General features: G+C 40.6%; 3 protein-coding genes and 1 pseudogene across 4 annotated transcripts; 2 read left to right on the plus strand and 2 right to left on the minus strand.

Annotated features, from left to right (window-relative positions):
• Positions 1 to 50,960: 50,960 nt before the first annotated feature.
• LOC139644439 (uncharacterized) lies at positions 50,961 to 53,004 on the minus strand (annotated as a pseudogene).
• A 7,825-nt stretch (positions 53,005 to 60,829) lies between these two features.
• Positions 60,830 to 195,106, plus strand: slc36a4 (solute carrier family 36 member 4). 2 transcript variants are annotated; one of them, XM_071519788.1, is made up of 12 exons: positions 60,830 to 61,011; positions 61,251 to 61,327; positions 63,827 to 63,953; positions 65,653 to 65,743; positions 67,477 to 67,565; positions 76,482 to 76,577; positions 78,958 to 79,042; positions 93,434 to 93,706; positions 100,472 to 100,570; positions 123,106 to 123,275; positions 129,903 to 130,072; positions 192,660 to 195,106. In XM_071519788.1, exons 2-12 carry the CDS (start codon positions 61,306 to 61,308, stop codon positions 193,001 to 193,003), a joined length of 1,566 nt encoding a protein of 521 aa, XP_071375889.1. In that variant the 5' UTR covers positions 60,830 to 61,011; positions 61,251 to 61,305; the 3' UTR covers positions 193,004 to 195,106. The 2 variants fall into 2 exon arrangements, with proteins under 2 accessions (XP_071375889.1, XP_071375890.1); XM_071519789.1 differs by having other exon boundaries at positions 61,268 to 61,327.
• Positions 195,107 to 214,109: 19,003 nt separating this feature from the next.
• LOC139644436 (putative nuclease HARBI1) lies at positions 214,110 to 216,136 on the plus strand. The gene is made up of 2 exons (XM_071519787.1): positions 214,110 to 214,912; positions 216,028 to 216,136. The coding sequence occupies exons 1-2, from the start codon at positions 214,110 to 214,112 to the stop codon at positions 216,134 to 216,136; spliced, it is 912 nt and encodes a 303-aa protein (XP_071375888.1).
• A 53,074-nt stretch (positions 216,137 to 269,210) lies between these two features.
• Positions 269,211 to 270,289, minus strand: LOC139644441 (melatonin receptor type 1B-like). Its single transcript, XM_071519791.1, has 2 exons — positions 270,137 to 270,289; positions 269,211 to 269,960 (listed from the first exon to the last, which is right to left on the minus strand). Exons 1-2 carry the CDS (start codon positions 270,287 to 270,289, stop codon positions 269,211 to 269,213), a joined length of 903 nt encoding a protein of 300 aa, XP_071375892.1.
• Between the last annotated feature and the right edge of the window lie 18,069 nt (positions 270,290 to 288,358).

Consider the following 288,358-nt stretch of genomic DNA (forward strand, 5'->3'; position numbering starts at 1 on the left):
CCTCTTGCTCATCATCAGTGGGGGCTGTTATGTCAGTGTTCTGCTTCTCTGATTGTTTCTGCTCTGGCAAATTTACTTCTGGAGTTGTTTGCATTGGACTGTCATCAGTCCTATCATGCTCCAGATCAGCAACTGTTTCATCATACACAGACTCATCATCTTTGTGTGTAATGTCTTTGTACTCTGAATGGGTCTCTTTGTTTTGATAGGCCTGTTAACACATTCATCATATTCACAGTCTGGAACTGCATATAGCCTTTGTAGGTCAAGCGTCTTTTGAGCTTCACTCTTAAAAGCTGGGCTGCACTGTGGGGTCTTGGTAGACTGTTCACTGTTGTCTCAACCTCGGAGGGCACACAAACTACATTACCATGTATAGCTCTCTGTCGTCCTTTGGGAAGTGCAATGATTTTAGCAAATGGAAGGACTTTTGCTATTAGCTACCTCTCTAGTCCATTCAAATCACAAAGTTCCTTGGAAATGGGTGACAGGGCTAATTTGTTGGCAACAGCTATACAAGGCATGCTTCCAGATTTTAGGTTATCATCACAGCTATGACAGATCCACTCTTTTCTCCTCTCTGCAGGGACTGTGCATTGTTCTGTACATTCATAATTACATGTGTGAACAAATTCTCCTGTCAAGCAAGTAGCCACCCCATCTGGATTTTTACAATACTTTGCATGATTGCATATCCGAACCTGATCAGGGAACAAGGCTCTGTGGCAGACTGTACAGATGTGAATAGGGCCATGTTGAATCCGCTCTCTGAAAGTTGCGATGGCTGTCTCTATCAGGGTTTTTTCCTCATTCAGCATAGTTTGTTGCCGCTGACGACATACCTCTCTGTATTTTCTCTGTATTTTCAGTGCACATCTCATCTTGTGAAGCATTCTGAAAGCTACTTCACTGACATATTTATTTCTATTGTGAAGAGTACAGTGCTGTATATGCTTCAGTCTAAAAGCCAGATCATTTCTATAATTGTTCACAAAAGAATGTTTCTGTTTCAATCTATACACCTGGTCACTTGCATAACGTGATGTAATGTACGATTTCTTTTTCTGCTGGACATCAGTGTCTCTGTGATAACGGTTGGTCATGTTTGATTTCTTTCTCTGCTGGACATCAGCATCTCCGTGATAACGGTTTGTTATGTATGATTTCTGTTTCTGCTGAACATTGGCTGTGTGTTGGCTGTCTGTTTTTTCACCTTGTGAGACATTTGGAGTCACTTGTGACACATGGACATTGATAGACTGCTGTGCACACTATTCAACCTCTGTTACACTGATCTGTGATACAACCCCCTACCCCCCGCCGCCCGCCCCCTACAATAGACACCCCTCACACATCTGATACATTTGTGTCAGACCATGGACCATGATCCACACAACATAGTGTGTGAAAATGTACCTGGCGAAAATAAATCTGATTCTGATTCTGAAGTTACAGCTTCCTTTCTTTTGTATGTCATTTTACTAAAATAATCGTAGTTGCTATGTGTTTGTGCTGTTGAAGAATTTCTGTTCTGTACTGCAAATGTGGGATTTATTCTTGTAGAAGGATGAGAGAAATGAGAAAAGATTTGACTGAATGAAAAAGATTTCAAATATATGGAAACAAAATAAAGAATGAATGAGACATAGTAAGTGAAAGAAAGGAAACTTTCAAACAGTTTTTTTCACTTACACAAAAAAAAAAACACTGGAATACTGGAATTGCATATAGCTACTGCATTTGGGTAATGGGAAATGAAAACAAGCACAACAGTACGGTGAAGTGAGTAATGGAACAAGAAAATGCAACTCACGGCATTATTGTTTATACAAAATGAACATGGACTAATTTGTACTTTTTACATGGACCTATATGGCATGTTGCACAGGCCTATATGGCTATTAATATATGCTGTGAAAATGACATTTTGCCAAAAAGATCAATTGTATTTGTATATTAATTTGCTACAGATTCTTCCTGAGTAATACTTTCTATATTTTCATTAATTTAATGTATCATAAACTATCAAAAACGTGGAAAGTTCGATTGGAATTTTATTTTGAAGGTCTTGACCGGAAGTCATGACTTTCAGTTATTGTAGCTAGCTTGCTACAGGTACTCCACTGCCACGTAGAGTTCAGCGAGCAGCAGCGACACAGGGGAGCCTCACTGCAGCAAAAGGTTGGCACCTTAAAAGTTGACATCAGGGACAGACACTGGTATAGTGGGCCAAAACCTTTCAACGTGGATATTATATGAGTAGAGATGCTGTCAGAGTTGTGGCCAGTTCCAAGTTAATCGTCAGCAACATTTTGGTCAGGGCTCGTAGCTAACGTTATGAAGTTAGTATCGAGAGTAGCATTAACTTCAACTATGATAGCTAACTATCTTGATAACTAAGTTACTGGGTTTTTTTGTGTTAACCAACTTCCACAGCAATATATTATGAATATGGAAGCGAGAATATGTGCTGACATGTGGCTAACTGGTTTAGCTACACCAGCTAGTAAATTGGCATAGCTAACCTTGTATACCTAACAGTCTGCCGGTAAGGAAATTCACTACGTTAGCTAACTGACTGGTTTGGCGTTAGCACCAACAGTACTACTGTACTGTTAGCAACAGCGCTAACGTAACGTTAGCAGGTTAGCTCAGACGCTAAAGTTACTACCGACCGCTTTTGGTAGTTCGTATTTTTTCCTCGTAATTTTGTATTGTTTATTACACTTACGCAATGTTATTTGGCGTGTTAAATAATTATCGGCACACAAACCAGGATTCACATTACAGAACAAAATTCAGTTAACGTTCGTTATCTCAAAAGTGAAAAGGCTAACGAATCTCATCTGACAACTTTATTAAATGCTAATGTTAGTTTATCAGTTCAATAGAGCGCGTTTAGCATTACCTCCATGTTAAATAGCTGGCAGCTGGGCAGTTAGGTTCCAAATCTACCTCTGCACGATTAACGTTAAGGTATAACGTTAATCGTGCAGAGACAGATTTGGAATTTACAAATTGGCTATTATGTTTCTTTAATATCCCACATCATTGCTATGGATCCACAGCTAACTGGATCCAAAGTACATTTCGTATGGGAATAAAACTCTGCCAATACAGGTGTACGTGTATTATAAGATGTGTGAGGTTGTAACATGACTTGCAAACTTGCAAAACAAATGCACAAATGTGTCCATGCAATGTGTGAAGTTGAAAAGCAAAATATGTGTGCCTGTGATGCAACTTGCAAATGTGTGATGTATTCTGTAGTTGTAAACAGCAATTCGCAACTGTATGAACAGTTTGCAAAGGAATGTCACATTATGAGCTATAATCAATATTCACTGAAAACATTTGCAGCCATTTTGCCTGTGTCCTCCCGCAGAAGCAGCTTCAAAGTTTTGTGTTAGTAGCTCATTGTTAAACTAGATGGAATAACCAAGATAAGACTTACAGTTTTGACATTCAGCCTTCAGAATAAAAGCACAATAGTTGAAACATTTGCAGCGTTCTGTGCCAGCAACAGGCACTTATACTGCCAGTTTTGGGATAGTACATTGAGACAAGCCAGTATTGCTGAACTGATTTGTTGATTAATCAATTACTCAATCGAAAGAATATAAATCAATTATAATTTTGGTCATCAATTAATCATTTTAGTCAGACAGAGTTTTCCTCATTTTTTAGTAGGATATAGTAGGATAGCACAGTTAGCCTATTTGAAGTGAAATAGCTAGAGGACTAGAGTATTTTCTATCAGAATGGACTGGCCTTGTGCCGGGCTGTTGAATTTGTATCCTGGAAAAGTTGTGACACTGCTATAGTGGTACAAGTTGTTACAAGAGCTACGTAGAATATGGAACTATATGAGATATATAGCAAGGTATGATAAAAACATGGCAAGACTGGTATGTAATACTATTTTTGATTGGCTAATAAGTTTACATGTATGGTAAACTGTTACATTTAAATGAATTTCTGTTATCCAAAGTTGTTACCTGAAAACATACCAACAACATACCATCTTAAAAGGCTTGATATGCTTCATGAGTTGGGATGAGTTGTAAATGAGTCCTTGTTGTTTTTTTTATAACATGTTTGTTTTTTAATAGGCACCTATATCACTGGGCGGTTTTTACCAGAGATGTGTAGTTCTGCATCCAAATGCATATTCACATCACCTACTGTTTCACGCATGGCCCGGGCACGATGGAGTTAAAAACAAACTATAGCCCTTTAATTTAATGTATTGCACATATAGGCCTAATAACAAATAAACACTAGCTACGGTTACATGAGTCATATTTTTTCATGCTGAATGGAATCATTTCGATTGAAGATTCCCATACAAGTATTTACATGAGCACTTGTAAAGGCCCAAAACGTTATAATTGGCCATAACGCAATAATTGTCCGTAATATAATAAAATCAAATGTAATAAAGTCCATAGCGTAATAAACATCCAATGATGTAGTGAAATCTTGAACCTTTAACATAATAGCATTTTTGCCCATAATGAAATAACATATTACTTTATTGACCATGTAATACATTACAGGCCTGGTGACCTTTGGCTAGATAATATAATGAGATTGGACAGTAATGTAATAACTCACTGAAACGTCTTTGTGGGAATACTTGTGGCAGAGGGCTGGACTATCCAAATATGAATCAGGTTTATTGGAATTGCACAGTTAATTCAAAATGCCTTTTTGTATTTACTTGCAACTAGGGAGGGGGGTCATTTGGATTTTATCGATACAAACTAGTTTCATCAGTACTGCTTGTCGGCTTGGTTCTTTACCAGTACTTCTCATTGGTCCTTTTGACTATTTTGCAAGAAAAAAAAGATGATTAAGAACAAAACTGGCATTGCTTTATTATTCTCTTATTCAACAAAATATTCTTTCTTCAGCAGCAACAGCAGCAATGTTTAAACAAGTCACTTTTATAAACTGTATATCTAACAACAAAAAATGTTAAATGTTAAAAAAATTGAATAAATTATATTTTTTCAGTGGAAGGCAAAATTAAATTAATACAAACAGAATGTAAACCTAGAAAATTATCCTAACAGTTCTTCTGCAGAAAACTCAACATATTTGTACAATGTAGTGACTGTCTCCTCCTTTTCTTCTTCTGATTCCTCCTGCTGTGTCTGGTCTGTGTCTGTGTGGTCCTGCTCCTCTGAGAGCTCTTATGCCTCTGTTGCATTGACTGCTAAAGCAGCCTCCCCCTATGCCGGTCCCAGGTAGCATCACTCTCAATCTTTCCTTTGAAAGTCCATTGCTGTTGCCTGAAGTTGCCTTTTTAAAATATATATTTTTTGAGTGTGCAGTTGTTTTTGAGTCTCATATTTACCCATCTGTTGCTGATCTTCTCCGGTATACTTAAGTGATGTTTTTGTCAGTTTATCTGTAGCCTACAATATGGTCACTGTTAGTTTATTGTGATGTTGTGGAATATTGCCAGTACTGTGCTTGAGAAGGACGCCTGTAAGCCTGGGGTGAGGATGTAGGCATTTTTGTTGAGAAATATATTGAATGTGCTGTAAGATGTGCGCAAGTTAGCTTGTTGTAAGTCCAAACATTATGGGCATGGCATGATTTTAGGTTGTCATAGTGCGGTTGTCCAACACACTTCTTTTGACTTCGTGCCACACTCTTTGTGGTTACTTACTTCTAGAGCTGCAACGATTCATCGATTAATCGATAAGTTGTCAACTATTAAATTAATAGGCAACTATTTTGATAATCGATTAATTGGTTTGAGTAATTTTTTAAGAAAAATAAGTCAAAATTCTCTGATTCCAGCTTCTTAAATGTGAATATTTTCTGGTTTCTTTACTCCTCTATGTGTGTGTATTTAGCAAATTTTGATCAAAAAACATGTCCAATTTTGTCCAATCTTTAATTTATGACACAATTTCAATATTTTTTCCAGTTATTATGGTTTATTGATTTACATAGCCTTTTAGCTTGGGTTGTGCAGCTTGTAGGTAGGCCTATATGAAACATTTGAAGATACTCAAAAAAAAGACATCACAGTAAGCAAAAATACCAGTGTAGGTTCAGGTAGACCATTTCTATTGCAGAGTATAAAGGGTTAAACTACTGGCTCGGTTCATTTTATGACCAAAGTTTTCTGGCTGGGTGGTGTTTGGACGTTCGGGCCAATCACAGTGCTTAAAAACGGAAAACTCAGCTCAACCGGGATGCCGGGCCACATTAAACAAATGCACAATCAAATGACAAACACAGATGGTTTAATCTGACAAGGCGCATTTCCTGCCTTGGAAAAAATGCGCTCAGAAGGCATGGAGGTCACAGGGGTACAGAGTAGATGTTTTGCCTCTCGGGCCAGTCTCGGGTATCTGTCTTGGTTTTTTTTCCACCACCCCAATGGTCCAGAGTCAACTTTGGTTCTGTCCTGAATAGGGTTGGGCGGTATCCAATTTTTGACACCGTTAAACCTTCCCCAAATTTTCCCGCGGTATACGGTATTACCGTCTGATTAAAAATCACATTGTAGGGCTTGGAGGGAGCCGCCAATTCCAAATGATGAATTTATGTAGTCGCTGCTATACCGTGTCCCGCCGCAAGGTGGCTGCAGTGCACTTCAACTGTGATTTTCACACAACGACAAAAATGTGATAGATGTTCCAGTTTTATTCTCTGAACATCAGAAACGGAATAGCAAACGTTACATATTTACAACATATTTACAGTGGATGGTCCTGCTTGGGCAGCAGCAGCAGCGGGGGGCTTTGAACTGGATGAGATGTTCACCCTCGCAGCGGTTAGTGGGTGATTGATTCTGAGATGGGCACGTAAAACGAGAGAAGGACCGGTTCGGGGCTATTTAGCCGGACTAGGTAGCTGGCTTAGCTTGCTAGCTCTATGCTAACGTCCGCCTAGCTTGCTAGTTAGCCTGGCTAGCTAATGTCAATATGGCTAGCCTAGTTCGCACCGTCCGTGCAGGCGGGGGGTTGAGAATGGTCGAATAGGTCCCAGTGAATATCGAATAACGTTAGTATTTTTGCTTGAAATGCCCATCCCTAGTCGGAACCCGAAATGCTGCCAAATTGCAGCAGTTGCATTCTTTTTAGGGACCAACTCGCTTGCACTCGCCATCTTTTTTTTCTAATTCTCCCTTCTGAGGAGAAGCTGTCACATGACGTGCGATTATGATCGCTTCTAACTAGTTAGTCTTTTTTGACAGGTTATTTATTTGACAAATTACATTGTTTACAAAAATTTCTGTCATCACTTTCATAGCATCTTCAACCACACAGACAGTGGTGCTGGATAAACACTCTTAAGACGTTTATTATATATATGCGCACATTGGGCAGCAGAATTTTTTTCATGACGGTAATGAAACGGACACCGTTGCTATTTTCAAATACCCTAGCCCAACCCTAGTCCAGAAGATAGTCTTTCATCTCTTCTGTGCTGCAGCATCTCCCACCTGATTCTGTGGAAACCAGATATTCCTCATCTCCGCACAGCAGCATAGCAATCTCCTTCTCCTTGTCAGTTTTCGTTATTTTTTTATACATCCTCCTCGTCAGCTGGGGGTTTATCGGTGCCTCAGTCGGTCTGCTAGCTGTGCAATTACTGTATAGGCCGTGTCTCGTTTTTCATCATCCAGAAAAGAGAGCTGCTTGAAATGAGGGTCTACTGCAGCTGTAATGTATACAATGCTGGTCATCATCAGTCGATATTTAAGTTCCCACCTACTGTCAATTTCTTCGATCGGCTTGCTTTTCAATTTTTTGGTAATGGGGCTGTCATCATCCGTAATGGCCAGGCGGCGTCTTTTCAAGTTTGCCAGCATAGGTATTGTTGCAGAAGTGTTGTCCTCTTCAGACAGTAGCTCAGTCAGAGTTATCATGGGTTTCAGCACATTTGTAATGTCCTCAGCCGCATTCCACTGTGCTGTAGTGAGATCCAGTGTACTGCACTCGTTCTTCTTGGTAAAGTTTGGGTCTGAAAACACTGCGGTAATGGGCCAGCGTTGCTCCAGCAGTCGCTCCAACACTGAATAGGTTGAGTTCCAATGTGTAGAGACATCCTGAATCAGATCATGTTGAGGGACGGGAGGGGCTCCTGTTTCTCTTTTAGCCCGGTTTTTGCTTTGGTTTGTCCCTTTCTGAAATGTCCCATTAGATGTCGCGCCGCAGCCACAGTGCAACAAGTCGGGTCTTGAGTGCAGCGTTAGGTGTGCCCAGCACACCTGACGCTCTGCACATCTGGCCATTCATCCGATACCTTTAGTGTCTCCATACAGAGTGCCATATTAGCCGCGTTGTCACTTACAACGGAAACTCTCTTTGATTCTGGAATTCCAAAAGCATCGGCAACTTCACTGAGTCACGTAGCAATGTTTTTGCCCGTGTGCGCCTATTCCATTTGTTTTGTCTCAAGAACAAGACTCTGTAGTTTCCACTCTTCGTCAATAAAATTGGCAGTCACAGTCATGTATGATATTTGTGGTAAAGCTCAGTGCCTCGCTGCATTGTATTAACTCCAGAGCCTTCTCTTTTAGTCCGTAGTATTTTGTGGTTAGTGTGTGCATGATTGTCTCGCGTGCTGGAACTGTATATCCAGGTTCCAAAATTTTAATAATTTTCTTAAAGCCTTCACCCTCCACAACGTTAACGGGTCTCATGTCGCGAGCAGCAAATTTGACAATTCCGCTCCTGATATCATTTTTCCGTTTTGATGAGAGAGGAGGCCTTACATCCAGCTTGCTCTGGGTGTAACTGCTGCTACTGGCAGATCCTGGAGCCGTCGAAGTTGTCGCAAGGGGATGCGCCTGCAGTTATATTTCAAACAAAACGATTAGGCTATTTATTAGACCAAACATATTGAAATAATATGCCAATTCTGATATGTTCACACTCACAGCCTATCAAGCGTTAAACACAAAAGTTGACGGAGCATCCTAAAGCAGACAACCTGAAAAAAAAAGAACTTATGCCTACCGTTTTTAGATGATATGCCATGTTGGTTGTTGAGCTGTGATAACTCTTTGACATGGTGTCAATTAGTTTGGAGCCGAGTAAATGTTCAGTAAGTTAGGCCTAGCAGTCTTCATTAGGTTGGGCGAGTTCAGTTGTGAAAACGGGGGTGTTTTGACTTCCTGTCTTATAGTCTTATAGTCTATTAAACCATACGATTATAAAAACAGAAACACATTTGTTGAGTAAAATATATTTGAATATTATTTTTATTCATAATCAATGTTATTTCTAACACAGTATAGCCTATCACTCAAAAATAAAATACATCAGGTCTGCATATGTCCCTCCCGCCCCCGAAAATAATGGATTAAGAAGCGCTTTTCGCCTTATGAACGTAACACCAGCGATTGTCCGACTAATGAGAATTTGGCTGGACAAGAGCATATCAACCAACCAATCGACCAACCGACCAGAAGGTGTCAGCCCTACAACCTGGAAGTTGTTGCGGTTTGTTTGGATGGAGCTGTGAACCGCTGTGTCCAGCGGGTCTCCAGAGTGTCACCGTCCGTCTCCTGTATTCCTGATGATATGCACTGTAGGAATTTGGAAGCTGTGCGGAATAGCAGTTCGGTGTGCACAAAAACACAGAAGTTTGTACCTTTTTTACAAGAGCCTGATGCTGGTTGTGCAATATGCTGGTGTTAGACAAACTCAAAAACTAAATAATACAACTAATAATATGATGCCCATTGTTATTGCCACACAATGACGCATAGCATCAATCAGTTATCTCTCTCTCTCACTCAAACACACACACACACATAGGGAAGGGTATCGTTAACATTTTAACGGTACTACTACTCTTACCGATACTGCTTATCAATCCAGTACTTTAACGGTACTCTTATCGGTTCTTTTTGTTATTTTTTAAGAGAAAAAACAAAACAAATTAAGAACAGAATTAACATTGCTTTATTTTCTCATATATGTACTAAATATAAATTAACTTCTAGAGTAGCAACTGCAACAGCATTGTTTTGAACAAATCACTATTATAGATAGCTTGGTAAGACCATCCTGATCACGTGCACTCACATTCTCCCGAAGCAACGAGCAGTAACGTTAACGTTAGTGGAGTAAACACAGCCATAAGTATTGTTATTGAGTCTATTTCTGCAATAACTGCACTTATGGCTGTGTTTACTCTACTAACGTATCTCGTTGCTTCGGGAGACGCTATTACTGTTTTGCCAGCGGCGGCCTATATTTCACGTCATCAACTACGACGCAGTCCCTGATTGGCCCTGTTACATTGTAATTTCAGGAAATCGATGTGGGCGGCCAGAAGTCCAGACTGATCCGTGGAGCGAAACAAAATGTGAGGTCACGTGATCAGGATGGTCTTACCAAGCTATATTATAGACTCTCTGACAGAGCAATTCTCAATAGAGATTCTCAATATATAGGCTATTATCAATAATGGATCCCATTACCTGGATGACTGAAACATTATCTAATGTACTGCATTTTAAATCGTTCCATTTGTCAAACAAATAACTATCCTGTATAGATCTAAAGTGCTCCCTTTCAAGTTCTTTGTGTCAAAGATAACATAACTTCAAAATATAAACAGTGCTACACTGTTCCGTTTGTTGCTTGCTTTTGTCAACAAGGTACAGAAGAATAGAAATGAGGCCCCTTTTACAGAGAAATATGCTTTTCTGACCCTCTGCCCTGCTACATCTCTCTGTGCTGTCAGTTTCACCTGTATCTTTACATCGTTAAATTACTAGCCTTTGACATTGTTACATGATCTACTCTATTTTACTGCTCATCAGCTCCTCTAGTCCAGACTGTCCTGCTCCTCCTCAGGACGAGCCCTTTTCCTTCTTTGAAAATATTTTTCAATATTAATCTGGATTGAGGGAGCAAACATTCAGAGTCAGAGTTAGAAAGGTCATATTAACGTTATCAGTCCACTCAGTGGATACGCGTGCTAATCTCAGAAACCCAGCTGTATTCCGAGTAATGTTAACTGTTAGTTCTTCTTTTCGGGAATTCAGCCGGCCGTCTTCTTAGCATGGAAAAAGAAATATCCCCCATGCCCACGTGTGCAATGGGAGGCGCACAGGCAGGTCCGGTGAGAGAGAGAGAGAGAGCGAGCGAGAGAGACAGAGACCGAACGAGAGAGAGACACAGAGAGACAGAGACCGAGCAAGCGAGAGAGAGACACCGAGCGTCAGAGAGAGAGAGCGTGTGGAGCAATTAGGGGCTGAGTGAATCAATGCGCTACGCGCAGTTCTACAATTAAATAGTGGAAAAAAAACATTGTGGCGGTCAGTGCTGATATTGTGGCGGGCCGCCACAAAGTTGTCTATGGTAACATGGTGGATGGGTCAACATTGTCACTCAGAGCAGGGTCTCTGTGTGTGTGTGTGTGTGTGTGTGTGTGTGTGTGTGCGCGTGTGAGAGAGAGACGGAGGGAGCTGGCCCCGCCCCTCGCGCATATGACAGGCTCCGAGAGAGGGAGAGAGATCACTTTTCTGGATTGGGAATAGTGAAAATGCATTTTAGACGAATGTCTTAATCTTATTGCAACGGAGTCGGAGAGATAAAAGGTGCAAGATAACGTTTATGTAGCCTAAATAAATAGGAAATCTATTTATCTATGTAATCTATCTAATTTCTCTAATACCGATAGCAGAACTGGTAATGTCGGAGCTTATCAATATTGCGGTCTTTAATAATTTAGCCCCGGGGCCGGTTTAATACTGGGGCTCAGTACCCATCCATAGTCAAAACCCTCAAAAGAAGGGAAATTCAATTGGTCATCACCAATGCTAACTTCAGCCTGCTCTTCATCAATGTGTATCAGCACAGAGTTTTGACAACTGCCTCAGTCCTATAGCTATGTCTACTGCACTTGTACATGTATTCACTACTGGGCAGAAACCTTCTCTCAAGGAGCCCCATTCATACTCTTCAAAGTGGTGACTACCCCATAACTGTTAGCACCGCTCATTGTTCTATAACTATGATTGTGTCTGTTAGTAAAAATGTAGTGGCCTTTCATTAAGGCGAAACATGCACACATACATACAAATTCATCATCTTTGGATCACTTAATGACATACTCACCTGCAAAAAATCTTGTGGAATCTTATATTTCCCGACATTAAGTCCTACAGTGGTGAAAGGTGCTGCTTATTTCCAGTGTAATACATTAAGAAAATGTGATATAAATCAGTTCAGGTGGAACAAGTAGTTCATGTGCGGAGCGTCCTGGTGGCTCAATGGGGTAAGGCAGCCGTTTTCAGTCATGTGCCATCATGACCCAAGAGTCTGCAGGCTCTCATTCTAACCAAACAATACACCAGCTGCTTTCACTAACTAGCTCCTCCTGGCTGGTTTATGGTGTGTTAATAAGTGAAATCAGCAGCTGTACTGTTTGGTTGGAACAAAAACCTGCAGACTCTTTGTGTTTTATGTAGTGTATTTAGCCTAAAATTTGTGTTGACACCTGACTGCAAACCAGTTTTCCTGTCTTGGATAATAAAGTACTGAACTGAGGCACGTACCATGTGGCTGTGATGTCCTGGGTTCATATCTGGTCTGGGACCTTTGTTGCATGTCAGTTTTGACAAACGCTAACTCTTCACTTAAAACATTGTTTTTTTGTGATTAATACTCTTAATATTTGAATCACAAATACATAGTAACCTTGGTGATTAATATAGGAAAACATTGAAATACAATTATAACTTTATCGATGTGCAGAATGTGTAAATATAAATGGACCCTGTAGGAGACAGTGTGGTCCCAGGGGAATAGCTTGGTCCACTATTGTGGCTTGGGGTACTTGTAAAATAGTTTACCATTTCTTCAGATAAAGTAAGTAACATTGTAGCAGAAATAGGATACTATTGATTAAACAACTTAAAGAGTAACTAAACCCCACCAAATCTGTGGTGAAGGCTGACACCTAATGGTGAAAAGTAGGGTACTGAACTGGCCATCTGCTATTGGTGATGATGTCACCTTCCATAGAGTGCAACAGGAGGTGACATCAGTAGAAGGTCAGTTCAGTACCCTACTTTTCACCATTAGGTGTCAGGCTTCACCACAAATTTAGGTTTGGGTTTTCGTTACTCTTTAAGCAGAGTGGGGGTGAGAGGACTAAAGACAGAATGAAGAAAATACTTCCTGATTCTTCTGGTAATATGATACTGAATTTAATTCTCTAATGATGAATTGTCCAACACCAGCTCAATAGAACTTGTATAGTCCAAATCAAAATGAAATCCTCTATTTTGATTTGTATGAGTCTGTGTTCTTGTGGGGTCCTGGATCTGCTGCAGTCTAAATGTTTACAGATATGCGCTGTTGATCTTTCTTAGCTGTCGGTGGAGCCTTCTCTGACTGGTGGAGGGATCCATTCCTTAGGCTTGGCTAGTGTTAAGATGACATTTTTACAACTGAGAGGTGAAGGGTCATTTTTGTTCCTGGGAAAGAATGTTACTCAAAGGCCCGCTTGGGCTGTGGAGACCTGGTTCCGCTGCAAATGGTAAACGGGGGCAGTATGCCAGTCTGCACTGCACTCATGTTAACTCTCTTGAGTGTTGAGCAGTTTGATACATGTCTGATTACTGTTTATAAACACCGTTACTAACACCTGCGAGTTTGGAGCAAATTGTGGAATTTTAAGTTAAAACAAAACTCTTATTCAATGTTACTCATTTTAATCGAGGCCTACCTCTCAAATTGTTTTGGAGGCTACTGCAAACAGAGGAGAAATCAACACTTCTTAAAGTGTGGATTAAGAAGTGCGGTGTTTCGGGACTGGTGCGGTGTTTCGGGACTGGTTATACAATGTGAATGCCTCTGATTCGCCGGTGCACTCAATGAGCTCAATGGATAGATCGGTTAGCATTTGCATTTGCTGTTTCGAGCAGTTTGACACTAAGTTAGAAAAACTTGGATTTTGACACAGCAGAAGAAGCCTATTAAAAGGAATGCAGTAATCGCGACTGTGGGGTTAGGGTTACGTTCTAATCTCTATAGCCTTTTCCAGTTTTAGATTAGTTTCTGTTAGTACGCACTTTTGAATAATACAGAGCCCACATACCTGTCACATATGGTGTTGTTCAGTACAAGGCCAAATTCAAATGTTCAGATTACCCAGGGTTCGTACAAGTGTTGGAAATCCTTGAAAATGCATGAATTTTAATGTGTTTCAAAGATCATGAATATGTGGGAATATTGAATAAAGTGCTTGAAACTGCTTAAATTTATTTAACATAGGCAACTGTCAATGTGTCAAAGATCCGATAAAATTAGCTTGATCCATTTTTTTATCATGAAAAAGAGCCAGTTAATTGCTTTTGCCGGAGCTATACGCCCTTCTGATTTGAGTTTTTTCTGTTGCACTCACTCAATAAGCCTCTATGGGAGGGGGAGCAAAGGACAACCACTGGGACCCCAGGCATCATTGGAGACATGGCAGGATGGGGTTGCCAATTTAATCAGAATTGACTTGATAATGAAAAGTAAAAGTTATGGCTAACACAAGGCCCAACCATTCACAAGGCGTCATACAAAGTCTGCAAGAAGGAAATAGAAGTTTTTGCTATGGGGGAATCAGCATTGTCAAGTCATGCCAAAGGTAAGCATACCAAAGGTGTTTCCAACTTAAAGACCCTATAGACAACTTTTTTGCTTTAACTTATCATTATGAAGTAAATGTTGATTGCACAGTGTAATGGCTATAGAATAATGACACCATCGGCGTTTAGATTGGTTCCCTATAAGCCTCGCATTCACTATGCAATTCTGTCTGCCACCGGTTATGATGTCCCGGGAGAATGAAGGCTCGATTTACGGCACAAAGGAAGTGCGTCATCCATTGCGCAACCAAAAGAGGAACAGAATAGGTTTTCCCTGGTAGCTATCAGTAGCTACCGGGGAAAACACACAACCTGCCTACTTATTAATACTACCGGATGTTTTACTCTGGTTTTATCATAGCACTGAGATCGGGGTGTCTAGTTCAAATTGGGATTCTTACGGTTGTTTCTTGCTTTGTTGCTAACGCTACCGCTAGCAGCCAGAAAACGAACCAGGAGCTACAAGGAAGCCAGGACCAGCCAGAAACAAACGTCTGTTTGTTTCTGGAACAAAAGAATCAAACATCTAGCTATGTTTGTTGCTGGCTGCTAGCGTTAGCGTTAGCTAGCGTAGCTAGCGTTAGAAACATGGCTAACGTTCTGGCTGCTAGCGTTAGCGTTAGCTAGCGTAGCTAGCGTTAGCAACATGGCTAACGTTGCTAACGCTAGCTAACACTAACGCTAGCAGCCAGAAACAAACAAATGATCCATTGTCCGTTTGATAATCTAAACAAAGAACACGTTTTCTTGCAGTGGCCTTTCTAAAATGAGCAGTGGTGAAAGTTACTATATTGTTATGATCAAGGAGTTGATAAGCAGACAGATGGTTTGTTCTATTGCTAGGAGCTAGGCTCTAATGGAAAGCGATCTGGTTGTCTTTGCGACAGCGGCGCAAACAACAATACCGCTTGGAAACACTAGGGGGGGACAACGGGGGGAAAGTTGAAAAGTTGTCTGTATCCACTTTAACATTAGCCGACAGACTAAAATATTGGGTGACCTGCATTTGTAAATGATGGACAAGAATGAAAGGATGATGGTCGTGTTATGTAAAGTGCTTTTGCCATGTCCATAAGTCAATGTTATCTTACGTTGTGTTCAGCGCGGTTCGGGGTAGCTGTGGCTTTGTGTGCAACAACATCCACTTGCAGAGTCCATCTGTCTCTTCTTGCCAACTTTACACTGCGTTCATAGCCGGTTCTCCCTATAGGCTGAATAGGCAAATGCCTAGGGCCTTACGCATCCTTGAATGTATTTATTCTACTTTAAAAAAAAAAAATCTGTTACCTGTTCCTTACTGTACCTTATTGGATACATTACGTGACAGTGATCATAAAACCAATTAAAAGCACTGATTCAGGGAAGACCCCCCCCCCCCTTGGAGGCCCCCTTGGAAGTCTTAATTTGTGGAGAGAGCCACATTCACCTTGGTATTGGTTACATTTTATTTTGACATTCATGTTATATATCTTATAACAGTGCCATGCTTTTAACTGAACCCCAAACCTAAATCTGTGGTGAAGCCTGACATCTAATGGTGAAAAGTAGGGTACTGCACTGGCAATCTGCTATTGGCTGGTCTTTGTGCCATGATGACATGATGACACCACCTGTTGTACTCTATAGAAGGTGATATCACCTGGCACAAAGATCAGCCAATAGCATTTGGGCAGTTGAGTACACTACAGGCTGTCAGGCTTCACCACAGATTTGGGTGGGGTTTAGTTTCTCCTTAAACACAACATTTTTACTCAGTCTTTATTGCTTGATGGTGGGTAGGATTTGTCTTAAAAGTGGGCCTCCACAGAAAATTTCGCCGAGGGCCTCCAGCACTTTAGAGCCGGTCCTGGCACTGATAATAAGCCTAACTGTTGCAATTTATGCAAAACACCAGTCTGAGTCACCTAACAAATTAACATATGCTGTTGGAAATATCCAAATTATGAATTGAGCGTGGATGAACAATAGAAACAAGGGGGTAAATATGACAGGGAGAGTCCGAGTCAGGATTTCCTATGATCCCCATGTTGCCTGGACACCTTATAAACAACTGATGGTGAAAGTGATGCTTTTTTTATATCCCACGGCGCAGCCGACGGCATCATAAGGCAAATTCAGGTCAGTCAGTCAAGTCAGTCAGTTAAAAGTTGGTCAGTGTATAGAAATGGATCTAAATCGATCTCTAATGTGCCTGATGTGCGCATCACGTCATGTCTGTAATTTGGAGATGTACAGACAGCAGACCAGCAGCATTGAACTCAATCCACAGAGTCTCCTGGTGTGAAAACAAAAGTGAAACTTAACATTCCACAGTTAGTAACAGGGATTTGCAGACAGTAACTCATCTTCGCTGTCCTGCAAACTTTAACTGTAGGTGACGTGATCTTGTGGTGTTTGAGTAACGCTAGCGGAATTAGGTAATTTAACCGTGTTACAGTTCTTCAGTGCATAGAATTGAACATGCACCGTGGGTCTGTATAGGATCTGTGCTTGTTTTCTATAGATTATATTTTGAATTTAAATGTATCACCCCATACATAAAATTCTAAGGCTATATCTCTAATCATACTTTGTCCATTTTGTGAAAAGGGGGGCGGTGGGTGGATTATCTGTAGGTCAGGCTTGGTGTGCAAGTCTGGGTCCAACTTCCAGAGATACATTTTTTTTATCCCAGTCTGCCACTGCACAGGACGGTATACCTTGTGAAATATAATAAAGAAATGAACACCATATTAGTTAACAGGTGTAGGCCTAGGCTATGTGTTCATGACAACATTTTCTAGACTGGCTTACTCACCTAGTTTATTGATTAGGCCTATACTACTCTTTCCTGCCAAAATTATGCACACTATTGACTTAACATATGAATAACATATTGATAGATTAGCCTAAATGTCATTTAGTAATTTAGGCTGCGGTCGTCTTTTTCCTAACTGAGTTAAATGACCCGGAAGTACCTAAGTGGCAGCCATGATAACAGCTGTTCGAATTCTCTAAATGCTAAGGAAAGGTGCTTCAATGCTTCCTTACTTAGTTCCTTTAGCATAGGACACACTGGACCATCCTTTACGAAAGGAAAGGAGATAATGCTGTCCCACAATTCTTTGCGGCAGCAACGACGCACCATTCGGCCGTTCACGAAAACAAACAATCATGACCGACAAGGGACGCAGATCATCATGCAAGTTACCGTTGCTTATTAAGTATTTTCCACCTTATGCCATAACTTGATATGCTTATATGTTTTGAACAATATGTTAAACCCATAGGCGAACTATGAACGTTACGCTGCTGTTGTAAAATGATCAAAGTGAAGTTAACGTTGTAGCATAACCTATGCTCAGTTTGCATTAGTTATTTCTTCATTCTGAGAGTTGATGTATTGCCAGCCTTTAGGAATATCCTTCATTAATTTGACTTCAGTCACAGATGCTGAAACCCTTGCCTTAATAAAGGCCTGTATCAGCCATAACAACTTCAAAGCACAATCAAGTCAACATTTCAAGGTGTTTACTGAGTTGTGTGGTGGTTCTTAAGTTATTATATGCATAGGCTTATAATCAGATCATAATCAGCATATTAACCATAACACAGAAGTGTGTCTTTCAAGAAAAAGGGATATGAGACGTTTTTAGCCAGATGATGTTTTTAATTCAACATGTTTGAAACTTAAGAATGATGATATGTACAGTAGTAGATTTGTAGGCCTAACATGTTATGCCTATCTTGCATGAATTTAACAATTGTTTTCATACAATCATACTAATTGGGATTCATGTCGATAAATATGAGTGGACAAGAGGGTGAGCGTGAGCAACCATTCTCAATGTGACAACCATTTTGTTTCACTTTTATGACTGGTAGCCTATATTCCTTTTTTATTTCAATTCCAACCTTGGTGATGAAGCAATATTTTTCACTGGGTTGGCCATGTTTATATAGCCTGCATGAAACAACGCGGTAAGAATGCACGGGGCGAAGTATCTAAGATGCGCTTTTAGTAGTCCAGCTTCGGGAACATTGTAGTTTCACCACGGCAGACCCACGTCATTAACATCCGCCGTCACTTAATTACGTAGCCTGGTGTAAGTGCAGTCGGATTCTCTTAGCACTGCGGTTGTCTTTTCCTAAGTCTTTATGAATTCTCCTTCACATCTTTCCTTGACCTCATGCCATTTTCCAACAAGGTCAAAGAAAAGTGGTTAGGAATAGGAGTTAGGACGTATTTTTTTGACTATTCGACCGCAGCCTTAGCCAGCTGTCATTCATTTTACTTTAGCCTTTATTGTTATTATTCTGGTTTTCTTTCAGCAGTCAAGCAATGCACCCGGCAGTGCATCCACAACACCCTGTACAGCTACAACACCTACTTGTGCAGCCAGAGCCAGTGCAGCAGCAACAGCCAACAGTGCAGCAACAGGAGGAGTTGCAACTCTACCACTCACGGGTTTATCCAATCCACATCACCAGTCAACCAGCAACACCACAGGCACTATGACCTTTTGTTAGTTCAAATCCAGCACTGATTGCTTAGGTTTGCTGGGCAATAACAGTGGTAACCAGCCACTATTCCTATACGTTGTGTGAGAATATTAGAGATGCTTTCCAAACCATGTTTACTGACAGTGACATTGCAAAACAGTTTAGCCTACTTGTGGAGAGTGGAAAGTGACATACCTCTTCACATTTGGGATAGCCCTTCATTTCTTTTCTCTGATGAAGGCCAAAGCCAAGAAAGAGTCTGGATATGTTCTTCTGTTTGATGAAAGCTTGAGCCGCAAAATGAAAAGCCAGCTTGACATACAAGTGAGATTCTGGAATGACACCCAAGTGAAAACAAGGTATCTAACTTATTTTTTCATGGGTCATCACGCTGCAGACCATGGGCCTCATTTATAAAACATTGCTTTGAACAAAACCAGCCTGAAAAGGGCTTGCACCACTCTTCACGGTGATTTTTGGATTTAGACCCATTTAGACCCATGCATGCGCACACTTTGCAGACAGTGGAAAATGGTGACTGATGGCAAATTAGTGAAAGTAAGTAAAAATTACCTTTACACTCATTCACTTCCAGGCCTACTCCACATCAACTTAGAAAGCCCTCTAATATATTCCATGTCATAGAAACATCTACTACTAAACAGCGTCTTTAGTTTGTAGGCCTATCGGTTGTCCAAAAAGCATCTGCATTGTGTGAATTTGTCTCAATTAAGTGCAGTACAGTCTTTAGCAGAGCCTCATTTTGTCCCAAATAATTGCGACAAATTGAAGGTGTTAAAACTAGCTCGTCTCCTCCTTTGCTGTTTAAAAGTGACACTCACCCCCTTCCATCCCTGAAAAAAAATCTCGTAATGGCAGAATCAATGAAGCGAGTGAGTAAACTTGATAAATTAGTAAACTTGCTACCTACCTCTTCACGTCACGAGACTGGTAACGGCGACACTTCTCCATTGGTACGTTTAGCTAGCTATGCCTGTATGCACGATTTGACCTTCGGGACTTCCGTAGCCCAGTAGTTTTGCTGTGCTTTACTTAAAGATATGTTGAGGTTTCTGTCACCCTCTAGTGGTTGGAAAAATGCTTAGTGCAGCTTTAAAGGAATAGTTCACCCAAAAATGTACGTTTGATGTCCACTTTAGTCAACGTTTTGTATGTATTCTGCACAGTGTAATACATGCAGCGTTTATAGTTGAGGCATTTTTCATTATTATGACATCAAACATTAATATGGGTGCTCACTTATTGAATTTGATGATTAAATACAAAGTAACTGGTTTAAGACAGTTTTTCTACCTATTTTCAAATCTCACACTTTTATTTTGAAGGCTAAACGGCCAAACCGGAAGTCTTGTTTCTGCTAATTCAAGCTCGTCTTACCTATCGAGGCTGGGGTGCGCGCAAACGTGACGTATTTTGAAATCAAGAGTTAGCTAGAGTGGCGATTTCAGCTAAATAATGGTGTAAATGTCAGTCTTTTCAAGTCACTTTGGGATCTCTTGGCTTCAAGAGACTTGGAGTATGCTGGAAGAGCTGCATGGAGCCATTTTATGGTTATTTTCCGTTATTTTTTTGAAGACTGAAGACAAGTCTCCAGCAATTTCAGTTGTTTTGGAGAAAGCTGCAATGTATTTCTTCCGGGTATCTCTGGGACTATTGTATGGACTAACAAACTTTACCCGATTTTCTACTGGCATGGGGGTGAGTAGATAATAGGGCTGGGCGATATGGACCAAAAATCATATCTCGGTATTTTTAGGCTGAATGGCGATACACAATATATATCTCGGTATTTTCTACGAAGTAGGCTAAATGTTCAGTTGTAAGTCAAAGCCACATGTGAGATGTCACAAGCACTTTTATTAAAACAAGACTGTAATCAAAATAAAATGCAAAGACAGGGTTTCCTTCCCTGTTTTAGAACAGTCTGGTAAGTTCAGAAAATTACATCACTTTATTGTAATGCAGCCGTTAAAACCAGGAAAAGACAACACTTATGCCATATCACGATATTACGATATCCAAAATCTAAGATGATATCTAGTCTCATATCACGATATCGATATAATATTGATATATCGCCCAGCCCTAGTAGATAATGACTGACTTTTCATTTTTGAGTGAACTATTCCTTTAAGCAATTGGACTGGATGTCACAAGGTTCTAAATAATGATGCATTATGGTTTTGTGGTGCATAGGGCGTATTGGATGCGTATTGGAGACTTAGGGGTGGCCGATAGTCCACGTGCTATCTGCTAGAACTGCAAACTCTGCAAGGAGAGACACTCTTTGTATACGTCTGGGGAAGGGGAGGTGGCATAAATGTTATCCACCTGAGCAATACATTGTGTTAACTCCGGAAAGTCAACTTGGTTGGAAACGAATTCCACAGTCCTTACTTGAAAGTAAGTGGGTATGGAGAGGCCATGGTGCACATGTATTGTCAGATCCTTTACAGTGTAGCCTATGTTCATAGTAACTGGAGCATGGTCAGATAAAACGATTGTAGTATATGAACATGATCTCACAGATGGGAGAATTCTGTTATTTACAAGAAAATAGTCAATACGGGTAAGAGTTTGAATGTGGGTTGGACGGGTCTGGTTCAGTCATGAAGGACTGAATTAACTTGGCAGACGTTGAAGACATATTATTTCTAACAGAAGAATCAAGTCAGCAGTTGAAATCACCTCCTAAATTGAGGAAATGTAAGGACATATCAGCTACTGTAGAGCAGTGGTTCTCAACCTTTTTTGAGTACTGGAACCCTAGTGATAAGTTGACTTGCCTTAAGGACCCTGTAACAACGCATTATGTAATAACAACGCATTATGTAATAACTCGGCAAAATGTAATACATTTTCACTTCATTATGTAATAACACCCGCATTTTGTAATAATCTGCCGCATTTTGTAATACACAGCCTGAACGCAACATGTAATAAATTTGATGGTCTTTGATGGGGAGCTCTGTCAAAAGACCATTGCAGTAGTCTGCTAGAAATAAAAGTGTGAACGAGTTTTTTCAGGTCGGCTTTTGACATGAAGTCCCTGAGTTTGGCTGTATTTGTAAGATGATAAAAAGCTGATGTTACTGCTTTTATGTGGCTATTTAGGCTAAGATCAGAGTCAACTATAACGCCGGTCTAATTTAATATTTGGGAAGTTTAATTTAGCTTAATTGTTAAAAAAAATAACGTGTACAGATGAAGACATCCATTTTGGTTGGTTATTACATAATGCATGTATTATTACATTTTCATCATAAAAAAAAGTGCAACTCTTGCATTTTGTAATAACCACCGCAATATGTAATAATTTATTACATATTGCGTTCAAGCTGTGTATACAAAATGCGGCAGATTATTACAAAATGTGGGTGTTATTACATAATGAAGTGAAAATTGACTACATTTTGTCGAGTTATTACATAATGCGTTGTTATTACATAATGCGTTGTTACAGACCCCCTTACATGCATCGAGAATACAGTTATTAGAAAACAATTTCTTATAATGTGAATGATAATACCATTATAATAACAACAATAACACCATAATTTCACCAGTAGTAATTTTGTACTTTTGTAAGCAATGCAGTCATGACTGCATATTATAAATACAAGCAAGCCTATGTTATTGATTAATGCATATATTTATGTTGTGGAGTTATATTTTTCCTAAAAATAAGCTCTTGCTCCATTATTACCATGCTACCTCTGATGTTGGTTGTTTCTCATTATCTTGTTTTGTTTAAAGGTACTGTTTGTAAGATTCAGAAAATGCTTGTTATTAGTGACACCTGTGGCCGTTAAGGTAACTGCAGTCAGCATCCTGTTGCTCATGCTCGCGCGTGTGCCCGCACTCCGTAGGCGCGAGCGAGCATCCTGTGTATCGGCCAAAACAGTGACCATATGAACGTGATGGACCGGCATCATGTTGATAGATGAGGTACGTAAAGTTAACGTTATCTTTTTTCGAAATTGTATTTATAAAGCGTAATATCGTTATCAGCTTGCAAGTTAGCACAATGTAAGCTAGTGACATTTAACTAATCCATTCTCGTTGCATGATAACGTTACATTGGCTGTATTTATAACATTATAGGTCGGCGTTAGCTTGCTAGCCAGTTTTCATATGTGAAAACAGCAATAGTTATACCGTGTATATGTATCCATCATTTCCTGAATGACTGTAGTTCACCTTGCTGTGTCATTACAGCTTACCATTGTTTATTTCACCGTTACTGTAAATCAGCATTGTAGTTCACTGTACAAACGCCAGATCCATGCAGTGTAGCTAAGTTACAGCTAGCTGGCTAACCTTAGCATAGCTTTGTTTACAGTTAGATAACGTTAGCCCTGAAGGCAAACTTGTCCCGTGTGCACCGCTGCCTTGCATCGCTCTTGGCTAGTAGAAGGCAATCGTTATACACCTTTGCTTTGTAACGTTACATCATTTATTGTTGGCTAAAATCAGCACTATTTGTCATAATAGCTACATAACTTAGTATCATGGATCACGTTAGCTGGTGAAGTGATTTGGCAAGCTAGCCAACTAACATATCCACTCAGAAAGTATTACGTTACGAGCAAGCAAGCTATAGTGAAGTAGTGAAGCTGACGGCTTCCCTAGCTAGCCACGGGAGCGCGCATAACGTCACATCCGTTGGAGTCTCCCGGAAAAAACGGCCCGAGTCCTTCACATAGAATGTAGCTTTACACAGTTACAGGCAACGGAGAAAGTCGGCTGAGGTCTCATTTTTTAAGTTACAAGTTTGTTAAGTTACAACCCGTTCACACATTGGCAATAAAAAACGATTTATACATGTAAAAAGTTTGTAAAAGTTACATATAGAACCTTTAAGTAAAGGGTGTAAACTATGTGTTGAAGTTATAAGTTGTCTAACTTCATTGACTTGTAGCAAGTTGCGTGACAGTTTGAGTTTCCCATAGTACCAGTTGCTTGTTAGCAGAGAATGATCCCTAGCTAACTAGCTACCAGTCACAGCCCAAGTGCTTGCAAATGCTTATTTTTTTATCGGTTGAAACTCAGTGTCATAACCTATAGGGATGTAACAATGTATCGTGGGACGATATTTTCAATCCAAAAACGTGACGATAGGCATCGTGGAGGTGAAAAATGGTTCGCGATATCAAGTAGCCTACAGCTTCTCAATTAGCTGCGCCACCCAAATGTAGACTACTCTTTGTTTTCATTTACATACTTTAAACGGCAGCGGGCGGAATCAGCAATCCTAGATCCTACTACTTTGGTTTGCCTGACTGGCGTTATGATGTCATTGACACCAACGTTCACTGACGTTCACTTGAGACCCAGATGAGCCAGGTGTGTAGCGTGCAACAGGAAATCGAAATACACCTGTTACATTAGGTAACATCATCGTTATTTTGAAAGAGACAGAGGTAAATGTTGTGAGACATTCTTACATTTTCTATCCAGTCTGTTTCCTCAACATTGCGCTTGTTCCCATAGATATTAAACGGTTGTTCCTACCAGTTCTGCGGTCTCGGCCTGGCCCAAATGTCGCGGTTGGAAGTATCAAGTCCATGCGGTGGAAAAAGAGAATGTGACGCCGCTGTCTGTGGCGGTTTATTAAGGTCTTATGGATAAATTGACGCCTCTGGTTACTGGTGTTAGTGGTGTCAAGTAAACTGAAAACACAGGCAGTGGTAGCCGCCATATTGGTTTGAAGTAAATGTTACTATGGTTACAGAGGTAATTTACTCCTCTCTGCTCCAGTGTGACCAGACAGATGCAAATTCATTCTCATTCATAAATTTGGTTGCCACTACCAAATTCTGGCAGTGTGTGTCAAAGGTGTCAGCTGCTGCCCGAAAATGTTGACATGCTAATTTTCTTAAAAAAAATAAAAATAAAACATGTCCTCCTAGGTTAGAAAATCAGTGTCTGAACATATTTGTTGTTTTCATTTAAGTTTAAGTTTTGTGGCCTGCCTGGCCAACTAAGGTGTTTGGAGAATGTTAGATCAACCATGTTCAGGCATTTGCACAAATTGTAAAGAGGACATCCTTGTTTAGACATTTTATTTTAATTTACAATTTGTTTCATTTGACAAGCATCCGCTGTTAAAAGCTAATTTATTTTATTCAACAGATTCCATTATTTGCTTTTTGCACTGAAAAATATATAACAAAGAAAGAAACCATTATAAAATAAACTGTAGGAATAGGTTAAACTTCAAGTTAAAATTTTGGTTTTTTGACATTTTATGTCTAAGCAATAAGCAAAGAATCTTCTACAGTCATTTGTTTCCATTTAAACTTTGTTAAAAATATCGTCATTGTATCGAACTGTGAAGCCTGTACTGTGTATCGTACCGAACCGTGAGCTGAGTGTATTGTTACATCCCTAATAACCTCAATGTCAGAGGTACGTCCTCACTATTTGTTTATGTTCTAGGTAAGAAATTAGTGTTTTTCCTTGGAAAATGTCACATTGCACATGTTACTTGTACTTTCATTTTATGGTTTAACTGATTTTGTATTTAGTTTTTTATCATTTTACCTTCAGCTATTTTGTTAAAATATGAACCCTGTGTCCTCACTATTTTGTCATGTTTTAAGTAAAAAATAAAAACCTAACCTAACACTGTGCAAACTTGACCATTATTCCAAGCGTTGAAAATGTTTAGTATACGGTGCTCACCTGGTTAAGTTACATGGTAGCTGCAGTGAAATAACAGAAAATGATTTGACATTTTGAAAAAGAGCCACATGGATTCTTCTCATAAAACTCAATGTCATGTAAGGACTGGATAGGTAGGCTACTGTAAGGACTGGATAGATACTATGATTGGTCTACTACTGGGATTGGTCACACATGGATTCTTCTCGTAAAACTCATTAATCTCCTGTAAGGACTGTGTAGTTACTGTGATACTACTGGGAATGGTTTGCTTTAGTATACGGTGCTCACGTGGTGAAGACTGGGTAGGTACTGATAACAACACGATACCTTCTGTTAGGCATAGTTATTACCTCTGAGGTTCTTCACTGGGAAATTATCCAAATGTCCTGTAAGGACCGGGTAGCAGTTGATAATTATAAGGTCAGTACTGATAATAATAAAATAAACTGGGAGCTGTAACTACTGTCTAACTCTGATTAATGCGCACTAACCACCAGGTAACTTCTGCAAGTTCTATTGATGGTGCTTGCATTCGTCTTGCAATATCCGGCAGCTACCCTGTTCTTTCAGCACCGTATGTTGAAGTCGTACCGAAAAATCAATATCACAAGCATAATATTATGTCCATTTTTTTAAATTAAAATTTCAATCCAGAAACGGAGACAGAAAGATTTTACAGAACAATAAAAAAAGCAGCAAAAAACAAAATAGACAGCATCTTGTATATATGAAACATCCTGAAATGAAAGAAGAGAGAAAATCCTTTTCCTTATATCCTTTAATCTATTTTATTTTGGCAGAAAAATATGCAGCAGGGAATGGAAAACTGTAAACAGCACTGAGTAGCAAACAATTTGTAGTCGAGTACTCCAAATAGAACAAACATTACCTAAAACAAGTTTTGCTCTCAAAAAGGAACAACACAGCATGCTCTCTAAACTGGAATAACCTGTACCCCATGTTAACAGTGTAATTGGAAAAAGCAAAAGAGGTGAACTTGCAATAGAATATGTTAATAAATTAAACAAGGTAAGTAGCCAAACAATAGGGTAAGTAACCATGTTGTACACGGTGTGTGTGTTTAAGTGTGGGGAGCAGGCATACAAACACATGTACAGCACCCTTCAAAAAAGGAAGTATTTACATCTCATGTCTTCTTCATATTTTTCCTGGCACTTTTAACTGTACTGAGGCAGGATTTTGGGTATTATTGTCAGTTCAGTCGACTAGATCAGTGTTTGTCAACCCAGTCCTCAAAGCCCACCTGTCCTACAAGTTTTTGCTGCAGCCCTCCACTTGCACACCTGATCCAATTAAGCTAGCTAAGATCAGGCAAGACTAGGCCTGTTGTTCATTATTCTGACCGCCTGAGGATAAAAACTGTCTTTGAGGCAGTTGGTCCGAGCTCTGATGCTCTGGTCGCGTTTTGCTGAGGGAAGGAGTGAGAACAGATCATGTGCTGGATGGTTGGTGTCCTCCATGATGCTTAGGGCCTTCCTTCTACAGCGGGTGGTGTAGATGTCCTGAAGCTGTGGCAGTGATGTTCCTATGATCTTTGATGCCGTTTTTACTGTCCTTCTGAGTTGTTTGCGGTCTTGTTCAGTCAGGTTGACAAACCACACCAGAATGCCTCCAGTGAGGACGCTCTCTATGGTGGCCCGGTAGAAGTTGACCAGGGCTTTTGTGGACAATCTAAATGTTTTGAGACAACTCAGAAAGTGTAGTCTCTGTTGAGCCTTCTTTAAGGGTACACCTGATATTATGAGACCAGGAGAGGGAGTCTGAGATCTGAATGAAATTTGAAGCTGTTCACAATTTCGACAGGTGCACCATTGATGTAAACTGGGGTCTGAACCGTTTTGGACTTCCTAAAATCAACAATTATCTCTTTTGTTTGTTGTTTTACCATACCAATAGGTCCCTCACCTCCACCCTGTAGGCATCCTCACCCTAGCAACCGACTAGAAACACCCTAGCAACCACCTTGTACACCTTAGAAACCACCTAGAAACACCCTAGCAACCACCTATTAAACCCTAGCCACCACATGGAAACACCCCAGCAATCATCTTTTACATCCTAGCAACAACCTGTCTACTCACCTGTATAACTGTCTGAGCTGTCTACTACTCGCCTGTATAACTGTCCACCTGTCTAACTGAGCTGTCTACTACTCACCTGTATAACTGTCCACCTGTCTAACTAGTTGTCTAATTGACCACCTGTCTAACTGTCTACCTGTCTAACTGACTGACATGTCTAACAACCTGTCTAACTCACTGACCTGTATTCTTACACTTCCAGCTGCTTGCAGCAAGCCCACACAGTTTCTTCAGGAACTGTTTTTCTAGTTTTATTTGTTATTGTTCACTTTTCTTGGTTATGAAGCACTTTGTAACTTTGTTTTGAAAAGTGCTATATAAAGATTAATATTATTATCTTATTTATTCAAAGCTGAAATGTGTATGTCTAATGGGGCTCCTGCATGGCAGGAAATGCTTAATTGGTCTAAGGTTGGGTGGTGTCATTTTGTTTTGTTTCATAAGGTGGACGTTGTGAAGCCCTGTGAGAGAAAGTGTTAAAGCAATATTCCACTTAGTTTTAACTGGGTGGTTATTTGGCACTTGACCACCATGTACTCAACAAAATTGGATACAGCTGGGACAAGTTTGTAGCGTTAACATTTTTGCTTCCCATTCTTTTGAATGCGGCCATTCGAATAACCTGAAAAACATTTAGCACGTTCATGAACATATTCAACAACATATCCCGCTTTTAAGACAACAAAGCAGTCCTGGGTCCGTCGTATGTTTGCATTTGTCCTGCAAAAATAAGACACGCATTGAAATCATTGGGTGTATCTTAATTAAAACAAATCTATGTTTGGGTGTTAAACAGAATGGGCACATGTGCTATCATATTACATCTATGTAATGTTGCTTTAGGATTGAATTAGATTAAGTCAGACTTCAAAACCCAAGGCAGCCCAGTCTTGTCCATTTGTTTAGCTCCAAAGCTTTCACAATATTTGTCCTGCTGTCGATCATTATGCACATTTAGCTTGATTCCTTCAATCCCCAGGATAAGAGAGGCTCCCTCAGGCCAGGCAATTATCTTACTGGTATGGTCCTCTGAGAAATAGGAGGTCTGTAGGCAGTTGCTCTGCAGCTTCCATTGCTCATTTATGTAGTGGGTAGTTAGACTAATGTAGGGCTTCATAGTCTGGCTGGACCATGTGGTTGCGAAAAAGGACTGACTTCTTTCAAAACTCTGTCCCGACACTCAACATTGAGGGTAGGTAGACTCGTTTGAAGAATTCGAGGCTAGGAATCTCGTATCTTGGGTCGAGAGTTTTTCTGAAGTCCTCGTTCTCAAGTATGCTAATGGGCTCAATGTCCTTGGCAATGTGGAATGTGATGGCTTTTGTTACAGCTTCGATCTTTATGCTTTTCCTATCATAAGGTGTGCCCGCAGTGACACCAACCTGAATTTACTGCTGTGGTACAGCACTAGTGGGGAATGAGTTTGATTTAGCTTTGGGACGTGCACCAATATCCTGACTCTCCGTTGTGCGCATTGTTGTGCATTCTTCATATGTCGTACATGCCTGCTTTTTAAATGGTAGTAAAGGTTGCTTGTGTCTCCCCCTTTGGCCAACACAGTTCGACGACAAAGCTTGCATATGGTCTGCTGGTCCACGTCATCAACGTTAAAGCCAAACCAGTGTCAAATTGCACAGGAACCCCCCTCTTCTTCAAGCTCATCTTTGTTGGAGATATTTTCCGTAATTTTTCAGTCATCCTTGAGGGCAAAGCTTGTCTTTATGAGTCTTTGGTTCTGCTTAGTGGTAGCTAGCTTTGTGATGCAAAATGGAGTTAGCGTTAGCCAACTTGTCTGTGGGACACACACACACTTCTGCTTTGCCTTCACCATTTACAGTTTGTCAGCATGCCACAGAACTATAACAGCACGCGCACAGATGTAGCTCTACATCCGTTCACATGAGTAACATAACCAATTATATTGTTTATAGCGCTAATTTTCTAGGCTAAGTATACCTGAAAACGAGATAATTGAAAAAATGGTATCCATGGTATAGGCTAGTAGAAGTCATATCGTGGCACAATCCGACACCGGTATTCACATTAATACCAGTATACCACCCACCCCTACTATATATAACTGTCCTACTACTGTCCTTATAACTGTGCTACTACTGTCTTACTGCTATCATCCATCATTTTCTATACCTGCTTATTCCTATTCAAGGTCATGGGGGCTGGAGCCTATCCCAGCATGCACTGGGCGGAAGGCAGGGAAACACCCTGGACACATCACCAGTCTACTGCAGGGCTAACACATAGACGAACATTCATTACCATCCAGCTGGCTACTTTTATATGCTTGTTGACTTGAAATTTGACTCATGATCATGTTTCTTTGATTTCTGTCTCTGTCTGTCATAGGTGCCAGTGAGTGGAGCAGAGGAATAGGCCAACTAGACGGGGAAACATGAGGCAACTCAAAGGCAAACCCAAGAAAGAAACATCCAAGGACAAGAAGGAGCGCAAGCAGGCCATGCAGGAGGCCCGCCAACAGGTGGCCACGATAGTACTGCCTACACTGGCTGTAGTGGTGCTGCTGATCGTGGTGTTTGTTTATGTGGCCACCAGGCCTGGTGCTATCGAGTAGACTTCCTAATTCTCCTTGACAGACATGTACTCCAACAATGACTGGGGTTTTACAAACTGAGAATGGCTACACCCAAAGGATTACCCTCGACGTCTTACAACGTGTCCCTCTCGATGCCAGCTGCTGGCCTTTTTCATCCTATACCTCATCTCTTTCCCTCCCTTTTTGTATGGTTAAGCTACCTGCCATTTGTCTTAAACAAAGCATCCTCCAAAGCACAGTTTTGCTGTAAGAAGGAATCAAGCTGCAAAACGATCAAAAGGAATGGACAAATGGTTGCTTCTTGGTGCCTTCAGATGGATGAAGACAGGAAAAATCATCCATTTCATCACCTCTATTTTACAATGGCAGACAGATTCATATTGGCTTGGGTGCTATTTTACAAAATGATGCAATGTTATGCTTACCAAAGGACTTAAGTACACAGCTTGCCAAGTTTGACCAGAGGTGTAAAAAATGTTTCAACAGGTGAATGCCTGAAAACATTTTTATAGTGTGACTCTGTTGCTGAGCAATGCCGCAACAATTTAAGTCACACATCATGAGCCTTGTCACAAATACTTACCACTCTTTGGGCAGCGCTTCAACCCATGTCTGTGGAATATACGTATATATGAAATGTGTTAGGAAAAGGAAGTGTTCAGGAATGCCAGCGATTTCCCCACCTTGTTTGAATAGCTGAATGCAACTCAAAAGTACATCATCATTGAATGTTATTTTAGAATTTGTAGGAATGTGTTTGTGAAGTAGGTATAAATACACCACTGGATGACATCTGTATTTCTTAATCTAAATACTTCCCTCTTTGTTTCCATTAAGTTATTGACAGCCATGTCTTGGAGTCACTCATGACATCTGTGCAGATATGAAAATGTGCCTTAAAATACATGAAAATGTATTATTTCAGTTAATAAAGGAGTTTTTAAAAGGATGTTGTGTTTGGCCAGTGTTAAAGCCTCTGGAAACCTGGCCTCAAATTTATACATATATATATATATCACAGTTGACCATCACATTAAGTATCCACCCAAATATGTGCTGAAAAAAAACCATTCACAACTATTACAAAACAGAGCTCAAAAACAGCTCATCTGGCTGCTCAGATGATTTTCTCAGGACTGTGGGGGCGTGGTCAGGTCATGCTTGATTGACATCTACATGTCCAGCACTCCGACCTACGTCACGCAAACAATCTCTCGTTATTACCAACAAGAAGACTGACAAGATGGCAGGAGTGGGCAGAATTGGTATAGTTCAGCCATGCATTTATGAACCCTCACATTCTGACTTTTCAAATACTGAAGCAGAGGTCCAGCCACCAGCAACTTCAAGAGGTAGCTTGGAAAAGACACAATTATGCCTCAGTTCTCCCAGTAAAGCTAATTTCTATGACAAGTACTTGCATAATGTACATTAGGCATTTGGTTAGTGGTTCCCATTTCCAGTCTTCAGGACCTATAGTACTGCTGGGTTTCTATCCTGCCAGGTAGTTGACTACATTCACCTGGCGTCCCAGGTCTAAATCAGCCCCTTTTAGCTTGCTGGCTACAATGAAGACCAGCACTACTTGGAATCCTGAGGACTGGAGTTGGGAACCACTGGCAATACATAGGAATCTCCAAGATATATTGTGTTATTTAAGTGTGTTCATGTGGAGAGTGCCAGCCCATGCCAACAGAGGCAGAAATCCTGTGCTGCAGAGGTTACACCAGTCTGTATTATTCATATGAAGTCCATGGTTATAAATGTTTTTGCTCCACCAGTTATCAACAACCATTGACAGATTATTATTTTTATTTTTATTTTGTTTTTGCAAATAATACAACAAGACAGTACAGTACTATACAAAACAACATCAGTACATCAATGCATCATTCCTTATGCATTATAACATATAGAGGTGGTACAACAGGACACGTATAACAGGACAGACGGGACTTATACAGAGCTGGTGTGGTAATGGGCTGCACATTGTGTGGTAAATTCATGTTTAGCTATTGTTGTGTGGGTATGTTAGTTTTTAGTATTATGGACCAGTTGTGGAAAGAGGATTTCAGCACTGAAGGTACTGAAGAAAGGGGGACCACGTATCTACAAAAGATTTGATGTTATTTTTAAAGGATGCTGTGAGTTTCTCCAGGTTTGAGTGCTCTGTAAGCAAGCTGAGCCAGTGCTTTATAGATTATAGATTTTTTTCTGTCTTTCCAATTTAGTAATATGGTCTTCTTGGCAATGGTTAATGATGTTAATATAAAGGGTTTGAGATGTTTGGGAGGTTGTAATGTGGAGATGTCAACCAATAATGCAATGGTGGGGCATAAGGGGATGCTGAGTATTTCAGATCGCTTGCCTACGACCTCCAACCAGAACATTTGAATATATGGGCATAGCCAGAGAGCATGGAAATAATCCTCTATTGACGCTGGACAGTGTGAACATGTATTACTTTGGATGAAACTATTGCAGAAAAGTTTGTGGGTAGTAATGTGGGTTCTATGAAGGACTTTGTACTGTATTAGTTGGGTTTTGGAATTGCATGTCATTGAAAATGTGTCATTGCATACACTTTGGCAATTGATTTCATGATCAGGGTTATTTATGTCTATGGACCATTTGTCAATTGGAATTGATATAGATCTATCTTCTGATGTTTAGAGTCTATATTTGAGTTAACATTTTTTGAGGTTTGAGGGATTGTAGCTTTAGGTATGGGGGGGAGCTATGATTATTAAAATTTCTTTATGACTTCTGTTAACTGGATATACTGGAAATGGCAGTGGTCTGGTATGCTATATTTGGATGAGGTCGAAGGTCATGATCAAGCCATCATTGAATAACTGTCCCAGGCTGGTTACTCCTCTCTGATTCCAGTTAGGGTGGTATATTGCATTTCATCATGATTGTAACATTTAGAAGAAAGTGTGCCTTTTGACCTATTGCCATGATGAAGGATGAATAGTTTAGGGATGTGTGATTGCTAAACTTGTTATATGCTGTGAAAATGTATCTGTGTGTTAGAGCAATGGAAAATGACACACACAAGTTTTCAAAAGACAAACTCCATTTGGTTTCACAATCCGTGCGCTATCTTGGCCATATTGTCACTCCGGAGGGTCGCAAATTAGGTCCTGAATGCGTCCGAGCAATTCTGGACGTGCCAAAACCGGGAGTTGATAGGCTACTGCCGCCCCTGGATTCGTGATTATGTGGAGATCTCCCAACCATTGTATGACATCACATACGGTGGTAAACATTTGGCCATGACTGACCCTGTAACTTGGACTCCTGACACAGAAAAAGCTTTTACTGACCTCAAACTCGCTCTCTCAAGTCCCCCATGTCTGGGTCTCCCTGACCACAACAAACCTTTTAATCTCTTTTGTTTCAGAACATGATGGTTTCATGGCAGCTGTTCTCGCTCAGCCTCATGGTGACAATCAACACCCAATTGGTTACTATTCTATTATTTTTTTTGGCATTTTATGCTTTATTGGACAAATATAGTGAGAGAGAGACAGGAGGGTATGGGAGAGAGTGAGGGGAGGACATGCAGCAAAGGACCGCGGGCCGGATTCAAACCCGGGTCGCTGCAGGAAGGACTGAGCCTTATGGTACGCGCTCTACTCAGTGAGCTACTATTCTAAACGTCTCTCTACAACCGAGAGAGCCATGGTGACCTGTTTAAGAGCTGTAGCAGTCGCCACTGAAGCTGTTTTAGCCACTTCCAATCTTGTTGCTATGTGCCCTATCACTGTTCATGTTCCTCATGCTGATGATTCTCTGATTCTCCAAGCTAAAACTGCTCATCTCACTCCTGCTAAGATGTTACACTGGCAGAATGTGTTGCTGACTATGTCTCATGTCACTCTTAAATGCTGCACTGTCCTTAACCCCTCAACTCTCCTCTCCACAGCTGAGGAAGGAGAACCTCACTCCTGTCTGGAGGTTGTGGATACCACATCAAAACCACGTGAAGATCTGTTTGACACACCCCTTCCTAACCCTGACTTTGTTTTCTTTGTAGATTGGTCAGCACAGAGAAACCCAGTTTACAGATAAATCTTAAAACACACTGTGCCTACCACCCAGCCAGTGGAGGTGCAGTTGAAAGAGCAAACCAGACTCTAAAAACAAAGCTCATAAGTTGATGGCTGAAACACAGTTGTCATGGGTTGAGGTGTTACCCCTGGCCGCCCACACAAAACAACTGGACTCTTTCCCTACGAGATACTCACTGGGCGCCCCATACGCATGACTAATACACCCTTTCCCCAAAACAGTTTGACCCTGACTGGTATGGATGATGACATGTTGCAATATTGTGCTCTTAAAGGAATTGCTCACCCAAAAATGAAAATTCTGTCATCATCTACTTACCCTCATGCCAGTTGAAACACAGGTGAATTTGTCCTTATAACACACAGGGAGGTCGCCAGCACAACTCCATAGCAGCCTTCTCCAAAACAACTGAAGTCAGTGGGGACCAGTTCTTCAGAGTTCCAAAAAGACCAACAGTATATTTACACCATAATTTAGTGCAAATCTTAACTACAGCTGATTGATTTGCAACAAATCATGGTGTATAGGTCTTTCTATTCACAGTGTGATTGTTTGGCTTTTTTTTTTTTTTGGAACTCTAAAGAACTGGTCCCCATTGACTTCAGTTGTTTTGGAGAAGGCTGCTATGGAGTTGTGCTGGCAACCTCCCTGTGTGTTATATGGACTAACAAATTTCACCTGTGTTTAATTAGGCATAAGGGTGAGTAGATGATGACAGAATTTTCATTTTTGGGTGAACTATTCCTTTAACGTTCTGAAGCTCATCTTTCCTAAGGTAAATGCTGCCCTACCTGAGCCAGCATCAGCACAACTCCACAACATCCAACCAGGGGACTGGGTGGTGGTAAAAGACCTAAGAAGGAAGCACTGGCACCAACCCCATTGGACAGGACCGTTCCAGGTGCTGCTGACCACTCCAACTGCAGTCAGAGTGGCTGAAAGAGACACCTGGATACACACATCCCAGTGTAAGCCATTCCCCAGAGATGCAGACTCGTAGCAGCAGCCTTCATCGTGGGGGTTGTTTGAACTCTCCTCATCGCTCATCGTTCAACCATGGAGCACAGTCCAACGGTGGGACTTAAACAATAGCCGCTCCACAGATGAACGTGTCCAGCCAACGACACCACTCTGTGCTCTCTTACTTGTATGCGCACTCTGATGTATAGGTGGAGCCGTAGGTGGCATGACACACCAGTATGTTAAATTAGCACTACATCCTCCACCTGGTCCTGACCTCCCTGATTTGTATCCTATCCCTGAGTGGCTTCCAGGTTCTGATGATGATGATGTTTTGCTTGGCTATTGCATATTTTTCTATTATTCGTTGACACTTTGTGTCAAAAAAAAGGGAATGTGGGAAAAAATATTGCATTTCATCATGATTGTAACATTTAGAAGTAAATGTGCCTTATGACCTATTGTCATGATGAAGGATGAATAGTTTAGGGACATGTGATTGCTAAACTTGATATATGCTATATGAGAGGAAGACCTGAACTGTGTGTCTGTCCATCTGGGGTGCAGGTCAACAAGTGCTTATCTCAGATTTACATAGTGTGCTTACTCCCAAATGGAAAGAGGAAGCTCATAACGTCAAAAGAAGAGACATTGTTATACAGATCCTATGCTGATGAGAGGTTATCTTGCAACATCGACACATGCCCTTAGACTTGTTTGTCACACTGTATAAACGAAAGTTTTAAGATCCTCTTTCCAGAGAGACTTCTCTACCACTGCATGATTCTCATGTTTTCCTTACACATGTACATGGAGAGAGGACTCTCTCCATGTACTTGTGGGGAAGTGTTCCCATTTGTCAGTAAAAATGAATGGAGATGTGCTGCCATTGGCAAAATTGTGACACGGTGTCAGTGTGGTCGACGTTTGGCAAACCTTGAATGGTGCCAATTGGGAACATACCTGACATTTGGGAACACTCCGCGCCGACGCGCCATATCCTGAGGGGGGCAAATGTGTGCCATTTTGACAGATGGTAACCTTTTTGATATTGGGGAATACATGTTAAGGGGAATGTTCCGGTGGGATTTCAGATGCGATGTAAGGACTATGTGAGCATTTTTGAAGCTCTTCCTCTGATGTTTGGGAAACCGTGTGGTGACAAATGGGAACATTATTGAATATTACTGTTTTTATGGTCCATATGGAACATATATATATATGTTGACGAATAGGAACATTTTTGACATTTGTGTCAATTGTCACCAGTCTGTCCAAATTTGACAGGGGCTGTACAATTAGTCAATCCTCACACCATCCTCACTTGATTATTCCAATAAACCTCACTGTTTTTCTAGTTGCCGAGGAGGGGATTTGGTGATGTGGACTTGTTCTAGGCCCCGCCCACACTGTCTGTGCAAAATCTGGGGTCTCTGGGACCTTTATCTGACAAAATATGCACATTTGAAATATAATATGCACATTGACACCAAATGTCAAATTTGACACAAGGGATACCTGTCGACCCTTTGACCTTTGTGCAGGTTTTTAGGCACCTTAACATGCATCCAGAACCACCAAATTCATGTCAGCTCTTCATTGCAACACTGACTTTCAGTTAGGAAAGGTTGCAAGTTTCTAGCTCTAGTGTAAAGGGTCAAACTCCAGTGGAATGGCCTTAACGAGGCCTTTACGTGACCTTTTGTCCATTTGGGAACATTTTTGCCATTTGGGTTGACATTCGGGAACCCTGACCACCCCATTCGAAAGTATGCCAAATGTCAAAATATAAGGGACATTTTGACATTTGGCATACTTTTGAATGGGGGGTCGGTGTTCCCAAATGGACAATTGCAAATGTCAAGAATGTTCCCCTTTGTCACTGTGACATTTGGGAACATTTTTGACAATTGGAAATGGCAGAAATGTTCCCATCTGTCAGAATGGGACTTTGTGGTCCTGACACTCCACTGATACTCCATGCTTTCACTCGGTGGTCCGGGTACACTGACACATGGAAACCCTCACCACTCCATTCAAATGTATGCTAAATGTCAAAATATAAGGGTCACCCTTACCCTGACCCAAATGTCAAATTTGATACAAGAGACAACTGCCGACCCTTTGACATTTGTGCAGGTTTTTAGGCACCTTAACATGCATGCAGAACCACCAAATTCATGTCAGCTCTTCATTGCAATACCTACTTTCAGTTAGGAAAGGTTGCAAGTTTCTAGCTCTAGTATAAAGGGTCAAACTCCAGTGAAATGGCCTTAACGAGGCCTTAACGTGACCTTTTGTCCATTCGGGAACATTTTTGCCATTTGGGTTGACATTTGGGTATAACTTCCCATTCATTTATCCTATCCAAATTTCCCATTCAAATGTGTGTGGGGTGTCAAGCTTCCCACGCAGCAATGCTACATGCTACAGCGTCCGGACAAAGGTGGAAGTGCCCCATTTGGGCGTGGCAACGACATATTAAAAAATTAGAGCTCTGACAAATTTAGAAAAAAAAATTCACCAATCTGCCCAACTTTGACAGGGGCTGTTCAACTTGTCAACCCTCGCACCATCCTCACTTGACTATTCCAAATAAACCTAATTTTTTTTTCTAGATGCCGCAGAGGGGTTTTGGTGATGCGGGCTTGTTCTAGGCCCCACCCACACTGCCTGTGCAAAATCTGGGATCTCTGGGACCTTTATTTGAGAAAATATGCACATTTGAAATATAATATTCACATAATCCTAACCCTAACCCAAATGTCAAATTTGACACAAGGGACACCTGCCGACCCTTTGACATTTGTGCTGGTCGTTAGGCACCTTAACTGGCACCCAGAACCACCAAATTCATATCAGCTTTTCACTGCAACACAAACTTTCAGTTAGAAAGGTTGCCACTTTCTAGCTCTAGTATAAAGGGTCAAAATCCAGTGAAATGACCGTAACGAGACCTTTTGACCTTTTCTCCGTTTGGGAACATTTTTTGAAATGAAATTTTTCAATGAGGCCTTCTGACCTTTCAGTTTCCTTATGTCTGTGTCCATTCGGGAATATTTTTTACATTTGCAATTGTACATTTGGGAACATTCTTGACATTTGCAATTGTCCATTCGGGAACCCTGTCCACCCCATTCAAATGTGTGCCAAATGTCAGATTTTCCCAATCCCTAATATTTTGAGCAAGTTTGTGCAGGCTTTTAAGGAACCTTAACATGCATCTAGAACCACCAAGTTCATGTCAGCTCTTCACTGTAACACCAACTTTCAGTTGGAAAAGGTTGCAACTTTCTAGCTCTAGTATAAAGGGTCAAAATCCAGTGAAATGGCCTTAACTAGACACACACACAGACTGCATGTGATCAGTGCATGGTCAATTCCTTACATTCTGACAGCATACATTTGAATGGGGGGTCGGTGTTCCCAAATGTCAAAGACCAGAAAAATGACTTGATGTTGTCTTATCAATGTGAAATTGAAATATGTTCCATAATAGAGGCTCCTCTTGAATCCTGAACTGGTTCCAGCATGCCAAATGTAGGCAGAACCAGTTCCAGCCTATTCAAATGCAGATATTTTGTGTTGACATTCGGGAACCCTGACCACCCAATTCAAAAGTATGCCAAATGTCAAAATATTGACTTTGGCATAGTTTTGAATGGGGTGGTCAGGTTTCCCAAATGGACAATTAAAAATGTCAAAAATGTTCCCCTTTGTCACTGTGACATTTGGGAACATTTTTGACCGGAGCCTCTATTATGGAGACTCTATTATGGAACACATTTCAGCTGACTGACGAGGCAGCAGACTGGACGAAGGACTGACAGGGAGGTGGTCAGGTTTCCCAAATGGACAATTGAAAATGTCAAAAATGTTCCCCTCTGTCACTCTGACATTTGGGAACATTTTTGACATTTGCAATTGTACATTTGGGAAACCTGACCACCCCATTCAAAAGTATGCCAAGTGTCAAAATATCCCTTATTTGTCACGGGTTTGAGGTTGGCAGACTCTAAGGCAGAGACACAACACGAGGAGGCAGCAGGACAGTTCAAATAATGATTTAATTGAGGGTTGGGTAAGAGGACGTGGAGGAAGGCAGGGGAGGCCAGGCTGGGCGGACTGTGGAGGGGGAGGACGAGGCTGGCCTGGGGAGTGGAGGAGTCCGGGCTTGACAGCTGATTGACGAGGCGGCAGACTGGACCAAGGACTGACAGGGAGGTGGTGAGGTTTCCCAAATGGACAATTGCAAATGTCAAAAATGTTCCCCTATGTCACTCTGACATTTGGAAACATTTTTGACATTTACAATTGTCCATTTGGGAACCCTGACCACCCCATTCAAAAGTATGCCAAATGTCAGAATACAGAGGCTCCTCTTGAAGGCTGACCGATTTGGACAAACTGCCGTGTCAAAAATGTTCCCCTTTGTCACTGTGACATTTGGGAATAGTCAGGGTTCCCTAATGGACAATTGCAAATGGCAAAAATGCTCCCGTATGTCAACCCAAATGGCACAAATGTTCCTAAATGGACAATTGCAAATGGCAAAAATGTTCCCAAATGTCACAGTGACAAACAGAAACATTTTTGACACAGGGGTTGCCAAACGGGAACATTTTTAACACGGGGGCAGCCAAACGGGAACATTTTTGACGTTTCGGATGCGCGTCCGCGAGTGCCTCCCGAATGTCAAAAATGTTCCCGTTTGTCGACCCCCGTTCATCAACCAACAAACAGGGCCCCCACAGGGAGGTGTAGAGACTATCAAGATTAAGTTTAGCAAGATTTATTCAGACAGAAAAACAACATGTTAAAAAGTTATGTTTAGATTCAGTGTTTCTCACCAAAATGCATTGTGTGCATCCAAGTGTGTTCTGCATCTAAAAACTAGCTTGGATAGATTTTCAATTTTTGATTTGAAGGTGAAAGAAAAATCTGCAGTCCATGTTCTTTATAATGTTATTCCATTAAAGTCCATTAAAATAATCAACTTTCTTCTTTTGTTACAAATTTCCACAAAAACCATTGTTAATAAAAAATGAATTTGTTTGCAACGGGGTGGAGGGCATGGACATTGAGAACCACTGCATTAAAGGGACATTTCAAAAGTTACCATTTAAGTATCAATTATTCAAACCTGAAACCTAGAATAGCGCAAGAAAAATGAAAAATCAAAACATAATGGAGTGAAACACATGGCATGCTGTTGAGTAAGGCTCTGTTCCAAGGCTGGCTTTTCTGTTATTTACGCTGTTATAAATGTCAAAGGGGTTTTGAATGTGATTTTCTTACTTCTGGAACAAAACCCTGGAAGTTCCGGTTTCACTTTGGCTCTCTATATCACGATATTAGGTATGAATATCATGATATAAAATAACATTAAAAAAAAAACTGGGACGTTAACAAAGATAAAACAATGGGCTAGGCAATAATTCAGATTTATCATATGCCAACTACCTGTGGAATTGATCATATTGTCACACCTGTGTGACAATATGATCATGTTATATCATCTTACAAAATTGTGTTATTATTATTGTTATTATTATGGATGTGATATCTACCTGTCCTGGTCCAGATTTTTTTCAAGGTCAGTTTCCTCCATTTTTTTTTGTCAGGCAGGTCCCCACGCTTCACCCGCTTCCTGACGTCAACGCAGGTCCAGAAACAGAACAACCCCTACAAAGAAGACAAATATAGTGGTGAAAAATACACATGTAGCAGAAAATCCAAAGTTTATGTAGGTGGAAACAGTACCTGATTGTTCTCCTCTACCCAAGAACTGGGCACAACCTCCACAGCACCATCGTCAGAGAACTCGACCACACTGTACTTTTTGACATTCATTTCTACAAAAACAAAAACCAAAAGGGGAAAGATAATTATGTTGGTAAGTATGAAGATGAACGTTTAAATACACTTTTAGTGTTTACTTATGACAACTGGATAACTGAGTGTGTTGCTTGTATATAATAGAAATTCTAATCACATTTATTGAAGGGGATCCAGTATTTGTGGAGCAAATGGTGAGTTCTGAAATGATTTTGTTTCTCATTGTAAAAAGATAGGTATTCTATAGTAAGACATTCAGACTTTTATCTACACTATTACCTTTCATTTAACTTTTTGTTTGTAGAAAGTGAATAGTCTGATGCCGGAAGCAGGCAAGCAAGAACACTGAGATGCATGGGTTTATTTATTTATTTATTTTATTTGTATTATTATTATTTGTATTATTCCCAGATTAGATGTCAACCTCTACATGCATAGTCCTTTTTTTAAGAGTTTATTCCTGTCTCTTTGCTGTCCATTATGGAATCAAAACACACAATGTAGATTCTGATGTGGCTGACTAGTCCTGCCTTTTCACCTCTTTGCTCCTTTTCATCGGGAGGGGATGTGAGGCAGATGGAGAAACCCTTTGTCTCCCCAGACCAGTAGTGGGAGTTGGTGACAGTGGCCTTGGAAAACAAGGGACCTGGGCATCTCCAAATTATAGAGTGAGAAGTCGAAATTAGTGACAGTGGACTGTGTGTGTGCTAAAACAATGTTTCCCTCAGGAAACATGGAGGAGTTCCATAAAGACAATCTCGTGCCCTTTTTCCACCATGATTGCTCTTTTGGTGCATTTGTCTTCTGGAATCAACTTCACAGAATACTGGTTGGATTGAGCCTTGAAGCATCCAGTAATGCGGGAGTCACAAGGGCTTGTGAAGATGGGCTGAGGTGATTCAAATACCCTGCACAGCAGCAGTGGACAACCAGAAGCATCTTCATCATTTGTCTCCTCAATCACCTCACAGCATGCGCCATCGACAATGAAGCTGTTGTTTGGTCGTGACGTTTTTTTGTCTGGCACCTTAATGTGTTTTTGGTGGTGTTTCATCTCCTTGAGCCTCTTTGCAACCTGCACCAGTGGCTGCTTCCCTGATCTCACAAGACGTTTCAGCCTCTGCATGTAGTTTTCAAATACAAATGCACTGCATGCATCCAGGCTCCCAAATTTCCTGGCCTCTGATGCCAGGTGCACCAGTGAGTGGACATTGTACACCATGAACTGATTGCCGTAAAGGTCCTTGGCTCTGGACACAAAGTAGGCCATCAGCTCCTCAGCATACATGTTGTGCTCCTGTCGGTGTGGGCTAAGGAGGAGACTCAGGGCTACACTGAACTGCATGAAGTGCTCATACAAATCATCCTCCAGTATCCCCTTCAGCACAAGCTTTCCTGTGTACACTGCAAATTGGCGTAGTTCTGTGGCCTCCCATCTATCAAGATCCTCCAGCTGTCTAGGTTTTCTAGCAAAGCAGGCAGGGATGGACTTGTTCAGTGACACCATCCTTTTGCTCACTTGACCAGCCGACATGCGTGCCCTCCAGTCTCCCTTTATCCATACATGTAAGAGTTTTTTCATGACTCCCAAGCAGGCTTGGTGCATGTAATCAATCGGAAACTGGGCAATCATGTCCAGTGGGAGCCTCATTAGTGGCGGTGGTGGAATGTTTTCATCTTGTTGAAGGGACTCCTTCTCGCTGCGGAACTTTTGATCTGTTCTAAGACTGAGATCATACACCTCTGGGTATGTCATTCTTCCTTCCCATACACCTCTCTGGTCACACTTGTCACAGCCGTGATAACCTGTATACTGCTTTATTTTTTTCACAAGGGCTCGAGCAGGTGCATCGCAGACAACACAGCGAATTTTCACTTTGATGGCTCCACCTTCTAAACCATTTCTCAGTATCTCTTGTAGGTCGTCAACCATTTCCTCCAAAAACTCAAGAGATTTTGGTCTCGAGGAACCAAGCGTTAGGACCACGGAGAAGACTGTGTCTGGTTGGAGGTGAATGCAGCAGAGGACTGGCCACATTGTTAACTTGGTGCTCTTGAAGAGTGGCAAGCCATCAACGTTCAGAGAAATTTCAATTTATCCCACTTCCTCGAGCATTTCTCTGGGGTACTGTTGCAGCTGCTGTGTTAGTGTTTCCCTAAAATCAAAATGTATATATTGCATGCCAGACTTTGTACTAACTGGAATGTCCACGAATTTTTAAGCCCTTTTTTAAGCCCATTTTTAAGTGTGCCAGACCTGGTGTTTTGAGGCCCACTCCTGAAGAAACCCCTTCAACGAAAGTGGAGTATCCTCCTCTTCAATCTCTTCTGAGGTACTTCCCTCCTCCCTTTCTACAGCCTCTAAGTCAGAAGCTGGAGAAGCAGCCACTTCTGCTTGCTCCTGTCCATTCTCCTCCACCTCTTCCATCTCTTCCTGTTCACTTTCATCTTCTTCATCGTCTATGGCCTCTGACTGTTGATTATTAAAAGCCAGCAGGGTCCTACTTGCACGCTTCCATTGCAGAGTATACTGCTGTCTCAGCAACCTGTCCATCCTGGAATTAAAAGCATGTATTGTCTGTAGGGGCTTAAATATAATAATATATATATATAATATATATTAAATATTGTCCTTAATTATATTTTAACAAGATAGTGTTTTATTGTTTTACAACATTGAATCCAAGTAGATTCATTGTGTGTCCTTTTTGAAACTGATCAACAGAAAAAGACCCTTTAATGTCTTTTTGTTTTTTTTGATGGGTCCGGTAGCCCTTTGTGGGTTGGTCTGGGTGTCTTCTCTTCTTTTTGTTAATTTTGGCTGGCCCATCAGCCTTCTGTTATTTGTTGTTAATTTGTTGTTGCATTGGTTTATGGTCACATTTATGGTTTGTTTTCACAAGGGCTCGAGCAGGTGCATCGCAGACAACACAGCGAATTTTCACTTTGATGGCTCCACCTTCTAAACCATCTCTCAGTATCTCTTGTAGGTCGTCAACCATTTCCTCCAAAAACTCAAGAGATTTTGGTCTCGAGGAACCAAGCGTTAGGACCACGGGGCATTCTCAGAATTGTCATGAATTGAGACCAAATTGTGTGCTAAACCTTCCTGCAGGACATTTGCAATGATATAGGAGCTTTGCTTAGATTCATGGCTATTCTATAACCTCCATGTGTTCCTAACTGCTCTAAACATTTAAATGATATTTTATTCATTTATTTAGAATGATATTAACTGTTTCAGACAGTTGAAATTGTAAGGTGGCAGTTGTAACATCTATTTAAAACTTTTCTTTGTGATAATCAGATTTTTTTTCACATTTTAAAGGCAAATCCATATACTGTAACTTTTCATTTTCAATAATGGTACTATTTACAATCATGCTCTAGATTTTTATAGGCTCATTATTTTCTGTTTTGCAGAGAGGTCAAATAGCCAAAGGGATCTAGGGAAACTGAATGGCACACCAAACACTTCAAGACATGCTGTGAATCAGTTTATTGAGGTGGGTAATAATTGCCTCAGGTTTTCCTTTCAACTGGCAATTAATGGATAGACTTCTGCGTAACTGTCAACAAACCAGCTAAGAGTAGTTGTGTGGCGCTTTAAAAAAAAAAAAATTATATTGTAATATATATATATACATATTATATATCTTAGATGCATCATTTGAAGACATTATAAGTTTGCAAGTAATATTATAAGATGTCTGTATTTTGGGGGGTGCATTTGTATTTCTGACAGTGTAGAGTATCTGAGTTGTATACAAATCTCGCTGAGAGAAGAAAGAGAGAAAGAACAAGTTGACCCTAGCATGTTATTTCAGAGATTGTACTAACCCTAACCCTTGACACTTGTTACTTGACAACACTATTGAAACCAGTAGCAATTATGCGAAAGGACACAACTGAAGGTAAAAACATTAAGAGAAGCCATAAACGACTAAATCAGGACAACACAATGTTAATTCAAAAGTCAGACAGTTTAGTCTTGTTACTTGGTGTCTGGTGATGCTACTTCCTGCAAAAATTGTGCAAGAGATGCTAAAGAGGCCTTTAACTACTATAACAATCAGGTGTAACATCAAATTCTGCGACCCATCAGAATCTGTGAATCTGTTTTGCCACTGCAAACATTTGTGACATACTTTTATTTATAACTGCATTTCGTTATCTCAGTACTTGTACTCTGTGCAATGACAATCAAGTTGAATCCGAAAAAGCTAATCTTATTGTATACTTTATTTTGATAGCTGTGATTTCGGTGGAATAGAATATGTAATACAGTATAATAAACCCGTTTGCAGTGGCAATATAGTTGCAAGTCCTAATTGGGTCACCGAATTTGGTGTAACACCGGAACCACGCCTTTGTTCCATGTTTGCACCTGGTTGTTATTAGACTTCCTGTTTGCCTCGTGGAGCATGCAGGTTACAGGTTGCATGTTGCATGATGCATCCGATCTGCAATACAGGATGAAATTTCTTCCGATAACGGGACCTTTTTAGGTAAGCTTTACAATATGCAGTGTGTGGAAACGTGACTTGATGGCATGTGCTTTTTTGTCGGAAGTAGTGTTATCTTTTGTGCAACGACTTTGTCGTGTCACGTTTCTGCTGCAGAAACGTAAAACTAGCGTTAGCTCGGCTAACAGCTGGTAGGTAATTTGATTAACAGGCTTAACGAACTATGCATGAATTAAAACGTAAACATAATTGTACAGTTTTTTCCCTTAACTGATAATTGACGTTTTGGTTGTGCGTAATTTAATGCGCCTGTAACCGCAGCTGTGAATTGGGGCCCTAACGTTATTTCCTTTCAAGTCAACGCTCAAGTAATATTGCCGGTAAAATGAAAAAAATTCTAATTCAGAGACAATCATGTAACGTTAACGATGATAGTTTATTGTGAGACCCAGTTGAGAATAACATTTTAGGGACGCGTCATGGATTGTTAACGTTACGTTAACTTAAATGGCGGGCGGGCGGGCGGGCTGGCTGGCTGCTGCTTCACAATATTGTATTGTAAGGGGCTGCGAGCCGAGCTGCTGCTAACGTTAGCTCGGCTTGTTTCTAGGTGTTCAGCTTGTTTTTAGGTTAGGATTCCTTCAATGTTCATTGTTCACAGGGTTTTTACCGGGAGCCGAATTATCCGCAGAGTCTCCTCCTCTCCAAAACAAACGGACCCGTTAATTAACACAGCTAAAAATACCGAATAAAGCAGTTTCACGTTAAAAATCAGTGTTTCTCCGACGCTCTTCGGTGGACACGGGACGTCAGAAGGGGCTGCGAGCCAAGCTGCTGCTAACGTTAGCTCGGCTTGTTTCTAGGTGTTCAGTTCGTTTTTAGGTTAGGATTCCTTCAGTGTTCATCGTTCACAGGGTTTTTTACCGGGAGCCGAATTATCCGCAGAGGTCTCCTCCTCTCCAAAACAAACGGACCCATTAATTAACACCGCTAAAAATACAGAATAAAGCGGTTTCACGTTAAAAATCAGTGTTTCTCCGACGCTCTTCGGTGGACACGGGACGTCAGAAGGGGCTGCGAGCCGAGCTGCTGCTAACGTTAGCTCGGCTTGTTTCTAGGTGTTCAGCTCGTTTTTAGGTTAGGATTCCTTCAGTGTTCATCGTTCACAGGGTTTTTTACCGGGAGCCGAATTATCTGCAGAGGTCTTAACGAGTCCGTTAATTAACGGACCCGTTAATTAACACCGCTAAAAATACCGAATAAAGCAGTTTCACATTAAAACTCGGGGGGGGGCGTCTGTCGGCGGGGGCGTTTACCGGCGTCTGTAGGTAAACTTAAGCCGGCATTTAACGTTAGCTTAAGCATTCACGTTGAATAACTAATGTTAAATCTTTCTGACACTGTTCTTGCTGAGAAGTAATGTAATGTTGGCTAATGGATTGCTCTGTTCACCAAAGAAACTTCATAAATCGATCTACAATAAGCAAGCTAGCCTAAGTTAGCTAGCTAAATTACTTACCGTACAATCGGTCTTTGTCAGTTACGTGTGTGTATTATCTGTGACGTCACCGAGGTGCCATTTTGAAGGTATAGCTACCGATAGCTACCTGAGCGGTACAGCCCATGGATGTAAACAACACGAGATTGAAAGTTATCCAACCCATTAAATCGTCAAACTGGAGAAGCAGAAGCAAACTGAGAGAATACCATACCAAGACAAACTCAGCAAGGATGCCAGGGACCATTATTTGGCTAAATTGTCATCTATTAACAACATTGATCCATACGACCTCACCGCAAAAAGTTGGAGTGCTGACCCCGCATTGCTGCCTCCAACCTCGTACTTGGATATTACCAACTATCTTGTTTACGGTATAAGTGCGTATACCTGTGAACAGTTCAGAAACTATAAATCCCTTGAAGCCCACGGACATTTCACCAATGGCTGGGTGCAGGATTTGTTTACATTTCGACCGAAGGACTGCGACAACACAGTCCTAACCGCAAAGGTAAGCAAAGTTGGCTGTAATCAAGGAAACTTGTGCTTAGCATAGCAGCCTTCACTTGCATTCAATTCCCCCCCATTAAAGCTAGATATTACAAATATATTACAAATTTGGGCTGTAATGATGATGATGAAGTCATGTTAAACTGTATATCATCAGGGCTATGCTTCGGCCCATAGCATCGAGCCCATACCGTGATTATGGTTTGTTTGTTTTGTTTATGATAAAGAAATCACCACATGTTCAAAAAGGAGTAGGAAGAAGTAAAAATGATCTAATCCTACCCCTTTTTTCATACAACACATAATTACTTAAGCATCCTGAAGATATTTACCGCTGTATGCTTTAACATGTCCATTCAGCATGTTTAACCAAAAAATAAACAAGAGCATGTCATCATCATGAAACAAACCAACGTCTAACATAGTAGGCTACCAAAGTAAACCAGAAACTGTCATTTTGTGTAATATACCTCTCAAAAAAAAACACTCTTAAATTGGTTTAAATTTATACGTAATTTGATTTCCAAATGTTCACCCCACAAACTGCATCCGTTGTATTAACTGATGGACTTTGCTGTTTTGCTGGTGTCATGTTTTACTGTTGATCTATTAATGTCAAGCTCTAGCATTTCATATTATGTAGGGATAGTTTCCAGTAGGTTTGTAACTATGTTGACAGCCATATGGATGAAGCAAAATTTAGCAGAGGATTCAACACTGTTGTAAAGTTTTGTCCTCTGTCTACCTCTGTCTTGTCTACAGGTTTTGCACTCGCAACGCCTGAGTGACACGCCACTCAAGCCCTGGGCCGTCATCAACTCATCAGGGGCTATATCCTCAGGTCACTGCACATGTATGGCTGGGATAGCGGAGACATGCACACATGTTGCAGCTATGCTGTTCAAGTTGGAGGCGGTAGTCAGATGCAGGGAGACAATAACAGTGACTGGCCAACCTGCATACTGGATGATACCAAGCAACATCACAAAGGAGCAGGACACAGAATAGACTTCACCTCTGCGAAAGCAAAAAGAAAGTCTCTTAATAGACTCCTGGATGGTGAGGTAGCGAGCATGCCTACTCTAAGGACTTCATCAAACACCTGTAAGTTCGGCATTGCTACACAGGAGCAGTGGGCTTCATATCTTGCACAACTGCAGAAAGTATCACCAAAAGCTGCAATTCTGTCAAATTTGCCAGGTTATTGTGATGCATTTGCAGACCCAGCGCAGCCGTTCTTAGCACCAGATTCGCTGCGCTGTCTACGTGATGACAAAATGGATGCCAGTGAACTGTCTGTCTTGCGCCTGCACTGCAAAACCTTGGCAAGTAAGGTAGACGTTTCACCTGAACAGGCACACTTCATTGAAAGACAGACCAGAAAGCAGCACAAATCCTCGTCTTGGCATCACTTTCGCACTGGAAGGATAACTGCGTCGAATATGCATGCAGTCTTTGTGTCTGACTTGGACAAGCCTGCACTGTCTACAGTGAAAGCAGTTTGTTACCCCAACAAACCAATGTACTGCTACTGCATGGGGAAGACAAAATGAGGAGAATGGGAGAACACAGTATAGAGTGCAGACTGAGAAACATCACTGTGACATAGAGATTAGTCAGTGTGGCTTCATCATAAACCCAAAGTTTCCTCAGGTTGGGGCATCGCCAGACGGGATAGTGCAGTGCACCTGCTGTGGAAGAGGCTGCATCGAGATTAAGTGCCCATACAAGTACCGTGGGAGTACTGTCGAGGAGGCATGCAGCAGCTGTGACAGAAACTTCTGTTTGGAAGTCATGGATGGAGAGCTGCAGCTAAAGAAAGGTAATCCGTACTACAAGCAAGTCCAGACACAAATTTTTGTGGCTGATGCAGAGTACTGCGATTTTGTTTTGTGGACATTGAAAGACTGCGCTGTGTTGCGTGTTGCACCTGACCCACTGCTCTGGAGTGCTGTCTTGAAAAAGGCACAGCAGTTTTTTGAGTATGTGTGTCTCCCTGAACTTGTAAGTGGTTACTTCACTCAGAGTGCAAGACAGATGCCACTTCAAGAGATTTCTGTTCCAGCAGGGAATCAGAAAAAAACACGCCAAACCTCTAACACAGTACCAAAGAAGTGCGGGAAGAGGACAACAGCTGAGAAGTTGTGGTGTCTTTGTCATGGACCAGAGAGCAAGGACGACATGGTAGCCTGTGACAACCAAAACTGCACAATTGTGTGGTTCCATCTAAGTTGTGTGGGGCTACAGCATGCACCTGAAGAAGACAGTTGGATCTGTTCTCATTGTTCCACCCACTCCCAAGCAACTGCCTGATCAGTTCAGCCCCAGTATGGCAATACTATAAGAGCAGCAGATTCTGCATGCAGTTTAAGTTTATATTGTTACATAAAAAACAAAGATTTCTGTCTAGTTTTAGCTTGAAACAGTATGTTGGAGCTTTATCCCATCCAAATTCATCAGATATGGCATTTGCAATCCCTTCAGCTCTGGATGACAGTGTGATCTTTATGGGAAACCATTTCTCTAAAATGCATTTTTAAATTGCCTTTAACTTTATGCATGTGTGTATCAGTGGATGTTGTTGCAGATCAGGCTGAATTGCATTACTTGCATTACTGTTCTACTTTTGTCCAAGTTGCACTTTTTGAAAACATGTTTGTTCTAAAACATGGGATGTTATAAAGGTGAATGACCTGAAAGGTTTTATTGTTTGTACTTAGTTCTTTGTCAGTATTTACTTGCATGTGCAGATAAAGTACAGATACAGATCCACCACTGATTTGCACACAGTTTGCACTATTGTAAGTAGTTGTCAACATCTGACTTACACCACTACCATTAAACCTTACCTGTGTGCATGACATTTTGTTTCCATACTTCATTTGGCTATCAAAGTGTTGATGACAAGGAAACAGTCAAGATGGTTGTAGCTGGACATTGGTTTGTCAGCGCACAACAGTGACAATCATATCCAAAAAAGTGGCTTCCTCATCTTTACATAGAATAATCAAATTGATTGGTATGGTTCTTCAAGATTTTCTACTTCTGAGAAACATTTCCAGTCAAATGCAGTTCTAAAATGAATGATAGAAAAAGTGGCAAGCAGGATAAAGCATCAGCACACAATGTATTCTTAAACTATAGCTGGACATTGGTTTGTCAGCGCACAAAAGACAGTGACAATCTTATCCAAAAAAGTGGCTTCCTCACCTTCACATGGAAGTATCATGTTGATGGGTGTGGTTCCTGTTAAGATTGTATACTTCTGACAAACATTTCCGATGACCCTTTCAACGTGGATTCTTAGATGTGCTATTTTTCGAGTGTCCTCTACATCTCTTGCAGCTAGCTGACAGTGCCCTTTTGTAAAGGCTGGGAGTTTGACTTCTGCACACAACATGCCAACACTTTCCTGTATGTCAAAACCTCTATCAGCCAAGACAATGTCCCCTGGCAACAAACTGTCAAGAAAACCACTGTTCTGTGTGATATGTTTGTCGCTTGTACGGCCACCCCACCCTTTTGATAGGAAACAAATAGATCCCTTGGGTGTAATACCTATCAAATACTTCATAGTGTGATTGTGCTTGTAGCTGGAAAACATTTGGGCACGCGCTTTCAGATTGGATGGTTTCTCTGTGAAAATCTCAAAACAGTCAATAATCACTGCTACTCTGTGTCCAAAGGCCTCCACAAACTGGTGAGGCATAATTTTGTGCAAAGTGTCTCTATCTGGCCATACAATCGAACGCCTCAGGTTTGCATATAAAAATGACACAATTTCATTGAATGTTCTGTACACTGTCTTTGGGGAAACACGAAAGAGATGGGCCAAGTGTTGTGCAGGCAGATCCAATCTGAGGCGCATAAAGGTTAACAGGAGCATTTGAAATGGAGTGAGAATTTTCCTTTAGTCTGACATGAGAGGCAGCAAAAAATGGAATAAGGCCATAAAGGTTCCCAGGTTTGGCAGACCCGTATAGTACTTTACTTTATCATCATCGTCTCCAGAGAAACCGTCAGACATCCTGTACTCATCGAGTTCACGCCGCAGCTCTCTGTTTTCTTCCAACAGGCGGTTTACTTCTGCACGCCTGAGCACACACAAGTTACATTCAGTCTGTGCCACCTCCTGTGTCCCCTCCTCAGTCTGTAGCTCACCACTTTGTCCATCCTTGTGTGCTCCCTCCTCAATCTGTAGCTCACCACTTTCTCCATCCTCGTGTGTCCCCTCCTCAGTCTGTAGCTCACCACTTTCTCCAGCCTCGTGTGCTCCCTCCTCAGTCTGTAGCTCACCACTTTCTCCAGCCTCGTGTGCTCCCTCCTCAGTCTGTAGCTCACCACTTTCTCCAGCCTCGTGTGCTCCCTCCTCAGTCTGTAGCTCACCACTTTCTCCAGCCTGGTGGGTCCTCGTCTCAGCGGCTTGCAATGTGTCTTTCCTTAGCGCCTCCCGCTTACTTCATCTTGCAGAGCGTGCAGTGTCTGTTTGTGTAATGTCTGTGTGGCCCAGATGTAGGGATGGTGCCCAGTCTGGGTCAGTCTCCATCATCTCGTATGCAGGTTGACCTGCAATGACATGAAAAGTTTTTTTGTAGCTAGCTACATAACATCGGACGATTCCATGACATTTTACAGTCTTAACAAGACCAGATTAAACCGTTTCTGCTGCCCTCTCTGGGTGTCTGTTGTTTACTAGCGTGGCTAAAACAACGCATGGATATAACGTTAACGCTAGCTACTTTAGAAGACAGAAAACCAGCACATTTAGTACTGTTACTTAAAAAACAAAAACTCTCTTACTTACCTTTATGAAAATGCCGAGAGCAAACAAACATGAACGGAGATATCTTGGCGAAAGTGATGTTTTTGCGTCTCACCGCTGCAACCCAGGCCAGCCGACGCTTCTTTGTTATCTCCTCTACCTGCGGTCCGTAGCCTTTTTTCCAGGTGGGAAACCTAAAAAATCTTGCCTTGTCGTCAACTTTTCTACCTTTTCCATGGTGGGACTTATTGTTGCAGCTTTTCACACAACACGAGCGTACCATTTCACCAATAAAAGAAAACGAACGCAAAGAAAACGCTCCGGGTTGACTGCATCAGGCGCCTTGACAACAGAATACCTCAAAAATGGCGGTTAAACCCAAAATGCACTTCGGCTATCGCGAGTTTTACGTCATCTGTCAAAAACCGATATCAACAATTACCGTAATATGGAAAAAGTAACGATGCTGTGACGTCCTGTTTGTGAGCAGGTATTTACAATATCAAAATTTACTTATTAACACAATCAAATCAATTATATACAGTTATATTTACAGTTAAATTCAATAAACGAACGGAATAAATTAGATTAAATCAAGTCAGTAGTTTGAAGGCTTTGTCCAGGTTTTGTAATGGCTCGCGCTGGTAGTTTTTACTGCCACTGAAGCGAATGACATCATTCTGTTCTAAAAAATAGGCTTATATGTATAAAATAGGCTCCTATAGTGTTGTTAGGCAACTGTTATTCAATCTGTAAGATATTTGAAATGACTGTCATATCAGTTTAAATACATTGATGAAATTATCCCAAACGATGGTTGAACAGCACAGTTCTTGTATAAAAATAGGCTTGTATATACATGGGTTACAGTAAGTGTCGTTTGATCTGTAGGATATTTTATGACTGAGTTATGTGTATGAGTATTGTTCTTGTTTTACTTAAACTATTAAGTTTAAGTTTAAATGCAGTAATGAAATTGTCATTTTTTGATTAGAGATGGGGAAACCTGCAGTGCATTTTCGGCTACCCAAGAAACACTGGATGAAAATACAGACGTGCTGAGGTCTGAGATGTGCAGGAAGAACCTGGCTTAAGTAAGTACTGCACTATAAATCCCAATACATTTCTTGCATGCATGTGCCTTACTCTAAAATGCAGCTGCTTAAAGAATTCTTAATTACTTATTTATTTGGTTGTTGAAGCATTTGGACCAACAGCGTAGAGAAAGGACAGGCTCTGTGGAGAGATCAGTTTTTACTAATGAGCGCATGCTTTTTACAAGCAGCTGATTGTTCAGCTGTGGGAACTAACGTATGCAGACTCTTTTAGTATTACTGAGCTTCAGATTACATTGTTTGGATACAATGACACGTCGGCATGAGCATTGCTCTTTTATCCCTTGATAAAAGAAAGTGATGTTCGAAGTCTTTGGCATGTATATTTGCTCTTTTTAAAAAAAAAACTTAAACTTTTAATGTAAATAATAATAATTTATTATTAATAATAATAATAATAATAATAATAATGATAATTTAAAAAACGAATTTGTTATTTGTGAAGGAAGGCAGGTTTTTTTTTACCTGTAGGACTCACATTTTAATGCCTTTGATTATTGATATTATTAGATTAGGTGCTTATTCACTGCGAGAGTCTGAAAAGAACTAGGCTGACTGGAACGTGAGACTTGTCTCTCTGTTGAGTAAGACTGTACAGTCTTTCTGCAATTTGTAGAAGAATGTTGTGTTGATTCTGGAAGATTGGCAGGAAGGTAGAGAAGTAGGGACTCTTTGTAAGTATCGACAGATCACTAGGGCTGAGATCCAGCAAAAAGGCTGAGATCACTAGTGGAGTTGCCTAAAAAGCATAGTACTATGACATGAATGTATTCTGTTGAAATCAAATTGACACATGGAGTGGATCATGTGTCAAAGGGGGGAATGATGGTAGAAGTAAACAGACATTGGTTCACAAAGGGGTTCTCAAATTACTCAAAAGATTTTTGTGAACGATGCTTAGTTTGTGCAAAACACAACTCTGGGAGAGGTCAGCAGATGACACCCAGTGCCTATCAAGCACTATCAGAACCATTTGAACACCTACAAATGGATTTCATTCAACTGTCACTGTGTGAAGGTAAGAAATACTGTCTAGTGATAGTTAGGGATGTGCGCGATTAGTTGACTAGTCGTTTAAACGTTTCTACCCTCGCTAATCGGCACCAGAAATACTAGTCGGTTAAACTAATTATTAATAATGTACAACGCCGGTTAACTGTTGCGTCTAAGATGTTACGCAGCCACCTGCCACTAGCTGCCACTAGCTGCAGCCCCAGCAGGTGGTTATGCCCGGATGTGAAGGTGGAAAGTGGGACCGGACAGAGATGACATCTCGTAAAACCAGCGCGGTTTGGCTGTATTTTGATCTAGAAAAGGAAAATAAGGTTGTAAACCTGTATCCCACCTAACGAAGAGTGTGGTGGTGCGGGAAGACGCGACGCTTTCCAAAACTATGCCGGCTTGCAAGTCACCATCTCTGTGTGCCTGGAACATCTGTGCCAGCTGAGAGAGTTTTTTCAGCTGCTGGACTTATTGTTAATAGACTGAGGTCTCGCCTTTCACCCAAACATGTTGACATGTTGATTTTGCTGACATGTTGATTTCGCTTTTGTTATTTTTTTGTAGGCCTATTATTGGTAGTTTTTCTGATGACAGATTATTATTTTTTAATATTTTTTATTATTATTTTAAATGTTATTTGTTAACTTTTATTTAGTGAGTTGTCATGTTTTGTAATGTACAACGTTCATAATAAACGGCGTAAAGTGCCACAGTTATTGAAGAATATGATTAATGGTTTCAAATGGCTCTGAAATACATGCAATACGTTTTAACCTTATAGATTTTCTGAGTGTTTTCTTACTTTTAGACTAGTCGACTAGTCTACATTTAAATTTTCGTTTAATCGACAGGGAAATTAGTCGTTAAGAACATCCCCAGTGATAGTTGACATGTTCTCTAAATGGGTTGAAGCTTTCCCCACATCAAAGCAAGACACTGTTGCTGTGGCTCTGGTAAGAGAAATCATTCCCAGACGGGGAATACCACATAAAATCAGTAGTGATAATGGCCCACACTTTGTAAATTAAGCTTTACAGGCAGTAAGCAAATTCTTGGGAATTGACTTAAGATACCACTGTACATGTCATCCAGCCAGTGGAGGTGCTGTTGAAAGAGAAAATGGCACTCTAAAAAATAAATTGGCTAAATGTTGTGCTGATACGGGACTAAGCTGGACAAAGGCACTACCTTTAGTCCTGACACAAATGAGGGCCAGAATCAGGAAGAGAAATGGTCTGAGTCCATTTGAGATTCTTTTTTGGCAGACCTATGAACACAGGGATTGGACCCCAGAAAAGACAGCTCCCCACAACAGAGGAATGTGATGATGAAATGTTGTGTTATTGTGCAAACTTGTCCTCTGTGTTAACTGACATCCACAGACAGGTGAAAGACGCCCTGCCCAGAGAGGTAGAGGGAAAGCTGCACAACCTCAACCCCGGAGAGTGGATTGTGGTGAAAGACTCCAGGAGGAAAGGCTGGAAGGCGCCCAGGTGGACCGGACCATTCCAGATCCTCCTGACTACCGCCTCAGCAGTAAAGGTCGCAGAGAGAGCCACGTGGAGCCACGCCAGCCACTGCAAGAGGGCCCCTACGCCCACGGCAGCAGCTCCAAGTCAGACTAGCTCTCCCTGAGGTTTAAAAACCTACTGAGGGCCCCTGAGGGACATTTAAGATGCAGCCAACGCCGAGGCCACGCCCGTGGCACCCCTTCAGGAACACCGGCTGTGGCATGCGAGGCACACTGCTGTTTTCTGATCATAGCGGTTGTGGTTGTTGTGCCCATCATACTGATCCACAACCCACCTGCATCGAGGACCAACACAACTGCTCATCCCCCAGGGTTAGGGTTAGGGACGCGACACCCACAGCCGCCACACAGCTCCCCAGGCGTAAGAGATCCGCAACATGGTGGTATAAGCCACTGCATGACCTGCATGTCCCAGCTGAGTGGCAGAGAAATAGCTGGTACCAAGCACTTTGAATTGCCCCAGTGTATGAAATGTGCTATACAAATAAAGCTGCCTTGCCTATGAGGACGATGATTCAGATGTTTTTGATCCTTACTTTTTCTAATTCTCATTAGAAGTGTGTTATGTAAGGGATAACGCCCGACAAGGTGTCCATTATAAGGAATTAATGGATGACGGGGATGCCAGAATTGTCTGCTGCGCGACGGACAGTTCTTCTTTTTTTTTATGGGTTATTTTTTAAATGTGTATAATTTCATTGATTTTACATGAACATTACCTGCCCAGAGATTACAGTGAAATGCATTACTATTTACATTTTACTATTGTATCCTACTGTTTTGAGTCCCACTGAGTTAGTGTGACTATTTTTCTATTTTATATGCATCTTGAGTTGCAGCCATGGATGTTTTTATCTACAGTGTTTTGCTTTATGGGTACAGTTTGGTTCTATTACTTACTTTTGATGCATAACCTATTGACCCACCTATAATTATCAGTGCAAATTGGTACATGAGATTCATAACTGCATTTTTACCCTGTTTTGTAACTGTACTAAAGGATGTGTATAGACTTTTGATGTTGACTGCGAAACTTAAAGGTGAAGTGCTTCATCGGATTATCAGCTTCATTGAAGGTTTAAGATGAGAGTCAAAAACAAACAAGGTATCATTCTTTTTTTTAGAATTATGTTTGGTGTTTTATCATGTTTGTTGTTTTTATGTTATTGTCATACTATGTTGCACATACAGTGATGAGGGGTCTTTTTGAGATGAGGGGTGAATCTTTTTTCTCTTCTTCTCTTCCATGTGCATTAGGAGCCCAAGCACAACTTCTTAGTGAACGGTGAGCATGGAATGCTCAAAGGGGGGAATTGTGGTGTTTTTGTTTTTTTGCACAGATGCACCTTAATCGCAGAATGTTTCAAGTCTAAGAATGTGTTGGACTTCTCAAGACTCAGCTGTTTCTACTACATTCTAATACATTCTACTACTCTCCAAGTCTCTTTTATTACAGAAAACTTCCACCACATACAACATTTCTATTTGAATCTATTGGATTCTTGGAATCTTGGATTTGAATATTTCACTTAGTGTAAATATATAGCTTCAGTGAAGAATTTGAACAAGATGATATAGAGTATACTGTATGCTGACAGTGTGAGTGAAATAAACTGATCCATCTTAAAGTTGACTTGGGGAAAAAATTGCTAAAATTGTATGTTTTATAATCCAGTCTGATATGAGTCTGTAGATGTGAGATAAACCAGAGGTTCTCAACAGGGAAGGTATAGCCCACTTCAGGTTCTCAGAGCTGTTAGACAAGTTCAAAAGATGATGTAAGGTGCCATATATCCTCAGAAAATTCCACTACTCATGTTGAGGTGCAGCACCTGCAAAATAATTGGATTTGAAATGAAACAACAAAGAACTGACCTAAAACTTTAATATGAGCATGTTTACATTGTGTGTTCTGTGTGCAGCTGTCTTCTCTCCCCTTCCCCAGACTCCGGTCCAGTGTTCCACCTGCCAGTGGACAGGTGTTGCTCTGGCCTGGCGGTCATCGGTGCCGGCCTTGGTCCTGCTCCCACCTAACGTGTCTCCCGAGTGTTGTGTTGCTGCCGTTTTCTCCCCTTTTCAGACTCCGGTGCAGTGCAGTGGTCATCAGTGCCGGCCTCGGTCCCAACCAGACTCGGGTTCTCTGAAGGTTTTGTCAAGAATAGGTTCTCCGACGGTTACACTAAAGGAACGTTCCCTAAAGGTTCTCTGAAGGTTCCTTTTGTATAACCTTCAGGAACCTTTAGGGAACGTTCTGTGAAGGTTTTTTTTTTATAACCTTTAAAGAGCGTTCCAAGAACGTTCTTTAAAGGTTGCAAAAAATGTACCTTCACAGAACCTTTAGGGAACGTTCCCTAAAGGTTCTCTGAAGGTTACACTAAAATAACCTTCAGAGGACGTTCCCTGAAGGTTTTTTAAGTAACCTTCAGAGAACGTTCTGTTAATGTTCTGTAAAGGTTTTTTTTTTTTATAACCTTTAAAGAATGTTCCAAGAACGTTCTTTAAAGGTTGCAAAAAATGTACCTTCAGAGAACCTTTAGGGAACGTTCCCTGAAGCTTTTTTTAAGTAACCTTCAGAGAACCTTTGGGGAACGTTCTGTTAACGTTCTGTAAAGGGTTTTTTTTTAAAATAACCTTTAACGTTCTTTAAAAGGTTGCAAAAAATGTAACCTTCAGAGAACCTTTAAGGAATGTTCCCTGAAGGTTACCTGTTTGCTGGGACCCGACTGACAGTTGCCAAGGCATAGGATACACACACCATTCGCATTTGAGTTGTTGACGAGTACACACTACCTGACTGCATCCAGATTCCGCTTGTAAAAATCAAACATGTTTGATATAATCGTAGTGGCTCCAACTCACGTCGGGAGGTAAGAGATTGGAGTCTGTTCCCCTCACACACTTGTCGATTAGAGTCTGTACCCCTCATACACTTACAGATTTTCTGTGCCAACTGGCCTGCAGACTAGTGCAGACCAGGACAGACTCGGCCCGATTGTGAATCCTGGCTAAAATTGGGGCAATAGTTGTCTAGTATATCCCCAGCCTAAGAGGGAGTAATGCATTAACATGAAATCGCCCTCGCTTCATTTGGCTCACTTGGTAATGGGACACCCTCCATTATGGCGGCGGCTCGCGGGAACACGCAAGTGTGTTTAGGGGCCAAAATGGGACGGGGGTCCGCTATTTTACATACACTCCTGCTAATTTGTTTGGGACGGCCTTTACTATGGTGAACCCTCCACGTGAACGCGCAAGCAGAGGGGGAGTGGATAGGGCGAGGGGTTAGGGGCTGGTTTGGGATTGGGCCTATACTTTTTCTTTTTACTACACTACGTACTACATCTGCCCTTAGAAAGTATGTACTGTGCATGTAGTAGGCAGACAATTGGGACATACTATTTCGTCATCACATTGCGTCTTGAACTTTGACCCTCTTGCTTATATCCGTTGCAGTAATACGGTTGCAGTTTGTTTGTTTTGTTTTTTTCTCTCTCTGGCGGCTCAGCATGCGGCTCAGTCGAAGTGACGTGTCTTCCGCTGCGCAGAGGATTGTGGGTCAGAATAGCCAAAAAAGCATGCTTGCCTGCATACTGCAAAATTCGACCGGATGTAGTAGGGTATCCGGGTATTTTCTGGCATACTACATTGACATGCATGAATTGGGACATGCTAAATCTTTTTCTGGCATACTAAATAGTATGGAAGTATGGGTATTGGAACATACCCTATGTCTTGTCTGTCCTGCAGGAGCATGGTGGGTGGGGTCATCATCAGTACTGATGGAGTGCACCTAAGCATGGTGAACTCCTTGTACTTAAGAAGCCCTCAGGCAGTCAGTGGCTCCCTCACTCCTATCCATACCTCTTTTGTTCTCTTGCGGCCTAGACGAGCCGGGTTGTAACACTAGCGTGGAGGAATTTAGAAACTACACAACTAGAAGTCCAACTGCAATGGCACAGCCCAGTTACCCAAATCGCTTGTGTAATCTAATACTCGATTGCTTTGTCTGTCTACCCGAGGCTATTTGATTGACAGACCTCATTAACATATTACAGCGAAAAAAATACTAAATAGGAGAATTGGAAAATAGGAAAAGTAAATAAACTAATATATGTGCCAAGATTGAAAAAATTATCTTAACCCATCATAAACAGTTAAATATTTCAGTGGGATATTTCACAGATAAAAATAAGAAAATATATATAAAAAAATAAATGGTTTACAACTGTGATTTGTGAGCAAAATAATTAATAAAAACAGAAGAAAATATTTAAGTATGTAAAGAAAAACAAAACATGTATATCATTTATTTGTGTCAGTGTAATTATATTTCTACATGAATATAAGTGTATTTATTTAATGATCTATATTTGATACTGGATTATCCTATTTGAGATCCTGGTACTCAACTAAACCGTACCCCCATAGTTTATACCACAGGATAGTGATCTGAAAACCTTCATCGATAGAGGGCAGTAATACGTCATTGATTCGTCTACACTGCCGAAAATTTACAAGACGAAGAAGCACGGGTTTTACACTCGCTCCTCCTCTTATGACGCTGTCAGGAAGCGCTTGGAGCTCTGAATTAATCCGGACTTTTCATCCAGGGCAACAGCAATGAAATAATAACAACACTGCTCTGTAAATCTGGAATTTTCATCCAGGACAATTTAAATGAAATACTAACATCAATGGAATCCTTTGTTAAGAATAGCACCGCCGTACCGTAACTCAATATCCAAGCAAATCACCAGTGATTTTCAACTTTTTGGTAGGACGTCAATATCCAGTCCTCTCTGTTAAGATTTTTCTAACATAATATGAAATGTGTGGAGTTAACATTAACCTTAAACTTGTCGAGTTAACACTGTGTCTCCATAGTAGCTAACAGACTGTTATGCAGTGAAGCTATACCAACACAACAGCCAGACATGAGGTCAATGCATTGAAATTGTCTGAGTGCTCTGGAAATACCTTCCTTAGCAAGGGTGAATGTTGTGTGTTTAACAGATCATCCTGTTGATTAGGAGGACAAGCTGGGAGGAGGACTGATGCTTGGAGAAGGATGGGGACATTTCAACAATTAGGTAACTCTGGTTTCTAACACTGATTAACTTTTTTTTTTTCAGTCATATTGCAAACAGGACTGTAGATTTTAATGGTTTGCTTAACTCACTATTGCCAGGCTTGTAGAAACTAAAGACAATGTTTGTAATGTATACAAGAAGAGTAGACCTATGTAAAATAAATACATAAATAAATAAAAAGTTAATTTAGATTACTTTTTATCCCTGGTGTAGCCAAAAGTGTTTTTGCTCCTAACATTGACACATTACATAGTAAGTAGAGGCAGTTCAAATATAGGGCAGTTAGGAGGCGTCCATATTCACAAAGCATCTTTGAACTGAAGTATGATCATAGATTAGCATGCATCTTAATTTATAGTGAAGTTCATATGGTCCTGTAAACTGACCACATCTGTGTTCATTGAAACTTTATGTATTCAAACTCAGATTAATTTTGAATGTTTTAATCTCAGCATAGTTGAACTGTATGTTCTGCAGAAATTAAGTTAACAGGTGGGTGTAAATGATGATCGGCCCAGAGCAACCATTAAGTCTCTTATCTTAATGGTCTCCATATCTTCTGGCCTCCATATCTTCTGGCATCTGTCAATGCAAATCATACCTTTTGGAGGTCATCATCAATATTCACTTGGAGCAAACTTGCAAATATTCACCAAGACTAGTTAACTGAAATGGAAGGTGATTGAAATTGTATATGAAAGATAGCAAAATGTTTTATGTTTCACTGTCTTTGTAGGTCCAATGCTGAAGAAAACCCTCACCAGGGGCCAGATGTATAAATGATGCATATGCACAAAACAAATAAATATGCCACTTTTCACACAGAAATTGGTATTTATAAAAAAAAAAGAACATGCCATCAGAATGTGCACACGCCCATGCATGCTTTACACTACATGCACACTGACTTTTGAATCAGCTGAGCTGAGTGTGGTATAGCAGTGTGGCAAAGAGAAGGATAATGTCAAAGAGGGAATTTGGGCGACATTGGCTTAATCTTTTCAGTACACCATTGTAGCCTTTGAAGTCTCCATAGAGTTTCATGATAACATTTATAGATGTAAGCATTAACATCCTTTTTTTACAAGCATGATTTTTATTCTAGCACGAGTAAATAGGTTTCATATTATCATCCAAATCATACAGTAATGCGGGGATAAGAATAACATACATCGGATCATAAATTAAACCTGCTCGTTTGATCAATCAAAAGGCTGTTATGGTTCACAATATATTTGGGTGCGTAATGGCTGGGTGTAACAATACAGTGGATCCTTACGGTGCTGTTAGAGCAGTGGTTCTCAACCTTTTTCATATCAAGGACCCCTAATTTAGTCCACATTAGGGCCACGGACCCCCATTTGATGAGATTTTGTCTCTCGGACCCAAATCTGAGAATATTTTTTATTGTCAGATATGATTTTGTATAGAATTCCATGACTATCTGTACTGTAGGTAGAGATAACAGTGAAACTATGATCAAAATAGACATTCTAAAATGACAAAATAATGAAGTTTAACAATTCATCAATTTGCTGGGGACCCCCTGGAATGCCCTCAAGGACCCCTGGTGGTCCCCGGACCCCACGTTGAGAACCACTGTGTTAGAGGACGTTGCCAATGCAAAACTAAGGAGAGAACTGAGTCTGATTTTCTGGCCCATGCTGATGATTGGAGTTTATGTCCAGAAAAGGTTAAACAGAGGTGTGTTGACATTTGATGATGATTGAGATGTTTAAATTAGATCAATGCGCGAACACCACTTAGACAGGGTTTTATAAATGAAATAAAACTCTACATGCATGTTTCCAATTTTTTGCATACACAGATTTTTAGTCTTGAATCTAGTTCAATGCATCTGGCCCCAGGGCTTTAAACAGCTTTGAAATGACTGGGAGACCTTTATGCTTAGTTCCAGAATTTCCCTATAAGAGACTCTGATCTCTTACAAAGTAACATTATTTTGAGTCTTTTGTGTTGTTTGATCAATGTTATCTTACTTTCCCTTATTTACCAACAAACCACTGCTGCATAGCCTCCCACTGGTCTCTATAGCTGGGGTGTGTAACGTGGCTTTCAGCTGGTCAATTACAGCAACGTTTCCAGTTGATTGTGGAATCATTTTGGGGGGAAATATATGCAAATACATATTGAGCCTTGCAAATTCAATTTTTGAATTCATTTATTCAACAAATTCATTTTTTAATTGAAAGGTTGAATGAATTAATTTATTTGACAGTTTCATAAAATTACAGCTCTCAGTTCAGTATGAGCATGACAGATTCCAATTTGCAATTCAAATACAGTCTCTGGGGGCACAAATCTCCTTCTATAACCCTGCTTTTTATTATTTGTTATTAATTTGTTATTGTGCCCAGTTGATCAGATGTTAGGATTTTTTCCTCCTCTGAAGCAGGAAGGCGGCAGGGATTTAGGATAATACTCAATAGTGTGAGTGATAATATCTCTAACCTTTGACTTTGTGCTGACCCTTGTTAGATATGGAGGTGATGACCCCACTCATTGAGAACCCAGGCCAGGTCTCCGAGGAGAACTCTGATGAGGACCATGATCAGGATTTGCTGCCTGCCCAACAGTATGAGCTAGACACCCACCAAGGGATCACGTACGGCTGACACAACACCCACAACCGCCCACCCAGCCTCTTGCAACACCCACCATGCCTCATGCAGCACCCATCCGTGTTCATAATGAAATTGTTTTAATAATACGTTACAAGATCCCCCACCCCCCTCCGCCAAAACACTCAGTCCTACAGCTTTGTTACTTTCTGCCCAGGGGGCACCATTCCATTGCACCATACGCTCACGTGAATTTAGTGCATGCTCAGTTGTACCCTGAATCCATACTAGGGCTGTGAAAATGTACATGTTAATTTTTGCAATTAATTTGAAATGTTTAACGTGTTAAAAAAAAATTAACACAATTGACATATTAGACATTAGATTGAGTAACAATGTTACTCAATCTAATATGCCTGATGTGAACATCAAATCATGATTGTCGTGCCGATGCACAGACCAGTAGACAAGTTTTGCACTCAATCTGACAGAGTCTCCCGTAGTGAAAATGAGAGTGAAACTTAAAGGTCCCATATCATGTAAAACTGGATTTCCCTTGCCTCTTCGATTATAAAGGAGTTGGATGTGCTATCTAAACATTGTGAAAGTATCAAAATGCTGGGCAGCCAACTAAATCCACACAATCCATATTAGAAAAGCGAGCCTCTAAACGAGCCGTTTGGACTTCCGTAACTTTGTGGCGTCACAAAGGTTCGCTCATTATCATTTTTGTAAGAAATAATAGACTAACAAAGTGTTTTTTTCAAAAAGGGGTGGAAGAATGGGAAAATGGCAATGCAAATAACGTCCCATTATTTCACGTTTATGAATGAGGAAACACCCTACCATGATGGTATCTGCCCCTAACGTCAGGCTAAACCTGCCGGTACGTTTTATGAATGAGTCCCAGAGCTTTCCCAGGCTTTCAGTAGTCTCTACCAGTGTCTCGAAGACCTGCTGGATCTTAATTTACTGCTTGAGCCAGATGTCATTTGTACCAACATGGACAATAATGGCGTGGGTGAAGGTCAGTGAGAGCTGGAATCAGTTCAGCTATGTCCAGAATTTTGGCACCAGATAGACAGTCGGTTATGCCATTGGGAACTTCAGCAAACCTTACCAGGGAATCGCCAATCAAAAGGAACTAAGGGTCATAATTTACACATCCCCCACTCTACACGGTAAGGTTTGCAGGTGCACTATCAAAGCAGGGGACAGTATTTTCCGTGACACCAGTCGTATTGTTTACCACACGAGTGTCCGTAGCGGCCACAGACACCCGGGGGCAAACAGCAGCAGCAACACTGTTCACAGAGGTGGAAGAGTCGGTAGAAGGTGCTGGTATGCAGGGATGCTTGCTAACAGGAGAGGTAGCATAGGAACTTGCCGGACTCACTGGGGGACTGGGACGAGTCGCCACAATCCTCAACTCCGTTGGGATCGAAGAGCGGGAGAGGATAGTGGTCGGGGCTGCCACTGCTGTTTTTTCCATTATCAGAAACTCAACCTTCACTTTTTATATTTACTTTGCTTAATTCTCCCATTGTTGATTTTAACCTATGCCATAAATAACCACCTACACAGTTACATTTCACAATCTTTGGTTTTGTGAAAATCTTCGCATTCATGCATGTAGTGTAATGGCACTTATTGGAACAATTTTAGTCTACCATTTTACCATAATTTTCCAGGACCAAATAGTATGAAAATTGATGTGATTACAACTTTCTCTTTGTTGTACAGGTTTAGTCAAGCTCTCATCCATCTGTTGAAGGGAAACATAGGTACAGGACTGCTGGGCCTACCTCTGGCAGTGCGCAATGCAGGGATCATTGTAAGTATCTTCCACAACTCCCTCCAACATATGTTGACTGCCTGTGTTGCTTGAATTACTCCATAACAGACCAAAACAAAGAACACTCAGTTAATTTTTTTTTTCTTGAGGTGCATGCAGTTTGCAACGATGATTTCTGTAGCTGTTTTGCTGGTCTTGGCTTTTCTTCTTTGGTATGACACGATCGCATTGCATTGTGGTATGCAGGAGAAATTGTAGGGTACATCGTCTGTTAACTACAGTTTGCAGTGCATTGTGGGTTACACTATATAATCCACTATTTCTGTAATAGGGAACGATTTCAAACACAGCTTAGGTGTGGCTCATTAACTACCAGCCAGGACCAAAAGTCTGCAGAATACCAGCCCTCGAGGACTGGTATTCATTGAACACAAACATTGCGTTGAACTTGCAATTATTCTACCTACATGCTCTGAAAAATTACTGTGAATATGTAATCATGCATAAATATTCATCGTGTCTTTTTTTTAATTATCAGACATCACAAGCAGTCATCAAATATATTCCTCTGTTTATGTAAAGAAATTGGACGCAGCTCTGTTTGTGTATTTATGAGAAGGGTATGCTGGTCTGGATTAATATTTATCAAATCAATGAGTACTTTCAAAAGAAGGTAGAGAAAGGAAATGTACTTCTATTAATTAAGCATAAGGTCTTTGGTCTTAATAATAATAATAATAATAATTGATTACATTTATATAGCGCTTTTCTAGGTACTCAAAGCGCTTCACATATGATGGGGGGGGGGGGCGGGGGGGGTCTCAACTCATCCACCACCGATGTGTAGCACCCACCTGGGTGATGCACGGCAGCCAGTTTGCGCCAGAACGCTCACCACACATCAGCTATCTCAGTGGAGAGTAGAGGACTGAAAGAGCCAATTAGGTAACGAGGGATGATTAGGTGGCCATGATGGAAGGAAGGCCTGTTTGGGAATTTTGCCAGGGCACCGGGGTTACACCCCTACTCTTGCGATGAGTGCCGATGGGATCTTTATTGACCACAGAGTCAGGACCTCGGTTTAACGTCTCATCCGAAGGACGGTGCTCAATCACAGGACAGAGTCCCTGTCTCTGCCCTGGGGCATTGGGGATATTATTCATGAGACCAGAGGGAAGAGCACCTCCTACTGGTCCTCCAACACCACTTCCAGCATCAGGTGGTCTCCCATCCAAGGACTAACCACAGCCAGACCTGCTTAGCTTCCCTGTATTAATACAGTATTCAAAACACAATTTCAACAGTATTGTTGCAAAGAGAAAATTCATATGGAGTTGGTGTGGCTGTGTCCACATCTGTCTTATGAATGCATGAATGTTTTATTCATGGATGGCTTGCGCCTTATTTATGAAATTGAGCATCTTTTTCATAAATCCTGCATTATGTCTTCAACATTGATGGTGTTGAGATGACTCACAGACAGACGAGTCCTTGTAACAGGAGACACATACACCAGTCTCCTGGAGAAGATGTTAAACTAACCAATCCATTTTTGTCACATTTCAGTGGGCTATTACGCAGTCATGAAAAAGAGTGTATAGAATGCCTTTGAGAGCCCACAAGTCATTGTTGAACAATATGTACCAATTTTTAAGTTTGTTAAACTGTTTACCAGAGCAAGTGTGTGTTTCATTTCTTATTTAGTTGCCTCAGCCCACATGCCAGTGTGCAGTTTTGTGTTAGAGAAGAAATTCATTCATTTGTTTCTGCAGGTGGGGCCCATATGCCTGGTGTTGATGGGTGTGGTCTGTGTGCACTGTATGCACATCCTGGTTCACTGCAGCCATCACCTTTGTGAAAGGTATATACACACACACACACACACACACACACACACACACACACACACACACATATATATATACACAACTGGGCCAGAGAGACACAGTCACAGAGAAGTCAACAACAGCTGAATTAAAAAGTTTCTTGCCCTGTAAACTGTAGAGCACTGTAACGTTTTGTTTCCTGGTGTTTGGTGTGCCAGTGTACTTGGCTGGCATTTTCCGTTGCCAGCTCAAAAATTCTCAACTCTGTAATCAAGCTGAGTAACACTTTACTTTACAATGGCCTTATTCCAGTGTGTATTAACCTATGGAAGAGTATTGTATGCACTATTATTGTGGGTACATGATGAAATCTATATCTAAATCTATATTGTGTTGTTTTCAGTGGCTGAGTAATAAATACAATGGAAGTCTATGAGATTTGGTTATTACTGTTGCCATTCCGCCTTACTTTTACTGTCTGGGATGAAATTTGGATGGAATGTTCCAAGTAGGATTACTGAGGAGCTTAGCAAGTTTTGTAGCAATTGTCCAATCACAAGCTACAATCACAAGTTATAAACTGAAATGTCATAGGCCACGCCTCCCGGAACTACTACTTAGTTAATTGTGGCCATGTCTTTAAACAAGTCGGCGGGGGGGGGGAATAGTGGAATGGAATCTTTGTGTAGCTTGGTCTGAAAGAGTGGTGTACAAAGTTTGGAGGGAAAAAGTCTTTTCTCCTTGACATGGCCTTAAAAATAATCATCTCCGGACCTGAAAGACTGCACACACGAGGACTCCCTCATATGTGTATGTCGCTCCCTGTTGTGTTATTGTAGAGTTATGATTATTATCATGACTTGTTGCTGTGCTTGAATTTTATTGATTGTTGCAACTTCATACATTGCTAGTATGATAAACTTCATTCATTGTTGCATAATAGCTTGCTTATTGCTGTTCATTTATTGAAGCCATCCTCTGCTATTCAAGAATTCACAAGCCTTCAACCCTTTTAATTAAATTGATGGGACAAATTTAGTTAATAAACTAAACATACTATCCTAATTAATTTCAATAATTTACCATTAATATTAATTAAAATTCCAAATTTATAAATACTGTTGCACCAACACAGTATTGAATCTTCTCAATAGAAATGTAATGAATTTTTAAACTTCTTCAATAGAGTATCCAATATCAGGAAAACGTATTACTGAATATACCCACCAACAAAAAATTCTACTTGTAAGTCAAGCAAAATAAACAGTCATAAACAGTCTGTTACTCGTGGTCTAGTTGAGGTAGACTTTTGAAATGCGGGTCCAAGGCTGTGCTCACCAGAAGAACATTTGTGTAGGTCTCACCTGTGTACTGATCAGAGATGTCTTGGAGGATGGAGCTCTTGATGCTGGCCACAGTGGGAGAATCTCCCTCTTTGGGTGCCATGCTCTTTTCGACCATACATTTCAGTGCCACAATCAGTGATAACGTGAGCTGTTTCTCATCACAAACTACAGTAGTAGCTGTTCTCCTTCATAGCATTTGCTATGAAACCCCCATTCCCACTCTCAGCACCGACATGCACAGCGTGTGCAAATGCACAGCGGAAAAGCTGGCCTGCTGTCGCAGCGGAGGCCCCCCGGTCTCGCTACAAGGGGAAGAAATTACCCCAGGCTGAGAGCCGGCTTTTCCAGAGCTACTAGAGGAGGTGTTCTCCTCCTGGTGGGAGCAACTATATTCCAGCAAGACCCCCATCTTAGGGGCGTCTTCCCTGGATTTGGAGGGGATGGATAAGCATGCCATGGCCCATCTGCCACCGATGGTGGCAGCTCGCCTCCACCCAAAACTGTCAGTTGCATCGCCCGAGCCACCGACTCTGCAGTCAAAAGCAGACCGGTTCCAGTTGTGGCGATCTGCGCCTTTAAGAACGCACCCCCCCACGTCACACACACATACACCCCCATAGATGGAGCAATGGAGAATTCAAAAGCTAATGGCGCCTACTCAGAAGCCGACACATGCAGGAAGAGGTCAGTCCGTCCCAGTGTCCCGCGTTAGCCTGCCAACCCCTGGCAGCGAGTAAAAGTCCGCCGTTTTTAGTAGGCCAACCGTCTGTACAGCCCAGAACCACCTTCTCTTCCAGAACACGCCATTTATTCTTCAACCCACCGCACATCGCCCTGGCCGACTATTCCCGGGAGCCGGCTGCCACATCAGTATCAGAGTACTCAACCGGAGGTAACGCCGGGATTTTCCCGGAGACACGCACAAAGCTGTTTTGCTCTGGTGAGAGCGTTCACTCGGGAGCAGTGACTCTGACTGACCAGACTGTGGAGCTGACTGTGGGTTGGGGTGGCCCTGGACTCAATTGGTGTTTGATTGTGTATTGCACTGTGTATTGAATTGCTGTTGGTTGAGGTTGTGCAGTGTATATTGAATTGTTGTTGGGTTGGGAGTTGCACTTACATTTTCTGTACAATACACTGTGGGGATCTTTGAATTTTGCTGTGTTGTGTGTTTTTTGGCTTGCCGATATATTTTGTGTGCGACTGGCAGTTTGAGGGATAGGCACGTACCAGGTCCTTTGTAGGGTTGACTGGCTGGGCACGTCCTCTTATTTTCTTTGTCAGACTGAGACTCTGACTGGCACCCCCTGGCTACCGCCAGCAACCGCTACACAGTCCACCATGACGGAAAGGGCGTATAAGGTGGCTGCTGTGGCGGTGGCTGCTGAACGTCACATCCATGCTCACTGCCAACCAAACAGAGTTGTATGCAGACATAGCTGAAAAGCCTGGCCCGGCTGTGTGGGACAAGATTTCCATGGTCACTGGCATCTGTCTCTGTGTACAGCGATGCGCTGTCCAGGCGAAAGCCAGATGGCTCAATCTGACCAACCCGTCTGATAGGAAGGAGGAGGACATCCTGGACGTCCCAGTTGTCCCTGAGGGGATCTTCTGCTCCACACTGGCTTCCATGCTGAAGCGATGCGGGGCGAAGGTGCAACCGGTGGCACACACAGTGGCTCTCGCTGACCTCCGCTCAGACGGTCTTCAGGTCTAACCCTCCCTTCCACATCCCTGAGCGCCCTAAAAGTCCAGTTTGTGTCTTGGGCTGCGCCCGGCAAGGGGTAAGCCTGTCACAAAGCGGGGGGACCCATAATAGGATGCCCATGTTGACCCAGACCCTCAGGAGGAGCATGCATTTTAGTAAATACCTTTTTTTTAATTTTGTTTTTTTATGTAGCAAGGTTAGTGCAGATGTTGATAGGTATAACAAAGTGTAGTAACAAACAATACTGACAAGATGTGTGTTTCGCATTTTGAAGTGTGAAGTTTTGTGTTTTTTACCTCTCTGCTGTGCTTTGATTGCTTCTTCATAATCTCAACAACTCTAATAATTTTAAAATCGGTTTTCTTAATATAAGGTCACTCAACTTCAAATCACTTTTAATCAACAACCTTATACTGGAACACAGCCTTAATATGATGGGACTCTGTGAAACTTGGTTGTCGTCAGATGATGTAACGCCCCTGATTGAAGCCTCTCCGCCTAATTTCGTTTTTTTTCACAAGTTGAGCGTGCCACTAAGAAGGGTGGCGGCGTCGCACTAATCCATGAATCAAACCATCCACTAACTAATATTAAATTCTCATCATTTGAGGTGTTATTAATGTCTTCATCGCTACCTACCCTTCAGCATGCCTTGTCTTTCTACATTCCAATTCTTTATCGCCCCCTGGAGCCTACTCTCTTTTTCTGGATGGATTCTCACAATTCATATCGGACCTAGTCACTCATGCAGACCATGTAATTGTCATCTGAGATTTTAATATTAATTTTAACGAGAAGTCCTGCTGCCTGAACAGAGCTTTTACATCTCTTATTGAAACCTTTAATTTTACTCAAGCTGTCACTGAACCCACTCATCACAATGGTAACACCATTGATTGTGTTTTGTACCGTGGTCTCTATGTCCAAGATTTATCAGTGTCCCCATCTGCTCCATCAATATCCGATCACTGCCTTATTCAGTTTACGGTTTTGATTCCCCTCGCCTCAAGTAACCACTGTCCTTCTTTTAAGAGTCATTATATTGATACTGCAGCCAAAGCGGCTCTTAAAGCGGCTCTTAAATCCTCTCTTCCCATCGTTCTCACCCCCTTCAATAATTATCTAGGTTGTCTTGACAGTTTTACCAACAGGCTTAATGACGCTCTACACGGCGTGATAGATTCAGTCGCCCCCTTAAGGGCCAGAGAGCGCACATCCCAGAACATCACCCCGTGGTTCAACGATACTACTATGGCTCATAAGCGAAAATGCAGAAATCTAGAGCGAATATGGCGCAACACCAAACTTTTCGCATGGCCTGGGATGACTCCGTGCGCAACTACAAATATGCGCTCCAGCAAGAGAAAAATGTATATTACTCCAACCTGATAGCTAACAATAGGAACAATCCCAGATTTTTATTTGATACCATCGCCAAACTCACCAAAACCGTTCCCCCGGCCCCTCCCTCCTCTCTTAGGGTTGTCGACTTTATTAACTTTTTTAAGTTTAAATTGAGTCAATCAGAGAAGAGGTTAAGGGTATGGCCTTACCTCTCTCCCTGACTGTTTCTCATCCTGCTCTACACATGTTCACCACTTTTCAAGCCAGCAGCACCCTAATGAAATTTGACACAATTACCTGGGACACTTTTGCTAAACTGGCTACTAGTTCCAAATCCAGCACGTCTCCTAGACCTGATCCCTGCCAACCTATTTAAAGAGCTAGTCCCTGTATTAGGAGGTCCACTCCTCAATATAATCAATGAGTCATTTAACACTGGCATTGTTCCTACAACCTTCAAAACAGCTACAGTTAAACCTCTACTCAAGAAACCAAATCTAGACTCATACATTTTAGCTAACTACAGGCCAATTTCTAACCTCCCTTTCATGTCCAAACTGTTGGAAAGAGCTGTCTCTAGTCAGCTCATAGCCCATCTGTCCAGAAATAATCTTATTGATAGTTTTCAGTCTGGATTCAGATCTCATCACTATACAGAAACGGCACTGACCAAAGTACTAAACGGTCTATTAATTTCCATGGACTCAGATCTGACATCAGTTGTGCTGCTCCTTGACCTGAGTGCTGCCTTCGAAACTGCGGACCATGCCATCCTCTTAGATCGCTTAGAAAACTATGTTGGTATCAAGGGGCTGGCATAAACTTTCATTGTTATTCTGATGATACGCAAATCTACCTCCCTGTAACAGCCAATGACTCCTCCAAAGGTCTGAATCTAGAGAACTGCTTATCTGAAATCAAAAGCTGGATGTGTAGAAACGTATTGCTCTTAAAGCCAGTAAAACTGAGATGTTGCTGGTTGGTCCAGCCAGACATAGGTCTCTGTTCAAAGATGTAACCTTAAACCTTGATGGCTGCTCAATTTCCCAAAGGCAGACAGTCAAGAATCTAGGAGTAGTTTTTGATTCCTCTCTATCCTTTGAACCACACATTAAAAGCACTAGTAAACACTAGTACATGCATTCATAACATCAAGAATAGATTATTGCAATGCGCTCTTCTCCGGCCTACCTTCAACTACAACAAAGGTCTTCAATTAGTCCAAAATGCAGCAGCTGGAGTCCTAACCAGAGCAAGGAAGTTTGACCATATAAGACCAACACTTATATCCCTGTATTGGTTGCCGATACATGCCAGAGCTGATTTTAAGGTGCTCCTCCTGACCTAAAAGCCCTTAAATGGATTGGCACGGTCATACATATCCAAATTCCATATCCTGATTAAACCGTATATTCCAGGACGCCCTTTGCGCTCCTGGAATATACGGGATTATATTATGAGACAGTTTTAACAAGATGCAGATTGTACAAATTCTGATGATTTTTATTCGAATGCCGCTTTCTCTTATCAGAGCAAATGTATGTGTGGTTATACGTGTGTGTGCATACATTCTTAAATGCTTTTATTTTGTTATGAAGTGTGCAGATACCCCTTGGGGTGATGTTACACTATAAATAAAATAAAAACTGAACTGATGTGACATGGAAAAAAAAAAAAAGTCATACATAAGTATTTACATTGCATTTTATATTTTCTTGAAGAGGTTTGTATGGATTTGTTTGTTGTTGTGCTGTGCTAGAGTTGTGTTGTGTAGTGTTGTGTGGTGTTGTGCTGCGCTGTGCTGCGCTGTGCTGCGCTGTGCTGCGTTGTATTGTTTGCAGGGAGTGGTGTGCAGGGTGGAGTGTGGATGAAATGGATGTAGTGAGGGAAGTAGGGCCGCAGTGATTGGCTCCCATGTTTCCAGGATAAGTTGTGTTTCATGGTTAATGGAGGCAGTCATTTTTTCCATTGAGATGTAATCAGTGGAATTCAGTCCATTGTGAAATGTTTAGTTTTTTCCGACTTTTACAGTTTAGGAGGAGGGTCTTCTTAGCGACAAAAAGTGTCAAGTAAGATTCTGGTAAGATGAGTAGGAAGAGTGATTAGTGATAGGTCGCCTAGTACAGTGGTTCTCAACCTTTTTCATATCAAGGACCCCTAATTTTAGTCCACATTAGGGCCACGGACCCCCATTTGATGCGATTTTGTCCCTCGGAGCCAAATCTGAGAATATTTTTATTCTTAGGTATGATTTTGTCCAGAACTACATGACTATCTGTATTGTAGGGAGAGCGATAACAGTGAAACTATGATCAAAATAATCAGTCTCCTACATTCTATAATTGTTCTTGTAAATGAAATAATGAAGTTTAACGCTTCATCAATTTGCTGGGGACCGCCTAGGATGCCCTCAAGGACCCCTGGTGGTCCCCGGACCCCTTCGTTGAGAACCACTGGCCTAGTAAACAGAGAGATGGGGGAGAGTGGAATTCGGCAGTCCAGAATAAGAGACAGTTTGGTGGTGATTTCCTTCCAGAATTGTTGTATGGGTGGGCAACTGCCAGGTTGCGTGAAGAAAGTCATCTAGAGTATTAGGAGGACAGAGTGAACAGGTGTTTGATTCTGTGAGGCTCATTTGGTGCATTTTTTGCATGTAATGTGTGTTCTGTGATTTACCTTATATCGAATGAGTTGGAGGTTAGTGTTTTTAGTCATAGAGTATGTGTTTTTGCAGATTTTAGTCCAGAAGTCGGTGTCATGTGCGGTAGATAGATCTTTTTCCCCCATTTCTGTGTTGGAAGAGATATTGCCAAAACTGTGTAGTTCATTAGTTTATTATAATTTAGACAGTGTCTTTTTAGGAGTTTATTTCTTCTGTTATGGTGGATGTTTGGAGTAGGGATGGGAGGATATAAGATTTTATCTTTTATCGCGATAAAAACACTCAAGATAATTTTATCTTGGTGAATTTCCATTATCGGGATAATCATGAATATCCTCACGAGTGACTTGAAAAAGCTGTCTAGCTCACTAACGTAGAGTCCTATTGATTTCCTGATTTATTTTGAACCATGTGAATGCTTGGATATCAGGTTGATAGGTAGATTCTTTTTATTAATGGATTTTTTTCTCTCATTGTGATTACCTGCTGGGTGTTGGCGAGAGTCTGAATCTGTCCTTGTTTGTTTTTCACTAAAAAGGATGTTCACAAAAAAAAGATGTGTCCTATGATGCAATAAAAATGTTTCTTAATAAAATGTAAGGTAAAGTGATTCCAGTATGTTTTAGTGCCATTTTAAGAGTTTTAAGCATATTTTGATGATTATCGGGATAATATCGTGAATCGCAATTATTTTGGCCAGGATAATCGTGACATGAAATTTTCATATCGTCCCATGCCTAGTTTGGAGGTTATTTTGTTTCAGATTAATCTTTGATGTAATAACAGATTTAATTTGTAGGTATTGGAGAAATGATTCCTGGCCTATGCCGTACTTCTGGACCAGCTGTTCAAACCGTTTTTTGTACGATGTGCTGAACCTGCGTGATACCTTTTGCGTTTCCAAGCCGTGAAGTTCAGTGGTTGTTTATCATGCATGAATTCCGGGTTGCTCATAATGGGGTGTATTTACTTGGTGCCTGTGTTGAGTGTGATTTTGTGCGCTTTCCACCAGGCTGTCAGAGTCGTCACAATGGTGATATTTTGGAAACAGTTGTGCTGTTTTATGGAAGTGTTGATGAATGGTAAGGCTGAGATCTCAATTTCTTTACATTTCTGCTGTTCAATTTCACTCCAAGGGTAATAACATTGTTCAGTGGGGTGAATCCATTTGTTTATGATTTGTAATTGATTAGCCAGAAAATAGTTATAGAAGTTTGGTACTTCAAGACCTCCAAGATTTTTTGTTTTTGTTTTTGTAATGTTGATAGCTTGATTCTGTGTTTTTTTTTTTTTTTTTTTTTGTTTGAGTAGAATTTTCTTATTATTGAATCTAAAGAGTTAAACCAGGAGGGGGGTGGTTGTGCTGGGATCATTGAAAAAAAGGTAGTTTACTTTAGGTGATATTGTCATCTTAGTGGCTGCTATTCTTCCAATTATTGATAAAGGTAATTTCATCCATCTGTTTATATCATCTTATGTTGTTTTAATTCAGATGTGGAGATGCAGCTGAGACATAAGAGCTGGTCCTTGTTAATCTTGGTTACTATTTCAATGGCGAGACGAATGAGTGTGTTTTCACCCCAATACCAACCACAACCCCACCCCCCACCCCACCCCAATCTGTTTTATAAACGAGCTCCTTCCATCCTCTTTCTCTTTCTGCTCTTTATTTTCCATCTAGGCTTTTACGCCAATTTCCCTCTTACTCTCAATGTCTACCTCTCCTACCTACTTTTGTTGCCAGGTTTTCTCCTTTCTTTCCACCTGTCACCATGTCTTTCAGCCTCCCCTAACTTGTTTTGTCTTGCACTCATCTTGTCTAAATGTAACTCTTAGATGTGTTATTTGCTGTCTTTGTTTTGTCTAACTCTGTCTCTCCTTGTCCTCCCAGGTTGAAGAGACCTGCCATGAGCTACAGTGACACTGTGGCTTTTGCCATGGAGCACAGCTCCTACCAGTGCTTCAGAAAGACTGCTAAATTTGGCAGGTGAGATAGTTTCAAAACATTTATGATACTTTTAAGTATATACTTCAGTTTTCTGAGTTATCTGATATCCATTAATTGCCACTTTGTTTCCAGAGGTTTGACTTTATTGTGATACCTCTTGAAACTTGGTGTGGCACTGAGTCCTAGTTTGGGAATAATTCCATGTGCTGCGTGGTAATAGATTGCCTTTATGAAGTGCCCTTATGAATTGACCCAACATCTGATCCAGAAGTGCTCTCTTGATTGGTGCAAGCACAATTAATTTAGTGCAACCTTCTGAGATGAATAGATACTGTATCACTCAGTATATTTACTGATATGTAGCAGATAGCAAAGAGCCTTTGTTTATAAAAAAAAAATAGAACTTCACAGGATGAGTGAAGTGCTGTTAAAGATCTCCAAGATATTTCAGTTGCTCAGATTTTGACATCAGTGAAGTTCCCATTGTAATGTTGATGGCTGAGGATACATGTGCTGACAAACTAATTCAGTCAGAGACACTTACGTCAAAGGAGATTGGACCATTATAGCACTAATGGTTATACAGTTGTATTTGGCGGAAAAGGCTCTGCTCTTGAGGATGCTCCAATAATCTACAGTTTATTGGAGCAATAAACCCCCAAAACAAAAGATTGCTCCCTGCTCGAGTCCTGAATTAGCAGGAAGTGCATAACCACCAAAACTACAGAGCCAACCCAGACCGCTATCCTAAGAGTAAATGTACCTAGCCTATATGACGCAACAAACATGTTGCAATTCCCCTTGAATGCCAACAAAGCCCTTCTCATTTGAGGGGGAGCTCAGCAGCAAGCTTGCCCCTCCTTGAATGAACATGCATCAAGATCCTAGAAGTATACTGGAATGTTGCTGCAAGGGAAATATCCTACACACTAAATTTACCTAGCCTATGTGACGCAACAAGCATGTTGCAATTCCCCTTGAATGCAGAGCCCTTCTCATTCAAGGGGAGCTCAGCAGCATGCTGGCCCCTCCTCGAATGAACATACGGAAAGATACCAATACAGTATATACACTAGTATCTTTATACAAGGGAAATATCCTACAACATTAAATGTACCTAACCTATGTAAAGAGACAAGCATGTTGCAGTTACAAGTCTACAAGGTGTTGAGCAGAATGCTAAATGCTCTCAGAAGAGCAGATACATGATACAATGAGCTGCATTTAACTCAAAATTTGATTAATTTAAGGAAAATATACTAAGACACTAAACATACCCAGCCCATTTGTGCAGCATATTGAACTCATAGCTTTTCAGAGGCGACAGCCAACAGCACATTGGCACCTTCATGCATATGCCAAACTACACGCTCCAATTCAAAGAAACAACCTGAACTGAAAATCAGCTAACCAACAATGATCCACATCCAGCATAAATGCAATTAACTGCATACAAATGAGCTTGCAAAATGAAGTGCAACCTATTAATTGTAAATACTCTAGAGCTGAGACAATATCAAGATTCCAGTCGAATATAGCTAAGAGATTCTTTGAGGAACGCAATAAATCCCCCAAAACAAAATTGCTTCTTACCAAAATGAGCTGCATTTAATTATTCCTGACCCACGTAAAATAACAACCAAGTGGACAACTGATAGCCAATCAGCTGATAGTGTGCATGACTTCAGTGTTCTGCCTTAACTAACGCGATGCTTCATATGTTACAGAAAACTAGAATATCACTTTAAGCAAATATATGAGTAGCTGTCAGAGAATGTTTTTTTTATCCATCCTGTTATTTTTCGTGTTGATTTCTCTCAACTTGATGTTGTTCATGGGAAATTTGAGGTCCAAGGAACAAAATCTAATCAGAGTTAGGAGTGCTACAACTATCTTACTTCATCAATCCTGTGAGAAAAACTGCAGCAAGTCAGAGGCAGTGCTTTTATTTCTTTGATTTGAACAATGATGAATAACTTGTTTTCCCTGTTAACATTCAGTACTTTGTAACTGAATAGAAATTGAATTCAGTTGCGACTGAGCTGAGTATGTTCAGTGGGCTAAGAAATGGTGTGTACTACATAGAGGCTGAGGCCAAGTCCTGAGTCCAGGACCTGTATCCAACATACTCTTTCATTCATGTCACCTCTTACATGGGCTTCAGGAAAATCCCTCTGCATTCCAACACAAACAATTCAAGGAACCAGTTGCTCAAAGTTCAGTAATTTTTTATGGCCCGAGACAAGCTGGCTGATGGTGACCACAGTTGGTGGGGATAAGATGGCTGTAACTGAATTTGTAGGCGATATTGCCCGTCAGCATCACACACTAACATTGCTTTACGTTCCACCTATCATTGCAAGTGTTTTTCCATAGTCAGAACACAGAATAACAAACTGTCCTCTTCTGTCCTCTGCAGACACCTAGTGAACTTCTTCCTAGTGCTGACACAGCTGGGCTTCTGCAGTACATACTTTGTCTTCCTGGCAGAGAACATCAAACAGGTAGGTTGAGTCTCTATGCAATTATCACAAATTTTGTTCTGCTTTAATAGTGCCACCAATCAAAACCAACCTGATCCGTTGGGTCATGGTACTCTAACCAATTTGTAACAAACAACTGGTTTAGGTAATTTTTAAACAAAGTCTCAAACATTGTCTCCATGCTCCCACCCATTAAATGAGTTGATAAACTAATTCAGAATTTAGCTTACTGTAAAAATCTAAAGGTAATTGGTTCTACTGAGAGAATTGTAAACCTGAGAAGATAAACTTTTATTAGCCCGAGGGGAAATTTATCTGCTGCTCATAGTACAAATGTCACATTACCAAATCATGCAGTTACGCCATAAAACAGAATGGATGGAGCGATAACCCTGTTGAAGCATAATGCTGCTATCTATTCCACAGTCGACAGTGCAGCTAATATGGGAGCAAACATTATTGACTTGACTGGCCCAGTTTTATCTGTACAGATAAAATAAAAAATCCCAATGGGGTTCTAGCTACACAACTGCCCTGGAGAACAGAAACAACAAGCAGAACAATAACAAATACTAGGAATAGTGTCAGTGTGCTATAGTACCTCTCAAGTAGTCTAAATATAATAAACTAAAAAAGCCCTAATGAATGAAAATAAGTCATAGGGGAGGGCAGTGTGGTGATGAGTGGGAGTTTGTGTGGGTGTTACAACCTTTATTTATCCAGGGAAAGTTGACAGATCCATGCTCCTTTCCAGCAACACCATGCTTCACATTCATACAGTTCCACATATGTTCCACATACACTGGGAGCTGACCAGTAAAACCACAGTCTTCTCCTGTTGGCCACTGGGAGTTGCCCAGTACAACCACAGTATTCTACTGGTGACCACTGAGCAGCTCCACTGGAGCAGTTGGAGGTTCAGTGCCTTGCTCAAGGACATTCAACATTAGTTGTTGAGGGAAGGGAGTGTGTTAGTCATTTACTTTCCCCACCCACATTTTCCCAGCTGGTTTAGAGATTGGAGTCAGTGACCCTCCAATCACAAGCCTGGTTTTCTCTGATTATGTTTTTTTTGGCATTTTTGCCTTTATTAGATAGTTCAAAGTTTAGAGAGACAAAATGACTGGGAAAGAGAAAGGGATGACATGCGACAAAGGTCCTGAGCCGGATTTCAACCCAGGACGTCACGTTTACATGGTACACGCCTTAAACCACTGAGCCACCAGGACGCCCCAAGCCTGCTTTTCTAACCTGTAGACCAGTGGTTCTCAACGTGGGGTCCGGGGACTACCAGGGGTCCTTGAGGGGGTTCCCGGGGGTCCCCAGAAAATTGATGAATTGTTAAACTTCAGCATTATTCCATTTACAAGAAGTTAACACAATTAGAGAATGTAGAAGAATGACTGTTTTGATCATAGTTTCACTGTTATCTCTCTACCGTTATCTTTACCGTTATCGTTACCGTTATCTCTACCGTTTTTATCTCTCTACAGATAGTCATGGAATTCTGGACAAAATCATATCTGCCAAAAAACAATATTCTCACATTTGGGTCTGAGAGACAAAATCTCATCAAATGGGGGTCCATGGCCTAATGTGGACTAAATTAGGGGTCCTTGATATGAAAAAGGTTGAGAATCACTGCTGTAGACTACTGCCACTGTGTGTGTGTGTGTGTGTGTGTGTGTGTGTGTGAGTGAAGTAGAGTGAGTGAAATTGAGAACATTTTCTGTCACACTAAACACTCGTGGGTGCAGTGCTGCACCACTGTCCCTAGAAGGTGCTAGTGCTATATAATACCACTGCACTGCTCAGTCACAGTCCCCATCACATTCCCCTCATTGTAATGAGCTTTTAAAAAAATAAAAATGAAATCTCTCTTTGTATCAGATAGTGATCTCCTCCTTATCACATGGCATAGATAAATCTGCCCTATTTCCATGTACTGTACATAGTATATGCACATAGATAGATAAAGACCTCTTGTGCGTTATAATGCAACCCAATCGTGTCTACACTATATTGCTTTGTGGATCTTTTTATTTATATTTTTCTTTCCTTTTCTTTAAAAAAATGAGAGCTAGCAGCCCATCCTCCTGCAGTATTTTTTGCTCGGATAATTCAGCGGAGATAGGCAGTAATGTAGGGAGAGAGGCATATGGCAGGAGACTGAGCAAACTTACTAATTTATGGCAGACCCAGTCATCAGGATACCCAATTTCCCAGTTCAAAATGATGAATTCACAGAAATAAATTAAACTTTGAAGTTTATGGTATTCCATCAGTGGATTATACGCATCAATTATGACATCACCCTCACGTGCCCTTAGATTAGCCTACTGCTGCCCTAGGTCTACACTGTGTATAGATTTAGGGTAATGTTATTTATTTACTAATTGTTTGCACTTAGTGGCATATACTGAGCGGTTTATTCGTCAAAAGCTGAGCAAAGTTTTTTATCAAAGCCACCCTGCAAAGTAAACTGTTTTGTAACCAACAGAGTATTTTAACTGTATTAGTCCACTCCATTAATCAATTTTAACATGGCTTTACAGATATGATCTTGAAAGTCACATTATCAATTTATCATCTATTTGCAGCTAGACACTGCGATTTACCATACGTTCAGTTTTCAAGATTGGAGAAATTTTTGCCTGTTTACTAATTAAGACATGACGATTTCAAAAATCATGTTTTTTTTTTTTTTGTAACATACGGTATACGGGCAACGCTGTGGGATCACAGTCAGTTTTTGCCATAAACAGAGGGGGGCGACTTCAGAATCAGGGATAGATAGATTTAGATAGAAGATGTATCTCACTTGAGCTGACATGTCCTGAAAATGTCAGCTCTCTAGGACGTACAGGTGATTATTTATGAATTTTTGAAGTTTTCATTTTAACGTCTATGGAATTTGGCTATTACGTAATAAGCCACGCCCACTTTCATCAATTTCATAAGTCGACTTGGACTTGATCCTAAAACGTGTGTACAAAGTTTCATAAAAAATCATTCAGTCAATTATGAGATATAAACTTTTTGCATTTGTAGCGCCCACTAGTGATGGAACTCCAAATGCTTTTGTGGGCGTGCTTAAGCGACACTTCTCACATGTGTTACAAATTTTAGCTTGATTAGATGAATGGTCAAGGACTTATGCCCAATTTTGTGTTAGGGCATTTTTCGTTAAAAGTTTATCGGTTGATAAAAGCCAACCCATTGGGGCAATCAATTATCTAAATAGAATTTTGAAAGAGGACTGTTCCAAGATGCTCCACACCAAGTTTCGTGTGAATCAGAGCCTAGGATGAGTAGCGAAAAAACTGATTTGAAAACAATTCAAAATGGCGGGTAATCTAGTCCGACGGAATGAGCGTGGCCTATACAGATAGATGCAGAATGACCCAAGGAATCAAGGGGAAATTTGATTCTATGACCTACAGTTCGGCCTAAGTTATAGGCCAAAACGTAACATTGCTTGTTATAGCGCCACCATGAGACCAATTGTCGTATTGTTGCCTGAGTAACGGCTGAGACTTTGGACCTATCTGCCAAGTTTGGTTGCTGTAGCTCTTACTGTTTCTGAGATACAGATACTTTTAGGCCAGAAGAGGAAGAAGAAAAGCGGAAGAACAATAATAATAATAATCCTTACAAAAACAATAGGGTTCCAGCACCTGCGGTGCTGGCATCTCATAGCGTAACGCGAGAGCTTGTGTTTTTTTCATGTGAGTTTGGTGCGTTCAGTTTGGTTCAGTTGCAGTGACAAGTCGAGTAGTGTGTGATCCCTCATCTGGGGTAGTTGGTAAGTGTGTGATCCCCAGTTTTTCAGTTGGTATAAAGAATCTGCAGAAACCAGTCAGTTAGTGTATATGCCCAGTCTGTTATGAATGATTATGTTATGTTAATCTGCTTTAGAGTGTATTAAAAAAATAAACAAGATGTTGCAAATGGAACATGAATTTACACGTTAGCAAACCGTGACATGTTCTCAAGCCCAGCTGACTGTGCTGTAAATATTATCACAAAGTGGCGACACTTACCGATTGCACGTTTGCTGGTGGGCCACGTCCAGTTGGGATAGATCCATCTTTCAGGGGTAGTTTTGATACAAATCCTGCTTTGTACTGACTAGGGATGGGTCATGATTTTCAAATTTTCAAATAGTTGGGGGGGGGGGGGGCGTTTACAAAGCAGTCCGAGGCAAAGCCATTAGCATAAACATACAAATTTGGACTAAGTTAACTGTAGTCGGAAGAAAGATGTCAAAAAAAATGTCCGGAAGAAAAAAGACAATAGTAATGGTGTGCCTTGCCTTCAGCAAGCACACCAATAATCCTAACAAAAACAATAGGGTGCTTGGACACCTAAAAATTAGATGCATTCGCCCAGTTATTCATTAGGATTTAATGTACACAAATCCGGACAGTGTTCAGTCTGCTTCAGTGATTGCCATCATTCTGGAAAGGGCAATCTCCTCACCCTTACTCTGTGTATGTCTGTGTGTGTATTTATGTATGTCATTTACATCTTTTAGATATGGTAATGGTACTAATGTGCAAAATATCTCTCCAGTCAGTTTTTACTTCATTACTGACTGATGTTGGCTAGCTGCTAGACAAATTAATTCAAGCTATTTAACCCTCTAGACCCCAGTAGAATTCTAGAATGTTGCTGCAGTTCACTGAGAACTCTCACTTAAATGAGCATTTTCTTACTCAATCCAAACAAACAGCTCTATCTCAAAAACAAAAAGAAATTGACAATCACAAGTTGTTTTCATTTTAAAAAACACAACTTTCTCTTTAATTTGGTATCAAATATGTGGCATGTGTAGCTTTTTTGACTGAGTTTAATTCAACACATTTAAAAAAATACCCGATAAAACAACACATAGCACTAAAACAGTTGAGAATTTGTAAATAGCTGAAATAGCTATTTACAAATTATTTTAAGTTTAAGTAATTACGTGAGCTTTACAACTCACTTGACTAGGGAATAACCATAACTATTTTCCTTTGTCTATATTTCAATGTGACCTTCAAAATATGGAACAAATCTAGAAACAGTCAAAATCAGTCGATCACAAACTTTTAACAGAAAAATCATACGAACAGTTAGATTCAAATTCCTACTTTTTGTATAAAATCTGGTAAGAAGTGGGCATTTAGCTAATTACAATAACAACAGTATTAACAACAACTATAGTAATATTAATTTTACCAACAGTTAGAGACATCACTAAAATAGACTAAAATACAGACTCGAGAACAAATTGTTGAATTTGAATTGAACAAACTGCCATGCATTCAAACAGCCCCATAATCAGGAAGATATTTTACAGCATGCAGTGAAATTCTTGGAAACATGGTCCCAGTTTGCACAATGGCACTGCACAGGTGGAGCATCCAAAAGTTGTCTCTACACCCCGCCCACACTTTGCCCTCCGTCCACTTCTCCGACAAGCAACACACCCTCGCTTGCGTCCATCAAACTTGACGAGAGTGACCTGGCTTCAAATTATTTATGATGACCTGATGCACAGCTACATTCGCCACACCCTTTACCCCCCGCTTCCGCCCACTGTAACCATCACACAGGGCATGGACAAGCTTCAACTTGAAGGCCTTGAGGGAGAAAGGTTTCAGGTTATTGGGTAAAGGCCTCTGCAGGTTCAGCCACACAATGTAGGCATTGATGATGGTGATGTTTAGCATCCCCCAAAAAACATACTTCCACCACTTCTTTCCTGTGCGACCTACATCATAATAGCTCCTAAGCTGGTCCAAATGGTCAACTCCCCCCATCTTGGAATTATAGTCGACAACCAATTTAGGCACAGTTATCAAGTCATCCTGTCGAAACCTGGTTGCTGGTTTCATCACATCATCCCCTGATGAATTTGTGGTGACAAGAAACACATCCCGTTTGTCCTTCCAGCGGCAAATCATAACATCTCCTGCTGACCACTTGATACTCTCACCTCTCATTAGTTTCCCATTTGTGATGGCCCTGGGAAAGTCCTTTCTATTCGGCCTAATGGTACCACAGTAATAAGTGTCAGCCTGCAATAGGTCACTTGCAAGGGAGATGGAGGAGAAAAAGTTATCAGCATATAAGTGGTGGTATGACAGCAGATAGCCTCTCATTAGGTTCATGACAACTGAATATCCTAAGCCGAGTTCGGCCTGTTCCTGTGCCTCATCCTTCCCTGTGTAGACGCTGAATGCCAGGCAGTACCCACTGAAGCTATCACAAAGGCACCACAGCTTGATGCCCCACTTCACTGGCTTTTTGGGCATGTACTGTTTCCACAGCAGTCTACCATCAAATTTAATCATTGCCTCATCAATAGAGAGGGCTTGCCATGGACGCAGGAGCTTGGGAAAATTTTCCTCCAGGACACGGAGGAAAGGCCTAACCTTATGCAACTTATCAGATGCATTGATGGAAGCAGGATCTGACACATGTATGTATTTGCAGAGCTGTTCAAAGCGGTTACGGGGCATCTTGCGGGAAATGTAAGGCACTCCGAGGGCCTCATCAGTGGACCAGTAGTCAATCAGTGCTGGGAGCTTATGGATACCCATGAGGATGTTTATCCCAATGAAAGCTGCCATTTCCTCCTTGCATGTCTCAATCCATGAGGCAGAGGAATTTGCAGCTGACAAATTTGTGTAAAACACCAAATCACTGAAAAAACAGGCACCTACAAGTTGCAGAAATAAACCAAGTACATCTCCTAGAGTTGTCTGAGGTCCAGGCTCAGTGGTGCAGGGGTGAATATTAGGACTTGGTTGATCTGAACTCCAAGGATATGTTGGCCTAGCAGCTCCCTGGTGCCCTCTCCTTATGCCTCTGCCCTGCCCCCTTCCTCTTCCCCATCCTTGTCCTCTTCCTCTTCCCCATCCTTGTCCTCTTCCTCTTCCCCTCCCTCTTCTGAACCTTCTCCTCCCTGCATTCATTTCACTCTCCTCACTTTCTTCTCTTGCCTCACTACTCTCTCCCTCACTGAGCTCTGCTTGTACTGTATCCTCTGTATCTCTCCCTTCTCCTGGTTCATTTCCTTCATTCTCAACTGACACCTGACTTCCTTCTTCACTTCCCTCACTGCTGGAATTTTCAGATTCCTAGACACAGAAAAATCAAGTGATTATCACTCAAAACCTGCACTCTCTTGTAACCCCACCTCCCTTCAAGATGTCAGTTATTTATGTGAGGAGGCACTGATCAGTTTCTACAATATGACACATGACAATATAACTTCACAACTTATCCCATCTCCCTCACACAGAGCATTTTTTCCCCTTTGGATGATACTTGACTATCATAACTGCAATAGTCACTATAAACAGAAAGGTAGTTACAAAATGTAAAATCTTAAAGTCAGCAAATAATAGCCTATAATAACATCCTATTTATTTTTACTTAGGTGTACATAATATGAAGTAAATAAATGTAATGATGCCAAACAATCAAAATATTCAATGAGAGATGCAATTTATTCATAACTCCAGGTCAATTTTACAACGAGCATGTGATCCACAATATTTCTCTTCATCTGCTTCCCAGTGTCAACAAATCATAACCTATAATCACGCCCTATTTTTACTTAGGTGTACATCATATGAAATTAATATATTATTATGCCAAACAATCAAAACATTCAGTGAGAAATTGAAAGTAACTTCAGGTCAATTTTACAACGATTGTGTGGTCCACAACATTTCTCTCTGTCTGCTTCCTTAGTGTCAACATTCAGAGTACGAAAACAAAACAGATCCTTCACTGGGTAACACTATAGGCTTTCAAAATACAAGAGAAAACATCCCACACAGCAATGTAATAGATAAGATCAGACAACAATAGTCGTTACACTTATATGGCAAAGAAATCGCCAAACTTATATGGAGAAAAGTCGCCGCAAACCGGTCCATCCTCGGCGCACTGCCTTCCGGAAAACAGCACCCGTCTCCGGCAGTGAGAGCCGGGTAGGTCCCGCTGTTTAGTGACGGTGATTGTGTATTGTTTTATCGAACAAGAACAAGCGATTTCGATCAAAAAACTTGGAACTCACAATGTCTTCCTCGCTTTCCACTATGCATGGTGGGTCAGAATCTCTCTCACAACACAATCTTACGGCTTCCATAAGATTATAAAGACGAGGGCGCTTAGTCGCCGGAGCCATTTTCAGATCTACAAGTGGAAAACAGTTCAAACCCGCGAAAAAAATCACAGATCTCAACGTCCCCATATCTGTTTCCGGTTCCGGTTAATCGATGACAGCTTAAAGTATATATAATACAAAGCTTACAACTTTATTTTCCGTTTTTGATACACTGGAAATACTTTTAAAATGACGGGCGCTCTTGGGCGCTATAGTGAAATATAGAACGGGCGCTCTCGGGCGCTATGGGGTCTAGAGGGTTAACTTGTATGTAATGTGCTGCCTCCTAATAGGAGAAGCACTTTGAGCTGGAAGGATCAAATCAGGGCTTAAAGACCTTTGGCAATGTGCCGGATTTCCGGCGTATGGGCGTTTTAGATTCACCAACTATTCTCGAAAAACCCCCCCAAAAAAAACAACAACTCACTCCTTGTGTATTTTTGTTTTTGGTGCGTTTTATCCAATCATGTTCAGTGAAGCAAAGCAATATTTTACAATTACTAATGGTATGCGAGTGAAGTTTCTTTTGTATCTAACGAACAGCGAGCTACTTTCTCAGAATTTTTTATTGCTTTAAGCCCTGTAAAATGCAGTTTGGTGCTTCAGCCTTAAGAGGGAAGCAGTGTCCTGGTCAGCCTGCCACCCTCTGGCATGTTATTTGGGTGACCTTGCTCTCTCAGATACCCATCTGACTTTTACCCACAATATTTCATAGCTAATTTCCACATTGGCAGTGGAGGTCAGCTGGGACACAAAGCTTTTGACTGTCTGATAATGACTATGCAATAAGTCCCACTGTAGCTGCTTATGAAACATGATGGCATAATCCTCTTTATGGGATTATATATATCAGTGTACATTATTTAATAGAATTTGTCTGCGGGTGCCTTAACGGATCACCGGGCTGTTTTGATCCCTGTTGTAGCGCAGGGAGAAAAGTGTATTTCCTCCGTCATATGACAGTTTTCTTCCCTCTCTTCATCTCCACCTCCCCCCGTGCCTGCTCACTTCTTGCATTATTTACTGTATCTCCTCACATCCTTAAAGTACACAAGCTTAAGCGCGTAAATACAGCAGATATTCACTTTTCTATTCATACTAAGCAATTGTATTAGCATAGCAAACACAGAGTCTGGGGTCATTCTATCACTTTGGCATTTGAGCATGATGTAATTTCAACAGCTGAACACCTATATGGTATAATAATGCACATGCAATTTAAACTACAGATTAAAAAAATACATGGATGAAGGATGTGGTAAATGGCTGTTCCATAAAAATGTAATTCAAGTCATTACCACACACACACACACACACGCACAGGGGGCTGAGTATTTTAGTGAGCTATGAAGCTGTAGCATCATTCAGTAGATGATCATTTTGAGTTTTATAACTATAAGACCCACTCCATGTCAAGTCTTCATCCTGTTACAACAGCGGTTCCCAAACTTTTTAGGTGACGCACCCCCTTCTACATCCCGACCGGGTTGATGCACCCCCAATCCCCCGCACCTTAAAAAAAACAAAAAAAAAACGCAACATATCCTATTTATAGCCGCATTAAAGGCATCACATTTAATCATGCACAGATAATCAGAACACACAGAACAAAATATTCAAGAGATTGCAACAATGCGCTCTCACATTCAAATGAAACTGAAACTGCAACAAAGTTTCAATAAATTGCAACAAAGTTACGCACAAGCGTCACTTTTAAAGAGCAAAGAGGATGGGTGAGGGCGAGGACACACGCACAGGCTCAGAGGCAGATAGGCCCATCATGAGAGAAGATTGGAGAAAATGCTGTCATATTTTCATTAAAGAAAAATTGCATCAAGTTTAAATTACAATTAACATAATTGGTGGAGGGGTCAGAAAAAAATAGTAATTTAAAACAAATTTCCTGCATTTCTACTACACCACCTAACCTTTTTGATTAAGTCAAGAAACAGCAACCCTGTATAATGTTAACCAAAAATATAAAATTATGTTATATTACTAGATTTCAGAATTGAGGTACTTACATTCATGATTTTGCATAGGCATACTAACCTAAAAAACCTATTATTGGGAATCGCGAGAAAGTTTCAGAGTGACAGACACAGAGCGTCCCTGTAACCATAGCAACTCACTTTCACTCCTGCCTGCGTGCACACAGCGCGAGAGGAGAGGGAGAGACGCAGAAGAGCCGCTGACTGAGATTACTCTGAGCAGCATGCATGGGAATAAATTACGATATATAATCGATTTGTGTATATTTCTCACTATTCAGATGGTCTGAATAACTCTCTGCTGCACGGTGCTGCTCTGTCTTCGCGCCACAACGTTTATGAATTTGTTTTTCACTGCGTGAGAAAATGGACTTGTGGCGTGAGAGCGTGTGATAAATGTCAATTGCGTGAGTCTCACAGTCAATGCGTGAGAGTTGGCAGCCCCGTGAACTCACTTGCCAATATTATGTATGAAACTGCCAATCAGATTTATTTACTTATTAATCGAAGGTGCCGGAACGCCGTTCCGGATCGTTCCGGCCAACTTTAACCCCTGCAATTAACCATACATAACCTAGCGGTTATGGAAATTAGAACACCAGTAATTTGAATCAAATTGCAATAAAGTTACGCACGATCCACCAAGTAAAGAACAAAGAGAATGACACATGCATAGGCTCAGAAACAGATAACATGGACAAAAAGAGGATCCCACAAAGAAAATCCCACTTGAAAAAATTACAGTGTAATGGTGTAATTATTACACCATTACACCACCATTACAGTTTTCCTCTCGCGCACCCACTAGAGGCAGCTCGAGCACCCCAAGGGGTGCATGCACCACACTTTGGGAATCCCTGTGTTACAATGATGAATATTCATTACGGAAAGTTTTCTGATGGTTATTTGTCTGGAAAAAAGTTTTTTCCCATCTTCTGCTTTCATTGATGAGTCCGCTTATCGACAAGTGGTCAATTCACTTCCAGCTGTGTGTTAATGATAAGCTCCCAAAAATTGCCTTCTCTGGTGCAGTGAGAGAATACATGGCTGCCCCAGTTGTCGTTTGCAGATATGGGATCTGCATGACTCAGTACTTACCCGTTTGATGCAGCAATCTAATATTCTCTTATATAATGAAAATTTGACTCAAGGAAGTGCTGTCTCATTTTCCATGAACCTCCATTCTGTACTACTTGTGTTGAAGTTCACAACATGCTTTTCTGCTATCCTTACCTTGCCTTGCCTTCCGTCTTATTTGATCCATTGTGTATTATATTTAGTTCCATCACTCACAACATAATAGACAACAAGACAGTCTCAAATTAGACATTCTTGTTTAAATTCATTTGTTTACATTTTACATTACAGTTGCACACAAACACACCAGCCGCTGTTTACTGGAGCAGGCCGAGCAGCAGCAGCGAAGTCTTGGCTTCTTCTCCTCCGTCTTCCCCCCAGCTCTCCTACGGTGTATTCAGGCATTATCCGATTCAACAAGAAGCTCACCAAATGTAGTGTTGTCCAATGTATCATCCTCTCTTATACTGGAAGCTATGCTATCAGCTAATATCAGCTAAAGTCGGCTAGCTTCGAGTCTGTGCAGTTGTGTGCAGTTTTATCACACAACACAATGCCACAGATGTCTCAAGTTTTGACTGCAGGAATCTCCACCAGAGCTCATGTTGCAGCATGATAATGCACGGCCCCATGTTGCAAGGATCTGTACACAATTCCTGGAAGCTGAAAACATCCCAGCTCTTGCATGGCCTGCCTCACCCATTGAGCATGTTTGGGAAGCTCTGGAACGGCGTGTACGACAGCGTGTTCCAATTCCTACCGATATCCAGCAACTTCGCACAGCCATTGAAGAGGAGTGGACCAACACTCCACAGGCCACAATCAACAACCTGATCAACTCTATGTGAAGGAGATGTGTCGCACTGCATGAGGCAAATGGTGGTCACACCAGATACTGACTGCTTTTCAAAAACTGCATATCTGTAGCCCTAGTCATGTGAGATCCATAGTTCAGTGCCTAATAAATGTCTTTTTTCAAGATAAAACTGCACATTTTAGAGTGGCCTTTTATTGTGACCAGCCCAAGGCACACCTGTGCAATAATCATGCTGTTTAATCAGCATCTTGATATGCCACACCTGTCAGGTGGATGGATTATCTTGGCAAAGGAGAAGTGCTCACTAACATGGATTTAAACAAATTTGTGAACAAAATTTGAGAGAAATATGCCTTTTGTGTGCATAGAAAAAGTCTTAGATCTTTTATTTCAGCTCATGAAAAATGGGAGCAAAAACAAAAGTGTTTTTGTTCAATCTATCTATCTATCTATCTATCTATCTATCTAAATTATGTTCTAAAACATTGGACCCACAGTCAATTGAAAATCACAGTAGCAGGATATGTTGTTTAATATGTTCATGAACATGTGAAAATATTTGCAATAAAGTATAAAATCACACCTTTGTGTGGCTTCTCCCAATTGTTTTCATATGCATGTCGTAAACATGGCAGCTACTCTTCTTCTACACCTCTTCCCTGTGAGCTGTAAAACGTTAGTCCCGTTGGGGGCTCACTGCACAGGGAAGAGGCATAGAAGAAGAGTAGACACTTTAATTTAAATTAATTGAGTTCTTTAATGTAACATTGAGAATCAAGCATCACAGTATACAAACCAAATGTATTTATCAATACACGGGATATGATGTTAATATCCCTTGTGCCATAATTCAAGGTGAGCATTCCTATGGAGGTCCAATTCAGAGTCTAACAGAATGATATACTACCATACCAATGAGTACCATAGAAAACATCAGGCTACACCAACATAAATCTACAGCAACGTAAGACAGACAGCAACATTCACCAGCTACAAAAATATAATATAAATATATATATGTAAAATTGCAGGAAATGGTGAGGCGCCCATGGCTCTTAATACGCATTTACTTCACATTTGTGAAGCTCTCTTAATAAAAGCAGTTTCACTGGTGATGCTTCTTTGTGCTGTTCAAGCCACCTCAGGCTCTTTTTGAGGTATTCCGCTGCAGCTGTGTGGTAGATATTGTCTTCCTCTTCTTCCTCACTTTCACTGTCGGACTAATTTTCATGAGCCTGTGACATTAATAGCCAAAATCCTGTATCCCATATGCTCCAATAACAGAGGTTTCTAATTTTAAACAACGTTTTCAAAGTGATGTGAACTTAACTCATTGCCCTTATACACTAGTTGCCCTCGCATGGTATGTAACATGGAGAGCCCAGTGTGTTATTGCGCAAGGACACATAGGTCTGACTATCCATGAGATAAATCAGAGATGTACACTCACTGGGATTACACCACTGAGCTATTTTATAAGCAAAACTTATGCAGAGAAAATTGTCTTACCTTTGTCAGCTGAATGATTCCTTTGTTCGGTTTGGTTGACCGGTAAGTTGGGAAGTCTGAGGTTTAGATAAATAGGGTCCTACTGTAATAAATAAATATTATACATAAATGCTTCTTGTTGTAGTAAAATAATTGTAAAAAAAAATTGTAATTATTATTTTTTTTTGTATTTTATTTTGTGAAACATTTTCCGTGTCATTCAGTTGGTTGTTCAGGAGGGGAGGGCGGTGACACTGGCACGGCGGGCTGTCCCTCCAAGGCAGTGGTTGGCAAACACTGCAGTATTATGATTCAGTGTCCTTATTTTGCCTTTAAACAGGTATAATGCCATGTAGATGTACCACGCATAAGCATATTCTGAGAAGGTGGGCACCATTTTAAAGCTTCAAATTAATAACTATGCCCAACAGATAAAAGCCCTTCCTCAGGGCACTCCTAGTCAGTATCCAGGCCGAGCTGGAGCTCAACCAGTAGTCACGACTCACTCATTCATATTCAGAACCCCTCCAGATTGCCTTTGTAACAAGGACACAACTTCACCTACTCCTAAATTGGCCACTGTCAATGTCCCCATCCTCAATTCAATATCCACTTCCCCTTCTTCAGTGTCATCCCACCTATAGAATCCCCAACAGGGACAATAACTCTCCCTGTCCCGACCCCACATCCCTCCTAGCTTGGGAGGGTTAAAGAGATGTCTCATAGAAAGGAATGGGCCATCTATCTCTGCTCCGAGAGGACACGGCATGTGCCTCGCTGAAGGTCAATGAGGTGATGGGGGGAGGGGAAGCTTCACTCATTACAGAGGACCATTAATCATGGCGGGGTGCTCTTTTGTGGGTCTTTCATAGGTGGTGGAGGGATACCAAGGGAACATCACACTGGATGGCGACTCCCTCAAGTCCTTGTCCAACACATCAGCTGGTGCTGCCTTGCCACCCCTACTCAGTGCATCGGCTGGCCAGCCATGGGACTTGGACCTGCGTCTTTATATGCTCTTCTTCCTGCCCTTCCTCATCGTGTTGGTGTTCATGAAGGACCTGAAGAAGATGGCTGTGCTGGCATTCCTGGCCAATGTGTGCATGGCCATCAGTGTGGTCATCATCTTCCAGTACATCCTGAGTGTAAGTTGCCCGCAGACACAGCTGACCACATCACACACAATTATTAGATTGCCTTGGAATTACTACAACTTAATTTTGCTCATGTCAGCAAGATATAAATACACAAATAGAGTAATTTAACTGAGCTTCACGGTATGTTTCAGTCACAGTAATGTCTCCCAGACTGTTGAAAAAACGTACCACTGAATTCTAAAGCAAAACTGTGGTTTTATTGTGCCTCAGGACAGTTTAATTTATATTGGTGAACATTCACTACTCCGCTATAGCCAGAAACAAGACAGGAGTTTGTTCTGCCCTTTAATCTGTAATGCCACTCTGATGTACAGCTCCATAGAGAATGAATTGGAAAGATTAGAGTATTAGCCTGTGTGAGCATCTGTGAAGATTTGCTGGGTGTATTGGTATATATTGTGGTTCAGAACTGTTAGTACTGAAATAACATAAATCTCAGTTTAGATTTAAAAGTTTAAACAAGAATTGTTTTTGCAAAAAGTTATGTTCAGTGATGTCACAGATATGGATCTTGGGTCTCTGGTTTCTAATGTGGGAGGAAGTTATGTGACCACAAATAGTGTGTTTGTAAGTGTGTTTGAAGCTACAGGAACAACATACATCTGATGTGATGAAAGCTGAAAGCAGAGTCAGCAAAAAAATGCATATTCGGTGACACTAGAATAACATTTTGTAAAATTTTGCCAAGTCGAAACTGACCTTGTGGGGAATGTTCTTCCCAAGATGTCTTAGAGAGAACAATCTTCTCATGAAAGTGAGCAGAGAAGCATCTTCACAGTTTGAGATGGGCTGTGTGCTTGACGTTGCATGGGCACAATCAGTTAAGATGCACTGATGTTAATTTTCCCATATATTTCAGCTGGCTCTATACTGTAGACTATACTATTGGCGCTGCTTAGACGTGATATATTGTTTTAATCTTAAGGGCTTAACATTTGTAGTTGCTGGTCAAGTCACCATCCTATCTTTATCCGTCCTCCATCCTTGCATTCTTTTGTTTTGGAATCATGCTTTGCGGTTAGTTATTATGTAAAGCAGGTCATGGAGGACATAAGAAAGAAAGAGAAGAGCCATTGATTTGAATATTTGTGCTTTTACTTATTGTCACCACCCCCTCAACAGCGCCCTAACCATTGACATTGTTTGATGGATGTTTAAAAGGACCTTTTATGGATGAGTGTTAGAATATCAAGAACACAATCACTCAACACTCACAGTTTCGCGTAATTCTGTTGTAGCCGTTTCGGTAAGACTTTACAATAAGGGTCACTAAGTTAAGCGTTAGTTAATGCTTAATAAGCATTAACTAACCCTTAATTAACAGTTAACTAATGTGTAATTTACTAATGGTGTTCATGTTAACTAAGATATTAATTTATACATTATTTAATAGTTTATAAAGATGACTATTAAATAATTTATAAATTAATACCTTAGTTAACATGAACACCATTAGTAAATGATTACCAGAGACATTAGTTAACTGTTAATTAAGGGTTAGTTAATGCTTATTAAGCATTAACTACCACCATCCACTTTCTATGCAGGTAGACGGAGAAGAAATTCAATATTGTTTATTGTTAATTGTTTATTGTTTATTAAGAACCCCATTAGCTGATGAAAGAGCCACCGCTAGTCTTCCTGGGGTCCATACGACAGGAGGACAAAAAGAAAAACAAAGTAAAATACAAGAGTACAATAATAAAAGGAATATGAGTCAAACACATATACAAATGCACCTACATACAACCAGAAATCAACAATTATTCACCCTTTTATCACCAGTAAAGTAATTTGTCAACATCTTCTTAAAAGACAATTTACCATTTGCAGAGCGTATATAAATTGGCAGCTTATTCCATTGCGTTACAGCCCTGTATAACACAGTTCTTTTTAAGAAGGTTAAGTCTATATAGGGCAGTCAAGAGCCAGTCTAGCAGCTCTATATTGCGCAAGCTGTAATTTTTTAATTTCTCTTTTAGACGCAGATGCCCATACCACAGAACAATAATCCAGGTGACATAAAACTAAAAATTTTATAATTCGGACCAGAACTGAAGGTATTACATACGTGGAACATTTCCTTGTCATTGCTACTCCTTTACCCATCCTCTGAACAACATTATCAATATGTTCAGCGAGCTATCCAAGATTACACCCAGTAATTTAACCTTATTGACTTGTTGAATTTGTTTACCTAATACTGAGTTCTAGTGTGGGTTTACTTGAAAGTCTCATCTGAGACCCAAATATTATGGTCTTAGTTTTTTTTAAATATTCAGAGCAAGTTTGTTTATATATTCAGAGCAAGTTTGTTTCTACACACCCAGTGATTCACTCTGGTCAACTCCAAGGACAGGACTTTGTTTAAATCTTGACAACTAGATGCACCATAATACAGGGTAGCATCATCAGCATATGAGGCTATATTTGCATCTTTGATAGCTTAACGAAGATCATTTGTAAAAATAGTAAAAAGGAGTGGTCCCAGGCAGCTTCCTTGTGGAACCCCACATTCAAGTACCGACAGTTAGAAAAATGCCCATTAAAATAAACTTTTTGAGATCTCATGTGTAAATACCTTTCCATCCATGATGCTGCAGATGGCATAAACCATAACATTTAACCCAATTCCTTAAGCCAATCATCTGTCATTTGAACCAAGGCTGTACTAGTAGAACAATATTTCCTGTAAGCATGCTGGTACTTGGTACTCAAATCATTAATTATAAAATAATCTTGTATTTGCATAAACACAAGTTTTTCCAGCACCTTGCTTAGGACAGGGAGTATACTTATAGGCCTGCTGTAAGGGCCATTAAAAATCGATTTGGAAGGTCGTCGGTTCAATCCCCCGGACCGGCAGGATAAATCTGGGTGGGGAAAGTGAAAAGCAGCGCTTGCCCCTCCCTCATTACCACCACTGAGGTGCCCTTGAGCAAGGCCCTTAACCCCAACCGCTCCGGTGGAGCAAGCTCGCTTTTCTAACCTTTAGGCCACCACGGCCTAACTACCACTGCCTAACTACCTCTAACTGTCACCTACTATGTAGGTGACAGTTAGAGGTATTTTGGCTCAGTGCCTGTGAAGTAAGTTGTGTGTTTTTGCATACTGCTGTTTGGAATATGAGTGAAAACATTTCAAGGTTTGGTATCTGAGAAAGTATCATGAAAAATTATTTTGTTGCCATAACTAAAAACAAAATATGAGTTTGCTCTTCTGCTACAATATCCCCTATCTCTCCCTCTGTGTGTGTGTGTGTGTGTGTGTGCGCATAGATGTACATATACACTCATACACACACACACAGGCCTATATACTGTATATATATTTCAATCAGGAGAGACTAGGTTGAATGCTCAAATGAAAAACTTTATTCAGAAGCGAAACATGATGGAAAATTTGGCATAAGCTCCATGGAGGAACTCCTCCCATTCATGAAGTTAGGAGTACATCTGCGGATGGATGTAGGAATTAGGATGTCCCCCTGGGGAGTTCCTCTGGAGCCTGGACATTGGTGGTGATGGGGTGGAGGAGGGACGAAGGAAAGCACAGCGACTGGAATGATAGCAGCATACAGGATAGAACCTACTAGCACAATAGCATAGTACAGGCGTATTCAACTAAAGGGCCACTCACTAAAATTTCTTCCCATCAAAGGTCCAAAGTATCATATTATCTAACTTGTGCTATGATTCGGAGGCCTATATATAGTTGTTGTATAACTTTCTATCAAATAAAATAAACAATGTACATTTCAGTGTCATTTCAACAACATTTATTGATCAATTTCAAGAACTTACCCATGCACACACATTGAACATGTGTGGAAAACAATTCAGTAGCTTAAACATAAATAAAAGTATCACAATGATTTAATAATTTCAAGTAAAAGAAAACAAGACAGTCTTCAGAATAAATTATCTAAAAAGTGCCTCTTTTTGAAATAGTGCAAACAGAACTTTCATGTCCCTTTTTCCCAAATTCAGGTCAGTCAGTCAGTCAGTCAGTCAGTCATTCAGTCAGTCAGGTAGGTAACGCTTAGTGAGATGGCGCTTCGTGAGATGGCGTCTAGAGGGCATGTTTGACTAAGAGATGGCCCCGAGTCTCTTGACAAATCTAGGCTATATCCAGGGGGTCGGTACGCCGTTCCGGGAGTGAATTGACAATGTAACGCACATTCCGGTTCTGAAAAAATAAATACAGAGCAGTATCGGTGGTTGTACCTGTTGTAGGAGCTGAAACTACTGGCTCAGTTCGTTTTATGACCAAGGTTTTCCGGCTGGGCGGTGTTTGGACGTTCGGGCCAATCACAGTGCTTAAAAATGGAAAACTCCACTCAACTGGGATGCCGGGCCACATTAAACAAACACACAATCAAATAACAAGCACAGTTTAATCTGACAGGCTGACAGGTTGTGTTGTGAAAATGTCGAGAAAGAAGAAAACGTTCTTTCCTATTGTCAACCCAATGTGATTGATAAAACAATGTGTTCAAGTGAATTTAACTATGAAGTAGCACCGTTATGAGTGAAGCTAGGCTACTGTATTCCTGCTGTCAATCCATCAATTCTGTCCATTTTCCGATGGATCAGTGTGGCCGCAGCTGCTGCTATTCAGCACACGCGCCGTGGGCCTGTACAGGATCTGTACTTGTTCTGTTTCTTTTCCATATTTTCTTCTTCAACTCTCTACCTTTCTTAGTGAAAGAAATAACAATATCTTACTTTTCTTATTTTGGAGCAAGACATGTTGTCATCTCTCTCTGTGTAGTTTTAGGGCCGATTCACATGCAACGCTCTAAAACACTTGGAAACGCAAGGCGCGCTGCTTGAATCCTTTTATCAAGCTTGGACGGTTGCGCTACGGGTGTGCTTGGCGTTGCCAAGCAACCAAAGACAACAACTTCACACAAAGTTTGTTAGTAGTTATCTGAAATAGTGGATTACCATTGCAGTAAAACTGTTGTAGTAGCTTTCCTGATCTACATATGGAGTAGAAAAAGAATCTGAATGAATGCATCCGTCTCTCCAAGCCCGCAAAAATACAAGAGTACGGAAATATCACCGGTAGATCCTGGATCTGGTGGTTTGGTGAGCGATTCAAGGTTTATTTCAGGCTTTCAGGCTATGTGACATGCCGTGCGCTTGTGGCGGTCCAAAAAGTTGAGATATTTTTATCTCAGTGCGCCATGATCGGTCGAAAAAAGAAGGCGCGTCGCAACGTGTGAGTGGCGCGACCCCATTGAAAAGAATTGATTTGAGCGCGCAAAAGACACGGCATGTGAACTGGCCCTTAGTCTCTCTCTCGCTCTCGCTCTCGCTCTCTGTGCGTTTCCCTAGAATTAGCCAGGAGGCTAGTTTTCATCTGTAGTCCCTGGCCAGGTATGAAGGTGGCAGCCTAAATCAAAAACAAGTTTAAAACAATAATCATGTAGTTAAGTCATATCAATTACAGTAAAAGTAGAACACAGACGGACATAAGCAGAACACAGACATGGGCAGCAATAAAAGCAGAGTAAATTACGGTTCAACAAAGCAGAAACAAACAGTTTCAGGACAACTTAAATTACAGAAGAGCTTCGCAAAAACACACATAAGCAAAGACAGATATGAGCAAAGACAGACATAAGCAAAGACAGATATGAGCAAAGACAAATATGAGTAAAGGCAGGCGGACTGTCTATAAAAGTAGACAGTATTTTCACTACAGTATTTGTACCCCTGAATTAATATGGGGAAAAGTGACATAGGTGCATCACAAGTAGGCTGCTTTTTAAGAAAGATGTTAGGTGGTTGTGAGAAAGAGAGAAAGATTTGAAAGAGTGAAAGGGCAAGTTGTGAGAGTAGTGAAGTCATGGGGAAGTTGGTAAGAGGATGTGTCACAAGTTGTGAGAAAGTTGTTTTGAGATGATTATAGCATAGGTAGATGTTCTTGCATGGGAGGAACAGTTGAATTTGTGGATGTAGCATTGTGTTGTCCACTGTTCCACTTTTAGCACTCCTCTGACAGCTCTTGGATATAACAATTGAGCAGCATGCTTGTCCTGACCATTTAGAAGGCACCCAGAGTGATGAAAAGCGTCTATGACTTCTGCGGTGGTGTGGATTCAGGCATGGGCAGTGAGTATGTTCCCAGTGCCCTTGTGCCCATGTGCCCATGCTCATCAATTACAGCTACTGAATTATGTTTTAAGAGGATTAATTAGAGGCTCTGTCACAGGCAGGCGGACATGTCTACTGGGGAATGGAAGGCCACTCTCCTAATTCCTCATTAGGTCACTGTCAAACTCAGGTGCCATTCCCCCGCTTTTTTTTTCTTTTTTTTTTTATCTCTGGATGCTCTCCATTCTTTTTATTTCCATCTCTTTGCCTTCTCTCCATCCATTTTCCATCTGCCTGAGTTATCTTTTCAGATTTTCCACCCGTCCCATGCTGGCGTGCTCTAAACTCCTCCCAATTGACCCATCTGTTTCCCCCATCCCTCCCTCACACCCTCTACCTGATTTTCTTTCCCCTGATCCCACTCTTTCGTGCTTGTTACAGGGGAAGTCTTATCTTATTGTTTCCATACCTAAATGCTGAGTCTCCTATGTTTTTACCACCGATGAAAATGTTGATGCTCTGATCCTTACATGCCATTTGGGACTTAGACTCCTGAGTCTTGGAATCCCACAGCGTTCCTGTTGTCCTAAATGATTCTGTTGTGTTCTCCCTCTCTCTCTGTTTTTCTTACTCTCTCTTTCATTCACAGGGCTTTGGAGATGCCCAGCACATCCCCCTCACATCCCCTGTGGGGAAGTTCCCTTTCTTTTTCGGGACTGCCATCTTTGCCTTTGAAGGCATTGGAGTGGTAAGTCTTCCCGCTCACTTTTGGTCTCAACATCTTTTGCTGTCAAAATCATACTGCCCCATTCTTAATGCAATGTAGGACTTACTGTACAGTTAACCCTTTCCCACGGGCCAAAGTGAAATTTTTAATCCCGGCATGCAATATGCTGTGTGAAACGTCATGATTCTATCTCTATACACCAGTGGTTCTCAACGTGGGGTCCGGGGACCACCAGGGGTCCTTTAGGAGGTTCCAGGGGGTCCCCAGCAAGTTGATGAATTATTAAACTTCAGCATTATTTCATTTACAAGAAGTTAACACAATTGGAGAACATAGAAGAATTACTGTTTTGATCATAGTTTCACTGTTATCTCTCTACCTACAATACAGATAGTTATGGAATTCTGGACAAAATCATATCTAACAATAAAAATATTCTCAGATTTGGGTCCGAGAGACAAAATCTCATCAAAGTGGGGGTCTGTGGCCCTAATGTGGACTAAATTAGGGTCCTTGATATGAAAACGGTTGAGAATGACTGCTATACACCATTTTACAACCCCAATTTTATAACGACAATGATCCCTTCTTTTGTAACCAGTGCAAACAAAACAGGCTCTCCCAAAATGGCAACTCATTACCTTCGATGTCTTCTAGAAATCCTTTCTGGAACAGGATGAGCCCTCCCACATGATTCTCCATTCATTATTGGCCAAACAGTCCCTGAGTATATCCAACCAGTGCCGCCAATACTGATGATGACTTGACATAAATTCTCTCCAGTACACAGCCAGCCAGTGGCAATCTATTACAGTGATGACTGACAAGCTTTGGAGCCAATGAAATTATGATTGCAACGGTGTATAGGTTGTTCCATGAATTGCCATGTTTTACAGGCCGTGCGCAAAACAAGTCAACACATCTGCCCTTTTCTGTAGTGTACACGCAGTGTGCAGGCCCAGGTCATTACACTTGGAATAGATACACTTTTGTGGCAATAAAACAATATTTCTGAAGCTTTCTTTTTGTTTTGCATAAAAAAATTTAATTTGCAATGTCTAAAGTAAAAGAAAGACTTGTTTTACTTCGCACATTAGTGAGTCTCACATGACGCTTATAGTGGTGATTCAGCAGCAGGGCACAGACCTGGATCCCATTTCACACTCAATCTCCATTGTGGTTTTACTTTGTGCGCTATTTTTAATTGATGCAATTTTTACATGGTGCTATATGTTAGTGTTCATTTTTACAATAAGGCAAGCATCTGCTGTGCAATTCTTTGCTTTGATTAGGCTCACTGGGTGTTTATTCAAGTTTATTTTCTGTTTCAAATGGAATAATTAGGACACTTAGAGAGGTTAGGAGACCCTTGGAATCATCCTAGATACCTGATATGTAAATACAATTATGGTCAACCGCGTTTTGGATGACAGCAAAAGGTTTTATTGTCCCCAAAATGTTTTTGGTATGTTTGGTATGTTGGTCATGTTCAGTAACATAAAAATCATTTGGATGTTATTACTGCCATTTGGTCACATTTTGAAAGGTTTAGTTTTCCAAAAGAGTAGGACAGATGACAAGAAAAAAAAAACATATTTTGTTTAGTATTTGGTGAGGTTTTATTGAAATATACAAAAATATAGTATATAGTCTTGTACACCTCTAAAGACCCATAATATTGTTTGGTTTCTTTTTGGTTAATTGGAGCCAATGAAGTGGCACAGAGTGGCACCGGCCCCTCCTTGTAACACATCATGTGTGTGAGACAGACATTAACTGCCAGATGGACAAGGGTGCATTCTCTCTTCTGTCCAGTGTGGAGAGTCTGACAAAAAACTGACATCGACTCAACAATGGCAGTTTGTCAGCTGTCACTTTGCGATGCACAGATCAGTAGACCAGTAGCATTATACCCAATCAAACAGACTCCTGTCACAAAAACGAAAAATGAAACTTAAAATTCCACAATTTGTTCCAATCTGGCATGTATTTATAACAAAGTTTGTAAACAGCAAATTGACACTTTAATCTGAGGTCTGTAATCTGACCAACACTCATACCAAGTAATAATCCATTAATCCAGCTATTGAAATTAAGTCTTGTCATTGTTCAGGGATTTCATTAAAGTTTTTGTTGTAGGGCATCCTGGTGGCTCAGTGGGCTAAGGAGCATACCATGTGAATGGTAAGCGATGAACCAATAATAAATGTCAACTCAACCCAACTCAATTTTATTGTCCCACTAACGGAAATTGGGTTTGCAGCTGTGGTAAACCGAGTGGACCACATCAATCAAAACAAAACAAAACAAAACAAAACAAAACAAAACAAAACAAAACAAGATCATTTCAGAAGGGCTCCTCACATGTACCATTGTACAATAAAGATCAAGACAATGGATTAAACCAGTGTAATATAATCATAGTCCATATGATTACCAACAACATGTTTCATGAATAAGTCATTGCTGAAAAGGGTTGGTGTTTAACGTTACCAGTAACATTAACATTATTACTGTCTGGATTTGTAGTTGTAATGGTGCTTTTAAACCTTCCGTCTGCCATGTTGTGGCTGCCTTTCTGATCTTCTTTCCAGGAAATAGAGCTTTTATCAATAAACAGGATATGATATTATTATCCCTCGTGCATTAATCCAAGGTGAGCATTCATATAGAAGCCCAATTCAGAGATTAACAGAATGATATAATACTATACAAATAAGTACCATAGAAATCATAAATAGAAAACACTACTTTACAATACTCACTACAATCAATATTCCTTTCTATTCATAACATAATTTTTTTTTAAAATAATTGTGATGTTTTGGAGCACTGTAACCGATTGACAGAAATTCCTGATTTATAAGTTATTAATCACATAACGGTGTTGTAACATTGACGTTAATGTTAGCTAACATAGTTGACACACCAGGATATTCCATTCTCAACACTAGCCAATGTTAATAACAATAATAAGAACACTAATAGTATAATAAACTAAGCGGCAGATGTCAGTGTCCACACATGGCAAGTACCTAATGTTACATGGCTATGTCTGGTAGTTACATTAGCAGTTAGCCTATTATGCCTCTTGTGTGGATGTGGATGCCGACATAAGTTTAATATTTACAGTAAGTTATTATTTGAAATTAACCAACTATAGAGAGGGAACATACAGTAGGTTTACCAACCATGTACCATGGAGAGCCGAGAGTGTGCAAGTTTTCATTCAACATAAAACACAAGTTCAAATCTATTCTACATGCTCTCAGCTGTTCTGAGGCAGATTTACCTTTATAGTAAAGGCCATTATAGCTTCCCTGCACACCAGTGTTCCTACAAAATGTGCTCATAACGTACTCTTTTACTTTAATCTTTTAAAGCAGGCTATTTAGGTAGGTTGTAGTGTTCCATCACCTTGTACTTTCGTAAATCTTTTTAATCTTTATGTTTTCCAAATACATCTTTCCCTCATGTCTCACAAGTCTTTCAGTATGCTTGATTAGTCTAGAGCAGGGGTGGCCAAAGTTTTCGGCTCTGTGGACCAAAATGTAATCTCACCAGTGAGCATCGGGGCAAAATATATAAGCATGTTAAAATCATTTTGAAATGCAAACTGATAATTGTTATCAATATTCTTTTCTCAATGACCTCTAGTACAACAGTTCTCCCAATCTCCCAAACAAGTTCTCGTGTTTATTCAACATTTTAACAAGGGTTTTCTGTTGAATCAAAATTTCATTTTTTCTTTAAAAAAAAAAAAAAAAAAAAATGTTTGATACAACTGATTATGTAAATACCACTATGTACTGTACCCTATTTGTAAAAAAAAAAAATACATTCCCTTTATAAAAGCTGCCTGAGCTTGAAAAAAACAACTGTAACCAGTTACCAAATTACTGTAAGTTAAGCAAACTAAAGATGTGTATTTTTGAAAAATGTATTTAACCAGCTAAGTCTATAGAGGATGGGGTGGGGGGTCATCGCAGGAAGCGTTACTAACTGCTGACTGACTGCCTGCCTGACCTGAATATTCCTCCCGATGCCCTCAGCTGCAGCGTGGGAAAACGATCAATACAGACTGTGCAACGTTATGATCATTACATATTTATAATCTAACAAAATATATGAATCATGCATTTTTGCCATTTGAATAATATACCATTGTGTTTATACACATTTTTTTATCTATTCAAAATTATCTCATATTTCTGACCAGGGCCGGCTCTACACTGGCGGAGGCCCTAGGCAGAATCTTCTGTGGCCCCCTTTTGAGACAAATCCTACCCGCCATCAAGCAATAAAGACTGAGTAAAACATTTGTTTAAAGCACTGTATTTTTGTTACCTATTATAAGATAGAGCACATGAATAGCAACATAAAATGTAATAAATACAATGGCGAACGTGGCTCTCTCCTGTTGTGTGGACATGAGCTTAAAATGAAGACGTTCAAGACTGCAGTGGCTGTTAACAAAAGAACGGTGATGTCACTTCTCTTGACCAATACTGGCACTTTTTTGTCTGGCTCACTATTGCTGTTTGGGTCCTCTGTCCTTGTAGCTTGTGGTTGTGCTGCCTCAGTTCTGTCTAAGAATTTCAACATTAAAATTCTCTGAATTGGAAATCATTACATACCTTCTCTACAACTAGCCTAAATTAACGTAGCATTTTAATGGACAAACTTCTGATACTGTAGAATCCAGTAAAATATTAACAGAAAACTAATTTTACCATTACAACTTCAATTGCAATTACATCTCATTGAACAAGGCTGCATTATTTTGACCTCCACATGCAGTCAAAAACACAATAGTACAAATCAGCTAAACCTGTCATTAAACTTTCAACTGCCAAGAACCATCTCAGATTCACATCTATTTTCGTTACTATCTACCATATCTATCTACTATCTAGACTTCCAGCCCAACTTCCCTGGACTAAATTTAATGATTGATTGAATATTTTGCTGTCTAGCTAAACAAAGCTCCTGTTATTAGCCTACACTCCATATCAAGGGAACTAATGTCAGCTACTTAGCCAGTAGTGTCAACTGTAGCTGCTACCACTTATCTGCAGATGACGCAACTAAGTCTGTTCAGACCCACAGAATTTTTTTTTTTTCTTTATTTTAAATTCTAGTCAAGATCCCGAGGTTTCCAATGATACCAAATATGTCATGCTCAGTTACAGGAAAACATGTATCAAATGATGCACAAACATCTAAATTTTTTCCATTTGATGCGCAGCCATAAAAACATGGCATCTTGTATTTGAATATTCACTCAATATAAGCAGCTAGAGCTTCAAGAAAGCGTTGGAACTAGCAGATACAGAATATGGATGTGACATTGCCGTACAGTATGGGAAAAAAACAATTCTAAGGGGAAAGTCGGGGTGCAAGGGGTTTTAACACACATACCTGACTCCCGTGCTGTGGTTTCTTGGCGTGTCTATTTTAACTTTCTCTTTGTAGCCCCCAGTGGTGTTTTCTCTTTGGCAGAGCCATACTGCATCATCACCAGTAACGTTGCTCTTGCACTTGACTTCTAGGGTCCGCCTGTAATTGTCACCGGCGTACGCCAAAACTGGCCCGCCGGGTAGCCTCTACACTGGTTGTTATGGAACATGTGAAGTGACGCACCGCCGCTGGGTGCCTACGACAAGCCCGAGCGCCCCGGTGATTTACGTACTGTGGACATGTATTATCTATCTTCTTCAAAAACGTTGTGTTCGAATCAATTCACATGCACCTTTCTTAGCTCATTCCCAACCTCTCTTTAAGAAATTATCTATACTCAGCATCTATCAAGTAAACTTCCTCCTCACAGCACAGTTTGTCTTCAAAGCAATTCATCATTAGCTTCCCTCTACGTTCAATAGCTTCTTCAGAAGAAGTGAAGAAAATCATAGTTACAATACAAGATGTAAGAGACAACTTTTGACTTTTGTTTAAACGATTTTTTGAATAGGTATTTGCTTCTGATTTGTTTAATGTGTGTAGGTAATGAGTTCCACTGGCTGGAGGTTCTAAATGACTGAGTTTTTAAGTTGATTCGTTTTTGGCTTTGGAAGTTCAAGATGACCCATGCTGACCTGTCTAGTTTGATGATTGTGCTTTAGACCTGTCCATACAAGTTGTTCTGTGAAGAAGTCCGGTTTTCCGTCTACTATTGCATTTCGGGCAAATATGAGAAGGCTAGATGTTAATTTAGCCTCAATGGTCAGCCATGACAGACTGCGGTGCATCTTTGTGACATTAGTTTTAAAAGAGCAGTGAAGAGCTAGTCTTGCGGCTCTATTTTGAGCGAGCTGGAGTTTTTTTTATATCTTTTTTTGCAGCGCAGGACCACACAACCATACAGTACCCTAGGTGTGAGAGAACAAGTGCCTGTGTCACCTGATTCCTAATTGATGGTGTTACATAGAGAGAGCATTTTCGCGTCATAGCAATACCCTGCCCCATTTTTACAACAATAGTGTCAATATGGTCTGACCATGCCAAACGATCATCAGTTATGACGCCAAGTAATTTAGTTTTTCTAACTTGCTGTATTGGGGTCCCCCCCATAGATAGATTTAAACGGGAGTCCCTGGCAAGCATTCTTCTAGTGCCAAAGACAATGCACTTTGTCTTGGATACATTCAAGATCAATTTATTTTCCTCTACCCAATCAGACACAGATTTTAATTCATAGCATAATATTTCATTTAGTTCTTTACATGTTGACGCAGCACAAAACATGGTTGAGTCATCTGCATACATTACTATGTTTGCCTGTTCCAGGACATAGGGCAGATCGTTGATGAAAATGGAAAATAGAAGTGGGCCCAGGCAGCTGCCTTGCGGGACTCCACAGAATACATCTTTGCTTTCTGAGAAGCTTCCGTTAAAAAACACTCTTTGCTTTCTCCCAGATAGATAGCTCTCCATCCAAGAGAGAGCAGTAGATAAGAAACCATAGCCCTTTAGTTTGGTTTTTAGCAGCTCATGATCAATGACATCGAAAGCTGCACTGAAATCAAGCATCACAGATCCAACCATTTTTTTATTGTCCATTTCTTTTAACCAGTTATCTGTCATATGAACTAAAGCAGAGTTAGTTGAGTGACCAGCTCTGTATGCATGTGGGATTTTGTTATTAGTTCATTGCTGATAAAATAATGTTGAATTTGTTTAAAAACTATCCTCTCCAATATTTTGCTGAGTACTGGTAGTAGGCTAATGGGCCTACTGTTGGCCCCTGAGAATGCAGCCTTTTTATCTTTTGGCAATGATATGACTTTAGATTCTTTCCATAGTGCGGGGCACACAGAACTGGTCAAACATCTGTTAAAAATATGACATACAGGGACAGATAAATATCTGGCTGCATCCTTGAGTAGTTTGCCATCCATGTTGTCAATACCTGGAGATGTATTATCAGAAAGATGTAACAACATTTTCTCGACCATATCTGCATCTACGTGTTTGAACTCAAATGTGCACTTCTTCTCCTTCATAATATTGTTCTTAATCAAAGCATATGACAGAGAGCTATGCGTTGGAGCCATGCTAGCTCTTAATTTTTAAATTTTGTTAATGAAAAATTGTTGAAATAGTTTGCAATTTCCTGAGGCTTCGTGATGAAAACACCCTCACAATCTACATAAGTGGTGTCCATGTTTGATTTCCTTCTCATAGTTTAATTCAGTGTCTTCCATATTTTCTTGCTATCATTTTTAGCATTGCTGATTTTCTGTTGACAATATATATTGGTCATGGTTAAATTAAAAAAAACTATGTTAAAAACAGTGGCGGCTGGTGATAAAAATTTTGGGAGGGGGGCGCGCAGTTTTTGGGGGACAAACAAGCTGAAGCAGCACTTCATAGCTCAGTGTTACAACCCGGCTCAGAGGTTGGAACAAAAAAAGGAGACACGGGACACGAATATCAAATAATCCAGGAATTTTAATATACCCAACGTACAACTAAAGCAAAATAATGTAATGAGGCATGCTTATCAGTAGATCAGTAGTGTATGTGAGTGGATGCAGTGAAATGTATAGTGCAGGAGTGTTGTAAGGTGGGAAACCAAATAAACATCAACCAAGCAAACGGATATGCCGATGATGGGAAGAGAGCGAAGTAATGATCATGTGTTCGCTTTTATGCGCTGGGACGCAAAAACAACACAACACACTGTAATGTTGCCTAAACACTGGCCAGTAGCATTACTTAATACCATAAATGTTGCCCTCCTTTCCTTCTGGCCTGCAAATTTCTCAATGACTTTATGGTTAAAGTCAGTCATCTCAGTCACCAGTCTCTTTTCCACTGACATCATGGCCAATGCATTCAGCCTCTCCTGGGTCATGGGGTTTTTGAGAAAAGTTTTAATTCTTTTCAAGGTTGAAAAGCTCGGGTGTGGTGATGAGGATCTTTAGGAGAGTGACAGTCTCTGAAAAGACTCCTTCAAGATTATTCTCCATAAACAACTAGAACAGGTCCACAGCACCACGACAGGCTTTGAACTCTTCCTTGCTGTAGATGAGACTAAGCTCTGTCTTCAGCTTGCTTCCATTGAGCATTGGGTAGGCCTCCAAGGTGTTGCTCAGTGCATCTTCAGGAAATGCCATCTTGTACTATTGAAACCTGTCCCCCTGCAGCAAGGTTGCACTGACAAGGTGGTTTGTGAAGGAGAAGCGTTCCCTGGTGTGTGCCAGTATGGTATCACAGACCTACAGAGAGAAGAATATAACATAATAATAATAATATGTAGAGAGATTCTAAACATGGAACTACTAAAGTCATTTTTACTGCCACTGTTACATTCTATGAAGTCATAAAAAGAGTAGGAAAATATTAGCTAACTCCAAGGTCAATTATAGAGCCTTCTGCTGCCATCTGCTGGACAAAATGTGAATGTGTGAATGCTGAAGATCATTGCTTAAGTCTTGTGAGATGTTAACCATTCTGCAGTGTATGTCCTTGATCTTTCCACTATCAAATTGCCAACTGTAACAACCCTCCTGTTTCTTCACAAGCATTCAACATTTCTTTAAACCCTTTTTTTCACATGGTCTTTACTTAAAACATTCAATCACTTCTAATAATATATCAACCCTAACCCTAACCCTAACCCAGGTTAGTTTCACCAAGACAATATTCATTTTTAACTGTTAGGCTTTTAGCTCTAATTTTATACTAGTTCAACTATTTGCAGTTACATTTCAAGCTTTTCGATTTAGTTCCTAATAAACATATTTCATCTACACAAAGTAGGAAAAACGTTGGCAAACATCCTTCCAGAAAGATTAAAATACAAATAATACACTCCAGTGTAACATGGACTGTGACTGATTTCTACAACATAAACTCACCTCTGCTGCAATCCTTTCATGGTCCTCTGGACTGAGTGCCCGACGCCTCTTTGTTGGCTGACAGCCACTGCTTTGCTCAACCATGGAATGGAGAGAATTTCTGCGAAGGACAAAGATAATTTATAATAATAATAAAAGAGAAAGAGAGATAATAGTAAAAGAGAGAAAGTGAATAGTAATAATCATATTAATAACAGGAATACAGCTACTACTTGATCTTTTGTATGTCCTGTTGGAACTGCTGGATGCACCCATTGATATGGGCTGAATTTATGTTCTTCTTCTGGAGCTTGGCATAGAGGAGGTCCACATGTGGCATGATGTGGTGGAAAAATTTGCAGAAAGAACTTAAAATCCTGATTCTCCAGTAGCATAGCGAAGGCTCCTGCTTCTATGACGGTTTTGGGGTCAAAGTCACCTGAGTCTCATATGCTTTCAAAACAGTGAATGAGGTCCTCTCTGTGCTCAAACACGGTATTAATGGCACGGCTGTGCAAGTTCCATCTGACGTTGCTGGATGTTGGCAGTCTATGGGCCACTACTTTATCAAGAACACCTGTCCGCTTGGGTGATCTGGAAAAAAAAACTGGCAAATCCACCAAGGTCAGAAAAAAAAATGTCTCTTTGGATATGTGAGAAGTGGCCTGTTGCATTATCAGGTTGAGCTGATGTGCATAGCAGTGGATGTAGTGGGCATTTGGGTACACATCTTGTATTTTCCTCTGAACACCTGCAGTGGCACCCCTCATCACGCTGGCTCCATCATATGCCTGGCAGATGAACTTCCCTTAAATACAGTGGCGTTCTCAAGGTGCTCTTTCAACACTCCATCAAGGGAGGCAACAAAATTCACCACGGAATATCCCGGGATTATCGGAGCTGTCACTCTCATCATGGCCACGCAAAACCAACTCAAAGGCTCCAGAAATTTCACATTTATTCTGGACAGGATGTGTTGATTTTTTGTCACCTCTTCGTTGTGCCTTCTAATGCCAATCCTGTAGCCTTCATCTAGCTGTTCAGCAATGCTAAGCCTGCCAAAAAAATGTAGCCTCATGCTATTGTCTAGATGGCTGCGGCTACTTTGGTGCCGTTTGCATTGTTCAGAAAGATGTTTTAGGTCTTGTACCCCCGTTGTAGTCCACAATGCTTCGGTGCCGACACTTTGAAATAGCAAACAGGGAAAGCAATAAAAGGCATTACTTACACCACATCCAGCTAGCCAACTCCGTTTGTCATAACAAGAGCGGGAGAAGCCACGGGTGTAAGCTTGTCCTTGATCACTTGCCTGCTGCTGAATTTGTAAATCAGGTCGGTCCAGTCCAAGCTCCTTTATCCTCTTTTTTTCTTCCAGTGAACGCCTTGTGAAAGGGTGTTTTTGTAATGAAATAACCAAATTTTTAATGAATGCTGACAGGCACTGACAGACTACCAGGCGCATTGTACGAGTAAACAATTTTTAGTTTATAATTATTTCACATTATCTAATTAATTTATGCTTAACATGTTTAAGTAGACTTTCTTCTCTAGTTGGAGGGGGGCGGCACCCAAGCCCAATTAAAATGTGACTTACGGTTGAAATATTCTTTGAAAACGCTGGGAATCGAATCCTGGTCACCAGCATTGAAGGCAAACACATGTGTCTGTCCACCACCCCGACCACAATGCCCTTACTGGCCACTGTGCTACTGCAATGTGACACTACTTCCTGTTTATGTCTCCTTCACGTAACTGTTTCGTGCTGGGAATACAGAAATGTAACACTTTACGTTCCACCGACACGTAATTTGCTGTTAACAAGTTCATTTCACGTTTTTCTGTGAGATCAGTCTGGTTTAAATTTCTGATGCTCAAAATTTGAGTATTTGGATCTTCAGCAATTTATTTGACAGCCAAAAGTCCTGTAGAGATCAGTACATGGAAGGATAGGTAATAATGTTTTAAAACGTAGTAGTAGTATGAGCTGTAGTAAAAGAAGTAGCTGTAATATCAGTAGTAGAAGTAATAGAATTAGCAGTAGTAGTAGTAGTATTTGGACTGTACGCATTAGAAACAGTTGAAGTAGCAATAGTAGTATTAGGAGCAGTAGTAGTAGCAGCAGTAATAGTTATACTACAGTAATAGTGATGGAAGTAGTTAAAGTAGTCATAATAGTATTAGTAGCAGTAAGCTTGAAATAGTAGCAGTTGTAGTAGTGTGTGTGGTGTATGTCTGTATACATGTGTGTGGTATATGTACATGTGTGTGGATGTGTGTGTGTGAGTATGTGTGTAATCATGTGTGTGTGTCTGTGTCTGTATGTTTTAGTAGTAGTAGTATTACTAGTAGTTGTAGCAGTAATACTAACAGTAGTAGTATGGGTAGCAGTGGAAGTCTTCGAAGCAGTTGAAGTTTGAAGGAGTTTAAGTAGTTTAGTAGTAGTACTACAAATTGTAGTTAAAGTGTTTGAAGTAGATGAAATAGTAGCTGAAGTAATACTTGTAGTAGCAGCAGTAGCAAGAGTGTACCTTTAAGTGCATCTGGCTCCCTTCATTGTGTGTGAGGGCAGGACTAACTGAAGATTGTGATGTACACTCACTGAGCACTTTATTAGGAACACCTGTACACCTTCATATTCATGCAATTATCCAATCAGCCAATTATGTGGCAGCAGTGCAATGCATAAGATCATGCAGATACAGGTCAGCAGCTTCAGTTCATGTTCACATCAAGCATCAGAATGTGGAAAAAATGTGATCTCAGTGACTTTGACCGTGGCATGGCTGTTGGTGCCAGACGGGCTGGTTTGAGTATTTCTGAAACTGCTGATCTCCTGGGATTTTCATGTACAGCAGTCTCTAGAGTTTACACAGAATGGTGCGAAAAACAAAAACATCCAGTGAGTGGCAGTTCTGCAGACGGAAAGGCCTTGTTGATGAGAGAGGTCAGAGGAGAATGGCCAGACTTGGAGCTGACAGAAAGGCTTCAGTAACTCAGATAACCTCTTTACAACTGTGGTGAGCAGAACAGCATCTCAGAATGCACAACACAACAAATCTTGAGGTGGATGTCACTTTGGTAGCTGGTTTACATTGAGCTAAAAGCTGATACCTACCCAGTATTAGTAAGGTGTTCCTAATAAAGTGCTCGGTGAGTGTATAATATGTGTATGTAGTGTTAAAATTGTCACAGTTTAAACAATCTCAGAACCCATCGTCTATCGGTCTGATGACAATTAGACTCTGGGGGCGACGGCCAATATTTTGGGGTTTCTGGTGTAGCCAGCGGACATCCGGGCCAAGACTTCCTCTTCCGTGTGCTGGTCATTGTTTACAGTCCGATTAGCAACTTGAGACGTGAGAATGGAGGTGGAGTTGAGAGACGACATCTCATATGCAGATATCTGTTCATGGAGATTAGCCGAAATGTCGTCTGGACCTAAAACACCTACAAAAAGTATCGATATTTGTGTATTGTGTGGAGAAACTTTCGACTCTCGCGTTCCATTGTCTATCGTCGTCAGACCGATAGACGAGATTGCAGTTTAAAAAATGTGTATTTTTTGTAAAAAGCACAGCCTGTAAAGTCTGTGGAGTGGCCTGAGTGCGTGATGACATCACACACTCTAGCCAAAACTCTGCAAAAACATGGCAGAACTATAAATAAATAATACTAACAGTGTTGGGGGTAACGCGTTACAAAGTAACACGTTACAGTAATCAGATTACTTTTTTGTGGTAATGATTAACTTAACGCGTTAGTTTTTCAATTTATGTAATTAGTTATCAGTTACTTTCTCAAAGTTACATTTCGCTACTTTTATCTTTCTTTCAACTGGTTAAATGTTTAGTTAATGCAAATTAAAAAAAAATTAAGGTATTCTATGCTACATGATGTTATTACAGCAGACTGCAGCAGGCTGCGGTGCGGTGGAAGCTTGTAGATTACAACTCGCGCTCAGAATGAACAACAATAAACTGCAGAACTTGGAAATATTCACATTACTTTGAACTGATCGAAGAGAAGGATAAGAACATTATTGTTAACTGTAAGGTTAGCTTTCACTGTCATACCTAAGATTTGAATTGAAAGCGCTTGTGAGCACAGTCTGCCGTTTATTTTGAGACCAGACCAGATCAGGCTCTGTTGATCACCAGGGGTCCGTTTCACAAAGCAGGTTTAGTGAAAACTCTGAGTCTGTTAACCCTGAACTGAGGGAAACTCAGAGTTTTCCGTTTCACAAAGGGAGGTAACTCAAACCAGAGAAAGAGGGGTAACTCTAGCCTGTTTCACAGAGAGAGGTAACTTAAGCTCTCGGTCAGTTACCATAGTAACAGACTCTATGAACCTAACCTGGTCGGGACCAGGTTTTTCTCAATGAACCTCGAGTTTCTCTCTGTCTCCGCCCTCTGTCAGCCACACACGGTATTTGATTTCCTCATTCATTCAGTCAGCAGGCGAGTTTTGGCGTAACATAGTTCTGCCGTCTGTTATTTAAAAAAATCAGTCAGTAGGCCTATATTAGAAGTCCACTTTTTTCACTAACATGGCATGTCCTTTTGACAACGATCCCGTGGATGAAGGTGCAGCATTACTGCGCAGGGAATTAAATATTCGTCGGGAGATGGTTATCAGACCGCGCATAGATGTTCTGGCATTTCCAGACAATTATCTTTTTGAGCGGTACCGTTTCACGTCACAGTCCATCATCTACATACACAACCTAATCCGTCCTTACATTTGCAACATTACCAGCCGTAGTCATGCTCTCACATCCCAGCAGATATTGTGTGTTGCGCTGCGTTTCTTTGCAAATGGGAGTTTTTTGTATAATGTCGGAGATGCAGAGCACTTGAGTAAGGCAACTGTATGCAGGGCGGTCAGAGACACCATATGCCATAGTCACTTCAGAGATTGAGTCACCATCATCACCACCACCACCACAGCGGTCAAATAAAGACACAATACACACTTCATTTGGTCTTCTTTATTTCCTACAAATACAAGAGCTAGTTTAGTTAATTTTCCAATAGTTAACATAATTAACATAATTCACCTGTGACCATGCACCCACCTCTAATTTGTGCTCCAGTATTTCAATTTCTAGATCTGCCCTCCTAATCTGGCGGTCCAAGTATTGCATTTCTTTGTTGGTTTTTTGGATTTTTTTCAGCAGGTGAATTTTATAAATCCCTTTTACTGGTAACTGGGAATACATAAGGAGGACATTAAATTATACAGTTGCACATGAATTCCACAGAATGAACCTCTGGTGTTTACTGAACATCCATCTCACTGTGTCAATCTGTGCAGTGGAAGTTGAGGGACCCTCCTGCTGCTGCCCAGCCATGCCCTGTTAAAAAGGATGAGAATGTGTTAATACTTCAGTGTAGGCTAAATGTCACACTCTATATTCCACCAGAATGTTAAGAAATGTAAATGGGAAGAGAACTATCAGTAACATATCAAGATGTTACCTCTATAGGCCTTTCTGGATCCCCCTCTGTAAAGGCAGCAGACACAGTTTCCTCGTGCTCTTCATCCTAGATGAGTGATATGTTTCAGTATACTTTAACTACCATTTGGCAAAATCTTTGGAGTATTGCCTACTTACAGTTACAAGGTCTGTTGTGGCGTGAGGGGGCTCCACCAGGCAGATAGCACCATCAGAATCTGTTGGGACAAAAGAAAAAAAAAAAAGACATGAAAGGGAAATAAATATTTTTATGAATAGGCTTAAAAAAGATATATAGGCCTAGGCATATTACATTTTATAAAGGCACTTGTGTCTTGGGGGGTGAGCTCTGAAGATGAGCTCCCTCCAGGGATTCCCTCAGCCACTGGCCTTCCTAAATTCTGGCTTAGGGCCAGCTCCTCTGCCTCCGTTAGGTGGCGGTGCTGGGCCACCACCCGTTTTACGGGCATCTGCCTTCTTTCTGTTGGCTGAGTAGAAGTCTGTGTTAGTTTAAATAGGCTTAATTATTTAACAGAATATGATATAGATGAGAAGACATTTATGTGTGGAAACAGCATTATGTTGGGGATAAAACAACTGCACAGTCAAACAGCCACTTAATATTTACTTTACAATGTAAAACATGATCAAAATGAGGTACCCCCATTAAATTATGCAGAGGTCTTACCTGTTTGAACAATGTTTTTATATTTCATCTTAAGCTGCTGCCAAGTGCGCTTCTCCCCCGCGGGATTGCACCTAAATGAAATAAATTAATGAGCTACCATTCAAGCAGTTTTCCCCTGTAATATTATTGTGATTGCAAAGGACTACATTTAAACTTACGCATTGACCCGAGCAGCAATGTTCTCCCACGCTGTCTCCCTCTCTTTTGCAGCTGCAGCGGTGTTGCACTTTTTTCTAAAAACATGTTCAAATTCGCCGTATGAGCGCATTAAGATTTCCAGTTCTAGTGGGGTAAAAAACGCAGCCCTCCTCTTCCCCGTTGCCATGGTGACTCGTCGAATCGGGGCTCCATTGATGCTGTCTTTTTATAGTGGTGGTGCACGTGCTTAACTCCAGGTGAAACTACTCCGAGTTGATCGAACTAACTCAAATCAGCTGTTCTGGAACCGAAAACTCAGAGTTTCCTATCTCAGAGTAGATCAACTCAGAGTTCAGGGTTAGACTCAGAGTTTGTTGAACCTGCTTTGTGAAACGGACCCCAGGTGAAGTTAGTTTGAAGTTTGATATTCACCGGTTGATGCGCCTTTTAACGTCAATAACTCTGTGACGATAGCATATTTTTTCTCGAATTAGGCTTTTTTTATAGAGAGGAACACAGAGCCAATGTTTCACAGTGTTGGTAAAGTTAAAATCACCTGTGGTTGTGATGCAGTGACGGCAGAAAGGCATCCAGTCGGTTCATTAAGCCCCACTGAGTATTTACTGTGGAACCAGGTAACTGAAAGCTACCATGATGTTTTCTATCGACAACAATAGTTTGTTACTTAAGGCTGTGTCCCAGATGTGATGATTAGTGATGATTTCTGTACATTAAGAGTGATGACATCAGCAGAAGACGCATTTTAAAGGCATGATTTTACATGGGTAACGTGAAAGTACTCTAACGCATTACTTTTAATAAAGACTAACTTAGTAACGTAACTAGTTACTATTTAGGGCAAGTAACAAAGTAAAGTAACTAGTTAGTTTCAAAAGTAACTTTCCCCAACACTGCCCACTAATAGAAAAAATTAAGACAATTATAAATGACGTAAAACAAAAAAGAGAGGAAAGTTCTAGTGCAAGATTATAGAGAATGTATGGTATTTATGTACAACAATAGTGAGTGCCCTGACCCATGTCAAGTTAAATTAGGTATGAGTTAGTCCATCCCTTATAAGTAAGTTCAACTAGATGTTGATCAAAACTTCTGAACTGTTCCCCCCCGTGTCATTGCCTCTTAATATCTCAGAGATATCCGAATGCTTTAACAGATTGCATCAAAATTTTCACTCTTGCTCCTATAAATGTAAGTCACTTCATGTTTACTTGTTCAACAGAAACTGGAAGAGCTCTGCATTACATATAGCTGCAAAACGTGGATTTTTACAAATTACCAATTTATCCGCTAATATAGACTTTTCCTGACGTGGGTAATAAAACAAAGTATTTCCATGCACTATGTCGCCAGTGTAAGTTTTACAGAGAAATTACAATGACAGAATCAAAGACTAATAATACTTATATGTGCCTGTGCTGATGGCTTTAGGAATTTAATTAAAAATAGCAAAATATTGCATAATAATTTTAAGTAACCTGACAAGTTTTACCTGATACACATTACTTAAGATTCAGATTTTCATTTCTATCCCTGAAATGTGAAATCTATTAGATTTCATTTTGAATAAACTTTGCCCAAATCCCCCAGTGTCCATGCTGTAAGCAACATCCACCCAGATATTGGCTTTACAGAAATTATGTTTATCCCTACCACCTTGGAAAATGTGCAATTTAAAATCACTATTTAGATTCTAACATAAAGTTGGCACTGCAGGCTTAAGTAAGGTGCCTCCATTGGGTTTGGAAAATGCAGATTTGGCTTCATTAGCTGCTTTCACATTCCTCTCTCTTTGAACTGCTGACCTGAGTGGAATGGGATGGAAAAGGGTTTGGTGTGATTTGTTTCACTCTATGTCTCGTGTCTCAATCAGTTTTTCAGAGCTGCCTGCACGTATTGATTGGGCGCTTGGTAATGTCGTTTTTGCCACTCTTTTTCGCTCCCCCTCTTTCTGTAGAAAAGACTTGCAGAGGATTTCTTCTCCTCTGGAGTTTCCAAGCCAGTGCTGGGGCCTGATCAATTGTAATTCCTGAATGAGAAATGTAACAAGGGCATCAATGCTGCAATGAAGGATGGCCTTTTGCCTAAAACAAAGTTTTCATTTGGTTTGAGGGTCTTTAATGCTCTCTGGGCTGCCAGTTGTAAAATGCAAATGCATTCAACCGATGTGTGCTGTAGCCATTTTTTTTCATGAGTGAGTTCATCTAAGACCTCAGGCCAACTTTGAAGAGTGAATCAAATTGAGCTGAGTCTCTGCCCAGGAATGAGAGCGAAGGGCCTCCATGTAGGGAGGTTTGGACATCATGCTACTGCACTGTAACCCCACGCACCCATTAGCCCAGTGGTTCTCAACCTTTTTTGAATGAATGCCCCACAACCTAATGCCTAGACCTCTTGCCACCCCCCATCAATGAGAAAGCAATTGAAACCCCTGTATATTGATATTTATGATTAAAACTGTGAGTTTTTCATAAGCTTACGTGAGATATGCCCACTGTATTCATAGCCATTGTGGCCCTGCCATTAAACACAGTTTGGTATTTATTATGTTTCTTAGATCAAACAATAATGTATGTGTATTGTTAAACTGTTGTCAAACATTAACTAGGCTCCTTAATTGATTGCATAAGTATAACCAATCACAGTTCAACAATTTAAATAATAATCAATAAGTACAATGAGCAGAATATACAAAGAACATGGTAAGGAAATAACTGTCATTCACGGTACTTGCAAAAAGAGGGGACAGGCTGAGTATAAGGCCCGGATCTATTAACGTCACAATTCCAGGTACAGCGCAAAAGCAATTGCGGGTGAGTTTGGTACCGCCAACGCAAGGTACTTATTAAAGTAGGGCACGCAAATGAACGGAGGCGCAGATAATTAATTAGAATTGCAACTGCGCTAATATAAGGGCAAGCAATGTGCACAATAGCCCATAGCCCATAGCGACAACGTAATGATGGGCAAAAGAAGCGCAAATGTCTCTCCAGTGGAGCTGGAAGTGTTGGTGGCAGAGAAAACCCCAAAGAGCTGCGGAGGTAGAAAGTGCTGGTATGATATGAGGAGATGAGCCAAAATGCTTACCACAAATAAAACTGAAGAGGTGCCAGGTGTGGGAGGGATGGAGACCTGGTGAAGGTATGGTTACATATAGCTGGAGAAGCCGCGCACACACCTCTCCACTGTCGTGACAGTTATTACGCACACACATTTTAGCTCTACTGTTTTCATCGAGGCAATGTCGCGGAGACACTGGCTCATAAGAAGTGTCAGCAAATCCAGAGAAAAGCATGCAACTTTTCCTTTTTGTATATTTAGGTAATAGTCTGAATATTGAATGTGCATTCTGTTACTCTGCCAATGATGCTTAAATTGTACATTTTTAAGTCAGCATACTCGTTTAAACCCTGCGATCTAATGACTGCATGTTATGCTGTGTAGATGACTGTGTCACTTTGATCTTAGAGCCGTTTCCATACAGTTTCGGCAGAGCTATCCTATGCGCAAAATGATAAGACATGCTTTTCCTAGGTCTTAAATTCCATGTGCAAAAGACAGATGATAACGGCCACCGCCTCATGAGAAATCATGTCCGCTGCCAAGTTCTATAAATCCCTCCCTTTGTTTTGCGCCTCAGCCTTGGAACACCCACAAATGCTTGTACAATTAGACCGGCGCACACATATCAACCCATGATTTCAGGCGCAAATGCCCTGTGCGCAGATCACAAAACAAGGTTTTAGCACCCGCAATGCGATTTGCACTGGCGCAAACCTTTAGTAGATCCGGGCCGAAGGAGAAATACCGGCTACCTTAAGCTTGCAAAAAAGGCTTTTTAACATGACCAAACTATTTACAAATATCCTATTGTCCATTTTAACATTTTAACTCCAAGCTGGAATGTTGGCATGTCTCCTTGCTCACATACTCATGCTCCAAACTGACATGCATATGATAAAAAACTAGAAGGGCACTCGGAGAGTGCAGACCTCCGCCAAGGTTCGTGCTATTATTGCTTGTTTGTGAGTCGCATCCAGATCCGCTGGCCCATGCTACACCCTTCCACAAAATTTCATGAAAATCAGGCCAGTCGTTTTTCCGTAATCCTGCTAACAGACAAACAGACAAACAAACGGCACCGAAAACATAACCTCCTTGGCGGAGGTAAAGATTTAACAAACTCATCAGAGAATATGCCTTCTTGTTTCATATGTAAAAGATATTGATGCCTCGGCTGATATTGCATGCATTGTTGTTTTCTTCCTCCAGAGCGAGGGTAGCAGCAGTTAGCCTACTTATTCTAGTTTAGCTTCCCATATAAGGTAAATATGACTAAATAAGTACATAAGCCTATGTAATATCAGGGGATAGGCAACCATGTCTGGGCATGTACTTGTAAACATGTAAAACCAAGGACTTAGTTTTTATTTATTTAATTCACAAATGCCAATTGAGGGTGATATTGTCGGGCATGAAAGACTATTAAAAAACGCTGTGGTGAATCAAGTTCAAGTTCATTTATTTATATAGTCTTTTATCACATGCATGTCTCAAACTTTAAAGAGAATGAGCAAGATCTAATAATGTTCAAGTTTTTTTTTTTTTTTTTTCAAGTTCCAAGTCCTTTATTGTCAGTGTGAATGAGAATGAAATCTAACTGATCAACAATCAACCAGAGAACAGAATGATATAGGACATTAGGAAAAGCACAAGACATATAAAAGCAGATTTTAGCAAGACATAACAGCCTACCTATCCTACATAGCCTAACCTACCCGGCACCACCAGCCTTAGACCTTCAAAGCATACAAGGAAAAACTTCAAAAAAAAAAAAGATAAACCTTGGGCAGGCCAAGTCTTAAGAGGGATCCCCCACTGGGATGGCTTGTGTGCAGTAGGAGCCAGGACAAACAGTGACAATAACATGGACAATGTGAAAACAAAAAAAATGATGACCAGAGTTTTCTACAGGTTGTGGTGTTGGTGGGAGTGGGGAGGGAGGGCACTGAGCTTTGGTATGTAAGTAGGCCTATTAGGCAGATGAATACAGTTTAGGTAGATAAATGCAAATAGCAAATTACAGTAGGTAGATAAAACCTCAGTCTCAGAAGACTGTAGTTACAAATGTAAACTAAGGTAATTTACCAGTAAAGTGGAAGGCAGTTTGCAATGACTAAACAAAAAGGTGCAGTACATCAATATATCACGGTGTGTTGTGGTTTATGGATTAATTACTTGTCCTTGCCTACAGTGACATCAGGATGTCCAGTGGAATCCAATGGTGAACAGGGGCAATATGCAAGTCTCTGAACTGCACTCGTGTTAACAAAACCTATTTACAAATACCGTTACAAACACATGTGAGTTTGGAGCAAGTTGTGGAAGTTTCACTTGTGTTTTCATGGTGGGAGGCTCTGTCGGATTGAGTACAATGCTATTGGTCTACTGGTCTGTGCATCGCAAAATGACAGCTCTCTATGATGTGATGTGACTTTGAGAAATTTGAAATTAAAATAATACAACATTTTTAAAAAATCATCCAGGGATGGAACAAATATTCCTCTTTTTTTCTGAGGTTTTTAACATTGTTAGCCCTTGTATTCTGTTTATCATCAATACCTCACTGACCACAGGCACTGTCTGGTTTTAAACACACCACACCTCCTGAAGAAACCCAGCTTGGAACACTTCATAGCACACTTCATGCTCTGCTTAAAGCAACAAATGACCTACTCTTATATAGATATAGACGATTTTGCCATTCTACTCCTTTAGTGCAGCCTTTGATACAGTTGGTCATGCAATTTTAATTGACTGTCTGAGGCATTGGGTTGGTACATACAGATACTTCTCCAATGGATCACCATAGGTAATTCATCATCATCCTCAGCATGCATTGCCTGTGATGTTTCACAGGGTACAATTTTAGGTCCCATCTAAGTTTTTCCCCTCTATATGCCCCCACTTCATATCATCTGTAAACATAATGTCTCTTCTTTGCTACACCAACCTGGCAACCCAAACTGCTTTGCCTTGCAAACATTTTTTTTTTTTTTTTACAACTGAATGACAATAAATCTGATGTTGTTCTCGTCGGTCCCCCCAACTCCACTAACTTAATCCAAAACAGTCTAGGTATCCTATCTTCAAATGATGAGCAGATTAATGCAGCGCTGTTTCTATACATCCAAAATCAAACTATTTTTATCGTCCCCTGGTAAGAATGGTTCCATGCCTCTCTATCTTCTCTCATCTACATTTCTGCATTTCCCTCTACTCCTGCCTCAGTCAAAAGTTCCTCTCATGCCTCTAGCTTATACAGGATGCAGCCACCAGGGTTTAAACAGCTGCCAAATGTAGAGACCACATTACCCCAATCCTTGCTTCCCTACACTGCTTACCTGTGTTTCAGAATTGATTTTAAGATTTTACTGATCAATTTTAACACAGCTAGGTCTGGTAACTTCCTACATTTCAGAGTGGAGCGGGAGTGGTACTCATTCAATTCCCCTGCCCAAATTTTCACAGCCAGTCTGAGGATTTGACATTTCGGTCATAAGCCTGCCCAAAAGCATCATTGTTGTCAAAAAACTTACTATAGGGAATCACACTCCATGTAAAAGGTGAGAACAGTGCCTGATTTGCATAGGAGGAGGTACTGAAACATGAACTGTGCACACAAGAGGGGGTTGGAGATCCCAAATTAATTCAGATGGCAAGGTTAGGTTCTGATAGGTCTCAGCTGTAAGAGAGTTCAGTTCCCTGCCTCTCTTTTGAAGATTTGAATCACTCTTTGGTTTATTTGACCCAGTAATGATGTAATACTTCACAAACATTGATTTTATACGTAGCAGGATATGGAGGCATATGGAACAGATTTGAAAAGCTCTGTGTATGTGTTTGTGTTTTTCAGGTTCTTCCCCTCGAGAACCAGATGAAGGATCCCAAACGCTTTCCCATGGCCCTTAACATTGGGATGGGCATCGTGACCATCCTCTATGTTATCTTGGCAACACTAGGCTACCTCCACTTTGGTGATGACATCAAAGGAAGCATCACCCTAAACCTTCCTCACAATGCATGGTAAGGCACTGGTGGGGCCAAATAGTAGGAAGAGGGCAGGTAATTGGGGGAGAAAACAACATAGACAATGTTACAAAAAGACAGTCACAGAAAGTTGGGAGCAAAGGATTTGAGTTGAAATTTTGACCCAGGTCTAGATATTGTGCATGCGTGACTGGTTGTCAGTGGTTGTCATCAAAGGGAGGTGGTCTGATTGGTCAGTTATACATGTATGCGATAACAAGTAACATGCTCTGCATGTTCCAACATGCTGTCTACAGTGCTAACAATATGGATCACACACAGATATAAATCTAGTATCTCACACACACACAGACACACACACACATGGTTTTCCTACCCTGTTGTCAGTTACATTATTCCTGCAGGTTTCCACTTCCAGCGTAGCCATTACAAACATTGTAACCTAACTGCTTTAATTCTGCTGCCCTCATTAACTGCACTGTTTTAGATAGGAAGATCTATCATGGTTGCCAGCGTTATCAGTGTTTATTTGTTTGTTTATTTAAGGATCCCCATTAGCTGATGCCATGGCAATCCGCTAATCTTCCTGGGGTCCACACCTGACATACTGTACATAACACATTACATGATAAACATTAAATTACATTAATATACACTAAATTACATCAATATACACTAAATTACATCAATATACATTAATATAAAAACAAAAAATGCAAAAAATATATTCATATACAATTCAAAGCCAGTCAACATTGAAACGTACACTTAGGTGGAATACTAATTAAAAATCAATATATAGATAATGTTAAAAAAAAAAAAAAAAAGAGAATAATACAACCCATATGAAGCGGAACACGAATATTGAAAACTGGTACAGAGTTAAACCTCCTACTATTCAGTCTGTCATCTGCATGCCAATAAATGCCTCTTCATAACCTTTTTGAAGTATGATTTATTTTTTATTAGGCAGATATTAAAAGGTAAATTATTCCAGTTTGTTATGGCTCTGTAAGTGACAGTTTTTTTCGGTGTCCTGTTAATGGATTTACATGGTTCATACAAATGCACTGTAGGAGTAGTAGAGGTTGCTTGTGCTGTGTTTGGAGCTTGAGGGGAGATGGGGTGGCGCCCATTGCAGGCTGATGGATAGACTGGTGTGCAGTGCTCCAAGTGGTACAGTGCATAGTGAGAAAAGAAGCCAATACATTTCTGTAATACTATTGGACATGGTGTATGTCAGCTGTCAGCTGTCTCAGCTTAGTGGGTTAGTGACCTAACTTTGGGCTTAACCCTGGCTTTTTCGTCTCACGACAGCACCATCAAAAGGCCCATCAAAAGGCCCGCCTCCTCACCGGTCAGATCTCTGGAAACATGCGGTTCGTTTCATTAGTCTCAGACAGGTGTTCTAAGTGAGTGATTCCTTTGATTTTCCATGAATTAAAAGAGAGAGTGCGCTTGTTGATTACAAAGTCTGGGTTGTTCCAAATTGGGGTGAATTTACATAGTGAGGGTGTGTGATTGGTGATCTTATTGATTTTACACCAAGCTTCCAGAGTTGTGGCAATGACTGTGTTCCTGTAGCAGTTATGTTTTTTTATTGCTGTTGAGAGAAATGGTAGATCTTTAATGGACAATTCGTTGCATTCTGATTGTTCAATTTCTAACCATGGGTCTTGGTGAACATTTGAGTGAATCCATTTCATGATGTATTGTAATTGATTGGCTAAGTAGTAGTGGAGAAAATGTGTGGCATTTAAACCTCCAAGCTGTTGGCTTTTCTGTAGTGTTGTGAGTTGGTTTCTAGGTTGTTTGTTTTTCCAGTAGAATTTTGTGATTAGTGAATCAAGTGTATTGAACAAATTGGGTGTTGGTTGGACAGGAGTCATTGAGAAGAGGTAATTGATTCTGGGTAAAATTGACATTTTGATTGTTGCGATGCGGCCTGCAAGGGAGAGTGGTAAGTTATTCCAGCGGTTTAACTGATCTTCGGTGGATTTAAGGATGGGGGTAAAGTTGAGGTGGAACAACTCTGGAAGATTGGAGGAAATATCAATGCCCAGATATTGAATGTTACCAATACCAATACCATATTAACACTCCATCAATTAATCCAGAAGTTTGATTTCACTCAAGAACATTTTTTACAATATCCACAACTCAAGAACACACTCAGGAAAAAAATTGACATCACACATAACAACTTGCAACCACCACCATTAGTAACAGACCTATTTACAATATCAACAGCCAAGAAACCACTATCAAAATTATACAGACTTATCTCATCAACAAAAGATTCCACCACATCCGTCCCCACCACAGACTGGGAAAAAGACTTATCGATTAATATTGATGCAACCCTCTGGAAACAAATTTGCAATAACATCTTCTCGATGACCAGCAACCCCAGATTACAGCTCATTCAGTATAAGACCATACACAGAACACACATAACTCAACACAGGATGCACTTAATGGGCTTCACAGACACCGACATATGTCCACAATGCACTCTCAACACCACAGACAACTACTTTCACTCAGTATGGCTTTTCACACCAACTCAAAATTTCTGGAATGACATAATAACCACCATCTCCCAAGTCTTGGGTCACAGCATTCCACTTTCCCCCTCCCTCTGCCTCTTGGGAGACCTCACACCCATCAGCCACCTACACAAATACCACAACGCCATACTTATCACCTTGACCATTGCAAAAAAGACAATATTGCTCAACTGGAAATACAGACACAAAATAACAACATCACAATGGCTCAATTTGTTAGCAGAACACCTCTCAATGGAACAAATCACTGCATCTAACAAAAATCAAACAGCTAAATTTCATGACACCTGGGCCCCCTTCCTGAAATCTCTGAATCTGCCAATGAACTAACACCCTTTTTTTTTCTATAGATTAATTATAAACCTGTGGAGACTGTCTGTCTGTCTGCCTGCCTGTCTGTCTGTCTGTCTGTCTGTCTGTCTGTCTGTCTGTCTGTCTGTCTGTCTGTCTGCCTGCCTGCCTGTCTGTCTGTCTGCCTGCCTGTCTGTCTGTCTGTCTGTCTGTCTGTCTGTCTGTCTGTTTGTCATTTTATCGTCACTAACACTATGTAGGGGCGGGTGGGGCCTTTTTGCTTTTTGTTTGTTTCTTTTGTTTTTTATGTATGCACTTTCTCTTGGTTCTGGAGTGGTGACACCTTGTCTGTAAATAATAATAATAAAATAAAAAAATAAAAAAAAATAAAAAAAATAAAGTCAGAACGCAAATAAAACCCCCCCCCCAAAAAAACAGACTTTAAGACACTCGCTAGCCTAGCAACATTAAGGCTACAAACAACCCATAATGCAACACTCCGTGTAGGAGTCGGTTTTACACCCATACTTTATCCATTCAAAAAGAATATCTGATGTTGTGAACACGTTTGTCTAGTCCTCGAATATAAGACGACCCCCACTTTTTCTGAAAATATGTCTCTGTCAACCCTGAAACGTAGAATTGGCAATGAAAACTGTCGGTTTAACCCTGCCTGGACTGGTGAATACTTGCTTATTTTACCGCCATCTCCAAACGCCAAACCAATGTGTTTAATTTACAATGAGTGCATTGCGGTAGTTAAAGAATATAATATTTGGAGGCACCACATTGAGAAACACCAAACTTTCCAGACAAACTTTCCCGAGGGATCACAGGAGAGGCCCTCCTTACATTGATGCCCTTCAATAACCTTACTACACAGTCCTCTGATATCTTAATGTCATTGACCAAGGAGAGTGATTGTTTTTATACGAAAAATTGTGCCTTTCAAAACGAGAATAAACTCATAAATAAAAACATCAGGCAAGTCATGGTCCTCGACCCCTTCCAGATTGACAGGTTTCCTAGTATTGTCTATATTCTGATTTATAGAGGACATAGACTTTATTCCCTGCCAAGCTGCCCGAAGGTCACCACTACTATACCATACTTCTATTTTATTCCCATACATTTTCCTTGCTTTCCTAATTTCATTCCTCACATCTCTAGATATTACTTTCTTATCCTGTGAAGAAAATGTGCTTCTTTTTATTTAGAACATTTTTTATTTTTTTTAGCCCCTAATAAAGAAAAAAAAAAAAAGTAGACATATACATGGCCACACTCACACATACGCACACAACCATGAGTACATCCAGAGACACACTAAAGGCTAGCGAGTCTTGTTGCTCAATTACTCTTAAATGTGTCAACTGAATCAGCAGATCGATTTTTTTCTGGGAGAATATTCCACAGTTTATGAACTGCTACAGAAAAAGCCTTGTCACCAGATTTCTTTTGTCGAAACCGTGGAATGGCTAGCAGACCTTTGTCAGTGGACCCAAGGGGCCTAACAGTGGTGTGGGGGGTCAGAAATTTAGCCAGGGGCGAGACCATGCAACGCTTGGTAAGAAGGGTGGAGCTGCTTGCCGCAGCATTCTGTAGTTGTAAACGGGAGATAGAAGTCTGACTAATATCAAAATACAAGGAACTGTCGTGACTCTGATAAGCCTGGAAAAGCTGATGTCTATCATCAAGTCACATTTCTGAAGTTTTTACATGACCTGGTGCATCTTTTTAAAGTAGCAATGCTTACTTTCAAAGCATATGGTCCAGGTATGTATGAGTGGACCAAATTGTAAAGTCAAGTCAGCATAGTGAAGCAGATAGTGGTGTTTTGGTCTAAGATTTTCACGTGGGAATAACTCTTGCCTCATTTCCACATATTCTTCGATCAGTACCTTCATGTAAGCAATCTGAGACTCTGAAAGTCTAGGTGCGCAGACAAATTCAACCAACTCCCTCAGAAGAAGTGCCAGCTGCTATACAGCAATGTCAGCATCTTCAATTCAGTCATGCACTTAAACAGGCAAGAACTTCAATAGCCACCTGTTCTGGGCTGGGCAAGTATACTCCTGCTGAATATCCTGAAGAGTTTTCATTTCCTTAGTGGTCTCTGTAATTGTGGAGGCTGGGACTAAATACTTTGCCTGCAAACCCAAGTAAAACCGTTCCTTTTAACACTTTATTTGAGGGGGGTGAATAGCTACGGCTGACATAACACTGTCATAACTATGTCATGACAACTGACACGAACATGAATTAAACTTTATGAATGTTTATAACTGTTGTCATTAAGTGTCATTCGGTTGATAATGACACTTTCAATGCAAAGTTGACACTGTTCTAGATGTCTCTGTCATGAAAACTTGACATTAACCAAAGGGACATAACCTGTCATAAACATATGTCATGACTGACGTCATTATCAAACACAAATTGGTTGTATGTGTTAAGATTATATAACACACTTGGATAAACCGATGTCCAGGCGTGTATATGTTTTTAAAACGTTTATTTCTCCCAGGTACAATACACAATCGACTGCATCTCTCAACACCTGTAGCTATCGGTCAATTAGCTACGCACATGACAAGGACCTCTCAAAAAGGCCCCAGGCTGCCCCTGCGTGCCTGCGTGCAATTCAGTTGTTCTCAACAGACCTTATAAGTGAATATGATAAACAATTTACTGATAATTACTTAAAGAAATAAAAATAAAGAACATTGTGGGGGGTGTCCAAAATTCTGCCCAATATTACTATGAGCCCCACACTCTCCCCTCCAAAATGAATGTCGTCCCGACATTACATATACCATCTCAAAGGGATATGTGGTTACCACATTGATCAGTGGTGCTTTTGTTGGTCTGTTAGGACGCTTCCGTTTCACCGTTTGGTGAAGCCACAGCCTTTCTCGTTACATATGTGCCCACACATTGTGTTAATGACAATAAATTGAATTGAATTGAATTGAATTTTTAGCATTAAGAGGGGCACTACAATTGCAAATAATTCATATCTCAAAATCGGCCAGATCGAATTTTATGAAACTTGCAACATAGGCTAACTTTCAACTACCTCAACTAACAACTAGATAATTAAAACCAACTATCAAATGTTGATTTATCCTGAAGTTGCCTGATATCAGGCAGAATTGTCAACTCGTTACACTCCATTTCCATCTTCAGTCTGACATTGCCTCCACTCTAACCGATTTCCGTGGGTGAGGGGGATTCGATTTTCCCTAACCAATCACTAGAGACTAAAGTATCCGCCCTAATCTAAGTCGACACTCATGCGTAGCCATGACAACATCAGAGACGGTTCAGAAAGTATAGAGCATCTTTGACAACACAGGGTGAAGTAAAAACAAAGTATGACGACTTTTAATCAGGAAAAGGGAAAAAGGTTGACTCAAACTCACCCAGATTCGCCAAAAAGTTTAAAGGGCTGTATTTCCCACAACATTTATCACATTGTCATAAAGCTTGTTACAAATATGTATCTCACCCAGATCAACACATTTTTCTGTTGGGTAATCAAAGTTTGTCAAATCATCATGAAACTCGGTGAGCATGTTAAAATGCGTTGAATAACCATGTGTGGAAAGCCATTATAAGACGAACCAATAGGAGGCACCCAAATACCAAAAAATTCTCTGACATCATGGCTTAGAACTCAGCGTGTTTGAACCTTTATGGGAATGTAACACCTCTCTCTCTCTCTCTCTCTCTCTCTCTCTCTCTCTCTCTCTCGCTCTTTTTAAAAAAAATTTTTTTCTCTCCGTTTGTCTCTGTGCAGGACCAATCAGCTGGTGAAGATCCTCTACTCTTTTGGCATCTTTGTTAGCTTTGCCATCCAGTTCTTTGTCCCAGCTGAGATCCTGCTACCTCCAATCCGGGCTCAGCTTCAGGAGAGTTGGAGGGCTTCCTGTGAGATGCTGCTGCGTGGTCTACTCGTCTGCCTGACATGTGGGTATTTTCCACCTCTTGGTTTTTATCTCTCCCCCTTTCCTCTCCTTTATTTTAGGTTGTCAATATTTTTGTTTTCCATGTACTCAGAGTGTATGGATGGTTTGTAAATACATTACAAGTTGCCTTCTTTTTCATTTGTCCGCATTTAACAGTTCGATTATTGGTTATTCAAGCAATATTGATCACTGTAGTAATAACAGTAGTATAAAAAGACAGCAGTAGTGACAAAACACTTTTTGCCACTGGTCAAGGCACAGTCTAGGACAGGGGTATTCAAGTACAATTGCAGCAGGTCCAGGCACGCAAATTTCCTACATGTATTACAACAAACTGTAGTTTGTTGCACTTAATTCGTTTTTTTTTTTGCTGTCAGTGCAGAAGTGCAATTTTGAATTGTAGGAAAAAACGTATGCTGAACAAAAATATTATAACAAATAGTTTCCCTTTCTGAAATACAAGAACCAAGTGTAGATTTAGTCTTCTGAGAGAAAGACCGGTTCTCTCTTCTGAGTACTACTGCATTCACAGAACTGAGCTCCAATAATGATGAACACATCACAACAAGAAGTCAGATTAAAGAAATTAGAAAATGCCCCAATTTTACATGGTCATAACAATTCCATACTGGGGCTTTAGCAGAATAGAAGGAGATTCTATAGGGTAGAATAGAACCCTCTTAGAAGTCTCTCTGATCTCTTCCTCCCTTTACTTCTCCCATTTATATTTTGAACCTTGGCAAAAATCTAGTCAGTGCAACCGTCATCTTTGAACAGTATCGACTTTTCTTGTCATCACTCGCCACCATTCGTCTCTCTCTTTCTCTTTCTCTCCCTGTGGGTCTGCTGTCCCGCCACAGCCCGCCAGCTGCTCTGGCAGAGACAGCATGATTGGCTGTACTGCGCTAAACATACGCGATTGGACAAGGCACTGCAGTTGGAGGACCCATGCGGCTCCATTGAAGGAGAACAGTTGTCAGCAATTTAGCTTATTATTTCTTATTTTATATGAAATGCTTTGCAGTCCGTATAGATTCCTTACCGGGTCCAGACCCGGACCAAGGTTCCCTAGTTGAAGACCACTGCAGACCTGCCAACATGTACGGATTTAGCGTAGCAGCTCCGCATTTTGACATCAAATTACGCTGTTACGAGTTACTACGCGAAACTACGCCAAAGCGTTTTTTCTTAGCAGCCTGTGGGGATTCACAGGCACCTGCTCCTCCCCGCCTCTCGCTGTGTTGACCGGTGCTTACGCGCAGATCAAGTCTGTTAATTTTACATGTTTAAAATGTATACCTCGAAAAAGACACCGTGAGATTGTAAATTGGGAAAACCACAGCCCTTTTATTTTGAAAAGCCTCTCGCTCCGCAGCGGAGCATCCATACCTGCAGCTGAGTGTGCCAGATTTCAAACTTCACCATCGGTTGTGTACAGAGAAAGTAACTGACAATCCCAGACTCCTACATGCTTGTAAGTTTGTAATCTTACCCTGATATTATTACAACACCACATTTTCATGTATTTCTTGATTCTTAAAATAGTAAGGCTGGTTTACGTCTGGTTAATACTCCAAAAATTGTACTAATGTTAGCTAGATACAACAGGGCTTGTTAGTAAAATACTTGAAACGAAGGGGGTCCCGTCAAACGATGACAACAAAATCGTCAATATAATATAAATATTTTTTTCTTTTTTTATTTAACCTTTATTTAACCAGGCAGGTCAATTAAGAACAAATTCTTTTTTACAGTGACGGCCTAGCAAGAGGACAAAAGGACCTCTCAAAGGGTAAAGGGAAAAGGGGACAAAAAAAACAAAAAAAACATGCAAAAGAAACTAAACAAAGAACAAGAAAGTTTTAGAGATGAACCAACAGGTACTGCACTGGCTTTTTGTGTGTACTTTATGTTACTATCGTCTTCAAGTTAAAGCCGCCGGGTGTTGTTGTATGGCTGGGGGAAAACACACATGCTCTTATAGGGCTGGCACACCACAACATGAAATGACTAGAAACCACATAATATCACTGCAGTTAATTGGAAGGAATACACAACTACATAAAACACTCTTAATTCCAAGAATGCAAACTGTACTTATTCAAATTATTATTATTATAATTCCTACCATTTATAATATTAATTGAGAGACTTGAGTTGATATAAATTACTAGATTACTTTCAGTGCTTTGATGTTCAGCATGACCTGAAACGAGCCCGACTATAATGAAGCCCAAACCCGACCCGAAATCAAAATGTTCCAATTTAAAAGTCATAGCCTTGTGGTCTGTGTATTTTTTCTTTTTTTTTCTTTTCATAAAAGAAATTAAAAAATGAAAAACGAATGGTGACTTGATTTTCATTTCAAAATCCACAAATGAAAAACGGAAATAGAAGGCATTTTTTGTTTTCCTGGTCAGAAACGGCAGATACTACAACAGATACTACAACATTTTAACCCTTTTAACAACCCTTTATTATATGTAAAACAGAAAATGAAATAGTAAAACAAAAATGAAAAAAGGCGAATTTTTTTTTTTTTTTTTTGGCACTGTAGCTGCTGTGCGTCTTTCAGCACCAGGAGTGACAGAGCGGAAAGGAGAGGAGAGAGAGAGAAAGAGAGAGAGTGAGGCTTTCGCAGCACTCAGCAGAGGGAGGGGGGCTGTGTGTGTTCCCAGCCTGTGTGACACAGAGCTTCAGGAGAAAGCGAGGAACATAAAACATTGTGCTTTTTTCCACGCGTGAAAAAAAAAACCCCAACCGAGCCCGAATTATTAATTTAAAAACAAAGCCTTACCCGACATACAGTCAGGGTCGGGTAGCGAGCTGAATTTGATCAACTTTGGCTATTAGAAATGCAGTTTGACCCATTAGTGAATGAATATTTCTCTTTGCTCCCAGCTATCTTTACATGAGGAATTCAAGAAAATCAACAGTCTTTGTGTGTCATTTTTGGTGTAGCCTACTTATTGCCTGAAGGAAGGAAATACAAGATTGACTATGGAGTGATGCCACTGTACTTAATCATCTCACTGTGTTAGACTCACACTTTTTGAGATGGATTTTTCTGACAGGAATCTCTTGAGAACACTTTCAAGCATTGTCTTCATTTATCTGTAAACATGAATTTCTCTTTCTTTTTTTTCTTTTTTTTCCCCTCTGGTCCCTTTGCAGTGATGGAAGTGTTTATTGGATGAAGTTAGAGTTAGCTAATGGAAGGAGAGCTAATGAATAGCATGACTGAAAAAAGGGAAAAGTGCATTAGTACGTTGCTTCTCTGGGGAGGGCTGAGTAGTCTGTGGGGAAAACCCAACACCAGCTAGTGGGATCCCTGCTGCAGCTCTGGAATAATGCTGCAAACTAGGGCTGAACAATGAATCAAAATTTTATCGAAATCACAATATGGCCTACTGCAATTTTCAAATCGCAGGAGGCGCAATATTTGTTAAAGGCGAAAATACCATTTTAAGTTCAATACTGTCATGCTGCAGAGATGTCCTGGCCTACACATCATATTCTACAGACTTAAGAAAACATCTTTGTTTGGTACAGATCCCCGCAAAAATCACACCATAATCATTTTAATACGCTTTTCAATGAAAATGAGAATAATGATAAAAAAATGGTAAAAATGATCATTCCCTCTAATATCGCAAATCATATCGCAATTGCAATATCAGTCAAAATAATCGCAATTAGATATTTTTTCAAAATCGTACCCAGAGGCGTGGAAAGATGAGTGTTTTTGTTTTTTTCGTTTCTTGTGGAAACCAGCCAACTCCTCTTCCCGAGATCAGATTCCTTGTTTTAACACTGTCTTGTTCTCTTTCTAAGGCTCTTTGGGCTTTAATTTAAGTCCTTGAAGTAAGCACAGGTCTGGAGCCTTGCTTTCCCATTGTCATCCTAAACTTTACTCGAAGCAGTAGGGTAATCTCAACTTCATTTTGCATTCCTTATGCAGCTGCAGTCCGACGTCATGTAGCATTAGCTATGAATCTAAACTTATTAGCTTCCACTGAAGCTGTTCCAGATGGTCCATCGCTTAAAAAGGTGATGAATAGATTTGTGTTGATGTTAGAGAAAAGGATTAGATCTTATGTTGTTAGGAATTTTTTGTCTTAAAACCCCATCTTTTGGATAAATTGAATCAGTGAACCGTGGAGCCACCCAGAAGCCAATATGCATGAGAATAAATATTTGTTTACTAGCTTTGCTCATGTGTGGCCTTATTTATGAGATTCATGAAGTTGGGCAAGATGTCAGAGCTTTCCCTCCAACCATTTATTCATTCAGCTGTTCATACCCTCAATCTGTCTATCTATTTGTTCATGGATCCTCCTATCTTCCCTTCTGCCCATCACGCTGTTGGTGGGGAGAGGAAATCTTTGCCTGATGACAGTACACATCTGTCTGTGTTGCTTGTGTGCATGTGAGTTTGTATTTTGGTGAATATGTCTCTCACGCACATCTCCATTTTCAGAGGTATCTGGATGTAATCACAGTAACGCACAACTGTATCGACCCCACATGTCAGGCTGGTTAAATAGGGATTCACAGAAATGCTTGCTACCTTCTTTTTAATCAGTTTCTGAGAAGGATTTATTCTCTGCTCTCTATTGAGAAGCTCCAATATTGCTGACTCCAACCTAGCTGGCTTTGCACTGTGCAGCCTACCAAGATGTATTTTGTTCCCAAGGTGCAGCTGAGGGCATCGCAAGGCATATTCAGGTCAGGCAGGCAGGCAGGCAGTCAGTCATCAGATGCTTCGTGAGATGGCCTCCAGAGGGCGTCTTTGACTGCGAGATGCAGTGTTTCCCATACATAGGCAAAATAAGTTGGTCAATGTATAGAAATTGATCTAAATATATCTCTAACGTGCCTGATGTGCACATTACGTCATGTCTGTCATTTGGCGAAGCAAGGTTAGTAGATCAGTAGCATTGCACTCAGTCTGACAGAGCCTCCCGGTGTGAAAATGAAAGTGAAACATAAAATTCCACAATCTGCTCCAAACTCGCCTGTTAGTAACTGGATTTGTAAACAGTAACTTGATAACATGTCTTCTGCTGCCCTGTAAACCTTTAATGGTAGGTAATGTTATTACCTTGCCAAGACAGGCAGCAGCACAGTTACACGGTTGCAGACATAAAACAAACATATAACAATTTAAAAGGAAAACAAAGAACAAATTACAGAATCATAAGATATCAAAAAACATTCATCAACATTCAAAACATGTACAGCCAGATGTGCTTGCTTCCAAGTCATTTAGAAACACTTTAAATGCATCCAGTGAGACCAGCTCCCGAAGATTCAGGTAATTTTGCAACTGATTCCAAGCAGAGGGAGCAGCATACCTAAACGCCCTTTTTCCCAGTTCAATACGGACTTTAGGGACAGTAACTTCCCGTACTTTTTTGAAGGATGTAGATCCGTAGGTAAGATGGAAGCAGACCAAGAATAGCCTTATAAATAAGGATATGCCAATGGTTAAGTCTGCGGGTGGACAAGGCAGACCATCCAACCCGAGCATACAAAGAGCAATGGTGAGTAAGGGCTTTAAAATGTGTAATAAATCTCAGTTTAAGTAACGTTTGTGGATAACCGTGTGGCAAAGCTTCAATGCATCGCATTGAATTTAATTGAACACACACACCGTGGGCCTGGACAGGATCTGTGCTTGTTTAATTAGAAAAGGCTCAAAAGAAGGTGAGGTTTCTGAAGCTGCTGCTTGATGGGAGATTGGGTTAGGGGATGGGATGATTCTGATTCTTTCTTCCCTGAGAATCTCCTCTGGCCTCAAATGTTTTAGGCTGAGAACATGTGAGCTTTGTTTATGTGTGTATGTATGTGCATATGTATCTTAGAAGATGTAGACATAGAAACTATTAAAATTGGGTATTTCAGTCACACATATGAGTATTACATGTAGACCATTTATCAGATTAAAATCAAGGATTGTCCAAGGTACAGCTGCATCACAACTCAGATTTAGAAACCAAAACATCATCTGAGGGAAAACAGAAAATCCCAAGAAAATGATCGTCAAAGTGAGCACCCATATTGTCTGATGTCTACTTTAGTCTCCGTTTTTATGTATTCTGCACAGTGTAATACATGCAGCGTTTATAGTTAAAAATGGCACATTTTACAGCATTTTTTATTATTATTATGACAACAAACATTAATATGGGTGTTCACTTACTGAATTTGACAATTAAATACAAAGTAATTGGTTTAAAACACTATTTCTACCTATTTAAAATCTTGTGCTTTTATTTCCAGTTTGGCTAAATGGCCAAACCGGAAGTCTTGTTTCTGCTAATTCAATGAGAGACACACATGTAGTTCTTCTCATTCTCGTATCTCGGGTGCGCGCAAACATGAGCTTTCCAACAGCTAGAGTGGCGATTTCAGCTAAATAATGGTGTAAATATCAACTTTTCAAGTCACTTTGGGATCGGTTGGCTTCCAGAGACTTGGATTATGCTGGACAAGCTGCATAGAGCCATTTTACGGTTATTTTCCATTATTTTTTTAACTGTGAAGTCAGGTCAAGTCAGGTCCCCAGCAACTTCAGTTGTTTTCTAACAACTGAAGTCCATACAACAGGCCCTGAGCTCCATGCTCAGGGCTGTTGTATGGACTAACAAACTTCACCTGAATTTCAGCTGGCATGTAAATAATGACTGAATTTAAATTTTTGGGTGAACTATTCCTTTAGGGACACCATGTACTTTCTTAGACTGGAGAAAATCAGATACACTATTATGGGGTCCGTACAAATTCAGGTTGCTTTTCTTCAATATTTTGGGAATGCGGGTCTTCTTTTATCTAGATCACCTAATCCTTATGGCTCAGTCCAATGAGTGGGCTATATTCCACCCAGTCCAATTGATGTAGCACCTAACCAAGTTAGGGTTTGTGATCAATTGGAAGAAGAGCGCACCCCAGCCATGCCAACAGGCACTGTATATGGAAGTGCAGGTCATTTCTGCCACACTTCGAGCTTGTCTGTCAGACAGACGGATATTGTGGGGCAAGAGACGTTAAGTTATTGAATTACTCAATTGGTTCTGCTTTCTATTCTCCACACAACACCTGCTGGACAGGTGGCTGGCGAGGTCCTCGAGGCCCTTTCGAAGAAGCCTTTTGAGCCCATTAGGCGGGCCTCTCTTAAGGCGCTGCTTATTTTGTCTTCGGATAAGAGAGTGAGTGATTTGTGTGCCATTTGTGTTCGGTCCACCCCAGCTGTCTACTGATAAGAGGGGACCTTAGTGGTGGCACACTCAGACAAAATCTGTTCGTTCACCTGACAATTCACCTGGATGTATTCTATCCCCCTCCCCATGGAGGGCAGAGGTTGCATATCGCATATCCCAAGCCTATGTGTTAGCGGGCAGGGACACTCCCGCGGCTATTCATGCACATTCTACATGGTGTAGCAGTCTTGAGAACCTTGTTCAGATCTGTACAGTGGCTTGGTCAGATTTTATCTGTTAGACCTGTCTGTTTTTTTTTTCCAGGTCTGTGCCTAACACTGGGACACAGGACCTGTGAGTGAGGGACCTGTTGTACTGGAGTCTTTTGAGACTTTTGAGACACTATTGATACCAGGAGTAATTGCTATTGTAGAATATCGGGAAGTCCAGATTTATCATGGAAGTTAATATTTTTCACGTTTTGTATCAACGATATTTCAATTATTTATTCTTCTTTTTCTATATTCTTTTATTAGAAAATATTGTGGATTATGATTGAATATATATATATTACAAGGGCCCCCGTGCTTGTTATAGCATCATGTAAAAGATGTAGCATATCTGATGGGTCTGAATTGTGGGTCTCAGTATTTATGAAGATCTAACATTTCCTTACATTGTATTTTCTTAAACTGTCATGTTTTGTGATTACTATGAAATATTTGTTACCAAGGAACATTGATTGTTGTTGACGTCACTGACTACGCACCTGTTGCAATCTTGATATTTTTGACCTATATTGAATGAAGGGCCCATGCTTGTTATAGCATCTTGAAAAAGATGTAGCACATATTTTATATATTTTTTTTTGGGGGGTCAAATAAAGTGAAGATTTAGTATATTTTACAATGTATTTTATATTTCTGACTATCATGAAATAAGTAACCTAATATTTGTTATCAAGGAGCATTGGGGGGCTGGGCATGTGACGTGACTAATAATAGACACCTGTCTCTATTTAAGGTCCAGGTGAACTTTCATTTTCATGACACCCAGAAGAAGGCATAATGCCAAAACATGTTGGTGATCTAAAATATATATTTTTGTATGGAGAGAAGTGTGCAACCTTCATAATTACTAACCGTTGGTTTGGACCTTTTTATGGGTGTGCGCTCTACTGCTAAACTACTTGGACACTATTGAGACCAGCCATGAGTCTGCTGGTGCTGGAAGGCTCACATGTCAAACATGTAGGAGCGTGGCGTTAGTCTGTAACTTTTGTTCTCAATGGCTACAGGAAAACTAGAGGCGTTAAGTTCTCAGCTTAAGCCGGGAGTAGTGTCAAACTGTTTTAACACAACTCCCAGCTTGAGCTCAGAATTCAGTTCAATTTTGGAGTATTGCCAGACCACCAAAACACTGTTTTCTGGCATCCACAAGCTGCAGGAGTGACCAGCTGATCTTCTATTTGTCCTCCTGTGTTGACGCTTCAAATCTCCATCATGCAATGTGCACTAGTGGCGTCATATGCTGTGCATCAAAAGACGCTCCTCCACTGATGCTTCCTAAATGTCCAAGGCTTTACTCCCTCACTGTCCATCATCCCCACTCTTACTTTCTTTCTTTCTTTCCTAACTGTCCATCATCCCCACTCTTTCTTTTTCTTTCTTTCTTTCTTTCTTTCTTTCTTTCTTTCTTTCTTTCTTTCTGTCTTTCTTTCTTTCTTTCTTTCTTTCTTTCTGCTGTCCTCTTGCCAGTGGACTTTTTTCCCTCCTCCTCTTTTCTTATCCCTGTTTCTCCCTAGTTTCCTCTCGTAAACTCCCATGCCTCATTTCTCCTCCCTGAAGTGGCTTCTGTGAACCCAGGCTGTGTGATGGTAAAGGGGTCAGCATCGTGATGAATTAGACAAGGCCCAAGACCAGGAGAGCCATGGCTTCAGTTGCCCAGTAATCTATTTAAGACTTGAGGATGCCTCAGTTGCCTCCCAAAGCCTGTGAGTTATTGCCTGCCAGCATGAATCTGACAAGCAAAGTGCAGTCCAACTTTCTATCCAGGGTCTTTTTCTTTTTCTCCCTCGCACTTTTTCACTCCCAGTACTTTTCCCATGAGTTAACACTGTGCCTTACTTCAGCCCTTTTGACTTTGTTAATGTGGCAATGATTCAATCTTGAATTGTAGCTTGGACATTGGTTGTGACTATAGCCTGTTAATGGGTTAGAGAGTAGAGTAGAGATAGTAGACAAAGTGTCATTTGTTTTCACAAAAAATCAACCTGCCTGCCCTTTATTTAGTGTTGACAGGTATTCACCACACACAAGAAAACATCTATTCCGGTAACTCTGCAGGGGGAGGGTTGAGTGAGTGGTTAAGCTAGCATGTTTGCCGGTGTGTAAATGGTGTCACACGTGAATTACTTAGTAACACCTCTGGTATTACTCATTAGTTCAAATGTCATTGTACTGTTTTCTTTAAAATACTGGATTCATTCTCAAAAGTCTGAAAAAGTTTGTAGGATTTCATCTCTTCTGAATAGCTTCCATGTTTGCGTCAATGTATTACTGAGGAATACCTTCTAATTTTCTTGGAAACAAAGGTGAAACTGGATAGTACAAGAATGTTGTTTGTTTCCATGGATATTGTTTTTCAAATGGTTACCTCTCACTGCCCTTTTGAGCTGCCAATGTACGAGGTTGCCTAGTACAGCTTTAAATCACAGATTTCACAAAACAATATATAACAGTAGTAACTGTTTGCCTTCAAAATGGTCTGTCATTTTTAAAATGATATATGTTCACTGCATTTAACATAGACAAAACCTAAAATAAATGCAACAGTCCTTTCTGTTGTGATTGTGCTTTTTGAACTAACCAACAGTAATGAACTTGATAGTTTAATGTATAACAGTGAACCAAAATGAATGTAAAGGTATTGGCATTTTCATTTTTTCACATTCTTCTGAAAATCAGTGTATCACTGCATTTACAAAATGTTACATTTGGCTTTGTTCCAAGAGTTTGTCTCAAGATTTAAAGACAAGCTGTATCTTATGCAAAATTGCCAGATATCTAACCAGATACATAATCTACATATAGTAACCAGCCTCGTGTTTAAAATTATGCCAAAATACTTAATATTTGTGGACCCAGGAGAATCTTGAAAATCATACTGCAGTGTTTTGATCATGGCGTCACCTCAAATTTGTCCCAATTCACTTTGTACCCAGAATGAGAATGCATTAACTAGCTAAAGCAGTAATACTGCTTACTGTAATACTCTGTATGTACGGTTGTTCCTTAACGCTAGTGCCCTAATTGGATAAACACTCTTGAAGGTCTTTTCCCTTTGTAAAAGTTAAGTTTTGATAGCTATATCAATTGTTTTAAGAATCTCAGGGGTTAGCTACTCAGCAAATGTTTTAGAAAACTCACAGGGTATGCTATATATACCTGCAATTTTCCCATTTGGCTATGACCTAATTGTATCTTTCAATGGTCCAATTTGACGAGCAGCTTCCCCAACTGGCAAGCCAAACGTTTTCCAGCATTGTTGCTCAACTCATGCCATCTTGTTTGAGTCTACACTTGGCTTTTTTGAAAATAGTGTTAAGCTCATATTTAGCTTGACAAGATCAGTGTGGTAAGAGTTGTTCGGGTTTGTCCAAAACTCCAACTCAGATCTTTTAATTTCACTGTCACATTTTGATGTCTTTTCATCAGGACCTCTCAATGTAGGCTTTGCCCCCACAGACATTAATTTATGTTGCTCTGTGATTACTACTTTCAAAGAATAAATTGATGTGTGTCTTAAAAGCCCTCACATATTGCCTTATCTTGCAAAATACTAGTTCATATGTCACATTGTAGACCTCTCCATCCTCTCTTCCATTCCATGAGGTCAATAGGGGCGTAGTCAGACGTGGCTGCTGTACCTATGCTACAGGCCCCAAAATTGGAAATTAGAGTGTGAAAATAGTCCATATGGAAGTGGAAAGATACATCCTAAGTCTGTGATAATACTTTGAAGTTACTTGAACTGAGCAATACCAGAGTTGATTTTAAGTAATTCAGCTGTTTGAAAGTATTTTAGTAGCAGCATTCCCTGTGGGGTCAGATTTGTTCTTTCTGTCTTCTTCTCAGAAAGGTAGCTATTGGACTTTAAGAGGCAACACTGAGTGGGTGAGATCACATCCCAATCCAAGTATTTTAAATGGCTTCGCTAAAAGCTTGTGTTTACGAGGAGGAGAGTCCCAAGAAAGGCAGAGAGGAAAGGAGGGATAGAGGAGAGGTGAGAGATGCACACAATAGCAACAGAAAAAGATGAAGAAAAGGACAGGACAGACAGGCAGTCAGGCAGACTGAATGTGAAAAAGAAAAAAGACTGAAAGGAAGTGAAGAGAGGCATAGAGATACATAGAAAGTGACAGTCAATGAGACTGAGACAGAGTCTGTCTATGTCTCCATCTCTCTCATCTCCATCCCAAAGGGGGGAAGCTTTTGCATTTCATAACCATCCTCTGAACTCCAGTCTGTGGGGATTTTACCTGGCATGCCCCTCAACTGCAGTCTCTGGGCTTGGTGCCAGGGAGCATCATATGTCATGTCAAGCTGTCTGGCTTTGTAGCCATGCCAGTCAGACATAAGTTGCAGTCTAAGCATCAGCTGTGCCTCTCTGTCTAGATCTCTGCAGGCCAGCTTGACACAGTCCCATCACTTAGGCCTGTAGTAACCAATACTCAGGCCCCCCAGGAATCTGTAGTAAAAAAAGATTCTGCGATTTCTGCACATTTAACTAAATTTAAGTTGCTTTAAGTTGCTTTAAAAGAAAATCTGTATGTGAAAAAAAGAGTAAATATTTATTTTCATATCCACATGTATCTATTTATTCATCCACTCCCTCTATCTATTTATCTAATTGTGTACATTGACTTAATTATTCATTCTGATATTAAACATCCGCATGGACAATTTGCATTACTGTTGTACTTTACACTAAGACTTTACAGCCTTATAACCAATAAAGGGACATTTAGCATGCCTTGCTCTTGCTTTTGACACCTTATATATATCTTATATCTGATATATACTGTATATGATATTATAATGTGTGATTAATATGTGTGATTGCTGACTCAGCAATCACACAATAATAATAAGTACGCACGATAATAAGAGTGTGCTTTGCTTGCAGCAAGTACTCTAACATTAGACAACTCACTCACACAAACATAAATACCCATCCGCACACACCTGTCTTCATTTCCCTAACTGACCCACGGTGTGTGTGTTCAGTTCAATTCAATTCAGTTCAGTTTAATTCACTTCAATTCAATTCAATTCTGTTCACTGAAGCACTGTGGCACGGTTATCAGTTGCACTAAATAATTCCACTAACGTTACTTAAATACCACACGTTACCCACTGTAAAAGTTTGTAGGGGAGCAGAAGACGAGTTATGAAGTTACCGTTTACAAATTCCATTGCTAACACAGGAGAGTTTGGAGCAAATTTTGGAATGTTAAGTTTCACTTTCGTTTTAACACCAGGAGACTATCACTTATGCATCCAACTTTGGGTTTACTATGTAGTGAAGGATAAATACATGCAATGAGAGGGCCAGGGTTTGAACCTGAGATTCTCCTTCTAGGGAGGCAACACTGTAAGCCATTTATCAAAACTAAGCACTAAAAGTATGTGTAGCAATTTCAAGAAATCTGATTTAGCACAAAATGTCATTTTGCGAAACAGCATATATCTATCATGTATCATCTCACTGGAAATTGTGGGAAAGAGTTTGGACCATTTATAGCACAAGTGGTTATACAGTTGTATTTGGCAGAAACGGCTCTGCTCTTCAGGATGCTGTCTAAATGAATCCAAGCAGCATTCAACAGATTCTGCGGGGAGCACAATAAACCCCCATAACATAGTAGACATACTGTATATCATCAATAATATGAAAACCAACATAAAACCAGACATAATGCAGAGATAGCTTGCATCGTCTGTGCAGATAATAGCTATCTTGATCATGTCACATTGTCAATTTATCAAACTGTTTGCAGCTGGGCATTTTGATCTACCGTACTCAATTTTCAAGATATCATTACATTTTTTTGGTCTGTTTACAAATGAAGGTATGACGATTTCAAAAAGCATGTTTCAGAGACAAATTAGGTTTAGGAGCCCAATGCTGTCACACTGTCAGTTTTTACTATAAACAGAGGGGGGCAACTTCAGAATCGGGGATAGTTACCAGTGTACAAAATATTTATCTAACTTCAGCCGACATACCCTGAAAATTTCAGCTCTCTATGCCAAAGTGTTAAGATTTTATACCCATTTTATCCATATTTGCCATTTTGATTTTAGAAGGAAATTATAGTGCCACCTCATATCACCCTGTACCCAACCCCATACCCAGCCATCCTTAACTCTCCCTTACCTTAACAATGTGGCCCAGCCTATCTTCCAAATCAAGTATATTAGAACTGACCAGAGCATTACCCTGGGTTACTGATCAGAGTCAAGCCATTAATGGGCCCATATGCCTCTCACCAGATATCTGTCAGACACACATACAGCCTAAAACACACACACACACAGTCACTTATGTCCATATATGCCTTAAAAACTGAGCTTCCATTGTATGTCTTTCTGTGAAATGATCCTCTTAGAGCATAAACTGCAAATAATTGTGTTCCTTTTACACTTTCTGCCTCTTTTTTTGGATTTGAGAAATGACCATTCTCCCCATTTTGGCGAAATTGAGACAAAGGTCCCAAAAGGCTTTCTTTCTCTGGAGCTGTCGGAACACTGATGTCCAGATGATGAAGGAATTGTCTTTGTCTAATACAGCAAGTCATTTATCACCAAAAAAGTTGTACTTTTGGGCTCTTGTTGCTAATTGACATGACCAATTTCTTTTGGTGTGTGAGATGGATTTCATCATTGAATAGCGCATCCCTGTCTAGTTCATGGCTTCAGGACTTGTGAAATCTCTTTAGCCAGTGTGTCAGAATAGCAACTTTCTCCAAGTCATGTGCTGCAACCTCTCTACTTTTCTTGAAATGTAATGTATTGGCTATTTCTGATATTAACATTCTTCAAATATGTACCTTTATTTTTTAAAGTGAAGTACATGGGTACAGACTTGCCAGAAAGCTTTAAAAAGTTTTTTATTTGTAATTCCCAAGTTAATTTTCATACAACTAGACAAATCAATAACCTTTACCTACCAATCTCGAGGACAGTACTCATGAAAATACTGTGGAGTCCAATTATGGAATACGAACTTGTACTTATTGACTGATTCTTTGTCTTTATCTATATACAAAATGAGACTCAAAAGTGCTTTGATGTCAAAAAGATTTTGTATTGAATAATCTTGATTTTTGTTTTTAACCTTTTTTGCTGTTATTTATAGCAGCCTATATTATTTAAATGTTTACAATGTGATTAGGCATGTAAAAGATATGCATGTTAATTGATATTTATTTTGTATCATTATTTCTTTATTTTATTTATACATATATATATTTTTTCTTTTTTTTCTTTTTTCTTGTTTTTTTTTCTTCTCTCTTTTAGGTAAGGTTTTTAGATAAGCCCATAGTGGGTTTCTACCTCACCTGCACATGTAACTTTACTTTTTCTCTGTCTGAATTTTCTTTTAAAAAATGTGCAAGTAAACTAAAACTAAACTAAAACTAAAACTAAACCCAATGACACATCCAATCAGTAGCTTGATTTTTGCCTTCTCATTGGACAGCACAATGGCCTGAGAGTGACTTTGAACTAGAAATAGCATTGTTATATCTCATATACTGTATATGAATATCAAAAGACAACAAGAGTGTGACAGAATTAGGACATGTCTGTGTTAAGTGACTGTTAAAACCTTGATGGAAGAAATGGGTTTCAAGCAAAGACATCCTCCATTTGAATAGAGCTACGGTGAGTGATGTGAGCCTGCTGCAATAGTCCCTAAGCTGCCTTATTTTCTCCGTCTATCCTTCAGTCTTTGGAGCTATAAATTGTATTCAGGAGTGCAGCAATATTGCCTCCCACCTCTCCACCACAGTCTCGGTCCGTAATCCTCCCCTCCCTGCACACTGACGACAAAGCTAATCCCATCCAATACTACAGTCTGACAAGCACTCATTTACACATGGGCACAAAGCTTTTAACCTCTCCCCAAGTTCATGAGTTAGTCCCCCTCCCAAAAATTTTAGAGAAGGAAGATGTTGTGAAAGACAAAGACAGGGTGAAAACGAGAAAGGCAGATGAACAGAAAAGTTAGTCATTGAGAATTTGGATCAGGAGTTACAGCTAACAGTCCAGCTATTTTTGCCAGAGCCTTATTTAGTATTCCCTCCATTTGAGCTTAAGCCAACAACATAAATTGAGTGGCTACCATACATAGGATGCTAGTAAGCACCAGGCTAATCTGTATTTTTCCATTTTAGTGATTAATTGCTCCATTGCTTCCCCAACAAAACCTAATACCAAGTGCCACTCAGATACTAATGTTCTAAAATCATGTTCTGTCAGTGTATCTGGGGCTTGTATGTGTCACCAAATTTTTGGAGTAATACAATTCACATTCATTAGCCTGGAAAATGACAGAATAGTTGTGGGAAGTGTAGGATATAATTAAGTAGGGATGGGAGAAAAAATTGACCATAGCATTGTGATTTTTTTTTTTTTTGCTGTTATATGTTATGATATGCTGACACCAGGTATCAATACGTCAGTGTTTCCCATAGACAGGCTTTACCTGGGCAGCCCGCCCAGGAAGATTTGCTGGTGTGTTTTTTTTTTTTTTTTTTTTTATTTTAATCTAAAGTTTGCCAAATTGACATCACATTATAGAGAGCTGGCTGTGTATCTGACATTTTGCCATGCATAGACCAGTAGACCATCAGCTCCATCGCTCCCTTCCCCCTCCTTCACAGTGTGGTCAAAAACAGCCGAATGATGGTACTTGTGCCTGACTGATCTACAAATCACTTCCCATCCAAAATACCAAGCCTATCTCTTTTAATTTGAAAATGATTGATAATTACAATTACAATTTCACATTTGGCAGACGCTTTTATCCAAAGCGACTTACACATGAGATTTTCATACAATACAAGCAAGGTTCTAGTTAGGAGAGAACAACGAGAGTAAGTGCTATAAAGCTAAGTTCTGGTCCAACAGGACATAGGTGCTACGAGGCAGTGCTATAAAGCTAAGTTCTGGTCCAACAGGACATAGGTGCTACGAGGCAGTGCTACAAGGCAGTGCTATGAGGCAATGCATAGAGTGCATAGAAGCAATTTTTTTTTTTTTTTTTTTTTTCGTTCTGGATCATCTGCAGAGGTTTGAACGTACATGCCGGGAGCCCTGCCAGTAAGGAGTTGCAGTAGTCAAGGCGCGATATTACAAGAGCCTGTACCAGGAGTTGTGCTGCATGCTCAGACAGGTAGGGTCTGATCTTCCTGATATTGTACAGAGCAAATCGGCATGACCGAGCAACAGAAGCCACATGCTCCTTGAAGGTTAGTTGGTCATCAATCATGACACCCAAGTTTCTGGCAGACTTTGTGGGCATGAGCTGAGTTGATTCGAGCTGGATACTGATCTGTTGTTGTACAGAGGGACTGGCTGGGATGACAAGGAGCTCAGTCTTTGACAAGTTAAGCTGAAGGTGGCGTTCCTTCATCAAAGCCGTGATATCGGCGAGGCATGCCGATATCCGCGCCGAGACTGTGGGGTCGTCTGGCGGGAACGATAGGAGGAGCTGGGTATCGTCAGCATATGAATGGTATGAGAAGCCATGTGAGCGGATCACTGCACCCAATGAGGTGGTGTATATTGAAAAGAGAAGGGGTCCAAGCACTGACCCTTGAGGTACCCCTGTGGACAAGCAGTGGGATTTAGACACTTCCCCTCTCCAAGACACTCTAAAGGATCTCCCTGAGAGGTAGGACTCAAACCAGCAGAGAGCAGATCCTGAGAAGCCAAGCTCAGCGAGTGTGGAGAGGAGGATTTGGTGGTTAACCGGGTCAAAGGCGGCTGATAGGTCAAGTAGCAGTAGGACAGAGGACTGACCGGCAGCTCTAGCTGATCGTAGTGTTTCCACTGCAGACAAGAGTGCAGTCTCGATAGAGTTTCCGCGTTTGAAGCCAGACTGCTTAGGATCATACAGGCGGTTCTCAGAAAGGAATTCAGAGACTTGATTAAAGACCGCATGCTCAAGTGTTTTGGAAAGGAAGGTGGGTAGTGAAACCGGCCTGTAATTATCAACCTGAGATGGGCTGAGTGTAGGTTTCTTTAGCAGCGGGCTAACCCGCGCTTGCTTAAAAGCAGTGGGGAACACACCCATTGTAAGTGAGGAGTTGATGATGTGTGTGACTGCAAGGATAAGTGTGGGCGAGATGACCTGCAGGAGGTTGGAGGGTATGGGGTCCAACGGACAGGTAGTGGGATGAGAGTCAAGCAGAAGTTTGGAGACTTGCTCCTCAGTGAGATGGGAAAAGGACAGGAGTGAGGTCCTCTTAGCTGGTGGCAACATACTGAGTTGGTCAGGCTCAGAGAACTGATTACTGATGGTAGAAACCTTATCAGTAAAGAAGGATGCAAAGAGGTCAGCCGTGAGCAGACTTGAGGGTGGAGGTGGTGGAGGTTTGAGGAGTGAATTAAAAGCTGAAAATAATTTCTGAGCGTCCTTGGCACTGCTGATTTTCTCCTGATAGTAAGTGGTCTTGGCACTTTTTAGATGGGAGGAGAATGCCGATAAGAGAGTTTGATAGTCAGTGAGGTCAGTGGGATCACTGGATTTGCGCCATTTTCTCTCAGCTGCTCTGAGTCCCGCCCGTTGCTCTCTGATGACACCGGTGAGCCATGGGCTAGTGGGGGTTTTACGAGCAGGTGTGGATGAGAGTGGGCAGAGATTGTCTAGAGAGACGGCTAGTGAGGAGCAGAGTGTGTCTGTAGCCTCATTGACATGGAGTGAGGAGAACTCTTTATGAGGGGGCGTGGTAGCCGAGACCTCATCGGAGAGCCAAGCCGATGTGAGGGACCGGAGGTTCCGTCTGAAGGAGACCATTTGCGGCGGAACGTGAGGATGTTCCGGCAAGGAAACCATGAATTGAACAAAGAAGTGGTCTGACAGATGTAAGGGGGTGACAGTCAGATTTGCCGTGGAACAGTTTCGAGTCACAATCAGATCAAGTGTATTGCCCGCTTTGTGTGTGGGAGCGGTGGAGACCAGTTTGAGGTCAAATGAGGACAGTAGTGAAAGGAAGTCAGCCGCTTGGGGTTTGTCAAGATAGATATTCATGTCCCCCATGACAATCAGTGGGATGCCATCTTCAGGAATGGCTGAGAGTAGCAGTCGCTATGGTTTCTTTCCCTTCTGTTGCCTCTGTTGTAAGAGCCTCCTGTTGTGAAAAGGAAAATTAAACTTAAAATTCTCCAATTTGGTTCAAATTCGCATGTGTTTGTAACAGTGTTTGTAAACAACATAAACATGTTAGAATATGTTGCGACAATAAGCTTTAAGTTTCAGTGGGTAAGCTATCACAAAGTCTAAGAACCTTGAAGTTTACCAACAGTTTATTTACAATTATTTGTAAATCATCCTCATGTACAAAAGTAATTCTCATAAAAAAATGGTTTTGACGGTTTACTTTGGCCATAATGCCCTTCACAACACAGTTAATATGATGAAATTAAGGGGTTGGAAGTAACATGGAAGACAGGACTCTAACTGCTGGACCCTCTGCAACAAAACAATTAATTAATTAAATTGTGTTACCGAACTATGTTTTTTTTTAGGACCCTTGTGGTTTTTATCTGCAGTTATGTGTAATGGCATAGTTTATTTATGTACTTAGCTACCTACTAAGCTATGTAACCTAACCTAGAAAATTAGCTTCACTTATTGGTACATAGCCGGCTGCCGACAGAGAGTGGGGCAACAGAAGGGAAAGAAACCATAGCGACTTACCGTATTTCCTCTAATAGTGGCCAGAAGTCAATTAAAAACCGGGTCTCCAATAATGGCCGGGGCCGTGGTCGACACGAACAAATAAAGGCCGGCCCCAAATACCGGGGTAAAAAACAAAGGAAAAAACAACGATGGATACCGGTATACTCCTGGTGCCTGTTATATAATGTAACTGTAGTTTGTAGTAACATACAAGTGCTACAAGATGGCAGTATGTCACAAGATGGCTCGGCCAGCAGAAGTCTCTGGAGCATGCCGTCGTCGATTACCGTAATTATCGGTAATGCATTGCAGTAAAAAACAGCTACCTAACGTACCCCAACAGAAGCAGATCAGAAAACAAGGAGACTTCGTACAAAAATATGAGCAAATATACTTATCAAACAGAGGGAATTGGAAATAAAGGCCTGTCTTTAATATAAGCCTGCTTCCAATAAAGGCCTAGTACCCTCTGCAGTTGAGGTAAATAAAGGCCTGGGCCAATATTAGAGGAAATACGGTACATAAGCAGACCATGACGTTCCTCCTGTCCAGTGTGTGTGGGCTGTAATCGTGTCGTTTATAGTCCGCATTTGCCATCTGGTTCTGACATCCTGTATCGGGTTCATGTGTCTTGCCTTCTGCCACCTTGATCGGCCGTAAACGCCATATTTAATACAACTTCATGCTAGAGTTGTCATGGTGGTGCCATTTTGACACCGGTGTTGTTTCCCTCCCCAACACCGGCCATACCAGTTATACCGCCTGTCGCCACTAGAGGGTCTACGCGCTATCAAAGTCAGCGTCACTACAATGAAAGTGAAACTTAAAATTCCTCTCCAATCTACGGCATTTGTAAACAGTAACACTTTTTAATCAGAGATTTATAACACTGCTCAACACTCAGGGAGTTAATGTGAGTGCAGGTCAGATTCTGGCACATCGCCCTTCTTTAGGCTACCATTGGATTGTACTGGACACATTACTGTCACTTGGTAAGGACAAATAATTAATCCTAATTTGTCATATTAGTGATCAGATATTAGTGATCAGTATGTTAGTATGTCCATTTATCATTTAGTAGCCTAACTTGAACATGGAAGCTCTGAATATGTGCTTTTATTTTACAAAATACAAAATAACAGTATTCCCGGTGTGGGGCTAATAACACCGGTGTGGACTCCAAGACCATATGCCACTGGTAACAGCGCCCACCGCGACAACCCTACTTCATACTCCGATTATGTTACTTGATTTGTGTTTAGTCTAGCCCCGTTGGGACTGGCACCACACTTTGTGTATTCCAGTCCCGAGTCCTTCTCTCAAAATCCATGCTGTCAGCAATCTTTGCGGCATTTTGACATCATTTAGCCAAGGTTTCCAGAATTTTGCTATTCTGACAAGCTTTCTGACATCCTTGAACACTTTTCTGTTACACAAGTAAAAGATATTGTTTGAAAGTATTTGCAATAAAGTATAAAATCTCACCTTTGTGTGGCTTGTCCAAGTTGTTTTCATATGGATGACTGCCATTCTTCTTCTACGCCTCTTCCCTGTGCGGCGAGCTGGAAAACATGCTCTTTGCTGCCCCCCGCAGCACCTGTTGCATCTGCGGTTTTCACACGCTGACCAGATGCAATGGGTATTTTTTTCCAGTGGCTAAAGAGGGCAGCATAGAGCACGTTTTCCAGCTCGCCGCACAGGGAGTGTCTAAAGAACAAGTCGCCATTGACTTCAGTTGTTTTGGAGAACGCTGCTACCAAGTTGTGCTGGCAACCTCCCTGTGTGTTATATGGACTAACAAATTTCACCTGTGTTTCATTTGGCATGAGGGTGAGTAGATGATGACAGAATTTTCATTTTTGGATGAACTATTCCTTTAAGTGCTTTATGATGCAGGCTAGTGCTTTTAAGGAGGTGTCTTTATCTCATAATCATCCTCCCACCCTATGTGCTGACACAAAAACTCCTGGCAATGAGTCATTCTAAGGACTACCCATCCTTTCCTCATAGCAGAGGTAATCCCATATTATGCCCACATAAACTCCTTGAGCGATGCTCTTTCGTCACTTTCTGGGGTTAAAGGTCAGCCCAAATACGATGAGTCAGGTAGATGAGGTAATCATGCGGATGTATCCACACCACACACACGAGATACAATTGGTTGTGCTCTTGTGTTGTGTCATTGTATTTGGGTTAATTAACAAGATTTTTTGATAAAGACTTCAAATGAACTGTCCTCAAATCAGCTTAACTGTCCTGCCCATTGTATTGTTATCTCAGTCTTTAACAACAGTATAAACTCAAACTCAACAAACCTGAAGAAATTAGGTGAACATTCTCTTGGTTTAATAGATTTAGTTTGTAGACAAACCAAGGTTGGATTATACTGTGTTACAAGACATTTTTCATGGTAAAATAGTATGGGCTCGATGTTGTAAGAATATCGGGGTGATGAGGTAAGTTTTGTATTGGACCCATACTGTGGGAACTTTAGCCCTGTTTTTGATATTTCAATCTAACTATTTAATTAATATAAAATATTTTAGATTGACCATTAATACGTTGGTAGTCCCTGTAGGATTCCATGGACAAAAAATCCAATATTCTGCAGCCATTCTGTGGCTTGAAAGTAATTCTGCGATATTCAGACATAAAAAGCCTAAACAGCCTAAAATGCCCAATTTTAGTAAAAAGTAAAATATATGTTTATTAATCAAATAAAAAAGTATAAAATACAGAAGTTCTTTGTAATAACATTGTAATAATAATAATATTGCAGTCAAACAAGAGCCTGTCAAGGAATATATTCATAATGTAAATGTGCTTCTTTAAAAGGGCCTGAACTATTATCTGTACCCCAATCTTCATGACAGTAATTATAGGATGATGTCCTTTGAGATGCAGTTATCTTCCCCAGTTTGGATTTGCTTGTGGGATGCAAGAACCCCTCCATTGTATCAGTCACCCGCGACACCTGCCCAGTAGGCCCACAGAACTTGCTATGTCAATAGCGTTGTGACCTCTATTGATCATTTTGGGGAAATTAATGTTTTGTGGGAGTGAATTCTATATGACTTGTTCATTTTTGCACAGATGAACCATAATTCCTGTTTTCTGCTGTAAATTCTGCAGTCACGGAACTGCTGACTACTGTGTGTTCACATGAAAACAGAGAGGAGGCTGGCTTCCCTCCTTTATATTCATACACTTTATCTCCACCATGCCCCGCTGAGTGTAGCTGTCCAGTGTCCCAGGGAAGAGACAAGAGGGGTGACATGGCAGCCACAGCCCATGTGATCCTCCATCTTACTGCCAACATTATTCTGCAACTTGACTTGTTTCTTGAATGCTGAGTCCCGGAATATGAAGCATCTGGTTAAAGCCTCAGTAGTTAGATTATATCAATTCACATCCTCCTCTCTTTTCTAATCTTTCCTGTATCTCCACTGTAAAACTACCATAATCATATTTTGTTTGAATTCACCTTAAAGGAATAGTTCATCCAAAAATACAAATTCAGTCATTATCTACTCACCCCCATGCCAGAAGAAAATCGTGTTAAGTTTGTCAGTCCATGCTAGAGTCCTGCACGGGCCTCAAATTTAGGCCCTAGCCTGGCCCAGGCCCTACACATTCAGACCCGAGCCCGGCCTGAGCCCTAAGGCTTATGAGAATTCTCAGCCCGAGCCCGATGTTTTTATTTGTTTGTTTTACATATAAACCTAATCGGTCTGATCTATTTCGAATAGCCTATTAAATCAACACCATACCAAACACCATAGAAAACCCTTCCAAAGCATTACCAGTATTAAATGTGTCAGTTCTGGCCGAGCGCAAAGTACCACAAAGCTGGATCGGAGCCGTAACTCTGGAGATACGCAACACTTCATGTGACGGACTACGCATCTGTCTCTTCCGTATTTTAGCCATATAAATCTATAGAAATGCCAATAGTTTGCTTATTGTAGTCATTTATCACCATGTCAGTTAACAAAATAGAGGACACATGAATCAATGTTGCTTAAATAAATGCTTAAAAGGTTTTTCCATCTTAACTTTGTTTTATAATCAATTTCTATTTATTTTCTTAAATTAGTAGTTTCTTTGATTGACATGCCTATTGATTTGTATGTATTCTGCACAGTGTAATACATACAGCGTTTATAGTTAAAAATGCACATTAATATGGGTGCTCACTTATTGAATTTGATGATTAAATACAAAGTAGTTGGTTTAAAACAGTATTTCTACATATTTTCAAATCTTGCGCTTTTATTTTGAAGGCTACATGGCCAGACCGGAAGTTTTGTTTCTGCTAATTCGAGCTAGTCTTACCTATTGAAGCCGGGATGCACGCAAACGTGATGTATTTTGAAATCAACAGCTAGAGTGGCGATTTCAGCTAAATAATGATGTAAATGTCAGTCTTTTCAAGTCACTTTGGAATCTGTTAGCTTCAAGAGACTTGGAGTATGCTGTAAGAGCTGCATGGAGCCATTTTGTGGTTATTTTCCTTTATTTTTTGAAGATTGAAGACAGGTCTCCATTTACTTCAGTTGTTGTGGAGAAAGCTGCAATGTACTTTTTCTGGGGATCTCCGGGACTGTTGTATGGACTAACAAACTTTACCCTATTTTCTACTGGCATGGGGGTGAGTAGATAATGACTGACTTTTCATTTTTGAGTGAACTATTCCTTTAAGTAATCCCCATGTTGGCTGAACATGAATGAGTAAGATAATGTCAGAATCTCAGCAATATTGATTCAAAGGACTTTTTGTGGCTCGGGTATCTGACATTTAAGCACACTCCATGTTGTCAATCACCTGTGCACTGATTGCAACTGCTTGGTCAGTGGAGGAGGGAGGGAAGAAACGACCTAAGTGCATTCAAACTTACATACTGCAGCTTTAAGTAGTGATGAGCTGAAGCACAGGGGACCCTTTGGTGCATCATTAGTCAGATTTATGACTGTGCTACTCAGGTGCTACTGGGAATCGACATCTTTTGAGAAGCTAGCCATTCTGGAGACAATCAATGTTCTTTCTAATGAATTTTCTACTTTGTGAATTCAAATTTTAAGAGTATGAATGAGTGTTTTTGAAGTATTCTCTCTTGTCTATCATGTTAGCTTGTTTTGCATGTTGTGAAAGTGAGTCATCAGTATGCCTAACATCCAGATGAATTGAAAGCGTTGTTCAAATATCTTTGTGTCAAATTGTCATGCCTCCGAATAACTGGCCAGCCAATGTTAGTTTCTTTACTTTGCCACTCATTGAAGTGCCTTTACAATATTTGAATGCGTTTGCCTCTGATGTAGTCAGCCTTGGCAGTCAGACAATGACCTTTAGGTTTAAACTGTTTTGTTCACTCTGCTAAGTTATTAAATTGATGCCATTGCTTTTGAGGTCTAAGAATAATTTCGCAATAGGTGGGTTTTCAAGAACTGTTCAGATCTCTGTTTACCTCCCTCTGTGTTAGATCATCATCTTATTTGTGCTGTTCAAAACTTTTCTCAATTGTAAGGTAGATATGCATACTTTCTCAGCTCTTTTATGTCATTTACATGTCAGAATGATTTGACCTTGTCAAAGATGTGAGCACAAATTCTGCGTAATTGGTGAGTCGAGTAACTTCAGACGATAGAGTCAGATGATGGAGTCAACCCAAGTCATGAGATGGGGTGGACATAAGCGGCAGCAGTCAGCATCTCCTGCTGTCAGAAGAGACTAGGAATGTAACTGTGGAGTTGTGGACACACTTTATAAAGGAGACTTGAGGTAGCAGGCAGCAAGAGCCATCACAACAGATCCGAAGACCCGTCCATCTCCCTTAATCTCATCAAAGCACAAACATGGCCCACACCTGAGTCCCCACACTCTAACACAGTCCATCCTTACTCATCCATAGCTACAGTTTCAGACCTTTTGATCCATGCAACTTAAAATCTATTTCTGATCATTGCACATACATACATGCCTTATAAACTAAACACATCACTGTTCACACTTTTTCAGTGGTGGCATGTACAGTGGTTATCAAAAGTCCACACACTATTTCAAATGTTCTAGATTTGTATTGCCTTTAGGCCTGAAATGAAAACCAACTAAACTAGCAAAATCAAGGCTACTAATTTCGAGCCTGTAGTGTATTAAAAATGGAAAACTAAACCACCCTTATTATTGGGGATTGTAATAGCGTTAACATTTAACTACGCATATTCCAAAGACAATGCTAACTTGCCTACACCTGAAATCAATTGAAGTTATTTTAATTGAAAGGTAAAACCAGGATCTCACTGAAGGTTTCTTTGCTGCATAGTGTAGGTTGTCCCTTCAAGATGGATGACCAAAGGCATCCTGGTGGCTTAGGGTTAGTGTTAGTTGGTCTAGGCACGTACCATGTAACTGTGACATCCTGGGTTAGAATCTGTCCCAGAACCTTTGTCGCATGTCATCCTCCTCTCTCTCCTAATCTTTCCTGTATCTCCACTGTAAAACTACCATAATAAAGGCAAAAAAGCCCCCAAAAAATAACATTATGCTCCTTAGACCACTGAGCCACCAGGACATCCACAATTTGCCATTTATTCTAGCAAACCCTGGAATCGCAATGTCATTGTGGTGGAGGGGTTTGTGAACCTCAGTGACCCTGAGAGCTATATTGTGAGAAGCCTTGAGAGTCAGTATTGGCTCTGAAACCAAAACTCATTGATAGAGTGGTCTCTCTCCTGTTCAGGAGTTGTCCATAGTGAGAGCGCCAGGCAGGTTTGGGGAAACTCATGAGTACCCAGGTAGCTGCACAGTTGACATTTGTCTCAGTGGATGAGAGGGTCACCTCAATGCATTTACGAGTTGTGGAAAGGAAAACTTTGCACATATACATGTCACAGCAGTTCGTAGTACTCAGCCTTCTTGGAAATGGGATGCTGGAGAAAGTTCCACCTACCACCTTCATAATCATATTGGGAGACTTAAACACTCATCTTGGCAATGACTGGTAAACCTTGAGGGGCATGATTAGGAGGAATGGCCTCCCTGATCTAAACTTGAGCAGTATGTTGTTTTTGGCTAACTGTCGATTGTGCATAACAAACACCATGTTCACATGGTGTGGTGAGGTAGGCTTATGGTAAGTTCTGTACATTGGCAAGGTTGTGGAAAGTTGTTACCTTAACTTTTTATTTAGAGGCACAGTTTTGCTGTTTCTATACTGCATGAGTGGATGTACATCTCATCAATTGATTATATACACTGTAAAAACTCTTAATTAGAATTGAATTAGATGTATTTGTCACTTTCAACTTACAATTGGTAGTTATCGAGTTGTGACAAAATTATGAATTGAAAGATCATCTTACCAAGCATTCACTAAACTGATTATATATTAGCTTATTCAGAAACATTGTTATCTTATTAGCAGTAGTCGATTTGTAAAAAAAAATCAGGGGGGATGGTGGGGTCTTATGGGGACAAACAATTTGATAGTGGCGAAGACAGCACAGAGGGTGGGGGACCAGCTGTTTACCATTCTGTTTATATTGTAACAGCACAAAGATAATTCTACACTCAAAGACATGCATGTTACGGATGTTAGGTATCAGATACTCCTGCCATTGCCCTTAACCAAGGCACTGGCCTCAGAATTGGAGTTGGTCCCTGGGCACTGCATTGTGGCTGCCCACTGTTCCTAAGTAGTTAGGATGGGTCAAAGACAGAGGACAACTTAAAGTAACTCAATGTTTTTGATCTACGCTATTATAGGATGCTTCACATCGATGAATCCTGTAATGTACTGTACATATCACTATACAGTTGTTAACCCATGAATGTTAAATTGATAAAAATTAAAGATTTTATAACGTAGCCTACCTCTGTATGTTTGAATGGAATTCTTTTATATACTTATTATAATTTGATGGAAGGCAGTAGTGAAGCCATGGGTGGTGCAGTGTCTGGTCTGGATTTGGGGTTTGGTTGGTGTGGCTGCTCTTTTCTGTCTCCCTGACTCTGACTCCCTCAATCTCTTGTTGCTATGATACTGATAGAATGGACATTAACTTTAAAAGGTGATCGTACAAAATATCATCCATAATATTTATTATACAATGGTCTGGCTGAATACTTTATTCTGATTGGCTGGAGGGGTGTTGGTCATTTCAGATAACCACATGGCTCTGACATAGGTCCTTATCACAAGGATGCCAGTTAGGAGATGGGCATCACTTTTATGGCATCAACAACATCTTTAGCAAAACCAGGGACACTTATTTTAGCTTTATTAATTTGTACACATTGAGTCACCTGAACTCTGCTGGTCTGTCTCTAATCTGTGACTCCTGCCTCCGTTTGGCTCTGTTAAACAGATCAGTGCATGTATTCAGAAGTTACAGGACTGATGGCTGTCTATAGGAGACTTTTAAAATGACTATATTCAGTTTAACTCACAGATAATATATGATATACTGCACCACTGCAAATTATTTAGCTAAAGCTAATATTTAGTTACAGTTAATCAAACAACAATAGATAGCTACATATTCCTTCACTCTCCTTGCCCTGCTAGGTAGCAATAGTTACACTAGGCTATAGTAATTTCAGTTACAACGATGGCTCATATGAAAATGACAATATTTCCGTCATTTACTAGTTAAATTCACCTGAACATGTTGCTTTATCACTCACACTGGGCTGAAAATAAGACAGAATGTCTAGATGATTGTTTCTCGACAGTTTCACAACACAACCTGTCAGCTCCGCGGCTCAAATTGAACGGTCTGTACCTGTCATTTGATTGTGTGTTTGTTAACGTGGCCCAGCTTCCCGGTTGGGTGGAGTTTTCCGTTTTTAAGCACTGTGATTGGCCTGAAGGTCCAAACACCGCCCAGCCGGCAAACTATGGTGTTAAAACGAAATGAACCAGTTGTTTAAACGCTCTGTTGATTTTTTCAGAACTGGAACGTGCATTCCTTCGTCAAATTCACTCTCGGAACGCTGTTCTGATGCTTTTTTCCTCTGTGAAAAGATTCGGGGCTAGTCAAAAAATATTCCCGACCAGTCCACAGTTAGAGCGGCCCAATGTCCCGATGGCCAGTCCATCCCTGAATGCAGGTGCGTGTGCCCCCCGCCCTCGGATTTGCTGAAAACTCCAGATGCGCTATATTCCCTAAAATGATTAAATATCAATAATAAATGGCTTTCACATTTCTTGATTAGGCTAAATGATATCTTAGTGCCATGAAGAGGGATGAAATGGGGGATAGCAGTTTTACAAAGGGGATGGTTTTTGACAATTGTTATTTCAAGGGGGATGGCATCCCCTCGCATCTCCCCTCAAATCGACTACTGCTTATTAGCATACTTCCCAGCACGCATTGCATTTGACTTAATCAAATGCAGAAACCCTTCTTTGTTCAGATGTATGTATGTTAGGTGAGCCATAGGTCTATTTCTAGTAAAAAAAAAAATAAGCTAATCATGATGTAAAGGAATGACTCCATTGCACCAAAAGAGTAGGTTTTTAGTTTTTGCGTTTACAGTGGAAATGAATCCGTCGTTTGTCCCTGCTCCAGCGCTCACCTGGCGCTGCCAAAGCGCTCAGCACCAGCAGTCCTGCCTCGCATTGCGGTGTTGCTGTAAATCCTACACGTGCTTTCTGTTTTGGTTGCTGAAGTTGAGAAGAGTGGTGGAAGAAAAGCAAAGAAAGAAATGAGTGTACCGTTGGAGAGAGGTTCGAGCGTCGGCTCAGAAGGAATCTTTGTAAATCATGTGCGTTGGCAGGTTTTAGATTTCAGGCATTCAATATCTTAATGATTTTGTGAATGCTGTATTTTGCACAAAGGATATTACCTTGCGAGGCAGCTGGATTCCCGAGATCACGATCACACGAGAATCCGTCTTGCCAGGCTTCAAGTTATGCGTTTGTGGCCGAACTACAGTGGTGCGGACCAATCAGCGTCCTATGAGGGCAGCTACAGCTGTGGTTTAGGTGAGATGATAGCGAGAAGCGACTGTTCGTTCACAACAATGGCGGCTCCTAAAGAGGCTTGTTTGCTACCTTCTTTGAATCAAATATTTTTTTGGTATTCGTAAGAGTGCCCTTTATGCGCAAATTTTCCTTACAAAGACGGCAAGAATCGTCTACAGACATGCTAACTACATACATTGTTGTTGTCTTTCCTCTTCGGCGCTGTCCTACTACGTCATATGGTTCGTTGATCTGATTGGTTGAAGTTAGCCCGTGATAGACGGTGATAGACAGATGGTTCATCCAATCACCTGTCAAGTATTTTTTGAAAGTGCCTGCCCTTTTCCAAACAGTTTCCAAGGACGACTTCCCAGATGGTTCTGTGTAACAAACCATCTGGCGCGTCAGGTTACAAAGGATATATGCTGACCGGAAATGTTTTTTTTTCTGAATGTTCTACCTCACAGTTCTTAAGTTGTACTACCTTGCATTTGTTTTTTTAGTAGGCACTTAACAGTAGACCTCATTTTCATGTTCTCTTCTGATTGAAAATAAAAAAAAGCCTCCAAATAACATTGGTATCTTCAGCTTTCATTCAAAAGGTAATTTTTAAGCCTGACAAAAATTACTTTGTTTATATTGTGATATACACTCACCGAGCACTTTATTAGGAACACCTGTACACCTGCTTATTCATGCAATTATCCATTCAGACAATCATGTGGTAGCAGTGCAATGCATAAGATCATGCAGATACAGGTCAGCAGCTTCAGTTCATGTTCACATCAAACATCAGAATGGGGAAAAATGTGATCTCAGTGACTTTGACCGTGGCATGGTTGTTGGTGCCAGACGGGCTGCTTTGAGTATTTCTGAAACTGCTGATCTCCTGGGATTTTCATGCACAGCAGTCTCTAGAGTTTACACAGAATGGTGCGAAAAACAAAAAACATCCAGTGAGCAGCAGTTCTGCGGATTGAAACACCTTGTTGATGAGAGAGGGCAGAATGGCCAGACTGGTTGGAGCTGACAGAAAGGCTTCAGTAACTCAGATAACCTCTTTACAACTGTGGAGAGCAGAACAGCATCTCTGAATGCACAACACGTCAAATCTTGAGGCGGATGTCACTTTGGTAGCCGGTTGACATTGAGCTGAAAGCTGATACCTACCCAGTATTAGTATGGTGTTCCTAATAAAGTGCTCGGTGAGTGTATATCAATATCGACTGATAAAAAAAATGTTATATCGTGAGATTTTTGCCATATCGCCCAGCCCTACATACAATACATAGAATCCTTTTGTGACACACATGAACAACTCACAGTAAAAACCTCCTCAACCAGTGAATAACTCTGGAAAGTCCTGGATTGAACTACTAAACACTCATTCAGTCAGCAGGACTGGATATTTGTTGTCTTAACTTTGACCTTATTATTCAGTACTATTGCAGTTACTATTTCAAGGAGCTAATGAATAGTACACTCGTAGCCACATCAGCACATGTAGAGGAATCTAGATCTAGAAGCTTGCCCTGCTGCAATCAGAAAAACTGGGTTTTCATTTCAGGCCTCAAGGCAATAAAAACTAGAAAAACATAAAGGGCCATTGGTTGTGGTTTCATACATTCAGATTTGTATTTGTGTGTGCACATGCATGGTGTGAGCATACACTGACAGTTACTCTGTTCTTGTCTATTTTCAATGGCAGTAGCAGCTTTCTTATCCTTATTCCTTTAATTTGAAGCTTTGCTGTCTTACCAAATGCACCAGTGGAACTGTAAGCCTCTCTGGGCAAAGTGGGAGGATTCTGCCAACCAATACGTTTGGCCCGTAGCCTCTCTCTTCTGTAGTTCAAAAGTTAGGAGAGTGCCAGATAAGCAGAAGGGAAGGGAAGACATGATTTTCTTTTCAGCCAGCATCAGGCTGGGTGGCATTAAGCACAACGGTTGAGACTGACATGCGACAGCCAGTCTTGAAGACTCCTGTGACATACAGTATTGATTTCTTTCTTTCCAGGGACCATGGAAAGTTTTCATTTTTCTCAAGTGGATTATTATAAACTTTTTGTCCCGCACCAAAGGGGGGACTATGGATCGGTCTCCGTCCGTTAGTTAGTTAGTTGGTTCGTTCGTTAGTCACACTGTGACATTGACTTTGTGCCGCTAGGGGGTGGCATTGACAATGAATGGGGACTCAGTGGTAAAGCAGGTCATACAGTTAAAGTTATCATACAATGTGGGGGACAATGAATGGGGATTCAGTGGTAAAGCAATACAGTTAAAGTTATCATAGGTAACATAATAGTCTACACATGCTACACACTTGGAGACATCAGACTGGGTTGGTGTGTTGAAGTGAGAGTCAATGGAGAATTTTTGGGCAAACCTCTAACCACAAGACACTGTAGTTATTGTACAGTTGTTGGACTTGTACTGTTATTGCACTCATCACTGCACTACCACTGTGACTTAGTGTTGACTACTTATATCATATTACCACTTACCTACTGTGCAATACCATATATCACTTATCATTTAGCATTTATATTATTCATAATACTCACGCTCCTGGTGTTGTATGTTATATTGTATTATAAATTGTATTGTAGTGTACATTGTGTAATGTACGGATTGTAATCCTACATTTTTTCTGGTTTCCCTGTCCAGGCAGATCAGGCACTGTGCCTAGGGCCCCCACCAATCAGAAAAATATGCTTAAACATTTTTGGAAGACGGTATCTCTGTATGAAAAAGTGTGCCCATAAGGAATAGATTTGACAGGGCTTGATTTAATCGGTGATGGAGTAGACCGTACCACTCACCAGTGGTGGAAGAAGTACTGAGATCTTTTACTTAAGTAAAAGTAGCAAAACAACAATGTAAAGATACTCCATTACAAGTAAAAGTCCTGCATTCAAAATCTTACTTAAGTAAAAGTACATAAGTATTGGCAGCAAAATGTACTTAGAGTATCAAAGTAAACATACTCATTATGCAAACTGTCCCCATTTAGAGAGTTATATTTTTCATAAATTATTGGAATATTAATACTGATTTATTGACATACATGTATATGTAAGCAGCATTTTAAAGTTGTCAACGTGAAGCTAATCTTAACAATTTACAGTAGCTATACTTTTGGGTAGTCTAATCTATAACAATGCTATTTTATAGTTATTGTATAAAGATGATCAAATGTTTTAAATATAAAATATTGATCTGAAAAGTAACTAGTAACCATAGCTGTGAAATAAATGTAATGGAGTAAAAATACAATATTTCCCTCTAAAATGTAGTGGAGTATAAGTACAAAGTTGCATAAAATGGAAATACTCAAGTAAAGTACAAGTACCTCAAAATTGTACTTAAGTACAGTACTTGAGTATATGTACTTAGTTACTTTCCACCACTGCCACTCATACACTAGTGTGAGTCAAACTGCAGCCAAAAACAAAGCTGCATAGATCTAGTGAAGACCTGCCACTCCTGCACACAACATAAATTTATACTTGTTTTACATGATTAAAATCATTCCATTGACGTTCCATTCCTGCAAAGGCCTTCATCAGATTGTAAAACATATAATGGCTTACATTCTGATGAAGGCCTTTGTGAGCCAAAACGACAATGGAATGATTTTAATTAGAACATGTAGAACAAGCAGGCTAAATACATTTATATAGTGAGCAGCGTGGCACCTCATCACTAGATCTGATTGAGCAGACCAGTCAACCAAGCCATGGCCTGTAAAACTGTTAATCATAATAAAACTATTCATGGCAATGAAACGGCAAGATGTCTAAACAACACTACTGGTCAGGTGTAGATAAGAGAGAGAAAAAAGAAAAAAAAGAGGATATGTAAGCGCAAATTAAAGGTATGTTATAGTGCCAAGTAGGAATACAATGGATGTAAAAAGTTATATAGTCTTCTTAAATCATGACTGTCAACAACAAAGCTTCATTGCAACAAAGCTTCATTGCAGTTCCTCTTTCCCACCTGTTTCGCTGTTTGTCAACCCGTTACACATCTAACTAGTTTGGTTGTCATTTATTGCCTGAACAGGAGTCACTAGTTTTTCTCGAACACACTTCTTTAAGGCCTGGGAGCTATCTCAGCTCTTGATATTATTTCAGAGGGATCAGAGTCATCTTTCTCTGTCAGCAGAGAGCTTGCATCAAAATCAATTCAACAGGGTCTGTACAGAGTCTGGAAAGTTTGGAAAATGCTTGATTTTATATGTTTTCCTTTCAAGGTTAGAAATGTGCTTGAATGCTGAACACAGATTTTATGTTGTGGAATAATTACTATGTCATATTTTGTTAACATTTGCTTACCAGTCCTTTCCTCATCTCTGAAATGGAACTTCCATTATTCTAGTTCAGAAGGCTGAGGCTGAGGTTGTTACAGTAATGTTAGTACCTATTATAAAAGTACTAGATAACACCATGGAAATTGTACCGGCAAGTAGAGTCAGGTTTGATAACTCAATATTACAGTGATTTTACTCTCTAGATACTTGAATCCTTGGTGCAATAGGATGTTTAGGCAGCTTGTCTCTAAAATCAGATTGCTTTTAGAGACAAGTAGATTGCAGACCACTTTGATTTGAATTTCAAGCAAATTGAATCAAATCCAAATTAAATGATATGCTTTGTGGTACAGATAGAGAATGAAAGAGGAAGTGAAAAAAGAGTGGATGAAGCAAAGAGAGAGAAAGGAAAGAGATGGGTACAGTACATAGCAACAGAGACAGCAAGCAAATCCTATAATCCCATTCAAGATCCTCTAGCACTGTTGTTTGGGAGAGTTAATGATGAGCCATTCCAACACAGCCAGTTTGAAGAAGCACTAACAAATCAACACACACACACACACACACACACACACACACACACACACACACACACACACACACACACACACACACACCAGAAGTGGGGCTCTCAGAAGCCAGCGTGATGTTTTGATTCCATAGATGGTACTGCATGTGCTTAAAGCAGCTCTCATGAATAAGTAAGCAATCAAATACAAAAAAGCATCCAATTTTTTCCCTGGTACTTTCCCTCATTTATAGAGTTCTCCACTTTGTAATTGCAGGAATTGTGTGATTTGATAAAGCAGCTCCATGTTGTCATCTTCACAAAAGCAGGCTTGTTGTTTGACCTCAATCATGTCTGTTGCATGCTCGCAGACACACACACACACACACACACACACACATACATACAAAGCAAAGCAAAGCAAGGGCACATATGTCTTAGTCAAGTATCATCCCTTTTATCAGGTAAGGTAGATAGAGTAGCTGAGAGCTATGTGATCAGATAACTGTTTGCATTCTGTCAGCTTCGGTTTGTTTCAAAGCCATTTTGTGATTGAGGACTGAAGAGATTGTTTTGAACTCCCAGATGTCCCAGAGAATGCCTCAGTAATGCCTATTTAATTACACACACACACACACACCTGTGAATACACACACACACACACACACACACCTGTGAATACACACACCCTATGTTACACAACAGCAGAAACACTGACAGTTGTGTCTTTCACCGAACAGTGAACACATACACATTCTCATGTTACACATTTTGACACTCACTCCACATTACCACACACACCACACACACACCCGCACAGAACAGACGGCGATGGTGAGTCATTCCCTCGAGGTTTGGTGACCTTTTATTTTTCCTGGCTTCATCCTATCGTCTTCGCTGCCTCACATGCCGCTTGCAATCAAATGTGGTGAGACAGGAAGCTATTTCTGTTTGTCTGTCTGTGTCTTTTGCCATATTCACCTAAGACTAGCATTATATTGGGACCCAATGTAGTCAGTGAATTACTCCTCAACCTCTGTGTTTTTCGATGTTGAGACTGCTGGAATCACGCAGGTGATGGTGGCATAAGTTTGATCTCCCCATCCACCTTGGTTGAGCAAATCTTAATATATGATGAAATAAAAAGACTTAATTAAACGGATTAAGTTTGGCGCTTGATGACAGCTAGTAGGTAATGAATTTGTGCTCAGGTGAAGTCCAACAGTCATCGAGAAGAAAAATGGAGCAACCCTGCCAAACAATGCCCGAAGAAAGAGCATGCGGAGAGCTCTCAGCCAGACAGTCACTGGAGAGAACACCAAACGACAACACAAAGTAGTGAAACAACCCTCGGAGAAAGAGAACATGATAGAAGAGCTGTTCCAGAAATTCACGGACTAAATCAAAAACAATCTGGACAGTTTCCGAAAGGAGTTTATGCCCAAATAAAACCAATTCTTGTTTGGATGAACCCGCCATCGGCAGCCAAATGGAGAACGATGGCAACTCAAAAATTTGAAATACCAATAAGTACACTCTTAACTGTGAAGAGTATTGATGCAAGGAGGATAGAAAATATTTGTATAAATACCACAATAAACATGGGCAAAGATGATTAAAATATAAACTATTCAAAAAGAAATTATCTACTTGCAAGAAATTGCAATGGACAGGGAATTTAAACCAAACATGATTGATGATACATTTAGAGTATGAGTTAATAAAGGACTGATCAGATATCACCAGTTGATCACAGATAAGATAGATTAATTTGAGAGTATATCAAAAATATAACCTCCAAAAGTCCCAATTTTACTTAGAAGTCCAACGCTATCTTACTAAAGCAATAGGACTGAATAGAATTATTAAAGATATGCATCCCTTAATTAGATATATAGCAAAACACCTGATGACCTCTGGGGTGAATGTGTCAAGTGCGATCCCTGTGGCATACTGAGCGTTTTGAACGGCGTTTGTACTGTATACAACGACTGAGATATAACTACAATGGATGTGCATGGCTATTTAAAGTTATGATGTTGCTATAGTGCCATCTATGGACGAAATGGGCCCATAGGTGTTGAACATGTGTACCAAATTTGGTTGAGATAGGACACGCCTTCATGAGTTATGGCATTTTTTGTATATTAGGCCCCGCTTACAAATTTTGAAAGCCAGTTGTAGCAAAACGGCATGGAATATCCAAAAAACTGCTCGATGGTTTTTGTGCAAGACAGTCCAGACATGCTGGGAGCCAAATTTGGTGAAGATTGGATCTGTGGATAGAAGACGGCCAACCATACAAATATATGACATTCCTGTCCCGTACTCAACCAATTTTGAATCAAAATATATAAAGAGATGGACAATAATTTTGAATGCCCACTCCCGCTACTTCCAGAACATATTGTCCTTATGAAAACCCCTTATACACAAGTCCAAAAATCCAACAATTACCTTTTTTCCGAATTTTGTGAATAGTAGCACTTACAGATAACAAGGAATTGTCTTAAACCAATGCAACCGCACATAAGCAAATGGAAAGAAAGGATTAATTAAATTTCTAACATAACTCATAGAATTAGAAACCAAAGGACCCTAATTGATTGATGAGAGAAAAAAAAACAAAAAAGGTATTATTTTATGAAGTGGCATACTTCTGGGGGGGTGTATGGCCGTGTGTATTCCTGTATGTGGGGGAGGGAGGGAATTTCTTAGGGTCTTTTGTGTCTAATTATTTTTTCACATATACCTACTTTTACTTGCTTGTTTTTCTCAGCATTTTTTTTTTATTAATGTGTGACCTACTATTTCAAATTAATAATAAAAACAACCTGTTTTGTGAAACCCATTCGTATGGGATAATGAAATTCACTGATGGTTTCTGCCAAAAATACATTCAAAACCTTCCCCTATAGATTCCACTACTGCCTCCATTTTTTGCCTCATGACAGATGGAATATAGAAATTGTGGCTCTAGAATACAAATAAATCAAGCCAATATGGCTGAAATTACAAGAATAATATTTGTTCAAATCACCCCCTTAACCATAACAGTACAACAGTCCAACAACTGTACAACAACTACAGTGTCTTGTGGTTAGAGGTTTGCCCAAAAATTCTCCATTGACTCTCACTTCAACACATCAACCCAGTCTGTCTCCAAGTGTGTAGCGTGTGTAGACTATTATGTTACCTATGATAACTTTAACTGTATTGCTTTACCACTGAGTCCCCATTCATTGTCCCCCACATTATATGATAACTTTAACTGTATGACCTGCTTTACCACTGAGTCCCCATTCATTGTCCCCCACATTGTATAATAACTTTAACTGTATGACCTGCTTTACCACTGAGTCCCCATTCATTGTCAATGCCGCCCTCTAGTGGCACAAAGTCAACGTTACAGTGTGACTAACGAACGAACGAACGAACAGAGACCGATCTATAGTCCCCCTTTTGGTGGGGGACAATAATGTCAGAGCGGCCTGATACGTCAATCACTATGTGATTGGTTAGGGGGAAATAGGGTGTGCATTGCATTGCCATATAGGAGAACTGATTTACACATACTGTCACTGTGGCCTATTTGTAACTGACGAACCCTCAAAAAAGCTAAAAAGTTTTTAGTTTGAGGAATACAAAGGAAATATTTGTCTGCATACTAATTTCCTTGTCTGCATTTTTACAATACAGCCAAACTGGACAGAGACTGATAGCATGTTTATCATGACAAAACATGCACACACGCACAGCTTTCATGCTTCAGTTCTTTCGGCAGTGTTATTACCATGGACAGATAACACAGACCCAAAAACAAAAAGCCCTCTATTGTTTCAACCCTGGATCTCCTTCCCTTGACCCCCCCCCCTTTCCTCCTCCTCCTTTTTTACAATTACAATTACAATTTCCCATTTGGCAGACGCTTTTATCCAAAGCGACGTACATATGATTTTTTCCTCCTTTCCTATCCTTCCTCCTCTCTCTCTCTGTCTCTGTCTATCATCATTGGCTGTTGCTCACCCTCTCTCTCCTGGCCTGGTTTTCTCAGGTCAGGCTGCTGATGTCAGACCACTCCATTTGAGCCAGAGAGAGTGGCTGAGAGAGAGAGGGAGAGTGATCCACAGAGGGACTGAGGGATTGTTTAATTAGAAAGGGTCAGCCTTTCACATGCGGGCCGATATCGTAGGTCTGCGAAAAAGCTGTTTTTTCCTTTACGTGCTCCATGGCCATGAGCCATAATTGGAGCATGTGTGCGTGTGTATGTATGTGTGTCTGTGTGTGTGTGTGTCTGTGTGTGTGTGTGTGTCTTTGGGGCAGACCAGGTAATGAGGCAATTCTGTATCTTGTTGTCGCTAAACCCATGGCTCATTTAAAAGAAGCTTCAGATATTATAGACTTATGAAAGAAAAGCGATGAATTTGAATTCTGTGGCTTCAGGTCAACCTTGTTGAGGCTTAAAATGTGCTATAGTGGTGGTTTGTCAGTGCAGGAAAGGGTGTAACTCTCAGGCATCAGCTAAAGCCTCAGAGAAGTGTGGGAGAGTGAGACCAAATGTAAGAGCAAGTGTGTTCAACAGTGTTTTATCCAAAGTAAAGCTCATCTTCATGACACAGTAAAACCTGACAAGAAAAAGCTCAGTGGAGGACTCACTTCTTTCACAAAACATTGGTCCATAGCCATAGGATGGACAGTGTGACACAAAGATTAACCTTGCCAACCTACTGCGTTACTTCAGCTATAGCAAAACCCCTGACAACATTAAAAAAAATCCAATCCACTGCCTCTTGGTTATTATGGCTTAAATAACACATTTCCATTAGGGCAGCGGTTCTCAACGTGGGGTCCGTGGACCAACAGGGGTCCTTGAGGGGGTTCCAGGGGGTCCACAGACAATTGATGAATTGTTAAACTTTACTTTATTTGCCACGGTCAAAGAGGTCATTGAGATCAAATTTTTTCCCCATTCTGATGCTTGATGTGAACATTAACTAAAGCTGCTGACCTGTATTTGCATGATCTTATGCATTGCACTGCTGGCACATGATTGTCTGAATGGATAATTGCATGAATAAGCAGGTGTACAGGTGTTCCTAATAAAGTGCTCGGTGAGTGTATATATATATATATATATACATAATATATTTTTATTTTTAGATGTTGCTTCAATATTTCCTCTACTGTAGAATACGTTGAAAAACCATTACCAAAACCACTGTTGATTTTCCATTAATTTTCAATGTCAGAGGTCGAGGTATGCTACCCAACCCGAGCCCAATGGGACCAGAGGCTATATGTCAGGTATTGAATGGCACCTGTTCTAACACTTGTACGAGTCCACCTCACAAACAAAGTATGAGAAATTTAAGATAAGAATAGGAAAATGTTCTTCCATGAGGCCCAATGTTTTACGCTCCTCGCTTTCTCCTGAAGCTCTATGCCATACATACTGGGAACACACACAGTCCCCCTCCCTCTGCTGAGTGCTGCGGAAGCTCCAGCAAGTGGATGTAAGAATTCCTTATATCCTAGTCTTATAGCAGTCAGGATGGTGAAGTTGTTCCAGACAGGACAATGGATTAGTAAAATGGTCTTTGAACATATTCTCTATCAGAAATAAAGTTTACTTACTTTCCTTATTGCTCCCTCTCTGTCCCTCTCCTTTCCGCTCTCCAAGCCAATGGTGCTGAAAGAGGCACAGTCCCAAAATAGTTTTCTTACTATTTTATTTTCTGTTTTACAAAGGATAAAGGAAAAATCATGTCTTTTATAAATATTGTATCTGCCGTTTCTGACCAGGAAAATGAAAAATGCCTTGTATTTCCGTTTTTCATTTGTGGAATTTTGAAATGAAAATCAAATTAAAATCCATTAGTTTTTCATTTTTTAATATTTCTTTCTGAGAAGAAAGAAATATGAGTTGCTTGTTACAGCGCCACCATCTGGCCAATGTGTGTGGGCTGCCTTGCCTGAGTAGTGGGGGGCCATAGGTGCCCACCTGCCAAATGTGGTTGCTGTAGGACTTACGTTTCTGAGCTGCAGACACTTTTAGGGGAGAAAAAGAAAGAAAGAAAGAAAGAAAGAAATAATTCCAGCAAAAACAACAGGGTTCCAGCACTACGTGCTTGGACCCCTAAGTATTGAGGATAATTCATAAAAAAAACCCAAAACATTCTTTTAAGCGTTTCCAGGCATGCTCAATCACTGAGCTGGTACCACCAATAGATAAAATGATATGCAAGTGATGTGCAGCAATGCCTCATGGGTAATTGGCCTTTGTCAAGTGAAGGGTAAGCACCCAAGTTACAAAAAACCTTACATTTACCTGCCGCTCATCATCTTTGGTGACACACGAGCAAATGGCAACAATTTGTCGTTCTTTGTTGAGATTGAGAGCATGCATTTGGCAATGTTGCTTTCTGCATATGCATATCACTGCTTATTCTTTGTTTTTCACTGATAAGGGCAATAGACGGACGTATAGAGGGAAACATTGACCCCAAGAAACCCTTCTGAAGTAGTGAAATGTATTGAGTCGACTGTGTTTACTCTGATGTTTCTAACCAATCTCCATCGCTATTTTCCTTCCCCTCTCCCTCTCCCTCTCTCTTTATTTCCCTTTTTCTCAATCTCTCTTTCCTTACTCCAACCCCCTCCCTGTTTGGACATTGTGCCTGGGCTCCTACAGGTAAGTCTGTTTCCCCTCCCTCTAAATATTGGCTCTGCCTAATCACTCCATTTACAGGCTATTGGAGACTTGTCCATATCCAGGGTTGCTAACTCTCACACATTTGGCATGAGACACACACTTTCAGGTTCCATCTCACACTCCCCACACAAATGTCACGGCATTTAAAAAACTAGCAAGCAATACAACACTTAAAATATAGCAAGACTCATTCTGAGCAAAGTCAGTAGGCTATTCTAAACACAGCGGCTAGCATACAATAGTGTCTCCCTATATGATGAGATCAAATACCAGATTGGCACTGATGTGCGTTGCTGCACTTTCATCACTTTTGGCACTTTTTGAAAATACAGACAGTTCTCCAGACCATGGTTAGAGGTAAGAACCTCCACCCACAGTTAGCCTATTAATTGTTTCAACTGTTACACAGTGCTAAGGCTGTCACCTGTCCCGTATAATATGGAATGGTCACTTAATGAAGAACAAGATGTTGTGTTCCGTAATGAGTCAATATGGACTGTGATTTGTTCTGTCTTTCTCTAGTTAACGGATGAAAGTAAGAATAACATTAATGAATAATAATGAAACCAGTTTCATTATAAAATAAGATCACAGGGTAAATGTGATAGAAAAGGCTAGAGCTGGTCACCGGCAGCAGCTCTGTCTCTCTCCTCTGTGCATGACTGCATGTGTGTCCGCATTGGCTGTTGCCAGGTTAGGGAGTCGTGAGTGTATTACCTATTATAGTGTTGGAGTTTTTGTTTCCATTATTATTTTGTTTTGTGTAGCTTGTATTTATGCAAAAAAACTGTAGATCATGGTAATCACTCTAGAATGTGAAAAAGTAAAATACACTGAAGCCTTATCTGTAGTATTTCTATTGTGTATAAGTCTTTCATTCTGTGTAGTACACAGTAAAACAAGCAAAAGTAAAATAAGCAAATCATCTACAGTATACATATTTTATACTATCAAGACTACCTAACCATATACTTTACTCAGCAGATGATAATATCTGCTGTTTTGGTTGACTTATTTACATTTTTGACATATCTTCATTCTTTTACGGCATTATAACTAAATCTTTCTTGAATGACCCTCCCCTGGCCCATTTTTCTGGAGATGTGTGTGGTGTGAGATATCGGGTAGTATGTGTTCCCCAAATCCAACTGCTCATCAAGTGTGTGTTGCCAAATTCAGCTGATTGCCAAGTGTGTGTTCCTAAATCCAACTGGTTGTCAAGTTTGTGTTCCCCAAATCCAACTAGTTGTAAAGTGTGTGGGTCTACATAATGGCAAGATGTAAAAAAAAAATCTGTGCCAGTCATTAAATGATGTCCAACCAGTATAAGCCAAACAACAGAAGAGAAATCTCCAAATTGTATTTCTAGATCTGGAAGACATATTCAGCTCAATACCACACAGCCCTCTGTGGGTAGCTTATGATTTACATTTGGTGCTCATTTGGTATGAGCCTATTTCCAAGATGTACAAATATGCCTCACAATATTGGAATGTATCATAGCATGGCAGTGCCTGTAAATTATACTTGTTATGTTTCTTTGGAAAAGGCAATAGGCAGTTGTTGTGAGGGACCAAAGTTAAGTGTTGCTTCTTGTTGTAGTCCTGTTTCAGCTTTCTCATTGAGTAAATTGGAATGCTTTACTCAGTACGTTTCCAGAACATTACAAGACTGTCTGAGTTGTCTAAGGAAAGGAACGTTTGACCTTAGTTTCTGAGAACAATTGAAGGAATTTCTCAGAATACACTGATGCATAGATGGTAGCCATTTAGCAGGGATAAATCTCAGAATACCAAACTTATGCAGACCTTTAAGAATGTACCTAGTATTAAAGAAAATGTACCATGGAACTAGAGGAAAAGCATGTGGTCTGTCAGAATCTTTGCGAGGCCATTATTGATGTAACTACGACTTACTACGAAAAGCTAATTTATATGAAAGTGTTTCCTTAATTCCTAGAAAGTACACAATTAAACTAGGCTATTGCTCATAAAAATCTTCAGTTGAATTTAGGGGAAAGAAGTTCTTTCTGAGAAAGTGCAGCCTAATTCACCAGGAATTACTCTGTTAAATAGGCTGTTACCATCCTAAACCTGTGACATCTACAATGTAGTTACTTGAACTTATGGGTAATACTAAAGGTGTTTTTAAGTAATTAAGTAATTCTGGAATTTCTAAGCATTTACCTTCTACGTTGCAGATGCAATTACTTAGTAATTTACTATTCTTATGGTGTATCTACACGGTACATACATAGTACTTGGGGTAACTGGTTAACTTCTACAGACATACCCTGTGTGGGCTGAATAAGCTTCTCTTTGAGGAACATATAAAGCAATTTTTGTGGCCACAGTTGAGAGCACAACTCCTGCTGTTATAAATATAATCAGCAAAATTATTGACAGCGATCAGAGACAACTGTCTAGTATATATAATGATCAGACCGGACGTAAGGCCAAACAAATTGTATCTGGTCCAACACACTCACTTTCTCAATAATTTGTTTTGTTGCCCTCTGGGAGGCGGTATAGAGTTGTAAGAGGAACCAAGAATATGTACAAAAGGTCCTTCATCCTAAATGCAATCTACTCTAATGAACTAACTCCTAACTCCATTCTTCTTCATTGCTCACATGTTGGCTATGTCTGTTGTTTTTTGTGTGTTGTGTTGTGTTGTATTGTATTATATTTTATTTATTGTATTGTGTCACATTTTAACCAACCAGTGAAGCTCAAGGCAAATTTCCACTGTGGTGGACAATAAAGTTCTATTCTATTCTATTCTATTCTAACTTTGACCCATAGAAAACAGTAGAGGACAATATGCTTTGGGTTTTCCATGGCAAACAGATCCCTGTCCCTGCCTTGCTGAACCTTTCCTATACATGGGAGGCAGGGTAGCCTCCATTCTCCTGGTAAAGGGTTTGTTTTGGAGAGGAGGTCCTGAGAAAAACATGGCTGTGGTTCCAGCTCAGAGACACATGGTAGAACATCGTTAGTGTCAACTATGTGTTAAAGTTAAAGGAAATTACTCTTGTGGGTGCTCTGCGCCATTGACCTGTATTTACATATGGCTCCCTAGTCAGTTGTGACCATCTTTTGCAGCATGTGCTACGAGAACTCAGTCTCTCCATTTGGAAAGAGCCCTTAGGCATGAGCTCTGGAGACGCAACATGTTTAGTCCCAGGACACCATGGTAAGAAGTTGTGAATGCCTCTCTGGAAAATTTCACAAGGTCCCCATCATCTCATGTGACTAATGGTGCATTTTCACAGGTTCCGTTTGGGTATGTCATTTTAGGCGTTTTTTCCAGAATTTTGGCCTGGGTCTAAGTGGTGAACCGCAGTCAAATTCCTTGTATGTGTGCATACTTTGCCAATAAAGTCTGATTAACATTCAGGTTTCTTCTACAACATAATTGCTGTCTGTTGAATTGCCAACTGGTAGAATTTAGGGATGGGAATGTTTTCACCGCTAAACAACAAAAAGTGCTTTTGTCAGCTCAACTTACTTCCATCCATTCAGGGCGCTGTTTTTTGCCCCATGAGGTCCGGACCAGTCTATGGTCTGGACCTGCCTCTGTATGGGCCTTAATAAAGGCAGTGGTATCCTCTATCGACCCTTTGAAATGGTGAAGTTCAATAATGGTTAAAGGATAAGGCCGGTGTTTTTTAATGCATTGCTTACCGTCAACAAATCCTATGAAAATAACAAAATTAGCAATGATTTTGTTTTGCCAGTAAATCTCATCCATGTAGCCGGTTATCCCAATGAAGCCATGTCCCAACAGCCATAGAACTCCATTGTATTAAAAAAACGATTAAAAACATTGCTGCTCTGCAGCATATTTCATCATCACGATGCACCGGGCCAGCTGACTTTTTCCTCAACCAACTTAATAAGCTGGCTGTAAACACGTTTACAATCTCAGGAAAGTAGTTCTGTAGCACCGAAAATAGTCCCCGGGGTAATGAAGAATTTGCTCCCATTTGAATTTGATTTGGTAATAACTACAACAGTCTGACTTTTCGTGGTAACAGTTAGCCAATTTTAAAATTGAAACTATGTCTTTGTGAGCTGTATTTCAAGGTTGTAGCTTACAATTGAAGCCAATGACTTCCGGGTTGATGGCTAAAAACGGCACGTGGGAAGTCAGAAAGTAACGGGAGTAGAGCAAACGCATTGTTGATTTTCATAGGATTTGTTGATGGTAAGCAATGCATTAAAAAACACCGGCCTTATCCTTTAACCAACGATGAAACATTGCGTTTTAATTAAACAGTTTAGGCTATAACTTATGGGCTTTTACGCTAACATTATATAATTCAATGGTCTGCTTAGTAAGTGTAAACATAACGGATAGGCTAACCTCAAAAAGTCAGTGAATCCGAAAGTCGGAACAAATTTCTTAAATAAGCATCATACATCAAAATAGAATGGATATTCAGTGTCTATTTGTCGGTAGGTTAATCGGAGGTTAAAAAAATAACAATAACTTATATGTGTACACCCCGGGCTGTTGCTCGCCATATAGTTTTTTTCCGTCGGAGCAGTGGAGCGGACGCACGGGATTGTGGGATATCTTGACCAACGAAGGATACATCTATGCTGCCTTCAAAACCCGCCAAGTTGGAGGCACCGCAGCAGGCAGCATTTTTTGTAAACATTCGATTGAGACATGACATGCCTCCGAAGGCTGCCTGATTAGGTGGCATTTTAGCCGTTTGAGACACAGCCTGAATCCCTACCAGCTCCAGGGGTGCTGTTCTGTAGCTGACCCTGACCTCTGACCTCTTTCCTGTGGAGTATTTCCTTACAGGGAGAAATAGATCACATTACATTATATGGCAGTCGATGAAGCAGATAAAAGCAAAGATAGCAGCACCGATGTCAGTTTACTTTGAACTTCTGTCAGACAGCTGGTGGAAAGAGTGCTGAAATTGTTAGCTCAAGTAAATTTTGCTACTATATTTGAATTTTACTCTAGTCAGAGTACTTGCAGTGCTTAAATATCTCATTAAAATATATTAAGTATTTTACTTTGTTACTTTTAAGTAAAAATCACAAAGATTTTTGTGCAGCTTAAAAAATATAAAAAACTAGACAGTACAGTTAAATTAGCAGTTAAAGTAGTACTGTGAATAGTTAGTACTCTAGCTCTCTCTATCTATCTATCTATCTATCTATCTATCTATCTGTCTATCTATCTATCTATCTATCTATCAGTATCTATTAATTTATTTTGGGGGAAGGGTACAATAATTTAGACCCATTCGGGTAGCTACCATTGTCTTCCCTTTATATTTTCGCTCTCTGTCCTTGCTTTCCAACTATCCCTCCTTTTTCTTCCTTACCTTCTCTGCTGCCTTCTTTTCATTCTATTTTTGTCTTGCCCCTTGAATGAGCAGAATACTAAAGGCGTCTAACACAGTGATGCTATAATTGAAGGAGAAAAACAAGAAGCATCTCCTGCAGAAGGGAGGGAAGAAGCAACTCCTCCATTCCTCCGTTCCTCCGTTCCTCTGTTTGGCTGTGTGGAGTGATTCCGGATACAGGACGCTGTTGACAGTTTCAGGTCAACTTCCAAGGCAAGGAGAGAGTAGCTGAGCTTGCCTTAACGCTAGTCACCCTGCCTCAACAGAAGAACTACCAGTCAGTAGTCCTGTTGGTTCATGTCACTTTTGAAGACTTTCACAGTCAGTCAGGTAGCCAATCAAGTCAGTCAGTCTTCTTCAGTGAGTGACTAGCTATAATGCAGAGATTGAAGGATCATTGCCTCAGCTGTCTTCTTCTGCACTCACTGAGTCCCATGCTCTAATGTACTCTAATACAGTACTAGTCCCTTTTTGCTTTTTTTGTGTTGAATGATGTCGACAAGACTCCTTCGAATGCCTAGAAGCCTGCAGAATCAGATATAACCTCATCATGCTTTCTGACATAGCATAATTTGTGCCGCTCCGACACTACCTTGCATTTGCATAAATCCAAGCTATCATCAGAGTATTAAACAGACCTCTTTTATAGAGATTGTCTGTCTTGTTGATCTGTATGCAAAACTCTTAACAAAGGAAAGAGTAGAGAATTTTTCATGTTTCATCACGTTTTTTTCTTGTGCTCATTTTTTAAAAGACATTATCAGAAAAAAACTGAAAATATGAACACCACCTGGAAATCGTGATCCATATAATGGATTGTGATACTGCCTGAGAAGTTTGTTGTATGATATTTTAGCCATATTGTCCACCCCTACCTAAGATACCATATAATACACAGATCACAGAACAAACGATATATACATATGAAGTCACATTATATGGACTAAAGCAGTGCAAAGAGAGCAAAACATAGCAGAGGCAACCAGAGTGCTCTGAGTGCAAAGGATATTTTATATGCCTATTCAGTAGATCAATGGTTATGCAAACAAAATACACTTTCAATCTCTTTGAACTCCTTCTGTAGGGGGTTACAGGGACAGTCCATGATGGGCCTTTATCAAGGCTTGCCTATTGTAAATGTCAGTAAGCTGTACCTGATTTACCCCAATGACTTTACTGGCTTGTTGGTTATTATTGGCCACATTCAGAACCAAACCAATCCACCATGCAAAAAGATAGCTGCAAGCAGCAATTCCATGGTTCAAGCACTCATGGTATTTTACACCAATTTCAACTATATTTTGTTGGTCACATCCACATGTAACAACCACAGCCAAACTTGCCATTTTGATTAATGCTTGCACCTAGACCATGCATCAATTTACCAGTTAAGGAGACACAAATTCATGTCATTTTGGTGCCCCCTGTGGGATGATATGCAATGTTGCAGACATGATTGATCATCTCTGTTGAACATATGTTTTGTATTGATCGGATAAATGCTCAGTGAGTTACAGCTGGTTTTGTGTTAGGCCAATGCTGCTTCATTTGTTGCTGGCGGCCATATTGTTTATCTGATTGTGCTGAAAAACGGTTACAAAGTCTAGAGCACACTCAAGAGAATATACAGTATATGTACACCAAGTTTTGCGTCAATCAGACTCACAGTGTGGAAGTTAACCTATGACTCCTCCAAAAAGTTGTCCAAACAAGCTACTAAGTTGTCCAAAATGCAAGTGCAATTTCAGGGCTTTTGTATTTTGGTACATACTTTAAAGAAATTTGTTTTCCCCAAAATGTAAATTTGTTGTTGTACCTTCCGTGAAATTGCCTCTGCATTTGGTATAAAGCACAACTTCCTGTCAAATACAGGACCCAAGTACTTATAATGATCTATCAACTCAATTTCATCCCCCTTAATGACTGTCAAGTTATGAGTATGTACCAATTTCCTAAAATCAATGATCATGTCCTAGGTTTTTTTTAAATGCAGGAAGGACTCAACACACTAAGACACAAAGTCATTCAATACGTCTGTGACGTATTGGGATGATGAAGAGACCAGTTTGACCAGTAGCAGGGAAGTGGGTGTTGACAATGTCTTGTATTTCATCCTCTACCTTGTTTTACCAATGCAATAGTTTTTGCCTTAACATAGGCACTTCTTTTTTAACCCCCTGTTATGCTACACAGTATTAGTTATCTGACCTATCTATTTAGCTCTCCCATGAGCATTTGCACCGACAGCAACTACACTGGTGAAGCTCACCTGGTCGAGCTGAGACTTGGGAAGAGAAGCGTGTTCCACCATCATAGACCCACAATAACAAACCTGTCGCTAGCCAATGACAGGTCAACGCATCAGTGTGCAAGCAGGGTTATTGGAGGAGAAATCTAAAGTGCTCTTGTCAGGGGATTCATCAGTATCTTTCAGCCTGAGATTGCAAAGCTTTCCCCTCGGGGGAGAACCAACAGCCCACCATCCCTCCCACTTCTACCTTTCTCTATAGAAAGACCAAAACAGTCTCTGTTTGACCTTGTTGTTGCAGCAGCGGCCTCAGCAGAGAGCAGCAACAGGAGACATGAAAAAAGAAACAGGAAATAAGCAAAGCAGAGAAAGCTAAATCTGCTTAACTTCTCACCACTTGACAATGGGGCCTGCCCCCAGCCTAGCAGCAAAAATACATTGTCATGTGACAAGTTATTGTCCAAGACATGTGCTGTGCTGTGCTCTGCTGTGCTGTGCTGTGTGTGTGTGTGTGTGTGTGTGTGTGTGTGTGTGTGTGTTTGTTTGTTTGTGCCTTTATCTACGTGTGATGCATGAGCATGCACACACATGTGCATGCATGATGTGCCAAGATTAGCAGTGAGGTCTCATGCGGAGGCAGCTGATGCTTGTTTACCTCATTTTTAACACACCAGACGATTCCAGATTAGGGAAAACAAGCATTATGCAAAAGAGGTCCCCACAGTTTGTCATCAACCTCGCTTGGCCATCCATCCAGTATTTGTGAGCTTTGAACCTCAATGGAGATGTAATTTGGAAATTATGCTAAATTGGTTAATGATGTTGTTTCCCCATGGGGTGGGGTCCAAGAGGTCATAATTGCGATTTCAGGCCTTGTCATTTGTTTTGGGCATAGGTGCTATTATATGCTGAGGGTGCTATATCCATTCAGTTTCAATGTTTATACCAGTTGATAATCCAATGGCAAACACTTCAGATTTCCACTCAGCCGAGCAGCCCCTCCTCCCCTTTCTCATTGAAAAATGAGAAATTCTGTTTGGACAAGAGTAGTTGAGCAGTTAAAGGATAATTCCCATTATTTTCAACCTGGGCCTTATTTTCCTAGTTTTTGCCATCATGACAATTGATTGTGCTGAAAATGTGATTACTTACTTCACTGTAGAACAGTGATACATCCAGGTTGCCCGGAGCACTGCTGTCCCAGCACACATGCAAAGGGTCTAGGAAAATAAGGCTCAGGTTGAAAGTAACTGGAATTATTCTTTAATCACAACAGGGAAATAATTGATAAAGCCCTCAAATGTTTAATTTAGAATGTGACACTTACTGAGACCCCCTCCAGCAGGAATAGGCGAAGCAATGAACTGCAGATGTAGCGTGGCATTAGCTTGCCCTTAATTTTAGTATCAATTTACATAATAATCTGATGACTTCAAATGAGATTTAATTATAGGTTGATACAGGCTAAATAAAAACCCACTGCTAGTCAATGTTAGTCTAGACATTCTTCTAATTCAAGAGAATGTTATATACTGTATTGTGTGAATGTTGCCCATTAGCTTCCGGCTTTCATGTTTCGCTAAAGACTATATAGGTTTTGCATTTGTACATTAACATGGGTTATAAGATAAGATAAGATGAGATAAGATAAGATATACTTTAATGTCCCCGTAGGGAAATTTGTTCTGGACTCCGTCCTGCAGGTCCACAGAAGATAAAATCATACATACTACATAGTAAAAAACGTCAACATCTTAACAACACATGGCTTCCATACACATACGCAGTTTGCACATACACATATTCAACACTTTGCCTATACACATATACACATACACACCTGCTGACAATGGCGACATATTGCACAACCCTCATGGCCAACATCTACATTACATGTTAGTGTTGAGAAGCTTAATGGACATAGGCAGGAATGAATGTTTATAACGGTTCAGCCTGCTCTTGGGAACCCTGAATCTTCTACCAGAAGGTAAGAGCTGGAACTCTGGGTGGAGAATGTGAGTTGGATCAGACACTATTTTCTGTGCCTGTCTGATAATAGACTGCTCATAAATTGTTTGGATGGATGAGTGTTTTTTAACCCCCATAATTTTCATAGCAGTCTGTACCAGACGAGCGATCTGTGATTTCAACTGTACCGTAAAGTTACCATACCAGGCTGTAATACCATATCTTATAATACTCTCTAATACTGCATGATAAAATAGTAACATGAACTTCTGCTCAACTCCATAGACCCTAAGTCTACGTAAAAATTACAGTTACAGTTTGCAGTTACCTTAATTTTTTCCTGGCCTTGACCTGACTGAATCTGTGATTGGCTGGCTACTCAGAACATTTGTGCTTAACTGAATATTACCTCCTGTTACTAGACAAATCAGGACTGACTCGATGCAGTAGCTTACCATACTTGCATTCACCAAGCAAAAAAAAATTCCTTACAAGCTCTCCAAGTGTTTTTCAAGGGTTTATTCAAATTTTCTAGTTCCCTTAAAAACTTTGCCACTTTTAACTAGGTTGAATAATTACATTATAATATCAATCTGGGTCTCTATTTTGGTCTGTCTCAACTACTCTTCTCTACTTTTGGTAGAGCTTGATGATTTGTTTCTGATTGATTTTGCAGCTGTTAAACCATTGCAAAAGACACAGGAAAAAACAGGTATGATTCACAAATCACCTGCAGTGTGTGGAAAGCGCACTTTATTGCACTCACAAAGAATTAGTGACACAATGCACCGTCGCCCTTTATGCATATTTAAATTAAGTTATCCCGATGTATTTCAGCACAAAACAACCCTTTTCTATCCAAATGAGGCTCATTATAGGGTGTGTTGTAACGTTCTTGGTCGTGTTTTAGCTTACATTAGCTTTAGGTTGCTCCAAGATAGCATGACAGAGCCAGACGACATCAGTATTGGGATTTCACACATGTACCACTTTATTCACCTATACTTGTCAACCATACAATGCCTGGTCTCTACGGCACTATAATCTCTCAACATACATGTAGATTGATATAGTTTAACACGTACCAAATCGTTACTGAAGACACAAGCTACTCGTCGGGAGACAGACTGGGAGTAGTACTCAAACTGTGACTGTAACTCTCAGTAAAAACAAGGAGCGCCACCCAGTGACTCAATCTGTCACTGCAACCAAACAATGTTCCAAAGCATATTTGCGACTGTTACAGTGTCCAATTCACAAAGACCATTGCTAATTGTGGCTTGCAATTAAGGTGAAATTGTTAAGTTCTTCCAAAAACTGGCGGTAATGGAAGTTTAACAGGGATGTGATGCGCACACTTTGCAATCACTATGGTAACTGTGACTGTAGCCAGGTGAAGGCATTACCGACATCCCAGGCGCGCTATTTTGAGCGAGAATATCATTGTTTGTTAACTGATCCTGAAATTATTCACCGTTATTGGTTGCAAAGTTATAGGCTACAATTATTGACTTGTGTGATCTAAAATGAGATTGCGCCTGCCACTCAAAGGTGACGCGCAATACCTGCCATCCTTATGCTGTCAACACTTCAGGTTCGTGCATTCTCTTTCATTGTGCTTGTAGACGTGCTGTATTTCAACTTTGTATTACAACGTTTACAATGAACGCTGTTGTCTTTTCGGGTGTAATGCTCCTACACTGGACTTTTCGCCCGCTTGCTTGGCTTTCTTCTTCCTCTGTAGAAGCGGTTAAATTAAATTGTACCCTCGTGGTGGTAAAAAATGAGAAATAGCACATAGCCTACATTGTCTATTAATCAGTTAATATATGCTTGATTGATCAAATTCTTAACGGTGATTAATTGATCGTCAATTAATCATTAACATCCCTACAAGATGCCCAATGCTAGTTTCTTGTTTTGCTGTATATATATAAATGTGGAAACAGCTAGCTCATTACACAGGGCTTATAGATGCATTTATATTAGCTCCTAATGTTAATAAACCCACACGTGCATTCCCCTGTTAACCCAGTGATTCTCAACCTTTTTTATATCAAGGACCCCTAATTTAATCCACATTAGGGCCACGGACCCCCATTTAATTAAATTTTGTCTCTTGGACCCCAATCTGAGAATATTTTTATTGTTTGATATGATTTTGTCCAGAATTCCGTGACTATCTGTATTGTAGGTAGAGAGATAACAGAGAAACTATGATCAAAACAGTCTTTCTTCTACATTCTCTGTGTTAACTTCTTGTAAATGGAATAATGAAGTTTAGCAATTCACCAATTTGCTGGGGACCCCCTGGAACCCCCTCAAGGACCCCTGGTGGTCCCCGGACCCCATGTTGAGAAACACTGTGTTAACCTATGTTGCTAGCTTCACTTGTATACCTATTAGGTTTTGCTACTATCCCTATATGCCAGTTAGCTGTCATTTCCATGCTGTAATGCTATGATATTATCGTTTGCCTATATAACCCCAAATATATATGCCCATGCTAACCTCTCTTCCTCTTACCAATGTTGGAAAGTTTACCAGGGCTAATGTAAATATATTCTCTCACAACCTGCCCACATGGGCACTCTGGCGTGGGAGACTCACATGTACACATCTGCAGGCTTCAAACCCTTTCACGTGCATACTCCTTTGATTTGGTATACCTAACCTCTCATGCAGACCTCTGTAAGCCATGTCTCTATTGGCACAGGCTTAATAGAGTGCATCAGAGGCTATTTTAAGGCACGTGTGCCCTCCTCCCCTCCTCCCCTCCTCCACCATCTATTCCCTGAGATTTTAGCAGACATGCAGTTTCCCGTGCCTCATCTGCTCAATTCAAATCCCAGTTGATGGGGACCTCTTCCCTGCAGAGTTTGTGCACTCCTGCTGGCCTCGTGTCAAGCGTTATTGCCTTTCAATTCCAAACAAAAAGGCCGTGGAGTCGCGTCATGTTGAATAATGCTGAGTCGTCACTGGGAAGTAATGGAGGAAAAAACATTACATCAACAGCAGGACACATGGCTTGCACTCTTTTTTCTTTTTTTCTTCGTATTTTGTTTGTTTTGTTGATATTTAAATACGGTTTGGTTTTTTTTGGCTTTTATCTGGGCAGGCCAATCAGCTTGCCAGGCAGGGCCTCTCGATTTTTTTAAACTGTAACAATGCAGAGGCTTGCATGTAGATGGCCTTGAACATTTTACTTTATTCTCATTAAACTTCAGATAGATAAGTTTGTATAACCTCTCCAAGATGATAGGGTCCTCAATAATCTGTGGGGACAAGTATATTGGCCTTAGTTTAGAGTTAGTCATTAATATTGGAATACCACTTCTAAAATGGCCTCCCTTTGATGGACCTCCTCACCCCCACCCACCACCGCCATTATCATCTCTTTCTGTCTTGCTTGTTTGGTCTCTTTCCTTTTCCTGGGGGAAATCATTTTGTCACCTGCTAGCCTCTTGAGATATTAGGTTGTGGGGCCCAATTAAGACAGTAATTAGCCTGATGAATTGGCAAATTAGGGGCTGTGGGAAATAGAGTTGAGATCCACTCCAGCTCAGCCTGACTCTCTCCACAGAGTTAGAGTTATTGAGAGAAAGGGGAGAGATGGGAAATGAAATACAGAACACTGATGTTGTAAAATGGTTGATCATGATTTGTAAACATTTTGATGTAACATTTCAGTCTATTGGGAGTCAGCACCTTTTTTGTTTTTAAATCTTCTATGAGAGGTAGGTGCCAAATACTTATGATTAGGTAAATGTGCTGAGGCTGCCCTAAATGTGGCCTCTGTTTTACACACACTAGGGATTGGCAGGAAAGTTTTACAAAAACGAAAACAAAAAAATCTGTCGAGTCTGAGTTGAATGAAATTACTGCTGTATGTAGTTTATAGTGTGTGGGGGTGTGGGAGATGTCACACAACATGCCACAGAGAAAACAGACACACCCAGACATACACACACAGACACTTACAATTTGTTGCATAATGAAGCATTTTGCCTGTGTGTTGTGGTATATTCTCCTTCAACTCATCTTGGAGTTGATCAGCTCAATGGGCCCCGGAAGGTGATGGAGTTGAACTCGGCAGGGTTTCAGCAGGGCGGGGAGCGTAGGCTGCACACTTCAAGTTCAATAACTTTATTTGTCCCCGGTGGGGCAATTGGTTATGCAGCAGTGGGACGCATACATTTAGCACTCATAAAACACAGGGCACAGAAATACAACACTAGACCAGAAGACATAAATACACAGTAAAAATACTCAGTCAATTCAAAAGATACAACATTATGCAAATAACTACCTTTTCCTCCTAGAGTTTTGGAGGGAGATGGCAGAGGGTATAAAGGAGTGTTTGTATCTGTTGGTTTTAGCTAGTGGAAGTCTGAGGAGGGAACCAGATGGCAGAAACTGAAACTGTTGATGTAAAGGATGGGAACAATCAGACAGATGGATTCTGCTTTCTTATATAACTGTTTGTTGTAAAGATGCTGCAGAGTTTCCCGTGCAGTGCCAGTTATTTTGCTACAGACATTAACCACCTTATTGAATACACTTGCGAGTTGGATGAGTTGGACAGAGTGGTGTGTGGGTCTCTCAACGCTGACCCACTCTGCAGGTTCTGGATGAGTGATGCGTGGGTCTCTCAAGGCGTTGAATTCAGCGGGTTAGTTGAATAGCGGTGTTGCAGCAGACACACTGAGCAGGCGTTTGTGTGTGTGTGTGTGTTTCTCAGGCAGATGCAACAGGCACACTTCACCGGTTGAAAGATGAAGCAGATTCTCTTCTTGGCTCGTGGAGCTGATGTTGAAGCAAATCTCAGAGACAGTCTTAGAGACAAAGTTGTGTGGATTCACTGTAACATGTTCATGACCAGGTAGGTGTGAAATCTGCATTGGGCATGGAGGTGTGTGTGTGGGCTGGTATGTCTAGTGTTACGGCGGAAAAAATCTCATCTCATCTCAGCTTTGACTTCCAGATCTTTGCAATATAATTTACCGTCATAACATTACCATTATTACATTCAGTGCACATTCCTGAGCACGGCTATCTAAACCCCATATGAAGATGAAGAAATTGAATAGTATGAGTAACTATTATATAAAACATCACAGTTACACACAAAATAAGACATTAGAGTTTATCACAGTGTGATACCCAAGGTTTCATGAGTCTGTATCAAAGATTTCTCCTGATTTTGGGAACATTCCGATGGGTCATTTTAGACTCTCTGGTGCCTAGGGGCTTATCAGTGACAAGGCTGGATGTTGGTGTTTAATGGTTGTTTGAGTCTCTTTGAGTTTCTTGGTACCATCTGTGAGGAATGAGAATGAAATAATTTACCGAGAGGTCAGTAACCTCCTTTAGGATCCAACCACTACTGATCCAACCCACCATACTGATCTGTTATCAGGGCTCACACAGGATGCAAAGGGCCTTTCCAGATGTGGGATGACGATGATGATGTAGTTGTGTTCACTACACTGTGTACATTAAAAACATACACAATGAATTTGACTTGGTGAGGTTTGGTTCAGGTACATATGAACATATACATTTACATACATGTCACATTCAGAGGTTAGGATGCACAGCAACAGCACAGCAACAATACATGTAGTACAGAACATCACATTTAGTGAGTAAAGAGACGGTGCAGGCTAATCCTTAGGTGGGTTGGTTGAGTAAGGAAATGGCTCTGGGGAAGAAGCTGTTGAGATGTTGGGTGGTACTGGTTCTAATCTACCAGTACCACCTCCCTGAGGAGAGTTTTTGGAACAGGTGGTTGCCTGGTTGGGTCAACAGCAATCTTGACACAAGGCAGGCCACCTCTCTCTGGTAGGCAGACTCTTCATTATTGATGAAGCCCACCAGGGTGGTGTCATCTACGCATTTAGCTTGATTGAGGGATCACTGGATCTGCCTCAACAACAGAGCCCTAACACACAGAGCACTCACCATAGCGCACAACCCCACACACTCCCTCAATCCACTCTTCTCACTCCTCCCATCAGGTCACAGGTACAGGTCTCTGACCTGGAAATGGGCCCGTTTTAAGAAGAGCTTTGTCCCCTCTGCTATCGAGGCACTGAACAAACTGCCACACTGAATGTTATGTGTGTTATATGTATATATGTACAGTGTTGGGAGGGTTACTTTTAAAACGTATTCCACTACAGATTACTGAATACATGCCCTAAAATGTAATTTGTAACGTATTCCATTACATTACTCAAGTTAAGTAACGTATTCTAAATACTTTGGATTACTTTTGGAATACTTCAAAATCGTCTTGCTGAGCGCATTTGTCTGGGTCACTCTGAATGTAGTTAACACTTGCTTAGGAATGACCTTATTACTGTCTTCAGAGGAAAAATTATGCAAGTATGTAAACACAAATGTGGTATGTTTTGTCCTGCAACTGATACTGTCTAAAGAAAAATGGCATCCACCAGAGAACAAAGTCTTCAGTTTTACTTTACCCTTTTTTTAATTTCCACAGCATCAGTTAACCGCAGCATCAAGTAGAGTAAAACACATTAGACAAACATTAAAGAAAAAAATAGTAATTTAAAACAAATTTCCTGCATTTCTACATCACCTAACCTCTTGGATTAAGTCAAGAAACAGCAACCCTGTATAATGTTAACCAAAAATGTAAAATTATGTTATATTACTAGATTTCAGCGTTGAGGTGCTTACATTCATGATCTTGCATAGGCATACTAACCTAAAAACCTATTATTGGGAATCGCGAGAACGTTTCAGAGCGACAGACACAGAGCGTCCCCGTAACCATAGCAACTCACTCTCACTCCTGCCTGCGTGCGCACGGCACGAGAGGAGAGGGAGAGACGCAGAAGAGCCGCTGACTGAGATTACTCTGAGCAGCATGCATGGGAATAAATTACAATGTAATACACTTGTGTATATTTCTCGCTATTCAGATGGTCTGAATAACTCGCTGCTGCACGGTGCTGCTCTGTCTTGTCTGTCCGTGCGCTGTCCGTGTCCTTTTTTCGCGTCGCGACGTTATCAGTTATGAATTTGTTTTTCACTGCGTGAGAAAATGGACTTGTGAAGGTGCCGGAACGCCGTTCCGGATCGTTCTGGCCCATTTTAACCCCTGTTTGTAAGTAAAATGTTCTTTATATTTCCATGTCAAAAACGCATTCCGGAGAGTGTCCTGGCTGTGTGTCTCCTCCGACATTGCCATTAAATCTGTTTATGGGAAATGCATGCCTCATATGAATTTTAGAGCAAATAAAACAAAACAAGCAAATAAAGTAATCCCTTCAAGTAATCTATTTTTAAAGACAGTAACTGTATTCAGAATACCACCAATTTAAACTGTAACTGTAACGGAATACAGTTACTCATATTTTGTATTTGAAATACGTAACGCTGTTACATGTATTCCGTTACTCCCCAACCCTGTATATCTCCTGTCTACACAGCTTTCCCTCAATCTAGGCCTATGGTTTATGACCCGTTGTTCCTCTCTCTAACAAAGGACTAGCACCTGGCCATGCTCCCAGCATGCTCGTGCATAAAGACATGCACGCACGCACGCACGCACACACACACACACACACATATACACACACACACACACACACACACACAGACATGTGCGTTTATCTTACTTTACTTGTAAGGAACTTCCTTTGACTATTGGCGCTATTGATTGATTGGCACTACTAGGAGTTGCCAAAATCAACAATTTTCAAATCTTACACGCAGGGGCTTTAAGGCTTATAAACTTCTAACTTATAAACTTCTACTATCTAAAATCGCAATATCCCTACTATGTTCTTCTCCTGGAAGTGCAACTTTCTATTGATATTGTAATTTTGTCATATATTTTCTCCATTATTACAGTTGTTGTTCTTTGTTTTGACATAGCACATATCCCTAATCTCTATAGATATTTCAGATTAGTATCATATAAACTCTGTTAGAATTCTGTAACCTCACATGGTGGACGTGCATGGCAGAGCTCAGGATTTTACACTCAGCATGGAGGAAAAAAAAAATCATCATTTGTAAATGACAGTTAACTCAGAAGTCCATAGTGTATACCGTTAGGAATTCTTCCAATGGCATGCATAACAAGCAACCAAAAAAAAAAGAAAAATCTTTGGTGGGATGCAAAACAACAAGAAGAAGAGAACAAGAATCTGATCCTGCATTGTGTCTACATGGATTTCTTCCTTTATCAAACAGAATAATTTTAAATTGTAGAAAAATGGATTATATCTCAATGTTTTTTGTACAGTGAACCCTTAAACTAAGTTTACATTGCACAGTAAAATAAATGGGCCTACGGAAGCGTAATGCATTCACTTGCCCTGTTTTTCTGAATTAACGAGATAATTATCTCAGAATTCTGAGAAAAGTTTTCATGGGAAAAAAAATTCTGCTCTGTTTTTCTGAATTAACAAGATAATTATCTCAGAATTCTGAGAAACGTTTTCTTGGAAAAAAAATAATTCTGCTCTGTTTTTCTGAATTAACAAGATAATTATCTCAGAATTCTGAGAAACGTTTTCATGTAAAAAAAAATTATTCTGCTCTTTTTTTTCTGAATTAATGAGATATCTCAAAATCCCAAGAGAAGCTCTCATTCCTACTTGAGAGCTCGATTTCATGGAAGCGAACATGTCCCACTTGTTTAGTTTAATCCAGTTTTATTTCGCTTTTGGTTTGAAACATTGGGAGATACTCGTGTCTTTAAGTAATATAGATAGTATTGCAACTGTAGGCTACTCCATGCAGGTGAGAGCTTCTCGCAGAAATCTGAGATAATTATCTCTTTAATTCAGAAAACCAGAGCAGAATTTTTTTTCCCATGAAAACTTTTCACAGAATTCTGAGATAATTATCTTGTTAATTCAGAAAAACAGGGCAAATTTTTAGTGAATGCATTACGCTTCTGTATGGGTCATATTGGTAATTGGTAATCAATATGTTAAAGCTGCACTAAGCGATTTTCCAACCACTAGGGGGTGACAGAAAACCACAGCAAAGCTGCTGGACTATGGAGGCCCCAAAGGACAAACCTTGCAAAAGACCATGCATAAAGACTAATAGCTAGGTTAAACAGAGATTTGTCACCAGTTACCAGACTCGCTTTGCCAGATTTTTCTCTCGCTGAAGGGGTGAAGAGGTAGGTAGCAAGTTTACTAGTTGAACAAATTTACTCGCTCGCCTCATCGATGCCGCCATTACAATAATTTTTTTCATGAATGGGACGGGGAGAGCACCGCTTTTAAACAGCGAGGGAGGAGACAAGCTAGTTTAAAAAAAAAAAAGACATGAAAAGCTACTGAATGGGTCAAGAGGAGCTTTGAGTCGGGCCAGGTTTCGACAACAAGCTTTAGAAAAGAGGTGAAAACAGCAATTTGTTTATATCATTACGTCTCAAGGAAATCTCCACATTAGTTTCAGGATCTGTGATAGGGTGTGAAATCGCTTAAGTTTAGTATTCAGTGTCTGCATTAGTACATGTCTAACAGATATTGAAAGCCAGATACATTAAGAAGTGTCCCTATTGTCTCATTTTTTGCATCCCACCAATCTCTCCCCCAGTACTGACAAACAAACAAAAGTTTTAAAAGTCTCATTAAAGAATGTGTGTACCATGAGCTATAGTGACAGTGTTGTCATCCACAGTCCCTGACAGAATGACCACTGCAATTTGTTACCTTTGGATCATGGTGAATTTGATCCTACAGCCTTGCATCCTGATAGGCTTGACACAGTGTCACCCCACTTCTCTTTCTTAATGGTGTTATTGCATGTGTCAAATTTCACCTTTGATGTGATGCCTCAAGCAACCCTAACCTAACCCTAGCCCTTCTACTGCCAAGAGATGTATGCAGACGTAAGGGGAAGATTGGCCTTGGCCACACAACTTTAAAGGGAACAGTTGTACCATGTTAAGCCATTGTGGACGTCAAACTGTCAGATACTGTGAATGCTTGTCTCCAACTCCAAGCTTTTTCTTCTACTCCAAATGTATGGGAAATGTGTAGGCCCCAGATGCATAATTTTTTCTATTTGTTTGACAGTTTTACAGTTTAGTTCCTTACAGATAAAGCATACCTGGCACATGAATTTGACACACACATTTAGTGTGTCAATACTGGCTTGCTGAAGCTGCTAATGTGAAATTTAGATTTTTGTTTGGTTTTTATGCCTCCGCACCGGCGACAGCCGTGGCCGGAGGCATTATGTTTTCCGGTTGTCCGCCCGTCCATCCGTACGTACATCCGTACTTTCTTTTCGTAGTCAGAAGTCACCTCATTTCATTCTTCTGCTCTCTGATTTGTTTTATTGCTTGTCTGCACATCTGATTCAGCTCTGTCTCTCGTAATTGTTTCTATGTGAGTGAGGCCAGAGTTGCTTAGATTACTTTGGTCATTGGATTTTTACAGCAAATTTGTGTTACCATTTTTCGTAGTAATATGCAGATACTTCTTGTTTACTTGTTTATTTTACTGATAAAGCTTAATGCTCTCCTTACTCTTCATCGCTTTGAATCAAATGTATTGATCCTTCTTCAAGGAAGGCTGAGGTTCATAAATACTGAGTTATTAATAATCTGCTTTTGTTAATTAAACATGATAGATGAGTCTTGCCTTTATAGAACACTTGGAAATGGTAAAATCGTTATGCCTAATAAGAACGTTAATATTCAAAGATGCATATATTGAGGGGTGAACTCACAAAAGGACAACCAAATCGTGTAACCAAAATCCTGTGATTCACAAACCATTCGCAGATGGAAAGCACACTTAAAGGTAGGATAGGCAATTTATTTTAGAAGCATTTTGGTTATATTTGTTGAAATTTTCATTACATCCCGACAGCTATCAATAAATCAAATGCTCTGAGAAAACATCTGGTCTCTGTGGCTGTCCCAGGCCTTGTAATCAGCCTCTCCAAAATCTCAGGAGGACCGGTCATTAACAACCAATCAGGACAGCTCTTCCACAAAGAAGAGTGCACATGTGATTGAACCTACCTGTCAATCATACATGCACGTCTAGTCCTGCCTGCCCTGCAAACTGCAGAGAGAAAACTAATATATCCACAAAAGAGATGAGGTGAAACAGCCATAATCCATACTGAATACTGGGACTGGAATAAACTTGTTGTGTAAATAAGCCAGTTAACATTTCTGTTAACTCCCGCCCCCCTTAGTTACTGTTGCTGTGTCTGACAAACTTTGAAGATGGACACTACCATAGACACCATAATCCGACTGGTTCCCCAAAAACACATGATATTAGCTGCTCAGGTCACTATGTCAATATCACAGGACTCTGCATGGCGTACAAATTGCTATTCTAACCTCAGACATATAGCCAGAATGTTTGCAACCTCTGTTTGCTGTTCTTTCTGTAGGACAGACTCTGGAAATACTGGAGAGATTTCTAAGAATGTGCAACGTTCGCTAGAACTTTTTATTTTCAGTTACAAACCGTCAAATAATGTTTTGATTCAGAACCATATTAGTGTGTTTGAGTTGGTATGTACTGGAGTGAAATCCAAACTGGAACTGGACAGCCTCTTGAGAGTTTGGGGTTGTGTCTGTAGGAGAGACTGTGCCCACCTCCAGCCTTGGAACCTTATATAAATAAAACTTGCATATCTCTTGTCAGAAGTATGCTCTTGACAACAAATTGAGTCAATGAAGCCTTTACAAGCCTTTTCTTAGCTTGTTCCAAAACAAGGATGTAATGGCGTGTTTACCGACCGCTATGGTAAAAGATAAAACTTTGATCTATCAAACCTTGCTGACAGCCTGTGTTGCATTACATGGGAGAGAGAAATCTATAGTTTTAGTAGTCTGTCCTCTCACATCAATCATGGTGGACCAGGTAGACGTTCTAAAAGCCAAAGGGATTGACATTGCATAATGCTGTTAGAAGTTCAGAGGAAGACGCGAAAATGTTGTTGTCTCCGGGTATAGTTGCTAGCAGGACAATACACTGGTTAGCACCGGCGCCATTTTATTGCTTTGAAGCATGATGACCCACAGCGTCTCTGCCCTTTTCTAACCAACTGTTCTGCTTGAATTTCTCCAGACCTCTGTTAGTTTGAGATGGAGGTGTGGCTACACGAGATTAGCTGGCATTAACTAGAACAATCACACACACAAACATGGAACAACTTAGGCTTGTCACAGCAAAATGCCGGCTTGTTTTGAAATTGACCTCGACTCGACCTTTACTTTCTTTTTGTTTTGCCTCCTCTACCCCCTTCTTATGTATAACCTCCTCTTCTCCCTCTTCCTGTCCTCTGTTCCAGTTTCCTGGGCTGTGCTGATCCCTCGTCTGGACCTGGTCATCTCGCTGGTGGGGGCGGTCAGTAGTAGTGCCCTGGCCCTCATTTTTCCCCCGCTGGTAGAGCTCATCACTTTCTCTGACCGGCAGCTGCGACCAGCCACGCTGCTCAAGGATCTGCTCATCGCCTCGCTGGGCTTCATCGGCTTCCTGACGGGCACCTACGTCACCCTGGCTGAGATCATCTCCCCCATGGAGGAGCCATCCACTCAGAATGAAGGCCTGGCCCTCAACGTGACCACTGACCACGCGCTCGGCTCCGACACCTTTGCTGCAAACTGGACCGCATCTCCTCTGACCCCAGGTTGACACCCCACCCGCCACAACCCCACTCAGTGCCCCCACCGCTCAGCAGGTCACCTACCATAATACCAACCACGTATTTCTTCTGGGTCATAGCTTCAGTTTCCTATCAAGCTGTGGTCGTGACGTCATTCCCTTGAGATTTCAACAGAATGCGTGCAGTGGTAGTGTGGCCATAGCACATCACAGTAGGAGTTATTTGAACAATGGCAAAGAATACAGCAAAGAATACAGCAAACGGTAGATAATACAGTAGTGGTATACACGTGCACGCTACTGCTTGTTAACCATGCTGGCTGCAGCATTACACATGCATGCCCTGCAGTGATCAGAGCAGTAGCCTGGTGTGGCATTTCCAAATTGTTCACTTGATCAGCAAGAATCTAATCTAATCTAATATCATGATGGTATGATATGACAGGACAAAACATTATTTCTGTATTCATTTTTATATCCCCTCATTGCTACTTTTTTCCTTGTGTATCTATATAAACTCTAACATAGCTTTGCCCTTGAGGAATGGACATGTTCTTTATTCCCCTGGCTATTTTCTTTCCCTTAAAAGGTTGAAAGATCTCCACTGGGGAAGGACAATTGACTAGGTCCAGTGCTTGACTTTTGAGCTTTCAACTCTTTCTTGCATCCAAAAAGTTATGTTGCCACTAAGCATTAGACACACACAAACCTACAACAGTTTGCTGTTTAGAGGCACATGTATTTTTTTAGGTACATCAGACAAGCAAACCAAATGTGATTTTGACAATGCTACAGATCTCTGTTTTTTGCACATAAAAAAGGGGCTTGTCACAGAAACAGGTGTGGGACAGGATGTGCCATGCAGTTTAAACAGAACTGTAGAAAAACCAAATAAAAAGCTGCTTTGGAGCAGAAGTGAACCAAGACTCCATCCTCAAAGACATTCCTGAGCCCTGTGGCCAAATCTTCCAATACTTCACCATAATGCATATACCTTCATACATAGAAATGCTGAAATGTCAAAGAGCCGAAAGTTAAATAGGAACCAACAGTTGAACACCAGGACATGGTTCAGCCAGGAAGCAGGTCTTTGGTATTGCCAGCAAGCATGAAGAATTCAATGGCACAAATTTGTTTTATGTTAGTTGGTGTAATGAACTGATTGATTCACGCTTTTGTGGATGAGTATGTTCAAGATTTTATTGCATTTGTAACATACAGTACATTGTCCATGAATGGAACTACATCTCATCTTCATATTATAGTAAATGCTTGTCCTCTCAGGGTCAGTGGCAAAGAAACGATCAATAGACTTAATTTCAAGGTATTCACATTCCACTCATCTCACCACGATTCAGTAGAGCATTGTGCATAATAGATTATTATAATATAGCTTTTAAGTGCATTCCATTTGTCCCAAAGGCCATCAGTAATAATGATAATGTACCATAATTTAATGTGACATTGAAGCACAGGGCATACACAGCATATGCACACTAGTGAATTTATGGCACAATAAACCATGCATCAGCTGAGCAATAGATCAAACTCAGATCTTAATATCGGCATCAGAAAGTTAATTGACTTTTGTGTGGCACCACAGTTAAATCCTTTCAATGTTAATGTCTTCATTTGTTTGCACTGAATTTAAACTATGTGTTTGTGTCAGTGTTCAATGCCATCATTGTTTTCCATAGTCAGTTCCATCCGATATAGCTCAGCTAAGCTAGCTGACGGGATAATACACATTTTAAGCTAATGGAAAAGCTAACCAAGCGGTTTTTATTTTTATTTATTTTTCCTTTATTTAACCACCTGGTCCCATTGAGATGTCCATCTCTTTTGCAATGGAACCCTGGCCAAGAGAGCAGCAAGCAGATATTACAATATAAAATACAATACAAAACCACAGTATACAAATTACAAGGTATACATACAAATGTACAAACTAGGATGCTGTCGGGGGCCAACAGGAAGGGTATATCCCCGAAATTCCCCAATCCTCGAAGGCCCCATTAAGTCAAATGTAATAAAAAGTCATTCAATAATCACACAATGAGACTCCAGGGTTAATCTTCCCAATTATATCGGGTGTATGTCTCTTTATATTTCGCCAAATAATTATTTTCCTTCTTGGGCTAATCTAAAGTTAATTATATTATTATTACTCCTAAACACTACATAAAGGGTATGTACCTTAACAATTTTTTTAAACACTCAATAATACATTTAACTTTTAAACACTCAATAATACATTTAGCTGTTGTTGAAATTCTGTTTGAGTTATAAGCCAAAATGTCATAGGCCACACCCACTTTCACTAATGACCAAACTTCTGATTTTGACTAGGCATGTGTACCGGATTTCGTGCAATTTCACCTATTGTATTACGAGATACAGTTTTCTGGCCTTTGTGGCACCCCCTATTGGTCAATATTTGAATGGCTTTGCACACATGTTCATTCATTATATGTGAACATGTTGTCCAAGTTTCATAATGATTGGACCATCTGTCACAAATATAGGCCACGAGTTAATATCTTCAAAACTACAGATAACAATCTATGAACAAAATTTAAAGAGCGTAGGACCATAGATGCTACTGACTGATTTTGGTGGTAATCGGTCAAACGGTGTAGGAGATGTTAAAAATGTGTTTTTCAAATAATTCAAAATATCTCAGTTTTCCAGGCAAACCTTGAGGGTCCTTCTGACAAATTTGTAGAGTACCGTTAGGTGGACATGTGTACCAAGTTTCATGTAAATCGGACAAATGGTGTGGGAGATACAGCCCTTTAAACTTTTTAGTTTTTTTTACCTTTAATTATAGCGCCACCATCAGGCCGATGGGGGTCATATTTCTTGTGGGTCTAATTGAAGCCATACTAGACCATGGTGCAAAGTTTTATGGCTCTAGCGTTTACCATCTCACGGGAAATTGAGCCCAAATAGAAAAATAATAATAATGTACCAGTACAAAAACAATAGGGTTTCAGCCCCTTCAGGGCATGAACCCCTAACTAGGACTGCAAGCAGTCATGGACAGGGCCGGCAGATGTACCCTAAAAGGAAAAAGAGCTAAGACAGCAAAGAAAGCACATTTACTCAGTATTAAATAGGAATGGCTGGTGATTATCATCAGGGGGCATCGGACAGTATGAATGAGGAGGCTCAATGAAGTCCAGTGAATGGTGATTTATTTAACACACAATATGGAAAACAAAAGACACACATGGGCTGATGAAGTAGATGATTTCAAGTGGTAGTTCTCTAGAAAGCAGACAAAGACAAAGAAAAGAGATCAAAACATTTAGCAAACAATGTACATAAACACAATAAATCAAATCAGTTCACTCTTGAAATGAAATGTCCATAATTAAGGATACGGTAATATTTTGTAACTTGTAACAAAGGTAGTATTTGGATAAATTTAAAACTAAGGAAGATATGGACATAAAAAACAGAACTAAAGCTGTGGGCTCAATTTTTGATTGAATGAAAAACACCACAACATTTTATTTGGGCAGGTCTAATGATGCTCTGTAGTGATTTTCATGTAATTTGTGCAAAGTATGTGGGACTAGTTAGATTTAATTCGTTTTACAGTTTTTAATAAAAACAGAGTGGTGGACTTCATAATTTAGTGTAGGTACCAGTGGCTGAAAATGTTGTCTTGTTTTGGCCGATAACATCAGAAAATTACAGAGCTGTAGCAAGTATTGTTGATTTTTTATGATTTTTTAAAGTTTTAAATTTTAGATTGCTGCTGTAGCACCACCATATGCCCCAGACTTTAGTGAGTGTCATTTGGCATGGGACTGGAGCTATATGCCAAGTTTGGTGATTTTTCATGCATAGGAAGGCAGTTTTACTAAGATAGAGTAATAACTGCGCAGCAGTGTCAGGGCCAGGCAATTTGAGGAGGAAGAGGAAGAAGAAGAAGAAGAGGAGAAAGAGGAAGAAGAGGAGGAGGAGGAAGAACAAGAGGAGGACAAATGAGAAATACATGAGGGTCCATCAGCAGAACTGCCCAGACCATAATTATCATTATAACATCTTTGAAATCATGTGTCTTTAACCCACACAGCACAATGCCTGAGTAGACATAAGCATGTGTATTCTGCATCACCTGGGACTGAGCTACCTGAGAAGCAGGCAAATGCAATATGGCTTCACACTATGACTTAGGCAACCACCAGGGTGCCCAATAACAGCTGTCCATGCATGTAAAGGCAGATTTCAAATTAGGGTCAAAAATTCAGTTTTCAAGATACATTTCTGAGAATTTGTGTACTTCATCTAGACAACATAGAGATGTCTGTAAATTATTTTAACAAAGATTGATTGCTCCATAAGCCAAAAACGGATGTTTAAAGATGCTCTATTTCCATTGACTGCAATAGTTGGGGGCAGAATTCAAAATACTGTCAAAAATTTATTTTCATGAACATTGGAGATTTATTTAGCGAGAATTTGCAGTAGCTGTTTACAGTACCATTTACAGTAAAACATTTTGATGCACTGGGGGCTCAATTTTTGATAATTCAAATATCTGGCTGGATCGTTTGTGGAGGACAGTCTGAAGATGCATTGTAGCAAGTTTGGTGTCAATTGAGCAAAAAATATGGGAGGAGATAGGTTTAATTAGTTTTACAGTTTTTGAGAAAAACAGAGTGATGGACTTCATAATTCTTGCCAGCTCAAAGCATCTGAACATTTCTGCTCACTTGGGCCTACATTTTGGTGAAAGTTGCAAAGCCGTAGCACGTACGACTGATTTGTTATGAATTTTCAAAGTTTTGAACTTTAGACGATTGCAGTAGCGCCACCATCAGGACTATTGACCCCTAAAGCCAGTTGAGGAAGTTTGGCATGGGACTGGACCTATGTGCAAAGTTTGGTTTATTTTCATGCATGGGAAGGCAGATTTCCTTGTAGGAAGAAGAAGCAGAATAATAATAATAACATTGGCAAATACAAGAGGGACCGGCAGCAGAGCTGCCTGGCCCCTAATAATAATAAATAACTAGGACTGCAAGCAGTCATGGACAGGGCCGGCCACATGTAGCGTTAAGAGGAAAAAGAGAGTTACAGCAAACAAAGCGAATTTACTCAGCATCACCCAGGACTCAAACTCACAACCTTTGACACCAAGGGCAACTCATGAACTTGTTGAGCTATCTATTGGTGGTTTGAAGAGAGGAGGCATCACACTATGACTGAGGCAACCAGCAGGCGGCATGATAAGATCTGTCCATCCATATTAAGGCAGATAATAATGTCAAATATTCAGTTTTCAACATAAAATTCTGAGAATTTGCGTACTTTATCTAGACAACATAGAGATGTCTGTAATTTATTTGTACAAGTATGGAATGCTTCATGAGCGAAAAACTGATGTTTAAAGATGCTCTATTTTCCATTGACTACAATGGTTTCCATAAGGGCAGAAATACATTTTTAAAAATTCAGTTTTTCAGATAGAAGTCTGAAATTTTGTATGTTTCATCTACCAAGACAGGAAAATATTTTTTTATTTTTTACATGATGATTGGACATCGAGTAAGCAGCAATTCACCGTGGCTGTGTACAGTACCATTTACAGTCAGACATTTTGATAAGCTGTGGGCTCAATTTTTGATTAAATGAAAAACCCAACGTTAGGGGCTGGCAGCAGGGACCAGCAGTGGAGCTGCCCCTAATAACAAAAAAGTAACAGTACAAAAACTAATTTATTTATTTATTAATAATAATCACAGAAAGTGCAAACTTCATACAAATCTCCATAATTGCCTAAACAGTTCTCCTGACAAATTTCAATACAATATAATGCACCATTGGTGAGATATGGGTCCAAATAGCATGGAGATTCATTTAATCAGTTAATTCATAATAGATATTATAATCATAAACTAGGGGTGTAACGATACACTCAGCTCATGGTTCGGTACGATACACAGTACAGGCTTCACGGTTCGATACAATGACGATATTTTTAACAAAGTTTAAATGGAAACAAATGACTGTAGAAGATTCTTTGCTTATTGCTTAGACATAAAATGTCAAAAAAACAGATTTTTTAACTTGAAGTTTAACCTATTCCTATAGTTTATTTTATAATGGTTTCTTTCTTTGTTATATATTTTTCAGTGCAAAAAGCAAATAATGGAATCTGTTGAATAAAATAAATCAGCTTTTGACAGCGGATGCTTGTCTAAATGAAACAAATTGTAAATTAAAATAAAATGTCTAAACAAGGATGTCCTCTTTACAATTTGTGCAAATGTCTGAACATGGTTGATCTAACATTCTCCAAACACCTTAGTTGGTCAGGCAGGCCACAAAACTTAAACTTAAATGAAAACAACAAATATGTTCAGACACTGATTTTCATGCTTTATTTTTATTTATTTTTTTAAGAAAATTAGCATGTCAACATTTTCAGGCAGCAGCTGACACCTTTGACACACTGCCAGAATTTGGTAGTGACAACCGAATTTATGAATGAGAATGAATTTGCATCTGTCTGGTCACACTGGAGCAGAGAGGAGTAAATTACCACTGTCTGTACGGATAATCTCTGTAACCATAGTAACGTTTACTTCAAACCAATATGGCGGCTACCACTGCCTGTGTTTTCAGTTTACTTGACACCACTAACACCAGTAATCAGAGGCGTCAATTTATCCATAAGATCTTAATAAACCGCCACAGACAGCGGCGTCTCTTTTTCCATCGCATGGACTTGATACTTTCAACCACGACATTTGGGCCGGGCCGAGACCGCAGAACTGGTAGGAACAATCATTTAATATCTATGGGAACAGGATAGAAAATGTAAGAATGTCTCACAACATTTACCTCCGTCTCTTTCAAAATAACGATGATAATGTTACCTAACGTAACAGGTGTATTTCAATTTCCTGTTGCATGCTCCACACCTGGCTCGTCCGGGTCTCGAGTGAACGTCGGTGAACGTTGGTGTCAATGACGTCATAACGCCAGTCAGGCAAACCAAACTAGTAGGATCTAGGATCTTCCTCTGCCATTTAAAGTATGTAAATGAAAACAAAGAGTAGTCTACATTTTGGTTGCGCAGCTAATTGATAAGCTGTAGGCTACTTGATATCGCGAACTATTTTTCATCTCCACGATGCCTATCGTTATGTTTTTGGATCGCGAAATATCGTCCCACGATATATCGTTACATCCCTATCATGAACATATCAAAATCAATAGAGTTCTTCCTCTAGGGGTCATCAATGTCCATACCAAATTTGAAAAGATGCGGCGGCGGACGAGACGGCAACGGTGGGTGGGGTGAATCCATAATATAATTACACAGTATACATTCTCAAGTAAAACAGCTGCAAACCTCTGTTTTTAAAGACTGCAATAGGCCAGAAGGATGAAGTGATCCAGATTTGCATCTTTCTGGAACTGATTCCAGGACCGTGGAACATAATAACTAAACGCCATCTCCCAAATTCCGTGGAAGGGCAAGGGACATTGAATAGTAATAAATTCTGAGAACGCAAGTTGTCAGAATTTATTACTTTTCAGTTAACAGCATCCACCTCATAGCTTTGCTGTGTAGTGATTCATATTAATTTGTTTGCATTGATTTGTTTTCTACATCAGTGGTTTATTTGGTGTTTTCACATGGATGACTTCCTGCTTCACTAATCTCCTTTTGCTGCCTCCAATAATTTGCTTTGTTGTGCCTTAAAGACATCTATTTTCCATAGGTAAATGGGTGAGGTGGCTTTACTTCCCAGAACTCTCCATTGGAACATTGCTGAACCATTGATTGATGGCTAATGAGCAGACCAATAGATGAACATCAGACAACATCTCACACAACCCTCAAAAAGTTTAATGCAAAGTTCAGTTCTCTTTTTTTGATAGAAAATGATTCCTCACGGTATTAGCTTGTAAAACAACCACATTTCTACCAGTTTGCAGCTCTGGGATTTAGGGGTTTGGTCCATGTATACATCCTGTATCATATTGTACTATGTTATTATGTGAAGGAAGTAACATGACTACTGCTATTATTATGAATTTATTAAGTGGAGTACAATGTAATAGCGGATTTAATAGGTAATTTAATTTAATAACTAAATTAATAAATGTCTCTTCCTGAGAGTAAGAAATATGGTGTATGATGTTTTTTTTTTTTAACTGACATGCTCAAAAGTTTGTTTGTCAAACATGCATAGACAAAAAATGAACGGAAAGCAGTGCTGCATTGGTTTCCTAGTGTAGAATGAGTCATAAACACGTAGTTCCCAGCAAAAAATAAAGTCCTCGGCACTCTGTCTTATTGCAAAAAAAACAATGCACAATGCAATTAAAAACACTGTACCAATGCAGCCTAATCTGGCCTGTTTTTTTTTTGCTGGAAACTACTGTTTTTGACCGGATCTTTTTCGGGGCACCCTATTGTTCTTGTAGGCCCTATTACTTTTTGTTTGTCTTATTAGGGTTTCAAGTGCGTTGTGCTAGCCTGATATTCAGACGAATGGCCATTTCCTTACCACTCCATTATAAAGCTATCTGCACACCTTCAAAATCTTCTTGGTAGGTGCAAAAGGATAAAGACAGGACTAAATAGAACAGAAAGACTCCATGCACACTGCCTTGCAATACACAGCACTTTATTGCTGAGTTTTCAGCCTTAGGTCATCATCAGAGCAAAGTGAGCAGTACAACAAACACACTGAACAAAAGAACCACTACACAGGTGGATACAATGGGTCCATTAGTTCAATTAACCAATCACAGCATAGTCCCTTGGATCATCACTGTTGGTTAGAAATAGTACACATCAATACCAAAACCAAAAACTACCATACATAAAGAAAAAAATCAATATTTATCCAAAAAAACAATCACAACATCATCTTTCGAATCATTAATATTAGTTATAGATACCATACATCAATATAATCTACAGTATTATATTGAGTATTTAGGAAGAAGGTCAAAATGTTTATCCAAATAACCAATCACAGCATCATCTTTTGAGTCATTAATATTGGTTACAGATAACATACAAAAACAGAGGGTCTACAACATTAGATTTAGGAGAAATTCATTATTCATACCCCTTGGTTGAATTGTTTTAACTGTAAAAATCCAAAACAGAGTTGAAGCGGAAGGTGTAGAGGGTGAATAGAAATGGTGACAGTATGGTTCCTTGGGGTGCGCCGGTGTTGCCCACCACCACGTCTGACAGGCAGCCCTGCACCCGGACGTACCTACCTCAGCCTGCCGGTGAGGTAGTCCAGGATCCAGGCCACGAGGTCGTGGTCTACATGCATCTCAGAGAGCTTCTCTGCCAGCAGGGGAGCCGGATGGTGTTGAAGGCACTGGGGAAGTCAAAGAACATGGCCAGTCAGGTCAAGCCATGGTTCCCCTCCACAGCTGGACCTGACTGTTTGTAGCTGGTGATCCTTTTCATTAGAGCTGAACAATTAATCTAAACAAAATTTGAAATCACAATTTCCAAATTGCAGAGGCTGCAATTAATTGCTTAAAGAGTAACTAAACCACACCCATTGATTTGTGGTGAAGCCTGACATCTACCGGTGAAAAGTAGGGTACTGAACTGACCATCTGCTATTGGCTGATCTTTGGTGCCAGGTGATGTTACCACCTGTTGTACTCTATAGAAGGTGACATCACCTGGCACCAAAAACCACCCAATAGCAGATTGCCAGTCTTCTACAACAGGCTACTGTGCATAAGTGCAACTTTGAAAATCAAAAGGCTTATAGATATTCATAGTAGTGTTTTTCATTGAGCACATCAGTGTGGTTAGTTGTTAGAAAGATGTATTCATATGATGGCTTATGTGTGTCATTTTGATGCAAAATTATATTTTGAGAGAAAGAGAGGTAACACTTTATAAGGGTCACTAAGTTAAGGGTTAGTTAATGCTTAATTAACATTGAAATAATGTGTAATTTACTAATGGTGTTCATGTTAACTAAGGTATTAATTTATATATTATTTAATAGTTTATAAAGATGACTATTAAATCATGTATAAATTAATACCTTAGTTAACATGAACACCATTAGTAAATGATTACCAGATACATTAGTTAACTGTTAATTAAGGGTTAGTTAATGCTTATTAAGCATTACCTAACCCTTAACTTAGTGACCCTTATTGTAAAGTGTTACTGAAAGAGATAACATAGTTTTGAATGCAGTGTTTCCTTGTGCAAGAGATTTGTGGAGTTTTGCATTTTGCGTCAGTGTTTTTGTGTTTAGATTTTGAGAAAATGAGCCTTAGTTTCAGAAAATGTGTGTAAGCAATTGTGAAACTGTAGTATGATTAATTGTGCAGCCCTAATCTATGGACGCAAAAATGTTCTCTCTATGACAAATATTTAGAGGATATTGGCCAAAATGTAAAGTTGCTTGTTACGGCACCACCACACGACCAATTGGTGTAGTTCTTGTTGCCTGAGTAGTGGGAGCCATTGGAACCCACCTGCCAAATAAGGTTGCTGTAGTTTTTGAGCTGCAAACACTTTAAGTGGAGAAGAAGAATTCCAGCAAATATAATAGGGTTCCAGCAGCTGCAGTGTTTGGACCCCTGATAAATAAAATTCTATGTGAAGATGACATGCCAGTAAAGGAGCCACCTCTCAACTTTATAGAAAAGGCGTAGCAGAACCGGGATTTGTAAAGTAGCCTAAAGCGAGATAAATGCAGGTCCAAATGCCATGCTAGACATTATATTCCATCAGCTGTCCACGAGAGTTAATTTATAATCAACTGACCCACCTCATGACCTAGGAGAAAACCAGGCAAAAGCCCGACCTGACCCAGCAAGAGAAATGTACCATAACCATTGTAACCATTGTAACCTTGTGTGCCAGTTTTACAGGTCACGCAATATAATTTAATTAGGCTAATGACTGATTTATTTGTCAGACAACACTTTGGCCTTTTTTAGCTGAGGACACAAGGCTACTTTGAACTACTTTGGAAGTATTCATCCCTAAGTTTTGCTACATTAGTCTTTTCATGTCATGCTAAACAGCATTACTTCTCAACCCATTTGCTAGAAATGAAAGCAAATCCATACTGCAATGAGATAACCTTTAGGTGAAAACCAAACTTAATCTACAGTCTACAGTCTCGTTTTGCTGGTAACATGAATACTACTAACTGCTATAAACAGGTCTGGCCAGCATAAGAGGAAAAAGAAAAAGTAAAGAAAAATAAGTGTTTGGAGAAAGAAATAATAAGATTAAGATCATTATTAAAACCTTGAAATATGTTTGAAAACATATGTCTCTAATTCACATAGCACAATGCTGCGTGAATTAGAGAGTAGGCACTCAGCATCACCCAGGAATTGAACTCACAACCTTTCCCACCACTGGCAAGTCATGAACTTGTTCAGCCCTCTGAGAAGTGGCTTCACTGGAGGTAGCTTCACTCTATGACTAAGGCAACCACAGGGTGCATGGAAGAATTTGCATACTTTATCTAGACAACATAGAAATTGAATAAAGATTCAATATCCATGCATTTTAAACTGGCCACTGAGTGGCACTCTTTGAAAATGCCTTGTTAAAGGGGATGTGACATCATTCCACCTAATGGCGCTCTTATGTTCACCCAGTCTTATTATAAGTGGTCCTGTACTTTTACTAATATACCCAATTCCACATAAACTTTTCAAATAATAAATCACCTGCACCACCAGGTGCAGGTGATTCTGTTTCTATTGAAAAATCTCTTACCCATCCATGGGTGTGTGAAACTGTTTACCTCTATGATGTTATTGCAATGGGTGCAATTCTGACACCTATAGCAACCTGTTTTAGGTTAGAAATAAGGCTTAGGAGGGACATACATGTCTGAACGCACCACTTAATCTTTAATGTTTTCACATCTCTTATAAGAGAAAAGAGGAGGATATTGTATAGTTTTGGGTCTGTCTCTAGTATTCGCCAATGCTCAAGTATAATTTCTTTAATTGCTTTACTGTGTGGTGTATATTTAGAAACATATACCACTGAGTCATTTTTGGTAAATGGTAAATGGACTGCATTTGTATAGTGCTTTTCTAGTCTACCGACCACTCAAAGCGCTTTATAACAATGCCTACGTTCACCCATTCACACACACATTCATACACCAATGGCGGCAAGCTACCACGCAGGGTGCTGGCGCAACCATCGGGAGCACAATTTGGGGTTCAATATCTTGCCCAAGGACACTTCGACATGCAGACTGGAGGAGCCGGGGATCGAACCACCGACCATCTGATTAGCAGAAGACCCGCTCTACCTCCTGAGCCACAGCTTTCCTCTTGAAAAATGTTTTGACTTCTCGTTTTAAATGTTGTCATCATCTTATCCTTCTGTTTTGTAAAGTCCTCATCTGATTCACACACTCTCTTCAGTTCAATTAATTAATAATTATCAACTGCTACCCGGTCCTTACAGGACATTTGGATAATTTCCCAGTGAAGAACCTCAGAGGTAATCAGAGTTATAACTATGCCTAACAGACGGTATCATGTAGTTATCAGTACCTACACTGTAAAACCAAATGCACCCCAATTTGCTCACTCTATGAAAAAGTTTAGAGAAATGGCTTGCACACAAAACAAGCCTGTATAGTAACATAGAAGTTTTGAGCAGTCCTGACACAAAGTTAATGTGTCACAGGACCCTTATCTGACTGCAGATTTGTGTCAATTCAACCCATATTTTTTAATCACATGATTAAGTGCTATTAACAAAAGTTTTTTTAATCTTGTTGCCACAATTTTTTAACATAGGTTTGAACTATATATTTTATGTTTTCTGAACACAATCGCTTCGACTGGACACCACTCATTTTAATGTCTTCATTAAACACAATAGATTTGAGTTTGGAAACTAAATCTACCCTGTTGTACAAAGTGCTGTTATGTCAACACAACTTCTCATGTTGAGCTGAGTAATTGGATTTTAACACAGCACATTTTATTTGGTTCTTTTCACATATATATTTTGATCTATCTACTAAAACAAACCATGTTATGTTAAATTGATTTTTACCTGTTTATATAACTCAAAAAAATTATGGAAACACCTTGCACTAAAAAATATTTATTACAGTTAACCTGAAAAAGCAGCGTAGTTTAAACACATTTTTTTTTAACTTCATATTAACTAAAATTATGCAAATCCTAAAGTTCTGTTCATTTACTGCAGATTCTATGCCATTACAACAAAATATGCAAAACATTTTTAAAAGATTATTATTATACTTTTTCAACAATGGCAATTTCATAAGTAAAACATTTCTTCAATTAGGTAATGTGACAACAAATGGAAGTCTGACAACAGCCACCTTTTCTGAAACATTTTATTTGAATTGAATTGAATTGAAATTTTTTATTGACAATATAAAAAATATATGACATATATACATAAATAATATATGCACAGCCTCACCAGGAGGCATCATAAATTTAATATAGGAAATATAAATTTAATTTAGGAAATCAGTTTACAGTTTTCTGTAGTCAGTGGTAAAAAAAAAAAAAAGTAAATGGGAAAAATTCACATTCACAAGTGATCCATAGAACATAAATATAAAGAAGTTCACACTGCAAGTCAGTGCTGATTCCAATATCCCAATTCCAACAAGGACATCCAGAACAGCTCTAGGTGTGTGTGTGTGTGTGTGTGTGTGTGTGTGTGTGTGAGAGTGAGTGAGTGAGTGTACGTGCGAGAGTATACAGTGCTGTGAAAAAGTTTGTACACCCCTTGAGTTTTATCACAATTTGTTGGGCTACAAAATGATTTTAAAATCAAATTATTTGATTGTACTTACTTTTGCACACCCTGTTTTTCATTTATTTGAATTTTGTAAGTTAATAAAAATATATAACATTTTCTCATGACTTTAGTGTAATAGAAAGCATTGTATAGGTCTTACACAAAAAACCCCAAATGATTTCATTTTAAAATCATTTTGTAGCCCAACAAATTGTGATAAAAGTCAAGGGGTGTACAAACGTTTTCACAGCACTGTATGTGCTGTACATACAGTGTACTACAATAGAAAATCACTGCTTTCAGTTCTCAACCAACATACTGGAGCAGTAAACAATGGTTCTATCTTTTCCATTTTCTGCCAACACTAACATTTTTTAAAAACTTAAACAGTACATTTCTCCATGCAATGTGGGCCTGCCCTCTGGTACTGCCTTTCTGGAGAGAGATAATCAAAATAATACAGGAGTGGCTAGGTCTACCTGTGCCTGAATCAATTCAACTTTGCCTGGTCGTGTTTACCCAAGATTTTCAAACCAGCATTTGCTCCAGCCCTAACAGGCTTTATTTCGGCTGCTAGGGTTATCCTCTGTAACTGGAAAAGCCAAATTAGACCTGAATATAGAGAGTGGGTTAAGTTAATGACAGAGAACGCGTCATTTGAGTTAATGATAGCCAACTTGCATAACTGTAAAGAATCGTATTTGCTTGTCTGGAATCAGTTTTTGTCTTTCATAAAAGGAGAAAACATGTCATAGGAGTCAGACACTATACTTTTGAGGAATTTATTTGCTTTTTAAATGTATGTCTCATGTTTCATTAATATTATGAGTATTTCTTTTTCACTGAATTAGCGTACAGGTGGAAGGAGTGGGCTCTTGTTTTTGTTTTTGTTTTGGTTGTGCCACAGGGACTTTTCTTTTGTTTCCAGGTTTGATCTGTGGATTGGGTCACTTGGCGACTCCTTCAAGGACTGATGCTGTGCTGACGGACTTTTGAATCTTACTTATGAACGCTGCAGAGATGATCTTTCGTACTTGTTTATTTGTATTAATGTTCCTTAAAAAAAAAAAAAAAGTTCAATAAAAACTTAAATAACAAAAAAAGAAAACTTCAACAGTACAAAATGGTTCCACCATTTGGAACAGGTTTTAAGCACACCATTGCTTGATTGTTATGCCCACATATTTTGCCAATACAAACACCTTTACTCACATTCAACAAAACTGTTTCTCATGCTCTTGGGATATTCTAATTGGAGCACATACAGCAGCCCATGTAAGTACAGCAGTGCATCAGACCAGCATTGCATTCCCTGCATAACTACCTGCTCAAGGACGAGCTTCACTTCGCGAGGATGATATGGTACCATGTTGATATCTTCGCTGTCAGCTATGATGGTGACAATGGCTGCAGGACTGCTGAAGATGCCAGGCTCTTGATCTGCTACTTCCTGAAAAATACTGAAACACAACCACTTACTTGCAACTCAAACCTTCTTTTAATACACCCTATTATACACTAGGGTAATGTTGTTGTGTTTTGTGAAATGTCGTGTTTTGTGAAATGTTGTTTTGTGAAATGTCAATGTGTTTTGTGAAATGTTGTGTTTTGTGAAATGTTGTTTTCTGAAATGTTGTGTTTTGTGAAATGTCGTTGTGTGCCCTAGGCAACAGGAACGATGACAATCCTGAATGCTCTTTACCGGTTTATTTAGGATGAAAATCAAAAATTAGAAAATGCCTGGATGGCATATAAACATGAATAGTTCAATATATAAATATGAAAAGAAAAACATCTAATCAGACTTTGTCAAATCAAGCTCGATATATCAATCAGACAGCTTTAAGTTTGCTCACATCAATAAACTGATAGTTGGGACAGAGCATCCAGCATTGTGCCCACAGCCTCTCTCTCTCATGTCTGAGCACAGACTGCTTAAATACAGGCCTCAGTCAAGCCTCCACTCCCAAGACCATACCACTTTACTAGTCCAGGGTGGTATGAAGTTTCACCTAACACACAGGCAAACTTTTAGTCAAAAATCAAAACATCACAAAATAACAAAGGACAAGCATGCTCTCAAAAACAGAAACCTTCCCACATAATGGTATAGCCTAATGACATCAGACACCCATAAATACTGTGCCGACGTCCGGCAGTACTCTTTGATGTGTGGGAAAACCAAGAGGAGGTATATATGGTCTGTGTAATTATTCTATGGTGTATTTAATAAATGTTTAGTGATGGACCAGCATTCTATGTGTCTGTGTTCATTTGTGACATTAAAGTGGTTAATTCAATGGTGCAGTTTCAAGGTGGTCAAATTGGTAACAAACAATTTGTCTGAAACCCAGCTAGCATAGGTTACTCCAAATGTTTGATATTGTCAGGACTACTCTGATGGAAATTATTAACCTAAACCAACATTTAGAATCTGACTGGAAAATATGCAGTATACACGGTAAATATTCAGACCATGAATATTTAAGAGTAACATACAACTCTGACTGTGTGTCCAAGGACCTAAAGAGAAAAAAAACGTGTGCAATGACCGTGAGGAGCAGTGGTGTAGTCTAGTTTATTGTAGTGGGTATACTGTGATGATTCCCTCCCAGCCTCGTACACACCCGTCCCGGAGCGACACCCCATAAGCACCACTACACTCACTAACGCATACAGTACATGCATCCACACATAATTGAGAGCATTCTGAAAGACTGGGTATGTGTTATCGACAATTTATTATAAGCAACACAAGACTTTAACAGCCAATGACATTTACAGCTGGGGAGATTTAAACGCTTTGGACTGATTTTCTACTGTTTTAGTGTTAATCACCATCTAACTCAGCCAGTTAGGAGCTACTTTTAGCCTTAGATGTTTTATGAATACGGCCCCTGGAGCAGAGGTTCATCAGCTGGCAATTTTCAATGCAAAGCATGGATTACGATTTAAGAGTGCAAGTATTATTAACGATAATGGAAAGCTGAATAGGCTTATCAGTTTTAATGGCAGTATTAACAGTGAACATTCCTGCAGTTTTGTCACAAACACTCTTTCATTACAGAATATTATGAACTTGGCAGTGAGGACACAAACAGGAAGTGGTCCATATCTTCACAAGCACAATTACACACTTTAAAACAGTATGCTCACTTATCTTCCAAACCATTGTCAAACTTAGGCTATGTATCAGATTAAATGCAGGGGAAAGCATCCAAGAACTGCTGCAAGACAAATAAGCTTCAGAGACAGAACTCCTTAATAAATGAAGGCTGAAAAGGCACTTATCAACACCATCAAATTATGCATACTGGGTTCACTGAGTGTTAGCCCACAAGCCCTTGAAAAAGGATGGAACACGGCCCAGCTCCTGTTCCACCTGGTCCAGGGTCTTCTGTTTGCTGGCAGTGTCCTTGGGGTGGGGTAAGAAGGGGAGGGGTGGGGTCAGTAGCGTGTAGAGTCGAAAATATTGAATTTAGAATTTAGTGAAGGTATAGAAATATTAATATTTTGATCAAGAGATCAAATTACACTCGTAGGGGCACCACCTTCGTAAATTAAGGAAATTAGACCTTTACTCATACTAATCAGTCATCAATCTAAAGATCGTGAAATCTTTTCAGTTCAGGGATTACTTTTACTCTGCAGGTAAGGAAACACATGACAACTTCTCTGCAATAAATGGGAATTTTTATTTAACTATTCAAGTATAACCATATTCAATGAGATAAGCAATATAAGGCAGATATTAATCACCAGAATTAAACACTGAAACTATAGACTAAAATAGGCATGAAATGCAGTGAAACAAAATAAGGATGAAAGGAAAATGATAATGAAATGTGGGAATAAGAATTGGTAGCAGTAAATGGAGGTATGTATGGATCAATTAACCAGAGAAACAAGGCGGAGAGCTACAGGACAATTAAACTATAAAAGCCTAACTTTCTTGATCTATTTAGGTAATTTGAATCTACGCTTTTGCATCAACTCTCAGCAGTAAACGTGGATAATCAGAGCCTACTTTGTTCAGTTGGGAAGTCCTGCCGGTCGGGTTGTCTGCAGTGGCGGAGCCAGACAATTTTCATTGGGGTGGCCAGGCTGGGTCCAGTATTTACTTTGGGGTGGCACAGAAATCGGTGTCTTGTTCATTTTTTTTCTGCGTAGCGCAGCGACGTATCCAAATAGTCACTATTTTGGGTCACTCAACCTTTCATTCACTCACTCAGGCAACAGTGACTGCTAAATGAGCACCAATGCTTACAACTGCACCATTAGGAATCATAATGGACTTGCAATCTGTAGAGCCAGTTTCGGTGTCTGGTCTATTTTCTCTGCGTGCTGCAGCGCGTATTTCACAGGAAAACACCATAGAAATACACTATAGATGGTCATATCTACATTATATCACCACAGAAGCACAAATATATTAAATGATCAACTTACCAGGGTCTTCACTGTTGTTGTTGATTAATCCATCTGCACTGATGCAAGTTTTAAATGCAACACATTGTAGGATGATGATCTATCTGGTTTTGAATGAAAAAGTTGAGGTGTAGGCTACTTTATGCAAATGGTGCCATGCCATTGTTCCGACGGCCCATTATTCCGAAACCCCAATAGTCCGAAAAATGTCCCATTGGACCGAAAGCCCATTTGTCCGACAGCCTGTTATCCCGAAAACAAACGCCCATTGCTCCGAAAATACACACTCTCCCTGCAGTTAGAAAGATTCATGGCCTGCAATCAGTGGCTCTAAATCTTTCATAGTTTCAAAAACAAACAGAAGCACAAGGCTAATTATTATGCAGAATGACCGGCAGTGGTGCTGCGGCAGTGCAGGAATGGTTCCGCACAGGGGAAAGCATTAGTGACGCAGTGCTTGGGGTGGCCAATGGGGTGGCCAGGATTCAGCGTAAGGTGGCCACGGCCACCCCCAGCCACCCCCTGGCTCCGCTATTGGTTGTCTGGTCCCGCTGAGCTCAGAGAGATGGACTCGGCGTGGCCGGTTACCTGGCAACGGCAGACGCTGGGTGGAACAGCTCTCTGGTATTATTGTCACGTCGAGGCAAGCAGCGCTACCGGCTTTTCACAGCTGTAGACAACAGGCCTCTCTGGATGTGGAACACTGTGGCGATGTTGCAGATTTCTTTTTAAAATAATACACCGGTATTTTACATCTCCACCAATTACTGTTGTCAATTGATCAAAATACTAAAAACCTGTGAATTTACATTCGAAATGATATAGCTAGCACATCAATATAAGGACATCAAATGAACCTTCATGGTCTAATCTGTGGCTATACAGTCTTAACCAAGTTAACTCATATATGTAACTTGTGTTTCTAACTGCGTGACTAATGAAAAAAGACAATTTAACCATTTAATACAATCAAGCTTGGTCGATATTGTACTGGCATATCATAGCTATAAATGACCACACGGTGGCAGTGTGGTACCATGCAAAAGAGAGCGAGTGATATAATTGCAATTATTTCCTCAAATAAAGTAGACAACATTGTGTATCCATACAACTTACTACTAATTAAACAACTTCAACATATATATAGTTAACACATTTAGCATATCCTTCAAGCTACATAATAAACTCATTAAAAACATTTTGGGAAGTATAGGGTTGAAAGTAGGTTTAAAGAAGAATGTGGAGAGTGGGAAGATTTATGATTGTCCTGTTTCAGAGAGGGGGGTAGTGATGAAACTCTGGTAAGTGTCAACAGCAGTCTTTTGTTCCTTCATATTGACACATTGGTATGTATTCCCTTTCTCACCCAATGGTGACTGTCCCTTTTGATTAATCAGAACAGTCTGGTACTCTAAATGAAGAAAGGAGGATGATTCCCTATATCCAGATGTGTAAAAGGTATGGGTGTGTGAGTGTATAGTTCATTAGTATTCCTGAGTTCTTGTGTGAGAAAGTTTCAAACCTCTTCGCAGTATCCTGTTGTTAATCCCCAAGAGCTTTTGGGGAGACATCTCCTGCTATCAGATACCACTTTTGAAGCTGTGGATTGTGTCAAATAGACACCTTTATGGCCACTTGTTGTGATAGGCCATTTGGTGTTGATTCAAGAAAGCAACAGAAAGGTTGGGGTTTTCTCCAAAGGTCTCCCTGGTATCGCTACAGGTCACTACAGAGCAGTAGCATAATGTTTGTAGGGGGGGGGTAACTAGCCTGGTAGTCTACAAAGCTTTCCAAATATGTTTGTACTCAGGCATCTGAGGTGTGCTTTGCCTCCTTGCTTGCATGGCAGAGCGATGGCTTCTCAACCATGTACTGACGTACTTCCTTGGCTCGAAAAGACTTACAGGGGGCCTGTTGATGCTGATCATCATCAAATTATTTACATTGGACAACAACATTGTAGATCTCTTGTTCGTGCATACATTATTCATAAGACTGAAACCCCTTTCACACTCAGCCGTGCTGTGAGGGATGGTCTGCATGCATCGTATGAGTGGTTTTAGGCTTTCAGGCTCACCGTGTGGGTGCTCAAGGAAATCTCTCATACCATTAACTGCTTGACCCGCCTACACAGTCGTTTCACTTGTGACTCCGCCGTATGCCAGGTGTTGGCCAGTTGCTTGTGTCCAGAATGCTGAGATCACGAAGCATTTCACCTTCAAATGAGAGGTGCTTCTCCATGTTGTTGATCAGACTTTGTAGGAACTGCTTTGCATTGATTGGTGTGAGCTTTGCATTTGACTCCAGCGAAACCGATCCAAAATGTCCCAAAGCCTGTGCTTTCAATGCCTCCTCCGGTTTCTCTCCTGGAGAGTCTTTGAATGACGCCAGTGTCTGTTGAGTTCTTCATACGACCTTTACAGCACGGAAGCTGCTGACCACCCATCGCGTATTTAAAACTCTGCCAATTTTCAGAACTTGTGAGCCCACTTCTTGTGCTGCTTCCAGAAGTTCCCGTGAATTTTTATTGAACTGACTGTAGAGATTGTGGATCTTCTCCATGAAGATCCAAGAAGTGGTTGATTGACAGAACCTCATCCACAGCTTCAGATACAGCCAGTTCCAAATGGTGGTTCATGCAGTGCCATGTGAAGAGGTTAGGGTACCTTGCAGTCAGCCTGGTTGCCACACCAGGGGCCGGTTGCACCAACAGGGCTTACGCCTGGTCTTAAGCTAAGTCAGTCGTAACTTGGCGTTCTAAGTCCGACCTAATAGTTACGCCGGTTGCACCATCTAGGCTTAAGCCTTCTTCTCACTAATACCGGGCGTAAATCTTATGCCTAGTCAAGAGCAGGCGTAAAGTCAAAATCTAGGCCGTTTCTATAGTAACAGCACAGCTTGACAATGGCGCGTCTCGTATATCGACTTTACAACGAGCAGGCTTTTAGACAGGAGAGAGTTATTAGGGACAGAAGCAATCCATTGGACATATACAATGAGGAGGAGCTGATTGAGAGGTTTCGATTCTGTAGGAGAGATCTATTTGAACTTATTGAAGAGCTGTCACCGGACTTGCAGTTTGTGTCAGACCACAACGCAGCGTTGTCACCCGCGTTGCAGCTGCTAATGGCACTTCGTTTTTACGCAAACGGTGCGTTTCAAAACACAGTTGGAGACATGATCAGAGTCCACAAGTCCACCACTTGTCGGGCCATCCGCAGGGTGTCACTGGCACTGAACCGTCGCCTTGCATGTTATGCTCACCTCCCCACTGAAGCGGAGTCGGCGGTGATGAAACAACGATTCCGCCAGGCCTCCGGCATTCCTGGCATCGTGGGCTGCATCGATGGGACTCATGTCCAGATCCAGGCGCCATCTGAACATGAGTATCTTTATGTCAACCGCAAGGGATACCATTCAGTCAATGTTCAGATTGCTTGCGACGCCAATTATAACATCTTTAATTTGGTGGCAAGATGGCCTGGATCTACCCACGATGCACGCATCCTCCGGGAGAGTGTGTTATACCACGACTTCGAGGCTGGAAGAATAAACGGGCTGCTCCTCGGCGACAGTGGCTACCCACTGAAACGCTGGCTGATGACACCGATAATCGCTCCGAGGACTGAGCAAGAACGGCGGTATAACACCATCCACGCCACCACTAGGTCAGTTGTTGAGCGATGCATCGGAGTCCTCAAGCGCAGGTAAGCTACATAATATGCATATCTTACAAAAACTTTCCCTTGCACAGAAACTATAATTAGCCTATTTCTTCCATTACTCCCACTTAAACTTCAATAATTGCTTTTATGCTGTCTTTATTCTGAATTATTAATTTCATGCCTAAAATTGTCTGTAAATGTATGCTGAATAACTGAACAAATGTGTAAACATGGAGATACCTAACTTGGAAAATGCAGGATAAAGCTAAATAAAATTGAAAAATAAAGGACCATGGACCGAAGGGGGGAGAGGGAGACAGAAAATGACTATCCATGGTGCTGATACATTGATCAGGACAGATCACCGCACAAAGCAGAGCTGACCAAGATATGAGCGCAATCATCGCCTCATGTTAATTCTAAATATGAAAGAGACAAAGATAAAGAAAAATAGACTAAATAAACAAACAAACTCGCCACTTAGAGAGAAATTTGAGCCTGACAGTACCCTAATCATTAGCTATATTTTCTAGGTTTCACTGCCTTCATGGGGGGGGATGCGGATGCACCCTGAAAGAGTCTGCACCGTAATAGCAGCGTGCACTGTCCTCCACAACATCTGTGTCACCAAGAGGATCCCCCTCCCCAGGCAACACCATCAGCCGGTGCAGGTAGAAGATGTGCACCCTGTGGTCCCTGCACTGCATGATGACGTCGGTGGACGACTAGTCCGTACACACATTGTTAACGCCTTATAAGTTCAGACAGATCTCTCTTACGGTTTCAAAACATCTTAAGCAGCTCCTTGTCGAACTATTTCCAATGTATTGCTTTAGTTCAAAAAAATTCCCGGCTAAATGTTTGCTCGTTGCAAACCAAATATAAAGGACATATAAAGAAAACAAATATAAAGAATGGACAGCGATGTTTGTAAATAAATATTTTATTGTTTACATAAGATTGTGGTGGACTTTATTGATATTATTATTATTATTATTATCATGTTGATTTAATTCAAAACCACATAGGACCGATCCTCCTCTTCAAAAATACGAGAGGAAGGCCTATTTAGTTGTTGTTGGAGCAACTGTATTTCTAATGTTATTTTCTGTTTTTTGAGCTCCAGCTTTTCCTGCTCTGTAATTTTTTGGTTTCAGCCTCCACTCTGAGGATTTCCTTCTCAAGCAGCATCTGCTGAAGATCGTCCTGTCTCCTCTGTTTCGTTGGTTGCTCCACTGCTGCCGTGACAGTTTTGTGGAGGAGTGACATCAGTCGAGTCTGAAATCAAATAGCGAATTCATTAAATCTGGCCTATACCGTTATGTGACAATTTCTCAAGACTTAACGTTAGCCTAACGTTATTACACTAGAAGCAGAGTTTATTTGCAGATTTGATTATTATTAGTTTATTTAGCTATTGTTAAACTAACTAAATAAATTGCCTAAATAGATAAATAAATGAATGGGTAGTTTATGTGGAATACACACCTTCGCAATTCACAGTAACGTTACTGCTCTCATCATGAACATCCATCTCTGGAGAGACATCACTGTCTTCCAGCGCTTTCCACACCGACCAGACCGGTAAAAGCAGGGGAATCCTCCCCAAAAACATCAACAATGATGTCACTGTATAGTGAAGTTTTCGGGGGAGGACCCCTGCCGGTTTAATGCGTTTTTTTAAAGAAACATCTTTCTTTGCCTTGCTCAGGAGGTCTTTCCACTTTTTCCGGACATCGTTTTCTGAACGAAGGCTGCCTGAATCTGAACAATCATTTACGCCATCCGTTATTTCTTTCCAAGTCGACTGCTTTTTCTTGTTTGTTATAACGTTGGACTGCTTGGCAGTCAGCGTTTTCCTGTGCTGGCTGTACAGCTCTATTAATTTCCTTATTTCAATGTCCGTGAAATTGCCTTTTCTTTTTCTTTGTTCCTCCATAACGTTGAAATGATTAGCAACAAACTAGAAAGACAGCAGGAGATTGTTAACAATGTATCCTAGCAACGCACGCCGCTAGGCAATAGCCATAGTCGCGTGGGCATTCACATGGACACGCATAGCTAAGACCGGGCGTAGTTAAGACTAGGCTTAAGTTTGGTTGGTGCAACCGACGTAAAGTCCATTCTAAAGACTGGTCTTAACAAAGACTGACTTAGCAGTTAAGACCAGGCTTAGTAAAGACCAGTTGGTGCAACCCAGCCCAGAGTTCTTGCCTAACATGACACTTGATCCATCAGAAACAAATGAGACCCAGTTCTTTTGAAGCCACTCTTCACTGAAGCCTGCAGTGTCCAAACAGTTCAATAGAGCTTCCTCTATACCCTCTGCCCTTTGGCTTTCCAGCTCAACCAGCTCCAGAAACACAAATTCAGGAGTAGCTCCATCTACAGAGGCTTTCACATTGACAATCATGGCAAATTTGTGGCTGAGAGATAACAGGCATCTCTTTTGCTATGTGTTCCACGATTTTTGTGGAACTGTACCTTGAGTGCAGACTATGCCCGTGTTGACACCATTTTTTTCCTGAAGCTCAATGAGATTGTCATGGTCAGTGAAAGGTTGGTTCATCTTAGCAAGATAGTATGCTGTTCTGAATACAGCATCTGTCTCAGCTAACACAGTCTCTGACACAGCTCTCACCATATTTCCAAGTAAATCCTGTCCACCGTTTTCAGTGAGCTCCTGAGCTATTTTGTGTGCCCTGGAAGTCTGATGTCATTGAATCTTGTTCCTCAAGGAGGCCAGGGCTGTTTCTCTGTTTTTGTTTGAGCCTGAGGACTGGATCTTAAAGGAAACCCACTCCTCAGATATGGACACTCTTTTTTCTGTGAGGACGCCAGTTGATTTCGTAGTGCTGCAAATAGCACAACCTGGAAGTAAACAAAAACATGACTAATTAACATCATCATACAAGTTGTCCTTTTTGTATCTATATTAGCAATAGCACCTGCTGAACAAGGCCAAAATCTACTCAAAAATATTTAACTGTTTACAATCTTCACACCATGGCTAACCAATGCATGAAAAGGAGACGAAAGGAGTTCCACTCTTTCAATAGCTCTAATTATCTGACAACTATTGATATCTAACATACCATATAGTAATTTAATGGTATAAAAGTATGAAATTACTGCACCTTTAAGATGACCATGAATTAACTATACTCTCATTTGCATATAGTAATTGACTTTATGAATTTCAATTGTTTATACCAGCTTTGCATGTTGGCTGACCTTTACCTAACTTTCTGTCCCTCCACTCTAACCAAGGATGCCTGTTTTTAAATTCCCTAGCCTGACTCTCAGTCCACAAGGCTGGCCAGGAGTGCTCATCTAAAAGGAACAAGGAGATATATACAGTGGGATCAAAACATTGTATTCTGTTGACTACTGGACCCACACACATACACACACACACACACACCCACGCGCACACACTCTTGTGGCGATGTTTAGTAGCCTAAGAGTAAGGTTGGTTGATCAAGGAAGGCGGGAGAAGGAGAGAGATACTGCTGCTGTGCCTGGGTTGCTCATTAGAGAAAGGTGCTAGCAAGCTAACGTTATCTACCTAACCGAGACGCTCATTAGAGAAATGTGCCACGAACATCGACAAATCAGCAGCAAATATAATTCAATACGCATACCAACAATCCCCTGCTGTTACAGTAATATCTGCTAACTTGTATGTGACTTTCACTTACCAGGTGTAACGTTAGCATCAGGCTCCTTTTCTGTAGTTTCTGTAGTGTCGTCTGCAGTGTCATCCGAAGCGGCAGTAGCTTCTGGGCCAGGCTTACAAAAACACTGAAAGAGTATAGTTTGCTTTTGTTTCATATCTCCATTAGTATGCTACAATACTATAGAATAGTGATTCTACATTACGTAACGTTAGCTAATTTTAAACTTGCAACACTACAGAGCTACTGTCGAGCCGGGGAAATAACCGTCTAGCAACTGTGTTCGTTGGTAGGTGGCGTCAAGTCTAGGCCACGGGTCATGGCCAAACTCAAAGCCCCTCCTATATGGGAAGCCACCACATTCCAAGCTTCGTAACACAGACAGAGCACACAGGGTGAATTTTATGAATGGAAGTGTGAATGGAGGAGATGCCTTTTTTTCAGTGGATATACGGAAATCCTGGAGCTTTCTTAGTGGGTATACGGCATATACCTGCGTATCACATAGACTACACCACTGTGTAGCAGCACATGTAGAGAAAACGATTCTCCTAACCCACTGAGCAAAAGACGTGATTTCATATAGTCCAGGATAATATTGTCTATGTATAGACATGTAATAAACTTTCACTTTTCAACCCCATTTAAACTTAATTTAGCCTAGACGGCTATGGCCATTTAGACGTGTTTTAAACGTCTAATCAACGTAAAATTGCTCAGTGGGTTACCATGATAGGATAGTAGTGAATGGGGAAGTCATTCTTTCCCAGAGCAACACACAAAAGCGTAAACAAAACTCTCAGGGATACTCAAGCCTGACAACAGTGTTTTCTCTGTAAATACATTTCTTGTGGGACACCTGCTATGCAATGGGCCATTTTTTTGAGGACGAAAGGCACAAGTTCTTCTCTTCATTCCCAAACCCTGACTATTTCATCCCAGTAAGCAAGGTTTTAGGGAATCTTACAGCAGTCCAGCCTTGAGAGAAAGTCCTTGTTCATGTGCTTGCCAAAACTGCGGGTTGACCGGGTTTTTGAACCGTTGTGAACTGAGTATTAACCCGATTACAGTATTGTGCCTGTAGTGTCCCTTCTGAAATTGAATAACATGTACATTCGATTGATGTAAAGCAGTCCTCTCTACTGATTTGTAACACAGCCTGTGCCAAATATAGCTGCAGATACTTAAAGGGGCAGTCCACCAATTTTACACATCAAGCCTATCGTTGTAGATTAGTGTTTCTCAACGGGGTGGTACCGCCCCCCAGGGGGCGTTCAGAGAACGTCGGGGGGCGCTGGAAGCAATATTTTTGAAAGGGGGGCGTTGAGGTGTTCTTGGGGGGCGTTTGTTTAAGGCGAGTTTACACCAAAGATTCACAATGAGACGAGTTGAAACTTGCAACTACCCGCAAAAGAATGTGGTCTGCAACATTCTAAAACCTGCCAGTTTACACCAATGAGACTAGATGAGACAGTGTATCGTTTCCATACTCTTTACTTAAGTGTTTCTGTCAGCTTTCTGTAGCGGAGCTTCATGCTGCCTTCACGGGAACGGGACGTCAGAGTATAATCTATAAAATTTCACCAACATGGCGTTTACTGTGTCAACTCAGGAAAACGGACGCTCTCTTCCTTGGTATTCCCCGTGGAGGAAATTAAGAGTTTCTTCCTCTTGAAAGCACTAATTTCTCCCGAGGATAACGCTGTGTTATTGCCATGGTTACAAATTTACAAGTGGGATATTCCGTCAGACTTCCCATGAAAGCAACTTAGCGTCTAGCATCCAGACACACACACTATAACACTATTCAATTCAAGTGGCTTTATTTCACTATAGCGCCCAAGAGCGCCCGTCATTTTTAAATCGTTTAAAATGTACCAAAAACTGAAAATCAAGTTATCAGCTTTGTTTTATATATACTTCAAGTTGTCATTGATGAACCAGAACTGGATAATTTATCTGGTGACACTGAGACATTTGATTTTCCCCGGGTTTAGTCGTCCTCCACCAGTAGATCTAAAAATGGCTTCAGCATCAGGCTTTTAAAAACCATCTGGAAGCTGTCAGATTGTGCTGTGAGACAGAACCTGACCCGCCGTGTGTAGTGGAAAGTTACAAAGACATTGCGAGTTGAAGTCTTTTGATGGAAATCGCTTGTTCTTGTTCGATAAAACAAGACACAATATCACCTTCACTAAACAGCGGGACCTACCTGCCTCTCACTGCCGCAGACGGACGCTGTTTTCCGGGAGGCAGTGCGCCAAAGAGTCGGTAGGAGGACTGACTGGGTTGCGGCGACTTTTATCCATTTAACGTTAAGTTTGGCAACTTTTTCTATATTTGTTTGGCAACTGTTAACTGTCTGATCTTATTACTGTGAGGGCTGAAGCGCAGGAGGTTTTGTATGGATTTTTCAAATCCATACTTATCGTTAGCCAAGATAGGAAGGATCTGTTTTGTGGTCATACTGTGAATGACACAGGGGGGGCGGCCTGCAACGCCTTGGCATGTATACCAAATGAAAGGGAAAGTTGTGTTTTTTTAAATGGAAAAACTTGTCAATTTCTTTTTATTTTTGAGATATAGCTGTTTGTTTGGAATGAGCAAGAAAATGCTGATTTAAGTGAGAATTCCCAGTGAACTGCAGCAACATTCTAGAATTCTACTGGGGTCTACATCTTTAATAATAATAAGTCTATGAATAAAAGGAAATGTGAAATCTCAAAACATGGGACATTTACCAGGTTTAATTTGCCTGGAATAGCACAAAACAATGTCAGACCAAACTCCATTCAAAAATCTGCTAAATTAATTCTGCCCTATTTAATGCCAAAAAGTTACATGCTGCATAATATGTGACATAGGCTATGTGACATATGTGACCCGCGCAAATCTGTTATTTGGCATTCAATGACATGCTTTTTAATGATATAACACAGAATAATAATCATACTAATACTACTACTAATAATAATAAGAAGAATATAATAAGAATATAAATAAAGAATAAATATATAGGCCTAATATAAAAATAATAAATAATATAAATAATAATAATAATAAGAATAATAATAATAAAAAACAGGATAATAATCAACATTAATATTCAGGGAAGACAATTAGCCTACATTTTATTTGATGGGGGGCGGTAAGGGACCTGGATAATGGATAGGGTGCGCTGGCCCAAAAAAGGTTGAGAACCACTGTTGTAGATGAAGGAATGACATATCAAAAAACTATGTATTTCTACCTATTCTGTGAGGAGAATTAGGTCCTGAAAGGTAGCCACTTCCTGCCCTACAGTGATGTAAAATGAAATTCGGGTAAATGTTACTGTAACATGTAACATGAAATAATAAAAATCCTCCATAATGAAACAAGGATAATCACAAAAAAACAGAATTCAGTTTTTTTGTGATTATCCTTGTTTCATTATGGATGTAACATGTACAAGTTTAATCTTTGTGAAATAAATATATATAAAAATAGTACTATGTCTGTGTGGCCCTTGACTATAGTCTAATTTAAGTGAGCCCTTTTCTGACATTATGTTCACCAATGACTGAAATGTGCAAAATTTTCAGAACATATCTCTAAATCTGGGGTTGACATTATCACCCCATGTGCTTGGCAACATATTTGATGCCTCCAGACCTACCAAATACAGTATTCATATAAGAACATATGTCTTAAACATATAACACCATATGCATGTGCGTACATACTAGTAATTATATCTCAAAATATTGTCATGGTCATATAGCATCAATATATTAAGCAGATATAAAGTGTACTTTATTTTTACATATGTGTGCATATATTGCTCTTACATATTAACACATATCTTAAAATATATGTCATCCATATATCAGCTAATATATTAACCATATACATATAAGTTATTATATTTGTGAATATATGTAAGGTGCATATACTACTCATGTACACACTGTATATCTATAAATATGTCATGTTGATATAACACCAACATATTAACTATACATGTAGATTAATATATTTAGGAATATAGGCAGTTCGCATAATTGCTTGTTCTTATTAATATAAATATTTCCAAATATATGCTGTATGTAAATACAGCAACTAATATATTAACCATACTTATAAATTATTATATTTAAGAGTATATGTAGTGTATATGGCCATATATTGCCATATTTTTTTTTCGTATGGGCGCTGATGTCTGCATCCACGGCAAATCTAATAAACTAATGTAGCCTACACAGGGAAAAAACTCCATACTTCACAACCAAAATACAACAATACAGGGGGAAATGAAGGCAGCCATTACGTCATTATATAAAATATTACAGGCACAAGCCAAAAGCACTTGAGTAGTAAAACTGCAAAAAGAAGTGAGCAACTAAATGATAAACGGCAACTAACTATAAGGTATTTAAAAAACACGACAGGATCAGATGTGTGAAATTAGGCTACTTTTAGATGGACTTTTGATGGCCTCACTTGATCAGTGGAAAAAAGGAGGAGAGGGAGAGACTTCCACACCTGTCTATCAATGCCATGTAGCCCGTTGTACTGGTGTAAGTAGAAAAGTGAGGGTTACTTTAATATATAATATTTAATAAAATATGGACATGGCTGGAAATACACCAGAACGCCATTCCTCCCCACGCCGCCCGCAGCCCTGCTCCCTGCTCCCTGTCAGCCAGCCGTCATCGCGGACCAGGCAACCACCACTCTTTTCCCCGTCTGTCCCGTCAATAAAGAATCCTGGAGATGGACTTGACGTGTCTGCTACTGTTTTTCCAGCTGCCGTTTACCCACGCCAGAGAGCCGGACATAAAACTTCCTATGTAAACACTATATGCGCATCCAGCGGAGAAACGCACATAAACAATATTTGCGCAGAGGAATTGCAAAGTAAATACCATTTTGAGTCTGTATTATGTTAGTAACTGTGACAAAAGAAGCAATTTTACTCACCAGGCTGATTAAAACCTTCACCAGAGAAAACATCTCCGGGCCATATTCCAGCCGCTTCAGCTACAGTAGACTGACGGTAGAAGTGGCCAATCCGCATTAAAATTATTTAACAAGTTAGATAATTTGCATATCAAAAGTGGGTTGGCCACAAAATAGGCTGATTTGCATATCAAACACGGATTGGTCGAAAAAATTGCTTTTAAAATCAAAAAGTTGAAGGACAGATCTCCAAAAGGAGCTGAACAGTTTACAGTTTGAATGACGTTTCTAGCTGAAAGAATATGGAAATAGATGGGTGCAAAAAAACAGAGTAATACTAATGACAAGATGGCAAAACTAAACTGAAGTCTGTGAATAGGCACATGATTATATGCCCTGATTCCGCTATATTTTAATCTGATTATGTATATTTGTATCTAATTTTGTATGTATTATAATGTGTCATGTAACATTACTGCTGGCACTGCCATTTCTTGGACCAGGTCTCTCTTGAAAAAGAGATTGCATCTCAATGAGACAACCTGGTAAAATAAAGGTTAAATAATAATAATAATAATATCAACAGCACTGATTGGTTGAAAAATAGATTTTAAAGGACCAATATGTAATATATTTACTGTACTAAATCATAAAATGACCATGATATGATATTAAGGAAACATGCTAAGTTGAATACTGGCTTCTCCGACAACAATGCTACAGCCAGTATGTTCTCCTTTGAAATTTCCATTCCGGAGCGGAACGTCTGTTTTTGTTTTGGTCTGTGTGACTCCCCCTGCTGCCCATTTCCACACCTCAGGTTGCCAGATATGAAACAAATTGGCACGCAAACACAGCGTACTGCAGCCATGGAAGCAAGCAAACGAACTGGATCAAGTGAGATGGATTCTACCCGACCGAAAAAACCTCGTCCTCTTTCGAAAAAGCTCCATGATAAAATACGGGTAAATATTGGAGATGCATTTGAAAGCTGGAGACTGTGAACATATCTTATCCAACATTTACTATTCTGATGCTACGAGCTGCAGCTAATGGAAAATGCCACCGCTAACAAACTTGACTAAACACAAATCAAGTAACATAATCGGAGTATGGAGTTGTATTAAATGTGGCGATTACGGCCGATCAAGCCGGCAGAAGGCAGGACACATGAACCGGACACAGGACGTCGGAACCAGACGCCAAATGCGGACTAAACGACGCGATTACAACCTGCACACACACTGGATATGAGGAACACCATGGTCTGCTGCCAATTGTAAGTCACTATGGTACCGTAGTTTCATTCCCTTCTGTACCACCTGTCTGTCGGCGGCTGGCTATGTACCGACAAAGTGAAGCTAATTTACTAGGCTAGGTTACATACCGTACCTTAGTAGCTGTACCGGAGCCTGACTGGACTCTCCGGTCTGCCGTGTTGCAGGGGGCCGGGGAACGGGAACTTCAAGCTGAACGATCCGCGGGGCTCTCGGGAGCTCCGGGTGTCGCGCTCCCCTCCCTCTCCCTCTTAGCTCTTTTAGCCTCGTCTGTTATAGGCTTCTTGTTTTGTTTTGGTGCAGAAGTTCCAGCAGTCAGAGTCCTGTCTTCATGTTACCACTATCTACCATACTGATTAGCTTCACGCTCTTCAATCTATGAAAATGGAAACTGCGTCTGTTTTCTTTCTGTTTTCACCTGGCAACCCGCGTGTGCTTCGAGTCTGGGGAGGAGGGGGTGGGGGGGGACAACTCTCTCCAATGTTTTGATTTTGGACTGCAGTACCCATTTTAAACGCTGGGTGTCATTGTTACATATAGGGCCTTTAAAAGTTAAATATTTTAAAAACTACAAAACTTATCAAAAAGTTGAATACATAATGTCCTAAACAAGCTGAACATTTTGAAGTTTGAATGGAGTTTCTAGCTTAACGTATGAAGGAGTAGTTAGGTGCCAAAAAATGTACAGAAGAAAAATAGAGAGCGAGAATACGCAAAAATAAATATAGCCGCAAGCGGCAATTGCGGGGTCCAAGCACAATTTGAAAAGACAGACAGACAAAACATTACAGAAGGTGGAAAGACACACACAAAAACTGACACATTGTGAAGATTGGACATGCAGTCTATTAGTTATGGCTTAAAGGGGGGGGGGGGGTATCCTAGGATGTGGCAATTCTTAGTATTACTGGTGATTTTGGTTCTTGGAGGTGTGAAGTAATCACAGTAAAAAAAAATGGAATCATGTTATTATGCCGTTTCCCCAGAGTCACCAACTATAAAAGACGCCCCCTTGTACAAGCCAGTCAGATTTTACTCCAGTGTCTATTTAGACACTGGACTGTCCAAAATGGACCAAGCAGCGCTAAGAGGAGGGCGGGCCTTCCAGAATGGCCAGCCAATCAGAGCAGTAGCTCATCAGCATAAGAAGCTGCTTATGTAAAACGACCTATTTTCTTGTAGGTGGGAAACAAACACTGGAAAGTGAATAGCTAAAGCTATAACTAAATGATTTTTACTGAAAAAAAAACTTAACATGTATTTTTATAGATTTTATACATTTCCATCCAACGTTCAGTTTTCAAGATACCATTAAAAAAATTTTTTCTTTACTTAAGGTATGACAATTTCAAAAATCATGTTGTTTTTTTCCTGTAACGTACGGTTTAGGAGCACAATACTGTGGGATCACAGTCAGTTTTTGCTTTAAACAGAGGGGGGCAACTTCAGAATCTGGGGTAGGTGAAATTTATCTCACTTCAGCCGACATGTCCTGAACATGACCTATGAAGATTTGGTTATTATGCAACAAGCCACGCCCACTTTAATCAATAATGACCAAATTTCATGGATCAACTTGGACATTATCCTAGAACATGTGAGCAAAATTTCATAAAAATCTATGCAGTCAATTATGAGATGTGACTTTTTTGCATTTGTAGCACCTGTTGGTGGTAGAGCTCAAAATTTATCAATAATCTTTCTGCAACTTTGAAAGAGGACGGTCCCAAGATTATATACACCAAGTTTCGTATGAATCGGAATGAACGGCCTAGGAGGAGTTGCAAAAAAAGTGTTTCTTAAATAATTAAAAATGGCGGACAATACAATATGGTGGACATTGAAAGTGATATATGGGTTGGACTCCAACGCCACCTTCCGAAAAATCTATGGACACAAGAATTTTCAATTTTACGACACACGGTTTAGAAGTTATTGGCCAAAATGTAAAGTTGCTTGTTATAGCGCCACCATCTGGCCAATGTGTGTGGGCTGCCTTGCCTGAGTAGTGGTGGGCCATAGGAGCCCACCTGCCAAATATGGTTGCTGTAGGACTTACAGTTTCTGAGCTGCAGACACGTTTAGTGGAGAAAAAGAAAGAAAGAAAGAAAGAAAGAAAGAAAGAAAGAAAGAATAACTAACAGTAACAGTAAAAACAAATAACAATAACAGTAAAAACAATAGGGTTCCAGCCCTATGTGCTTGGACCCCTAATAACTAATTTGCTTCCACTTTTCATGCATACTGTTGTTATTATTAGGTTGTTTTTACTGTTGTTACTTACTATTACTGTTGTTTTTGCTGGAATTGTTCTTCTTGCTTTCTTTCTTTCTAGAGTACAGTAAGCAGCAGTTTTCTGGCCCATGTGGCTTACTATTGTTTTATTCGTTAATGGAGAGCACTACAATGTTCTATAAAATGATTAGCACTGTCAATCTGTCAATCATAGGCTGCGGTATCACAATACTTCTCCCTTTAGTTCTTTTTTCTTATGAAAACCTGTAACAAGCATTTGGCTCAGTAGGTAAAGCATTAGCTGTTCATGTGGAAAGTTGTGGGTTCAAATCCAGTTGTTTCTTTTCCAAAGTCATTATGAGTAACTTCAACAATGTGGTTGCAATGAAAAGATGAACTTGACAGAAGTCATGGGCCAACACAAAAGCCGCTTTTAAGCCATAACGAATAGACTGCATGTCCGATCTTCACATCATGTCAGTTTTTGTGTGTGTCTTTCTACCTTCTGTAATGTTTTGTCTGTCTGTCTGTCTTTTCAGATTGTGCTTGGAACCTGCAATTGCCGCTTGCGTCTATATTTATTATCCAAACTACCACACCACCACATATATTGCTGAGCTTTTGCTCCTGTCTTCAATACATCAACAATACACAGTGGCAGAACAGCCTTGAGCCATGGGGAGACACAACATCCCTGCTGTACTGAACAGACTCATAGGACAGGGAGTCTTCATCCACTCCCAGTCAAACCAACTCCCTCTTGCAAAGTCTATCAGCAGAGCAGAGGAGCAGAACCACCAGGACAAGAAAAAGAGGAAAAATGCCAACACCAGATTAGTAATCAAAATATTTATACTATTCCAGGAGCAAATGAAACTGTGCAAACAGGCCACTCTGTCTCTCTTTCTCTCTCGCTCTGTTGTGGCTCCATGTGTGTAGGCAGACTGACCAGAAAACTAAAAAAAACCCTGCCCCCATCTCTTCTGAGTTCAATTGAGAAAAGCCAGTCAATGATGTCTCGATGACCAGCAACCCCAGATTACAGCTCATTCAGTATAAGACCATACACAGAACACACATAACTCAACGCAGGATGCACTTAATGAGCTTCACAGACACCGACATATGTCCACAATGCACTCTCAACACCACAGACAACTACTTTCACTCAGTATGGCTTTTCACACCAACTCAAAATTTCTGGAATAACATAATAACCACCATCTCCCAAGTCTTGGGTCACAGCATTCCACTTTCCCCCTCCCTCTGCCTCTTGGGAGACCTCACACCCATCAGTCACCTACACAAATACCACAACGCCATACTTATCACCTTGACCATTGCAAAAAAGACAATATTGCTCAACTGGAAATACAGACACAAAATAACAACATCACAATGGCTCAATTTGTTAGCAGAACGCCTCTCAATGGAACAAATCACTGCATCTAACAAAAATCAAACAAAATTTCATGACACCTGGGCCCCCTTCCTGAAATCTCTGAATCTGCCAAAGACCCTTTTCTTCTTTTTTTTTTTCTTTTCTATCGATTAATTATAAACCTTAATTAATTATAACCTGTGGAGACTGACTGTCTGTCTGTCTGTCTGTCTGTCTGTCATTTTATCGTCACTAACACTATGTAGGGGCGGGTGGGGCCTTTTTGGTTTTTGTTTTGTTCCTTTTGTTTTTTATGTATGCACTTTATCTTGGTTCTGGAGTGGTGACACCTTGTCTGTAAACAATAATAATAATTAATAAAATAAATAAATAAATTTAAAAAAAAGAGAAAAGCCAGTCAAGTTGTTTTCAGTTTGGATGTTTTATCAGGCATAATCTTAAACCTGCAATAAGCAATTTCAGACCTTATAACCAATCCTGAAACTAATGTGTAATGTGGAGATTTCATTGAGACATAATGATATAAACCAATATCCACACACGCGGGCCAGCTGTGTTGCTGTTTTCACCCCTCTTTTCTAAAGCTTGTTGTCAAAACCCGGACCGACCCGAAGCTCACGGTCGGGGCAGCCGCGTACCAATACGCTGAATTTTCGACCGATTTTCAACCGGTTTGGTTTGTTACAAGTGCCAGATGTGTATTTATGATACAGGATACTTGGTTAAATTAAAATCAAAATACTTTATCTTTTGTAGATGGTAACAGTAATATTTCTATAATATAATATTTAAGATTAATTTACCCTACGTAATTAGGTTCTAAGTATATTATTTTTTTCTTACTGCATGTAAGATGGCTGCCACTATGTAATTTTGTTTATAATTTTGGAAATAAATGAAGACATAAGGGTTTCCTCTATATACATTTAATACAACGGTACTTTTGGCGGCACCTTTGGTGTCCCCTTCAGGAATTGCTCTTGAGTTTTCTGTTTATTGTCCCCCCCAACAGTGAAATGAAATATCCGCCCTTGGTTGTGCTTACCCTCACCCATCCTCCACCCGACCACTACCAATGTCGAGGCTCTAGAGAGATTCCCCAGAGGGCATCCTAATTCCTACGTCCATCCACAGATGAACTCCATGAAAGGGAGTTTTAGCTATATGCAAAATATACTTTAAGGAAAGGATTTTCTTTTATGGATAATAAACCTCATCTAATTAGTTTTGGAAGAAAAAACACAACATGTTGCAATAAGGTGCATGCAACACAGTGTAATTTGGGCAGTAGGATGGATAAAGGGAAGAGAAATATGTTCACTTGTGTGTGAAGTGGTGGGTGTCTTTGTGAGTATATTACTAGCATTATCTGACAGTTGCCAGCTGTGAGCCTGCCTGATTATGGAACTGATTCTATTAAGCTTTAAAACCATAAAATCCTATCAATACAAAGGCAGTACCTCACCCTACACTCAGTTAGCAGTTTATAATCTCCGCATATCTAGTACCAGGTATGTCTGTAGCTATGGCTTGTCTACAAGAAGGGCCGATGAGTTCTGCATGCTTAGGTGCAGTTTGGCTCACCACTGTTGCACCGTGCTGTTATTTCCCTGGTTGTGGCCTTCCTGCTAGCTTGCCAGTCTCCTTCAATGTTTCATCAACAAACTGTTTTCATCCACAGGCCCTGTGTTCAACTTAATATTTCTGCCTGAAAAAACCTTTTCCTGGGTGCTGGGAAAGGTCTTACTGTCACCCTGTGAATTCTAATAGGCCGTTTTGAATGTGTCTCAGGTAAGTCTGATGAAAAAAACCTTCAGGCCACAGGAGAAAGAGCTGCATATCCAATATCAAACAGCCAACATGCATTCATGAGATAAGGTACCTTTTTATAAAAAATGATCCCCTGAGCTATGACAAAGTTTGTATTCACAGCTACATAATTGCTATTTATCACTCCTGAGAAATTAATTTTACAAGCCTATCCAGCTGTCTTGCAGGCAGCACTTCTGTATTGCTGCAACTCCCCGTCTCTCTCTCTCTCTCTCTCTCTCTCTCTCTCTCTCTCTCACTTGCTCTCTCTCTGACAATCTGTCTTTCCCTCCCAGCACATCCTTGAATAATTGAGCGACTTCAGAGTTCAATGCCTTTATTTTACGAATTACTTTATTTGCCATGGATCAGAAACTCATTGGAAAGTGAAGCAGTGCTGCTCTGCCATTCATTGGTCTTGTCAAGGTAATTACCACTGAGGCATTGTTGGAGATTGGCATGGTCAGCACTGAGGAACAGTAGGAGAGCAAATATGTTTCTTCTACCTGTTAAAGGGAAAACCATTATCTATCTCTCTCTCTCTCTCTCTCTCTCTCTCTCTCTCTCTCTCTCTCTCTCTCTCTCTCTCTCTCGCGCTTTCTTTCTTTAATACACACATCAAAATAATGGGTGATTGTCAGGTCAATTCATGCAGATGTATTTTGAAGTACCCAACTGAATTACCTTGCTTTGAGATGCAGAGTGGTTTGACATGAGTGTAATGTGTTCCTTGGACCCACCAGGATTGTATTGAATTTCTCACTCATAACACACAGGTATTTACATAGACACACATGCTCAGGCATAAATTTGCTGTCCTAAACAACCAGGATTGGGTGATGCACCAAAGGGAGTGAAAAATAACTGTATTTTTCTCACCTGCCAATTTGATACGTTTTGTTAATCAAACCCTTCTCAGGGTTAGGGTATGGTATCTGTACGGAATAAGACAACAACAGATAGGAGTATTGCAAAAGGAGACTGATTCATAAACCAGCAGGGTGCCCTACTGCTGACAAGTAAAGGATTTGAAAGAACCTCCTCAACATGAAACTTATTTCATGTGGACTGGAAGTTAGTGTTTTTTGATTGGGTATCATTAGTCACAATCTTAACTTTTTCTCCTAACATTTTCAATTTATTGTTAACATTTGATATCTTCAGACCAATAGCGAGTGTTTGCCTTGGTGTGGAGTTATTCCTAAACTGTCAGTGAGAATGTGACACGATAATCTACTTTTCCATTATGAAACAATTTATTGTCCACATTGCATGTGCGTGTTTGTGTGTGTGCTAATGGAGATCACACTTTATGTTTTGTCCTCCTTTAGATCCACATGCTGTCCTTTCATCATCATACTGGATTAATGGTGATCAAAAATAGCCAGGGGAAATGGTGAAGAGTGCACACACTTCTGTGTAACCTCCATTATCATGACAGGAGAAAAGAAACATTGGTGTCTCTCCTTTGTATAGATTCCTATTAAGCTGTCAGCAGAAAACGCCTGGACCCTTTTCTGGAAATGTCTCACATGTATTATTTATCTTGAAATCTATATTAGATCACACATAATATAATGTGGATACCACTCTTAACCATTAAATAAATAAAATAAATAAGTATGCCATTCATTTATTTTCATTGCTGATTTTGGACTAAAGTCACTCAGTCATGCTGCTCTTATATTTACATTATGAAACATTTCTGACAATTCTGATTGTCCCACATCTGCGATCACATCATGGCAAGAATTGATTGGTTCCAGCTGCCTGGGATGATGCTGTTCTTAATACAGCTACAGTTAGCAAAAGTAACCTAAGGGCAGCTTTTTTAACCAATGGAGTCTGCTGGGACGAATCACCTCAGAAGTGAAGGCGCGACCGATGCTGATGGGTAAAAAGGATCAAATGACGCATGCAGAGAGTGATTGACTACCGGCACAAAATGGAGGCTTCCAGCTGTTTCAACTGCCGGACCACATTTCTTGGCTGGCAAAAAAAAAAAAAAAACACGTTATCCAGTGGTCTGTCTAGAGAGTGAGCTATTGATTTCCAAATAAATCTGTGATGTAGAGGAAGAAGCAGAAGAGGGGAGAGTAATGGGGGTGGGGGTGGGGTTGCTGCCCTTGGCTTTGGGTAGGTGTCACGCTGTTGTGTATATGCTTTCTCTTGAGCTTCCAACCTCCTCCCTAAAAGGTTTTGAAAAAAAAACAAAACAGGTTTTCTAAGCTTCTTTCTCGCCATCACAATGTGTGTCTTGTGCGCTTGAAATATTGGGTTCTATATGGATGCTTTTTGTCAAAGAGAACATCTTGATATTTACCATCAGTGTCATTTGCCTTCTCAACTGGGCACAATGTCATTGTTTATTCACTGTGTGGGTTTGGCTGTTGGAAATGCTGCTGTGTGGGTGTGTTGTGGGAATTGCCTTGGTGATGCACAAGAGCAGCTAGCTTGAGAAAATACAGAGAAACTCCCAAAGGCAGCAAGGAAGAAATGACATTGAGCAAGGGAGGATGCCAAGCTAGTTTTAAAAAACATGAAAAGCTACTGAATGGCGAGGGAAGGAGCTTCGTTCTGGACTGGAATTTGACAGCAATCTTTAGAAAAGAGGTGAAAACAGCAACACAGCTGGCATGTGTGCGTGGATATTGGTTTATATCATTATGTCTCAATGAAATCTCTACATCAGTGGTTCTCAACGTGGGGTCCGGGGACCACCAGGGGTCCTTGAGGGGGTTCCAAGGAGTCCCCAGCAAACTGATAAATTGTTAAACGTCACCATTATTTCATTTACAAGAGGTTAACACACTAGAGAATGTAGAAAAATGACTGTTTTGATCATAGTTTCACTGTTATCTCTGACAAAATCATATCTAACAATAAAAATATTCTCAGATTTGGCTTCGAGAGACAAAATCTCCCTCAAATGGGGGTCCGTGACTCTAATGTGGACTAAATTAGGGGTCCATGATATGAAAAAGGTTGAGAATCACTGCTCTACATAGCACACTTTTTAGGATTGGTTATACCTTACTGGTAACCTTACTGGTGTAAATAGTGACATATCATGCCAAGAGCTTATTGAACTGGGTTTCAGAGAAAAAAAAAGAGAGGAGAAAGGAGGAGGGAAAAACAGAGGGGTGAAGCAATGATATAATGATGAGGGAGGTATCTGTGTAATGATTCTGTCAATGCCAAAAACAATTCCCTCTCCTGTTAGCTATTGCCCGTGCTGGCGAGTGGGAAATGTGGTGCATACCACTGTAAGAACAGAGAAATTTTTAATGATGAATTCAAAGTAATGACATTTTCTCTTGTTGCTCATAGAGGACGCAAAAAACAAGCAGGGAAGCTCAGGGTCAACAATGTTGAGGATATTCGGTAACACTTAACACTGGGGTAGGGTGAATTAAGGGTGATTGGGACATAAGCTCAAATGGGACAGTATAACTATACAGGGTTTATTTTCTCGCCTGATGAGTGAAATTAAAAACCTTTTTTGCTGAGCCCTAGCTGTGAAACCACATAATCAAAATTGCATGCCCTCATTGGTGTGACATCACGTAGGTGGGTGGGGCAAGCATCAAACAGGAAGTTGACCCTGCAACGCAAGAGGTGAGGAAAATGACATAAGCTTTAGCTAGTTTTCATCATAAGGTCATAAAATTGTCATAGCTAATATATTGCACAAACCTTTGATGGAAACATGAATATGATGTACTACTGCAACAAAATCAGTAAAAAATTTGTTAATATCGTGTTTCTATTTTTTGGAATTAGGTTGTTTTTATATTGTCCCATCCACCCAAACACGGTTTGGGTGAATGGGACAGCATGATTTTGGGTCATTGGGACAGTGTTAAAGGCTTTGCTAATGAAGAAAATTATCAACCTTGCAATAGAGAACCATTGTGTATGCACTGTATGCTCTAGATTAGTGGTTCTGAACCTCTTCATGTGTGCGGACCCCTAATCAACCACAAAAATGTTCATGGACTAGCTGGATTTTGCTAGGTTGCAAGTTTACTCTAATACACTAACCAAGCCAAACCTAACACTAAGTTTGGCCTTGACCTCTTACCTCATCCCTAACTAATCCTGATTAATCTACTGCAGAGTAGAATGGCACCAGTGAGACAGGAAGAGAGATGCAGGAAGACAGTAAAAGGGAGAGCACAGGGAAAGAACAAACAAACAGCAAGGAAAAAATGCAACAAGTGGAGTGAGGACAGGATGAAGAGAGCCATTGAAGAGTACAGGGAGATAGTGGAGGCAAGGAACACACCCAGGTTAAGGTTCTTGCCCAGGGCCTGGAACGTGCCAAAATCAACTCTGCAGAGGCGAGTGAAGGGAGTTGTAAAGGGCTATAAGCACATTGCTGGGAGTAAGTCCCTCATTCCCCAAGAAGATGAGACCCAGCTAGCAGAGCTAGTCAAGGATCTGTGCAAGAGAGGGTTCCCTATGAGAAAACCAGAGATACAAGTTCTTGCCACCCAATTTGCAGAAGCCAATGGAATAAAAGGCCTTGCCCCTAAAAAGGCAGGTCACTACTGGTTTCAAGGATTTCTAAAGAGAAACCCAGGCCTCAGTATGAGGAAGCCAGAGGCACTCTCCTCTGCCCGAGCAGCCTGCTTTAACCCTGTTTCTGTGCGAAAGTGGTTCGCTTCTTACAGCGAAATTATTACTGAGCTTGGGATCCAGGACCTCCCAGGACACATCTGGAACTGCGATGAAACAGGCCTACAGGACCACTTCCTGTCTACAAGAATTTTGGCTGAAGTAGGATTACCCTGCTTTGAAATCACTGCAAATGAAAGGGGAGAAACAACAACGCTGCTAGCGTGTGTCAATGCAGCAGGAGAGTATGGGCCGCTACTCGTCATATTCAAAGACTGGTGTTTTGGGGCACCAAACAACACCCTTTTTTTTCTAGGCATTTTATGCTTTATTTGACAGAGATAGTGAGAGAGAGACAGGGAGGTATGGGAGAGAGAGAGGGCTGGACATGCAGCAAATGACCGCGAGCTGGATTCAAACCCAGGTCGCTGCAGGAAGGACTGAGCCTTATATGGTACGCACTCTACTCAGCGAGTCACCGGGGCACAACAACAAACAACACCCTTGTCAGAATATCAATGGATGGATCAACTCTGAGGTGTTTTTGGACTGGGGAAAGCAGTTCATAGCCCACCTGCCCAAAGAAGACCCCGTCCACATGTGCTGCTGCTTGACGGACACAGCAGCCACGTGTTTAACACTGAGTTCCTTACTCTCATGAGAGACAACAACATGCATATTGTGTGCTTCCCTCCACATACAACACACGTTCTCCAGCCAGCTGACAGGGCATTCTTCAAAAGCTTGAAGCACCATTGGAACCTGGAGGGCCGGATCTACACCAGAGAGAATGGTGGAAGGAAGCTGCAGAGACCCCTCTTCCTGCCCCCGCTCTCAAAGGCCTGGAAAAGTGCAGCAACACCACAGAATGCACAAGCAGGGTTCAGGGGCAGTGGGATCTACCCACTAGATCCCACCCGCATAGACCAAGCTCTGTTTTCTCCCAGTTTGACAACGGAACGGGATGAAGCACCTGAGGCCCCTGAGACCCCTCAGCGTCCTCACCCAAGCCCTCCCCCAAGCTGTGGTCCAGGCCCTCCTCCAAGCCGTGGCCCAAGTCCTCCTCCAAGCCGTGGCCCAAGTCCTCCTCCAAGCCCTTGTCCAGGCACTTCGTCAAGCCCTCCTCCAAACCCTTGTCAAAGCTCTGTGCAGAGCACCCCACGCTTCGTTGACCTGGTAGATATTCCCATCCGTGAGCGTGCTACCACAAGTAAGCGGTCAAAGCCCCCAAGCTTCCACCTCACAAGTGACGCACACTTTGAATATGTGGCAAGCAAGACCAAAGGAAAAGGAAAACAAAGAACCCAAAAAGCATAAAGCCAAAAAGCCAAGAAGAAGGAAGAGTCATGTGTGGTTTGTTTGCAGCAATATGGGTACACAAAGGACCCTAAAAAAGCAGAGGACTGGATCTCATGTGTAATCTCAGCAGTGGTTTCATGAGTCCTGTGGAGAAGATAACGGGGTCATTGACGATGACACCTCCTTCACCTGCAAGGACTGTCTGTTTTTGGTCTGATGGATCGGGATGCAGACCGCCTGCTGGGCCATCTGACCGAAGCCGACCGGTTTTTTCGATGTGTACCACCAGGCCTGCAAAAATTCTAGGGGAAACACTGCTAAACCACATCATAGCTTCAGGGCTTGTTTCTTCATCTCTGGTGAAAATCGCACAGTTAATGTAAACAACCTCATCCATCTTAAGGTTATGCCCCCTGCTGCTCAGAAAATTCAGCCTATTGTGTGTACATATAGACGGGTCAGGAAGAGCACTGCTGGGGCAAATTTACACAATCTTATTGCTCTAAACTATAATACTGTGCCTATAGCTTCTGATCATGTTATTTTTTGTGAATTTTAGAGCTCTGTCAAACAAAACTTTCATTATTAATGTTTTTTTTGAAAGCTTAAACCTTGATTTTATACTGATTACAGAGTATGGCTCAAGAAAGATGACCATTCTCCCCTCCTCTATATATTATCTCAGAAATTAGTGTAATTGTGCTTGATAGGCTAAAGGCGTTGGAGAAATAATTGGGCAACACTGTACAATAAGGGTCACTAAGTTAAGGGTTAGTTAATGTTTAATAAGGGTTAGTTAATGGTTAATAAGCATTAACTAACCCTTATTTAACAGTTAACTAATGTGTAATTTACTAATGGTGTTCATGTTCACTAAGGTATTAATTTATACATTATTTAATAGTTTATAAAGATAATCTATAAATTAATACCTTAGTTAACATGAACACCATTAGTAAATGATTACAAGACACATTAAGGTTTAATTAAGGGTTAGTTAATGCTTAAACTTAATGCTTAAGATGGATGAGGTTGTTTACATTAACTGTGCGATTTTCACCAGAGATGAAGAAACAAGCCCTGAAGCTATGATGTTGTTTAGCAGTGTTTCCCCTAGAATTTTTTCAGGCCTGGTGGTACACACCGAAAAAACCGGTCAGCTTCAGTCAGATGGCCCAGCAGGCGGTCTGCAATTTATATTTGCGTTCAAATTTTTGTTCGCTCGGTATATTCAAGACTTAAAACCAAGTGATCACAAGGAGAGGATGACATAATAAGCTGCATTTATTGCATAAAAATAAGCTTTGCAAAACATTAGCATATCATGAACACAGTGTGCATGATTCATTGCTGCACTTTATCTTCCTTGGCTTGGAGAAAAATTTCACCATGGCAGCATGATATGGAAATTTTGCCACAGGAGGCCCATTTATTGAAATCTTCATGCAGGCCCCCAAGTGCTCTCCTTGCAGCCTGTTCCTGAGATCTGTTTTCACCTACCAAAAGTGAAGATTTGTCTTTATTTAGTAAATTCTTAAATTTAAGATAGATTCACATTGCTATCAAAAGCATCATGAGTTGTGTGAGTAGTAGCCTGTTCATGGTGGAGAAATCATGTTCACAGTTCACACTGCCCACAGGAACGGTGAGCGCAATGGCAGCAAGCTTGCTCAGGCAGGGATAGAGCTGACCAAGCTCATCATACTGTGATGCCAGCTCCTTCATGACAGCTAACTGAGTCTTGTCCTGCAATTAGATAAAGCAGAAGACAAGGCACATGAATAAGATAGATGGCTCTCACCTTCAGCACACCAGTCAGAAGATGTTCTTTAAATGAAGGCCATTCCTCCAAAAGAGCCTCCTCAACCATGTGGGGGAACTTGGCAGCAAAGGTCTTCAGGTGACTCACACCTGGTCTGGGTTCCTGGCTGCTTGTGGACCCAGGACACTGAATGCACCCAGGATGTGCAGTTGGTGGAACCGTTCATTTAGCTCATCTGTTAGGTGCTCTAGATATGGCTCCATCACCTAATTTGTTTAAGGAAAGAATATCTTGTTATCTTGATAATTGATGTGGTACAAATATTAAATTTTTATTTGCAGCCTTCTTTTGGCAGTAATGACAAATACTATGCTAGTATTCCAAGTACTTGTAAATACCTGAGTGCGAAATCGTTCCCAGAATACATCCTTTGCTGGTATATCCTGATCAGGGTTTCTGGACCGCTGGCCTCTCCCCCCCCTCTCCTCTTCAGCTTGTATGTTCAACAATCCCAGCCCATTGGGATTGTCCAGATCGTGATGGAGTGTAGACAGGGCTGAGCCAGGAGGCTGATGGTCACCTGCCTCCTTAATCTTGCAGATTGTCTCAATTGTGACTGGCACCTGAGAAAAAAACATGGTGATTCCTGCGCAGATTGGCTACTGCCTGGTGCTGAGACAGCCAACGCGTGTCTTTGACCTCCTAGAAATTATTGTGGAGAAATAATTAGTACATTTCTGGCTAAAATAAAGCACAATTAACCATAAATGTAGATGTCTATGATCTCTAATTCTCCTGAAAAGAATGAAGATTTGTTTTACCTTCACCTTCAGATCACAGATGCCCAGGGTTGTGGCTGCTGCCTTGAGGACTGCTGTTCTATTGGCGCTGTTCCTAAAGTACAGGTGAAGTTGCTGTAGGTGGTCCCTGAAGGTCTTCATGTACGGTGTTGTCTCTGAAGCATCTTTACAGACCAGGGCCAAACGGTGGGCAGCACAGTGCACTGTAACTAGCCATGGCATGGTGTCACAGAGTTGTTTTGCCACTCCATTTTGGCGTCCTATTTAAAAAAGACAAGGGAAGAGGAAAAAAAAGTTTAATTGTACAAACACAATAAATTAAAGCACAATAAATATATTAAGTGCTTTGGTGTGGAGAAGGATGCAGTAAATTTACCTGTCATCACTGCTGCACCATCTGTCCCAAGACCAAATATCTTGTCCTGGGGAATGCCCTTCCGATTGATGATGTCATGGATGGCAGTCACGATTGTGTTGGCCTTTCCATCAGGAAGTGGAACTAAGTCCAAAAATTGACAAAAAAGAGCTCCCTCTTTATCAAGGTATCTGAAAGAAAATTATTTGAAAATTAGACAGATACACATTGAATAGCTTGATCTTTTAATATTAGTGACATGATAAGTATTTGTTAGATATCAAACTAAGTGAATCCATGTTTTATGTCACATAAAAAATATATCTCTTTACCGAACACGCACATCTAGCTGTTTAATAACAGCAACATCTGTGCTCTCATCAAGTTCAAGCCTGGCAGCCTGGGAGTTTCTGATGTCTTCCAGGATGGGTGCTTCGATAATACCGGCCAGTATTTCCAGCATTTCATCTAACATGCGATGGGACCTGTAGTTGGTTGATTTTCCAATCTTTGAAAAAATAAATACTAACAGATGTGAGATTAGTCAAATTATATTAAGGGTGACAGAGTTGCTTTAGATATTAATAGCATGTAGTTACCTTAAGTTTGGCAAAATAATCGCAACCCAGCAGCTCTGCTAGCTCAAATTGAGCTGGATAGTTGGTGCGGTGGGCGATTTCATACTTCACCAGCCAGTAAAGACATTTGAAGGCACCCACCACAGCCTCATGTTCAACTCTCAACACTGGCTCAAAGGCTGTAGTGACAGTGTGACCTGGACAATGCAGCAACATAACAAACAACAGTTTTACATTAAAAATTATTATAGGCCTATATATTGCTGAATTATATCACTGAAATCAAATCATTAGATTAAATCTTACGTTTAAAGACCCTATAGACAACTTTTTTGCTTTAACTTATCATTATGAAGTAAATGTTGATTGCACAGCTGGCATTCAGTCGGCACTGGCATAAGGCATAAGAACCGAACAAGAACCGAGGTCAATGCAAGGCGCAGAACTGATGACAGTTTTAGACAAGCAACAGATGAAGAACACCACGTCACCACGTCTCTTAGATTTGTGGATCAGCACCACTGGCCCCTTGCGCTGTCGCATTTCGTCTGGTCTAGCTTCCATGGTTTCAGATAGACTTCTTGCACTGAGAAATTACATTCCCAGTGAGTTTGCTCGAAGGCCACGGGCACTGGCTGAACGATGTAGGTGGAAAGCCACAGAACTACGTCAATTCTTGTTATACACTGGTCCGGTTGTGCTGAGGGGTGTGCTAAAGCCACAGATCTATGACAACTTCATGCTTTTGTCAGTAGGTGTGTACATTTTAGCAAGTCCAAAATATTGTATGGAGATGAATGACCTAGCTAACACTATGTTGGTTTCATTTGTTGAACACTTTGGCCAGCTTTATGATGAAGAGTTTTGGGTTTACAATATTCATGGTCTGGTGCATCTCAGTGAAGAGGTCAAAATCCATGGCAATTTAGATCTTATATCAGCATTTCCCTATGAACATTTCTTAGGAAAACTTAAAAAACTGGTTCGGGGGCCATGCAATCCTTTGACTCAGGTGATACGCACATTATCAGAGATGGAAAATGTCAGCTACAGTCCTGATGTTAAACAGGCAACTCAAAAACTGGAGAAAGAGTATATGGATGGGCCAGTGCCAGAGTACTTCTCACGACAAGTTTGTCAATTTAAAGTGCTTGCTATTGATGATATAGTTGTGAAGCCCAAAGAGAGAGATTCTTGTATCAAAATCGATAACAAGTTGGTTTTAGTCCAAAACATTGTTGAGGATAAAGGAATAGTGTACATTGTGGGCAATGAATATAAACAGGTGGAACACTTCTTTAAATATCCAATTGACTCAAAAGAGTTGGGAATTTATGTGGGTTCCAACCTCTCCACCCATGTCAAGTGTTTCATGGTTGGAAAGAAGCTGCAGAAGTATGTGAGATTCCCATTCCAAAACAAATTTGTTGTTGTTCCACTCCTGCATTGAGACTAATAACCCTGAAGTTGCTCTTGTATTTTAGTTGGCCAAGGAATATATTTATGTGGTCATGATTGCTTCTCTTCAGATGTTTCATATTGTTGTCTTTGACAACACAAACGAGGTTGAAGTTGTGCCTTCAGTCTGGATAAAAAATGGAGAGTGCACGTGGCCTCCAAATAAAATGGATGTGTCAAAAGCTGTAAAACCCCACGAATGTCCTGGAGACGGATGGAAGCACTATAAGGCCAGAATTATTTTCACATCACGTAAGTTAAATTCTGTCACCTCTACCTTTAAATTGAACTAACGGTATGTCATGTGTTACTTAAAATGACTTTAGTTTTTTGGTATTATTTTTCCAGATGACTACAATGAAGCTAGGCTTAAACTACCTCAAGCTGTCGATCACACTGACCTTGGAAGTGATGGAGGGGACTCACCAATTAAATTTAAAAGAAAAAGAATGTAGGTTTTTTGGTTGTTGTTTTTTTTATTAATCTGTGGTGCACAACATTTGCAAATAATTATATTTCTTGAAATTATTAAATGTGTTGTTAGACGCAAGAACATTATTTTCCCTGGGGAAGACGACGACGATGAGATGGAAGGCACCCTGAAAGTAACAAAGTCAAGAAAAGGGTAAGAAGCTTCAACCCCTTTAAATTATAATGTATTTTGTCACAGCAGATAAAGTACTAAGATTTGTTTTGTACTTCTGAACAGACTGGATTCATTGCCCAATGCTCCAAAGATCTCTAGGCAGCACAACACTCCTGCATTAGACCCAGGGAAGCAAAACAGCCCCAATCTCCACCCAAGTGGCCACAGCAGTCCTGACCTCCACCCAAGTGGCCACAGCACTCCTGAGTTCCACCCAAGTGGCCACAGCAGTCCTGAGCCACACCCAAGTCAGCACTCCAGCACTACCAAGTTTCCTTTAAGCTGGCACACCAGCACTGAGAGCCGTACACCAGACCAGGGAGCAGACATCCAGTCCGAAAACTTGTGAGTATTCACTAATGTTTGTCATAGCTATGTTTGTTTTTTAGTATGAATTCTTTCTCTGGCAAAATAATTACTTCAGATAATTAGGAAAATTAGACTTCATATTGGCTTTTAAACCCTCAAGCAACCAACCAACATTTCATATACACAGATGACTAACAGAGGCCAGATAAGACATCTTAAAACTAGTAAAAATAATGACAACATCAGTTAAAACCTTGTTTAATTTCGAAATATCAGATATGTAACAGAAATGTACTTTTTTAAAAATACATCTACAACATTAAAGTGACAGCACATTTAGAAATGACTAAAAATCAAAAAAATATCTGACCCATTCATATAGAAGTAGTAGTAGTGGCATTAGCAGTAGTATTGTAGTAGTAGCTGTAGTTGAAGTAGAAGTTGAAGGTAAAGCTGCAGTAAGCAATTTCTGACCGCTAGAGGGTGTTGAGAACTCAAACTCCGTTTGTAAACAAACAGAGTCACTCCTGCTTCTGCGTTCAAGGTAGATTGCTTGTACAAAACCGAAAGTTAAGGCGAAATGCGTTTTTGGGATGGAAATGAGGGATGCATTTCATTCTCACAAGGCTCCTGTAGGATTATTGGATTATTTTGTCTCTGACCTGTAGTTTCCATTGCATTCTATAAGGACAGAATTAAAATAATTTAAGATTTTCGTGTGATTTTTGCAAAGTATGTGGGACTAGTTAGAGTTAATTAGTTTACCAGTTTTTAATTAAAAACTAGTAGTGGACTTTATAATTAAATATAGGCACCAATGTACAAAAGTTAACTCTTGTTTGTGCCAACAACCTCAAAAAATTCAGAGCTCAAGAATGTTTCGTTGAGATTTGTAATTTGTGGTGATCAGGTGATGAGGAATAGTCCTGATGGTGGTGCTATAGCCACCATCAGGACTATTTTCCAAATTTTAGTGGACATCGTTTGGCATGGTAACAAAGCTATGTGCCAAATTTGGTGCATTTTCATGCATGGGAAGGCAGTTTTAGTAAGAAATAATAATACCAGCAAATACAAGACCGGCAGCAGAGCTGGCCACCCCCCAAAAACACCTTACATGGTCATGTGTTTACCTAATGTACTATACTTCAGTAAATTCCATTAGAGTAAAGGTGGCTTAGCTAGTTTTTGTACGGTTTCTAATCTGTCTTTCTTGCTTGTTTTCTTCTCAGCCCTCCTGCGTAATATATTAACAAAGCAGGAAATGATGATGGACCAACTGCGAATCATCTTTAAGACCCTACAGGGTATGAAATCGACTGATGAGGCAGAGATAGGCCTGGATCGAAATTTGTTGCCACTCAAAGATGTCAGTTCTCTTCAGAACCTGGAGGAACAACTGCAGAGTAGCCCTGACCTCCAGAAACAGTTGGGATGTTGGCATATCATGTACAGTGACCACATTTCCTAAAACTGAGTTGGCTAGCTTTTATCTTCCACAAATGCCTTTTTCTCATCATAAAAAGCCTGGATAAACTTCAGCAATGCCATGAAACATGTAAATGGATATGGGACAAAGCGTTGTTGCATAGTGTTGCAGTGGCAGTTCTAGGAAAGAAAGTATTTTTGTTTTGCTGTGTTTCATGTGGGCTGAATGCAGCCCAGGACTATTTGTATGCCAAATTGATACCTGAGTCATCGGACAGAATATGGAGTGACAATAGTAATATTTGGAATTTGTGAAAAAAAAAAGTTGCCAGTATCACCTATGATATTCATAGTCTTTGATGATTAAAATACTAGAATATTAAACCATTGCTGAAAAAAAATTAATAATGAAGAAATATGATTTCAGGTAAACACACTGGCTCTCAAAGGTGGGGTGGACGTTCGCGAGTGTGTTTGGAGGATTATGCACGCAACGATTACAAACTCCTTGGTGAAGAATATAAACATGAGAGGAGTAAATGGAAAGACTGGCTTCCAGCGCCTACAGATACGAGATGTTGTGATTGGTAAGTTGGCCTTGATGCCAATAGTGTCATTCATATGTTTAAGAATCATCAAAAGTTATTTAAATTGATAGTTCGGGTTCTTAGGGGAGGAGAGGAAGAAAGCAGGGGAGGGCAAGATGAGGAAGTAGGAAGAGGACAGAAGGGGAGGGGAGAAGAGGAGGGCAGAGGAAGAGGGGAGTGGAGGAAAGGATGGGGGATGAGGAAAGGGGAAGACAGGAGAAGGCGAGGAGATGATCGGGGAGGGTAGACGGGAAGAGAGAGGAGAGGGGAGGACAGGAAGAAGGGATCAGAAGAGGAGGGTGGAGGAAGAGAAGAGAGGTGAGGTGATGAGCAGGGGAGAGGAGAGGAAAAACTGTGAACCGTGAACAATGGGACTCAATTTTGTTTATTTAGAGAAAACTGATTTGGGTAGTGGAAATTGAGAATGGCTGGTTACTTTAAAGGACAATTCCACTAGAACTGAACCCAGGCCTTATTGACGGACATTCTGGTGTGATATCTACACGCATAGACCATAATTTTGCAGATGCAGTTTAAGTAGAAAGCCTATAGGCAACCATGACTGGTTCACATGGTTCATACTGTCCTCATTGTGTTTTCCTGAAGAAATGGTGTCAAACCGAGCGTTGTATCGCACAGAGCCACGCATAATTTAAAAATAAGTGCAGTCATATGCCTTCCCGGGTTCCATACTCTGACACTACAGAACCCATGAAGGGACATATGACTGTACTTATTTTTAAATTGCGCATGGCTCTGTGCGATACAACGCTCAGATAGGCTTTCTCCTGGAGCCATATTGGAGCCTGGTAGGAGGATGGTGCCAGCTCATTACTGAACTGATCTGCAAAATTACAGTCTCTACCTGTAGATATCACACCAGAATGTCTGTCAATAGGGCCTGGGTTCAGTTTTAGTGGAATTGTCCTTTAAAATCCAGTAGCCACATTAGCTGGTGGTACAAAAAGTTAATTTCAAACCATGTGTGCATGTATGTTTTAGCTGCTGTGAGGCGTAACCGTCTGACGTCTGGGGCCACGGACCAAGAAATAGATTCCACCATCAACAGATGGCTACATCTTGCTCCGGATAGGGATGGTGGCAGGAGAGAGAGGATGAGGAGAAAAGAGCGCGAGGAGAGTATGACTGATTAATAGACTGAAACATGGCATGGATGTTCAAGTGTTGTGTGCAGAGAACAACTCGTTAATGGACTGAAACACGGCATAGACGTTCAAGAGTTGTGTGTAGAGTGCAACTGGTTCATGGACTGAAACATGGCATGGATGTGCAAGAGTTGTTGTTTTTTTTTTGCAATGGTTTACAAGTAGAGCTGCAACGATTAGTCGATCAATCGATTAGTCGATTGACAGAAAATTACTATTTTGACAATCGATTAATCGTTTCAGTCATTTTTCAAGCAAAAATGCCAAACATTTGATGGTTACAGTTTCCCAAATGTGATGATTTGCTGTTTTTCTTTATCATATTTGACAGTAAATTGAATATCTTAAAATTTTAGACTGTTAGAACAAGCAAATTGAAGACATCACCGTGGCCTCTAAGAAATTGTGAATGCCATATTTTCACAATTTTTTTTCAAATTTTAACATTTCATAGACTAAATGATTAATTGATTCGATGAATCAAGAAAATAATCGGCAGATTATCCGATAATGAAAGTAATTGTTACTTGCAGCCCTAGTTCATTGTCTTATACTGTGCAAACTTTAAGGCCCTGAAAACATCTTTTCTAAGCCAGCTTCTCACTATAAGTGATGAACACACAGGTTATTTCCCTTGAGGGATTTCTGGGATTGTGTTTTTCTCTGAGCTCTTCTTGCTGGTTTGAAGTGGGTGGGACTTGGAAAAGAGGTGATGTCACCTATTTCCATGAAAAATCGATAAATATTTGTTCATAATACTGTCGTCGTTGAGGCATTTTTCATCTGGGCCAAATATGGCAAGTGTATTAATGAAGTGGCTTGGTTAAGGTTTACTTGAGACTGACATCTGGAACCAGTGCTGAAACTTCTCTGGTCCAACATTGGGCCAGAATAGGGCCAGCTATGGTCATAGTTGGCTGAGATATGGCTATGTCATGGGCCATATGTGGCCCGTGTTCTGGCTACCAGATCCGGACCACCCGTGGACCGTAATTCATTGCTGTATTTGGGCCAAGTGTAAGTGGGCTGTGTGGCCCGTCACTGGGCCAGACCAATTTTGCTATGTGGGTACCCTCTATCATAGCACTGCGGTCGGGGTTTCTAGTTCAAATTGGGATTGTTTCTTGCTTTGGACAGTAGTAGTTTGGACAGTAGCCAGGCTGCTGGTGGTAGCGTTAGCCATGTTGCTAACGTTTCTGGCTGCTAGCGGTAGCGTTAGCCATGTTGCTAACGCTACCGCTAGCAGCCAGAAAACGAACCAGGAGCTACAAGGAAGCCAGGACCAACCAGAAACAAACATCTATGTTTCTTTCTGGAACAAAAGAAACAAACATCTAACTATGTTTGTTTGGAACTTACCATGGGTAGCCTGGTACAACCACAGGCTATATTTGGGGTTCTTCAACCACTCTGGGTCCCAGCTAGATTTTCGATGTTTGCCTTTATTTTTTTCGACTGGTTCAGCTTCAGTTGGACCGGCATCAACAATGTTTATGCTTGAGTTAACTTTACTCAAGCTACCCCCCGCCCCATCTGCACCTCTTACTTCTCTCTCATCTGCCTCTCTCACTTCTCCCACTTCTGTCCCTCTCCCTTCTTCCCCATCTGTATTTTTGCTTGGCTCCGGAGTTTTGGAGAAAAACGTTAATATATTTGTTTGTCTGTCCCCCGCGTTAGAGCTTTTTCTCTTTTTAGGCAGCGCCATGCTCACGTTAGCGACCTGCATCCCATAATATGTTCAGCTCAAAACGGCGCGCTACACAGCGCCGGGTCACTCGCAGCCAGTTAGGACATTCCAACAGAAAACAAAGCAGTCAAACTGATTTTGTCGCTGACACTCGCAATGAAATAAATGATGAAATAAATTATGAAATAAATCACATGAAATTAATTATGAAATAAATCACATCGTTTGTCCTCAAATCATAATTATGTGTAACAAGTTAACAAATTAGATTAATTATAATTTAAACAAACATTCCAAATAATAATTATAATGAAATGAATCTACTCTGAGGCAAATTTATATTTCTTTATCTGTCCATTGTTCACACTACATCTTCCATCGTTTCTTAAACAAACAGAAGCACATGGCTAATTATTATGCGGAATGACGTCATCGGACCTTCCCGGGAGCAACGGAGGAAGGTGGCTGTCGGACCTCGGATATTTACTCTAACAATCCTTCTTCCCTGGTTGGAATTATGCAGCGTTCCATGCAGCAGTGATATTACGATGGTAGTGAGGGCTTACTCCCCTAAGAAGAACAAGCTACTTACGTTTTCTTCATGGACGCACATGGTCTGATGTTTGGAGCAGCCGAGTGGTGTAGCCTAGTTGGTAAATTACTGGACGTCAGTTCTGACAGCATACAGTATACACAGATGCTCCCAATCAACCGGGGGAAAGAGGGTGTGAAACATTAGGAGGCCGGGCCGACTGATTGCAGGCCATGAATCTTTCTAACTGTAGGGAGTGTGTATTTTCGGAGAGTGTGTATTTCCGATACTGATTATTGATTTCCAAATGAATGGATATTTTTGGCATTAATGACCCATATTTCTTTACTGTAACAATTACAAACATATAAAATCACAATATTGATCCAGACTGAAGTTTGTTTACCTTGTAAACTACATAACATGCAGCTGTTAGCATAGCAACCAGACCAGCTAGACTCAGCCTCTATAAAAAAAAATGTAAACGTAAACCGGACAAGGACATACTCGTCTTTATTCGGACAAGGACATGCTTGTCTTATTTTGGTCACATGCACACCACAACCCATGCGTACAGTCCATGCGGCAGCCACACACACACACACACATACAAAGTTCATGGTGGCCGCGAAATTCGTTCTTTGCTTTTTCACCCAATCAAGGCTGTTCTTCCTCCGGAGGACAGCCAGGAGCAGTGGGCAGCTTTCAGTACAGCGCCCAGGGACCAATTTCTTTTTCTGTCCATCGCTGGTCAGACGATGCCTTCTTGCATGTTTTTTATTGGGGGTTCTCATTGATGTTATCTGGATGATAATGTGGAATGTGAAAAGGGCCTATTAAACTATAGGCTACAACCTTTCTTCCAGTATTAACTTTACACAGTAAATTGATTCAGAAGCACAGAAAAACATCTCCATACCTGGTAGAATATAGACAAATGTGCAAAAACATCAGCTGGTTATGTGTGTGTTTGTGTCTGCTTGGCTCCCCTCACAGAAAGAAAGAAGCGAATACAATTAACATTGAAAGACTACAGCGGGGTTGTTAAGCTAGCTAGGCAACGAACTCAGCACTCTTAACATTAGCCCAATCTCTCCAAAAGGAAATTCATTAAAAACTGGTTAGCGATCTCAAATATAGACAGGATTTACACAGAATAAAACAGATTTTACATAGAACAACATGCAACCATTAGATCACGTTAGTATCACATCTAATACATTTTAAAAACGTTTATCAGGGAGTTTCACTTTGGTCAGTTGGAAAAAGTTTTGACCCATGTGCACGCGGACACACCTACCTACGTAGCTACGCTGAACACATGCACACACACAAATGACACACAGGTATGAGATGCAGATCCAAAAGAACAAAAATAATAAAACCTGTTATATAGGCTTAAAACTAAAGGTGACCGTGCTTTTGACATCAGGGCCCCTCGGCTCTGGAACGACCTGCCTGAGGAGAGAAGGCTAGCAGAATCAGTGACTTCTTTTAAATCACTTCTTAAAACCCATCTTTATAGACTGGCTTTTATGTGATGTCGTCTTTTTATCTTTTTATTGTCCTTTTATTGTCTTTTTATTGTCTTTTTATTGTCTTTTTATTGTCTTGTTTTATCTTAGCTTAATTTTTATCTTAATATGATCTTACTTTTATTTTATTCTATCCTTACTGTTTATTTTGGTTTTCATCTTATGGATATCCTACTATCTTATGGATATCCTACTATATATACTTGAATGTTGCTCTTTTCCACCTTTGTCCTCCTATCTGAATTTAATCCTTGTTTATCATTGTTTCATTGCTTTTTAAATTCAAATTTTGAATATTCTGTTTTTCTTTTTACTGTCAAAGCACTTTGTAAACTCTGTTTTTAAAGGTGTTTTCTAAATAAAGTTATCCCACTACTATAATTGGAGAGCGGTTTGTGTGTTTGTGTGTCCCACCATGGAGGAGAGGAGAGGACAGGAGACAAGGACAGGAGAGGAGAGGGGAGAGGAGACAAGGGGAGAGGAGAGGAGACAAGGAGAGGAGAGGAGAGGAGGAGAGGAGACAAGGAGAGGAGACAAGGAGAGGAAAGGAGGAGAGGAGACAAAGAGAGGAGAGGAGGAGGTTATAAATTCTAGTTACTATTATTAGTGACTTTTGTGTAATAGCCTACATGGCAGACATATTTGACCACCTCAATCAGCTTAAAGAGTAAACACTAAACCCAAATCTGTGGTGAAGCCTGACACCTAATGGTGAAAGGTAAGGTACTGAAGTGGCCATCTGTTATTGGCTGATCTTTGGCACCAGGTGATGGCACAAACTACTGTACTCTATAGAAAGTGAAGATGGCAGGTGGCAATTTCAGTAGCATTCTTTTTACCTTTAGATGTCAGGCTTTACACAGAGGGGTGTGTTTGGGTTTGGGGTTTGGTTACTCTTTAATGTGTCTGTGCAAGAAAGAAAGATGCATGTTCCCACTCCTGAAACTTTGGAGAGTTTTCCTCACATTAACATTTCCAGTGTTATCAGCCAGCATTTGACAAATACATTTTCTGAGTACTTCCCAGAAGACCCCAGAGAGGGCAACCTATTTTTGAGCTCATTCTCACCGGATCCTGCAGCTGAAGCATTGGCCCTCTTCACTGCAATGGAATCTGAGCTTATGCAACTCTTAGCCAACAGCAGCCAGAGGATTCAACATCCACAAATACACAGGCACCAGGCAATCACAGTGGGCAATCAAGTTTCTGTTGCCTTATACCACAACATACCTATGCGAATCAGGGTTTTCCATTGTGACTGTCACAAAATTAAAGGCAAAGAACAGACTGATCACTACTACTCTCCCTTTGAGTCTCACACCCAGGCTTGATCTGATCATCTCTCAGAAGCAGGCCCACGTTTCACACTAACTGAGGGTAAGCAGAGATCCATATCTAATTCAAACGCTGCAGCAGAAATATAGCTGTTCTCTTCAATACAGTGGTATCCACTCTATATCTTTATGTGGACCCTGGCATTTTTGGCACACACCCAATTGGGCCTCAAGTTGTAAAAGGTTAAGAACCCCTGCTTCTGGATTTGCATCTGTTTGCCATCGACCAAGGGAGATTTAACTATAAAGTTACTCAAGTTGACAACCTTACAATACAATGTGTTCACACTGTGGGCAACACATATCAACAAGTCACCTGAACACCATTAATTTCCTATGTGTGGACAAGTTGGCCACAGCTGAACTTTTCATGGTCATCAGCCATCAACAGCCAGCTTGTACTTCCTTGTTTCCCTGCTGATCTGATGGATAAGAAGAAATGGATACGATTACAGCCATATAAAGCTTCCCAGTTTGCTACAGCTAATTTGATTTGATTTAAACATGGAGAATGGTTGCATCCATTGTTGGGGTCAATGGTAATCTCTGAATTCTCTCTCTCTTTTTCTATTTATTTTCTATGAATACTACCTTATTATTGATTGCTAGCTGGCTATGCTAATTCATCAAAACAATCTTATGAAAGGTAACAGCGGTATAATTTTCATGACTGCTTTGTAGCGACAGACCACTACTGACTACAATTGGTCAGAATAGAGTTGATAGTGTGAACACATAAGGCCCAAACGCACTGAAAGCGATAATTGATACGCCTCATTTGACGCGCGTCAATTGATGCTCCTATAGCGCACTGCAGAATGCCAATGAAATGCCAACACCACAGAATAGAACCAGCAGTATTTTGGGAAAAGGTCGCTATTTATATGTAGGCAGGCACAAGTTTGTATGCTTTACAGATACCCCCCATTAATTTTCTATACATTTCTATATGAGTAGCCTATAACGTTACGTTACATAAGGCAGGAGGGCAACTGTTGGGTGCGTGCTGCTGCTTTTGTCAGTTGGTTGGCAGTAGAACACCGGTAAAGCCACTGGGGACCAGCCATCTCATTTCATCTTTTATTTTTTCTATTTTTTCTACAGCTAATCATAACTCTATACTATGTTAATTAATTGCTGTTGTTAGGTTTATGTAGCAAGTTAAGTTTTATGACCAGAAGATATCAGTTAACGTTCATGATAGATGATACGGGGTGGGTCTGTTATGCTAACGTAACTACCAAGGGTCTAAGCTTTTATTTTTCTTATTTTTAGTATCTGACGTGACAACACAACGGTTAAGATCTATAGTGGAAGTGGTAGTTGTTTTCGTTTAGCATTGCAGAATTACAATTGTATTGTTCATAAAGTTTTAAGCTAAGCTAACGGAGCTAACGTCAGCTGTCACCTGTTGCCATAGTAACAGTAAACAGTCAGTAGGCTAATTAAATGAATAAATTAAAACGATAGAATGAATTAGATAGGCCTACACTGTACAGCCTATAGCACAGAATGCATTGTTTTGATAATCGTCTTAATACCTGTAGCTAAAAAAGAAACTGTTTCATTTATAATACTTAACCATGCATTATAATCCTGGAGTTTATTTGTTATATAGCCTATATTATTGTCAGTGTTTCATAATTAACCTAGTAGCAGTTTGTAAGAACACCAGTAAAGCCACTGAGGACAAGCCATCTAATCTTTAATTTATTCTTTTCTTTCAGAATAAATCTTTTACAGTAAATGACACTCTGAGTCCACCATCCTGATTCATGATTACACTGACACTTTAATTTCACCACTGCAGTGGGTAATATATCACATTTGATATAATCTAATAGAATCCATATGTGCTACTAGCTACCTCTAACCTGAATTTTGTTTGCTAAAGTAGCTTAAAATCAAACCCAGTGGTTGCTTGAATGATACAAATGTATTTGCCATTGTGTTATAGCTAGAAAATGTACTACTAGTATGCTATGCTATGTCAATTTTATCTCCTTTACCATCCTCTCAAAGGGAAATTTAATTCAAAGTAGTTAGGTCTTTGCCATACTCACTATAAAAAGGTGTTTGCTTACAAAATAGCCACAGTGCCTATGTGCAAAAAGATACAAGTTGGCTTCGATAAGGTTAGTTACCGGTAGTCTTGTCAAATTTTTTTTCAGAGGAGTTGTTAGCAGACCGTAGACGGGTAGCTGCTCTACCTGGGTGCACCCATAAACCAGAGGAGGAGGGGCCTATTACCACCTGGTACAGGAGCTACAGCTGGATGCAACCAAGTGGATGTCACTTAATATTGTATGGCAAAAGATTTTTCTTTTCAATTGTAATTCTTTGAGAAACTGAAAGACCATCTCTCAATACTTCTCAGGTTTCATCAGTACTTCCGGATGACTGCCGGCCAAATGGAGGACGTGCTATCCTACATTGGGGAGGACATCACCAAATGCACAACAAACTTCAGGGAACCAATAGAACCCAAGCAAAGGCTGGTTGTGACCCTGAGGTATGCTTTATTTACGAACATAGGTACACAATTAAAGTAGAGAAAACAGCAAAAATAAGTTGCATATATCTTTTCCCCCATGAATAATAATATAATGGCATTTACGTTGTCACAGCATAACAATTGCACTTCACTGGCAGGCAACCTTCCAACTGCTCTCTTGAGATGGAAGTGACGAACATTGCCTAAAAAAAGACAAATAAAACGAATGTGCCAACAAAACATAAAAATAGCACCATGCAGTTTTTTAGTCTTCCCAGTTGTAGTGCGTTGGAGCTGGGGGTTTCAGAGGAGGGCCCTGACGTGGAGGTTGAAATTGTGGGTCATACGGTGGCAAAGGTCTACATGGGTCAGGACTGGGGCTAGGATAGTCAAATGGCATGGGTCTGAACATAGGTTGTTGAGGGAGCTCACTGCTGTTCATCTGGCTTTGACTCATAATTCCAAATCCCCTAAAATTTGGAGCATGTACATCTTGGCTCGGAGTTGGTTCCTGGCGTCGAGCTTTCTCATTTGTGGGGCCAGACTTAACAGGAACATCTCCATCTCATCTTTAGATGTGGATGGGGCCGGTGTTGAAAATAACTGAAGCAGTTTTTCATTGACTTCGGAGTTGGGGCTTGAGAGCCTGTGAGAGGCTTGAGAGCCTGTGCCCAGCTGTCCTCTGCAGAGGGTTCCTCTGAGTTCTCATCCTCTGACTCCAGGTTGCCAGAAGTGCTAGAATTCAAGAAAAGTAACAGGTTGCACATGTCATAAAATATTGTGAGAGTACACTACAACAACATGACTGATTTCTTGGGCAATTTTCACAGACAATTTTTTGAAAACACAATTCCAAAGGATCTACATACAGGCCTTCTGGGATTCTGTGATCTCTATGTGATTAATACTGCTTTTAAAGGGAAAATCCACCCTAAAACAGAATTCACATTGTGCTATTCCAATGATCTTGGACAGTTCAGTCAATATCTATAGGATTTGTCTCTTGATGACATCATCACTGGAGTCTTGTCTTTCTGATGTTCAGCTTCAGGAGAGACTTGTTCATGTTCACAAATTGAAACTGAACTAGGCCTATACAATATTATAGAAACAACATGTTGATTCTATTTTAGGGCTTCCTTTAAGCAATAGAACATGAGAGGGAGTATGTTATAGTAAATAAATGGCTGTGATTTGGTCACAGGCACAAGCGGTAAGCAAGTGATTTAGATAATCACAGCCATGTTGTTATTAGGGCTGTCACTTTTTGTTTGAAAATTGAACCTGGTAAAATGTTAACCGTTCCAACTGTAATGATGTGATCAAAATCAGAATTTATATTAATTAATCTAATATTTATATATTCAGGCGCCTTGCTGCCCAAAACTGTTTTGCGCTCTCGCTGCACGTCCGCTTCTCTGTCTCTCCTCTCTGCCTCACTGCTAACAGATTCTGATTATATAAAAGTTTGAATTACTTACTTTTACTTTGGATTCGTTCGAACTTGATTTTGGGAAAAATTGACAGCCCTAGTTGTTATCTACCATTACATACAACCTTGAGTTTTCTATTGCTTTTATACAACAGTTTTCAATCTGATATATTTTGAATAAAATACTGACACGTGAAGCTCTGAATTAATTTTAAATTACTGGTGAGCAAATAACTTTAGTTAGTGGCGTAATTGAGAGAGGGAAGTGAGCATGCGTGGACGAGTTTTTTTCTGTTTTTTTCTTCTTGCTGAGACAGACACGAGCACAATAGTAGCGCCAGCAGATAGCTCTTGTGCAGAAAGTTGGAATGGTCTAACCACTTTGATTAAAGTAGAAAACTAGCAACGATAAATGACGAGAGATTCTTGAAAGCTGAAAGAGAAGTTATACAACAGCCACGAGGCTGCCGACCCGTCCAAACGGCATTTGTATTGAACATTCCGGTGAGTTAGCTGCTAGCTAAAAAAAAGTGAATTATACAACAGGTAGTTCCGACCAAGCAATCTGATTGGTCAATTATGCCATACAAGTGCAGCTGTGTCAGCTGAAGCTAATTCTGAATGCTGATAAGACCAAGCTGATGGTATTTACCAGGTCAAAGAAAGAGCCCCAATCCTTACCTCAGATTACTACAATGCAGGATAAGTACTTGGGTTTTTTAATAGACGATGGTCTTACTTTTATGTATCATATAGAGTCCCTGGTGAAAAGGCTTAGACTCAAGTTGGGTTTTTATTTTAGAAATAAGTCCTGCTTTTCTTTTAAGGTGAGAAAAAGGCTTGTCTCTGCTACTTTTTTTTACCTGTAGTAGATTATGGAGACATTTTATACATGTATGCACCTGTGGCTTCGTTGCGTCTGCTGGACACTGTATATCATGGGGCCTTGAGGTTTGTTACAAACTGTAAATCTCTAACTCACCACTGTGTTCTCTATCAGAAAGTGGGTTGGCCATCCCTGACTTTACGTAGGCTGAGTCACTGGTATATTTTTATTTATAAGGCGATACTGAAACAACTTCCATTTTATTTATGTACATACATTGTCCAGCAGACTAACAAAAATTACCGTTTACGCTCACAAAACTTGTTTTTACTGAATGTACAAAAGGCTCGTACAGAGTTTGGTAAAAAGGCGTTTCGGTTCTCAGCCCCTATGGCTTGGAATGAGCTCCAGAAGGACCTGAAATTACAGGAGCTGGTCTCATTGAATGTTTTTAAAACAATGGTTAAAGGTAGGGAGGATGGTGAAACTTGTAATTGTTTTTCCTCATAGTTTAAATTGCTTTTATATGAAACATTGAATTTTTGTTTGACCATGTATAATTCTGTAATGTGATGAGATGTTTGTTGTGGCGTCTGTAACTTTGTGCTGCTTTTCTTGGCCAGGTCCCTCTTGAAAAAGAGATTCTTAATCTCAGTGAGGCTAACCTGGATAAAGGTTAAATAAAAAAAATAAAAAAAATTAGACATATAAAACGTGATCAAATCAGCATGACAGCACACCTAGCCGTGCTCATCACTAAAAATATTACTCCGCCATTTCCATGGCAACATTGTAACTGCCAGAGCTGGAGCAAAAAACAGTAGCCCACAATGTTGATACAAAATGAATCGTTTTGTTGTTAATTTTGATTTATATGGCGGACTTAGTTTTGATGAATGGTTGGAAGAGGATGAGAAGAACACAAAACCAAAAAACGAGAGATATGTCGCATTGTCAAATGAAGAACTCAATCAATTAGAGAAGTCTAGGAATGAAGCCAGTATGTCCTGGTCAACTTCTTGGGCTGTCAAATGTTTCCAGGACTATCTGAAAAACTCTAAGCAAGCTGTGGATTTTGCAACTATTACAAAAGATGATCTCAACAAGATTCTCCGCGAATTTTATGGTTCAATTAGAAGTAACCAGGGTCAGCACTACTTCATTAGTAGCTATGTCGGGTTGAAAGCTGGCATTAACCGCTTTATTAACGACCCTCCTCTTAGTTGGGCATGGTGTATCATGCAAGACAATGAGTTCACTACGTCAAATAATATCTTTAGTGGACTCATAAAGTTTCTCAGGAGAGCAGGCCATGACAAAACTGAACATCATCCCGCGATCACTGAAGAGGACCTGATAATATTGAGGAACTCGGAGGCAATGAACCCGAACACACCACCAAAATTCTTAAAGAGGCTAAAGCTTTTTACCTCCATCCAAAGAGAGGAGAAAAGTTAGGGGAGGTGTGGTACTCTTTGGAGCCAATGGGTTTCAATTACCTGGGTTCCATGCTAACACGTATCTCTAAAGAGGCAGGCACATCAGTGATTTACACAAATCACAGCATCAGGAGCACTACCATCCAGAAACTGGCCGAGTGCGGACTGGAAGCGAGAGAAATCATGTCCGTTAGCGGACACAAGTCCGAGAGTTCTTTACACAGCTACTGGGCACCTTCTCTGGATAATAGAAAACGGTGGAGCAATATGCTATGCGCCAGCCGTGGAAACGTCAGGCCTTTGGAGGCCAGCCCCTCAAACAGCTCTACAGCATCACCTGCTAAACAGCAGAGATCCAGCATGGACTTTATAGACAGCTGTTTCAACAACTGTTCTTTTAATGGCAGTATGCAATTCAATTTCTACAAATAGCCCCAAATGCATCAGCACCCTTAAACAACTGGCTGCTGCTGCTGCTCCGTGGGGCCGTCATGTGACTGACGCTGCTGTACTGTAGGAGCACTATGCTGGACACACACATACTGTCTTAATGTGTTATTATGTGTGTTAGGATTATTTTCAGATCAGAACATTTCTTCACTTACTGAAAAACCATTTTGTTTGTCATTCAGTCTGTGGTGCTATACCCCAGAAACATATTATTTGTGTTTGTGTATTAGATTTCCAACACAGCTTAATTAAGAAATGTATATGGGCTAAAATTTATATAGAAAAACTCTTGTCACAATCCTGAAAATATATAATATGTAAATAAATATTTATAAGCACACTGGAAGTCAACATTTAATAAACTAATAAATCTGAAACATTTTTTGTTCTTTATTTCAAAGGTAACTTAGACAATAACCTGAAAAGCTGATTAGCAAAAAGCCGCCTAAAAATGGGTTGTTAGGATGTCTTATAAACCAGCAAATTACCGATCATATTATTATACAATATGTTTAAATATAACTCTGTTCAGCCTTGATGTTAATAGACGCTCTGGCATCCTCCATCAGCTGTGCCGGTGAGTTGGTGACACGGCGCTACTAGCTTAAAAATACATGTGAAGTTCGCAGACATAGTAGCTAAATCTGTCCATGGAAAAATTATTTTTTTCAGCAGGTATCTTAGTTACAACAAGATTGAGCTAACAAGGCAGTTTTGTGTTTATGTGTTGTATTTATTCAGTTTGGGAAATCCCACGATTTCTAGAAAGCATTAGCTCAAGTTGGCTGACTGAACAGGGACTAGAAATCGTTGTTAAGGTCGTTAGTAAGGGTCGGCCTACTTGCTGGAGTAGTAAACTAGGTTTCATTACATAGGAGTCTACTGACGTGACTGACTGTTTTCCAGTTATTAGTCAGACCCCATGTATTTCCAGGGAAACGGAGATAACACTAGCAAAAAGTTTTTTGTTTTGAGAGCGAATTGCCCCACAATATGAATAAATTTTGATTATATCTTTTATTTTGTTGGTAACCGTTGTAATCGGAATATTACACTCGAGGGTGAGCTTTACCGTCATTATTGGCATGACAGTGGTGCGGTCAGGACCGAGGTGCTTGCGCCGAGGTCCGTAAGCATCACTGAAGCACACCCTCTCGTGTAATATTACTTAATTAGCACTCTGGTTGTAGCTAACCTTGATGATTGTTGCTTGGTTATATGTTAAACAAAAAAACAAAACAGGGATGAGCTAATAACCTGATGAAGCTATCAATGGTATGGTTTCACTTGCTGTTGAATAGCCTACTATTCATTTAGAAAATTCAGCTACAGGCAGAAACTATCAATGTTTTATATGTGTTCTGTCCTTTTGTTGTGACTGTTAGGTTCTCGGTAAACTAGTCCATTAAGCTGGACAGATAAGATTAAAGTGGATACAGACAACTTTTCAGCTTTCCCCCCGTTGTCCCCCCCTAGCGTTTCCAAGTGGTATTGTTGTTTGCACCGCTGTCGCAAAGACAACCGGATCGCTTTTTGTTAGAGCCTAGCTCCGTGCAATAGAACAAACCATCTGTCTCCTTTTCAACTCCTTGATCATAACACAATATAGTAACTTTCACCACTGCTCAGTTTAGAAAGGCCACTGCAAGAAAACGTGTTCTTTGTTTAGATTATCAAACGGACAATGGATCATTCTGGCTGCTAGCGTTAGTGTTAGCTAGTGTAGCTAGCGTTAGCAACATGGCTAACATTGCTAACGCTAGCTACAGCTAGCTACAGCTAGCTATAGCCAGAAACAAACATAGTTAGATGTTTGTTTCTTTTGTTCCAGAAACATAGATGTTTGTTTCTGGCTGGTCCTGGCTTCCTTGTAGCTCCTGGTTCGTTTTCTGGCTGCTAGCAGCAGTGTTAGCAACATGGCTAGGAGATAGCTACCGATAGCTACTGGGAAAACCTATCCTATTCCTTTTTTGGTTGCGCAATGAATGACGCACTTCCTTTGTGCCGTAAAACGAACCTTCATTCTCCCGGGAGATCGTACCCGGTGGCAGATAGAATTGCATAGTGAAAGCGAGGCTTATAGGGAACCAATCTAAACGCTGATGGTGTCATTATTCTATAGCCATTACACTGTGCAATCAACATTTACTTCATAATAAGTTAAAGCAAAAAAGTTGTCTATAGGGTCTTTAAGGGAAGGATTAAGTAATGTCATTGTGTACTTCACTACTTCATCATATGCCCATCTCCTCTACCTAGACCTTTAGATTTACCCGCAAATTTGGCGACACACGCACCAAGTAGGTTACATTAAGCATAGAGGTGTAACCATTGATCAATACATTGATTCAAAAGGCAAAGATCCAATTCAATTGATGCAATGTTAATGCTAATGAAATTGTGTTAGCTGGATCACAATATATCATATCAGTGAGCATACGCAGTATACTGCAAATGACCCCATTTTTTGTACGGGAGTGACTGAGGTCAGTCTTCATGTGCAGTATATTGTGTATGCTCAGTTTATACTGAAAACCTATGTAAACCTATATTCTGATAACGTGCCGTCACCCCATTTACAGTGCGCGGCTAGGCTTGCCGGCTTCGCTAGGGAGGGCAGCCTCACGAAGCCGGCTGAAAAGAGCTTCCAAAATCGTGGATTCGTGTTAAAAAGATTTGTGTTAAAAAGATGTAAGGCCGGCTTTACTAGAACCAGACAGGGCCCTGGTACCCACAATTAAGCCCCCCTCCCTGGGTCCACACAGTCGGCAGCTGCCGTCTTCCAGGAACGTGGGTTTGTGTTAAAAAGGTGTAAAGCTGGCTTTAATAGCCAAAGACAGGGCCCTGGTACCCACAATTAAGCCCCCCTCCCTGGGTCCACACAGTCGAACTTTGGTTCGTGTTAAAAAGATGTAAAGCCGGCTTTACTAGTTGAGAGCCGGGTCTGCTGCCTTCCCCCAACTACCCGGGGAGGGGGGCTTAATTGTGGGTACGTAGGTTCGGGTGGTGCGCAAGGTCCTGGAGGTCCTCAGTGGAGAACCGGGGAGGGCCCCCGGCTCCAGCCCACTATCCTACCCAAATTTGGAGCCCCTTTATGGGCCTCCTGGAGCCAGGAACGTGAGTTTGTGTTAAAAAGGTATAAGGCCAGCTTCACTAGATAAAAACCGGAGATTTGGAATGACCCTTTGGCCGCCTTCTTCCCCCGGGGCCCCCCCCATGTCAGCCTCCAGGACCCAGGACAGCCGCCCCAACCCTCCAGGACCTCCAGGAGAGCCACCCGACCCTTCAGCCTAACTCTACCCGAATATGAAGCACCAAAATCAGCCTCCAGGACCCAGGAGATCCGCCCCGACCCTCCAGGACCCTCCAGGACCTCCAGGAGCTCCAGGAGCTCCAGGAGAGCCACCCCGACACTCCAGCCTAACTCTACCCGAATATGAAGCACCAAAATCGGCCTCCAGTACCAGGACAGACACCCACCCACCCTCCCTCCCTCCCTCTTATCATTTACAAGTCACCTTCACTATGTCTGTAGTGTGTGTGAGACAAAGCAAGGACATTTACTAGTATGTAAAGCCGGCCTTATGAGGTTTCGGCAGAGGAAATCTTGTGGATCCGGACTCGCTAGATTTACACTAAAGGCTGGCTTTACGAGGTGCCAAATTTTCCGATTTCTGATCAGCGGCGCACATCCGGTCGTCGATAACGTGCCCGTCTGCTGGCAAAAAAGTGAAAAAAACTTTTTTACATTCCTCTCCTGTATGGAAAAAAAATTAATTAATGCAATAGGCCTATCCTGTAGGCAATTATTGTGTCATAGTAATAAATAGCCTATGGTAATGATTTTAAATTTTTTCTTTACTTCAGATATTTGGCCTTGGGGGATTCCATTCCGGATTTCGGACTTGCCTATTCCTACCGCCTGGGAGTAACCACAGTTCGAGAGGCAATTTTAGACACCTGCACTGCCATCAACAACCGAATGATTCAGAATTGTATCCCAAAGCCTACAGAAGCAGGCTGGAAAGAGATTGCCAAAAAGTTCTACGAGAGATGGAACTTCCCCCTGTGCTTTGGAGCTTTGGATGGAAAGCATATGCAAATTCAGGCACCCCCCAATACCGGCAGTCTGTATTACAACTACAAGGGCAGTCCTCATGGCCCTGGTCAATGCAAAGTAACGCTTTCGGGTGGTCTCCGCAGTCCTCATGGCCCTGGTCAATGCAAAGTAACGCTTTCGGGTGGTCCACATCGGAGAATATGGCAAGAACAGCGATGGTGGTGTCTTTGCCAGGTCAGCTTTAGGAAGAAGACTGGCAGCAAAGACCCTTGGGGTGCCTAACCGTGAGGTGGTTCCTGGAGCAGAGGATGTAGGTGCCCTCCCCTACACTATAGTAGCCGACGCTGCCTTTCCTCTGAAAACCTACTTGATGAGGCCGTACCCTGGTCGGGACCTGCCAAGGCACCAGCAGATCTTTAACTATCGCTTGTCTAGGGCCAGGAATGTAGTGGAAAATACATTCGGCATCCTGACCTCAAGGTGGTGCATCCTTCTCCATGCCTTAAACCTACACCCAGAGCGTGTGAATGCACTGGTCCTCACTACCTGCATCCTGCACAACTTTCTACTCGATCCCAGAGAGAATCAACAGTGGCTGGATGAGCTGGAGGCCACTCCTGCACGTCTAGGAGACATGGAGAACATGCAGGGCAATCGTGGGTCTAATGATGCATATGCAGTGAGGGACAAGCTGGCTGCATACTTCCTCTCTCCAGAAGGAAAAGTCCCATGGCAAGACCAAATGGTTTGAAAGAGACTGTTTGCAAGAGGGAGGAGAAGATGGGAGATGGGATATGACTTTCAAGTGTTTTTCTTCAGCTTGCCTCAGATTTTGTATGGTTGAATGCAATTAATAATATGAATGAATTAAATCATTTTCAATCATTGTTGTAATTTCTCTTCAATCATCTTAAAGTTACTCCTATCACCAGTCATGAGTCTAAATATTTTATTAGATTAAAGGTCCAACCAGTGATCCAAACGAACAAATGCCATGTTTTCATTTTTAGTTGATTAATTCAGCTCTTAGTAAAATGACTAACACTAGACAACAGGTAAACATGTTTTTTTTAATGTATTTGCTGTATTTTTTGGCTATGAAAGGTTTGTTTACATTGGTAATGTTTCTAAACATTGGAGTAAAATATACTTATATTCTGTTTTATGATAGGTTGAGAATGAGAAACTCATATTTTCCAATCCACAGATCACACTGATAGAATGTTTGTAAATCTACCCCACATTTATATGGTCAAGATTGGGGCTTTAAAATGCAGACATGGTATTTTCTCTCCGTCCTGACAATCACAGCCACCACAGACAAGCACCGTTGCCTACATACCATTGCCACTGCCTACATAACACAATTATACAAGTAGCCAATGAATACAGGTGTATAAAAATACATTCGACAATCTGGCTCAGACAGAACCCGTGCAATGAAACCATATAGCTAGCGTTAAGTCAGTTTTAGGTTTTTAGTTGAACAGTGTTTTCAAACAATTATCCAAAGTTTGAAAATTGGATTTGCTTACAGTCATCGTTAAAGACAGTATAGATTGAGTCATTTTGTGCAGTTTGCTAGCCCCGAACGGGGATAAGGTTTGCTAGCTAACATTAGCTTTAGCTACCGGTTGGGTAGCTGACTTGATATTTATTTTAACTTACCTGTTGCACTGACGACCTCAGAGATTCCACGCCATGCCTTGTCTCTCTTGTCTTTATTTTTTATAACTTTCTAGTTTGCAGTCATATAGCACAGGTCGTTTTTGGACTTCATTGATGAGCTTCTCCTCGTCCATGCTTTGGCTGCTCCTCAAGTTGGCTGGCTAACGTTAACAAGGTCGGAGTAGGGGCGTCAAGGCAGTTTGACACGCCTCATAACGCTTTTGGTGCGCGTTCGGCCATTTAAAACAATAGGTGTACTTCAAAACGCACGCGGCAGACGCTTTCAGTGCGTTTGGGCCTTGAGGGTCAAGGAGACAAATTACATCGTCATCAGACATTATTGTGCCGCTTTCCCTCAACAACCACACATTATCCTCTTCCTCATCCTTCAACTTTGCTTACTTTGAAATACACACACACACACACATCCCTTTTGAACCAATGTAGCCCAGCTGCCAGAGTAATGTATGCCTGCGTTCTGTGAAGTCTGTGCTCATTCTGACTAAATGGACCATAAACCTTGGGTCAGTTGGAACAGGCAAGTCTACATCTCTAACTGTTAATCAGTTCAGTTCAGAGGAAGAGCTGATAGTCAAGTCTGCTGACAAGCATTCTGCTGGAGCCTTCCAGATGCTTTTTCTTATCGTGAACCTGTCCCTTACTTCTCAGTATGTGAAATTTGTCACATCGGGATCTGTGTGTGTGTGTGGCAACTAAAACAATTTGGTTAAGGTAAGGCTTTGGTCATGGTCAAGAAAAAGTTTGGCTAAAAATTAAGTTGGGAATTGAACCAGGGTTGTTGGAGTTGAAAATAAATGTATCCACCCATCCACCTGCCTGATCTCCACATCATTACTTTCCACCTTGCTATTTCATTGCTATGTCAAACTACTGCTGTGTCTTCTTCACATAATCGTTTCATGATGGGAAAACATATTTCTCTCATATTTTGTGAATGGAGCATGCATTTGCATACACTGTGGCTTGTGGTAGCTGCCTTCTTCTAGAATAAGCTGTTGCCAACCAACTGTCTGGTAGGACATTAGGAGAAATCTCATATAGTGCTGTTAGAAAATATTAGCCCACTCTGTGATTTTCTAGTTTTTGCATTTTATTTTTTTTTGCTTTATTAGATTTTTGAAAGTGGACAGATACAGGAAAGACTGCGAGAGAGAGGGGGATGACGTGACAAAGGTCCTGGGCCAGATTCGAACCCAGGACATTGCGGTTCCATGGTATGCACCTTAGACCACTGAGCCACAACAAGAAAAAAAAAGTGTTTTAATTACATAGATATTATTACTGCAATTTAATGAGGTGGAATCTTTTCACTTTACAATATGCGATATCCATGCATAATTTACAAATAGGCAGTATTAAGCTTTTGCAGCAGTAAGACCTAATAGTAAAGATGGCCACAAGGTAGAGCTGTGTGTCGGTGTAAGTGGTGATGAAGAGAGATAGAGGGGTGTACAAATAACCAGTGGTGGAAGAAGTACTGAGATCTTTTACTTAAGCAAAAGTAGCAATACAACAATGTAAAGATACTCCATTACAAGTAAAAGTCCTGCATTCAAAATCTTACTTAAGTAAAAGTACATAAGTATTGGCAGCAAAATGTACTTAGAGTGTCAAAGTAATCGTACTCATTATGCAAACTGTCCCCATTTAGAGAGTTATATTTTTCATAAATTATTGGAATATTAATACTGATTTATTGACATACATGCACATGTAAGCAGCATTTTAAAGTTGTCAATGTGAAGCTAATCTTAACAATTTAGCTATACTTTTGGGTAGTCTAATCTATAACAATGCTATTTTATAGTTATTTTATAAAGATGATCAAATGTTTTAAATATAAAATATTGATCTGAAAAGTAACTAGTAACTATAGCTGTGAAATAAATGTAATGGAGTAAAAAGTACAATATTTCCCTCTAAAATGTTAGTGGAGTACAAAGTAGCATAAAATGGAAATACTCAAGTAAAGTACAAGTACCTCAAAATTGTACTTAAGTACAGTACTTGAGTAAATGTACTTAGTTACTTTCCACCACTGCAAATAACCTTGCTCACCTTGAGCATACTTGAGTCATGCTAAAATAAAAAATAAAAAATCTTGCATAGAAATCCTGTGTAACCTCAATCAGTGTTTGTAGTCAAGTGCTGCAGTCTGTGAATGATCAATTAGTCCTGTGACTTTGAATCTCTGTCAAGAGTATCCTCTCTGCTAATTTGAGTCTTGGCATGCAAGGTGTGTACAGTAACAGCACGAATGTGAATTCCAGGGAGAAGTGCTGAGCCATTTCTGTCATGGCAGGATGCACAGGTTTAAGGGGAAATCCATATTCAGGAGTATTTTCTCACCCATGGCCACTGCTCCTGTCAGCACTCATTTGACTCCAGTGCCGAGATGATGGGCAACCTGGAACTTAAGCAATGTTTGGGCCGACAGAGGCAATTTGTATGCATTAATCTCCCATCATCCCCCGAGCAATGCTCACAGAGGGTGACAACTACTGACCGTGTGCAGAAGCATGAGTGAGCACAGAGGAATGGCTGAAAGCAGACAAGGAAATAATGAGAGAAGGGGAGGAAGGAGGAAAGAAAAGTAAATGGGGGAAATGAGGAATAGGAGAGCATTAATGGTAAGGATAGTAGGGGAGAGACTTCATTTGTATTTTCACACCACTGCATGCAAAACCATTTCACCCATTCTGAAATTTCCAAGTCATCTCCTTCTATTTCAATCAAAAAACGACCTCGTTTTTCTTTAATATAGTGCACGGCAAATGGTAATGGATGGAGATTTTGTAAGCTTTATGCACATTATCAATCAATAGGATGCATGAACTGTCAAATGAGTTGAGAAAATGTAAAAATAAAGTTGTTTTTATTAACATTTAAACTTTTTACATTGACAGTCTTTTAAATCATGTTCACATCAATGTTTAAAATAAGTCACAGCAATAAATACAAACATATGTTGTTTTTGTTGTTGTCTGTAGCTTGTGTCTCATAATCCTTCAGTCCATCAGACATACCCAATAAGCAGCATCAGTTCCTGCACCCGTTCATCATCATCTACCATTACCATTATTGTCTTTATCATCTTTTCAGCACATAGTCATCATCAGACCCCAAACTAGCCTCCTTAAAACAAAAACAAAATAGTAAGGAATACAAAAAGACATAAAACATAACTTGATTAAAAAACTCATGCACATTCTTCACCATCATGGAATACAGAATCACAAGCTTGGGGATCAGCCTGCATAAACTGATTCACTTGGTTTTACTAAGATTAACTTGATAAAAACAGTAGCATTATTCACGCATAGAGTATTGAGTATGCTTGTTTGCTGTTCTCTGGTCGTGATATGAAGTGTAAAATGCATAGAGAAAGTGGTGTTGATTCTCATCATTACTAAGAGTACATTTTAAACATTGTAAACTGCATAAGTACACTGTTGTCCGAGCTTTAAACAGTTGAATTGTGCTTATATAAGATTGGGGTTTGTGTTTCATGACACTATAGTAGGCTTAAAGGGGAGATGAAGCCTTTGATAATATGACTCTGGTTCATTTGCATTTTACCTCAGACAAGACAGGACACTGCATTCAAGTCTGAAATTCACCTAGATTTGCTAGAAAAATAAACAACATTTCACTTTTTCGCCAATAGGGCGCAGCCATCTTCTAGCAAGCTAGCTGGTGACGTCACAGGGATGGTTCATCTCATCTGCTCAACCTAGTAATGCTACGTTTAAGGTGTATTGCTGGGGACCCAAGGACGTGCAGTGTTTCAGTGTGCAATATTAATAAACTTTGGATAAGCAAGCAAACAGCACTCTGTGCAGCAGCGGTGCGGATGGGCACTGCACTAGTTACTTTAAACAGAATAAGCACAGGAAATGTGTGTGCTGGGCTACTGCCAAAGCTGTGCCCCTAAATATTTAATTAATATTCAATTTAACACAAAACATTATGTATCATATATGATCAGGATTATCACACAATATATGAGATAGTACTGTATAATCATACAATTAAGTCAGTTAAGTCTACATCGTAACAATAATTATATATAATTATAAGCTAATAATAATATATTGTAATTAAAAATAAAAAACAAAATATTTTCACAACATGGCAGTTAGTTAAACTTTCTCAAAATAATGAATTAGTATCTCAAAATAATGAACTCATTTTGAGAAAGTTTCTCATTATTTTGAGATACTAACTCATTATTTTTTAGAAAGTATCTCATTTTGAGAAAGTTTCTCATTATTTTGAGATACTAAGTCATTTTGAGAAAGTTTCTCATTATTTTGAGATACTAACTGATTGTTTTGAGATACTAAGTCATTATTTTGAGAAAGTTTCTCATTATTTTGAGAAAGTTTCTCATTATTTTGAGAAAGTTTCTCATTATTTTGAGATACTAAGTCATTATTTTGAGATACTAAGTCATTATTTTGAGAAAGTTTCTCATTATTTTGAGATACTAACTCATTGTTTTGAGATACTAAGTCATTATTTTGAGAAAGTTTCTCATTATTTTGAGATAGTAAGTCATTATTTTGAGAAAGTTTCTCACTATTTTGAGATACTAAGTCAAATTATTGAGAAAGTTTCTCATTATTTTGAGATATTAAGCCATTATTTTGAGACAATTTCTCATTATTTTGAGATACTAAGTCATTATTTTGAGAAAGTTTCTCATTATTTTGAGATACTAAGTCATTATTTTGAGAAAGTTTCTCATTATTTTGAGATACTAAGGCATTATTTTGAGATACTAAGACATTATTTTGAGAAAGTTTCTCATTATAATGACTTACAGGACTGTTTTTTTTCATCACACTGGCGGAAATGGGCTTCCATAGAGCACAGACTTTGTGTGCAGAGTTGTGTTTTGTGTGGTTTCTTGGTATGCTCTAAGCACTTCCCGTGGCGGCTGAATGTAGGTAGCTACTCTTGAAAGCTCACCTGTTGTTTATTGAGCATCAGTGTCTCAGCAGGACATCCCCCAGAGACTCTCTCCCTCTCTCTCTTTCTCTCTATTTGAACGGTCGGGTTGGTTGTGATACAGCGATCTCGTATCAGATAATCCAAACTGACCTCTTGGCAGCACATACTTTCAACATAGGTTGGTATCGGGCTCCAAGCCCCGCACTGGCACCACCTATTATTTCCAATGCACCAATTTTCAAGTTCAGGCATCCTGCTGCTGTCTTTCTCCTCCTCCGTACAGCTGGTCTGATCACTGCAATTTTTCTAACAGGCTCACAGCTATTGGGTTTCTGACTTGGTTTGTGGGTCTTTTGATTCATCAAAACATTCAAAATCCTTAGTACCAACACTTAACTAGTCTGAACTCCAGTACTGTACTCCTAGTTAACAACCAACCCCATGACGTAAGCGCTGACAAAAATAAAGATGGCGGCGCGCTAGGCTACAAATATAGCACAAAGGCATTTTCTCAACAATGGCTTACTATTATAATGTTATTTTTTATTGTAGGACATCTTAGTAATACACAAAGCTCTATGCAGGTGTCTATTTCGTTGTTTCATCTCCCCTTTGAATACCTAAATGTTACAACAATGTAGGCATTCCATAACAATTTAGGTTTTAGTTCATAAGAATTTTATAACACTGTATTTGTGTGCCGACTGAAACTACCCAATCAGTGGCTGAGTATAACTGATGTTGGTAAGAGATCACAATGATATACCTGTAAACCCACCGTCATTTTCTGTCAGCATGGTTTCTTTTTTGGCAAAATCTTCATTTTGAGGCGATAAGCAAAAGATCAGGCACCTTTGACAAACCATGGAAATGCCCATTAGGAATTTGAGGCATCTACCACTAACAAACTGAAACAGATATTTGTTAGTGATTTATCAGCTTGTAGTACATTTACTCATGTTTGTCATAGAAAAGATATGAGAAAATAAATGAATAATCTTTTGGTCAAAATTAAAGACACAGTAATTATTGTTATACAGTACACCCTTATGAAAATTTGGCGTGCCAAATACTTAGTACAGTAGTACGGTAGTACACTACCAGTACAGTACCTCAAAACCAAGAGGATAGTGAAAGCGCCATTATGTACTTTCAGACAAACATGGATTTTATGATGTAGAAAAATCTAAATAAATAAACTCTTGGTGCCTCCACTTTTGAATGCATATTGCCCAAGCAGCAGAGGAGGCAGGCACCCTGAGGTGTACATAAGAATATGATACATAATAAGTTAGAATATATGCTTTATGAATGGCACTCTTCAAAGTGTGCATAACACAGTTATTGTAGTCAACACTCCTCTCATTTTTTTTTAAAATCTTTTTTTCCATTTTTATTTCACTCGCTCTCACTGTCGGTCACTGTATTTGATCCACAGAGTTCAATGAGGCTTCAGCACAGTGGAGTGAGAGTAGAGTTTGATCAATGGCACTCCACAACTGAACACAGGAGAGGGGAGGTGAGAAGAAGAAAGAGGAGGAAAAAGAAGAGGAAGCATCACACACTTTCTCCTTTCACCTGCTCGTTGTTGTTGAGTCCTGGTGAGGGTTTGCTCTTGATGCCCTCGGTGCCGCCCCGCGATGTCTCCTGGAAGAAGAGGCGGGGCATCCACATGGACATGACGATCCGCTTGTACTCTTTGCGAAAGTTCTGGTTCAGCAAGCCGTAGATGATGGCGTTAAGGCAACTATTGAAGTAAGCCATGAAGTAGCTGACCACAAAGAGCCACTCGGGGATGCGCGGCGCCACCATTTCCGGGTTGATTGCAACAGCCAGCCCAATGAAGTTGAGTGGCGCCCAGCAGATGGCAAACAGCACGAACACCACAAACATGGTGATAAAGTTCCTCAGGTCGCTGGGCTTGATGCGCGGGCGCACCTCTGACTTGACCTTACGCCTTACCTGGATCACTAGGATCCAGATGCGAAGGTAGCAGAAGGTGACCACAGTGATGGGCACAAAGAAGTGGATGATCACCACGGTGATGGTATAGGACGTGCTGACCGTCTGCGCAAACGTGCATGAGTAGACGCGTGGGTCATACTGCAGTGAACCAACAAAGAAGTTGGGCACAATTGCCACTACAGTCAGTGCCCAGATAAGTGCTACTAAAAGCAGCGTGTTGCGGTAGCTGTACAGCTTGTCATAGGCGAAGCTGTGGCAGATGTAACAGTAGCGGTTGATGGCGATGCCTGTAATGTTGAAGATAGAGCCAATGACACTCAAGCCCATCAGGAAGCCACTCACCTAAGAGAGGGACACAGAGGGAGAGAAAGAAAGATGGTAAAAGTAAGAAGATGACTATGCTGAGAATCAGTCAATTAATAATGGCTAATACATACTGTATAGACCAGTCAGGATGACAAAGAAAAAGACTCAGGCCCTGAGACAAGGTCAGAGATAAAAGTGGAGTCATGGCTCACCTTGCACTGGGTCTCACCCAGTGACCAGCCATCATGGAAGATGGCATACAGCACCAGTGGGTAAGGGTAGAAGGCCACCACCAAGTCGGCAAAGGCCAGGCTCACCACAAAGACATTCCCTTTATAGGACAGAAGAAAAAGACAGAGAATCATGTGTTGTTAGATCATATGAGGCCTTGATAGAAACCGTAACAACCTTGAGTACAGTAGCAGCTCCATGTATATACATTGCAAGACCTCACCCATGGCAGCCTTCTTAACAGTATCAGCCAATCAATCACACTAACATCCACTTAGAAACACACAGATAGGTGACAGTTTCCTGGCTCCCTGTCATTGTGCCCACCAGATGAATCAAGATTAAGACAAACCCCTGACGACAAGGACAGAATATTAAGTGAAGACACACTAAGTGCTATCAAAAAGGGCATACAGCACACTTGAGAAATCGAGACTAGAGGATTTTATACCTATATTAGTTTTGCTGGTTATGTTATCTATTACTGTTATGTTATATTATCTATGTTATCTATATGTTATCTCTCATCACTGTGCTAATTGGATAAGAAAAGGTAAACGGCATCTAATTAGCTTGTGAAAACGATCACCACAAGTTACTCCCACTTTACCCGGACAACTAAGGTATATGCCTGTCATATGCACTGTGTATGTATGACAGTGGTGGAAAGTAACTATGTACATTTACTCAAGTACTGTACTTAAGTACAATTTTGAGATACTTGTACTTTACTTGAGTATTTCCATTTTATGCTACTTTGTATGCTACTTTGTAGGGAAATATTGTACTTTTTACTCCATTACATTTATTTCACAGCTATAGTTACTAGTTACTTTTCAGATCAATATTTTATATTTAACATTTGACAACAACATAACAACATTTGATCATCTTTATAAAATAACTATAAAATAGCATTGTTATAGATTAGACTACCCAAAAGTATAGCTAAATTGTTAAGATTAGCTTCACATTGACAACTTTAAAATGCTGCTTACATGTACATATATGTCAATAAATCAGTATTAATATTCCAATAATTTATGAAAAATATAACTCTCTAAATGGGGACAGTTTGCATAATGAGTATGTTTACTTTGATACTCTAAGTACATTTTGCTGCCAATACTTATGTACTTTTACTTAAGTAAGATTTTGAATGCAGGACTTTTACTTGTAATGGAGTATCTTTACATTGTTGTATTGCTACTTTTACTTAAGTAAAAGATCTCAGTACTTCTTCCACCACTGATGTATGATGTGTCAGGTGACACATTATACACAACCACTTCCATAACATTTTAGAATGTGCAGTTTGAAGTGCCACTGCCTTGAGGAACCAAGGCAGTTGCTGTACATGGCATTGCCACTGTCACTTGTAGATTGGCATTACTGCTGTCTTCATTAATATTACAGGTGTTAAATGGAATGATAACCTCCAACTTGAATTGATTGCCACCTCAACAAAGCGGCCACAGAGAGGAAGGAAGGAGCAAGGTCCGTGTATATACTGGAAAATAGTATACCATGTAGAGCCCCTACGTGTAGAATTAGTATCTGATTATATCATCCTCCAATTCATGTTGATACCATAAAAGTTTGTCAGTAGAAAAATGAGACCATCATGCAGAAAACTGGTTTAGTCTGTGTTGGTTTCAGTCTTTTCATTCTCTGTATCCCCCAGGTACAATTTGGCGTACGATTTGGTGAAGCTAATCAATATGGCAGATGGTGGTAACATGGAAGACAGGGCTCCAACTGCTGGATCCTCTGCAACAAAACTAAAGAAGGAGCCTTTAACAGAAGAGGCTAAAAGAACTAAGAACAAAAGGGAGGGGAGCACGGGACCTGGAGCCCCATAGAGTCCCACAGACCGATTGGCTTGAAGTACCTGTTCCCTGGCCCCCTGGTACACAAAAGCCTGGAGCCCCAGTCACCAGAGAACACCGGGAACCCCACAGACCCATTGGTGCAGAGCACTAGTTCTAAAAGAGGCTAAAAGAGCTAAGAAGGAGAGTGACAAAGGACAGGGTAAAACCAGAGTTAACCGCGACCAGGCATTCACATGCCGGAGAGCTACGGGAGCTGAAGGGGTTTAAGACTAACTGGCTTTCTTTCTCCTAGACATGTAAGTGAAATACCAATAAGGGTATCAAATTGTGTTACAGAAGCTTTCAACTATTTTTGCCTGGACTGCAACAGTGGGGCCAGCCCTATAAACACGAATGTCTGTCACTGACTGACTGAGTGATGAAGTTACATCATTGGTCGGCCGTGGCACGTGGCACATCATAGGATCACAGAGCCAGAAATGTAAGTTTCATTTTCTCCGCCATCTTGTTTCTTCGCTGACATCGGGAGCCCATTTCTCCCACACAGTAAGCAGGCTGACCAATATCATGCATGTAAGCTGAAGCTAACTGAAGCTAAAGTAGAATCTATACAATTATATCATATCGCCGTTTATTCCGATGCATATGCGCAAGCTCAGTCCACCTGACAGCCCTCTGTTCTGTCGGCGGAGAGAGAGACGCAGACAAGCATGGAGGATTCGGCGCGCCGAGGGCTTACTGCCGGTGCTTCCCGGAGTTTCCCAGGGGCACGTTCTGGCCATTGCCGATAGCTGGGTGGTGATTTGTTCCCGGTGATCCAGCCGAGATTTCGCCGGGGGTCCCGATGCCGATGCGTCACCAGGTGTCCGGCGAATGGCGTTTTTGGCACGGATGGGTACTAGAGCGACCGGGGCTTGGATCGGGAGGATCAATGCGGGCTGTGGGCGCGGTGGAGAGGACAGCGGCGGAGAGAGGAGATGGGACGCACTGGAATGGAGATCAGTATGGATATATGGACTATTATTCTCAGCGGAGTTAGTCACACCATTGGTCGGCCGTGGCACGTGGCACACCCATACGCCGTCCAGCCATATACTAGGTTTTGACCTAGTCTTGTTTAGGACCAGTGTGGGTTATATCTTTGGTTATGTGTAATAGCTTAGTACAGGTAGTTGATTACATAAATAAACTGTGCTACTAAGCTATGTAACCTACCATATTTATTTATTTATTTAATGTTTATTTGATAGGGACAGATGCATTAAGCATAGAGAATTGCACACAATTATCCAATGCAATGCATCACAGCATTTATAGCTACTGCTAATTTCCAATGCCCGTCCCTAGAAGGGCCTTTAAAATAACAGACATAAAACATGTTCACATAAAACATACAGACACTTACACATATATATACATATATATACACATATGTATACATACATATATATACATATAAATCAACCTTTCCACAGGCTTGGAAAGAAGCAAAAGTTATTCCACTGCCCAAAGACAGGAAAACATCATTTAGTGGCCCTAATAGTCGTCCCATAAGCTTGGTACCAACACTAAGTAAGATCTTTGAGAAAGCAGTATTTGATCAAATACAAGAATACCTCTCAGTAAATAATCTGATAACAAACTTCCAGCATGCTTATAGAAAGGGACACTCTACATGCACAGCTCTAGTGCAAATGACAGATGACTGGTACAGAGATCTGGACAACAAAATGATCTGTGGAGCTGTCCTATTAGATTTTACGGCAGCATTTGATGTTATTGACCACAAGCTTCTTCTTGAAAAGCTTGAGTGTTATGGATTTGGACCAACTGCAGTTGCTTGGAGGGAAAGCTATCTGGTAAACAGATCACAGAGAGTCTTCTTTAATGCAAGTTACTCAGATAGTGTGTCTGTGGAATGTGGAGTTCCTCAAGGGAGCTGCCTAGGCCCACTCATGTATTCAATTTTTACCAATGATTTACCTCTCGTACTACAAAATGCTAAATTAACTATGTACGCAGTAGGGCTGTCCCGAATACCATTTTTTGGGCTTCGGAGCTTCGGTAGTAATCAACAGCGAATATTCGAAGCTTCGGCCGCAGCGCGCGGGGGGGGTTAAGAGTCACGCACCTTCAAATTGCTTGGCTTTCCATACACGGGTAACAGTTCACCCGACAAAGTTCACACATAGTCACAGTTCCTCCTCACAAAAACACAGCGCTGAAAACATACTTAACATACATATAACTTCAATTAAGAGAGAGAGAGAGAGAGAGAGAGAGAGAGAGAGAGAGATGGTCGAGCGAGCTAGAGAGAGAGAGAGAGAGAGATGGTCGAGCGAGCTAGAAAGTGAATGAAGAGAGGGAGCGGTAATAGCAAGAAAGCCGTTGAATCAGAGAATTAAAACGTTATTTTCCGATTGTTTCACAGCGGTTACGTTCTAAAGCACAGAGAGAGAGAGAGAGAGAGAGAGAGGGAGAGCCCCGTATCAAAATACCGGTAGCCTACCTTAGAAAAAAGATTTAAAAAAAAAAAAAAATCAATGGAGAAATGTCTTGCTGCTGCTTCTCCTGAGTTTTGTTCAGCAAATTTGAAACTGATCGCTTGAATTTCAGGTCGTACTTTTTTCTCTGTGCCACCATGGCGATCAGCAAATGTGACTGACATTTGAATGAAAGTAAAAAAAAAAAGAAACTGCTTCGTAGCGTCAATGGCAACCGGTTTACGGATTACATATAAAATTAAATTTAAAAAAACGAATATCCGAATCCCAAAATTGAAAACCGAATACCTACCCAACGAACGAATATCCAAATAGTCGAATATTCGGGTCCAGCCCTAGTACGCAGATGATACTACAGTATATGCATCAGCAAAAACACCTGCTGATCTGACTGCCATCTTGAACAGTGAGCTAGATATTATCGGAAAGTGGATCCTTGAAAACAAACTGATACTTAACATATCCAAAACAAAAAGCATAGTATTTGGTTCAAATCATTCTCTAAGGCGAGAGCCAGAGCTTAAGCTCTTTATAAATAAAATATCCATCCAGCAAGTAAAGGAAACCAAGTTGTTGGGCATCACCCTTGACAACAAATTGTCCTGGTCAAAACATATAGACACTATTGTCAATAGAATGGGCAAGGCACTAGCTGTAGTAAGGCGATGCAGAGAATATCTTACACCTGATTTAATTAAACTTGTATTAGGTACCCTTATTCTTTCGCAGCTTGATTACTGCCAGATAATATGGGCGAATGCCACAAAAAAAGATTTAAGCAAACTCCAGCTAGTACAGAACAAGGCGGCACGCCTTGCTCTCCAGTGTCTGTATGACACTAACATCAATAGAATGCACTTCCTTCTTAACTGGCTAAGAGTTGAAGACAGGCTGATCGCTGCACTTCTACTCTCAACATGGAAAGTTTTGCAATCAAAAACTCCATCATATCAGTACAGTCAATTAAAACACAATTTAGAGTCATGTACATATGCCACCAGACAGGCAACAGAAGGCCGGTTTTCACTTCCCAAGGCAAACACTAATTTCCTTAAACACACAGTAGTATATAGAGCAATGAAAACATGGAATTCTTTACCACTGTCACTGACTAAATTAACACAGAAATCAGTGTTTAAAAAGCAAATAAGGAAACACTTAGGAATATCATATTTGTAGGATACTATGCATATGCAGATTTGTAGTTTTTTCCTGGTAACTTTGAGAGAGTCATCAGTGTAAGTTTTACTCATACATATTAATGTTTTGTTTTTGTTTATGTTTTTTGTTTTTTTAATATAAGTGTTATGTTGATGTTTGGTGTTTGCTATTTGTGTTAATTGTAATGTTTAATGTATGTTTTTAAATGTGGACCCCAGGAAGACTAGCTGCGCTTTAGGGCAAAGCTAATGGGGATCCTAACAAACAAAATAAATAAATACACATACCCTACATACCTGCCCTCCCCCCCACCCCTACACATGACTACATAATTGATTGTCTTTTAAAAATTCCTTCAGTTTAATTTTAAAATGTTGACAATTTTGGTCTGTTTTGAGTTCAGTAGGCAGCACATTCCATGTGTTAGCTCCCTTTATTGAAAAGGACGTCTGGCCAAAGGAGGTATTCCGGTATGATACTTTACAGTTCCCTTTAGTGGTATTCCTGGTGGACAAGCCAAAGGCCTGTAATGGTTGCACCATGTCGCAGAGAGCCTGAGGAGCCTGGTCATGTAAACACTTGCGGATAAGATTGGCGTTTGCAAATGCAATGTAGTTGTCAAAACTTAGCATGTTCAGGTCTCTCAGGATGTGACAATGGTGTGATCTTATTGGCCTTTTGCCCAATATTTTTATTGTGCGATTGTATAACCTCTCTAGGGGTTTAGTCACTGATGAACTTGCCTGTGACCATGAGGTAACACAGTAACAGAGGTGTGAGAAGATCATTGAGTGCATATATATTTTGGCTGCATCAAATGTTAGACAGTCTCTGATTAGTCTAAATGTGTGCAGATTGACTTTTATAGTTCTACTAATTTTTTTGACATGTTTGTCAAATTTCAGGTGAGGGTCCAACGTTAGACCTAGATATTTGACCTCAGAAACTTGATCGATTGACTGACTCTTGATCTTGACATCTAGTTCAGTTGAGGTGGGCCGTCTTCCGGAAGAAAAACATATGGACACTGTTTTTTTGACATTGAGTGTCAAACATGAGTTTTCAAGCCAACAGGCTATTGCTTCCAGGTACATGTGTCTGCGTGTGACCTTGCACGTCATATAGGTCAGTGGTGTCCTCAGCTATGAGGCCATGTCTTATCCAGATAGCAACCTATATGCTTTTGAATGTTTCTGATCAAGTCAAATTTGACAGTGACCTGGTACTTTATCAGCCAGTCTGTCGTCATGATTATAAAAAAAGCTTCTGTACCCTGTCAAAAATGTCTCTATCCATGTTATAAAAGTTCAGGGATAGACAATACAGTGGTTGGATTCAGCTGAACAAAGGTTAGAGCAAGGTTAGTTTGCAGAAAACAAAAAAAAGACACATCCCATGATTACTTTATTGTACTAGCTTCACCTCTAAAACTAGTACTATTAAAGCTGCAATTAGAGAAATTTTCTGACCATTAGATGGTGTCAGAAATTGCAACACATTTGTAAATAAGACACAGCAAAGCCACTGCACTACGGAGGCCTACCAAGAACAAAAATTGCAAAGCACCATGCATAAATGATAATAGCTAAGCTAAGCATACCTGCAGAGAAGTCTCGCTGGTTACCAGTCTCTCTCTCCCACAATGACAAGTGAAGAGGTAGGTAGCAAGTTTACTAGTTTGCTAAATTTACTCCCTCGCTTCATCGATTCCACCATTTGGAGAACATTTTCAGGAATGGGAGGGGATGAGGGCTACTTTTAAACAGCGAGGGAGGTGCCAAGTTAGTTTAAAAAAAACATGTAAATCTACTGAATGGAAAGCTACTAAAACATAGCTGGCCTGTGTGTGTGGATATTGGTTTATATCATTATGTCGCAATGAAATCTCCACATAGCACACATTAGTTTTAGGATTGGTTATAATGTCTGATATCGCTTGTTGCAGGTTTAAGACAAGTGGCCAAAATCACGGGTGAATTTTGAAGCCAATAAGGAAGTGGTGGCAGGCAGCAGTTCCTCTAATGTCCACTAGTAGCTGGGTCCAAAAACACTCCAAACCCAGCCCAACCCAATGCAAGTCAATGGGACCACAACCCAACTAAAAGTATAAGGTCAATATTCCAGGTTGATTCCGTATGATCTGCGTTTAGTGCACCCAGGTGACTGGTTCACTTACATCTACCTGAAAGATGCAGGTAGCTCAGAAAAGTGATTACTACCGATGCCAGCTTGACAGGCTATTGATGGCTACTGATTCTATCCTTCCTACAGGATTTAATAAGCAGAGAGCATTTTCTACTATGAAAGTGTACCTGGCCGCTATTACTGTGTGCCATGTTGGCTTTGGGGGAGTGACAGTGGATCAGCACCCCCTTATGTGCTGGTTCATGAAAGGGGCACAGAGGTTAAGTCTCCAAACGTGTTTCCCCTTCCTGGGACTTGGCAGTTATATTGGAGGCTCTAGTAAGCCACCCATTTGAGCCAATTGAGCAGATACACATGAAGCCGTTGTCGACAATATGGCTTTATTGTTGGCTTTGGCATCGGAAAAACGTGTGAGCATCTTGCATGTATGCGGTTTGCCCCAAGGAATTTAAGGTGGACCTTGCAGCCTGACCCTACTTTTCTCCCTAAGGTAATCAACTCAAGCTTACCTGGGTAAGCCCATTACAAAACAAAGGCTTTCCCACTGGATAGTGGGGGCTATTGCACTGGCCTACTCAAGCATGGGTTGTCAGGCCCCAGCTGGCTTACGTGCGCACCAACTTCCTGGGCCCTGTTTAGGGGGATCTTTATTCAGGATATCTGTGCTGCAGCTAGCTGGTTCTCGGCTCTCACATTGCAAGTTTTGCAAGTTGGATGTCACTGCTCTGAGTCTTGTTCATGCCATCCTGAGCGTGGGCCCTATGGTGGAATTGTCGGGCTCTAGTCCAACATAGGGGAGTTTGGCAGTCAGTCTTCAAGATAAGCTTGTCTGGCATACATATCTCCATATCCCATGGTGAGTTCCCAAAGAGAACTTAGGTTACTTGCGTAATCTTGGTTCTCTGAGTAGCATGAATGAGATGTCTCACCAGACTGCCCTTCTTGCTGTTGGGGTGAAGCGAAAAGAGGTGTGCTTATTTTGAATGATGAGTGACACAGTGACACATGACGCGGACATCACGACTGCCAGCCATTCAGGGATGGTGTAGTGGAATAAGTGCTTCTGAGAATATGCTAGGGGGCATATCCCACGGTGAGACATCTCCCTCATGCTACTCAGAGAACCAGGGTTATGTAAGTAACCTAAAAATTTCGGAGATACCAGAGAAGACTAAATTATCATATTTCTGGTCTGTATATCCAGGATGGTTTCTTTCATTATTTTTTGTTTTTGTTTTTTTGTCTTGAATTTATTGACGAAAGTCATGGTCCCATAGCATGGAGTTGGGCTGGGTTTGGAGTTTTTCTGGAGCCTGCCTCAAGCGGACATTAGAAGAAAGATACAGTGTCATGTACCTTGGGCTGGGGCTGAGGCTGGGTCCTTGTTGCAGCGGCCCAGGTCCGCCCCTGTTGCCACTTACGCGTTGGCTTCAAAACTCACAGTGTGGGCCGATTGGTCCCTATCAACACCATTTCACTCTTCCCCTCTGAATCCTCATCTCTGTCATCACGCTCTCATCTTTTCTCCTCATACGCAAGTTGGAAGGACAGAGTTAGGTGTTAAACAACCTACCTATGGAGCTAAAACGCTGTCATCCTCAGTATTTTTCATTATCCTCGTCAAGAGTGGGAGCTCTTGCACATTGTATCACAGCATCCACAGGCCGACCCCAACAAGTTGGCACTGATACAGTGCAGTGTACTGGGAGCTACTGAAATGAAATTATTGCATAACATACACACATGTAAGTGTGCACACACAAATCCCTCAGCTAAACACATATTTACATTGTAGAAGGTGGTAGAGCTGTGAAATGAACAAGGGAATAAAGACTAGCAAATTGGGGAGGGGAGGACAAGGGAACACCACTCGCTCATTGACATTGTGTTCCAGTTGCATACTGATGTAGAGTGAATGAGAGAGACGGAGGAAGAGAGTGATATAAAAGAGAGAAGAGGGCTGTTTCGTTTCCTTTCGTTTCCAGCCTGGTGCGTAACACATTCCACAGCTGAATAACATGAACATTGGTAAACAATCAATGGTAACACTAATAGGGAGAAGATTCATGACTGTGCATGTGCAACCGTTTTTCACCGAAAAACCGAAATCCAGTGGCTGTAGTGAAGATTTGCTCTAAATAATGGCGTCAATAAAGCTCTTTTTCACTCACTGTGCGATAGTTGGCTTCAGGAGACTTGGATTATGCTGCTATGGATATTTTCTGTTCTTTTTCTTCTCTTTTCGGAACTCTAAAGATCGGTCCCTAATAACTTCCCTAATAACGCTGCTATGAAGTTGTGCTCGGAAACTCTGGGATTGTTTTATTTTCTAACAAACATATATAAACATTTTAATGATAATGCAGTTCTCTGAAAAAAAACTGTGAAAAGGTAACAACAAATTGAAATTTACGTATTCCCAGCACGAAACGGTTACGTGAAGCACACACGGCTATAAACAGTAAGTAGTGTCACATTGAGGTACGGTGGCCAGTGAAGTTGGGGAGGTCAGGGAGGTCAGGGAGGTCAGGGTGGTGGACTGGTGTATGTGTTTACCTTCGATCCTGGCAACTGGGGTTCGAATCCCAGCGTTTTCAAAGGACATTTCAACCGTAATTCACATTTTAATTTTTAACAAACGTTTTTATTATTTAACCATGACCAAACCATTTCTTTAACTTTAACCAAACTCGTTTTACTTGCCTAAACTTAACCGTTTGCGTCCACAAAAGCCTTCATCACAATGTAAGCCATTATATTGTTGCAGTTTTTTGCTTTTTGGACATTCTTGTTTTGTACTCGGCTTTAGTTCGTTATTAAAGTTTCAGCTTCAGAAAAGCTCTCTGCCTCTGCCTGTCTGCATTTGGGTCCTCACCACACCTCCCCGTGACAGTACGAACTGACCAGTATGGACCCAGCAGACACACCCCCTCCCTCAGCAACTGGGTTACAGACCATTTCCCTGTTTGCCTACTTTGCCCGTCAAGCAGCCTTGTCTGCTAGCAACCGGCCAGCTAGACTCCAGCCTGCCTCCCAGTTTGGTGGTTTTGGGTCTGCTAGCCACCAGCCCAAGCCTAGGCCGCAGCAGCAGCCTAGCTACCAGCCCAAGCTCCAGCAGCAGCCGAGCTACCAGCCCAAGCCTAGGCCGCAGCAGCAGCCTAGCTACCAGCCCAAGCTCCAGTAGCAGCCTACCTACCAGCCCAAGCCCCAGCAGCAGCCAAGCTACCAACCCAAGCCCCAGCAGCAGCCGAGCTACCAGCCCAAGTCCCAAAGCAATCTCCTGTTCCTGCTGGGCCGGAACAATCTCCTGTTCCTGCTGGGCCAAAGCAATCTCCTGTTCCTCCTGGGCCGCAGCAATCTCCTGTTCCTGCTGGGCCAAAGCAATCTCCTGTTCCTGCTGGGCCGCCCGCCTCTGGACCCTGGTCCTGAACTCCTGACACCGGAAGCTGATCTTGCAGCCTGCCCCGACCTGCAGCCTAATCTTCTGGTGTCGGCTGTATTCCCTGACCTCCAGCTGCTTTACCAACCTCCTGAGCGGTCCTGCCTATGTCGTCGATCTCCTGTGTGGCCCAGCCATCGTCGTCGACCTCCTGAGTGGTCCAGTATCCAGGCCATCGTCCAGACCTGCACTGCCCTTCTGTCCTACCTCCAGGCCGTCTGCCTGAGGTTTCCTGCTTGGTCTCTGTTCTACCTCCAGGCCGTCCGCCTGAGGTTTCCTGCTCAGCCTCTGCCCTACCTCCAGGCCGTCTGCTTGAGGTTTCCTGCTCGGTGTCTGTTCTACTTCCAGGCCGTCCGCCTGAGGTTTCCTGCTCAGCCTCTCCTACCGCCATGCTGTCCGCCTGAGGTTTCCTGCTCAGCCTCTGTCTCACCTCCAGGCCGTCCGCCTGAGGTTTCCTGCCCGGCTTCTGCTCTGCCTCCTGGTTGTCTGCCTGGGGCTTCCTGTTTGGCCTCTGTCCTGTCCCCGGTCCGTCCGCCTGGGGTCTCCTGTTCGGTCTCCGTCCTGCCCCCGGGCAGTCCGCCCGTGGTCCCTGGCTCCATCCTTCTACTCCTAGGCCACTTGTCCCTGTCCTTGCTTTTTGGAAATTCTTGTTTTGTACTCGGCCTTAGTTCGTTATTAAAGTTTCAGCTTCAGAAAAGCTCTCTGCCTCTGCCTGTCTGCATTTGGGTCCTCACCACACCTCCCCGTGACATATATTCTTATATTCTACAATCTGATGATGGCCTTTGTGGGCCAAAATGTCAATGGAATGATTTTAATCATGTAGAAGAACTAAGTACATTTAATTACACAGAATTTGAATGGATAGAACGGTGTTTCCCATTCTAATAAATGCTCCTGGATGGTCAGAGTATAAAAACTCCTTGGTATGGTTGGCCTAGCTTCCGTATAAACCACGTTACGGCAAGTCACAGCGAGGACCAAGCAGTGTCAGTATGTTATCTTGAAAAAAATGTAAAAAAACGCACTGTCAGCAGTTATTTTTGGAGACAGTGGCATTCTTCTGACTCTCGTGGACACTAACACCAGCTTAGAAGGTAGTGTGTCTTCGAGAAAAAATTGTTCCTAACCAAATAGAACACAACTATTGACAGAAAGCTCGGTTTTTTACAAATGTTTCAAGATAACATATATGATTATACGGTGAGCGTTGTGTTTTGCAAAACAACGTTTATCATAGTTTTCAAAGACTGTCGCATACGCCCCTAGGTTTCTATTGCAGTAGAGAAGGTGGGGGCAGCTCGGTGTTACCGGATGGGCGGAGCAGGCGGTTAGCGAAGTTCTGGTTTCTACTAATAGAGATCATGACGGAAAACATGTTATTTGGGCCCAGGGTTCAAAATACCGAAGTATTCCTTTAAAGTCATGATAAAACATATATTATATAGCATATGAATGACTGAATTGATGAATTGATTTAACATTCCAATTAATGATTAAATAATGTATACTATATAATTTACTTTTAATTACAACTAATACATTAGTTGTTACTTAACTATTAGGTAATAATTAATAAATATTAAATAAAGACTAATTCACCAAGTATAAATGATGGTTATAAAGTCTTACCAAAACAATAAACCCCTCACTTCATCCGGTGCTGCTGCTCACAAATTATGCAAATTCTAGTTTAGCATAGACTAAGACAGTGTTGCTATTGATTCAACATGATTTAGTGTATGGTCACTGCCAATTAAATTCCATTCTATCCCTCTCTTGGCATTGCTACTAGCTCTTCTCTACCTCTTGTCTGTATTTGCTTTATCACTTCTCTATTCCTTCTGTCCAACTGCTAGCTCCAGCTGGTTCTTCCTATATTGGCACTTAACACCAATTGATTCTCTGTGGTAAATTATGTCAAACCAATTTCCTGTATGTGTTTACTTCCCACCTTATATGTGTTACGTGTTAAGGAAGTATTGAAATGGACAAAAGTACCAAAACTCCGTCCAAAACATTTAAACTCTTCTGACTTGGCTCTGGTATAGTTGATTTGCAGAAAACATGGCTATGAAGGGAGCTGCTCATTCATTCATTTTCTTATTTATCTTTCTTTCTTAAAATTGTCATAAGCCAGGACTTGGGACCTATCAGAGATGCTGTTGCCCAGCAGGGCCATCAATAGGAGGTGTGAGTCCCTGCATTCAATATGGCTGCTGGAGAGTGTGCGTGTTGCAAGAAAATAGGCGTTTAAACTGAAGTGGGGGTATTGAGAGCTGAAAGCTCACTGGGTTGCGATGCACTGGGCCAGCCGACTTTTTCCTCAAACAATTGAATAAGCCGACCGTAAACACGTTTTCAATCTCAGGAAAGTAGTTCCGTAGCACCGAAAATAGTCACCGGCGTAATGAACAATTTGTTAGCCTAACTTTTCATGGTAACAGTTAGCAGTTTTTAAAATTGAAACCATGTCTTTGTGAGCTGTGTTTACAAAATGTGGTATGCATTGACCAATCAAAGACCGCTAAAGTAACGCCCATTTCTGTGGACCCGCCCATTTCAGTGGACCCGCCCATTTCAGTGGTAACGCCCACCTCCAGAGACATTCCAGTGTTGCAGGCCCTACACTTGATCAGTAGCCCATTCCAATCCACCTGTGCTGGATTTGGGTGGCGATCACGGTGCCTGTTTTTCCTCAGTTGGAATTTTGGAGTGTCATTTGTCCATTTGTCTGCAGGCAGTCTGAGTGCCAACATGAGGTCTGTAGAGATACCAAAGCCACTCTGTCATTCTCATTCAGGCCAAGACTGGCCACACTCTCCCTTCTGCACTCACTGGCCAAAATAATGGGAACATCAATTTTCCATGAAACAGAACAGAGTTGTCACATGTTTATTAAGCAAAACCAGCACCCCCTGTTCTTAATCTGGTTATCAACACTGTTTTGTGACTTTCAATTCATGTGCAATTTAGATGATGGTAACTTTAGATTATGGCTCAGTATATTTATGAGCATTTCAATTCATCATAATCATAATTTTATCATAAATCACATATAAATGAAACATCTGGTAGTCACATTATAACAAATAATAATAATAGAGTATACTCTCCAGCTAATCTAGGACAAAAGTAGCAAACACGTAGGTCCCCAACGACTGGAGTTGTGCAGTGGACCTGTGCTCCATATGGATTCCAGTAAGAATTTGACCCATGACTTTCTGTCCATAAATGGCACTGGACCCTCTTTTCATGTAGGTTCCAGAGGATACTTCCTCCCAATTGAAAGTCAGTGAAATGCAGGGCAACATTTTCAGACTCTTGGGCAATGCACTGTGCCCTAAAACCATAATCTAAAAGTTGCACATGAATTGAAAGTCACAAACAGCATAGATAATCAGATTAAGAACAGGGGATACAGGTGTTGCTTAAACATGTGACAGCTCTTTTATGTTTTATGGAAAAATGGTGTTCCCATTATTTTGGCCAGTGTATATTGAACATTCATGTGTAATAGGTGATAAAACCAAATGTTGGCTGATTCAAGGCTGATGTGCCTCAGAGAAAGAGAGAGACAGAGAGCTTTCTCTTCAATGTGAAAACTCCTAACCTCCACCTGGCTTTGTGGGGTCGTTGGTTTGTAAAATACAGTAGAATAAATTGGCAGCCTTGTATGCATGACCTTATGCTCGACTGCATATCAACTTAAACTTCAACTCAACTTTGAAAAAACGTACTCATTCAAAATCAGGTTCATTGCTGGGTTGAAGCCCCATCCTCAAATGCTTTGAGATAACATTCATCTACAGGCGCACCGGCGCACACACACAGACACACACCCATGCACACACACACACTCACACACACTCAAATTGGTTTGCCTTAGTAATCAAAAAAGGTTAGCCTCAGCTAACAGTGATGCTTATACAGGGCAATGCAGGCCTCTGAGCTATAAGACTGGTAAATATTTTATATTTTTTTATTTTTTTGTCACATGCAGTTCTACACTGTTAGAAGGGAGAGTAAAGAGACTTACTTGAAATTAGAAAATCATTGTGATACTTTTATTTATGTTTAAGCTACTGACTTGTTTTCCACACACATTCAATGTGTGAGCATGGGAAAAGTTACATATAGGCCTCCGAATCATAGCACAAGTTAGACATTATGATACTTCGGACCTTTGATGGGAAGAAATTGTAGTGACTGGACCTCCTTGAATTTTAGTTGAATACCCCTGCTTTAGAACAACGGTGTGATGAGACACAGCTGCTAGACATGAAACGTGAGATATTCTGTCTGTGGATAAACTGAAAGATTCATTGCGCTTCTGTATTTCCTTGGAATATCCAAACATCAATAGCAACTACTCATCAGAAACATCTTTTTATACAAAGCATGCCAAGGAACCTCTTCAGAGAAATCTAGTGAGTGTACTGACTGTGGGTCGGAGGAATAAGAGAGGAGACAAGTGTGCATAATGCACGTTCCCAAAAGGATTTAATGGACAGAGCTCATCATATATGTACAAATATTAGACATTTAGCAAATAGGATGGGCCCAACACTTTCTCCTCTTTTTACTGTTTAAAAGGATGAAGATACTGTCGTTGTGACTGCTACTTTCTATGCCCACTTTCTCTCAGATAATAATGTAATTTGTTTTTCTCACTTTCGCACCAGACTCGGTGTGTAAGCTTCACATGTGGAAAATTCCAGCACGAATATTCCGCAAATCCGTCCCGCATTTTCGTGTCACCGGTGTGAAACAGCTTTAAACTGTATGTTTAAAAAAAAAAAAAAGGATTTTTTAAATCGTCACACCTTAATTAGTAAACAGACAAAAAATTGTAATGATATCTTGAAATTGAGCGTATGGTTGATTGAAATGTGCAGCTGCAAATAGTTTGATAAACTGACAACGTGATATGTTCAAGATAGGATAGGATAGTTTCCATTATGTTTGTGACAACCCCCGGGTGTGGAGCTTCATTAAATAATGTAAAAAGGGATTACTGCCAAGGATGAACACTATAGTGGTGTTTGGAGTACATGAGAAAAAGGATTAAGTATACCATAATGATGTCTAGACTCCGTGAAAGTCAGCTATTGAAACACCATAGTGGTGTTTGCAGTCCTTGAAAGTAAGGTATCAAAACACCTTAGGTTTTTAGAGTTCCATGTTCCAGTTTTACAGACCTCCAAATACTGTGCTGTCTTCAAATCTGTGTAACCATCCAATCCTTGAAAAAATCTCTGAAATGTGTTTCAAACCACTTATCTTATGACCAGAGTGCCTCAAAGCACCATTTTTGTATCTCAAAACAGTAAACAGGGTTTTAACTCCACTATATGCCACAACCTTTTGGGGTTTCAAAACACCTTTTTCTGACAGTGTATACGCTTACCTAGTGTTGTCTTAACTTGCCAACTGATTATTTTTCAGGAACAGCTGTTTATCATAGCATCCTGGTGATGCTGTTATGCAAGTTGGTGCTGTTCTCTGAATCTTCAGGGTGTTGAAGAGGGTAACCAAGGGGGAAGCTGGGGATGGGATGAGGTGTTCTGAGATCAGTGAGAAGCACCTCCATGTTAATTATGCCACTGAAGATCTAGGAAAAGGCAAGGCTAAGGCAAATGAACCTTCCACATGTTAGACACGGCCTTGGCCACGTTCGACACCAGGTAAATAATAGTACAGCTGGCTCTCAGTTATGTACTGGATGGAAATAACAGTGGCTAGCTAAGAACAAACACGAGTAGAGCTCGCAGTGGGAGGAATAGCCGCTGTATTGCTAATATGCCATTTTTTTTCAAATTTGCCACAGCAAACTTCAGGTAGCTTTGCCTGGACTGGCTCAGAGATGAAATGAAGATTCATATACTGAAGGGAACACAAGAGGAGAGCATATAACATAATTCTTTTTGAATTGTTGAACAGTGTTAGTCTGAAGACTTAGAAGACTCCCCACTAGCTGGTAGAGCTTCTAGAAATACCAACATACGCACACACACACACCCACCAGAACATAGTGCATGGAAAAAAGCACAGGGACAGAGCAAATGACATCACCCTAGGAAAAGACTGAGGGCCGGGATAATGAGGCAGGGAGAATAAATGTGTCTGAAGGGGTGGGGGTGGGGGAGAATGAGGCAGGACATGTCATTAGTGCTCGTTTAGCAATTGGACCAATTTTGTGCATTCATAAATTTCCAATTAGCTAATGAGCCAATTACACCCTTGAACATCCTTGGGGCTCCCTAATTGATTGATGGGGGTGTTTTTGGACATACTAATGTGCCCACCAGACAAACAATGGTGTGTTGTCAGAGCTGCCCACTAACAGCTATAATTCTGTGCCCCTGAGAATATAAATATCAAGGATGCCTCCTTGCAGTCACATGAGGGAAATGCTCGCCTTCAAAAGGCCCGGGGCAAGGCCATCATTCTCAGGGTTCTGGGATAGAGGAGGCATGGTGCTTATAATCAGATCAGACCCGACAGAGTGACTGCTATTCTTTTACTAACTTCTACCCTCTTCCTCCACCTCAAGCTGCTGTCTTTCTGTTCAATCCTGAAACCAAGCACTGAGTGTAGTAAGTAGTAAACTGAAAGGGTGATAGGGGTGACAAGGAGGAGATGAAACTGCCTAAATTGTGGAGGCAGGTTTATTGACAGACCAGGGCAGAATGCAGTCACTGTTAGTTCAGAATGTGTAAAGTGATCTGACGCTGGCTAAACCTCTAGTCTGGGAAGATAAATAATACATTCTCCTACTCTCCTCAGGAGAACTGAGTATCTATATATATAATGTAAAGGGGAGTATGACACATTCATGAAACAAGGCATACGCCATCTGCCTGACTGCATCCATTGTCTATTGTATGGGCCTGTCTTGGCTCTCTAAAAGTGAGTTATATCCTTCCATGTAAAGCCACAGAGACAATAGTGCAACACCAACATTCATCAAAGTGGTGTCTTGTCTTTCTCCAGATGCAAGTTTTACTGTGCACCACCCGTCTTGACAGGTTAAGTCTAGGTCACACTAGATGATTTTAATGACATTTCTAAGCCAGACTGGAATTTGGACTAGTCAGCGCTTGGGGGGGCACTTGGGCC

This window comes from Centroberyx affinis, unplaced genomic scaffold, assembly GCF_046629955.1.
Source record: "Centroberyx affinis isolate AG114_WGS23_722 - 3 ecotype Tasmania unplaced genomic scaffold, CSIRO-AGI_Caff_v1 ptg000739l_1, whole genome shotgun sequence".
Classification (NCBI taxonomy): domain Eukaryota; kingdom Metazoa; phylum Chordata; class Actinopteri; order Beryciformes; family Berycidae; genus Centroberyx; species Centroberyx affinis.

Excerpts from the sequence above, each read along its gene's own strand:
- LOC139644441 (XM_071519791.1), bottom strand. The coding sequence starts at position 270,289 with ATGATTCTCTGTCTTTTTCTTCTGTCCTATAAAGGGAATGTCTTTGTG. Across the intron at positions 269,961-270,136 it reads TGGGTGAGACCCAGTGCAAG|GTGAGTGGCTTCCTGATGGG; the intron begins GTGAGCCATGAC and ends TCCCTCTCTTAG.
- slc36a4 (XM_071519788.1), top strand. The coding sequence starts at position 61,306 with ATGGGGACATTTCAACAATTAG. Across the intron at positions 79,043-93,433 it reads TGGCAGAGAACATCAAACAG|GTGGTGGAGGGATACCAAGG; the intron begins GTAGGTTGAGTC and ends GGTCTTTCATAG. Across the intron at positions 123,276-129,902 it reads AACCTTCCTCACAATGCATG|GACCAATCAGCTGGTGAAGA; the intron begins GTAAGGCACTGG and ends GTCTCTGTGCAG.
- LOC139644436 (XM_071519787.1), top strand. The coding sequence starts at position 214,110 with ATGGCGCGTCTCGTATATCGACTTTACAACGAGCAGGCTTTTAGACAG. Across the intron at positions 214,913-216,027 it reads ATCGGAGTCCTCAAGCGCAG|CCTCCACTCTGAGGATTTCC; the intron begins GTAAGCTACATA and ends TTTTGGTTTCAG.